The 288,358-nt window shown below is 42.6% G+C and overlaps 1 protein-coding gene across 2 annotated transcripts; it reads left to right on the top strand.

Moving 5' to 3' along the window:
* The first annotated feature begins 11,963 nt into the window (after nt 1–11,963).
* Nucleotides 11,964–227,711, top strand: GLI3 (GLI family zinc finger 3). Of its 2 annotated transcripts, none has more exons than XM_027815314.2 (15): nt 11,964–12,364; nt 26,891–27,053; nt 81,942–82,184; nt 130,323–130,428; nt 153,710–153,915; nt 158,981–159,127; nt 166,995–167,196; nt 183,055–183,271; nt 184,738–184,854; nt 186,128–186,268; nt 211,972–212,121; nt 212,715–212,879; nt 215,887–216,177; nt 219,356–219,683; nt 220,865–227,711. In XM_027815314.2, exons 2-15 carry the CDS (start codon nt 26,930–26,932, stop codon nt 223,147–223,149), a joined length of 4,722 nt encoding a protein of 1,573 aa, XP_027671115.2. In that variant the 5' UTR covers nt 11,964–12,364; nt 26,891–26,929; the 3' UTR covers nt 223,150–227,711. The 2 variants fall into 2 exon arrangements, with proteins under 2 accessions (XP_027671115.2, XP_005446272.2); XM_005446215.4 differs by having other exon boundaries at nt 184,741–184,854.
* Nucleotides 227,712–288,358: the final 60,647 nt, after the last annotated feature.

A 288,358-nucleotide genomic window follows, 5' to 3' on the forward strand; every position in this document is an offset into this window, starting at 1 on the left:
CTTCACATTTATCTCTGGTTACCTTTTCTCCAAAGCAGACTTCATTCCTGTGGTTCATGCCTTTATCACCTGTAGACTCACCACTGCCTCACTCATCCCCACCAAGGCCCCGTCTCAGGCATATTTGGAAGCTGGCTCGAAATGCTTGCAGCCGGGCTGCCTGAGTGCGTGGTGCTGCCATTGGTTTTGATTTGTAAAGCCCCACAAGGTCCTGAGGTTGGCCTACCTGCAAGGATGGCTCTTACCCTCTGCCAAGAGGCTGCTCAGCACCAGGAGCAGCATTCCTGCTGGTGCTCCCTCCCTGCAAGAGAGAGTGAGCCTCTGGCAGAGCCCTGGGGAGGAAGGCACTTCAGTGAATCCCCAAGCTTCTCCCAACCATGAGAGGCTCATGTTTGCTGTTCGCAGGCCACATCACAAAGTTCATGTCTTTACATGCTTGTGAAGAGGCAAGGAGTCCTTGTCCTACTCTGCAGAATAGGCTCCTGTTTTGGTTTTTTGCTATCTGGGACGTGGAAAGAGTTGCTACCGATTTGGCTCTGTGTTTCAGTCTGTACTGTTCAAAACTCAGAGCCTGGAGAAGCTACAGCTCATTTTATTATCATAGGTCTCAACAGATTTTTCAAAAGATAGCAGACCAAATACAGGACCAGTTTTTGGTTTTTATTCAGCTGTTCTTGCTGAAGGCACCTTTCTCACTGATGGCTCCCAGTACCAAAGCTGAGAGGCCACTAGATGAGGACTGCAGAATATGGCCCACTGACCTTAGCCCAGGCAGAAGGGGCAGAGCACTCCAATCAATTACAGTTTGATACCCAGGCTCATAAAAATCTTACTGGAATGGTATGTATAAATGTCTAATGCATCCACGAATCTGAAGCCAACATATTTTCTCCCCAGTCCATGGAAATCATCTGGGTTTAGACCATAAAGATATGCTTCTCTATGTGTGGTATATAAAGGATATCAATACCAAAAGAATTTATGTAAGATCCAAGAACTTTTTAATAAAGTGTGTGTTCTCTGCCCATTGCTTCTGTTCTTTATGAATAGATATAAGAAGTGATACAGTTTCATCTAAGATCATACACTAAAGGTAGATTGCTAGCTGTCTGTAATCTCCTTGGGTAGGCTGGGCTCTGAAGAACGAGTTTTTAATGGTTTGATATAGTGAGTGGTATTAGGCTGCTCATATATTAGGGCTCAGCACATCCTTTCATACAACCCGACATGGCAGGACAAATTAACCATACTTTGTCCTGCTAAATGGGATTTGGGGGGGCATAACTATAAATGAAGCTTTTCTTCTACTCCAGAATGATTTGTCCTCCATATGGCTCATGAGCTGTACCTTTTCCAAGCTGAGTCAACACTGTTAATTGTCTTACTGCACACAGCCTTTGGAGGTCTACCTCGACAGCTGGAGGTTTTCTGTTTGGTTTTAATTGTTTGTGCTTCTCTTCCCTTTATGGAGACGGCAGGTAGAAGCTCGCAGCTTTGCAGTTGGAACAGAAGACACTAAGGATTGTTTCTCAGTGTTGCCTTACCCCACTTTCCTATACAAACAAGACTGTCTCGGGTAGGCTCCAGTGTGTCTGAGGAATGATGTTATTATTGTGGTTATCACCTCGAAGCATTAGGCATGTTTTTTAGTTACAGTAAGATGAGGAATCTCATCTTCTTTGGGATTCTTTGGGAAGCTAGTCTAGAGGGCAAGGACAGACTTGATTTGCTTGCAGTAGTCTATGCTGTTGAGAAGGCTTCATGAGCAGGGTTCTTTTTATGTTACTACAGCAGAAGTACTGTATAGGGCACTTTTATCAGGCAAAGGTGAAGGTGGCAAACGCAGAAGTCAGAGGCAAGGTCACTGGCTGCCAGGAAGGAACCACAGGTGGAAGAAAGCTCTGCTCAGGGAGCTGGACGATCAGCGCAGAGGTGGGACTTGTCTCACCAGGCACTGGAGGGGCAGATGACTGCCTGAGCCTAGCTCCCTCCCGCGACTTCCATGCAGTTGGCACAATTAATTGGCCCTGGATTTCCATTGTCTGATTCATCTACCCTGTCTTAGTCATCTTTTTTAGAAGGGGTGAATTGCAATGCAAGGACCGTCAAGGATGTCCAGATGAGAAGGTCAAATGGGAGGATGAGCTTTTAGCCCATTACAGTGGAGTTGACACGATGTCTGCTCAAAAGTGTAAGTGAAGAATAAGCTCTTGTAAACAGTGGAGTGCACTGATCGAGTGCTTTTATATACATTTAGGTGAAGGAGAGAGTATCATGGCTGCAAGTCTCATAAACCTCTTGCCTGCTTACCAGCATAATTTCTATCTTGTTTCTTTACTTTTCTGTTTTCCATCCATTAGCTGACCTTAGATAAGTCTGGGCCATGGCATGAGTAGTCACGAAGTTGTATATGGTGAAGGATGAGTACAGCTCTCTGTCATCTTTTGATCATATTACTGTCTTCTGCTTATGAATTTCCTCTGTTTTATCTACTTAGGAAAATTAAAAGTACCTTCTCTCGATTCCTGTCAGCCTTGTTAAATTTCCCTGTGCAGTGTCCTCAGATTTCCAATTCTTATCTCAGTTATCCTGCTATAGCATGTGGGTGTTTGTGAGTACTTATTTCTCTCTCTTCAAGCTCTAGATCCCAGAATCATGCCAGCATCAACTACTGTTCTGCTCTAACTGTGTCTTCCCTGCCTTTGCAGCTGCAAAGCAAAACTTGCAAGTCTAGTTTCAATTTTTATAGCATGCTCTTCACTAATTGAATAACCAGAAGGAACTGAGATTTCAGTAGCATTTCAGTTGTATCTTCTTTTTAAAGCAGATCTCATGAAGTATGAAAGCCAAATTCACTGGTTTCAAACGCTTTGATGTCTCTGTTGTGATTATATACTGTGTGGTACCATGTGCATCATTCACACAATATATCCAGAAAGCTACATAAAAATGAAAGTGTTTTAGTTCTTTGTTTGATGCTCCTGCTAACTAATATTTTGAAAGGCAGGAAGAATAATCTAAATCTAGTTTAACAGTTCAACAAACTAAACAACAAAAAAATCAAGTGCAGAATAAAACTGGAGGGTAAAATAATACAGCAAGGAAAAGAGAAAAGAGTTACCCATCTGCACCATGGCTATGCTTATGGAAAGGGCAACACTGAAAGCTTAGAATGAACATAGGATAGATGCACATTTATGGTACTTGGCATTCTTCCTTTGGATTGTGCTTCACCCTAAAAATCTTGCAAAATGAATAACTAGAATGAATCTTTGTGGGTTGGGATTTTTTCTAGTTTGTTTATTTTTAATAGCTTATTTTTTCATTTTGAGATATTCGGCAGGCTTGCTTTTTCTCTATAGCTGTTTGTGGTGGTTATTTGAACTGATGATGACAATTATAAAACCATGGTTGGTCTCGATTTTAAAATGTTCTAGTGCCTTTGATGGAGCATTGGTCTTACTGTGTTGGGTAAATGTACAGATTGTGAAGTGCTATTTCCTGCCTAAAAGCTCCGGTGCTTTTTGTCAAAACTTGCGTTTGGTTTTGTCTAACTGGCTCGAAATGCGGGACTATGCATTATAGCACCTCTCACATTGTTTTCCTTGTCTGGTGTTTTCTTGGTTGGCCAATTGCTGGGCTGCGTCAGTACCAATAACAAGTTAGCACCAGCCTGCAATGTTTATTCAAGTAAAATTTCACAGACTTTTTGTTTGCTTGAGCACTGCAGGACTGAAACCTTTTAGGTTCAAGCAAAATAACATGCAGCTCTTCCAATTTGTTACATATTTTTTACATATTTCTGCCAACTGTTGACAAATTTGAGGCATGTTGACAAAGTATCATCATTTCGTAAGGAAAATGTTCTCCTATTTCTTATTTTTCAAATAGCTTCCTTAGGATTAAATCCTGAAAACCTACAAAACAATCACAATTTACTTTAAGCGTAGGGGTAACTCCAGGAGATTCAACAGAATTTACTGTTGAAATTACGTTCCTTGTGCCCACCAAAGCCCATGGCAAAAATTCCACTGACTTCAGTGAAACCTGGGAGGCGAGATTCATATTTGATGTGAATTATAAAAATGTGACATCTGCTTTTACTTAAGACTTGCAGGACCCTGGGTGCCCCAGCTTGCTGGAGGACACTGAAGAGACAGAAGGTTCAATTCCTCTTAGCTACCACTTGGCGTTGTGTTCGACTTCAGGCTGCTAGCAGTGGGGATTACAGCCAGACCAGTATTGGGGGTGGCTGGTTTTGATCCCCGGGGCTCCTGAACTTCCACTTTGTAAAACTAACTAGGTGTAATTTTGAGAACTGTCTGCTTAGATTTTCAGTTCAGGACCTCAAATCTGGATGCAGGGCTCAACGTTGTTGTATTTTATCTTTCTCAGTTTTGAGACAGAGAATTTTATAAAGTAGTATCAAAGAACTAAATATGAGGATATTTTCCAAAAAGGGGTGCATTTTGTGGGATCAGTTGTGATCCTGGGATCCCATGTTTGGTTGGCTTGTTTTGCTAAAGGTACTTGGGTGAGGGTGTAGCATTAAGCCCTGGTAAAAGGAACAAGGCACACCAGTGTATATATTTTTTGGTTTCTGAGGTATCAGGTCTTTGTCTCCCTTTGAACAACACAGCATAAATTAAGCTGTAGATTTCTTCTTGTCTTCCAATGTGGCATTACCCAAACTTCCAACCTGGGGAATAGAGAGGTGTAAAGGTGTAACTCAGATTACTCCCTTGTGAAACAGTGCAAGTCTCCTGCTAATTAGCTCCTCCCAGGCTCTTGTGAATGTTCTTCATTACAGAAGAGGAAAAGGGAGAACTCAAATAGTCTGATTTAAATGATGTGCAGGGAAAAAATGATTATAAGGAAAATGAAAGGCTATAACAGCATTTTTGTATACGCGTGTGAATGCATATGCATACATGGGACTGTTGTCCTCTGTCATTAACGAGAGCTGTGCATGCTGCTGGGTCACACACCAGCAATAACTCGATCTGCCACGAGTACCTGAGCACCTTTCTGCTAAATTAACCACAGTGAGCTTGTGCTGGTTTTATGTTGGCTGCAGGGAAAGAAAAAATATCTCATCCTGGTATAAATCCTGACTGTTCAAGCTTGTTAGTTGTTTTTTTTTTTGTCCTTTCACCAACAGAATGGCTTTACATTGAAGTGGTGTGGTATTTTTGATCCAGTACTCGAAGCTATAAAGCCAGATTTCATGTCTTTCTGAGCTGTAGCTCAATACAGGGCCTGATGCTGGGGTAAGGCCCGGAGCAAAGTCATCAACGGTGCACTCAAAGTATCATCTGGTGCAGTACATGCATTTTCTTTGTTCCATTTGGTGAGTGCACAGCTCAGTGTCCCGTTCACAAGATGAAGCTGGCAACTGGTATAGACAGACAGATATGAGACTGAGAGATCGAGAGAGGTAGATATAGATAGATACATTACATGAGGTGTTGGTGGATGAGAAATTCATGCTTTAGAATCACTAATCTCAGATGTCTCCTGTCTAGATATCATCAAACATGTTGCACTGTATCTTTCTGTAAGGACAAATGTCCAACAAGGACAGATTAAGGCTGGTAAACTGGCTGGATTCCTGACTAGATTGGAGTTTGCACCCAGGTGGCCGAGAGGACAAACCAGCAGTTCGCAGGGACTCCGTAGAGCCCCTGGAATGCCACCTGATTTACAAACTTTATTGCCATACTTTACCTGGGACAACTTTAACGAGGGATGCTCTGCTAGTAGTGTAGTAGTAGGGCATTAACACTTTATGAAAAAGATAACCGGCAAATTCTCACTGCTATAGATATGCAAGGCCAAGATGAAATTACTTAGATGCTGTTTACCTATATTTCCTGTTGCCATTAAAAAAAGCAGACAAAGCCCTCATATGTACATTGGAACTGTGACAATGGGCATCCATCAGCTACTGAAATAATTATTTAAGAGGCTGATGAAAAGGCTGAAGACTGCAAGATTTTCATGGTATTTGAGAATGTTTTAACTTTTAAGTGTTGGCTAGTAGATTTAAGGCTTAGAGAAAAACCTAGCCATTTCCCAGGGGAGTGTCTAAATGCCATGTTTCACCTCAGAATGTGTACGTCCAATTCACTGCATCAGCAACAGAGAAAAAAAAAGAAATTTTGACGGTTCCTTTAGATATGTGATATTTCCCACCCATGACTGACACAACTATACCAGGCAATGTTAAAGTAGGATTGGATGTGCTATGAAAAACTGGGGGGGTTTTGATAATGATTATTTCATTCAAGGAACTGGTTTAAATTCTTCTAGAGGAATCTATATAAACTCCATCTTCTGGAGTAGGGCTTGTGACTACACCCTGCAAAATACTGCTAGATCTTCTCACATGCAGTTTGATGGCTCAGTTGGGAGAAAAGCAGAGACAATTCCCCAGAGAGAGGCTGAAAGTATCCCAGATCATTTAAAGGGGATGTTAATGATGATCTGTCTAATTATAACAACCTAAATATCAGCACCGTTAGCAATTTAATTTCTTATTATAGCATGGAAAAAAGGAGATAAACAGATTATTTATGCTTCTTCTGTGTGGAATGTTATGATTTTGGTGTCTTTATTGGATGTAGCCTGTTAGAGGGACCGTGCTTTTCCCTGTATGTTCCCTGCCTGATAATTAACATGTACAGGATGCTTTTAAATAGCAAACAAAGGAAACTCACTCTGCTAGTTAGTTTGGTGGTTGTATACCAAAACACCTCATGTGAAACAGCAGCAGTTTAAATTTCCTGGAAGAAGAAAACGTTCTTCTTATGAAAATGATGTTAATAACAATGAAGTGCCTTAACACAACCATACATCTGAAGTCAAAGAAGGTACAAGTAACTTGAACAAAAGTTTGTATTTAAGAGCTGGAGAGCTCAGACTTCTTATGTAGCCAGCCTGAAAGTGCAGAAATTTCTGCAGAAACTAATGCTCATTTTGTCTATGTGTAAAACCCAGCTCGTTGCCTAAGTTTTCCTTCAGCAATCACAGCAGATTAAAAAAAAAAAAAATAATCCTTGCATATTTAAGATGAAAGGGGATTAGAAAAAAGAAAAATCACTAGGCCTTGACCCATCTGATTTTATAGTATGACATTCAAAAAAACTAGTGATGAATATGGTGTAAGTAGCTAGGAAGATTAGTTAGCTTAGACACTTGCAGAAAGAGTATGGTGGACAAGAGATGACCTGCTAGAGTAGAGATGATCCTGATAACTAAAGATCAGTCCTCCTTCCACTGAAATCTAGCAAGATCCCCAGTGTTAGCAGAAGTAGAAAGATGCAGGTTTCTTGCTAAGGACCACCAGCAGGAATGATGTATGTCAAAGTCTGTGAAGGGCTACAGCGAGCATCCTTAGAAAATGCAGACTCTTAAATGAGGGATGTTATTTTGAAAAATCTGGCTATTTTCTGACAATTTTCCATTTTTTCCAATGGCACTAATAACAACCAAAAATCCAAATAATGAAAGAATCTAAAGCAAAATAAAAATTCTGCGTGAGGCTGTAAACTGAATTGTGACAGCAAAAGAAATTCTGAAAGGGAAATTGATAGTGAAATTCATAAGACCAGTTTAACCTTATAAGATAAATGAAATGTGAAGAATTATAAGTAAATAACAAACTTAATTGACTAGTAATTCAGGTCTGCAATATTTTTGTAAGTTTAAGTATGTTCCTCAACATGACAATGTTACATTATATTGCCATTAATCCAGAAGGGTAAAAAATTGCAAGCAGGCTGCAAGAAAAATCATGATATTGGCTCCAATTTTTTTTTTTTTTATTACAGTTCAGTAGTCCATTTCCCAGCCCTCCTCCAGAAATATAGCAGGTAGTATACTGCCTTTAAAAGAAATTCGGCTTCCACTAAAGACCTACTTTAGACTAGTACAGTGGTACATCACTAAGAGATTCCAACTAATTAGTTCTTTCCCTCCTCAGGCCCTATTCCATTTGCCTTCCCTGCATCAGTTCCCTGTCAGTACTGCAGATAAGGTTTTTGCCTTGACCTTGACCTTTATATCCCTCCCAAATGTGGTCACATTCACACCCCAGTTCTGCATCCCTTTGCAGGCCATGCACCTGTCCCTGTACCTCCAGCTGCTCCTCCTGCAGACTGAGGATTTTGACATGGTATCACCTCATACCCCTCTTTTTCTTCCACCAGCTACCTCTTGAGACCTCTCTGCTGCAGTAGGCAGCCAAGCAACAAGGGGTTGCATGGACGGGAGCAAGATGCACTGGCCAAGTACTCAGTGGCCAGAAATTGGTGCTATTTCTCCATATTCTGGTGCTGCACCTGAGGCTGCCCCGGGAAAGCAAAGCAGATGTGCCCATTTCATAGAATTTATTCCAATAAGGTCTTTGCCTATTAGCAAAAAAGTGACTGTCTTGATAGCTCTGTCTGCTAGTGGGTGACACCTGGATAACCAGCAACCAGTTAAAGTCCTTGAATGTGTTCAGTGGAGTATTCACTGGGATTGGAGGGAAAGTGGAGGGTGGTGTAACTTTGAGTGGTAGGAAGACTGGCTCTTGGCATGACTTAATATCAGGTCTTTTGCGTTGCAGCTTATGTCAGCCAGGTACCTGGTTCTTCTGATTGTATGCTCCTGGAACAACGGATGCAGCAAAAAGGGAATATAAGCGCACAGCCTGGAGGCCTGTCATTTTCAAGGCATAGGCTGAGAAGAAGTGGGGACTTAAAGTAGGCTGAAGAAATGCAGAAGTATTGTGTGTGATGTAACTTAAAGCCGAAATGTCCTGTGGTTGTGCTATCTTCTGTCAGAGAAATGGGTTTTGGCACCAGCCAACAGGTCTTCTGCAAGAGCCAATTCCTGTTTGCAGGAAAATGTCATAGACAAGTCTCAGAGGTCAGTTTCTCTTGGAGGGCCAATCCAGATGTGTGGAAAAATCATTATCTTTTATTAATACATAGTTTTTGTCTTGCTATTGCATCTTGCAAGTCCAATTTCACTGAAGCAGACATGAAAGATGTTAAGGAAGGCACTTCCCTAAACAGAGCTGGCCATTTTCATTTTGTTTAGCTGAAGGGTCTTCGATGCTCTATGCTTCTTGTTATGTGCTTCATTGCCAAGGTGCTGAAACATTTACAGTACATTTCAAATGGCAAATGTCACCCACTCTCTATCATTTTTTGTTTTCTGCTTGGCCTGACCATTCAGACAGGCACAGGCAGAAACCTTGGTTGCTGTTTCTGTGTTTCCCTTCTCTCAAGACTTTCACTGCTCAGAAACGCATCAGGCATCTTTTTATTTATTTATTTATTTATTTCTCTTTCATAAGCATTCTGTCTGCTTTTTAGTTTTTAAAATTTCTTGTCTGTCTTAATTTTGATGCAAGTTGAGTGTAGTGAAATGTTTGGGTTTTCTAGATCTTAAATCAGAAAAGTGTGGCTTGAACAGGGCTGGTGTGAATCAGAATTAAAACCACCATCACCACCACCACCAAAGCAAACAAAAAAAAAAACAAACCAGGAAGATGAAATATAGTTTTGTGATGTGACAAGATGTCCAAACTCTCAGGAAATTGGAATTTCTTTTTTCAAAAGAAACTCCTCTTAGGAGGAATACTGATTTGAAGGGCCACCCTCAGCTTAAAATCATGTCCCTGTTTGAACATCTTTTCCACCTACTGTTAAAAGCAGTATCTTCAGATCACCGATACAGAATTCTAAATGGTTAGACAAACAGGATTTTCCACATTCATTTTTTTCTTTTATAAAGTAACCTTTTGTATGTTGGTTAATTTCCCCTGTTACTTTTAAAGGCTTTCATTATGCAGAGGGGAAAAAAAAGTTGAAGAAAAAAATTGATTGCAAAAATACAAAGGAATAGGCAATAGGCAGAAAAAGAGAGAAGGGAACTATGGGCCAGATGAGTCATATAGCTCTGAAACGTATCTCTAAAAGGGTCAGAGGTTTGCCTAAACATTCTGTATACCTCACCCCCCCACCCCTGGTATATATACATATGTCTAAACCAAAACATTCACAGTACCATATCTCTCTTACCATAATATCATGAAACAGCTAACATTTTCCTAGGAAAATGGGACTGGAAAAGGAAGCCATATAAGATGAAAAAAGGTGGAAGAATATCAGCTCTTGCTATCTGTATTTAGATCCTGCTGTTGCACACGCCTCCTCCCCACGCAGCGCTGTGCCTGCCAGCAGTATCGGTTGGGCAACCAAGGGCTGCTCGTTCTGAGTGAGGGCAGATTTAGCCCGTTGCTACACGATGAAATCGTTGGCTATGGAGTCACGGCACCAGGTCACAGGCTGTCATCCTTTCCACCGCGTCCCAGTGCTTGCCTTTAGATACCCGCGGTGTCCAGGAGTCAGGTGCTGGGGATCTGCTGGCCTGGGTGTGCGTGGCAGGTTGGATGCTGTGCACCTTTCACCGTGAAAGCATCTGACTGCTGCGTCTGCCCTGAAAGTCAGGGTGCACCGACCCCCTGCTGCCAAATGCACACAAACGAGCCTCCCTGGGATTGCCAGTGCCATTGGTCTGACCACACCTGGGACATCCATAAATTATAGGCACCTCTTCAAAGCTATCACTTTGCACCTAGAGAAAATTTCTGGGTGAAAGAAGAGCAACCAGTTAGTCTGAGGAAATCTAGGTTGAAATGGCCTTTGGGTTGCATGATTGCCTTCTCTTTGTTTCTAAAAAACTCAGGATGCCCCAAACCGCAAATAACCCACAGCTTTGTTTTGTAATAAAATGAGCATTTTCAACAGTGAGACTAAGGGAAGCTTCAAGAAACGTACAGTATCAGAGGTCAGTCTTTCATTTCCATCAGCAAATGTGCCTTTCTTCAAGAACCATTGATTTTTGTGGGACTTCTCAAATGCTTAGGGGAGAGCCTGAGCTTAGGTACCTTGCTAAATCATCTACATCAGTAACAAACCTTTACTTGGCTCTGCTGTGAGCCAGGTTATGAACAAAGGTGCATATGAAGAATTTGACATTGTGATGGCAACAACTTAAACACAGACACTTTTCCCAAGAGCCAGCCCCACCTTTTGACTTTGATGGAAAACGCTTGTGATAATGTTCATTTATGGTTTCTCAGATTTTTTTTTAATACCAGGGGAGCAAACTGTGGGACAAGAAAAAGGCAAGGTGTCTTGTCAGGATGTATGGTTTCCCGAAGGATGGACATATTGGAACAAACAAGTTTTGGCACCCTAGCTCCTGCTGTTTGTGCACCGCAGCGTGCATGGCTGTGATGTGCTCGGGGGGAGGATGGAGCCCTGTTCTGCAGGCTGCAGGCCGGCGGGGCCTGGCAGGGAGGGTGCTGTGGCAGGAGGAGTGGCGAAGGCACCGCCTTCACCCTTCCCCTCGCCCAAGCGCTTGCATTTTTCCCCGAAAGCGCTGGTTTTCGGTGTCACATGGCTTAGGTGAAACTTTCCTTGAAGTCTGTCAGTCAAGTCACCCCGCGGAGCTAGAGCAAGCGGGACCCTGGGGAGCCGCAGCACACGCACAAGAACCTACCGGAGGGCACGAGTGTCCGTGTCCGTGACCCTCCCCCCCCGCCCAATGCCCTGATTTTCTGGGGGGCTGGGGAAGGCGCCGGACTCCTCGCGGCGGGAGCAAAGGGGGGGTCCCAGCGCACCGGTGCGCGAGGAGCCGGGGCTGCAGATGCAGGCTGAGCTGGGGGATGGAGCGGGGGAGGAGGAGGAGGAGGAGAGGGAGGAAGCCGACCCGAGGCGGAGGGGGGCCGCTCCGGGGGGGGGGGGGGGGGGGGGCGCCGTCACCCCGCTTTGCCTCCCGGCTGTGGGCGGGGTGTCGCCGCCTTCGGGCCGCCGCCGGGGCGGGCCGGGCCGGGCCGGGGGGGATGGCGGGGGAGGAGGAGGAGGAGGAAGGGGGGAGCGGGGGTGTCATGCCGAGAGCGCGCGTCGCAGCCCGCCAGGCCGCGGCCCGACCCGTACCCCGGGGCGCAGCCCGCCGCTCTCCGCCGCGCCCCCAGGCAGGCGGCCCCGCTTCCCGCCGGGCCCGGGGCAGCCGCGGCCCCGGCAGCAGCCAGCCGCGGCCCGGGCGGGGGAGAGCAGGGGGGAAGGAGAGCGGAGCCCTCTCCGCCGCTTAGAGGAAGGGGGAAGGGAGGGGGGAAAGTTTAGCGGAGGGTGTTTGAATTAGGAGTTATCCCTAAAGAGCCTTTCCCCTGCTCTGATCCAGAGGGCAGCCCTGGGAAGAGGGGGCGGCGGCGGCCAGGAGCCCTGCAACATCTGTAAAACTTGCAGGAGGCGACGGAGAGGAGCGTGCGAGAGGGAGGAAAGCGAAGGGACAACTTTTCCGACACGTGAGTATCTCGGCGCGGTGTGTTTATTCTCCTCCTTCGGTGGCTGCGCTGAGCCAAAACAATGCCGGGCGGCAGGGCTGGGGGGGCAGACGGGCGGGACGGGACGGAGGGGTCCCCCCTTCCCTCCGAAAAGTGTCTAATACCAGGCGGTGGATTTAGCATTATTATTTTTTTTTCCGGTTCCCCTCCACTTCTTTTTCTCCTCCCCCCCCCCCCCCCCGGCTCTTTTTGTTGAGCCAAATCGGAGATGTCAGTCAGTGCGGGTGAGTCAGAAGGGATCAGATTACAAGATCACTGAAACTGATGTGGGATCCGCGCACACCCCCCCACGGCGGCAGCGGCGCGGGCTGCTCCCCGCGGGAGGCGGGTAGGGATAAAACAGCCACCAACAGCGCCCGCCGGCCCTCCTCTGCCGCCCTTGTCCCGTGTGTGCCCCGCGCGTCCCCCCTCCGCCCCGGGAATGCCCGCCGGCCGCGGCGGGGGCCGGCTCCGCTAGCCGCGGCGGGAGAGCGGCTGGGGGCGAGCCGCGGCGGCCCCGGCCCTCGCCCATGGGCAGCGCGGGGGCTCGGCGGCAGCGGCGGCAGGTACGTACCCACTTGGGCGAGAAGTTCTTTGTTCCCCGGGCTACTTTCTCGTCTCCCCAGCGCTCCTTCCCCGCTCCCGGGCCCCCTTCCCGCTTCCCGAACTTGGAGGCGGGGGGCGGCAGGGGGGCAGCGAGGTGCCTAACCCCCAAAATGGCAGTCACGGAGCGCGGGAGCGGAGGCTGCGGGGGGAGGCGGGGGCAGCCGCCGCTCCGGGCCGGGCCGGCGGGGCTCGGCCGGTCACGTCCCGCGGCGGAGCTGCCGATTTGCGAAGGGCAGCTGCTTCTTTTTATCCCCCCCTCCTCCTTTTTCCTCTTCACCCGCCCTCCCTCCCCGAACAACTCCCGGGCGTTTTCACGCCCGTGAGGCGGGCCGCAAACTTCGCCGGGGTAAAGGCGCTGTCACATCTGGCGGGGTGGCGGGGCGCCCGGGGCCGGGGGGTGCGGGGGCGGCCGCGGCTCCCCACGGGCGGCCTCCCTGAGGGGAAAGCTGTGGCCCGGCCGGGTGCGGGGGGTGCGAGCGCATTTTCCATGCGGGGGGCGTGTGCGGCGCGGCGTGGGGCGCCCGTCCTCGCTGCCGCCGCTGCTGTTGGCACTGGGTCAAGCGGGGCGGCCGGCGGCGGGCCGGGCTGAGGGCGGGAGCAGCGGGGCGGCGGGCCGCGCTGAGGCGGGAGGCGCGGGGCGTGGGGGGCCGGTGGCGGGCCGGGCCGGCAACCGCGGCCCGTCCTCGCAGTCGCGGAACTTTGACGGGTCCGAGGAGGAGCGCAGCCCACGGTGGCCGTAGTCAGCCCGTAAAGCCGGGGTGGTGACACAACTCCCGCCCGCCGCCGCTGCCCGCTCCCAAATAAATCTCGCACCACGTGAAAAGGTAAAAGGAAATCCCCGCCGGCCCTACCTCACCCCCCGAATTTTCCTTTTAACCGTCTGATGCGTAGTTTTGATCCGGTCCTGTGGGTACGTTGTCCGTGGCCTTCTGCCAGTTCGTATGTAGATATATTTATGTAAAACATTTTCTCCCAGCTCCTTGCCAGCTGTTCCGCATTTTCCAGCTGCCACTTCAGTTTGAAATGATGGACTGTACGGATCTCAAAGAGCCTTTTAGTCCAAGGTACGGATAGCTGTCCGTTTGATACACTGTGTCACGTTTTAGAGGCTACTTGGCTAGAGGAGCGTTAGGTAGCAACCCACAGCAAAAAACACTCCTCGCTGTCGCACCCCTGCTCCTTCCCGCTTGGTTTTCAAGGCTCAATAAACGTGATTTTTTTAAAGTTTTTTTTTTTTTTTTAAAGCTTCAGTGTGCAGACTTTATTTCTTTTGCGTGTGCTACAGAAAAACTTGGAAGCGAAAATTTTCAGGGGCCTGAGGGTATGTGGCTGATTAAATCAACAAACATTTTTCAGAGGGCACAGCTGCCCCTCTTTATAGGGCATGATGTAGGTACCTGTTTTGAAGCTGTTTAAATCGGTGGAATAGCAAGAAATCACCAAGTTTCTCCGTCTTACAAAATTGTTCTTGATGTGGTGTTCAGCGAGATTACCGATTGAAATCTGCAAGAACCGGCCTTAAGTAGTTTGAATATTTGTGCAATTGCATTGTAATTTGGAAAGGTGCCTCACTGATTGATTCCTATAATTATTTCATTTAGGTCCTTTATTAAAAATTAATAACGATCTGACAGTTTCTTAATTACATATGTCATGATTATTTTGAAGGAAGACGAATGCAGCGTTTTAAAAGTAAAGTAACCTTAAAACGTAAAAATTGCCGTGCCTGCACTACTATTTCGGTTGAGGAAATATATATTAAAAGTAATGGTGAATGAGTTTCACAATGTAAACTGTAGGCAGCCTCCTGAGAGTTTGTTTATATAATGAAGGTTTGGGTTTAACTACTGAGTATGTAAATACTTTCAGCTTAGTGTATAGGCCAATTCTAAAAACATAAATAATAGTAACTATGAGAGAAGGCTATTTTAAGGGGGAGGATTATGTGATTTTGAATGAGTAAGAAGAATGAGTAAGAAAAGGACTCCCTCAGAGTGTGTATATGTATTGTTTTAAGCAGCAGTGGAAGTAAAACTGGCTTGAGGTGCCTAGATGAATGCACTCTTGCATTCTGCTAATTGCACGTGGTTTTCAGTAGGACATGCTGTTTTCCAAAGCTTTTCTGTGGAAGTACTACAGAACAAAGACATCACCTGTGTTTTCCTGCTTAAGTAATGTTTTTGGCTTGAGAAGGCATGCAGTGGCCCAGGCAGCGTTTACTGCTACAAGTAGTCTGCAGTTGTGAAGGATACCTTGTGCATTTTCAAAACCAAAACCACTTTGTAATCAAGAAATTATAAGTATCGATGGTAATTTCAAAAGAAAGTAATTTCTGTTGATTTTGGAATTGGTGTTATAGGAGCCAAAACACTCAAGTCTTGAGATAACATTGTAATTTGTTCATTTTGCAGATTACTTGAATTTTTTAACAAGATAAATGTGTGCATTTGATACTGACCCATAAAAGTTCCAGTTACGCTTCCTGCCTTTTTTGGGAAAGCTGTTCCATTACCTGCACTCTGTAGCATGTTTGAATTTCAGCCTGCGAATTCCAGAAAGGAATGGTATATTTTTGTGTTGCCAGGTGTTAGTGAAAGGTTAGTCATCTTTGCCTGATAAATAAGGAATCTGATGGTTATTAAAGCAGGATTTATTTGGAGTTATGGAAGGAAGCAGTTTAATGATCGGTGTTGCGTGCACTCATCTATATGGAGACAGTAATGTACAAAGAAAAAGCAGACTTGAAGGAAAAGTGAATCAACGAGTCATGAAATCCTCAGGAAAACCTTAGTAATGGAATGTTAATGCTTTTAGACTATAGTAGATTACCTTAAAAGTCAGGCTTTTCTTCTTTATGCAATTGTTGTAAATCCCTAGCTAAAGAATACTTTGAAGAAGGGTTTAGTTTTTCTGGCACTCATATTCTGTAGTCATTCTGATTGTTTTGGAAGAGTCAAGAAATTTTCTGCCAACTTGCAGTTAGGCAATTAAAATGCTGAAATGGCTACAGAGGAAGCTTTTTATTCAACAAAAGGTTCAGCTGTAATAACGATTTCAAGTTGTATTTTAACCATAGGTTTTATAGACATCCTCCCTTTAGACTTTGTCATTTTTATATGGGAATTGATTTGTTATACTTAAAAATCAAATAAAATGAGACAGAATAAACAAAAATAGGGCCTGGGTACTGCTGCAAACTTTTCAAGTTCTTGCAGTGCATTTTTCATCTTTACTTTTATTTGATAGGTCTGTGAAATAGAGCTGTAGACTGGCAAAGACTTTAAATGAAATTTCACACTTTGATGATTTTTTTTAAACTTTGATATATTGACAGCAAAAGGAGCTGCAAAGCTTTTATATAACTTGAGCAGTAACGCCAAGCAGCAGTCAAACGTCTCTATGCATTTGTGTTTAACTGCAGAAGAAAAACATGTCCATGGGCAGTAGAGGGTTCTTATCAACTCCCTAATCCCAGATCCCAGCAAACCTTGAGGGCATGCCTCAGATCTTGCTGAAATCATTGTAGACTCTCACAGTTTGCAGATTAAGTATGCTATGTGTTCCTGGCTCCAACAACAGTTTTATGAGCTCACTAAGCTTCCTGTTTTAAGATCCTTTTCTGAAGTTTTTAGGAGCTGCTAAAGGCGATGCTGTCTATGGCAAGTGGTACTTGTTAATTTAGGGACACTTTGGATATTTCATTCTGTCTGTCAAAACAGCTAAAATTGCTATTTTTGCGTTGGAAGTCGAGTTGCACTGGAGGGAAAAAAAAAGAGCTCCATTAAAGAGGGATTCTGTTTTAACGTGTTTGTCAGTACACAAGGTTACAAAGTTTATACGAGGCTTGATTTGTTTTATAGGGGCTTGACTTTGACTGGGCTCTTAAAAAGGAGACTTTTTCAGTTGTAATTCTGAGTACAATGCAGCTTTTAGTACATAATTTCTGAGCCTCTTTTAACCAATTGTATTTGTAGCAGCTCATTAAACATACCTTTGAAGTTCTGGTTCTCCCTTAATTTTCAAAGAAGGGAAAATGTATTCTGCCAAGGGTGTGAATTCAGTGAATCAGGTAGTTAACCCTGGGATTTGTTGACCCTTCTGAAGGGATGGTTTTGCACCTCAAATTCAGTGTCCGATCTTCTTTTCTAGCTGCTAAATAGTTAACTCTTATGTTTTATTCACTGTAATCATGTTTATGTATTTGGTGTAATAGTTTTAATTAAAAAGGAAAATACTTATTGTCCAACAACATGTGTCATGTTATTCCCAAGAGAACTTGAGCCAATTTTGTGCTAAAGGTTATTCAATGAATGAAATTTTGAAAGCCCATTTGTCAAGGTACTGCACGGTTTCTGTTAGTTTTCAACCCCCAAATTCATTGTCTGCATGGCCCAGTCATTAGTCATCAGTGTATTAGTGCTGCCTTCAGGCAATGCTGCCCAGCACTTCTTCACACCATTATAACTCTAAAAGTGTACTCTGCCGACTGGTAGAATTACTGCTCTGATTTCCACTTGGCTGGGTTTGAGGTAAGTCCCCTCCCTACCTTCCAGCTCACTCTAATCCCTGCTTTCTTTTAAGGCAGCTTTCTGCAGAGATTTAGGGGAAAACTTTCTTAAAGGTTGTGCTGGCATCATACTGTGGTTTTGTTGTGGTATATGCTGTACATACAAATTGTACCTGCGATACCTTAAATGTATTAAATTGGCTGCTGATCTGAAGAGTTGGTTTCACTCTCTTTTTAAGAGCAAAACAAGAAATGAGGCAATACGTTGATTTGAAAAATGCCTGCAAAATTATTTCGATTACAACAAGGGATGTACTAATTGGGATAGAATGCGTTTGTCTCTAAATAGTTGCTGGGTGTCAGAACTGATAATATCAGAATCCACTACCAAGAGGTCTGATTGAATAATTTTCTTAGCTGAAGTTTCCACTCTAATGTCAAGTTATTTTTTGCAATCATTGCCAAGGCAATTAATCCTTTTTTTTTTTTTTTTTTTTCAATGATGCTCAAAATACCGCTCTGTTCTTTTGGTATCTGATATTTAGGTCAGGGCTAAAGGACCCCAGTAACCTTTTGGTGATGTAGAGCTGAACATCCCCCAGCTATGTTTGCTGCTTCATATGATGCTGTTTTCTTTACATACAAATCTGTTACTGTCAAGAAAATCAACTGTGTGTAAAGAATACTTCATCCCACTGCTGAGTGAAGCCTTCATTAGATAAGATGTATGAATACCTGAAACCAAATAGTCAGAAACACAGATCAAGTTAGTGTCACTTCAGTACCATGTCTGCTGTTCTGAACCATGTATATTAAAATGAAATCTTAGTGCTACCGATTCTTAACTAACAGGAGGTGGTTCGGTGTGGTTTTGCTTGACCCCTCAAAAAAAAAAAAAAAAAAAAAAAAAAAAGGATGCTTTTTCTTGGGAAGTGAGACAGCTGTATAATTCTGTGCTTACACTATTTGAACAGGGTCAGTGGATTGTGAAGTAATTTATACTGCAGCAGTTCAGAATTGTCCTGTCATTTTTTGTCACAAAAATGTGAAGGAGTCATGATGCAGTTTTACTACTGCTATGAGACAGGTGTAAAACCTAAAGTAAACTGTAAAAGCTGGAGATAAAGTTTTATAAAGTACCTTTCACACTTGAAGTTCTTCCTGGATATATGGAGCTCTTTTACGTGTTAAAACATCTGTGTTGGGTTAGAACGTGAAATTCTGGATAAAGGCATCCTTTAACCTGAGAGTATGCTGAGAAGATAAACAGGCTTCCAGGAATGGGACTGGTGATAAAAACATGGCACTTTCAAAAACAGTCTACTTGACTTCTTTAATCTTGTTTTTAAATGCTAATTGTTAAATATGGGATATAGTCTTGTCTTCTTTCATTTGCATATCATAGGTTGGGAACAGAAGGCACATCTCAATAAATGTATATTAAATATGTTCTTCCTTGAGCTCAGTTCCTGTGTAGATTGACGTTGATATATAGATCTAGTTTTGATTCTAAGGAAACTTTCATCTGTTTGGATTGATGAGATAAAGCAAGAAGTGTGAAGAAAGTGGTCATGCCATTGGAATTCACGTTTAGCTCTGGTGCTCTAAATTAGAATTTTTCTGCATTTTTCTGTGGCAGTTGCAGTGCCTTCTTATTGATGAACTAAATAAATTGTGATGCAAAGCACACCCATTACAGATGTTTGTAATTTGCTTTACCAAGCTGTTTGTCGACAAACTGGCAAGAAGGGAAAGAAGAAAACATCCTGCATCATCACCGTAAGTGGTCCTAGTGCTAATAACAATATCAGCAGAGGAAGTTGTAGGCTATGTTATCAACACAGCAACTCTTGCCAGTCATTCTCTTCTCTGCATATCCCTGTCCTTCCAATCTTGAGCATATGAATGCTCTGATTCAGGTTCTGTGTTTTACAGAAGGAAGTCACTGTGCTGTTATTTAAGTTTGTTTTGGATTTAATGCTGCTGATTTCCTGAAGAACGATAGGGGCAAAAACCGAGTGTAGGCTTGGTAGGGAAGTTGGAAGTGTCACTGCTCATTTTAAACTATTGCTACAAACATTAAAGTCCACAGTAGATTTCCCTCCCCCCCGCCCCCCCCGCCCCCCCCCCCCCGTGCTAATTCTTTTACAGCTAATCTTACTTTGACATAATTATTAGAGTTTTTCCTGTTGCAGAGTTTGAAGCACAAGGACACGTAGGACTGCAAACCAAGCAGTAATGCAGCTTACTGTGAATTTTCTAGCAATATGAGGCAGTTTAAATGGCCAGAGTTCTGGTTTCTTAAGGGTAAGTGCATTATGGGTTTTAAACCCATCGCCCACCATAAATATATTTACAGATTTGGAGACTTGAGAAATATGTGGCACTTCCTATATTTTAAGAAATAACCTTTGTTCTTTCCATTGTCTGTGTTTAGATAGTTTGTAAGAGAGTCAAAATGAGGAGTAAAGGAACCCAAGACCATGTAATTAAAATAACAAATGCTTAGATGTAGAGTTAATGACCTGGTTTGTTTGTTTGGTTTTGGTTGTGGGATCTGGGTTTTTTGGGGGGGGGTTGGGTGGTTTTTGTTTTTTTTTTTTAGTTTATGTTTGGGGTTGTGGTTTTGGTTGTTTTGGTTTTTTTTTTTTTTTTCATTTTAAAGTTCATTTACTCTAAAGGCTCTTGGATAATGAATGGTTTATGAATTTTTACCTCAGAGGATACATCATATCTGAAATGTAAAGCCACTAAGATGTGTTGTAAGTTCTGACTCCGAATCCCTCAGCTTTGTGTTGGGTGTCCCCAAACAACTTTTGTGAAGGATGGGCTGGTTGGATATGGACAGTTTGACCTGAATCCTTCAGTGTTTTTATCCATTAAATTCTGTTTACTGGGTAGAAACTATGAATCACTTCTTTCCTGGCAGAAAGCTGTTTTATTTAGATACAGAGGTTAATCTGTTGAAGTAATATTAAAAACATTTAATTGGGGTTATTCTTAACAGCTTTCTAAATCCCGTAACAAAAGTGGAGATAATCTACTTCTAAGAGTATGTGGGTGATGTGTATTAAAAGCAATTGAGGTGCTGCCTGAGTAGAAAGTGCCACTTAGTGATCTTACTCTGTGTTTTAAATATTTTCAGAACTTTTGATAATCCAGTTTATCTGTAACAGAAGGATGTAAGCAAATGTAATTCCTCTGGAGTCAAGCAATTACTACACTTGATCAGTAGTTCAGTGTATGCTGTAGAGTAGTTTCTCACTTAGGATCTTAATCACGAGGATACTAATAGCACTGCTTTGCCTAGCTGATTGCCTTTGTGTTTGTGATCCTGCATTATTGTTGCCACAAGCTATTTAACCTATCAGGAACAGATCAGATCATCATTAACCAAGCTTTAGGTCTAGTTGTTTTTCAGTCTTCATGGGGGGAAGAAATCAAAGGAATGTAACACAGGAAAAGACAGCAGATAGTAATGAATTTGGAAAGATTGTATTAATACATGTGGTGCCCTGTAACTTCGGGTATTTTTTAATTTCAAGCAACAAATCCACCTATCTGATTCTGTCTGGGAGGTTGTTGCTTTTTCTTTTTCTCTTCCTTTCTAATTTTACTTTGCATTTGAGAACAGATTTAGAAGTATGCAGTCAGCAACTAGTGCAAATATAGATTATGTGTGTAATTTGAAGGGAGATAAGTATTGCAAAGTATAAGATACCTTTTTTTCCCAACCTATTAATGGTTTGTTGTGGTTTTATGTATAGTGGATATAAGACTATTATTTGTGCTGTTTGTGTCGGTCTTAATCCTGTTGTGGCCAGTTGTCTCAACAGGGAGGAATCTGAAAAAAATTTGCCCAGGAGCAGTTAGTGGAGGCTGCAGAATTCTGGTTTAGCTTACAAAGAACTGAGAAAAGATAAAACTATTTTAAAAAAACGTGTAATATTTAGAGTAGTTCCTATGGCTATTATAAAAATGGTGAGATCTACCAAGAGGTTAATGTGGCAACTGGAAGATAATTCTTAAAACGTCTGAGCACTTGTGTATTTTTCAGCAAGTGCTGTCAGGGTAACTTAGTGCAGCTTTGCCAGCAGGTTTGATGGAAAGCAATGCTGAAATCTAGGTGGATTTTGGAAGTTAAATGTACCTGAATCAAGCCTTTATAAATCAGTGTGAAACAGCTCCTGTATAATAGCTTAAGATTGTCTCATGTAAATTTTGCATTTGAATGTATCTGAACAAGACACGTTTTTTTTTTATCCTTAAGTGATCCCAAGGAACAGTGTAACCAGTTTTGATAAAATTGATAAAGGGTCCTATATGGTTGAGAGAGACTGTAATTTCCTGATTGTTCTTCATGTCTCCCCTTGTGTTTTTCACTTTCATACAGTTGTGCTGTTCAAGATGTATTGTATCCCCAAAGACTGCTTCCAGTAGTGTGGATCAAAGTAGTACCTATGAACGCCCTAACTACCCAGAGTCTTTTCTGAAAAATTAAACCTGCTATGTTTGCTTGCACGCTGATTGGGGTACTCTGGTTGCTGATGGCAATCAGGATGAACTTCCCTACCGCTGATGTAATGATGATGAATGCTGTGACACTGCTATTTCAGACAGCTCTTCTCAGTGGATGCAAACCACTTGTTAATGAATTGAATACAACTACAAGCAGCATCGAATAAAACAGGAAAAGGATTTATTTATTTACTTATTTATTTTCTATGTCCCCAGCACATTAGAAGATATCTCCCTCAAAAAATATAACAAATAAAGGCAGGAGAAGGTTTAAGTTCACAAGAAACATAAACCAGTGTAACATGCAGATTGAGAATTTTAGATACTAATTGCTGCCCAAGCAGGACTGAAGCACGTAGTCTTGTTGAAGTCAGTGGGCCTATTCCTGTGAATAAAGATTTGTATGAGCTGATCTCTAAAACTAATGTATGCAATATAAATGCAATGATTTAAAAAATAATTCGGAGAGGAGGAGCACAGAGCTGAAGATTTCTTGGAAAATCAAAGTGTATGTTCAGAAGAGGTCATGTTTCCTGCTCTTCCAGGCAGAGGGCTGTTCCACTGGTTTCGGTTGGTTGGCACTGTGAGTAAATGAACAAAAAGATTTTTTTGCTCCCCAGTATATTAATATGATTATTTTTACTACTGTGAGGCACACTTTTATGACCAGCATACATAAGGGCCGGAAATTATATAATTGCAAATTGCTTGAAAGAATTTTTTTGTTTGAAGTACGCTTCCAACGTACTGTCATTTGTTGAAACTCTTTTTAAAAGAGAGAGTTTTCCTCGTTTAACTAGTTCATTCCAGTAGCTTGTTCCTAAAATTCCTCCAATTTAATATGCAATTGGTGAAAGTTTACATTTGTGGTATATAGAGACACACCTGCAGGCAGGTTACTGTTTTGAGAGGGATTACGTTTAAAATGGGGATCTGGAATTAATTGTGCAGTGGGTTCAGGCTTTAGGGAAATTACAAAAGGTTCAAGCATGGTTGAATGGGAAAAAGCCATGAATGTTTGCTTTCAGGAAGGAATGTTTATCCCTCTATTTACCTATGAAAGTTCAGGCTTTTGCCCATATACTATTATAGCATTTTCTTGCCATTCATATGCACATGGAGATGCTGTATAGCTGACAGAAGCTAGCTTTCTGTTTTTTTGAAAGCATTGCTCCTTGCTGCAGAATATTGTTTCAGGCCTGGGGGCAGGAACAGGGAAGTCACTGACCCACATGCTGGGGACAGCCGTGTACACCATAATATAAACCACTTTGTATTTTAATGTGAGGACGTCGTCAGGCTGGCTCGTTTTTGGAATGCTTTTTGATAGGGGTTAGCAGACAGTAGAAAGAAATTGTCATACTGTCCCAGATGTATGTTTGTTGGGTTTTTTTTGTAGGCTGCAATTCTTATGTTTCAGTACAATTTTTGAGAGAAAATAAAAATCACAGCCAAAAATAAGGGGAATTATTCTAGAAGATACGTGTGTCTGGTTTGTGGTTTCAACTTGGGCTTAAATTTGTCTTCAGGAAGAAAAAAATGAAAAGGTTTTTGGGGCACCATACTGATTTCCAGTTGACCGCTTCCCTATTGGGCATGCTTGGCAAACCATACCAAAACATGTACCTCTGATTATTAGTCCTGCTGTCTCTCCTGGCTTTCCTTACTTTCCCAGCTGTGCATCCCACCAGGTAGTTGGTATGGCACTGAGCGTAACTGGAGCTGCTGGAATTCTTGCAGATGCCCTTGCCACATGTGCGGGTTGGGAGCGGAGGATGGAAGGCACGGGAGGAACATCTGCACAGCTGGAGCCGATGGCTCCTTGTGGGGGGTGTAGAGCCAAGTAGGAAAGTCTACTCTTGTGGTGTTCCCTCTTACACACTGACATGAATAAAAGCAGCCTTCTGGATGTAGACTAAGCAGAAATGAACCAGAACAGGTACCAAGAGCAGATGTTTATATTAGCTCATGGCCGATTCTGCAATTTTCTGACCAGAAATTCACTTTAAGCTGCTCCTTTAGTCCTCTGTTCTGTACTGTTGTCCATGCTAGGTAGCGTAAAACAGGAAAGTGATAGAGAGTGGTGGGAAGTATGGAATTATGTCTACTAGTCTTCCATCCATTAGAGAAAACAACCCCAAAGCACCCAAAATCTCATTGGTAGGCTGTTGGGGAAAGAAAAAAAAATAACCGAGAGAATGGATGGCTGCTAGTCTGAGCAGCCCTGTGTTGCGCTTGAATTGCAGGTGATCCAAAGATGCTTCTTAGGAGATTAAAGCTGTGTTAACTCCTTACACTCCTTTCATCTCCTTTCTTTTCTGAGCAGTGGTAGGATCAGATTGTAACAGAGGTCCTATCTTGCCGTGGTGGAGATAAGTGAGGGCTTCTTGCTCCTCTCTGCACAGGCAGCTGTGTAACAGGCAGTGGTGGAACTGCTCTTAATACCTGTCATCATTTTTGTCACCTTTGTCTAAATGTTTCAACTCTGCTGGCCTTGTGAAACAGGTGGTAGAGTATGTGGCTTCTTCCTTTCTTGTCGAGTAGGGAGCATAATTGTTTTCTTTCATGATTTTTAGCCAAAAAAACCAGGCTTGAGAACCAAGGACGGAACAAGATGGGGGAAGTTCTGCAGCTTCCCCTTCCAAGCTCTCAAAGTCAAACTCTAATGTAAATGAAGATGCTGCTTGAATAGCAGAGTTGGCTCTTAGGAGGCAAAACAGAAGAAAGATAACCACAACTGAAAATGTATAGCTTTTAAAATTACTTCAGAGATAGCATTGAAAGTTATTATTTTTAGAGAATATTAAATAACTCAAAGGAGGGTAGTCAGAGCACAGAATGGTACATTGGACTTACTCATGTAGTGGCTGGAGGCTGGGTAGAGGCAGGTTTTGGTGTCCAGTGTGGCCAGGGCTCTACAGTGGAAACAAGCATGTTCTTGTCAGCGTGAACAGCTTCGCAGCTGTGCCAGCCTCCCATAATTGCTGCTAATGCAAGGGATTGAAAAGCCTTATGTATGTATATCATAACTGACCAAAGCTGTGGGTGCTCTTGGATGAGGTGTGCAAGGGGAAAGGGGGAGAAAGTGTGAGAAATTTGGAAAGGTGCTACTTACAAAGCTCATATGAGATCTTTCCTCAAGGAGCTCTGTGCAGTGCTGGCTACAAGTGAGGCTGTTGCAGGTTGAGTATGGTTAGATCTCTCCTGCGTCCTATTTGAACACACCTGACATTCCCCTTTGTGTTCTGGTAGGAAGTCATTTTGCAGATCACAAGAGTATTTATAGCACTTTCAAAGGCAGATCTTGAAAGTACTTTACGGTGGCAGGCAGAGCTTTGTTTTTCCTGGTTTTAGCAAGAAAGAAACTCAAGGGAAGAAAAATGCCTTGCCAAAGGTTAGACCAGTAGGCCAGTGGCAGAGAGTGTCTGATATCTAGTCCAGTTCCCTGGCTGTGCTGCCTAGCTAAATAATGATTTGTTTAGTGATTGAGCTGTTCTTTGATCCCTACTATATAACAATGAGGCTTTGGAGGGGTTTATTGTGCTATTAAAAAGAACTCCTACTAGGGAGGTGGGAAGAGGAAGGTTTACTAGACAGCTGTGTTTGTGATGAATTGGCTTTGTAGCCTTTTTTGGGGGTGGATTTTTTGTTTTTGTTTTTGGTTGGGTTTTTTTGACTGTCAGAATTGGGCAAACAATGTTGCTAATGTAATTACACTTCATTATAGTTTACTTTGTGGCTTGTTTTTTATTTAATTTAAATGTTGTTCTAGAACACTGCAACTTCCTTCTATTTCAGACCCCTTTAGCTAATGACTCGGTGCTCCTCAGAACTGAAAACACTCTCTCTTTATTTATTATTATTTTTTGTTGTTGTTGCCTAGGATTGTGTTGAAATTACTGAGGTACCCAGGTAGTTTAGTTCTAAGCCTGGTGTGTGCTGAATATTGGTGATTTGTGTAAAGCTTACTGGGACAGACTGGTGTGCATCAAGCTAAGCTGCAGACCAGTGCTTGGAAATGCTTGTGTTCTTTACAGCCCAAGATCCCTGCAGTCTTGGGGCCTGGCATGGGTACACTGCTGTACAAGCAGCGTTACCCTTTCGGAAGCTTGTGAGCTTCTTGGGATTATGTCAGGAATGTAAAAGCTCTGAGAATAAGGAGAAGTGATCTGCAGGGTATAAAATGAATGTATTACTGGAGATGACATACAACAGCCAGGAAAGGCAGAATAACCAGACACACACCTCTGCAGAGTTTTCCATTTTCAGCATTTTCCTGCAAAAGAAGGCGATCTTGTTATCTGCCACTAGCAATATTTGCCTTTCCCCGTGGTTTTCAGGTTGTTGCTCCAATGCACTTTTGTTTGAGTTAGATTTCTGAACAAACAAAGTGAGAGGTGTTTACACTGGTAGGACAAGGTGTAGAGATAGACAGGATAATTCTTGCTGCAGTGTTTTCGGATAGCATGAATGTTGAAAATTAAATATTTGGCTTCTATAGTCAACATGAAGGTCTGTCTGCGTTTCTTTTGCGTTTGGAACAATGCTGTAGACATAGTATAAAAGTACTGGCTTTTTTCCCTTGGGTCCATTAAAACCCTACAGTCTTGAAAAAAATGGACCTACCCATCAAGCAGCGTAGTGGTTTGTGATGCTTATTCTCTTCAAAGGCAAATATACTTATTTTTGGTGTTAGTGTTTCCTTAAATTCCTCAGGAATTCATGCATGGAAACATGGTTTGATGGGCATCCAGAAATGGCCTGTGGACCGCTAATTCAGTTGTGCTGCAGGCTCTTCTTCAGGTGAGAGGTGTGAGAGGTTTTGGGCTGTGCTTTCCAATAGTATTTAAAGTTTGTGATTCTCTTATTTCATTCAGGTATTAGTACAAGGAGAGCTGAAGTAATGAGAAGTCATCATGGAGGCGCAGTCCCATAGCTCTACCACGACAGAGAAGAAAAAAGTGGAGAATTCCATCGTGAAATGCTCCAGTCGAACAGATGTCAGTGAGAAAGCTGTTGCCTCCAGCACAACTTCCAATGGTGAGTAACAGCAGGGATTTACTAGCAGCCAAACCTACAGTAATTTTATGTTCACTGCATTCCTTGTGAATTGAGCATTTGCACCTGGATCAGTGTTTGTTCTAAGGAAAGGCTAAAAAATATGAACTAGGGGGGAGGGTGGTGAGGTGGTGGAAAGTGGTAGGATACAATAAGGCCTGTTTTGGCATCAGGCATAGTCTTTTTCTTCCAGATGTTCTAATTTGAGATGTAAATGTGCTAAGTTATTTATTATAGGAAGTTCCTGTTTTTGGCATTTTGGAAATTGTCTTGATTAGCCTGACAGGGCTTGCGAGTGCTTTGCATTTGGCCATTGAAATCTCTTACACTAATTAGATAATTAGTTATTACGAAAGAGACAGAAGTAGCTCTGTCAGAATTAATGGCAAAGGTTTTTTTTTTCTTCTCTTCTTTTACAAATAAACTTGTTCTTTGCAAAGAGCTGCCCCCACCTCCCCGAAGTTCTTTAATGGCTGGGGACAAAACATCAAGCTAAGAGTGTGTCCTCTTGTGAATTCATTTCAAAGTTGTGAATGTACAGGCTGTAGATTTGCAAAAGTGGAGTAATTTGTTTAATTCTCCCCAGAGATTACCTCACTTGATAATTTTACATACTCTCTGCCTCTTTGGACAGTGTGTAATCCCAGCCCTGGCCTTTTTATTGTAAGAGGTCTGAGCCTGTTGGTCTGTACTAATGCAGGAGTTTTGCATTGGGAAAGAAAATTGCTTGAAAAGGTGTGGGCAGAGTTTAGACCTGTGGATTTTGGGTAACTGCAGATTAACTGTTGTTTTTTGCAAATCAGTTGAATAGTGGCTCAAAACAGAAGACGTCTTTCTGCATATTTTGGAGTCCTGGTGTGTTCCCGGCAAAACATTTTCTGTTCACCCTTTTTGCTTCCATCATGCTCACTCATCTGAGCTTGTGGTCCAGGTCAGGTTCTCACTTTGATATCTTGAATAAATGTTTTTGCTTTCTCAAAGAAACATGTATCTCTCACTAGACTAAAGCAGAAAATACATGAATCCTACCGTCATACTAGAGGGGAATGAATCTCTTTGGGTCAGTAAAAATTAGATGGCACATGTCCCAGTATCCTTCTGTGTGACTGAACTTCAGATTCAAAGCAAACTCAGCACCTGCTGACCTACTAGTTGAAGTTGATCCCCACGAGAGTATAGAAACTCTTGAGCAGCTATGGAAAAAGTTGCATCAGTTTTCTAAGGCATATGAAATTAGATCCTCAGCTGGTGTAAGTCAGCATAGATCCGTTGCTGTCAATAGAATTACAGTGGTTCACATTCGCTGAAGAGCTCCTCATTGTATTTTATCCCACCCCCCCCACCCCCCACCCCCGATAATAGGATTTTCCACATTGGCCCAAATTTTCAAACAGATGCACGCTTAAACACACATGCATATTCTTTGATGTGTCGGGGGTTTGTACTCAAACTCGATATTGTCACATACTGTTTGGGCTAGCTTTAACGTAATTGTAAAGCTTTTAGATTTAGAAGGCTGAAAGCAAATACTTTTCTCCCTCTATTCTACCTATCAGCCTTAGCGGTAAATATTAGTTCTTAACTACCTGCTTCATCTAGGTGGTGTATGACTGCGTGTCAGGGGCATCAAACTCCTAAGAGATGGAATAATTCTAAGTCTAATGAATGACTAGAATTTTTTGTCACTGGAATTGTCTCTTATTGATGGAATGAGATGCTAATGTAGTACACATCCTGGGGACTGAGGCTGCATTTGGTTAAGGTAATGACAGTTACCTTTGTTTTCAGTGGATAAGGGTTGGTCTTGTTAGTCTTTGTATTTAGGGAAATTACCAGGATCTGCAAGGTTTGGGTTTCTGATCCACCTTCACGTACAACCAAGCAAACTTTTCAGAGATACAGGGTTGGGTTTCAAAGGGATGAAAAATTCCATTCCTTCCTGGATATGAAAATTCTCCTCTTAGTGTAGAGGATCCATGGAGCATGTACCAAAACAAATACTAATATGAAGACTTTAGGAACTTAAACATGAGTTTTACTATTGCAATGTTTTAAAAGTTTTGCGTCTTGCAGATGTTATTGTCATGATAATGAATTTTGGTTACAAGGACCAATTTGCATGAAAGCTGGAGCTTATGTGGAATTTGCATCTTTTGTTCTTTAATGCCGGAATGAGTATTACTACAGGAACATCATCAGTTGATATAAGACACCACTCCTACAAAGCATGCAGCTTTTGTTGATTCAGTGCCTCTTTTTTTGCAGAGGGCTGTGGTAATGTTAAATGGTTGTGATTTGCATTTGAATGCTCTGTTAAACAAGGTAAGATACCCTTAAAAATAACAAAAAGACAGAATGATCCTTGCTGTTTTTGTCAGAAGACTGTGCTGTCATTACAGAGCAACATCTGCCTATCATACCAGTGTCACCCCATAAGCATGTCTAATTTCAGTGCTTCTCTCCAGAATGACAGGTTAATTAGCAAAGTTTGCAGGGTAACATGTATTGAGTGGCAGCTGTCTGAGGTATGATGTAGAAACTAGTATTTTCTCAGTAGCTCTGCTGTCTTCTGAAGGAGTCAGAACTTGGATCATAAATAGATTGAAAGCTGTTAGTTGTAGGTTTTATGCAGAGCTTACAGTCTTGAAGAAACAAAGAAAATGCCATTTTTTCAGCAGCTCCCAAAAGTGAGGAACACGCCCAGGAGCAGAACCTGCATTAAAATGAATACTGAGTGTAGAAAACTTTTAAATCATGCGATGTGCAAACTTTATTGAAGATCCTAGTGTAAACCTAGGTGCAAGGAAAAGGAAATGGGAAAGGTGACCTGGAAGCTGGCGTGTTAACCCTAGCTATGCAATGCAAGTTATGAGGCACAGACTTGTGAGTGGCCCTTGGAAAGCATCAGCTGCACTGTAGACTCAGACATTAAGCAAGCATGGGCCATGGTTTATATGTTAGCCACTTCTGCTGAGTTCCTGTCATTGCTTAATATGAAAAAGATTTCTGTTGCACTCGCCTAACTACAAACTCTGACTATATTCCTTGCACTGTGTTAGATAAGGGCCTGCCAGTGTTTCCATTCTAAACCCCAAATTTCAGGGATTTATAACTAAGCCATTAAAATGTGCTCCAGGCCGAAACATGTGGGGAAGGTCTTAGTGCTGGAGCAAATTAAAACTTCTTTTAAAATACATGTGATCAAAAAAGTAAAACAAAAATTTTAAAAATTGTAATTTGTAATAACTAATAAAAATCTTGGGTGCACTTTGATCCTCAGTGGGACTTTGTAATTTGGAACCCCTCTCGCATTGTGTTGAATTCATTTTTGCAAGCTTTTGATTTTTTTCTCATTTGTGTTTCAGTTTGTGTATCTCAACCAAACTAGATGCAGTTTGCTAGGATATGTTTCTTTGCAAATTGTCCCTTTTACTCCTTCTTTGTTTGACTGCTATATTTACTGCTAGGCTAATATGCAAGGAGGGAAAAACTGCTAAAGAAAACGAGATGTTAATTCACAAAAGGCTGTATGAATAAAAAAGTTTATGCTAGGGTATAAAGTAAGCTTACTTTTGTGTATCGTGTTATTTGATAACCTCAGGCTGATCTGCTTTGAACAACAACAAATAAATACAGTGTTCATGTCAGGACCATGTGACTGGTACTATATTGGAGTAATGAGGCCAGTGTCCTGGCCTGCCTTGCTGCCATGGTGCCATCGTGTCAGGCCTTGACTCTCACATGTGCATCCCAGCCACTTTTCTGGAGACAAAGCAGAAAGGCCCTATTCTCTACCATGTTGGCGCGTGGATTTAGGTCATTGTCCTCAAAGCTGCTGCACATACACATAGATTTCTGTCAAGTTGTGCAAGGAATGGCTTTTTGAAGAGAGGTATCCATTGATAAACTCATTAAAATGAGTTCTGTGCTCCCCTTGGAGAGCCTTCACCCAGGTCATGAAACCTGCTTTGCTAGACCTCTGTTGGATAATGTGGTACCTCCTGTAATTTTAGGTAATCCCAGGATTAAACCCAAATCTTCAGGTGAACACTGTAGAGGTTACAGGAGTCCTCACAGTGACCTGCCTTGCTGAAGTGGGATGAACGCCGACATGGAGGCTTGTTCTTGACTGTTCCTCCATGCTGCTCTACTGGCGAGCACCAGGGCTGGCAGGGCGAGTAGTGTGCCTGCTCCTCTGCCACCATGCCTTGCAGCCTGGTGTATGAGCTGTTGCTGAGATCAGCAGCGTTCTAAGTCGGTGTGTCAGGCTGAGCACCGCAGTGCTGGAGCAGAAAACTCTGCTCGCTCCCCTGCCTGAGCGGCTGTGCCGCCTGCGCTGGTGCAATGCCCTCCTGTCCCCCAGCACGGGGAGTCACCAGCCCTCCCGAGTCCCAGCATTGCAGTAGAGTCTTGAACTCCGGTCCAGCAAGTACCCAAGTGAACGCTTCACTTTAGGCACAGGAATAGCTCTGTTGGCCCTAACGTGGGTATTTGCATGCTTAGAATTAGGCAGTTGCTTTAATGCTTTACCAGGCTGGCCACTTTGACTCTATGCTCTGCTTTGTAGGTGAATCAGATTTATTGTTAGAGTACCTCCTAAGAGGTGTTGACCAAAAAACCCCACGCTAAACTAACACAGCCTGCGGCTATGTGCAATTTATTTTTTTCACTTAATCAGTGGCATGGTTATAATTATTTTTTCACTTTATTTTCTAAAAAGTACAGGGAATTTCTGTGAGGGCTAAATTAATGCTTTTACAAGGCAAAGCTGCACTTTGCAGCATTGCTTGGAGAATGTTAGGAGGTTGTAATACTGTGTTCAACCCTGATTTATATACTGTTTGGATTGTGAATTTTGTCAATGACCAAAATGCATTCCTCTTTTGCACATTTTGGCTCTAAACTGATGTTTTTAATGTTGCATTAAAACAATGCAGTTATTGTATAGGGACTCCTTCAGTGTCTGACAGGCAAGCACTTATTTTCAGTTTGATGTGTTTTGTCTAGTTTTTGACCCCTGAGCTTGTTCCAGTGTAATCTGATATTTCTTATTAACCTATTACTCTGCCTTAAAAAAAAAGCTAATTATAAACGTATGCAGGTTGTGGACTTGACTACCTTTATCAGAATCAGATAGTTATTGAGAACATACTTTAAAGTGATAGAAAGCAGAAATTATTATCTTAATGATGATGTAACTTAAAACTGAGCTTGATAGATGAATAAATGAGAGGAAGTTCATGCATCCACTTTGATTCTTTCAGAAGAAGAGCCAGCTTCATCATAGATCTCCTTTTTTTTTTTTTTTTTTTTTTTCCTTCCCAATGGTTCTTTCAGGGTTGTATGAGGGAAGTATTTAGCAGTCTGCAACCCCAGAAGAGTCACATTTCCTGTTTAAACTTTCAGATGGTTACTTGTCCTGCTGCTTGCTTTCAAGCTCACTATAAAATAGGTGCTAATCATAATACCCATTCTTGGCCCCCTTGTTGGGTTGATGTGCTCAGGGTCCCGTTGAGAGGTCAGGGTTCAAAAGTGGTTGTTAGGTATTAAGAAACATTGCCTGTACTATTTTAGTGGTCTGCAAATTGAGTCCCGAATTGATTATGAGAGACCTGATTCTACAAAGTGATAGGAGATGCCCTTCTCCTGTCCTGAAATCAAAGGAGATGGAGGGGCCCTCTTCACTTCTCATTTTCAGGTCAACGAGGGAACATCCTTAGTACTAGATATTGGAAGTGATAACTTCAATGTATAGGATTTTTGCAGAGTTTGGTTTTTCAGCAAGACAAATACTGCAAGTACTTCTTTATGTGTAATGATGGCATATGGCAGCATGAAAAGTAAGGGTAGAGTGGTCATGTATGGTTGCTCAGAAAAGTAAGGGCAAAGACCTGAACTTGTAAGATTTTGTGTACCCTTCTGTTCTAGTTAATAATGGTGGCCAGGTCCTAAGAGGATAAACTAAAAGAAGGTACCTATCCTTGGGGAGGATAGGCTCTCCTGTTGCTTGGCAGTATTGGAAGCAAAAGTATTGGAGGTTGTAATTGTGTGAGGACTGTGTGCGTGTCTTGGTGTAGTGTAATCTGATGCGAGTAGCTGATTAAATATGTGTTCTTTTGCAGTAATGCACCCATGGTCCTTTATGCTTACTAATACAATTTCAGTCATAAAGTTAGGGTTTGTTGTAGACTGTAATAATTCATTCTGCCTGATACATTTTCCAGTGTTGTTCCTCAGTGAGCCAGCCCTGCCCTTACCCTTACTCTAAACCCAGTGATCTGCAAGTGCAATGCAGTATTGCTTCATTAATTCTGCCGAGATTTCCCTCCTTTTTTCCCCCCCTTCTCTCCCCTCCCTGCAGTAGTTAATAGCATAAGGGATATTAAATGTCAATCCTCCTGTATCCTTTTGAAAGTTCCAGAAAGAGATGATTGAGTGGCTTATCCCTGCAATCACTGTAATCAGTAAGTAATGACTTAACATCCTGCTGGATAACACGAGGTGGAATCGGGAGAAAACATTAGTTAGTAGCAGAAGCTTGCCACCTGGACGAGGTGGAGGTTAAATTTAGGGAATTATACACTGGGGAGTTTTTTCCTGAAAAAAACCCACCTCAAAACACCTAAGCAACCATAATACAATTGTACCTGGGTTTTGAAATACAGTCAGGAGCGATAATAATTTAAAAAGTTTAAAATAGGCCTCTGCAGTATGGCAACAGTACCATGCTCTGTAGCTTGTGCTTTGCAGGAGTCCGGTTTTGATCAGACCTCAAAAAATAGAGGCATTATAGCAGTAGTGGGGAAGGGGAAGCAACGAAGAGGTTTGATTTTTAGTAGGGAAAAGGCTTCTGGCAGCTGAAGCTTCAGTGAATGATAGTGTAGCCTTCCCGAAAAGGGCTTGTGCAGTGCTGTTAAGTGCTGGTCTCTGGGGAAGATACCCTAAAAGAGGAAGGGCGTTCTAATAACCTTGCACTGCTGTGCCAGCCCGTGCCACCGAAGTGGGGAGGCTGTTTGGCAGCAGCACTGCTGCTTCAAGTGACGGCACCTTCCTCCCAGCCGCTGGAAATGGGTGTCAGCAATTGTGTGTGTGCCAGGTGGCTGGGGAGGATTGGAGTGGCACTAAAAAAAATTAAGGTAGAAAACTCTCCCATCCTGGGTCCTGAAAGAGAGATCAGACTTGGGAAGCTGCGAATGAAGGAGCTATGTGGAGTAGGTCTTTTTCTTGAAGCAAATAAAAAGAATTGTAAAAAAATATTCTTCTAATTGACTTAAAACCAGGCAACGCCTCTGGCAGGTGCAGTATTTGGCTTTACAGTTTGAGCTGTGTAAATTAAGGCAGTTGAAGTAATTAAATTGCTTAACAGGTTTTCAAATGGCATTCGTCCTTTCTCTTCTAGATGTTTTCTATTTCATATTTGTCTCCAGCTAAAAGGAAATAATCAGACATCAATGTTGCATTTGATTATATCCCTGCTCTGTATGTTTCTATTTACTCCCCGCCCCTCACCCCCCCACCCCCCTTCTCCCCCTTTTTTATTTTTTCTTTTCTGTAAGATAGAAACCTCAGCTTCTACTTACATAGAAATTGTTACAAAACATATGCCAAAAAGTGGGAGAAGTTTGCTTAGAGTTTGGTGTATGTGATTAAGCAAAGAAGGTACTGCATTGAAACTACATTCTCTGTGTTCTTTCCAAGCCATATCTCACTATTTTGGGGTGAGGGTGGAAGGAGAGGGAGATGCATTCTTTTGCCATCCCAACTAAGAGAATGACATGGATTTTATTGCTGTGTTATTATCTTATTTCCCATTAAAAGTCTTTGCCTTGGATGTGTACTGCAAGTGGTCACAATTTAATTTGCAGATTCTGTTTTTGTTTGTAAGGCTGGCAATTCAGAAGAAAGTTGATTTACTTGTAAATGTGATCTGGACCTAGTGATGGATGTATATTTTGAGTGCACTGAGGCACTTTGGAAAAAGGAAGTGCACAGGAAATACTGGGTTTTGTTTAGATGATTTTTAAATTTGGCTTGTAAGGCTTTGTGGGTCAGATTATCAAAAAGCAATTCCTAATCTTGTGCCTGCAACCAGCTGGAGCCTTACTACACGGGAGCTGTGTGTGCACATTCTTTGCACATGCCAACTGCTTAAAATATGCGGGTTTCCATTCATTCGGTACAACTTTTCATGCGTGTTCCACATGCAGCCAAGTGGAAATGCGAAAACTTAAGTCCCATACATGTAGTAGCTTGAAAATGCACCCAGGTGTCCCAAACTAAGGGGGTTTCTTTTGTTCTGCTTAATAGGACAGATTTGTACTGGTAGAGTTTTTCCTAAGATGAGATAATAAATTGCTGAAACTTAAGTTAGTGTTACAAACTGTGTGCTCCCTCTCTTGCTCTCTCTCAGTCCCCATCATGTGCTTGCTTTTCTCTTCCAGCACAGGGGTTCATACATAACAACAGAGGATTTTGTGGAAAAGTTCCTTCTGGGCTGACCGATAGTGTTTTCCCCTCCTCCTGGTCTCTCTCTTTTCTTTCCTTCTTTCTCTCCTTTCTCTTCTCTCTCTTTTCTTTTTCCTTTTTTTTTTTTTTTGTTTTGTTCTTTCTTTTAGTTTTCAGAAAGTTGAGGTCTATCCCAATTATTAAATCTTCAGAGACCATTCCCACATGGTTCTGTAAATGGTAGTTTCATCCTGAGTTCTTTCATCTCTTTTCCTGCTCTCCTGGCTTGACAGTTGAAAAGGTCTGACTGTGCCACACAATGGTTTGATTGGTTTCTCTAGGGGAGGCTTTACCCTGCCTCATCATTCGCCAGGCAGGTGGACCAGAAAGTCTCTTGATTCTTTTGTTGCCTCCCAAAGTCTGAGGTCTTTGACTGAATAAATCCTCCGTCATGGGATAATTTGCTAAAAGGAGACTGAAAGATGCGAGAGAAAAGCCTCACTACTTGGGTGCTGAATTAATGAAATAACTGGGCCTTGGAGTTTGCAATTGAAAAATCACCAGGAATGCAATGGGTGGAGACAGGCTTCAGAATGCAAGCCCATTGCTTCCCTGTAATAAACTATGAGAGCTTTAAATGATATTACTAAATACGCTGGCTCGCCTGGCCGCCTCCAGTTATTTGCATTTGCAGCCCCGTTCGGTGGGGGAAACCCAACCAGAATAAAAGCCGTTTTGGTGCAGCGCCTAGTTAGTCATTAGATTATTACGAGGGGCTGGAAAGAATTCCATATGACAGAACTAGGGTTGACTTAACACAGGACGAAAAGTAATTTACAGATAGGCTGTCCTCAGCCATCTTCGTAGCCCCTGATAAGGTTTCATTTCAGAATGGATAGGCGACATTTCCACTTACGGGCCCATTCTGCGACACCTGTGATAACAGCTTCTGGATCCTAATTGAAATTGGTTTCAAAATGGATTTTCACTTTTCTCTGTCTGTGGAAAATATTGAATGGACTCAGAGCTGCCACAGAGAATCCCAGACCTTGGAAAATGGAGCAAGAAGCCAGGATCATCTTTCATAACTGTGTCGATGATATGACAGTTTTGTTATCTGTCTTATTAATGAAATCATTGATCACCTGATGAGTGAGATAATAAACTACATTTTTGCTGCTGTTCAGGAAGCTCAATTAGATTTTTTAAAAATACAGATGGGGGGGAAAACCAAGCCAAAACAATGAAGTGAATGTTTTCAGATCTATTTTCAACTTTGCTTATCTTGAAGATTTTTAGATGGAAGAAGTCTCTGAGATTGTAGAATGCTGACTGCATCCTGAGCTTATTGAAAGTAAAAAGGAAAAAAAAAAGTAAACCTGATGCTCATGTTAAGACTTATTGTTTTTTTGTTTTTAACAAACCTCACTAAGTAAATAACACTTAAGTCCTAGTGCGTGCCATGGAAACTCAGATGAACCGAGAAACAATGGAGCTCGATTTTAGCTGAAGTGGGATTAGTGATTTGAACTCTCTGAATGCCCTGATGTGGACAAAGGCCAGCGCTAAGTATAGCGAATACTTGCCGTGATGCTGGTTCTCCTGAAAATTATTTCTTCTTTAAAAATGGGCATCAGTCTTTAGTTGTTAAAGCTGCTCAGGCATTTTGAAAAAATAAGTTTCTTTCTTTTTTTTTCCTAATGGACTCGAGATTTTTAAATACGAGCACACGTAATAAAACCTGCTTGGGATAAAATATGCATGCAGGCTTTGAAAATAAAACCTGAGAGGATTTTGTGATATGTTCTTTTCCTGGCTGTTTTCTAATTATTGGGGAAAGAGATAAATCCGTTGTTTGTGCTTGGTTGATCTGGAATGCGGGCTGTATTCCTTGAGGAAGGTGGGAAGGGACAGTTTTTCTAAAGAGGGATGCCAGTGACCTCTCGTATTTCGCTGTGAATTGTATCCTAGGTGTTTCTTCAGTCCCTCCGCTGCTGTGGGTCAGTCTATCCCCCTTTTTAAGCTTGAAAGGGGAGCTCTGATCAAAGGCTCATATGATGTCACTGATCTCTGGTGATTGATTAGGAACAGAAGTTCTGGAGCATTTTGCATGTCCGCCTTTTCCTTATCACTTCAAATCCATTAGTGCCTACCCATTAGGATAGCTTTCAGTCAGAGGAAAAATACTCCCCCCGCCCACCCACCCCCTGCCCCCATCTCTTTCTCTGCCCCATGTATATGCATATACAGAGAAAAGGAATAGGAAAATGTACTGGCTTTGTGGTCTGAGTTATAAATGTATTTTTCTTCAGTGTGAAAAGTAACAATTTTTATTGGCTTGTGTTGATACAGGGGATACTTACTAATTGCTAAACTCTGAGGTATAATTCTCCACTGCTCTTCTGCAGGTGCTTTTACACTTCTAAATCCACGTAGGTCTCTGTTGTCAGTGGGGTTTTGGCTGCTTTACCTTCATTTGCTGTAGTTTACCCAGAGAGGAACCATGCTCCTGCATGCTATTTCTTTGCTGTGCCTGTGATGCACGTTGAGAACCACTGCGTGTGTTAGTGGCTTAGAGATAGTTTTTAATTAGAGATTGAAAAATAAATATTTGAAATGTAAGTCTCCTGGAAGTTCAGAGTTAGCCAGCATGTATGTTAAGCTGTTAAGAGAAAAGACCTTTAGTTTGTAAAGGAGGACCAGTCCTCTGGCTCTCGGTGGTGTGGGAGGTTGGGCCGTGGGGTTTACTCGTGTACATAAGGGTGGTGTGTGTGAGCAAGAGGTACGGGACTTGACTCTGACTTCACTGTGGTGTAGATGAAGAAGTTGGGTTGTGTGAAGCTGGAGTCTGTTCCTAAATAGCCCACTTCTAACAGTATATTGTGATTTGAATGAAGAACTTAAAAACTTTGCACAGGTTTTAAAAATCTTGAGTTAATTAATTCTGGTAAATGGACACTTTCAGTATGTAGGATAATTCAAAAATGTTAATGTTATTTTCATGTGTCTCTTTTTCTTTTTGGTAGGTTGGCTCATCTCTCTCTCTCTTCCCCACCCCCCACCCCCCCCACCCCCCCCGCCCCCCCTCCTTTGCTCTCTCTCCTACTGTTGTGCATTTCACACCAGGAGATGACAAGTCTTGTGATTGCAGCAGAAGCAATTGAAAGAAAATAAAAAGAGAGTTCTTTTTCTCTGGTGCTGGCCCATGAACATACCGTAAAAATTGGATTAGACACACCTAGAGTTGGGATTGATTGCATCTTGAATGGGAAATTAGAACATCTGAAAAATTCCTTTTTGGATGGAACAGAAGCTCAAGAAGGAAAAGTTGGATGGAAACCAGAGAAGAACTGTAAATCACTATTAAAGTTACTTCCTATGGTTTACCATTGGCTGTCAAAGAAAATTGCCTCGGGCTTGTTTATAGCTAATTCCCTCTATAGAAAACTTCAATTTGTGGACTGGCCTCTGAACGGGATTGATAACTCTGTTTATAGACCAGGATGGGTATCTAAAGATAACAGATAATGCAAATGAGCCTTTTTTTGATAAGCTAGGGAAGCAATTATGGGTGCAACTTGGTTGATGGATTTCAGAGTGCCTTTTCACAGATTATAGATTTATTTTTTTTCATTATAGTTTTCTTAGCGGTGTTAGAAAAACAAAATCAAAGTCATTCGAATAGAACTAAAAAGATGGAGTGGCTGATACAACCTGCTTTCCTACTACTTGTAAACACAGTGAATCAGATTAAAAAAATAAACAGGCAGTCCTCAGCCTTCTCTGGGAGAAATATGATTTGATAAAAATGTGTGTTTAATATTCAATTTATGGTTTCATCTGAAGTGTGTAAACCTAGATGTCCTGTGGGAGTTTACATCTTGCTCCAACTTCGGCTCAGATAATACGCTCCTCATAAACTGTCTTCCTGCTTTTATTTTTGAATTGGTATTTCTGCTGGAGAGGAGGAAGGTGGAGGCTGGACCCCGTGAGTGGTTCAAGGCTCCCCGGGATGCTCAGCACCTGTGATGATTAAGTCCTTAACCCTGGACTGGTGTCAGTGCTGACCGCAAGGCACTGTCATGAGGAGTGGCTGCACCTGGTGGTGTGTTTCCCTCTCAGCTCCATGGATTTTCCCATTGGACATGCCTGGAAAGCCGTGGCTTCTCACAGCCAGGAGACCTGTGGCTGAGGTTCATGGCTGCTGGAGGTCAGAGGGGAGGCTTGGTCTGCTCTCCCCACCTCAGCTCTTTGGCATAGCTTGCCAGTAGTCCAAGCCTGCTGCTTCTGTGTGTTACAGGTAGTGCCCCTGCATGAGGAGCTCCCCTTTCCTTCCCCCTTGGTGTGTGGGGGGCTGCCCTGAGCAGGCAGCGCTTCCCATTCCCTGCAGGTCCGGGGACATCCATCCCTGCCCAGGGTTAGGGCTCCAGACAAGGGAGTATGACTTGCGGGATCCACAGTGGGACAGGGATGAGACAAAACTAACCCTGTAAAAGGTGTGCAGTAAGGTACGTTCATAGTCATAATTTCATATTGTTCTTTAGTGGTAAGACTGAGCTTTATTTCATTTAAGGCCTCAGTACAGAACTTACTGAAACACTGAAAGCAACTTTAACTAGTTCAGACTCTAAATATTTAATCTCGCTTGTAGCTTTCCAGTCTCCTTACTCAAGTCATTGTCTTCTACTTGGTTCCCTTTGGTGGGACGTCTGGGCTCCCGACACTGTTGGTAACTGAATTACAGCCTTCATCTCTGAAACCTGAGATAGCTTCTCATGAAGCTGTTTCAGGACCTTATCCTGGAAATGTGTTTTCTTTTACAAATGTCCTATTTGAAGGCTCTTCTGTGTGATCAGAAAAAAAGAATTATTTCTCAGTTCCCATGCAATTGTAATAATTGCATATTACAAATATGCATAATACATAAATACAAAAATGCATAATACAAAGAGTGACTTTTTGTAGTTTGAACTACTCCAGGTTTCAGGGATTTGGTAAGATACAAACTTTGCTTTTATCATGAAGCTGGTGGCACAGCTGCTGTTGAATTCCATGGGAGCAGCATGGGAATCCTTTTACTTTACTTGATACTTAAATATTCAGTCACAGACTGCTATAAAGCTCTCCTGTTTTTCTCAGGCATTTTCAGTGCCTTTATAACAGTTCATACCTCTCAGCTGGAAAGCCAAACTGAACCAGCACAATTTTGCTTAGAGAAATACTGGATTTCGAAGCTGTTACTGGAACATTATTTTAAACCTCCTTTTCTGAATGCGTGTGTGATGGATTATTTCTTACCTTCAGAGACTTTTGGCTGAAGAGTTAGCATGAATGGACCTTGGCATCTTTCAAACACTAGGACGGGTACAGGATCATAGTGCCTCTGTCAAAAAAGTATGGACCTGGAATCCCTGAAGGGATTTCTTCCAACTTCATTCCCAGCATTCATCCCAACCTATGTTAGTGCTATGTTTTCTAAGTATTGGTCAAGGAAAAGTATTTATGGCAGGTTTTATTTAATATTTTCAATTTGATGTGCATGAGCATCTTCTTCTAACAGTCTCCCTGAGCTTAATATACCTGTTCCAAGACATCATTTTATTTGCTGACATGATAGACATTAATGATTGCATATAAAAGAGTGGAAACAATTTAGAAGTCCTGTTCTCAGCTTTGAACGCTTTTGATTGTTCAGAGGCTAGGGGGAGGTAGGTTGCTTTTGCTGTAAATTCCCAAAGACCTTTTTCTTCAGCCATCTAACTTAAATCAGAGTTAAAGCCTTGCGTACATTTCCTTTGGCACCATAGAATTATTTAGTTTTTCCTCTGAGAAATAACCTCAGTATGAAGGATACCAAAACTTCTTAAGTAATAGAAGTATTTTGAGGGATGTGATTTATTGCTACATTCATCTTCAAGGCTCAAAACAGATGCTAAAATAAGTCTACTCTTAAAGAAAAATAGTATAATTATTATCTGTAAGTGAATTAGAACCTTGAGCAAAGATATCAAAATTTCCACCAGGTATTTGCAAGAGAGAGAAAAAAAGTGAAAGAAAGGAGGAAAGGCAAGACCTAAAGGAAAAGGAAGAAGGCAAGGAAGGAAAGAAAGAAAGAAAGAGCTCTTTGCTCCTCTGTGGTGCTTTCCTTTAAACAGATTTCAGGTGGTTTTTTTTGTTGTTGTCATAGTTGGACGAGAACCTGTCAAAAATCAGTATTTTAGCATTGTTAGACCCAAGTCGTTCATGGGATCGGTACTTAAACTGCAGAAGTGTAAGGGCTTGTATGTAGGTGCAGAGTAGTTGATACAGAGTAACTTAAGGTGAATGGTCTCAGTAGGTGAATCTGAGAAACACATTGTACTTCAGACTCCTTAATTATGGGCAAAATGTTACCTTTAGACATAGATGTTAGACATGAAGGGAGAGCAACAGGAGTTTTTTCTTTTGAGTGGCTGAACATAGTTCAGGCTTCTGCTTTTGTGCTTGCATTTGGTCAGGCATACGGTGTTGGATTTATGTCGCTTACCCTCTGAGATGTGTAGGCCCTTTGGAAAGTGAAGACGGAACCTCAGCCCAACACAAGAACAGAGCAGGATGCGGGCACTGTGTTGACTGTTGGCTTTTTGCAGTTGCAGCTAAGTCCAACTTATTTGCCAGGTCTCTGTGTAAGTGGGGTTGCCTTGAGCATGTGCTCAGCAGGGATGTGTGTGATGGGTGTCCCTTGTATCTGCAGGTCTCACGTGTGGTCTGGCTACATGCAGTATTGCCTTGTACAGATGATTCTGGATTTCCAGGAATCTTGGCTGCTGTGGAAACCACATCCTTGGCAGTCTGGTTGTGAGAGCCCTCTGTCTTGCAGGATTACATGTATTTTAATGTGGAAGGTAACTAAACAATGAGAAATTTAGAGGAATCTAAGGAAAATCCTTTAGTTTGTTGGGCTTTTGTTTTAGCCAATAAAGCAAGCAGTGAAATTGTTTTTCCTTGGTTCTGCTGAGGGAGTTGGAGGGGGCAGCAGTGTGTATATCTCCAGCTACCAAGCTGTAATTGAAAGGGAGAGCATTCAGAACTTAGCAACAGTTAATTCTTCTTCAAAAGGTAGAGTCCTTCAACTTAGGTGGATGTTAACTGAAGTGAGCAAAAGCCATGAAGAGGTATGAAAATCACTGAAAATCTGTTCCCCGGCTTTCTGTCCTTTCACGTTCTAGAATTTTCTTTCACTCGTTCTGGAGGTTGGGTAGAATCAATTTCCAACTTGAAAAGTGAGAGATTAAAGTAAAAATGTGCAGATGTTGTGGACAACATGGTAACATTGCGCCTTCATCTGTTCCCTTCTCCTAGATAGGTCGTCCAGTCTAAACTTTCTCTTAAGAAGTCAGCAAAGAGTGTGATGTAGGCTCATGTGACTACTACCACATGATCCCAGTGATCCCATTTTTATTTCAAGGAATGGAATTGAAATGGAAGGAGCTGGAAAGGGAAATGGAGGTTCCACTTAGAGTTTACAGTGCTTTCGTTAAACTTTTCTTTTTGTTTTACCCTTTCTTTTTTTTTTTTTAAGTTGATATCTGGTACAACTTTTTTCTTTTTTAAAAGAACGCAGAAGGTTTCTATTCATAAACATGTATTTCTTTTTGTTTCAGTGCTGGAGATGCCTGCAAGTGACTTAAAACTAGAAGGGACTGTGAAAGCAGGGGAAAGGAGGAGGGGGATGTTCTACATTTCAGTGTATTAGGAAATAAATATTAGCAAACAGTAATAGGTGCCTCTTTTTTTCCCCCTTCTTTGCGGAAATGCATGGGATGTGGATCAGATGACTTTATTCAGTGCTCAGCATTTCAGCTACCTTGAAATGGGAGACTGCAGGCAGTTGGATAAATTTGCTGGAAAGTTGCCCAGTTTCACTGCTGCTTATATAAGCTTGCCTGTCCTCTGGGGAATGCTATTTTGTAACATGTTATATCAGGATGAGTATCCCTGTGTCCCCTTTAGCTCTGGGATGCCAGTAGTAGATGAGTGATGGTGGCGGTGGTGATGATGGCACACTTTCCCCATCCCTCCCACCCCCTTTCTGGGGTAAACGAAAGACAGCCATTAGAGACCTTTGTCAAATCAGGTGCTACCCGTCTCTGCTTTGCTGTTGTCTGCAAAAAATGTGCAATGTACATTACGATAAGCAGATATGGCTGAGTTATAAATTATTTTGCAATTGCCTAAATGATAGTTGTGGAGCCAGCATAATTAAGGATGTGTAAGTGACTCCCTTATTAGACTGCCGCCTTGATGGGTTTCAAGAAACAAGCCATCACAGCTTGTTTATGTCTTGGTATTTTATCTCTGCAGATGTGTGTTCACCACTCGGCTGTGCTACAGTTAAGATGGGGTTTGAGGTCTTGTCCTTACTTCCATCGGATAGCTGTTCACATCAAGCTGAGAGTTTCATGCTTTTGAGACCAGTACTGTAAATTCACTGTTGCGGTAGATGACATGGCTGTGAATCTGTAAGCACTGCAGAGTGGACCTTCTTGTCTTGTAATGGTGATAGCAGTGGGAAGCATCTATTCATGAAGGCAGACCCTTTCTCTTGTATACACATGCAAATTCCTTACTGGAACCTGCAGGTGAGCACGCTGGGTGCATCTACCCAAGCTCCAATTTACCATTACAGCCCTCTGTTTGGGTTACTTAATGTAGAACCATGAACTCATGCGCTCAGTAGTCTGTACCAGTAGGCAGCAATCTAGCTTCATTATCAGCTGGCCTAATTTTATGTCAAGAATTGCCCTCAGCTTGGTAGGAAACTCTTGCTGATTGGGTACTAAGTCTGATGATGCTAGTTATTTGCATTTTGCAATGCTTGTTGAGGACCGGAATGCCCTGAGGACTCCTGCGAGGCTTGGAGTGACAAGGACGATACATCCTATGGTACATTCCAGAGTAGAAATGATCCATAGAGACATTTAGCATGAAGGTCCACTCAGACAGAGTGGAGAGATTCCTGACAGAATAAGTGAGACCTATGATCTGTTTAGGGCAGTGTGAAAAGGAAGACTGGGAAGTGGGTTGGATAATGACAGTGGTCACTGATCTGAGGCAACACAGCTTACCTCGTGGGGTAGTATAGCAGTCACTTGTGTTATCTTAATTCCTTGCTTTCTCTCTGACTGGTGGGGTCCATTTGTTTCCTTGCCTGAAACCCACTAAGCTGGGTGGAGGAATTCTCATTGTGTAGTGCTTTCCAAACTGTCACTAACCCAGCCTTTTACTATAAAATTAGCTTGAAACAGTGATTGCTTGAAGATAAGGACCTGACCTAAAAATCCCAGATCCACATAATGTAAAATGGTCTTTGGATGCCGATGGTTGTTACTTACCCAGGCTGCTACCCTGGAATCATTTATATATGTGTGTTGGAGGGACTGGGATGTTGTGTCTAAAATGCCCATTTAAGAATAGAGTTACAGGCTGGGCAAAAGTAGAGGAGAATCTCTTGGCTTCTTTTCTTTTCAGATGTAAGAGGAGCTTTCTTTCTCATGATTTACATGGTTGAACAAGTTAGAATGAATTGGCAGGTGTCATTCTGAACGTGTGAGTCTGCACTGACGGAAGCAATCATTCATATGGCTTTTGCATATGCTCTGGGAGTTGCTGTTAAGTCAATATTTACTTCTCAGGGAGTAAATACCAGAGTTGTGTCTGAGAGCTGCTACTGCTGCATCAATGAAAGAGCTATTCACCATGTCATCAAGTATTCTACAGTGCAGATTCCTGGAGTTTTAAAAGTGTTATGATGAGCTTGTGGTCAGCAGCTGGAAACACAAAAGGTATTTTTCAGCAACTCTGTAGAACTTTACAGATCATCTATTTACGAAATGTCTCTCAGTGGGTCTCTAATGTTTCACAAACGGCTGGTCAGGTGTTGCAGGTGTTAGGAGCAGTCTCACATTCACAAGCCCTGGTCCTCATGAGGGGCTTCAACCACCGCGATATCTGTTGGAGAGACAACACAGCAGGGCATAAGCAATCCAGGAGGTTCCTGGAATGTGTTGATGATAACTTCCTTCTCCAAGTGATAGAGGAGCCAACAAGGAGAGGTGCTTGTTGGACCTTGTTCTCGCCAACAAGGAGGGGCTGGTGGGGAATGTGAAGCTCAAGGGCAGCCTTGGCTGCAGTGACCACAAAATGGTGGAGTTCAAGATCTTTAGGGTAGTGAGGAGGGTGCACAGCAAGCTCGCTACCCTGGGCTTCAGGAGAGTGCACTTTGGCCTCTTCAGGGGTCTGCCTGGTAGAGTACTATGGGATAGAGTCCTGGAGGTACAAAGGGCCCAAGAAAGTGGGTTAATATTCAAGTATCACCTGCTCCAAGCTCAGAAGCGATGCAGGCCAAGGAAGAGGAAGTCAGGCAAAAACGCCAGGGGGCTGCATGGATGAAGTGGGAGCTCCTGAACAAGATCAAACACAAAAAGGAAGCCTGCAGAGGGTGGAAGCAAGGACAGGTAGCCTGGGAGGAATACAGAGTAATTGTCCAGGCAGCGAGGGATCAAGCGAGGAAAGTTAAAGCCCTGATAGAATTAAATTTTTACAGGGACATCCAGGGCAACAAGAAAAGCTTCTATAGGTACGTCAGTGTTAAAAGGAGGACTAGGGAAAATGTGGGCCCTCTCCAGAAGGAAAGGGAAGCCTGGTTACCCAGGATGTGGAGAAGGTTGAGCTACTCAATGAGTTTTTGCTTGGGTCTTCACTGGCAAGTGCTTCAGCCACACTGCCCACATCACAGAAGGCAAAGGCAGGGACTGGGAGAATGAAGAACCAGCTGCTGTAGGAGATCAGGTTTGAGAGCACCTAAGGAACCTGAAGGTGCACAAGTCCATGGGACCTGATGAGATGCATCTGCGGGTCCTGGGGGAACCGGCAGATGAAGTGGCTAAGACACTACCCATATTTGAGAAGCTGTGGCAGTCCAGTACAAAGTTGCCACTGACTGGAAAAGGGGAAACATAATGTCCATTTTTAAAAAGGGAAATAAGCAAGATCTGGGAAACTACAGGCCAGTCAGTGTCACCTCTGTGCCTGGCAAGATCATGGAGCAGATTGTCCTGGAAACTATGCTAAGGCATATGGAAAATAAGGAGGTGATTTGTGACAGTCAGCACGGTTTCACTAAGGGCATATCGTGCCTGACAAATTTGGTGGTCTTCGATGACGAGGTTACAGTGTTGATGGATAAGGGAAGAGCAGCTGACGTCATCTACCTGGACTTGTGCAAACCTTTTGATGCTGTCCTGCATTACATCCTTGTCTCTCTAAACTGGGGAGATGTGGATTTGACAGATGGACGACTTGGCAGATAAGGAGTTGGCTGGATGGTCGCACTCAAGGGTTGCAGTCAACAGCTTGATGTCCAGGTAGATACCAGTGATGGGTGGTGTTCCTCAGGGGTCGGTATTGGGACTGGTGCTGTTTAACATCTTTTTTGGCAACACAGACGGTGGGATTCTGTGTGTCATCAACAAGTGTGCTGACAACACCAAGCTGTGTGGTGCATTTGAGGCTCTGAAGGGAAGGATGCCATCCAAAGGGACCTTAGCGGGTTTGAGAAGTGGGCCCATGTGAACCTCATGAAGTTCAGCATGGCCAAGTTCCAAGATTTTGCATGTGGGTCAGGGCAATCCTGAGAACAGATACAGGCTGGGCAGAGAATGGATTGAGAACAGCCCTGAGGAGCAAAACTTGGGGATGCTGGTGAATGAAAAGATCAGCATGACCTGGCAATGTGCGCTTGCAGCCCAGAAAGCCAACCATGTCCTGGGCTGCATCAAAAGAAGTCTGACCAGTAGGTTGAGGGAGGTGATTTTCCACCTCTGCTCTGCTCTGCTCTCGTGAGACCTCATATGGAGTGCTCCATTCAGCTCTGGGGGCCCCAGCATAAGGACATGGACCTGCTGGAGTGAGTCCAGAGGAGCGCCACGAAGATGACCAGACGGTTGGAGCACCTCTCCTATGCAGACAAGGTGGGAGAGTTGGGGTTGTTCAGCCTGGAGAAGAGAAGGCTCCAGGGAGACCTTATAGCAGCCTGCCAGTACCTAAAGGGGGCTACAAGAAAGCTGGGGAGGGACTTTTTACAAGGGCGTGTAGTGATAGGACAAGGGGGAATGGCTTTAAATTGAAGGAGGGTAGATTTAGGTTAGGTATTTGGAGGGAATTCTCCTGTGAGGGCGGCGAGGCGCTGGCACAGGCTGCCCAGAGCAGCTGTGGATGCCCCATCCCTGGCAGTGCCCAAGGCCAGGCTGGACGGGGCTGGGAGCTGCCTGGGCTGGTGGGAGGAGTCCCTGCCCGGGGCAGGGGGTTGGAACTAGCTGACCTTTAATGTACCTTCCAGCCCAAACCATCTATGATTCCATGAACTTTTGGTTAGAATTTTTATTTTGTTGGGTGAGGGTGATGGGGACGGTAATATAATTGACAACTTCTGGAGCTGTTTTAATTAGTAGCCTTTAAAGATAGATTACATTTGGTCTGGTACGACTCCCTCCCAGAAGAAAAGCTGATGATGACAAAGGTCTGATACAATGTAGGATGTGTAAGGGTGATTGCAATACATTTTTGTGTGAATGCTGAAGAATGCTTTAAAAATACTTTTTTTTTTTTTTAATCAGATCACCATTACCTTCCTGGGGGACCCACACCTGCAGCATTTATGCGGGCAGGTTCTCTGTCAAGGGTGGAGCAGGCAATCTGCAGGTGCAGATGGGTGCTGCAGTGGCACATCAGTGCTGGGCACGTCTGCCATACGTTTGAGATTATGCATATAAATGCATTGCTCCTCCCTCCCTTGCTTTGTGCAGAAGGTAGCCACCCTTTGTGAGCCTGTGGGAGGTAAGGTGGGGGGTTATGCAGTATTTAACCTCTGACTGATTTTCATGGGAAGCTTAAAAGCCTTCTGGGAGAGAGGCTGTAGTGTGAAGCTGCCCATGTCTTTTTCCCTCTGCCTATGAAGCCAGGTGGACCATAACCTTCTTGGAAGCTGGAGGCTTTTGTGGAGTTCAGGGCTGGATCCAGGGTGTATTGAGATCAGTACCTTCCTAATGGGCTTTGGCTGAGTCCCTATGAGAACAGGAGCAATTGGCCCACAGAAAGGATGCTAACCCATTTTTCACGCTTGCCTCCTCTCTACTGACGGAATCAGTGGGGAAAAGCATGACTCTTAATGACTGCTGATTATAAATAATTAGGAGTCATTCAACATTTAGGCTAACATATTTAGGTTGTGATGTGTTTCGCATTTATTAAGTGTTGGCTGCTCTCCTGTGGCTTGGTGTCTTTGCTTAGTATCTCTCACCAGCTCCTTGTGTAAACACTGGGGGTTAGATGAGAAGATGGGCCCCCAGTTTGAATTCCTTGGCATCCCATGGAGGCTGGCTGCCGTGTGAGACCCTTCTGTGGTGTTTCGCTATGGAACAACTGATTAGAAAGTGTTGTATTTTATCTCTAGTGCTTGCGTTTAGCTTAGCTGGATTTTGCACACAGTAAGAATTATTAGTCTATAGGGGATGCACAGCGGAGAGCTTAGATAATGCAAACAACATTGTTTGTGCAAACACTTAACACACTGAAATGTGGTAAAGACAGGGATTTTTCAATTGTAGCACAGGGTCCGGTAAAGACCAGCCAGGCCATATTGCAGTCATGGTGCACCAGCCATGCTCTTTTGTATAACTGTGAGTATATTTTTTTCTTCTTTGCGGATCACATGACAAAACTATAACAGATGAATCTAATAAATATTTCGGCAAGCACTTTCATGTGCTGTTTTGTGTAAAATAAAATTAAAACCTGTAGCGTATGTTAGTTTTTTCAGGGAAATAGGTAAAAAAAAAAAAAAAAAAAAAGAGAGAAGCACCTCAAAGGCTAGATGTTAGCATTTATATGTACCAAAGAAAATTTTTAACAGAGGAAAAAAAAATAATTCTGGATTTGCACTTCAGAAATGGTATTGTCTTCATCCAGTTCATAAATGTGAAGCTGAGGTGAAACTACACAGTTAAACTGTGATGTGAGAAAGGCAATGTATAACCTCTTTAAAGTCTATATAAATCAAACCTTTAACCTACTGCTTTTAAAAGGGAATGCCTAGAGGATGCTTTTGTATAACATTTTTTTTGTATCCCATTTAAATGTAGATTTTTAAGGCCCTTAGTATATTGGTGCATCTTCTGCAATGAAATGTTAATCAGGATTCTTTTGTAGCAACTTGGTTGGAAGATAAAATATTTAGTGCTGTTGTATATTAAGCCCAGATTCCTTACATACACACAAGCTCTCTCCTGTTTCCCTCTCCTCTTCCTGCTGCCCCCCCAACCCCCATCAGAGTTGTACAGAAATATTTTAGTTACTGTTTGAAGAGCAGATCTGTGCTTTCCATTAGCAGTGACCTGACTTGTTATGTTTCTAGCAGTCTGCTAGCAGGCAAGTGTAATACTTGGGTGACTGAAGGTAGTTAATGTCCAGGAACGGTCCCTTCCTCATTTGTCCTTTGTTTCTGAGTAGAAAACAATTCTAGCTATCTCTAGGTAAGTTTCTTTGCTGAGCAAATTTGTGATGGTATTGGAGATCTGAGCTTCTGTTTCTGTTGCTAACAGTAAGTCTCAGCCAGTAGATGCAGACACATCGTACAGTCACATAGATTCTGTGGGTTTTGGTTTGTAATGCTATAGCCAAAGGACAGTAACGTTCAAGGTAGTGTGTGTCTTCTGAAACACACACACACCTGCTGCTTGGAACTGGGTGGTTTACATATATTAATCTAAGCGTATGTATAGACTGTTCACGGGTTGAAGGCTTAATCAGTTTAGTTAGTTACTAAATCTCTTTTTTCAAAGTTTGTATCTTTTGAATAAAGAAGCATAGAAAGTAAGTTTTGTTCTTACAAACATCCCATCATAGTGAGCCTAAGCCAGTTTCCTCTGGTGTAATGGGTCAGAGTTTGTTCCAAGACTAATACTTGTTTCACAGAAGCTATATTTCATTCGAAATATGATTGTTAATTTTTGTCGGATTTTTCTTGTCAATTTCTTGATCTTTCTGGATTATTTTTTTTTTACTACTATGATTTTGTGTGGCTTGATAAAAGCCATAATGATGGGGACATTGTAACATTACACTGAGTTACTGAGATTTCCATGAAGCCTTAGACTTTGCAATACAGGAATGATCATCCTTGATGTAAGGCTTTGCTTAAGCTGTGTCTCGTGTATCATTTTAATTTTTTTGAGGAACATGGTAATAAAAGAGGTCAGGAGGCAGTCTGTCACCAAATGGCAATGTGGCATTAAGGGCATAGGGTCCACTTTCAGTCAAGTCCAGAGCACAGATTTGGACTGTAAGGATGGGAGAAGCAAGGGAGATTGTCCAGTATTCATCCGTTGGCAGGCGTTTAGTGTGGGATTATACTTTGTGTTGTCTAAACTCTGCTTCCACAGAAATCACTTGAGTTTTCTGCAGCACAAACAGAGCTGTGTCAGTGCACACAGCCTGATGATCATTCTCTTCAAAATTTGCAATGGCCACTGCACTAGGAATACTCATCATGGGTTTATTTTTTATTTCTTTTTTGACAGAGGGGGGAAAACCCATGGGGTCTTGAAAATGAACATTTTGATACCTTCTCAAACTTTATCTGTTAGGCTGTTATTCTGGACACAAGGCTGTCTTCTCAGCTGCCCCAAACTATTTACTGCAAAGTGTAAACCAAGCTGAATGTTTGAAATCAAAAGGTGAATTGCATCATTATCCTTTGTGTGTAAGACCCCCCAAAACACTCAAGGATGCTTCCTGTGGAGATGGTGGTAGGAAAGTATTCTGTTTCAGAAAACCATGCCAACCCTGTTCAGTTAATCTCATGGTACCACTCTATTATGGTAGCAAGTTAAAACTAAAATAATGCCAGGTGTTTCAGTTTTGTATTTAGCAGGCCACTAGTATGAATGTTTTCTGATTTTTTTTTTTAATTTTTTTTTTTTTGCCAGTCTCTTGCATCAGTGCAGGAATCACCAGAGCACCAGGAAAAACAAGTCCCTGGCTGTAGTCTACATGGACCATTTGTCCCCCAAAAGAATCACTTTTGTACAGAATGAACAGGCTGAACAGCCTGTAGTTGTGTAGGCTTCAGATTTTTTTTTGTCCTGATGAGTCCTGAGGTTTTGTAAGAATCTGTGCTCTGCAGCTCTGTGAGGTGGAGGTGGTGTTTCTTGCTCCGTTTCACTGAGACTTTTACTGGGAAGCATGGACTGAACTTCATCTGTCTGGTTTATTACAGTGCAGCTACAGCTTCATTTGTCAGTGACAGCCTTTTTAATGATATTTTCTTAGTTTTATAACAAGGAGTTTTGGTCTCCAGAGCTGAAAATAAAACAGTGAGCAGTAATCTATGAATTAAGCAGGCAGTGCTGTTATATCAAGGTATAGTAAGAGCCATTGTGCTGGACCGTAGGAAAGGCCAGCGTGGATGCCAATAGGGAGTTAGTGGCATTAGCAGACCAGCTAAGATTGACTTAGCATCTAAATAAGTGGTAGCATGCCCTAGGAAGGCTTTACTATACAAAGCGGAATTTTTGTTCATGAAACTTCATGAGATAAGCGTCTCTGAAGTCACAAGTCAGCAGCAAGAACAATGACAGTCATTGATCATAAGCCAGCCCAGGCGAGGGTGAAACTCCTCTCCCAGGACGGCGTCCCTTCAGACGCTTGGATCAGTTTTATCTCAGCGTTGCTTCACTGAACAGGTCCTCTTGGTTTACGCTGGTTTTGAGTGAGAGTGGAAACAAGTTTTCCATACTTGGCGTGGTGTGCCCTTTGGCAGTGCTTTCTGAGCACCTTCCCCAGGACTATTTGAGCATGAGGTGGGATCCTTACATTTTTTAAAAGCAATTGTGATTTGCTCTGGTTGTAATCACTCCACCGGGCCTTTTAGTCACTGAGCACAGCTTTACAGAGCCTGTAAATGCTGTTCCTTAATTGCTTCTGAGCAATAAAAGGAACTCTTACACTAGCCAGATCTTCTTAAAAATCAGTTAAATATTAAGCTGTCTCTTATGGTTAAAATGAGGCAGCCTTGTTTTGTAGGGAGCAAGAGCTGGGGACTAAAGCAGTTGCAATCTGAGTCTGATCAACTTGCTGTGTGACTCAGGTCTTTATTCTTTCAGGGCATGTTATTTTCCTCCATAAAGGAAGGACTGTAAATTTAACGCTTAATCTCCTTTTGTTTAGGAGGAGTTTGACGTACGTGTTTAAGATGGTACCTTGATGGGTGTGTGGCCCGTTGTTCTGCTTCACAGAGGATGTTGCTTTTACTCTGAAGCTGGGTATCACACTGCTTCGCTTCGCCAGAAAAATGAGATCTCTCTTCTTTCCTTACCCACCCTTGCAAAAGGAGGAGGTGGCGAGTTGGGACAATAAAACAATTTGCAGTGGTTTCCACTAGCTGCCTACAAGAGGGAGGATCTCTTCAGGCTCTCGCTCCCCCCTGCCTGGAAGTGGAGGAGTGGGAAGCACAGGGTGGTGTGCAGGCTGCATCCCCATGAAAGACTGTTCCGAGCTCCTGCTGCTCTCCCCTCCCAGGCCTTTTCCCTCCGTGGTGTGTTGTCTCTGCAGTAACAGGCAGCAGGTATTATAGCTGGAGGTGTTGGCAGAGGCAGCAGCGTAGATCAAACTGGCCTTGCTCAGAGCAGGGCTAATGCTGTAGATGTTCCTTCTGCTAGGGCAAAGGGGGAGAAACGAGGAGGGACCGATCGTGTGGGAAGAGTGGTGCAGGAGGCAGATCCTCTGCTCTCCTGAGACAGCAAAGGTAGCAAAGGCTCCCAGACTCAGGTACCTTTGCAACCAGGTAGCTGCCCCCCTGTTTCAGAGGAGGGAATGGTCTCCCACCGGTGGTGGTGGTGGCACCAGCCCAGTTCTGACCTGGGGGATACCTGGATGCATCCACTACCTGCTTTGTCTCATCTTCCCCTGCCTCTGCTTTGCAGTCCCTGCCAGAGGCACGGCTCCGTCCTGGACTGGGAGGACTGGGCTGCAGGCTGTTGGAAAGAGAAATGGGGAGTGGTGGAAAATGGCAGATGAAGAAACAAGGAGACTTCCCTGTAGGGTAAGGGAAATGACATCTGGGTCAAAAAAGAGGGAGAAATATTTTTTAAGTGGTGATGAGTAGAAGGTAAAACAGCTAAAAGAAAGCTAAAAATAAGTGGCAGATGACACCTAGGAGAAAGAGAACAAAGGGCTGGAGGAAGACAGACGTGAGCTTACAAGGAAAAGAAGGATGAGCATGTGAGCATTTTTTGGGGAAAGGACATCTGTGGTGAATCACAAGCAAAATAGAAAAGAGAACAGAGAAGCAAAACTGAAGTTAGAGAGAAACGAAAGAAAATCCCCAAGTACGTAAAAACATACAGGAGAGAGACCTGCGTCTGAAGAAAAAAAGGAGACGATTTAATGACAAACCAACATACTGTTGGTTCGACATACTGAACCCCAGCTTCTCGCCCTACTCTTCCTGCTTCTCAAACTCAGATTTTGTTTCTGGCTGATTAATGAAGTAATTCAATACTGTGTGTGGAAAAAAGACAGCATTTTTACACCTATAGAAAGAGTGATGTCACATGTTTTGGTTAGAATGGTGAGAGTTACAAAAATAGTCTGTGTGAGTGTTTTTAAGTTGGAGGAGGTGGTGAGATCACAGCTTGAGCTGAAACACAGACATTCTGCTGAAGCAACCTCATGCATAAGAAGTGGCCTGAAGATTTTTTTTTTCTTAAGGAAGCCAAACAAACCTGAAACAAAAATAACTTCTCCCATGGATATTTTTTTTTTTCTTATGGCAGTCTTCAGGCAGGCCCCAGCTGATGACTCTCACGACAGGAAACCTCAGTTTGCAAGTATTTGAGAGTCACTAGGGTTCTCATTATCCTAAGTCTACAAGTGATAAGTGGTGTAATGTGTAGTGGTAAACATGGAAGCACAGCAGGATTTACAAAAATGGTGTAAATCAACTGGTCTTGGCTTTTTGGTGGCATAGTTCCCAGTGCAGTGGCCCAGCAGAGGATAAAAGGAGCTGCTAGTAGTGCAGGATGATGTCCTGATGCAAGGAGGGGAGATAAGGCTGCATAAGTGGGAGAGAAGGGGGGAAAACCAACGCTAGGCATTGACGAATTTGCCAAAATTTGGAACTCTGACTTATTGAGGGGCATAATGTGGACCTGATGCTGAAGATCATGTGCTGCTTTTCCTGCCTTTTTTTTTAGTGTAGTTCTTTAGATTTCTTTCTTATGTTGCTCTTCAGGTCTGGTACTTCAGGTTTTAACCAGCCATTTCTGTTTGTGTGTGCTGTGGCAAGGCTGGCTTTTTCTGTTTCTTCTCCTGCCTTTACCTCCTCTTCAGTTTTCTCCCTGTCCTTGCTCAGTTTTCTCAAGTTACCCTTTTGTCCATCATCTTCTGATCTCCTAAGTATTTCTCTTTGCCAGGTTCCTGTTGTTTCCATCTATTAATTTTTTTCTCCTGTTCTCATATGTTCATTGTGACTTTTCCATTCCCTCTCATTTCCCTTTCCATTTCTTACAGTTACCGCACTGAAGGCTGCCCTGCACTTCTGAGGCCAGTGTCTGTTTTGCTTCCTTTCCTGCCCTCACTATAGCCCTCCCCACTGTTCTGTTTCTTGTGGAGTTGTCCTGCGTGATTGTCCTTACATATCAGCCTGGTTGCATATCTTGGGATGCTGCTTTGGCAGCATCCCCTTACTTGCTTTCAGCAGTACCTGTCTCTGGTGCTCTATCTGCTTCTTGATACAATTGCAGCAGAATTTACTACCTTCTCTGTTCCTAGAGCTTTCTAGAGCTGTTCTTTCAGCTCCATCATCTTTATGGAAATGGCGGTTCTCGTTTTCTTCACGTCAGTTAGAAATCTACCAAAGATTCCCTTTTTCTGCTACCTATATAACAATAGATTAGTTTCCAGTGAGAATCTTTAGCACTGAGTTAATGAAGTGACTCCAGTTACTGTGCAGGATGGAGGGGATGCAACTGGTGATGTTGGTAGTACATAAAAAAAGAAAAAAGGTGGAAGTATGTATATCAGATGTTCCTTCTGTTCATTCACCACTCCTAAATCCTTTATACAATTGGAAAAATGAGAAAAAACTCCTTTATTACATGTCTCTGTTCAAAAATTGGTTGGGACAAGATAAGGTGATGAATGGATGCCTCAGGGCTCTGATGAAAAGCTATATTTATTGTTTTAAAAAGTCTTCCCATTTAATGAAAAACAGGCACCACACTAGACTGAGCATGCCCTCAAGATATGCCAATGTACACAAAACACAGCAAAATATGTGAATCACATTGCATAAATGGTTGCAGATACTGGCACTGCAGTTCTTCATAGACACATGATGGTGATATTTACAAGCTGTAGGCATTGTGCGACTTCAGGCTTGGTTTAGAAATGAATGTGATACAGATTTGATTGTTGCAAGGTTTGCAGTAAGCAAACAGTATGTGGTGGTGTTTTGTATTCGTTTATTGATAGTGTGTGTGCCCAAGTAAAACTGTTTCTCTTTTTATAAACATTTACTTCAGTGCCAAATGTTGATAGTAAGGTACGTGGATTTCCTAAAAGAAGTTCTGCCAAGGCTTGCTAGTCTTTGATTAGTCCTGTAAGTACGGGTAACCAGTTCTGAGGTATTGCTCTCATGGCTGTGAAGGGGCTGCACTCTGACATGTGGTAAAGACGCTACAAAGTTTGGCTTGTGCAGAATGTGTTTAGAGGTGCAATGAAAGATTATTTCATAATTGTCACTTCCCCCACCTATACTCTGCAGATTGCTCTGTTCTTGTAATTTATTTCGATGTGCCAATTGGTTGTTGTTTTCCAGATGAAGCTGACAGGGAAATTGTTAATTCCTTTCCCAAAAGTATCCTGCCCGTAAAATCTGTGAAAAGCTAACAGAAGTATTCCCAAAATAAAATAAATGTTTCCTTTAAGACCACGTCCAGATGTGGAGCAGCTTTTGTCTCGCATTCTGCTGCCATCCTGGAGGCCAGTTTGGGCTAGGTTGGCAGGGAAGCTGTTAGCGCTGAGGAGCTCAGATAGGAGTATGCCCCGTTGAACAGGTCATCTTCTCGACCGATGTCTTAGTGTGGCAGGTGTTGTCTGCAGGTGCAGCAGAGAGGGGCACAGCAGAGGGCTACGTGAAAGCCAGAGTGACTGCACTGTACACTGCAGGACAGGGCTGGTGGGTCCGAGTGCCTTCTGTGTAGGACCCGTAGCAAGGAAGGGGTCCGTGTGGTTTATAAACAGAAATGATAGAGGACAAATGTGTCACGGTGCATAAACGGTTACCACCAGGTTCCTTGAACATGATGAACACACTGTAATTAACTAAAACTTACACGAGCCTAAATGTGTTTTGTTCTGTGGTATAAAGCTGCGAGGGAAAGTCCTCTATGAAATGTTCTCACATTTCTAGGAATGATACAACTCCACAGTAAAAGGTCAGCCCTGACTCTGACATACAAACCAAAACATGGACACAGTTCCTCCAAACTGAAATTGGAGTATTTTTGGGAGAGGTCACACTGTAGTGTTTGGAGTAGTTTCAGAGACAGAGCAGCTCTTCCTCTTTCAGTTTGCTGAGACTGATCATAAGTTCAAGAAATAAAGGAGAAACCGGTTCCCTTTATTTGTAAATTTCAGGTTCTTCCCACAGCTACCCTCTGCAGCCTGAAGGAGGTGAGTGTAGGGAAGAACAGCCTTTGGTTTTCGTTGCAAAAAGGGGAGTAATGACATGTGTGTAACACTATGAGTTACTAGTGAGGATTTGATACTTGGCTACTTGTGCTTGTTAGCATGCCTTTGGGAGGCAAGGAAGCTGGAGACATGACTTCTGTGGAATCCATTGAAATCCTTTAACTTAATATTTCATAACATTTCATTAACTTGTGTAGACAGAACCACATTTATAGTTTGCATTGCGTGTGCTGCCTATCTGTACTCATAACATTGTAATGCAGATGCTAGTGATTTCTCCATGCTGAAGTCTGTAAAAGATGTGGGATTATTCACTGTCCTCTGTGAACCTCTAATGGTGTGGAGAAAGTGGTACCTGTGTGTATGTGGCAACTTGAGTGTGGCTAGTCAACTGTATTCAGATGGACAGGTCCAGAAATATTTTGTTAGACCATACCAGATTATTTATGGAAAAAAAATGGTGCAACACTGCTGACCAGCTGTGTCCTTGCTGCTGCTCTGCTGGCTGGTCACATAATGATGGCTCCTCACTTGCTTGAAGCTGCTGAAATGCATTAGGCACAGCTAGAAGATCCATGAGTTATTCTTTCTGGGCCGGTAATTTTTGTAGTTGCTGTCATGATAGTCTATGTAAATATGAAGCATGTTAGTTTCTAAGCCAATCTAATGATTAAGTTCTGAGTAGCCTCATAAGAAGTTTGAGGCACCCTGCTGTATTTTCCTTTGACATGAATGATTACTCAGGATGTGAGTACTTTTGGGGTTTTTTTTAATACTCTGAGGCAACTCTTTGGCCTGTATAAATCAAATATACATTCTTTGGTTGTCACCTAGATGGTGCTTACTGTGTCAAGCACCAGACTTGCTGAAAACTTCCTCTTTTAAAGGTTCAAGCTGCATGTTTTGTCTTCACCCAAGAAGGTGGGGAAGTTCTGTAAGTGGAAGAAGTAACAGCACAGATGTTAAATGAAGAGGTGTAATACCGAACAGATAAAGATATGTGTTTTCTTTTTGTTTTTCAATGTGTAAGATGTTCTTTTAAATGGAGATCTCACTGGATGATGCTGTTTTACCTTGGCATATGTTAATAGCTGCCCTGAACCCACTTAGGCTCCTGTGCAAGAAGAGATTTAATGGTGCATAATCAACTTTTGCCAGATGCTTAACAGTGCAAAGACTTGTAACAATTTGTGCAGGAAAGGTATAAAACAAAACATTTGGATTTTGGATACAACTACTCCATCTGACTTGATAAAAATTGATGCAAGAGCTGTTAGCATAAAATGTAGACTGTTCTGAACGAGTATTGACCCAGTATATCAAGTTAGTATGTGTCAGAGAAACACACGAGGTCACACAGAGTAAACACTGATCTTACAAGATTTGGACCAAGTTTCTTTTGCTTTTTAGCTTGCCAACAGGTGTGGGACTTAGTTTAATAAGAATTTTTACTGCCACAAAAGAGAGGAAGATTTTCTTGACCACGTGAGCTCTAGTAGTTTGAAGATGTCCAGTGTTTTGAATGGGGTTCTGACAAACTGCAGCTGCCAGGATGTGATTCCAGCCCTGCCACTGGCAGCATAACCTCTCTGCCTTGGTGTGCACTACTCTGGGGTACCCTGAGCTCTGGGAACTGGCTGATGCTGCTAAGGTCCTTCGAAGGACCTCCCTGGAGCTGACTGTCACTGTCTTATGGGGAAAACCTAGAGGTCTTGCAGAATGTGGTTTCATTGGTTGAGGGAACCTCAGTGCTCAGACTTTGCCGTAGAAAGGATGGTTCTTTATCCCTCACCATTCAAGTAAACTGTAATAATACACGAACTTTCTGTATCCATAACCAGGTGATTTATTGTTCTGGAAAGCTGTTCCTGGCAGCTGACACGACAGTTAGACTAAAATAATCTCTAGTTTTCTGGTTTGCTTTCCTCCTTTTCATGCTGGGAAGTGAAAGGACATGAAGGAGAAAGAAGTAGTAAAAAGGGGGGGACTTTATGGGGCAGTACTAGTTAAAACTCTTCCTCTCTAAGTCTTGTTCCCATGTTGGTCCAGGTACTGCAGTATCATGAGTGGGAGTATACTTACTTTAGCCTAGTTCCTTGCTTATTGGCATGCTACAGGAATGCTAGGAGTATTTTGACTTTTTTTTCTTATTGCACTATTTCATTCATAAGAATCTCACATTTCTGCAGTTACTACTCATACTTCAAAGAAGCAACACTTCAAAGTGATGTCCTTATGGATACTATGGCACAAAACTTGCTCTTCTTTTAGCCTTAAATTTTGTCTTTTTGATTCTGAGAAATGTTCATCTCTGCTAATGAGGGATAGCTGTCAGGGGCTTTAAAGAAGTCCTCTGTTGAACCCTGCCTCCCTCCTCTCTTGCCATCTAAGTCAAAACTTCTGAGAAGAGTTTATAAGCAATGATGTGGTTTGGATCCTGAGAGCTAATGAAGGCCAGAAGCCTAGGAACTGCACACATCTGGTTTCTGTTACTGGATGGTTGTGCCTTTATTTCGATGGGCTGCTGTAGCTGTCCTTCTGTGTCAGGTTTGGGCACTTCTTCTTTCACCCAGTTTCTTGCAGGGAGACATTCCAGTGCATGTTGTCGCTGGTCTGCTTGCACTCTGCCTTCTGCTAAAGACCTCGGAGGTAGCTGGCCAGATATTTCCAGAAATAAGTACAAGAAAAGCACAAGTGGTTTAAGCAGGACCCTTCTAAATGGTGTGTGGGCGCAGCTCAGTTGCTCTTTCACCATCACAGAAATGCTGGTGGTCATCTGTTTTGAAAGAAATGTACTTACTATATGGACAAGATTTCTGACTCAAAGGCTGGAAGTAAAATATCAACGATCATAATGTCTGTAGTATACAGTTGTGTGCAAGCCTGGTAAGGCGGCGACCTTGTTTAGTTTTATCTATTCTGAGAGGGAAGAAACATCTTTTGGTTTGTAGTTCTGCCAAGAGATGTGTGGTACACATGAAAATAAGGTTGCTGTTGTGATGCTTTTGTATGCAGCAATGTCCGAGCAGCTTGGCCATGGGAAGAGGAGGTATAGGCAAAGGTTAGAACAATGTGCTGCATGCTCTTATTTTGAATGGATGGACAGATGAAAAGATTGTTAATGAGAGAGCTTCAGGCTTGTCATTATTTGCTATGTGCCTTCTGCTGGGAAAATTGGTTGCTTCAGAGAAAGTCATTGTGGTTGGTATAGTAGCAACTGTGGAAATACCGGAGTGGGAGGCTTTCAGAGGATGGTACAATGTTGATGCCAAGCTGCGAGAATGAAGGTCTACGTTAAGATTAGTTAAATGACTGCTGTCCATAGCTCCACAGTACAGCCTCTTCTTGCTGTGCTGTTAGCAGAGCCCAATTAGTATCAAATAACTAGTCTGTCAGAGTTGGGTGGATACATCAGACCTTTTTGTTCAAAATTACTGGCTTGTAGTTGTTGTTCTGGCCATTTCCAAGCTTGTTGCGCTGTATGCAGTTGTCACAGAGATAATGCTGGATGCCATCACTGTGGCATTTTTTTTTTCTCTTGTGCACGTAGTTTTTGGAGTCTATATGTAGAGCATTTCCACATCAACTCCTCTATAGACTTACCTTCCTCAGCACCCTTGTCTTCCACCACAGGCTTGTGCTGCTGGTGAAGGCCAGTGCCACGTACAGAGCTGGGTAGCCCCTGTGATTAGCCAGGGTTTCCTCTTTGCTGTGTGTCACCCCCACCCCCAGTGCACTGCTTTCAGAGAGAAGAAAGCATTTTTTGGCCTATATTTGCATAAGCTGCCCCCGGATCCTCTTATCTCTCTTACATCTCTGTTATGCTTTTCATTCACTTGGGTTTCTTCCAGCCGGGTTTATCCTTAATATTGGCAAGACGTAACTGCTGAATCAGTTTTCACACAGTTTGCTATGCAGGTTTCTTGTTTTTTTTGCCCCCACCCTCTGTGTGCAAAATGGGCAAATAGCATTCCTAGTTATCTGGACACTTGCATAGCCACTTGCATGTGCAGTCAAATTCACTGTTGTGTTTGAAAAGAAGCTAAGGAGGTTGGGAAGGAAATTAAATACTTCAGAGCCAGTTGTCAGAGTGGGTAGACAGTGCCATGTTATTTTGGAAGCATGAAAACCTGCAATATTTCATGTTAGCATTTTAGCATTGCTTAAAATCGCTACCAACTTCTCCAACCAACTGTATAGCCTTCAGGATGGCAGAGGAAGGGGTGATAGGGCACTGGGAAGGAATTATTTGCTTGCTTGCTGGCGTTTTATATTTTACTCAGCAGTGACTTTTTCATAAGGCAGAAGGGCAAGTAAGAAAGGGGTGGTGAATAAAAGAAAAAAGTGGAATAAGGAGAAAGCTAGGAAAGTAGGCTTGGAGAGGAAGAGGTAATGCAGGTATTCCTGTCAAGTTAAATTCAGTCTCTGGTCTTTGTCAAAGTACTTTTGTGTTAGACACAGAGTTTAAATGCTGGTTGTGTAAAAACGAACAAATTTTCACAAGATAATGTCAGGCTGTATTTTTTACCTGTTAGTTGGCTCCTACAAAGTCATTCTGTTAATGCATAGGGTCAGAGAAATTATTTCCTATATAAAATACCCATATTCAATCTGCATTAAAAGCAGGAAAAATTTTGTTGTTGTTCGTTCTCGTAGAAGTCTTGATATGTTTACTAACAGGAAGAAATGTAACTCTGTTTTAAAGAAAAAATAGATGCAAGCCATATGTACTGTGCACGGAAGGAAGCATCTAAAATCTGGTTTGAGTAAGGAACTGTTCTGTGATCTCTTTGTAGAGCTGAAGGAAGAAGTATTTTTTTTGTTAACAATTCCCTTGTCCCAATTTTGTTCTGTGGTTGATTTTCTCTCCAGATTTGTTAGCTGTTAAGAGATGGTAACAGTGTTTTAAAACTTATTATCCCTCAATGGTAAATACAGCCTCCCCAAGTTTGAAATGAAACCTTTTGGCAATGCAAGTTAAAATTCAAAAGATGAAATCTAAATGTATACCAGCTATGCACAAATGCCTGAGAATTTTTCATGAATTACTAGGGTTACCCTTTGCCTTATTTACAAACACCCACACTTACTCACAACAGTTCTGCCACAATTTTGTCTCCCAGTAGTGGGCTGTACCAAAGCCATTTTAAGTCAAGTTCTACAAGTAAAGAAATCTAGAGGGTTTTTTCCTGCTTCCTATTTTCTACCTGTGTTTCTTTAACATGGAGATTGTCCTGACTGTGTAAGAAAGACGAGATGTGATTTAATTACTCCACGGGTTTAATAACTCATCTGGGAACAGTGACAATTAATTGTACTGTACAGTTCATCGATCTTCACTGGATCCTGATGTAAAAAAAAAAAAAAAGAAAAAAGAAAAGGTGTTCTCAGGAAGATAGGATATGTGTGCTTTTTCTTCTTCGTGTCATCAGGAGACCAGTGGTACCAGACAGCTCTCAACTCCGGTGATGTTCGCCAATGGTTATTGGAGGTAGCAGTGGTGGAGGTAAATACCTAAAAGTTTACAACCTTTTGCTGTCGAGGCAAACTACCTCTGCAGCAGTGAAGGAAGGCACATTCAAATTAAAATCAGATGGGAAGGGTGAGTATTCTGAGTGTCATATTCAAGAGATGCTCTTAAAACATTGGTGATGCCAGTTAAGTATGACAAGGGAACATTTCTTGTGCTTCCCTTGTGAGACTGAACCATGACTGAGACCTCACTGTGTTCACATGTAATGGGCAGCACGCCATTTTTTGCAAAGGTAGCTGTATGCACAGTGCGTAATTGATGCCTAAATACAGGTTCTCCAGTAGACCTCCAAGAGACTCAAATTGTGCAGCCTGAAAAAAATTTCTGTGATGCCCTTGAAGGACCCATTCTGAGAGACCTCACTTTGTTCAGTTGTGGGTGTGTATCTGATGTGGGGAGTCTGTAGTCTGAACAGTCAGAATAGATACAGGCAGACAGATGGAGAGTTAAGAGAAGTGGCTGCACAACACTCATGGGGATCTTGATCTCTTGCATCTCCAGTCTTGCGTGCAGGCACAGAGTAATACCAGTTGTTGACTAGGTCACGCAGGGTTTTGAAATTCAGTTGCTAAAGACAGTGGAGATCAGTAGACCATGACTGCAGTTACTTAGTGATGCTACAGTCCATGTTATTTTAGGCCTTGACTTTCAGATGCCCAGTTTGAGGAGACTCTGAAAGTTTCTGAATGATTCATGGATGTAAATGGTCTTGTCAGCATTCAGTACCTTTGCATCTCAGGCACCCAGATGTCTGTAGTGAGGTGTTCCAGTTTTGGTACTGTTTGGCCTGGTCTGTCCCAAGCAACTGCATGGATCACTGGGATGTAAGTTTTCCCAGTAAAGATTAGATGAATCATTTGAAAATGATAATTATTCATGGCTTTTCAAATGCCCCTGCAATATTTGATTGCTGTAACGAAAATAGAGAATGAAATCTGTTAGCTTCAGTTCAGCTGCTTATGTTATTGAAAGATTAAATCAGTTGCAGAAGTGAATTGAAGATGGATGCATGTATTATTATTACTGGAGAGCAAAACAGTACCTTCTACAGAAAATGATGAAAAAACACTTTGCATTCCTCGTATTTCTAAATGTTGGGAAGTGGACTCACCTTAAGTACCTTTATCTTTCTGAAAGGTAGATATGCCAGATAACTGGCATTAATCATCTGGGTGATGTATAGTCAGTACATACACCAAAAAGATGAACCCTTCTATTTTGAGATAGGCTGAATCACTGTCTGGAGGTGTCTGTGCTCAGCTAATGGTAGAATGAACGTAGACAACTAGATTATGTTAAAGTTAGGTGAGATGGATCCTACTTCATTGCTCTGGTTGTATGAACTGGCATTTCTCAGCTTCCATAGACTTAACTGGATCTATAAAAATTGCAGGGATAATTACTCCTTCGGTATTACCTACCTTGCTCCTGCAAAGCATGCAAGTGGACTTTCGGTCTGTAGTTTTTATCTGTCGCTATTATGAACCAGCTGCAGCAAAGAAAAGGCAATGCTAACAAAGTAAAGGAAAAGTGAGAGGAAACTGAAGATCTTACAGGATCCCCACTGTTCTGAGCATCATGTAAAAGACACTCCCGCCTCTGTTTTCCTGTATTAGTTAAGGATTTGATGCTAAGAACGATGAAGGAAGGTTTCTGTTCAATTGAATGTGGGTTGGAGTGTGGGAATGAGAGTGAGAGTCAAAAGGGAGAAGGGCATGAGAGAGAAAAGATCCCATAAAAAGAAGCTGAAGAAAGGAGCCCAAGTTCATTGTGCTGAGATGGGATGGGGAACCTGGAGGGAGAGACGAGGCATCATCAGGAATGGGGCACACTGACTGTCATGCATGACTGAAGATTAAGAAAAAGACAGATTGAGGGAGAAGATCAGAACAGTGGAGCAAGGAGCAGCTTCCCACAAGGAACAGGATGAAGAACTTAGATTTCATGGCTAACATATTTTGGCTGAAGACAGTGGCTCTGAGACGAGATGTTTGTGGCGAGCGGGGTTGCTATAGCAAATAGGACTGGGAGGAGGAGACAGTAGTGGGAAAGATGCAGCATTTTAAAAATAAGAAGTTGAAAGATGGAACAGCAGAAGTACATTTCAGTGGAAGAAGCAGCAAGTTTGCTCTCACTAGAGCAACCTTCTTCTTCAAAGCCTGGGGCGGGGGGTTCAACATGAAAAATTTGCTGTTAGCAGCAGCTGTCTGTGAACCCTTGATGAGCTGTCCATCGTCTTCTGCCCTGGATGTCTTGGGGGATGATAACTTACTGAGGTTACAAGGTGGTTTTTTTCCTTGAGGTTTCAAAGGGATCAGTGGGTTGAATAAAAAGCATCCGTTCCTTATGTCTGCTTTGTTCAGCTTTCCAGTCTGCTTTTTTCTTTTTTGCTTTTTTTATACTATATGAAGCTACATGCAAGTCATTAAATTCAAGGATTATTATTTATATCACAAAATCAGGAATACCAACATGGGATTCTCTGTGTTACAATGGAGTCTTTAATTATATGATCACGTGCATTCATCCCTTCCTAGTATGGTGGCCTGAAGGAACAGGACACATGACTGTAATACTTCTCTCTCTCCCACACTCCTTCTGTTTCTCCACTTATAATAGCCTGGCACCCTCTTGGCCAACTTTTGCTGCATTGACAGTGAGGTGGAGGCCTTGGTGATATAAATTTTTGTTTATATAATATAATAAATATAAATTTATTAAAATATATAACCAAGTAGAAGACAGTATCTCTCTGCTACCATAGAAGGAGCAGTTACAGACTGAATTCACCTTTTAGATAATAAAATACCTGCTCAGGAGAACGACTTTTTGTAAATGCCCCAGAAGTGAGCCAATCTTCAGTCACAACTCCCACCTTTTTAATGACATTAACAGCAGAAGTGCAAATATGTAGGAACTTTTGCCATGTCATTAACTACAGCACACCTAGAACTTGGGGCAAGTCACCACCACCAATGTATGGAGTGTTTCTTGTTTTCTTGGTATGTTACTTGCAGCTTATTTTCAAAAAGACGAGCACTTGCGCATGCTAACAAATGCAGTCATGGATAACTCTGGAAAACACAAGCTGTATAAAGTAGATCTGATGCTAAAAATTCCAAAAACTTTGAGCTCTTAGGCTCTTTAGACTAGGCACCTACAACCAGGGGCAGTAAATGGGTAGTTTCTCTAGGCAGTGGATAATACCATCCCTTCACCTCACAGAAATGTTGCAAAATATATTTTGTTAATATGAAGCTCTTGGATATTGTGATGAGCATCAGAGGAAGTCCAGGAGGAAATTAATAATTCTTTCTGGAGAGCTGGGCTTCAGTGAAGGGCAGCACATGGAGCAGAAGGGCCACATATTGAGCTCCAAGAGGAGAACCAGGTAGTGACAAGCTGCTGATTAAACATGTGCTGGGCACTCTGTGCACTGGCTGAAGCTGGGGTCCTGCAGAACAAAGCTGGCATGCTGCTTTGTGTGCATCTTGAAGCAGACTGTGACACGTGAGGTCATAACTGAGGGTACACACACAACCTTATTTTTGCCATGTCTGTCTTTTGCAGGCTTAAGGTTACATTTGAATATCCTTTTTCTTGTTTGTGTGCATAAATGTATAGTGCTTCATAAACAGTATATGATAGTTTTGTTTTATTCTTCTGGTGGAAATGCATACCTGCTCTGAAGTCCTTACAAGTAAAATGTTGTTATTTGGGAAGAGGGAGGATAACTTAACAATCTACTGCTACAGAGTAGGTAGTTGCAGTCATGCAACAGATTGTCCTGACTGGTGCTCTTCAGATGTGTAGCTGCAGGACACATTCCTAGGTGATTAAGCCGTGCTGGCATTTTTTAATTTTATTTTTTCTTGCAACATCCACCAGATAGTGGTCTTGTCTTGTGGAGGAGTTGAGAAGTCCCCTTTTCCAGTAAACTCAGCTTCTGATACACAAATCTGACATTTCTACAACCATGCTCCTGTTCTAAGAAGATAGCTATGGTCACTTCTGGGCCAGACTTTTAATTGCTAGCCTTCATTAAGAATGTGCATGTATAGTTTTCATAATTTCCGGTTTGTGGCAGATTTTATGGTCAGCCTGGCAAAACAGGCTCTGTAGTCAGCTTACCTTTCCATGTCTGCATATAGTTTTGTGTTTGACAAGGCTGTTGAAAGCATTCCTGCCTATTCTCTTCCTCAGTGGTTGAGGGGGACTGTGGAAGGCAGTTGCCTGGTCCTCAGAATACTACTCAAAAGCTTGCTGTTACTACTCAAACACTATGGACACCTTAGTCATCAAGATACTGCTGTAGTGCACAGAACCATGTGTGAATCTGTTGCATTCCGGTGCTGTGAGTTGTAAGATTTATCCTGGAAACTTGCTCTGAGTCACACCCCTAATCAACAACTCTGTTCAAAATGCAAAGCTGCTTGGAGTAGGAATGGACCTTCCTGGGAATTTCTTCCAGGGCATGGCTTTTTGTCTTGATTCTCTGGTGTCTAATAAGATGCTGGCTCTGACCAAAGATTTTTCTTCTGGTGGGAAGCTTATTGCACCTTGTTCTTTAAATACTTTCTTGTATTGTAAAGAAAAGTCACTCTGCAAACTTCGTGTTGGAGTGGCTGGTAACAGAGCATCTCCTCCACCTGGCTGGCTTTTTTTTTAAGGTAGAGATCTAGTATAGAAACTTCTGCCTCAGGCAAAAATGGCTTAATCTACTCGGTGGATGTGAAAGTATGGAGAAAAGATACCAAACTCCTTTCTGCCTTCCCTTGATAGTTATTATTTAGCCTTGTTTCCTTTGGAAATGGGGAAAAAGAAGAATGTGGCATGGGAGTAGTAAATGTAGTATACGTGTAGATGTGGTGCTTAGGAACGTGGTTTAGTGATGGACTTGGAAGTCCTGGGTTAACAGTTGGACTTTCCCAACCTAAATGATTCTATGAGGAGAGCAGTCACTCTGGGTACAGTTATGTACAACAGTGTTTTGCTCAGTGTTTTACTACTGCATCACAACATGCATCCTGGGGTTTGTCCTATTAATATAAAACATTAATAGGGTACCAAAAACGCTAGGAATCTACACTTGAGCATCTTTTTTCTTTCTTTTTTTCTTTCTTTTTCTTTCTTTTTCTTTCTTTCTTTTTCTTTCTTTTTCTTTCTTTTTCTTTCTTTTTCTTTCTTTTTCTTTCTTTTTCTTTCTTTCTTTTTCTTTCTTTTTCTTTCTTTTTCTTTCTTTTTCTTTCTTTTTCTTTCTTTTCCTTCTTTTCCTTCTTTTCCTTCTTTTCCTTCTTTTCCTTCTTTTCCTTCTTTTCCTTCTTTTCCTTCTTCCCACTTACCCTGAAGCTTATACTTCAACTTGAGGTGCATAAGCTACACTAGTTGAAGCCCTAACGTGTTGTTCTGGCTAAAGTTGTGTGACGTTTTATGAGGAAACATGTACTGAGAGTCTTGGGTAGACTTCAGTATGGACTAAGCTGGTTAGTTAAAGCATAAGGGGAAGTTAAAAATCAGTGCCATGTACCTGGATGTTTTGCAGTGTCTTTTCCAAATGAGTCACATTAGCTGGTGTGTGTTAGCTAGTCTAGCCTTTTGTAAGGTCATGCCTTTAAATTCAGGCCCAGACAAATCTGAATCCAAGTTACGAAGATGGCATTGGAACTGTCTTGAAGAACAAGGGGGAATGTGTGTGAAAGCTAGCGAAAACCCAAGTTTTCATGGGAAATGGTGAAGGTTAGGAAAGAATTGATATTCATACTTTCTTCATTTTTTTGATGAGAGAGTTTGAAGCTCTGTTGGGATATGCAGACTCAGACGTAAGGGATGTATGTGATGATGCATGAGATATGGGAGAGATACACAAATATGTTATTGGCATCTGTTTACGTAACTTCTTTATGGACTTGTATATTCGTTTTTCCACTTGAGGTAGACAGTAATTTTTATGTAAACCAAAGGACAGTGATGTTGTACAGGCAGTGGTTTGCCCCAGTGAGAGGGAATTGCTCTGGATGGAGGCGTTAGACATTTTTAGAATTTTTAAATGAAAAGAAACAAGTAGAAGGCTTCATATGTTCAGAAATGTAGGTGGATGAATTGTGAAGATGCTAAGAAGTGAATTTGGATTCTTGCTGCTTGCTTGATTGGCAGCTAGTTGTTAAAACATACAGCCATACTGTGCTTTGAAAAGTCGGTGAGCAAATGCAGGCCACAGCAGAGAGCTCAGTTCAGCTGTTTCTGAAATTACATCGACACCCCTGATTTGTGCCAGTTAGATTGCTGGTTCAAGGCTTTGGTTAATATCAAAAGTAGTGCATGTACTTTGATGTTAACACTCTTTAATGTCCAAGTTTACATCTTTGTTTCTGTGATTTCTGAAGATAAGACCCAAAAGAGAGGGAAGTACGTAGTTCAGTGCAGCTGACAGTGGTAACCTTACTGCTCTGGAAAAGATTTTTTGTAGTCTTTAGAAAGGAGTTGCAACAAGCAAGCCCAATATGTATTCTGCTGTGAGAAGACTGTGGACTGTCAGTCTTTTTGCTGTGAAAAAACATTTTCTAATGGGAATTTCTTCTTTATAGCTAGCTGGTTTTGATGTTACAATTCTGGTGCATCTAAAAAAGCTAATTGAGTTTTATAGGACAAATATGTTAAATCTCATATCCTCTGCAAGGAGGATATGTTAATACAACAAATGATTATGGCACAGTTGGCAACATTGCCATGAACAGCTGTAGAAGTACCTTAAGGTGTTCAGGCTGCACGTTATCTTCTGCTATTTTTCACATTTACAGGACTTGGGGTTAAACTGGTCCAAACAGCATAAAAGTATTCTTTCTGATCTGAAAGAGTCGGCAGTATGATGTGGGAGATACCTGTATTATAGTTCCAAAAGACTATGGTTTCCCAATAAAGGAAAAAAATTGGATTCTCGTTGGTGCTGGCAAGATGGACCTTTTGTCCTGCACTGGGGAAGAACGAACATGGCCATTGTTTGGAAAAAAGCTTCTTCAAATACTTAGCAATCTGTAGCTAACACTCTAAATCTGTAACACTGTAAATCAAGTCCACTGCTTTCATTCAGGTTTTTTCAGAAAGCTTCTTAAAAGCCATTTTCAGAACTTAAGGTAGTTTAGATATGAAGAGGTGGAGGCAGAGGCATCGTGTTTTGGGCGAGATTGGTAATGATAGAATAGGCAGGAGGGTTGGATGGGGTAGGCATCATGAATTCAGGGCAATAACACTTTAAAGGTTGATGTGATTGTTTGGTTTTTTTTTTTTCCCGATTCTATGGTTTCTTTCTTTCTTTCTTTTTTTTTTTTCCTTCCCTGTGGAAGGATGTGGTAAATAATTATTAGTCAGTAGTTATGCATTTGTGGACAAGTTGTGCAAATTGTGGACAACTGTTTTACGTAATAGAAAGAGGAGTCACGCTGTGTTTTGCAGGATTGGAACATTTAATATACAGGGTGATTTGTGGGGCAGCTGTGGGCTGACTGTTCAACATATTCTGCCTTCAGATCTAACTGAATGCTTCTGTATATAAATCAAATGGACCTTGAAGCCTTCCATCATTACTGCGCTTCTTTGCTGTATAAAAATATTTTTCTGTTATGAAATCAGTTATCAGTATTTTACCCGTTTTGTGGGTGAAGAAGACGAAGTTGTGAGAAGTGAAGTGGCTTGTGGAAGACAAGGGTGAGATTTGAGGAGCAGAAAGCTTCAAGTCAAGAGTCCACTGTGGATTCTTCCATAACAATTCTACTTGTGCAAGAACTTGGAGGTTCAATCCCTCATGACAGTTGCATGTGAAATGCTTGCGGAGGTTGTGCTTTCCATTAAAAAAATGTTCTGGTTCTTGTTCTTTGCATTTCTAGAGTAAGCACCCTTTCTGCCATTAGTTTTGTTTCATTTTGCCTCAGGTTTGTTGAAAGCAACAGTGCTGCCCCTTTTTATCACACAAAACTTATTTACAGAAATAAAGGAAAATGGTTTTTAGTTTTGATTCTGCCACAATGAGAAAAAGTCTGTGGCATGCTTAGAAATAGTTAGAATTCTTAGTGGTACATTTAAGAGGCAGTCCTAATTTGTTTTTTTTTCAAAAATAGGCTCCTTTCAGTAAAATTTGGTAATTCTCTTTTGTCGTGGAATACTTTCTGGATTGGAATGGTTCTGTCTTTACTGGCTACAGTTTTGCATTCTTTCTCAGCACGAAGAAGCGATTGTACTCCTGGGCAGTGTGCAGTGATTTATTTATTTTGCTCATTTGTATGTAGTCAATTGAACTTCTCAGGTGGCTCCCCTTTCCTTCCCCAACCTCCCTCCATACAAATCATGATTATTTAACTTTTTTTTTGAGGAATCTTTTTTTATTTTTCTATGAAATGAATGTTGTCTCAAAATCTAGGTAGCCAAAAATTGTAACAAAAAATAATAAGGAAACATGGAAGTCTACTTTTGCCAGATTGTGCATGGATGAAGCCACCAAAATATGATTAACAAGTTAAGAATGCTCTTTTTAGCTGCTATGGCCAGTGTAGTAGGAGGAGAGGGTGCTGTATTAATAAAATTGTTCTGACACTTTCTTTCGGAACATGTAAGCGTTTTTTCTAACTTGGCTGTCTTTCTGTTCTCAGGTGTGCATTGCATAATGATAAATGGAAACATATAATATTGCTTAAGACAGTTATAAGCATTTAAGTACTTTCATGCGGTTGATTGTTAAAAGCTTCCGGCAGTATTCCAGTGTCTTTTAAAATCTGTTATGTAGCATTGAGGTTAGAAAGACAAATGCAGAAGTAGCCAAAGTGAAGTCTCAAAACCAGTTTTGCTCATTCCTAGAACTCAACAGAAAACATCAACTATTAACTTGTTTTGAATGATCTGGTTGACATGCAGTTTCTCCTGCTGGGGCGTTGTGTTGAGAAGCTGGAAAAAGGTGGTGGTGTGTCTCAGGTTTTTTCTTGCCTCTTTTCAAATGTAGCAGGCAAGGCTGCTGGACCCTGCCAGATGCTGGAAAGCCTGTCCACAAGTGTGCAGTGAAGTGAAGAAGGGAGAAGAAAGGCACTGGCAACGAGGAACCCACTGTCTTGGGAAGGGAACCCCAGAGGCTAGTGAGCTGTAGTCAGTTATCTTAATTATCCAACTCCGTGTGTCACCAGCCTTCTTTCCAAAGTTTTTAATAGTATTCCTTCCCCTGGGCAGGGGGACTGGAGATCATGGTATGAAAAATTTGCTCCTTCCTATCCTTTCCTTCCAGGCTCTCCACTTCCCAGCTCTCTTTGCCCACTCACATGCATCCATCCCTGGAGCCAGTTTGATGCTTGCTTGTAGCTGGCAGTAGTATTTTTGGTGACTGGAATGTGAAGATGGTAACTACGTGAGGTAGTATGGCAATGTGCATCTCTGCCCGAGCTCGTGCATTCTCCTTAGTGGAGAAAACTGAGAAGAAAGTGAGCACAGGGAGGAAAAACCAGGCTGGTCTTTGGGAAGGTCAAGCACTTTGGAAGGCCCTGAGGAGAGATTTTTCTTTTTGTAAGGAGGTGTCTCTAGGCAGGGAAGACAGCCTTTAACTTTAACACTTAACTGCATCTATTTGATAGGTAAACAGATGGTATCAGGTTTGGGGTTCTCAGAATACCAAATTCTTGGGGGAGAAGCAGTGTTGATAAAAGGAATATTTGACAACGTCTGTGAATTAATAGCTCTGCAGTATTTTAGTAATGCACTAATGTCCAGAAGATCATTCAAAGCATCAAATCGTTTGGTGTATAGGACTTGAGAGTCTTCTGGGGAGGCTTCTTCTTTGCTTGAGAGCATCTTCACTGTAAGTCTTGCATTTGTTTTGCAGCATAGGCTGCTGCTGAGGAATGTGAAAAGTCTTATTTCTGTGCTCAGGTATGCAGCATGCCTGTGTGGGCATTTATGTGTAGACATCCATGTATCATGCACAGCCTCATCTGCAATTGGTTTAATTTTACGGCATGTAAGGTGGAGCTGGATTTGTGAGTGCATGTGACCACGTGTGTATACATACATATTTGCACACAAAAAAATTTATATGGCGTTCAGATTTTGCCCTGAGACCTTGATGAAATCGTTGTTCGCAACTGAGATTACAGCCACTGTAAATCAGGGCAGAGTAACACATATTTTTTAAACAACTTCAGATATGTTTCAGAGGCTAGAAGTACAGGGATATAATGGAAACACTGACACTTACTGCAACTGTGCAAAAGGATGCAGCAATAAATATGTTTCGCAATGAAAATAGGTGGTATCTGCCATCTAAACTGAAGGGTTCCCATGGCTTCTGGGCTGTTGCAAACCACTTAGCGATTGGCTAATGATTGCATTTAGCAGTTTGAATGCAACAAAGGAAAAAAGGAAGAAGTATCAATTCTGTATGCAACACTAATTAAAGTAACTTTTTTTTTTTTATTCTGCCCAGGCCAAGGTGTCTTGGCTGTGGATGTTACAAAGGGAGATGGTGCACCAAAGGGTTTATAACTTTCACTCTTTCGTGGCTTCTAAGTATGGCTAATCAAATTTCTATCAGGCTACAAACAGCTTTGTGAAACAGCTTTAAGGCCCAGCGTTGCTGCTGGCTTGGTAGAAAGTGACAGCAGTACAGAATAAGTCCCCCAGTGTCTGAGTGAGATGAGGCAGTTACCCTCAGATAGGCATAAATGGGTATTAGATGGTTGAGAAATACATTTTTCCCCCCTAAAACCCTCCTGGGAATTTGTTGTGGTGCCTTTGATGTAACTAATTAGCTTGCTCAAAGTAAGCAGTGACTAACAGTCTAATAACTAGCTAATGGAAGGAACTTCATAATGTTTTCAAATCAGGATCCTTCTGAATGTTTTGCAAGAGGCTGAGGAGCTTTTCCCTTCTCAGGAATGGTTGCCAATAGTCAGATCCTGATGTCCATAGCTATCTTTCTCCAAGTTATGTTTGAGTCTCCTGGCTCTTTGAAGAGGCTAGGTGTTGGAGAAGAGCAATAATCCTGGAGCTATCCTGGAAGTGCCAAGCTTGAGTGTAGCAAATGTTCTAGTTTGCTGAGGCTGTTGCACAGTAACTCACAGGCTTTGCTGAATTTTGTAAGGCGAAACACTTTTTACAAGGGAAAATAAAAAAGTAAGATTGGTTCTGCAACTGATTTTTTTTCTCCTGTAAGTTTCCCAGTCCTCAAGTAGCAAAATCAAAACATAAAATTCACTATATGAAGAAAGGGAGGTGTTTTTGCCTGCCTTCTAGTTTTGCAAATGTAAAGGGAGAAATCACACGCTTCATGTTAATTTTGCCAATTAACGGTACCTTCAAGTGCCTTCTACTTCTGCATTAGGACTTTTGTTTTTTTCTTGTCCACTGGAACTACAAGGCACTTTTACTAGTAAGAGTCCCTTTTTCATCAGACTAATTACACGGCATTTCCACATGCTCACAGACATCTCCAGTACATTTTCCAGGCACAGATCATTTGCGCCCAATGGTTGGAGCCTTTCTGATGCTGGATGTGAATCCCTATTGCTTTACTTGCACGAGTGGTTTCGCAGAGTTCCTGGGATTACAGTGTGAGTAAAGCAAGCAGGATTTGAGCCTTGTAGGCCCCACAAAGGTAAACTTAAAAGCCCACCACCTGCTTGGTACCTGGGTACAGGGTGTAGTGTTTCTCCTGCAGCAGTCGATGTCGTCACTAACACCTAAACCAGAGGGCTGGGGGCTGCGCTTGTGAGTGGTGTTAAGTATCGCTGCAATAATCCACTGTCTGCCATGGGAGAAACACGTAGCCCTGAACTTGGGAAGGGAGAAAATGGTTTTCATCTGTTTTGATTTAAATTGTTTGTTTTTGTTATTTTAAAGCCTGTGTGGAAATGGGCTGGAGGAGGGCTCGTTCAGAAGTGAGGCTTCCGCTCCTTTGGAGTCTGACCTTGCGAGCTGCTTAGAATTAGTGCCTCTTATTAGGTTCGCTGAGGCTTGGGGCTGTGCATTGCAGGGGCTTGGGCTCCATGTGTCGGCTGGTTAGCCATTCAGCTGGGCAGCTCTAGCCAAACTGGGCCAACAGGATATCGTGGGAATCTAGTTCGCAGCAAGCAACTTCCGCAGTCTGATCCAAAGTCACTGAAGTCAGTGGTATGGCGTGAGTGTAAGGTCAGTAACTTCAGGCATATACCTAAATGTTACTTCCTTTTTTCTTACCTGTGTCCGGCACGATCAGTGAGATGTAGGTCAGGTGCAAGGCAGCCCAGTCCTGCCTCTTTCTTGCCCGCCTTCTGAGATTCTTGGAACTGACAAGTTTTCCACAGCACTTTGTGCCTTTGTGTGTAGGTAGCTGTGTCCACAGCTACCTCTTGTGTTCCCTAAGTAGGACTTTTTGGTGAGTTTTGGTGAGGTTTTTTTAGCTTAAATGAGATTTTTAGCATCTCCCTATAAGTCTGATGCTGGGGTTTGTAGATGCAGACTCCCAGTTAACTATGAAACTTTAAAGGTGGTTTTATTTGATGTAATTTCATACATATCTGTTTAACTTGATTTTATTTGCGTGCAAATGGGGAGGCACCAAGCAGTTTAAATTCTCTGGATATTCAAGAAATTGAGGTAAACATATCGCTACTAATGAGGCACTCTCTGATCTAGGTGTCGGAAAAAGTTTATCTGAATTTTAAGCTGCTTCACAACATGAGCAGGTTCCCCAGCAATCTCGGGGAAGAGTTGCGTGTGCACAGCTGGAAGAGGTTGTGAGCCATGTTCTGCTGCTAGCAGTGCATCACTGACCTAGTGTCGGAGCAGTGTGAGCCTGGTGCAGCCCCAGTCTTGTCTCCTCCGGTTGGTGGGAGCTCTGCCATTGACCCAGGGAGCGGAGAATTAGTCTCTGTTTCAAAAGTCGTAGAAATTGTATTGATGTGCTCTGTTCTGAATTCATCTGTACTTTCAAAAAAACGACTGAATTGAATTGTGCTGTAAATGCAGCAAAAATGAACGTATGTCTCATTTGTGGAAAATAATGGGGGGTGGAGTATTATGTAGATATTGTTGGGATTGGGCCTGCTTTCTGCCTTGTTGAGAAATCCTTTTTCTTCCATTGAAAGTTAAAGATGACAAACAAAAGAATATAATAGGTTTCTCAAAACAAACAAAAAACAGAGAAAAGTGTTGTGTATTCATATTCCAAAGGTCACAAATCAGTTCCTGGAAAATACTATACATATGGTAATGGGAAAATAATGAAGCTGAAAATCCATTACAAATGGGAATATAAATCTATACATTTTCAGTTTTGAGCTCAGATAATGTATGCTATTTATAAGTAAAAAAGTCTTGTAAAGGTATGCTTAAGCATTGAGAATAGTGAGTACCATACTTGTTATCTAATAAATTTTGTAGCCTCTTGTATGGTTGGAGTCTATTTTTAAAACCAATTATGAGCATTGTGCTTCGTATCTGTGTTAGTGTTTCCAGAGCACGTACTTCATGTGCAGTTGCTCCAAATGCAGGAAAATAACAAACTTGGGACCAAGAGTGCCCAATTTAAACTACTGTACCCACCCAAAACAAAACTTTGGTTACAACGCACACTGTTTTTAAAGGCAGGCACAGTCCTACAGATGTGTTTCCTCCTGCTTTGCTGTTAAGGTGGCCAGAGAGTAGTGATCAGCGTGTGTATAGAAGAGGGTGCAGATACACATCCTAATGAGCCTGGCAAGTGCTCTATTGCATCATTTTGAGGAAGAAAATATCAAGTCTCAAAAACTTAGACCTTCTTAAACATGAGGGAGATTGCTTTCTTACTTAGATAGCTATTCTATTAAGAATCTTAAGTAGTCAATCTTTTTTATGTTCCATCCCTACTCCCCCCCCCCCAGCTCACAGCAACCTAAAATGCTACTTTTCTGGGAAAGACTGATATTCTGACTTCAGTTTTGTAATTTAATGATGGAGAGTTTCCTTAGTAAACCAAATTTAGAGTACTAGAATGCTTATCTTATATCCAGACCTTGAACATAAAAGGCATTTTATACCAGCAATTGTTCATTTAATGAGCAATTGCAGAGTGCAGGACGGTTAAGGGATTGAGCTATATGCACCATTATTGCAAGAAGTATTCTGAAATACCAGAAATAGGACGTAAGCTCTGATCAGGGGGACTGTGAGCACAATTACCTTCTTTTCAAATCCTTCTGTGACACTGCGGGAGGAAAAAGGACTTTGAAACTTGAAAGGAAAGAGCTTGCTTTCAACCTCAAAAGCTAGGAGGAAAGGGCTCTGAAATTTGCTCAGTATTCCCAATTCACCATTAGCCTGTTTCTTCCTTTAGCCTCAAGGCATTCTCCGCTTTTTGAAAAGATGTTAAGAAATTCAGTCACAATAGAGAGCCTAGTTTTGAACATGTTTCACTCAGTCCATTGAGGTCTGGTCTTCAGCCTTTGTGTGGGGTGAATTGAGCTGAGCAGCAAGCTGGTTGGGGAGAGGTGAATGAGCAGTCTCTGTGCAGTCACAAATTCTGGCAAAGAAAAGATTACCCTTTCCTTTATTTTACAATATGCATTCCTGTACAATCCTGCTAGTGGTAATATGCGGAGCCGAGCTTGTGCTTAGGTCAATATGGAGCACTTGGTTTATAGCAACTCTTGTTAAGTTTGTCTTGTAATTGAAGCTGCTGTTGACCTTGCTTGGAGACCATTTGTAAAACCATTTATTTAGCATAAACTGAAATAATAAACCCTCCTTCTCTTAGGCTGATTGTGATAGGGTGACATTAGTTTGATTTAATGATTAGCCGCCTGACCCCTCAGCTAGAGAGAGCCACTTGAATAGGGAGAGTTCACTAGGAAGCACACAGGAAGAATACTAATGAGCTTGTTAAATTTAGCATGGCACCAACCACTTTTAATTCCTCTAATGGGAGAAGCACTGCCTCTGAGACAGAGGGAGGGAGATGTGTGGGGGGGAGAGGAAAAGAGAGGGAGGAATGCCCACGTCCCGGTAGCCATAGAATTTTGGTCAAGAGAAGAGCTTGGAGGGAGCATCAGCTAGGGTGTCTCGGACTGAGTTGTAAGTACCTTCTCTTTTCTTTTACCGTTGGCATATCGCTCACGAGACAGTAATGCCCTCTGCAAGTGATGAAACTTAATAATTTAACAGATTTGACTGGGCTGGTGTTGTCCTGTTTAAGCAGGAGTCTCTTAAGTGTGTTGAAACTGATTTTTAGTGTAGTGTATCGGTAGAGTTCAACCTTTTTTTGGTTGCTGGCTTTAAGAGGTTTAAAGTAAAAAAGCTTATACTTTGTTTTGGTCTACAATAAAAAAAGAGCAAAAAAAGTTCAATAGGGTGAGAAAGTTAAATGGATTTTTGCATTAGTTTTTGGGTTGACCTGACTTAATTTTCTGGGTAAATAGCTGAGCAATTAAAAGTGCATTTTTTCAGGCATGCTGTCTAGTGTGAATTTTTTGAAAAAGCTTGTTGATTAGATGCGGTGCTCCTTGGTACTCAGCACTTGTAATAAAAACTGCTTCTGATCCGAACAGCAGGACTAACTCGGCTGTTTCTGAGTGGATGGGAGAATCTTGGATCAATGTGATCATTCCAGGCTGGGCACTTGTAACACGTGTCTCTGGCTACTGACTTGTTAAGACAGGGTAGGATATACATAAGGAAAGAGAAGCTTATGCAGATTGCTCTCCGGGCCTGATAACTTTTTTCTTTTCTGATTAACCCCTCTCTCTTACACCCGCAAAAGGCGGGATGAACTGTGCTGGAGTCAGTGGGGCCCCACCGGCAGGGAGTAGGTGGAGGTAAGAGAGGATCAGTCCCTTTAACTTTGGCGTTTGTGTCTCTGCAAGATTTTAGTAAATCGGATGTTTCTTTTGACCCTAAAGCTGGCCACTTCTAAAACGTGCTCAGAGCCGTAACAGTTGTCATGTATTTGGCTGTAAACCCCTTGGCAGATGCTGCTGGAGAAGTGGGCTGTTTGCTTACATTTTTGCTATAGAGTCCCACTTGTTGCCATGGTGGGCAGTATGTTTCTGTCAATAATTTGGCCTGGCGCAGCTTGCCTGCACTTACTCTGAAAAGTTTATTGAACAATTCAGCTGAAACAGAACAAGATTAGACAGCTTTTGCCTTTTGGCGCACTGAAGTGGCTCGCCTGCCGTTGAGAGTCGGCAGCATTACTGCAAGAGGACTTTCCCACTTGGTGCCTGCGGAGCTCCTGCAAACCGCTTGCCTGTTCATGTCTGGAGCGTGGGTGCTGTCAAGTTTCTCATCTGCCCCCTATCAAAAGCGGCTCCGTGGTGTGGAGCATGAAGTAAATGCTTAGTGAGCTGTTTGGCAGTTGATTATGCCTTATTATTGCAAAAATGCCATCGTGTTTACTTAAAAAATACTTCTAGGTTTTTTTACATGGCAGGCAATTTACAGAAATGCTGGACTTCTAATAGCACACGGCAGTAATTTCATAATGGGGAGAGAGATGGTTGATGCAGAAGGAAAAATACTGCTTTTTGTTTTCCTTTTTTTTTCTTCAAGAAACTATAAGAAAGGAAAGCTTATTAAAACAAAACACATTTTGCCTTGAGTTTCAAAGTTACTGGAAGTAGGTTTTGAATTTCATTCAGCAATTTGGAAAATCAGCTTGTTCCATAGTAGTCACTAATACCTTGATTCATGACACATGCGTGTTTTGAGAAGGAAGGAATAAAAGTGGAGACTGCAGACAGATGTCAGCTTCTTGTTGTATCCCAGGATGGCAGTTTTAACAAATATTATCTTTATATGGAAGAGTAAAAGAACTGAAATCCTATCTGATCCTTGGATTGATTATACAGCCCCACAAATCACTCCAGCTTGCTTCTTCCCATACTGTGGTAGCACAGGCTAACTTGCTCTGCTTAAGGGTCTGTCAAGATTTCAAATGGAGTGTAATCCCCTATTTTTACAAGAGTTTACATCTCATCAGTGAAAGTTCACTCTAGGTTGAAATTTAGCATAAAAGACTCTGGCTAGAGAGAAACGTGATGGAAAACATGACTTTAGGGTGATTTATTTTTTATTTTTTAGTTATACAAGCAGCTTTCTAAAAACCTCATATAAGTTTTAAAGTTTTAGATTCCCTTTTGCAGTTCTCTAACTGAAACCAGCTTTGGTGTAAAAAGTTGAAACCTTAAACCCTGCTAATCCAGAGAAGGGACCGGTGCCTGTGCATATTAATAAGAAGTAGAAAAGGGCAAAAGGTTTCAGTTCTACGGTGGTGTTGTCCATTTCCATTAACTCTTTCTCCTCAGAGCCAACCCTGGAAATGCTCTGTATGGAGAATTACTGCTGGCTGTAAAAAGAATTCAGTCCCTGGAAGATGCTGATAAGTCAGCCGAGCCTGGTTGCTGTAATACTTGGAGATAGAAAAATAATTAAGCGCTCAATAGGCTACGCTGCTGGGTTTTCTTGTTGTTGCTACTTGGGAGGAGAGGGGGCAGGGAGAAGACCAGCGACCACCACATTCAAAGTAATAGCGTAGCGTGTTTATGCATATAATGGCCAAAATTCAGCTCCAGCTATCTACACGTACGGAGCCTGTTTCTAATCTAATTTGTATGTAGGCAAATAGGTTGAATTACGCTAGTGTCAGGCTTGGTGAAAGTAGTCTCCTGGTGAATTGATGGTTGGGACTTTTGCTGTGTGAAGGAGTACACCAGGACAAGTCGCAAGTACAAATTTAGCCCTGACACCAAATCTGTGACGACTGAAGTGCAATCTTGGCACTGCTGTCCATGATCTTTCATTGCACGTGGGCTGTAGACTAAACGTACTGTAGTTTTATTTCCTGGGGGCATTTTCATTTCCTTTCTAGTAACCTTTTTTTTTGTGACCAGTGTTTAATAAGCTGAGGTTCCTCATGTGCTTCCAGAACTGCTGAGCATCTTTTGGAGCTCAGCATTATTTATCAGTACTTCTTCAAGATATGTACCACTGTACACCCACATGTGCAGTGTGGTTGATTGCACAAGGCAGTACCTGGAGCATGGGTATCAGCCAAGGAATACAGCATTCACACTTGTTTAGAGAAATGTCTCTGGTTTTTAAAGCAATAACGCAACTTAAGGAGACCATTTACAGTAGAACCTTGTGTAGCTAATGAAACCCCTTTGCCACATGCCACATGTGAAATGTACCCAGGAACGTCTGGCTGGCTTTGGAGGAACAAAACCATTTGGTGTGGCTTTCAGAGGGTGCACGTAGTCCCTGAGGGCTAAAATCCCTGTGGGAGCAGAGCACTGGCTCAGCAGCTGGCCCTGGGGTGGCCTGAAAGGGAGGCCCCGTTTCCCTCACAGGTGGTACCACAGGCCTAGAGACTTACTCCAGACCTAGGCCTTGGGTTTGACCCTCCTAATTACCCCCCGCCCCTCACTTCCTTTTTCTTTTCCCCTTGCTCATTAAGAATTTGTGGGTTTGTCTGTGGACATGGGGGAAAAAAAGGAGAGCATGCTTCGCCACCCTGTGCACGCATGCCCATGCGGTCACCCTTTAGAGTCAGTGACTCGCCTGCGCCTGCCTGATGCTACTGGTGCTGTAGCTTGAGCAATTTTACCCCTTTTTATTGTTGCCCACCTTACTTTTGATTGCTAACAACCTTCCTGCAAGGCTCCAGCCTCTTACAGAAGCAAACCTACCATGACTGGAGCTGGGCTGCAGAGCAGCGGTGGGTGGCTAGGTTTGATTTAGGCCCCTCCGGCGGGGTTCATCTTCTCCTCTTTGTAACAAATCACTTTTTTATTTTTTTTTTCTGCCTCCCCATCAGGCAGCCCAAACTCCCAGTCTCCTTGTCCCGGAGGCAAGAAAACAGTGAGCCTGTGTCTGTTCTTGCACAATTGATAGCCCCGCCGGTGGGAGCATCGGTGCATGGGTGACGATGATCTACCGCTCAGCAGCTTCCCCAAACCATCCCTCATCGCTGCACATGCACCTGCTGTCATGAACTTGCACCGTGAGGAGGATGGCGGGGGGAGAACTTTTCTTTATTGTATTTGCTATAAATGGGCTAAAAAGTGTGCGTGTCTCTTTCTCCTTCCCTTCTCTCTTTCTTCTCCCTCGTTTTTTTGCAGAGGATGAAAGTCCTGGGCAGACCTATCACAGAGAGAGAAGGAACGCGATCACAATGCAGCCGCAGGGTGGGCAAGGCCTCGGCAAGATCAGTGAAGAGCCTTCCACGTCGAGCGAGGAAAGGGCTTCATTAATCAAGAAGGAGATCCATGGATCTATATCGCACCTTCCCGAACCTTCTGTACCTTACCGCGGGACGCTCTTTACCATGGACCCCCGAAACGGTTACATGGACCCTCATTACCGTGAGTATCAATTGCTGGTTCATTTGGGGATGCAAAGTTGGAAGGCTGTCAAATTTGGCGTGATTTAATTTGTTGCCTTGCTTTGTCCTCAGGGAGAACAACTGCTTTGTCTTGGTGGGTGGGGAGGAGCGGGGTTGTTGAGGTAAATACAATCTCTTTTCCAAAGTTAAAAACCAGGGTGCAGTTGCATTGCAGCTTGAAATTACCACAGGCCTCTGTAAAGCAACTTCCACAGGACATCTCATCTGTTGCTAATCCTTCTCAGCCATCCAGGGTTGCATTTGCTCCACCTCCTTAATACATGAAGGAAAAAAAAAGCCACATTAAAGAAAGCACAGAAGAAAATAAAACAGGCCTTAAAATCCCTCTTTTAAAACAAAATCGAAGTACGGTATTAAGGGGAGGAAGGACTGTGCCTTGTACAATGAGAATTTGTGGGGGGGCGGGGGGGGAGGGATTGGAAGGTTTATTGCTGTGTTTCGGGAATTTTATGTTTTGTTTTGGAGGTGGTTTAGGGATTCACGTGTGTGTGTGTGCATGCGGGCTGATGGACTACTTTTGCAATTTTCTTCCCCAGCTACAGCTCCCTGAAGTTGAGGGGGGGCAGAGGGGAGGCAAACAGTTTCAACTTCTGAATTCCTGCTCAGGCATTAATAAAAAAGTAAGAAATTAACTGACACTTGAACACAGATGTGGAATGGATTTCTCCACAGGCAAAATATGAGGGAGTTAAGCAATTTTTTTCATCTGCTTCTAGTTTACAAAAAAAGAAAGAGGAAAAAAAATCATTTAGTTGTGTAGTAATGAAGTACATCTTGAGGTGTCAAGGCTTGTGCCTTTTGATTATAGATTTATCACCCAGTCAGGATACAGATTTGCCATTTAACCTTCCAGTCTCCTATTCCAGATGATAGGCTTAAGACCCACAAAGAGGGGCCAGGCTGCTTTGGGGTTTTTTTTCCACATCATTCAGAAATTTTAGTGTTTTAAGGCAAAAGGTCATTAGCCAGACGACTGATTAGTGAGGACAGCTGATTAGTGCATGTTTTTTTGCTAAAGAAAGTGCCAGGGATAAAAGCTAATTTTATCCCTTCATTAGTTGGGCTAGCAGCAAAGGGGAATGTTCACTCATCAGGGTGCAGATCAAAGTATGTCTTGCACAACCTTAAGTCTCACCAACCTCCTTTTAAAAAAAAAAAAAAAGAAAAAAAAGAGCCTGATTGTTAATAAGGATGGAGGTATTATGAGAAAATGAACACTTGTTGTCCTTATAGTTTAGAGCAATATTTAGGGGAAAAGTTTGCAGTTAAGCTTTTGAGCTGTCTTCCAGCGTAGGCAGACGGTTTCTGTACACCCTACTCCTTCTCCTGCTCTCTCACACAGCCCTGCTTAAACCCTCTGGGGGAGTTACTCATCTTTCTATCAAGTACTACGATGTGCTGCAGCACACCAGTGGCAGACTCCTTTGCCAGAGAGGCATGAATGTGCAGAGCAAATGACCGCTCATGAGCAGCAGCGCCTAGAAGTACTAGCTTGCAGGGTGGGTTGGAGGCACCATGCATAGTTTACAGTTTGTTAATGCAACCCCCAAATCTCATTTTTTTAAAAAAAAAGAATCTTATCGGGGAAGCAAAATAGCTTCTCTGTTTGTAGGCTGTACAGCTGGGGAGAGGTGAAATGGGTGACAGCAGCAAACTCCCAAACAAACAACGAACCTGGTGCTGAATTTAGTGGCGACGATTGCCATTTTGACCATCGGAGCAGCTGCTAGCTCACCCCTTAAATCTAGTCCAAAGTGTTATTGCTGCTACTGAAGATTCAGACTGAAGGAAAAGGGCCAGACAGTTAGAATGTGTCTGAGTAGTTTGCATTTAGTTTATTTTGGTTTATTTTATTACATTTGCCTTTTGATGAGAGTTCTCAAGATTTAATGAAGCTACTATGTCTGTATTGTGATCAATAATATTAGCTAGTTACGATGTGTGGGCTACTAGAAAAACATAGCTGTCAGAAGTTGAGAGAACAGCTGAAGTTATCCCGCATACAACAGCAGAGAAACAGGAGATGAGTAGATTTTTAAACGAGCAACGTGCAGAAGTCAGAAAACATCAGATGGGCAGACCTGCTTCATCACTGCTGTAGCAAGTTGTACATTTGTACTCACTGATTTATCAAATCCCTCAAACTATTAATGTCATATAAAGAGCCATCATGCTTTTATTTACCTTTAATAGATGTGATACAGAAGGACAACTGAAGAGACAAATGTCTAGTTAGATTTATAGGAAAGCAGACAGGCTTACTGAAATTTTCATAGTAGTTGCATCATTTATATATGTAAGACATGCTTTCATCAAAGTGGTGACTGTATTCAGGCTGACACTTACGGTGGTCCACATGAGGAAGTCTGAATAATGTAAACATACCCCAGTCCCACTGTAGCAACAGGTGAAGAACCAGCAAGTCTATTGTCTGTCTATTCCTTAGTTTCTTGCCAGTTTTGCTGGGCATATGGTTAGAAAATACTGTTTTAATTCAACATAGTTGGATATGTAAACACTCAAAGTAATTTCTTAGTTGCCCTGTGGTTGGAAAATACAGACTTTTCAAGATGCCTAATTTGTGCTTCTATTTATACCCACTTAGTATTTAAAAGTGTGGGCGGGCTTCCTGTAACACAGGAAAAGGGAAAATAATTTTTTTTGAAGAAGAACATCTGTATATTTTTATGGCAAGAAAAGAAAAAGAGCATTTAAGTCAATTGTGTGTGGAACGCATGTCCCCTCCAGGAGCTGCAGTTATTAGAAACAACTTGAATGCTTTGCATTTCTACATGTAAATATGCGTGTCTCTTTGCATTGCAGGATTTTTTGTTGTTATAATTTTTTTCCTAATTAAAGTGACTGATGTTGTAAATGTTGCAAATAATAGTTACCATATATGTGGAATAAATACCTCATTGAGGGGGAGTTTGCTCTCCTGCCGAGTGTGGGTGGGGATAATGGTTGTGTTTCAAGTGGACCAGCTTTTCAAACAGCTGGGATGAAACATGCTATGGAGCTGGCGGCACTTCTGCACTGCCAGAGAGCCCCTCAACCATTTAGCAACTGAGAATGAGAGTGCAGCCTTATGCTCAGCTCACAGCCCTCTGTCTTCCAAGAGATAAAAGGGAAAACATACAGGCCTAAACCAGAAATTTTTGTTTTCCGTCTTTTTTTGTTGCTGATTTCTTAAGCACTGTTTAAACACTGCTCACCAAGTATGGGGAGGGTTGTTTAGTTTTTTTTTTTAACTTAAAAAAAACTTCTTTCTTTTAAAAAGCTGGAGGCAGATTACAAAAATATGGGGTTTCCCTTCATGTGTTGCACCTTTTCTTTATTGAGGACAGCCAGGGTTACTGAGCTTAATCACAGTGTTTCTTAAATGGATTTAAGACCTTGTGTTTCTCAAACACCGATTGCAGTGGTAGCTGGAGCCCCTTGTTAATGTAAATTCTGTCTCTAGAGGTAGGGCTGAGGCAGGGCCGGTGGGGATAGCAACTTTCCTTTGTTATTCTCTTCCCCAGTTTTAATTCTCATGCAGATTTATGGGAGTGCTAAGACTGCCTGTCTCACAAGTCATTCCTCATGGAAAAAATGAATCATTCCTGATGTAAACACTCTGATTTAGAACGTACTGCTGGTATTCTTCCCTGGGTTTCACAGCTCATCTGAAAGAATTGTTAGTACCTAATTAGTGAAGCCTGAAGAAGTATCTTAAGTAAAAAGCAGTGACAGTTCAGTTGGCTCTATCTAAAAATTTGTATATACAGGAATAGCCCTGGCAGGATTCTCTTTCTGGTACATTGCCTCATCTCAAAGAGGTTGCACTGAATGTAGCTGAAAGCAGGAACTCACTCCTGTTTATTATTATTGTTATTGTTGTTATTATTATTATTGTGTTGTGGTGCGTTTTTTTCCCCTCCTTACTGGGGATTTATTCTGCTAGTTTTGAAGCTTCTATCTGGGGAAGTGGGAACTGCTTATTGCACATTTCATAGGATTAACCTTCCAAAGGTATTGATTGCCCACAGTTCCCACTGACTGTGCCTCGACTTGTGGTTTGTAAGGATCAGGCTCCACATAAATGCCTGGGTTAGATTACCCAGTGTTGGTGTCATCTCAAAATCAATTTGCAACATGAACAAAAGACCACAGCAAGGAAAATACAGTGCTGGTTCACTAGGTGCACTTGTTCATTTACTGTGTTTTAATTTCTATTGACAAGAATTCCCTTTCTTTCATCTCCCCCTAGAAAAGGAAGAAAAAAAAAAAAAAAGAGGAAATCGGCTTGTTTCTGCAAATGCAGACTGGTAACTAGAAACACTATCTTAAAATACAATAATTAGAAAGCAATGAATTTTCATGGCAACGTGGACCATGATGGCCAGCTGTGCGCAACACATTGGGTACTGAGAGCAGTCCAGGTTGCCACCAGCAGATAAGCTCATGGAAGGGGGTCCCCATTTGCTTTGTATAGGGGGGAGCCAGCGGCATCCTTTGTTGTCTCCCTGACACATTTTGGATCTCTGAGGGACAACTAAGATACTTTTGGATAGTCCCAAAGTGGGCACTCGTCTTGGCTCACCTCTAGTTTCCCAGCATCACAGGGTGGCAGGAGCCTGGGACAGCTTTTTATAGAGGGCTACATTATGGTAGGAGAGTGTCATTGAGGAATCCTTGTTGAGATTTAGGGCTGGGGTCTTTAAAAACATTTAGGTGCTCTTCAATTTCAAAGTGAGTTTGGCCTCTTAAATACATCTGAAAATCTGGGTCCTACTTCTTCATCTCTTTTTGCAGCATTTGGCAGGAGAGGGGCTTAAGTGCTCTAGTAACAAAACTCCACTGACAGTGATTTATGGGGTGGTTTCCAAATGTTGTCAAGGAGGGCTAGTTGAAAGAAGTAAAATCTAAAGCTTTCAATAAAACTCACAGGGAAAAAAACCTTCTAGTATAAAAAGTGAATGTCAGATTACTGGTGTCAGCAGAGCGACAGAAATGTTGATCTTCAAGAAAATGAGCATGTTTGCAAAAATATTTTTGGGATAAAAATGTAAAATGTAGTAATATCTTTCAGTAGTCTCCAACAAAAAATGTTACAGCTCTCAAAATCAAACTTAAGGTCAGAGGCAACTCAGTTTGAAATTTAGGAAGGTGCTGTAGACCTTATAAGCTTAGCAGTTTATAAATGGAAATATCTTCTCCAAGATGCCTCCCAAACCTCTTGGGTTGTGTTTGGGAAGTTCTGATCATTACAAGTACTCCGGCCCGTGTCTCTGGAGCCCTTCTGTGGAATAAGCCGGGTCTCTTGAGAGCTCTGGAGTTGCTGCCCATGTGTGATGCTCTCATTTGGAAGTAACAATTGCACCCATAGATTCAGAACTACAAGTGGCACATAGAGACATCCTTCCTTCTACCAGATTTTCTCTCTTGTCAGCATGAGACACATCACAGAACTGCCAATATTCAAAAGGGCTTGAAATGTAGTGTGGTTGAGAAGCTGAAAAGTGATCTTTTACAGATTATTTTGCTTTGTTTCATTTTTTAAGTTTAAGTGAATACACGCCTTTGAATATTGACTTTTTTTCTTGTAATTACCAGCAGTATGAATTTCAGCTGGAAACTATAGGCAATGACATGGAAAGAGGCAATCCTGTTTCTGTGGAGGGTAGAATAGGGTATTTGAGGTCTCTTAGGCCCTGTAATTCTGTTGGACTTCAAACTTTTAAAAATATCCTGAGAACTGCATTTAAAAAACAAAAACAAACCAAAAAACCAAACCCTCTGTGGCACCTAATAGTGTTTATCAGCCAGGCACTACCAAGTATGAAGCCTTCTGAGAAGCAGATGGGTTCTGTTAATTTCTCCTTTTTTCAGTTGTTCAAGTGCGTGTAAGCTGTGGTGTGAGGTTTTTTGTTGGTGTGGGTTTTTGTTTTGTTGGGGTTTTTTTTGGTGGGTTTTTTTTTTTTTGTTAAGGAATAGGGAAGATAACGCTGGGACAAATGCAAAAACACCTCTTTCACAAATTTGATTTGGTTTGTCAGCTAAAGCTTTTTTAGATGCTTTACAGTATGTATTTGTTGTATGTTGCCTTCATGGAAGGAGACAGAATACGTTGCTCAAAGCCATAGAATCATAGTTAAGAACTCTGGGAAAAGAAAAAAAAAAAAGCCAAGAAATAATGTAATCCATCTCTTTAGCCTCAAGGCAGATCAGCTGTCCCTAAATCAGGAAAGAATGAAAAGCTTCTTCAGAGTTGCTATGTCCCTTGATAAGTGGGCATTTTTCTCTTTAAGAGCCTGGTGACAAGTTCTGTAGTGGTTTTGGGCTGATCTTGTGTCTCTACATGGTAACTTCTATAGCATCAGCAGCTAGAAGGTGCTTCTGAAAAAAATTTAGAAGCTGTGAAAGTCTGAGTTGAAAAGGTTTGATAAAGTTTTGTTTTCCCTCCTAGAGGTTTGTTAGCATGTGGGAGATCTGGTAGTTTCCATTGCTGTGTTCTTTGAAAAAAATCCAAAAACAAACAAACAAAAAACCAAACCACCAAAATCCCCTGAAACCCCCACAGCCTGACACATAGCTGTTGTGCTCATTACTGCCACTTCAATAGGCAAGATCATTTGTTTTCTCTTTTTATTAGTTATCAGAGCAATCTTTGTGCTGTTGTTGAGGCTATGTAGTGCAAGGGGTTAGCCAAGTATGATAGGTATGCAGAGAAGTAGTGGCCAAAGGAAGATAAGCATCGTTTGTTACAATTCTTGAGGCATCCCACAGTGTTGAGGTTGCTGTCTGTCAGTCAGCTTTTGGAGTGTTTTTTCCCTCCGAGCATTTCTTGGCCAAGGGCACTCAGTATGAAAAGCAGCCTCTTTGACTTGGTTGCTCAGACCTTTAGAAAAGGTTAACTGGGTCTCACAAAGCTTTTGGTGTCAGGTGTTATCTGTATCTGTAAGGTGCTTTGTGGCTGCAACAGCTTGAGTCTTCGTGGCAAAGCACTGGGAACATGTGAACCAGGTGCCGGTTCAGTGCTCATGACCTTCATCAAGAACTGGAACAGGTTGTCCTGAGCTGGTGAGGACAAGCCACGTACTCAACGACTGTGCAGTGCTTTACACTGCCAGGGAGATGTTTCTCTTGCATTGGTGGCCTTCCGTCTGGTCAGTGTGATAGAGGGAAGTCATTTGCCTAAGCAGAGGCTTCAAGTGCCATTGTCATGCCTGGGAGGATCCTAGCTGGTCTGGCTGCCACCCTGGAAAGACTGCTCCTCCACATCCTGTGTGATATCTGTTACCTCTGTATGAACATCTCAGATACCTTAGGGGTCTAAGATGGCACTATGTGTCTGCATTTAGGCAGCTGAATCCTTGTCAGTGTTGTAACCAGGCGTTCAGATCAGTGTGTCCAAATGTGGAAGACAAACCTTTAAGTTCAGTTCTTTTTTTATCCCCTTCTCTGCTGCCATTGCCCAGCTCTTGTCAAGAAATCTGTGGCAGTAATTGGGTTGCTGAGTAGCTAATATCTACAGGGTGCTCCTCTTTCATGGCTCCCTTGTGTTAATTTTCTTGTGTCCTGGGTGCTTGTCACTGAGATCTGGATGTGCACTCCCTTGCTGCTGCCTCTGGGGCTGGGGGGAATCCCAGATGTGTGGGCACTGAAGGGAGGGCATTGTGTCCCAGAGGGTGCCTCAGGCTGGGCAGTGGGGGTAATGGCAGTGTGAGGGCACCATGGGCCTGCTCTTTCCATGGCATGGACTTGTCAAGGGAGGTGATGAAAGGCAGCGTCATTCCTGCTGACAAGGTCCTACAGAAGTCTCTTAGCATCAGCTTTGGCCTCCTGTTGGAGTCCAGGGTTGAACAGACCTTTACTTTTAAGGCAGTTCAAATGGTTTGGTTGATGAGCCATTTTCAGGATCACTAGCAGATACAGCTTTATTCCTCTTGATTGAACTCAGTACTTGGGAGAAGAGCCCTTAGCCAGAGCCTCTGCTTCCTTTTATTCACACCTAGCAACCCAATTAGCTTCCTCTTAGCCTGGCTCTTGGGTAGTTTACACAGTGCACTCTAAACTCTTATTAAAACACTGCTCAAATTACTCACAACTGGGGCTCTTCAGCTTGCTCAGTGGGTGACATCTGAGTTTGGAGATCGTGTCAGGTACGCTTCCCCCTTCAGTCAGAGTCAGCTGCCTCTTTTCATTGGTGATCATATAACTTACAGCCGAGGCAGCAACCACCAGCGCAGGGAACCAGTACTGTACTATATGTCAGTGTACTGGTAGCTGTGTTTTTTAAAGAGTGCAGCTGCTGTATTGGCATGTGGTCATTGGCATGTGTGGTGGTGGTTGGTACACAGCAGCAGGAAAGGCAGTACATGTCTGGGAGCGTTTGTATGTACAGGTTTGTACATAATTTTTATACCTTCTTTTAAAAATAGAGAAAAGGAATGTTTTGTGTTGTCTCAGAATTTGTCTTGCTGAGTTTTTGGAGTTCAGTACAGATAGCTGCCCAGATAATGGAATCACTTTCTAATCTAAATTATGCTCGTTTCCTGCTTCACACTGAATAAGGCAGCAGAGAGGCTCCCCCATTGTTCACTCTGGTTTCCCTTTCATATTTCAGTGCTGCCCCAAGCCATCATTTTTCCCAAAGAGCAGAATGGTGCTGATCCAGAACCCAATGAATTCAATGAATCAACAGCTGCTTCAATGAACTTTTTCATAATCCCCAGTTGCCTTATATTCTACCCTTTCATCTTACCTGCTCCTCATGCTAGCTGTAATTTAAAATCATAATTCTCAAGGATCCATGTTACCATTAAGCAAATGAAGGGCTGAACATTGCTATTCCTCTATCTACAGTCCCCTGTTGAAGTAGCTTATGGTAACAAGCCAAAAGTAATGGCATATGACATACTTGCTAATAAATGGCTGATTATGGTAACAACTGAGTGTAACACCATACCAAGTGTTGAAGCAAATAACTGATGAGGTAGAATGTGTTAAAATAAATTTCATTCCAGCATGTCATACTCCTTAGTGTAAAAAGGTACTGCATTTGAATTGTATGTTTTTTTCACCAAGCTGCCTACAGATACAACTGTTGAAAGCCTTCAGCTTCGGCCTTGACTTCTGTTGGACATGGTTGTTGAAATGAAATTGGGTCACTTGGGTGAATAAGGTTTCTTTGGATCAAGGACTGTGTTACATATAAACAGGGGTTGCTCACTTAATCGGGATAGCCCAGCATGGTACGGTAATAGGAAGCTGTTGGCACCAAGTTAAGTGTCATGCTGGATGATATTTGAGTTGGCATCAACACCAGTGATCTACAGTGCTTTTAACAATAAAATTGGTGCCAGACATTGAAAACATTACTTGCTGCTATGATAGCAGTGGAATTTTTTCTTCTTTTAACTACAAAGGAGAAGAGGAGCACTAGTCATGTATCACTGGCTAATCATTATGTTGCCCAGTATGTGGGATGTTTGATTTGGAAGGTCTGATGTATGGACTACTCATATATGCCTCTACTCTGCCTGAGACTGACAGTGCCCATGGTCTATGTTTATTTTCACTTTTACAGGTTTTCAGTTTTTCTTGATTTGTCAACTTGACTACAGAAAATTTAAACAAGCTTACAGGCACATCAAGCCCACTGGAAGAAACCCCTTTATAAATGAAGACTAAAGGCCTGATCTGGCTTTTTCTGCTCCCATGGAAAAAATTAAAAGACCTGAATGAAATCCAAAATGCCGTCCTGTGAAAGTGTTTCTGGGTTCCTGTGGGGAAATATGGCACATCTCTTCAAAGACGGTCGTTATTTATCATGTACATCACAGATTAACACACATCCTACACTTAGTAGTGCCTTCCGTCCTCTGCATTATGAAGGAGAAAGGCAGACTGAAGACATGGGCTACTTTAGTGGTTCTTCCATGAATGTTAGTTTTGTGTGTGTACCGCTCTGGAAAGGTGGGTCTATACAGGGAGGTTAAAGCATGCTATGCCTCTGCATCCTGACCAGCCTCCCTCTCTGGGATTTTTTCGGTACACAGCCCGTGGGAATGTTGCCTATGTTGTCTTAACACATGGGGCTTGCCTGGGTATGCAGGGTCCTGCTGGACCAGAGGGGTGGAGGCTGGTGGCTGCTGAGGCCACACTTGAAGGCTGGTAAAGCGCAGGGTTGACATGCCTTATCTTGAGGGTGTGGCCTCTGGGCTGCCTTTAAGAAATGATGTAGACATGGATACTGCATGTTAAGGCTATGCAAAGTATTGACACAGTGCTCTGAGGAAGACAGTCATCTGAAATAGTGTGTTCTGGCTGTTGGGAAGTGACTGCTGTATTTTCTTATGGGAGGGTGGTGCTAGCCTGACATTGCTCTGTGGTCCTGAAGCACATTCCCTGTTGTGGGAATTCCCATATGGATGGGAAGAAGTCATCTTCAACTTTAAATTCCTTCTGAGCACGTCTCTAGGCCAGGTTAATTAGGCAACATGTGCCAATGGGTCTTGGCTCCAGAAAATGCTGTCGTCTAGTGTTTTCTGTGTAATGCCTTTTTCAGTTAACATTCAGACCCTATATATCTGCTCCTTGTTTGCTGCAGTCTTTTCTTATCTGTGTATAATGGTGAGTGTCCAGCTTGGCAGTTTGATGCAGAATCTCACCATTCACGTGGTTCGTTGAATTCTCCCAGCTGGGATTTCCCAGGAAGCTTTGAAAGCAGAAGGTGCTTTCTCTTTCCCACTTCCATCCTGCTGTGTAATGCTTCCATGAACCTCACCTGCAACCCCAACTGCAACTAATGACATCCTTTTATTTTGTCAGAGCAGAGAACTGAGAGATGCTGCTGGCAGGCAACATCCTCTTCAGCTAGCTGTACTTTGCTTGTACTTCTGACAGTGCCATGCACTTAGAAAAAAAAAGGACTTAAAAACTGGTCCAGAATTGATTGAGTGCAGGAGTGGGAAACCAGGGTGGCAGCTGTAGCAGCATTCTTCCTCAGCCCAGCCTGCTTAGGGCCATGGTGACTTTTATAGGATGGCTTGTAGCTATCAGAATAAAATCTGATGACAACCCCCTGGACCCATCTTCAGCTCTCTAACTGGCTGGTATCTACTGCAAGTATATGTCACCATGACGTTGGGAGCATAGTTGCCAGTGTATCGCTGTTTACAAACAAACCCAGACCCATGACGTTCATGCTAAAGCCATACCCCTCGTGTGAGCTGGGTGCATACTTTATGTCAGTGTATGTATGCATCTCAGGTAGCGGAGCTGCTATTTTTTTGAACTGGCCAACACTTTTTTGTTTTAATCTAGGATAAATTCAGCACCGGTAAAATATGCTGGACACTGGTGTTATAGGATATTTGTGTGCAATATGGGATGCATGCATAGACTATGGTAATTTAGTGTTTTCTCTGTGGCTTGTTGCTTCCTGGTTATTTTCCTGCTTATTTTTGTAATGTGTTTTTTCATATACTTCTGTATTACAAACCTTTTTGTTTTTTAAGCTATCTCTGATATGCAGCTTTCATATCTTGGCTCCCAGCAACGTTGAACCTCATTGTAAAGTCCCTTCGTGTAAAAGCCATCTAGTTATAACTCTCAAAAATAAGAGGCTTGTCTCCTGAGGACAGCCCCATATTGCGGGTGGAGTATAATCCTTAACATTGGTTGTTTTTCTTTTTTTTTTTTTTTTTTGCTTTCAAATAGCTGGGGACAGTAAGTCAAGGAGTGAGAACTCCCTTTGTTTCATGTAGTGTGCGTTGCAGGGAAAGAATGTAACAGAGCAGAAAATGAAGAAAGACATAAAAGAATCTCAGCTCAAGGAGGTCAGATCCATCACAGGCTTAGCGTTGCCTTCAAAGATGCCTGGGACAGGTGGCAGTTCAAGACAATCAGAGGAGAAGCATCCGCTAGCGGAGAGATAAGGGATTCTTGCAGAATCCTGCTATCTGGTCCCAGTTTGCTTTGATGTAACTCTGCTAGAGAAGACTTCTGGGAGCAGGCTACTGCTTCCCTCCGTGATAGGCTGCTGTTGTTCAGCCTTTTAAGGTCTCATTACAGTGGTCCTTGAGGATTAATCCTCTTTAAGGTTTACATGGGAATGGTTTTGTCTGAAGGCCCAGCTAGGGACCTTGGTACCACCTGTATGAAGCATTATTGCATTCTTTCATTCTATTTTTTTAAGTGTCTCATATTTAACAGTATTTGACAGAAAGTAAAACCAAACATCGTGCCTTTTTTTGCTTCCCTCTTTGGCTGTTACTGAGTTTTTGTTGAGCACAGCTTGAGCAGTCCTTCGCAGACACTGAACCATCAGCAGTAAATAGTACGCTTCCGGTTACTCTACTTAGCCTGCTGGTTTTGGCAGTCTTTCTTTTTCTTTTTTTCTCTTGCACCCACCCCCCTTTCTCCGTTTTAAAGGAGGGGAGTGGTGATGTTTGGCTTCAGAAGCAGAAATCATCCTATTACGGGTTTATTCCCATGCCTGCACTAGTGAATTTTGCATTCATACCTTTCTGCTCAGGGAAGAGGGTTCAGCATACAGGAATGTCATAAATTACTGGTATTAATATATTAAAAAAGGTGCATCAGTGCTTATTGAAGGTTTGTTTATGAAAAACTTCTACCACTTTCTTCAAAAGGGAAAGCGGGCTCTCAGTGAAATGGCAGCAAGCAGAGTGCAGTGTAGCAGTGATGCATGTATGGAAATCATACCCTGGGTTCGTGGTGCGGTAGGAAGCAAGTGCCTTCCAGCTCCTGGATATATTCTATTATTGGCATTGTTTCTGTGTAACTCTATTATAGATCTGTGTCTTGGAGCTGGAAAAAAGGCATGCAGCCTTGATTCCAAAGAAGCGAACATTACTCTGCACTGGATTTTTTTTTTTCAGTATTATTCATTGTTTCACTAATTGAACAAGATGTTACAAAGTCGTTTTGATACTATAACTTTAAAAATAATGCTTGAGGTAAAAGTAAGACAAAGGTTCACCTTCGGTAAGTGAAAACAGTATCAGTGACCCTGACAGGTAAAAAAGTAAACTTACTGGTCTGATGGTAATAAAGAGTTTAAGGGACTCATCTCTGTCTTGCAGCAGAAGTCTGTAAGTATAGTTCTTCTGAGCCCATATTAAGCAGCTTGATGGCCCTGATTTGAATTGTTATGAAAGGTGATAGCGTGTTTTATTTAAAAATAAACCAAAGAAAAAGCTACCACATATTTCTAGCTAGAAAACTCAGGAATAGCTGTAAGTTGAATCCTTTTGGGATAAAATAATGAGTTGTGTGTTGTTGCTTACAGAGCACCTGGTCATTAGTTATGTAGTGATTTTTACTTTATAAAGAAAAAGCAAACAAAAGAGTGCCTTCAGAAGCCTTCTGGGTTGTTTTTTGAGTGTTGTGTTTGGAAGTTATGTATGAAGGATGTTGAAAAGCACTCATAATGCATGTATAGAGAATTAGTTTTCTTTATATATAAAACTGTTATAGGAAACCCTATAGCTAATGCTGGCTATATAAAACTGTATGGTGCCATTACTACCATAAATATGCCTGTGACCTTCACATACTCGTACATTTCCAAATTGCACGTAATTTAAGAGTAAAGCATATATTTAATTTTTACCGTATTTGTGAAGATTGTTAAATTCTGCCCATATAATTTTTCCCTAATAGCTAATTCTGAGAGGGTGGGAGGACAGAGGAAGCAGAAACTAAGGAAAAAAAAAAAGATTAACTAAAATAAAGGTAATAAAATATGCCATGATGTGAGGTGCTGTAGATCCCTTCAAGAAGACCTGTCTTCTGAAGAAATACAGGCAAATTCTTGGCAGGCTAACTTTATACAAACAGACAAACCTGTCTGATTTATAGATACACATGCAATCAAATGCTTTAGCTGTAGTCTTGATGCATATATTGAATATGTGTATAAATAGAATAATCTATACTTACTGTCTCTAAGATACAAGTACTTTGAATAACATGATGTTAAATTTGTCCCCTTTAATTTCACATTAGAGCTAGTTGTCAGCAATTTAGACTTCTGTAGAACTATTCTGAAGGTTGCTGTAGCATTTCTGACTTCATAAAATACAGGGAATGTAAGATATATTTTTTTCCACCTGATGACATAGGCATGAAAATTCCCAGGGCTAAGTATTTGATTGAATTTAATGGCTCTTTGTATCATTTCAATGTAAGTTGCCACTATGAAGCATCTTTTTAAACTGAAAGTCGACACCACAGTTTAACAGTGGTTCAGCACAGAGTTAAGTGTGTTTCAGGTGGAAAAATGAGCTTGGCTACACCAAGCCAAACAGTGACCTATTCTGTAAAGAGCTCGGCCTCCTTTCCTTTTTCATCCCAAATGCGAGCAGGCTGGATGGGACAAAGGGAGGCGCTGATTTCAGACAGCTTGATGGGAATGTGATGCTGCAGTCCAAGGGTTCAGCTGCACAGTCTGCAGTGAGGCAAGAAATGGATAGACTTGCCTTCTGGGCCCCATGGCCGAGTCCTGGGCTTGTTTTTACCCAGGCTGTAAGAAATAATGTCTCTTGGAGACAGGGAAGTAAAATGGCCAGCTCTTGTACTGTTTGTACATATACCATGGTAACATTTACTAATAGTAGTATTAATGTTTTCTAAATAACAAAAGTACCTAGTGATCAGTGGGGGTCAGCCATCCTGGGAGTTCAAACTGAAAAGTTCAGCCATTCTTTCATTGTGAGAGGAAAACAATATATGAAAATGAAAACCTGTTTGGGTTTGGTTTTTTTTTTTTTTTCTCCTGCTGTGACATAAACCAAGAGTATGGTACTTTATTTTGTAGGAGAACAGGCATGGAAAACATAACTCCTGAAAAAGGGTTTTCCAGAAAGTTATTATCAGCTAAAAATAGGGTCTTCTGAGTACTTACATAAATCTACTACAGCAGGTGCTACCCAAACCTCCTTCTCTATATGTAAAAATATATAGAGGAGTGTGTATATATATATTTGTATTACATGAATTTAAAATTTCTTTGCAGCTTTGGGGCTTTATACCTCTCATTAGTCTAAAATCTTTCAATGGTAGTAAATTCTGTATTTTGTATTAGTAGCAGTAGAATCTTACCTTTTTTATTAGGGGGGAATGAAATTGTAATAAAAACTGATCTCAGGCTGACAAATGTGGAACGGGCTACTTGTTGTTCAGAGTAAGTCTGATGGTACACCAGACTGGTATTTTGTAAATGCAAGTAAAGACGATCTGAAAACACAAAAAAAGTGCAATACAACAGAGGTCTCTGTGTGTGTGTATTAAGTATTTACATACATACATACATGCCATACAGATGCTTAATGCTGTTGTCAGCATGTAGAAATTCCTTTCTGAAGTGGCGGCAGCAATTGTAGGTGCTAGTCCTGCAAGAAGATATGTATGCTCAGAGAGTCTGTTAAAGGCAGTCTGTCAAAACTGTAGGAATTCACCTCAGTTAAATTGTTTCAGTGAATTATAGTTGCCAACTGTTGTGTTGAACACTTAGTATAGATTCAAATCATATTAACAAAGATTTTGATTAGGGGGAAAAAGAAGCTGGATGGATTTCCAAATTGTCTTCCTTCAGAGCCTTTTAGGGTCTCCTTGTGAACAACTCTTTCCTTGGCCTTCTGTTTCCATCAAGGTCATCCAAATATTTCTCCTTATTTTCTGTTAAATCTTTTGCACACTCCCTTACCTTCCAGACTTAGCATGTTTGAATATCCACAGGGCCATCATTTTCCTCTCTGTGTGCTCTCTTCCTGGCTCCTGTCTCCCACAGCTAGAACCACATGGGAATTACTTGTCTGTCTTCCATTTATGCAGTAATAAGATAAAATCTTCAAAACTTGGGTTATTTCTGTGCACTCTGTCCTGTTAGATCCTGTGATGAGCTCGCATGGGCTGCAAAGCTTTCTGTCCTGGGAAGGGCAGTATAAGCATAGCCTGAAGATTGCAAGGACCTGAATACTGGGTGACAGAGCAGAATCAAAATGTCATTCAAGCAGCTCTGAGATGGTTTGGGTGCTCAGTAGGGGTCAGCTAAATCCCCCAGTATCTGAGCACTGGCTGCAGCTTTGCAAGAACACACAGGCCTTGGCTATAAGGTGGCAAATAGGGTTTTCCTTGGTTTGGGTGGTACAGTATGAAACAGCAGGATCTGGCCTTGGCTCTGCAGGTGAGCGAAGCTGAAGGTCTCATCCTGTAAAGCAAACAAACTGATTTTGGGCTTGTTAGAGATGAAATCCCTCCCCAGCCTGCCCCAAAACAGCTGAAGGTTTGCAGGTATGTTCAGCATTAGATCTTATAATTGCCTAAAAACAAGAACACAGATGAAGTACTTTGGAAAGATTGGAAGTGATTCTTTTTTGATGTTTTAGTCAGTTGTCTGTTTTGGTGTTTCTTGGTACGTACCGTTTTTTACAGGGTGTAATTTTGCAGGGGGAAAAGGAAAGTAAATCTTTCCATCTGCTTAAAAAAGCAGTTTTCTAAGATAGTAAAGGAGTTGTTAAACACGATTCCTTATATTTAAAGTCAATATAGAACAGCTAGTAGTAGAGAATGTTTTCATTGTTGACCCACATTATTTTTTCAAAAAATGAAACAAAACTCCAGGGGCTGATTAAGAGAGGCTCCATATCGTGTGTTCTGTATGAAGTGCTATTTTTCTTTCAAAGCACTATGCACAGACTCATTCCCCATTTGTAGCAACTGACAGGCAGAGAGGTTGAGATTTGTTGGAGATCTCCAAGGAAGTTTGTGGCAAAGCCACAAATAAAAATCTTTGTCTCCTAGCCCGTGCCTTACTAATTAACTAGAAACACTTTCCAAGTGGATTTAAGTCTCTGTTCCTAGCCTGGTTTTCAATTTTGGTATTTTTTTTTAACCCTTCATTTTTTAGATGCTTTTTCGAAGTGTTTTTGTTGGTCATAATTTTTTCATATGAAGCTGCTTAAGAACTGAGATTGGGTCAGCAATTTGATAGTTAATTACCGTTCAAGCTGAAAATATTGCTTGAAGAACCACGCAGAGTGAAACTACAGGTTGATGCAGCTATATAAATAAATGGCTCAATTTTCAGAAGTGCTGAGCATTTTTTTGAGAAAACTTCTGAGAAGTCTTTTTGGAAGCTCTTGGATGCTTGGTAATTTGAAAATGAAGAGTGTTTTCTCTAAACTTAATCAGGTCTTAGATTAATGGGTTTTACACTCTGAGTTCCTAGTAAGGTGAATATTTTTGAAGATCGGACTCTTAAAGCCTGACTTAGTTCCGCTTTCCGAAAATCTTGGCCCTAACTTCTAGTCTTGAACTTGGATATCTTCTTTGTGTGTATTTTGCCAGTAACCAAGGTGAAAATAGGCTGTGGTGTAATGCATGTAGTTAATTTTGCTTCATACTGAAAGTGCAGATGTTGCCAGGTGTTCAGTGAATGCGGCAGGTCTCAGAGGAGCAATGATCAGCCTGGCCAGCTCTACTCACACCTAAATTTTTACATGATGGGCCCATTTTTTTCCCCAGTTATTGAAAGAGGTTTGTTTTGGTTTTATTTTTTCTTATTGTCATATTGCAGTGTTTACTCATGTCCTTGTATTTCACAAACTGTGCATTGTTACAAAAAGTCTCTTGAAGTTGAACATCTGCTTAATTGTTGTCCCTAGTAAAATGCTTTCATTCAACAAGGCTGAAACTTTGGGTACCCTCACAGAAGAAAAAAAAGGAACTTGGATGGAGAAGGTAGTGCAGGGACCTCATGGGGAAATTCCCAAAAGAAAACACTCATTTTAATAGCTGGTTACCATTGCTAAATGACAACAATGGAGTTAACCTGTCTCATAGTTTATACAGTCCCAGCACTTATGAATGTGAAAATTAATAGTTAAGGCTATCGTAAATCTTACACTACCCACATAGTAAATAAGTACATTATTCTTATCAACTTTAAACTACATTAACTCAACCCTAAGTAATTATTATTTGAAGTTTTAATTTTGCAGTAGGAGACAGGCTAAATTCTGGCTATTGGTTTGAAAACCCCAAGCACTGCTTTCGTAGATGTAATGACAAGATACTAAGAACTATACAAAAATTTTGCACGAAAGAGTCATGGAACTGGTGTATTATGCTGAGTACTTACTGGTGATATATTCCTTAAAAGCCCAAGTACAAGTCACTAGCTATACATTAAATTTTTACCAGAAGTCTGTTATAAACATTTCCTTTTGAACTCTCTGTACAGGATTGTACAGGAAAATCTCTTTTGGACGTTGTAAGTGCTAAACAGGAGTATTTGCTTTCAAATAAACATGAAATAGAGAATGTTCTCACTTAAAAAAACCCAGTTTGATAATGTCAGAATGCTAGAAAGAAAATTAACTCTATCCCAGCCAGAACCAGAACATAATGTGATATAATACGATTGTAAAGCCTCATCAGTCGAGGCCACAATGTTGCAGGTTCAGGTACATGGGGAACATATGTTTCCTTACCTGGTGGTACAAGGTAAGGAAGTTAAACATGATTCCTTATGGATACAAGGACAGAGTCAAATTTATGTTCACTGCCACTCCCTTCTTTACTTTTAAATTGCTAGGGTTTTGGAAGTGATGTGTTAGATAGCTACGCTTCTGTCACCTAGCAACATTAAACAGACTTTTGAAACAAATTGTATTTGGAGTAGGAAGCTTTGGACCATCACTGGATGGAATAAATCTGGGTATTCCTGCCATTCTCCAAAATCAGATACTGCTATGGCTTCTTCAGGTGTCCCCTTTGTTAGGAAAACTTTGGAAAGCAAATGACTTCCCAGGTGACTGAAGTTCAACTCAAACTTGAGCTTTGACAAAACTTTTGGAGAAGTAATTATTGGAAAAGAAGATCCTGCTCTTCCAAAAAAACTCTGTCTGTGTTGCAGTTAAATGGGGGTCCCACTGTGACAAGGAAATGTGTTGGCCTTTAGTGCTGTTTTCCTGTGCACCAAATGAAGTGATCTCCAAAGTAACTAGTGCTCCAGCCCACTAAGGCTTTACCAGTGCTGACTAAAGCAACACTTCAAACCACAGCACTAGTTAAACTGAAGGTTGTTGCAAAATGTGTACCTGCAGTGTGTGCAAGCACTAATGAAATACACGGGTATTTCTGAATGTGGCAAGAAGCACAAAAGGCAGATAATGGAAGATTATGTATCTCACAGTTACTTTCCAAAGGTGATGGTTAGTGAAGATGCATACTCTCCAGGAGATTTTTGTTCTTCATAAATAGAGCAGGTGGGAGTACTGTATTTCCTTTCTGCTCATTGGCAGCAGTTACAATATTTTTTTTAATTGCAGAGATGGTTTGTGTACATTATAACCTCCATAAACAGCAGGCGTCAATCAATGATCCTGATTTTCTTGCCCTCCTCTGTTAGCACTCTTGCTCTGAAAGAATAAAGAAAAAAACCCAAACCAAACCTTCATTACAACCTTGCAAGAAGAGACTGGGAAGGGTATAATGAGCAGTACTGTGCTGATATGTTTTAATAAATATTAGTTTACTGCATGCCACAACAGAGAGCAAATACATGCAATTACTTGCAAATTTCTTCAGTGTTTGTACTTATAAATCTCTGCCTAAATCTTCCCAGCTGGGAGTTAGGCTGGTCTTTCTGCTGTGGAAGCAGGGCTTTGTTCTCATGTTCAGCTTCGGCTCAGTCTGGAATAATTCAGAAACGTATTAGATAGATTGCTGCTCCCAAAAGGCATAATGAAATAACCTTCACTCCCAGCCTTAGGGAAATAAGCACACAATCAGGGTTTGGGCAGATTTCTCGATTAAACAAAGAACTAACTGTGCACAAATTGCTCCATAACAATTTGTAAAGAGTCCACTTTATAAATTTCTTGCAGATGTAAAGCTGATATTTTTTAATCAGAATGGCAGGGCTGTTAAAGTTGAAATGTCTTCAACATTTTCCCTTTGCTCCATAATTAGTATCAGAAATATTTAGATTTAAAATGGAATTGGTAACACATCCTAGGTTATTTTTGATTTGTTTTTGGGAGTCAGTGAAATGCAATGTCAAACTAAAATCTCCATTTAATACATACAGTGAACTTAATCCATCTGGAATAGATTCAGGATAACTTGGTGCTGTCAATTTTTATTTTGTTTAATTTCGTATGGTGTTCAGCAAAGGAATGAGAAGTTATTGCACTTAATGTTGTTGTGACTTAAGGTGTTCTCCGGTCAAATTATTCAATAAATCAAAATCAGGCTGTAGTTGTAGCTGCTAAGCGTTGTTTAGAATAGGATATTTAGGAGATTTTTAGCAGCTTTCCATTGATTGAACAAGACACATGTGTCATGCAAAAAGCATACAGGATTTTGATGAATAGCTGTATTAGATGGCAAGTCCAGGGACCCAGTAAACACAACTTCTTATTTTACTGGTCTTTGTTTGTGACTTGAGGGCTTCAGTGTAAAAGAAAATACCACTCGAGTATCGTTCTGATGCCTTACTGCTTATCTACGACCCATGCTCATGTCCTCAGAAAGCTCCCCCAACGTTTAAAAATATGTACCTATTTACTATACATTAGCTTGCCACTGATTACCTCATTCTTCAGCTAATTAGATGGTTTGAAGTCCTGCTCTCACCAAAATGCTCAAGGATATTACTACAGCTTGTAGAGAATGGGAGAGATCTTCAGACTGTCTTTTCTGTGCAGCAGTGTTCCTACTCTTTAGGCTGGTGTCTGCCTCCATCCTTGGCTCTGGTTCTCAGTCTTCTGCATCCAGACACCAGAGCTGAAGTCAGTAGACCTGCAGTCACAGAACAGAAATCAGAATCCATTCCCCAGTTTCCTATGTCACGCACTGAAAAGGAGCTGTGCTTGTATCAGCACAGCTGTCAGCAGATGCTGGTAGGTCCTGTTACTACAAGCACAATGTTCAATTTCAGTTTAAACAGACCTGATTTTTAAAAAAGTGAACTTTTCTCAGAATGCATGCAGCTACTTGCCATGAGGTTGCACCACTTTCTAAACCAGCACAGCCTGAGTAGTACTGAGCCAGCTGCTGTCTGGACCAGTTCTCAGAGACCAAAGTGCAGCCTGGGGAGCGGCTCCTGCAAAGCTCGGGCCGAGCCTGCGGCATGCTTGATGTTCTGCCCCAGAACATCATCTGTGCTGTGCTCTGCACTGATAGTAAGTGATCCGCTAGGGAGGTTTTGACTCTGAGTCAAACTCTGCAGTGTTTTACCCTTTGTGCGTAACATGTAGCAGCTCCTCATGCAGGCCTAGCTGGCCTGACACCACCTATCCCTTTCAAAGGAAATACGCGAGACGTAAGCAGGAAGCCTGGTCCTGTACTCCATTGAATTAATTGAAATAATTGAAACTCCAAAGAATTGGAGTTTCTGGTTGTGTCAGTTTAGCTGTGGTTTGGGCATGTGCTATAAATGGGGAGGGAGATACAGAGAAATACCTAAATACATCCTCCCTGAAGAATGGACTTGCTGCACTTCTGTGTAAGTGCATAGCATCTGTGCTCATCTTGTTTACTTCATGCACCTTGGTCAGTGTATGACTTTGTGTGTTAAAAGAATGGAAGAATATTAAAATGGCTTCAGGAGGGACAAGTGCTAGGACTGCTCACTGAGAAGGGAAACAGCAAAATGGTAACCAGCATCTTGAACTAAAGAGAAGAAAGACACAACTGAATTTACTGGGAAATAAATCTTCTACTCTGTTTCATGTCTGACAGGACCTTCTGACAGCTTTTACCCATCAAGCAGATAGAAACACTGTTCAAAGTACTTATATTCTGATAGCTGAACCCAGGGTTAGGAAATTAACTTTACAGTTATAGTGGACATTTAATTAAATACAGTGTCGTTCTGCCAATAGAGACTGTAGCAACTGCTTGAGGTGCTCTGCTTTTACACTGGAGAATCTGCAGTGGCATGTTGAACAGGAAGGCCTCAGCTTGGTTTTCTTTTAAAATTGCATTTAAGTGTACACTAGATACACATTCATCACTTTAATCTAAACTCTACTGTAAATTAACATGTATAGCCTCTGAGATCATACACTTTCACAGAAGTACTCTAATGAAACTTGGCAGCTTTTGCCCTGTAACATCATTTGTTCCATTCACTAGCAAAAGCAGACCTCAAACAAGTCAAAACTGTGCTCAGTAATGAGTTCCATTATTTTTCTTCATGTTTTTGGAGTCTCAAAAGCCTCCTGTCCTGTGTCTTTATTTTACAATAAGTCAAAAAAGCATGACAAGCCTGCAGATATATCAAAGGAAAGCTTTCTCATATAAGATCCTGAGATGTTTGTCATTTACTGTAACCAAGCGCGGGACTTCAATTAGCATGAGTGACTTGTTGTCAGTAAGGAAGCTTTCTTCTCAAAACCGGCACATTAGCTGCTTGATGTTCATGGATGCTGCTGCATGTACAGTTGGCTGTTGCCTAGATGATTCTGTCGTAGTCTTTTGCATCCCTATTGATGCACATACAATGCTGACATGAAAACCAGGTGTCAAAGGAAGCTCATAAATATAAAGATTTTGTTTCAATTAAACATTTCTGTTGATCTCATGGAAAAGTACACACTATTTATCACAGAGGCACCACTGAGGCTGGGCCAGTGAATGACTTGGTTACAACCGTCCGTTGTCAACAGGGAAAGAGGTGACTTGCTCAGTTTTGGGGTGGAATGGGGAGGGTGAAACTTGACATGCTGTGTTTCTTCTCTGTAAGGGGAAACCAGAGTAACCCTGTTTGACCATCTTAAACTATAACAGTGACGGGGGGAAAAAAAGCTATAGGAGAAACCTATCCATGCAGCCTGTGTATCTGGAGGAAAGGAAAGCAACATTTCCATGTGGTTTGGCTATGGTGTGAGCTATGATGTCTGATGTGTCTCAGCTCAGAGCTCTGACTTGAGCTCACAATGTAGTGGGACAAGCTGGAGGGAGAATGGGCTGCTTCACTGCACCCTGTGTTGATTAATTTATACAGGCTTAAGATTTCTGCTAAAGAGGGCAGATAAACTTCAAGTTTATCCTGTGTGTAACTGCTCTGCTTAATTGTATAGTTGTCACTAATAAGTAAGAGACAGTAATGAGCTCTGGACTTGAATATTTTCAAGCAAGTTTTTTTGGTTTTCTTCTTATGTTCTTATAGTTAAAGCTAATAAATCTAAGGTCATTTAGCATCAAGATAAAAAAATAATCGTGGTAGCAATCATATCTGCATAGAAAAAAATACTGGAATGTATTCATTTACAGATCTTTTACCTTCAATAAGCAAGTGATTTTTGTAGTCATTCACTAGCTGATAGGTTTTATTGTACTGAATTAGCCTATTACGTCAGCTAAAAATATCCATGAAGTCTTTGCTATCCTTACCCATTTTTTTTCCTAGATAGATATGTGTATATTTATTTTAAAATCTATTAATAATATGTAAATGTAGATCCTTTGTGAGTTCAATTGTTTTTCTGACACTGAGAATAGAAATTCTATTGCAAGGGAGAGAAAATCTGTTCTAGTATAAATGTCTTCCCCTTAAAAACTATGGCCTGACTCAGCATATGGGCTGATGACCCACTGAAGTCATTCACAGAAGTCAGTGTTGGTCTGCAAGTCATTGATAGGTCAGTTGATGACTTTCAATGTATCTGTATGGGTTAACTTCACTCTGTCTTCTGGGGCTATTCTGATGAGCTTTCTAGATCTGTGTTTTTGGAAGCAGGTTCAGATGCCCAAGAAGTCAGAGCACAGAATTTTTCTTAATAATAGTAATTCATTAAATACCTCTCTGTGAATAAAGCAAAAAAATCCATAAAATACAGTAGAACCCTGCTGATGTGATCTGGAATTTGTAGCAAGCTTGGCATTCCCACCAGTTACGCTGTGTTGCCCAACTGAGTTGTGTTACCTCTCTCCCTGCTTCTGTGTTACAGACCAGCTAGAAGCAGGGAAAGAGGATACAAAGCCTCTCAGCAGAACTGAAAACGTCTTTCTGATAGCAGAAGTAAGGAATGTCCATTCCAGTTTCCAACTATTCCTGATTTGGATTGCTTCTGTTCCTATTTGGTTGGTTTTTTTCTTGGCTTCTGCTCACTTTGTATTTTATTTCTGTCAGACCTTTTTCCTTCTCTTTTCATGCAGTGTCTCTGCAGCATGCTTAGATAGTGATTAATGGGAACCCTGACTCAGAACACCTGGCTACAGTGAGTCTTTCATTTAACGGTGGATAAGCCAGTGAACTTCAGAGCAAAGAGCTCACGTACCTCATTCTTGTGATCAAGTTTAAACAGCAATCTCCTATATTCAGACCTCACCACGTAGGGAAAAGCTGCTTGTGCAGCTGATAATATATGTGCATGTGTTGTCAGTGGCTTTCAGGTTTCAGTCTCTGTAGTGCCCCACAGGTTTTATTTGATATGTCATTTTGTTTTGTCTTTACTCTCCATGCTCTAGAATCCATAGGTATTTCCCTCCTCTTTTTGTGAAAGAAACTAAAGATGCTCCATGTGTTTTCTGTGGCTCTGCCTGTGGTTAGTCATTTCCACATGGAAGTCAGAACTGTCTTCCTGGTATGGAAATACCTGTGCTGCCTGCTTCTGTTGCTCTGCATGGTATGTGAGTGTCATGTATTGCAGAGCTTTCATTACATAGCATGTGTTCTGGCTGTTCCTGTTTTCCTTTGGTTTGTTCTTACTGAGACAGGAATGGTTGAATGATGAAGGCTAAGAATTAAGATGAACATAATTATGAGAGATAAAGGTTGGTGACTAGTGTAAGGTTTGAGTTTTCTATTAGACAGTGGTGAGTGTCAAGAAATGTTCAAAGCAGCCCGTGGCACATAGATTATTACTGCACACCTTCATTAAGCAGGAGTGAATTGGTCCTGCGGGTACTTGGGTCTTTGACTTTTCTGGCAGGGTAATAAAACCACCTTAAACCAAGTAATAAACTTTTAGGCAGTTCAACTTAGTTGTCAGTCTTCTCACTCATTCAAATGCCTAGTCTAAGGCACCTGAAAAGGGAATGTAAACAGCATTCAAGAAGTAGAATACCCATCCTAGGGATGAAAATGTGCCAGCATGCCAGATGGCAATCTTGTCACCAAACTCTCAGATGCCCACTATATATATACACACAAGCTGTTCTCTCACTCTGTGGCTCACATTTTGCACAACTAAGTTTTCTTGTGGAACTCTGTTTCCAAAATACCTGTAAGTAAAAAGGGACCCATCTGTGTTCAGGGCTTTATTTCACTAAGTATTCTTTAAACTCCCCTTACAAACCAATTCTTCTGCACATACACTCTTCTTAGTACTTTTTCTGTTGCTTTTACCAACATTTTTTAAAAAAACACATTGTTTCTGTCCACAGGCTGGACACTTCCTATGGCTGTGTTTGGTTCCACTGTACATGCAGCCGTGATTTCTGCTGCCTCTTGCATGGTCCCACTGTTGGCATTTTACATGCTCCTTCTTGGAGGATTGCTTCTGCTCACCTGAACAGATCTGAGGCTTGTTACCTTTGGTACTTGTGATTGTTTTGTTTTTCCTCTAGAACTTGAATTTATATCTGGCCTGGTCTAATCTGCAGACAGAATGGCAAATTCTCACTGTTTTTTTTAAGTATTAATCATAGGGTGGTTTTGGAGTATCTGATCCCTGCTGTAATCTGATCTCAGATATTCCACAGGTCCTCTAAACCTGCATGTTTAACTCATCTCTCTGAAAAGGGTAAGAAATTAAAGCTTTCCCCCTTAGGAAGCTTTTATAACAAGTGGCATCTCAGAAGTTTCAGTGGGCTTTATGCTTCTGTAGTACAGTTGTGTACTTACCATTCTTCATGCAACTGTTAAGTATGAAACAAATGCAATTCTTCTGACCAGCAATAGTGAACTTGAGTCATGAAGATACGTCTTGGTGCCTGTAGTATGCCTGCTAGTCAGTGCTTAGGAAGTGAGGCATTGTCATGATGCCCAATTGAGTTAAAATTGGTTTGCAGTTGGGAATTTGAACACAGCACATATTCTCCAGGATGCCTTTGAAGCTGCCCAGAAAGCCAACCAAATCCTGGGCTGCATCAAAAGAAGTGTAACCATGAAGTCTTCTGGGACTGACTGATGTCACCTTTTAGAATACACCATGCTACATCTGTTCAGCATGAAAGATCACATCCTGCTGCTTGAATGAACTTGTGCTGCTCTGAAAATAAGCATCTTTTTATTGATGAACGATGGACAACATGTATGCTATACCATAATTAAGTATACTCAGCTTACCATATCCATCTATAGTAATGATAATGAATACATATAAATAAAAACCCAAACCCAAACCAGGCTGTGCCAGAAACATCAGTAGCGATCAGGGACTAAATGTATATTTCTTTTCAAATAATCTTGACAAAAGGAGTTTCTTCTGTTTTGCTTTTTATGTTTGCAGTCAAAGAAAAATTGGATTCCTGCAAGATGGCAGGGCAGCACCAAAATACATAACCTGTTTTGAAGGTAAAAGAATGGAAGAAAAATAAATTGTAAGAAATTCAAACCCTGAGAGAAAGATTGAAGAGATGCAAGGAGAACTTTGTTTGCTCTGTGTGGCTGTTCTACAGTTCGGTCAGCCAAGTCCAAGGTGACAAGTCGTTGACTCAAAAGGCTCCGCAGGAATGTTAAATGGTTATCGTTATTTAATACTTACGCTCTATTAAGTGACAGCCTCTTTACATCTTCAAAACACTTTTCAAGCACACACTAGTCTGCAAGGCTGGAGGCTGCTCTTTTTTACAGGCAGGCCTCGAGGTCTTACTTAAATCCTGCGGTGGAGCGGAGCTGGGGAGCAGTTACAAATGGAGTTTCTGCTTTCACTGGTCCTTGCTTGCTCTTTGTGACACAGAAAAAGTCTCAAATAGGTTGGCTTACTCTGGGGGTTGTGGCTGGTAGGCAGAAGTCCCCTTTTACTTGGAATACCGAAGACCGTTCATTTAGAAGCTCTTTTGTGAAGCTGTTGGCATACAAACTAAACAAACAGTTCCTGGGGTCCCTACAGGGCAATCGTGCAACTTTCCTGCTGGTAAGGGGAAACATAAAGCTCCTTCATTTCAGGCGGGCAGGGCGAAGTTATATTTAATTTTTTGTGTTCACCCTAAATAAATGCTATTCTCTTACTGGGAACTTTACATTTCTTACTGAGCACTGAAGAGCATGCTTTCCAAAAACCTGTATTAGAAAGTCTGGAAAATTGACTGTCAATAATGGTGAAGCTTGGGTTTGATTAGTGTCTGAGTAATAAGTTGGAGGTGAAAGTTTACCCCTCTTGAAGTCAGACAGACCTCTCCCCCCACCTTTTAAGCATGTTGACTTTAGGGAACTATAACTTTAGGAAATCTGTGACTTGTGTACTTCAATCTCTGCTGAGGAGCCTAATTTTAGGCCCTTCTCTTTCAGTCTTGGCTCTAATTACTGTATACTCCTTTCTTTTAGATTTGGTCCCTCCTTTGAGTTCCGTGACATGTTCTGAACAGTTTTGCTTGCTTTGTTTTGCAGCTTTCAAATTGCTGTAATCTGTTCAGTGTTACGTGATTATTTCAGCTTAGAATATCTCTACCACACAATTCACATGCTTTATAATTAAGATAGGTTCGTAATGAAAAAGTAGATCCAAACAATGAAAGACAAGGACAAGATTTGATCATACAGCTAGGGAAAAAACAGCAACACCCCAAACCTCACCATATTACAGCTCTCATTTTTTTTCATGTGTTTAGTTATTTGTTTTCATTATCAGATGTTTTTCTTTCTTTCTTTGTCTTGCCAGCAACACAGAACAATATTTATCTTTCAAACATTCTTTGGAGAAACTAATTTTTGCAACACCTGTGAAATCGCCTCTTAGACCTCTTGCAACAGCCCTTGCTGTCCCTTTATGCTGGAAGAAGAATATGTTATCTTGGCAGAAATCAGCATGAGAATTTAAGACAGTTAAGGTACATTAAAGTCTTTTATACTCATAAATTCAGAATTTTTCACTTAAAGGGCTTGCATTTTTTATGAATAGACACTTAGTGGTTAAAAGTTGAATACATTCAGAACATGATGAAAAATACCTTTGTTAAGAAAGAAGAAGTCTGGCTGCTAGAAAATACCCATAAGACTAGGAAAATATCAAATTATGTGACAGTAGTTGCACATTTTTGAAGCATGACCAAGTAATGTATCACTCGAAGCATTTCCCTACTCTCTTGTTGTTTTTTCCCCCCTGGAACTGGGAGGAAATGGATACTACACACCCACCCATTCACAAAAATCCTGGCGGGAGGCCAGCTTCCCTCTCTCTCTTCGTCCCTGAGCCAAGTTGTGGTCTCTTTTCCCCTTCTTTCTTACTCCTCTTTGCGGTTGCTGCCTGCCAGATTTGAACCTATTTCAGCAACAAATGAGTTTGGAGGCCTTCTCACAGAGGTCTTCTAGTATTGCTCATGGTCTGCACAGATCCTCTTCTACATGCTGCCTGAAACCTGAGTTTGTGCGTGACTCTGGCTTGTTGGGGAATTTTTGTTTTCTTTTTAGCTGTTCCTTTATTTCCTGATTTTTCATCAGCTTTCTCTGTGTTCTTGTCTGTCATTTCAAAAATGACATTGTACTGGCATAGGCTGCTGCCAGCAAGTGAGGGGAAAAAAAATAAGTTCAAAAGCTCTTGCACACATCCGTACGCCAGATCTTTGCCAATACTTCTTCCCCAGCTGGTTTGGCAGCAAAAGTAATACCTGTTATGGCGGCAGCGGCTGCTGCAACCACTCCAGATGCCATGGCTGGAGCAGTGTGTCAGGATTTAAACGCGCCGTTCAACATGCCAGTGCCAGGGGGTTTGAGTCTGAAGCCGTCAAATGAAAAACTGTGTGTACTGAATTGTCCCCATAGTGATTTTCAACTGCTTTGGGAATGTGGGTTTTGGATCATGTCCAAAGTCTGATTCCGCTTCCCCCCCCCCCCCCCCTTTTTTTTTTCTTTACTCCCCCACACTTCCCCCCCCACCCCCCCTCTTTTCATTGGTGGGGTTAACAGCATATGAAAAGGCACTGGGATATTAAATAGAGAACATTGGCTGGAAAAGCTCTTCCCAGCAGACACCTCTATAATTTTATTTGATGGGCTGGAAACTCCCTGGCCGGCTTTAGCCTTCAGTCTGCTAAGGGCTGGTAAGGTATGAGCCTCTATGGGAGGGTGAATGTGTCCGTATATGTCGAAGAGCACTCAGTACAGCCATGCCCTGCTTGAGGTGCTGGTTCTGCTCACTGCTGCCCTAGGAGCATAATTAGGACATTCATTTAGCATCCTGCTGGCTGCAACTGGGCTTGTTCTCGCTTACCCTTCGGGCAGGGGGTTAGCATGAAGCCCGCAAGTCCGTCACCAGCCACACCAGTCAGAAGTGTGGCTGGTGCTGGTGTTTGTGCCCACTGGCATCCCACCAGCTCAGATGCTGACGCTGGGTGCAGTGGACACTGTGCAGGCTACCCCAGCTGAATAAACAGGCCAGAACCATAGCTGCCATGCCAGGGTTTGTATTACCACAGCTCTGCTCTTGCTGGGACCTTGTGAACCACACTGGGCAGATACAGTGCAAGCATGGCTTTGCTCATGGGGGTCAGCAGCTCCAGGCTTCTCATCCTGCTCCTGTCCCTGCTGTACTAGCAGTGGCAGGGGGCTATGGTGAGGGAATGGGAGGGGAGGGATGACAGGGCAGACAACAGAGGCCGGGGCCTCTTTTTCTGTTCTTGCAGAGGGCAGTCCCCAAGACAGCTTACCTGTCCTTGCCGTTTCTGGGCTGTGGGAGCATACTGGATTGTGGTGTGGCTTGCATGTGGGAGACACAGCTCCCAGTCCTCAGGACAGCTTCACTGTTCTCTGATGTCTGCATATGTTGGTCACATCTCTTGCATGCAGGCAAAGCCTCAGTGGGATGCTCTGTACGTGTGCCAGATGTCTCTGGTCCTGGTAGAAATGCTTTCCTTAAAGAACTGAATACACAATGCAGCACATGACAAGGCTGCTTTGGGTTGGTTAAGTTGGTTAAGTTCCTTCTGCCAGGCCTACATCAGGCTCCCAGAAAGTTGTTACATTCAGTCTGCTGCATTCTCTGCTGGGTTTGTGCTGGGTTCTCAGTCAGACTTGTTTTTAATTTTAGTCTTACTGTGCATATAGTCAGCCATCGGTGTGAATCAGGAGCTATGCACGTCCCCTTAATGCAGCTCTTGTTTCAGCATTGTCTTCACATTCCTCCTCACCCACCAGCTCAGTGCCAGGGAACAAGGAGTTTCCCTCTGCTCAAGGCACACAGCTTCCAGCCAGGGATTTCTGTCTGCTGAGCTCACGTGCACAGGAGAAACACCATCCGCCCATGAGCCAAGTGCTTCAGTTAAGGACGAACTTAACTGGGGATTACTTACAGATGGTTTGCTGCTCCCCGACCCCCACCCCGTTATGTGCAGATTGGGAGGGGAGAGAGGAGGGAGCGTGAGGCTCTTGTATTTTTTCTAAGCCTGTGTCTGAAAAGGAGACTCTCCCTTGATTTTTACTTTTTTTCCCCCCCAAAAAGCAAATTCTATGCCAAATCTGTAATCAGATACAAATAGGAATGAATGCCAGAAGCAAAGGCAGCCAAAGGGAGCTTTTCATCTTGAAAACTGCTTTCCCACCTGGCCAAAAAGTCCCCACATGTGCCTGGCACAATGGCTCAGCCCTCCCCAAGTCTCCCACGAGGGCCTGCCTGGTGCTCAACTATTGACTCTCAACTCCCTTGAGTCCTGGTGGTTTTGACCTTCCCAAAGTCGCTCAGGTAGGAGGGGAGGAAAGGCATGTACCTCTTGTCCCGAGGATTTACATGCCATGTCTGCCTGGAATGGTGCTTACAGCCTGTGTGCTTTAGAAAGTAACTCCTTAAATTTCTGCCAGAACAGACAAGCCTTGTGTGTGAAGAAGATGGTAGTTGACCAGTAAAACATCTGTTTGTCTCAGGTTCTGCTGTACCTCATCATAGGATTGTTCACTGCATCCTGGTTTAACTTTTGTTGCTGGCGATCGTCTCTGTCATTGGTTCCCCCCAAGTTCTGCCTGTCATATACTAATGAATTTGGAAGCCTATGAAAAATAGCTTTCCAGCTTCTACCTGCTTTAACCATTTTGGACTCTTCAGCAAATTCTGGAGATCCATTTTGATGAACTAAAGAAAATGCTAAATATACTTGTTGCTGCTTTGTAGTCTTGTTTGTGTTTGCACATGGGAAAGGGACAAGCCCCTCTTATTTGCTCTTCATCTGCAGTGAAAGGCAGCTTGTGCCACCATTATTGTAAACATCGGTGAAGTGTTGCCATCTCATTTTGACTAATGAGAATATGTCACCAAGAGGAATCTAGGAGCACAGGCTATTGTTGATGCTGCTTGTTCACATTCCTCTATCGAGAAGGCTGCTGAACTCAAGCGTGATTGAGAGTCTCTCGAGGACGACCTTGGGCTTGAGCATCAAGTGAGAGGTCATTTTTTCCAAAGAGATGTCACCCCAAGTTAAACACTTGGAAGAGACAAGCCACGGTGATCTCTCGTGGAGCTAAAACAGAGACCTGGGTTTCTTCAGTGAATGCTTGTTATATATTTCCCTCTTTATGGTACATTCATAAGATGCTTACATGAGTTGTTCTCTTTAGCTCATATGAGGTTTTCTATTGCTACAGTATGGGTGGATGAAATTAAACTAATTGCAGACTGCTCAATTAAAGAAAAGAACAGAAATAACACTTGTAGAAAAAGATGGGATGATGTTTTCCTAGGATTCTCCTCTGTGTTTGTGGATCAGAGAATGCATGATTTCCTTATCTCTGACCTGACTCTTCCAGGGAGCTTGTCCGTTTGTGGCAAGAGGGTGTACTGGATTTGGAGGGAAAGCTGTAGTCTGTTGGCTGGTGCCTGACATGGAGCTTAGATTAACTCTGGTGCCTTGAACCACCAACCCAACAAAACCATGTGCTGTTTGGGTAAGCATAACTTCTTGCGGAAGTTGAGCGAGCTCACTCCAACAAACAAAATCTAGGAGGTATCTTTTAAATACCAGGGCAGGCTGGTGCATCTCCTCGATTCGGGTGATCAAACAGAAAGTAGATCTGAGACTTGTACATGCAAACTATTCTTATTTTTCTATTAATATACGAAATAAACATGTGCAATAAAAGAGTAGACAATGTTGTTGGCTGTTAAATCTTGTACTACTTACAGTTATTCCTACCAAAGATGCTTTAAGGAGAATGGCCAGGCAAATTTCAGCTAGTAGCTGAATGTGCTAGGGAACAAAAAACTGCAACAGTCCAGGACTCACTGGAATGTTGTAAAAAAACTTCTACAGAAGTGGTCTCTTTCAAGTTGAAGATTGGGGAATGGCATAATAAAAAATAAATTGTTTTTCCCCTTTTTGTATTAGAAAAGCCTCAGGCCATAAACATCTTGAAAGAAATGATTTTTTTTTATTTTTTTTTTACCATTCTGAATGGATCAGAGTTGCTTGGAAAAAATCATATTGTTTGTACATAACCCACAAGAGCAGCAGGGTTTAGAGTCCTATTTTTAGTGTCAGTAAGTCAACCAGCTTGGTACGCTGGGAAATCCCCAACTTCTGGCACCTAAAGGTTAATATTATCAGCTCTCCAAGAACTGGTTTAAAAGATATTTTAATTCCATTAGCTCAGCCTGTGTTATCAGTTGTAATAATAATAGTAAATTTATTGCTTGTATTATCATAGCCCCTCAAAGAGCTGGCTAAGACTGTTATTTTCTGTAGCTCATGCTGAAACTTAGGGGTTTTTATTTTCCCTTTAAACTTAAATTCAGCCTTTTCACTAATGATCAGAAGGGATCTTTCTACCTCATGTGTTTTAGTAAACAATCCTCATAAGCCAGGTTATACTCTTGAAGCACATTGTAGAAGAATCCTCAACTCTTAATAGAAAGGACAAAAAATACTCTTTCTACAGGAAGCATCTATGTAGTTAAATAAAAAATCATTGATATTTGATGTGCAGTTTTGGTATGGACCAAAACCTTTGCAAATTACTTTAAAGATGATCACAGTTAAAACCCATGGATTGTAATGCCAACAGGCGCCATTTGTAACACAGATTTACCATCCTGCCATCCCCAAGTATCTGTTCAAAATAAGAACTTGGTGTATGCGAGCATGCAAAAGCCTTCCATATCTACTTAAAGATCCTGTATCTACATACCTGCTCATGTGCTTTTGTTGGATCTTTTTATTTGCTCACAGTTTATGAGACCTGGGGGTTTCTCATTTTCCAGCTTTTCTTTGCAGCCGTAACAGCTGGAAACATACATGTTTGTGGTTTGTTGTTTTTTTGGATTTTTTTTTCCTTTTAAATGAAAGCTGAGATTCTTACTTAGTGACATGACTGAAAAGACTGGCGCTTAAAAAAAACCAAACATCAAAAAGAAAAGGAAGACTCATGATAAAATTGCAAGAGCTGGCTACACTGACTCCACTCCACTGAAATTAATGATAAAAGTGTCATTGACTTAGTGGGACTTAATTTCACCCTCAGAATGAAAATAATGCAATTATATTTTGAGTCACTGCAAGGTTAAAGTTATGGTTGCTGAGATGTCCTAACCTTCATGTCCATACTTGATAGTACTTGAATTCCCCCTAATAAAAATGTTATCCGTTCCTCTCCTCTTCATACAACAGTTGGAATAACTTCAGTGCTCTCACAGCTTGTGAGCCCTCACCCTACAGCCAGGTGCAGTCAGTCCCTGCTCATGAACTTTCTGAAGGATTTTTAGATTTTTGGTTGTTTCTTTTTGCCTGAGAATAGATTTAAGAGCATATAGACAGTTGATGATTTTATTTTTTAAGGCTGTGCTAAAGTTGTGGGCATGACATGGGTCTGCGTTTTATGGCTGATGCCAGGAGATGCTGTCCTGGTAGCTTGCTGTGATTGCTCTGATGACAGTAGTGATGGACGTGGTTAGAGTGCCCTTGTCATGAGCTGCCTTGCGTCCTTACCTTCAAACGTGCAAATGCCAGTATTTTGATTAAAAATTTTCAGTTGGCACAAAGTAGTAAAAAGAGCAGGGAGTGACAGCAAACTCTCTTTCTGAGCCGCTTTGCTCTCCTGAGGGTGTATTCCCAGGAGCCGCAAGGGTCTGCAGAGGGGAGGGCAGGGCATGGGAGCCTTCCAGCTCTGGCTGCCTTCCATTACCTCCTCTCTGTGTCCAGTTGTGTTTTTTCTTCCTCCTCCTTTTCTGCTTGTTTCTGGGATTTGAGACTATGTTGTGCGCTCCTGGGGCATTCCAATCACCATGTGTATTTTGTCCAGAAAGAAATGCCTTGGTGCTTTATCTGGTGATTTGTTGGCTGCACAGCTTTCTTGCTCTTTTGTACAACTCTCTGTTGTGTGCCAGTTTAACGACTCAGTTAAATAACGATGGAGGTGCAGTAGCCTTTCTATTGCTAAGGGTAAAATTCGCTTCCCTTTGTAGAGTCAAATACACCAAAGCAGGCCACCAAAGCAGCGCTGCTTTTCCAGTTTAACAGGTTTAGCTGATGCTACTGGATTGCCACCGAGTTTATTACAGTTTCATAACTCACCCAGGCCTGGCAGCGAATGGTTTGGCTTTCTTTTCTTCGCCTGCGCAGCGGTAGTGATAGTCATCGGGGCTCTCAGCCCTGCAGATAATCTCTTCTGGGTTATCATTTACTTACAAACAGACGTGTGAAGTATTTGTGAAAAGGCTTTTGAAGTGGCCTTGCAGGCGGATGCCGCCCAGAGCTGCAGAGCAGGCGGTGTTTACACAGGGGCAGAGGATTTCTCTGCCCGGCGTGGTTCTCCTCAAGTGCTCGTATTCTGTGGCTACGCTGTTTGCCTTTCTAATGAAGTGAACTGTTTGTTTGAAATATGTGGTAGAAGGTATTTAAACACAGACTAAAGTAAACTTTCGGGCTGTTCACATAAGCCATGCATATCTGGTTTGTGAAGTGAAGGGAAACAATCTGGCTGCAGCTTACCTCTGGGAAGGGCAGTCAGGAGCTGTTTAAACAACGAACTGGGCTGCAGCGGATGTTGCTGCAGCCTCTTACGGGCTTTTGGTGTTGACTGCAGCTCGCGTAGGCATTCCTCGGGATGCTGCCTTGGTGGAGAGCTCAAAATTACTATCGTTGTTTAAAAAGGGGATTTATTCATTAGCTGCAAAAACTTGGGTACATTCATATTTGATTAAAACCATCCCAATTAGACAATGGACCGTTGAGAGCCAACATATGCTATTGCCTTCATAACGTCATTAGTAACCCAGAGTCCCCACTTTGAAATAAGATCATGCCCGAGTGCGCAGACATCTGTTTCTGCCTAGCCAGATGGAGGTCAGCAATATAACTTAAACTGCTAATCCTCATTGTGGAGAGGGGAGTGGGAATCTGAGGAAGGTAGTAACAAATGAACTCGGATCCTGCTCCTGGCAAGGCACGAGGTATCGATGGCTGATACAATGCTTGGAACATGCACTGCAGAGCTCTGGTAATAAGTTTCTGCCTAACCGCAAGCAGAAGTTCAGAGAGCGAAGGAGGACTGGGTGAAGTGATACTCTTTGTGGTTATGGCATTACAGTTTGCCTCAGAGAGCCTCACTGCTATTCCTGGCGCCGCCACGGTTGTGCCTAATGGGAGCGTTAGTCAGCTGTGGCATGACGTTTCTCAACAATGACTGGCAAAACTGGGATCTTGATGGTGGGGAGCGCTTTTCACCCCCTGCCATAGCACAGAACAATTAAAACTGGTCATGTGGGGAGTTCAGGAGCAGAGATTTCCAGCCCTGTCCAATAGAGACCATATGTTTCCATCCATCATTTGTATTTTTTGGTGGGGAAGAAAGCGCCAAGTTGGTTGGGACTACAATGCTGCATCCTCTGGCATTGTTTCCCTGTGCATTCTCCTCGGGAGCAAGGGGAGTCACAACACTTCAGACTCCTTGGGCTCAGCATAGAGATTAAAACAAACAAAAAGTCCTTATGCTCCCGGAGTGCAATAAATATGCTAGAATTTCAATAGGATCCAAACAAGTGACAATAGTAGCATTAAGAGCTGGCACATCCTTTCTTGTTATTGACTAGAAAAGGACTGCTGTCGTCTCTGTCACAAACATTTAAACTTTTGACCTTCAACCTTTGTGTCAAACAGCTTTTCCATATGGAGGGTTACTATACCTCTTCGAGTGCCACTGCATTTAGTAGAACATCAAACACTTCACTGGTGGGAAACTGATGCTTAATACATTGGAAAAGCTCCAAGATTGCCGGAGGGTAGGACTGAGGAGAGCTGTCTCCTCTTCTTCTGCCAAAGGGTAAATGAAGTCCCCCACAAAGTCCCCCATTTTCCTATAGCCAGATTGCATCTGAACTCCGCACAGAAACGCGGAAGGGAGGATTGTGTCTCAGTGGGCAGGGAACAGACATCGCAAGTTATTTTTATTACCACCATGTGCTTGATGTTAACCATAGACCAAAGTCCTCTTTTGTGCACTGTGATGTGTAAACGTACAGCTGAAAGTTGTGCTTTTACAGGCTTGGGAAGTCTTCATGCTTGTGCTGCAGAGCTGCATGGGCTGAAGGCCTGCAGCTTGGGCAGTGCTCTTGTTGATGCGCTGGCTGAGTGTCAGGGGAAGGGGTCTGCAGCCATCCTGGCCTTTGGGAACATGCCAGGGGTGAGCGGGGCATGAAGGGCTGTACTGGCCCACACCACAGGTTCCTCTAGCCTGGTGTCTTTTCCAAACAATGACCAAAAGCAGATGTTAATGTTAAGATCACGGCACATGATTCTCCTCTCCTCTTCCCCTCAAGCACTCTCCCAACTTCCCAAAATTTGCAGTCCAGGGATTTCCTGGTCTGTAAGTGGTTTCTACACATTTGGACCCTTCCTGCCTTGCTCTTCAGTGACTTTCCCCTTGAGGCCATTTAGACTTTAGGTGTCTGTAGCCTCCTGTGGCAATTGGCTGTGTGGCAGGGAATGGTGGTCTGTGTGCCCCATCCTCATATGGCTATCTTTGCCCTCTTGTGGCTCCTCTTGTCTCCTCGGAGCACCCTTGGCTTCCCCTTTGGGATGTAAAGAGAGGAATGAAAAGCAGTGGCCTCCTCTTCAGTGTCCCCTTACCCACCCAGCGAAGCAGAAGTACAGTCCTTACCCACTTCTCTCATGTTCGTGGAGATGTGCTCCACCTAATTCTGCATTTTCTCCTGTCTTGTCCCTTAACCACCAAGCTGAAGAACATGGCTATGCATAGGCAGGTAATAAAACTTTTTCTCTGGTCTGCCTGGACTGGAGGCTGGACAAAATAATGCTGTTGTAATCTGTGGCAGTGCCAAAAAGCTCAGTCAGGGACTAGGGCCCTATTGTAAGCACTGTAGACAGGTGATACAAAGACGGAAACTGCCCTGAAGAGTTTGCTTTTGTGCTTTTGCTATGTGAAAAAATCTTTGCTGATGCCATGGGCTGCTATGCCTGCTACTGCATTTCTATGCTTCTGCCTGCATGCCTCTGTTCTCCCATTTTTCCTTTTCCCTTAAGGGGAGTGTTTTTCGTCCCTGGTGAGGCTGGACCTGCCCCTGCAGCTTGTGACACTCAAGTCCTAGCAGTGAGGCTTGTGCGAGTAGGACACAGTGCTCAGGAAATGCTGGAGCGGGTTCTGCAGCCAGGTGCCCTCTGCAGCTGCCTGCCCCTACTCCGCAGCTCTAATGCCACCAGGTGCAGCATCTGGTTTTGACACATCACGCTGCTCAGTGCCGTCCTCTCAGGGCATAAGGACCACGAGCATTAACTGAGCTGAGGTTGTCAATTCTGATTTTTTTGATTTGTGTTTTTCAACAAGTAAGCTCAGACAGACATCCCATTTCTCAGTGGTGGTGCGAGCTGTAAGTGGGTGATGTAAAGGCTTGGCCGCTTTTGGTAAGGAGCACTTAGCTCCCAAAGCAAGAGAATCGTAGGCCTGACCCTGCTGCTCTGTCTGCAGAGAAAAAGAGAGGGGATGAAGGTGAAGGTGTTGATATGACTTTGTGAGGAACTTTCCATACACTGTAGAGAGAAAAGCCCTTTTGTGGGGAAGAGGAAATGGGGGGAATCCTAACAATAATCCTAAAAACCCAGCAAAAAGCGTGGTTATATCTAAAGCTGATACTCTTACCCTGTGTCTGAGTAACAGGAAACAAAGAAGTTGTCTGTAAAGAAAAAAAAAACCTAGAAAAAGATCATGAGCAAAACCCAAGATAGATTTGCAGAGAATGAGCAGATTTAGGCAATTGAAGCACTTTTATAAGGAATTAAAGTATAGTGAGTAGTGGATAAAATACTGTTAAATCAGGCTCTTCATTAGGACTTTTCACTGAAGAGGGTCGTAGTGCCTCAGAAGAGATATCTCTGTGTTAACAGTGGCCAGACTGAGTCACAGGGAAGTGATGTAATTTGACTTTGGCCGTTTTCATTAAAAATGTTTGCCTCAGTGCTTGGCTTGAAAAAACCAACTCAGATTGACTGGAATATCGACAATATGACATTCTCAAAAATAGGCTGAATGAGCATTTAGGATAAATGTCAATAGGGCAAATTTAGTGAACTTGCCATACTTTCCATCTTCAGTAATGATCTGAAACAAAAAGTACCCAGCATAAAAATGAAACATAGGGGAGAAACTCTTTGAGAAGCTGAAGGAGGACGAGGGAACAAGGAGGAGGAAAACAGCTTAACGTCAAGTATTTAGAAATGTCAAGAAGTAATAACCAAAAGCCAGTTTGTGTTGCCTTTACTAGACTTGAGTAGTGCCCATTTCACCAGCAGTCCTCTAGAAATGGTAGGGTAGGTTGCTGCCATGGGATGAAGGCACTGTCTTATAGTGGGAAAATGAAAGGTAATGGTATTTGAGTCTGTATGTAAGAAACACATACACCTGATGGAAAGAGAAATTTGCAGAAATACGTTATTCATATTATAAATCTCTAAGGCTACCTCCTAAACAGTGTCATGACAGCCTGCATGAAAACCTGATGCCTGAGAGTTGCAGGGGTGACAACTGTATATCTCTCCCAAACTGGAAGAAACTCAGGGAGCAAAACCAAGTGACTGTGATTAATTTAGAATATGGACATAGAGATTAAAGGATGCAATAAAAGTATATTATTGAGTGGCCTGACAGCACATGTGATAGCTATCTGCTCATCTGCAAGAGCTGGAAGAGTGTAAACACCACAGAGGGAGAGTAATTACTAAGGATGATACAGAGAGAAACTAAATAATTATGAATATTTGGATGAAATTTAAAAAAATCAGATTGATCACAGGGAAAAAGAAATTTCTCCAAGTGTTCACTTGATTGTGCATCCCATAGAATCTGAACTGTTTTAATATCTAAAAATAGCTGTAATTGATTTAATTATGCTTTTCCCTCTCTAATTCCTATCATGCCATAAATTACTCATCAAAGCTGCTAAGTATAACCTATTTCTAAGTCTTTAACCCTGTGGTCCAGATCAGACCTTCAGCTGCTGGAAATCTGTTTAGCTACGGTGATTTTCATTGTGCTATGGTGATACCCAACTGTTTGAGATTTGTCCTTTCAAATAGCTTTTAATCTTGATTCTGGTATGCAGAAGAGCACACAGGTCTCTGAAGTTTGTAAAGTGGCAGCATGGGTCAGTCTGCAAATGTTATTTGTTTAAATGATGCTTTGGAGAATGTCACCAAAGCTTGTTGAATTATCCTACTTACATTTATTTGTTCCCACATCAAATCAGCAGCAATACAAGGATATATTTAGATTTTTTTTTCTAGTTTCTAGCTTTCTGTTACCTCTCCTTAGCCACATTTACCTTTGCTTCTTAGAGATATTTGTCATTGCTGAGTTAATGTGTGCAGCTGGTAGCAGGGCATTTGAATGCTTTCCTTGAGCTGTATTGAGCTGTAGGAAATAACCAAGCTGTTGTGTGGCAGCTCCTTGTTCCCACTGGTCAGGAAGCTCACATTAAACCTCTGCTTAGGAGTAGTTCAGAGTTGAGAGCCTTACTGTGAGAGTTCTCCTTTAGTTCTCTCTAGTGTGGATCAGGATTTATTTCTTTTACAATCTTTTCATTTCCTTGGTTTCCACTTTGCAGCTCACCTTCAACCACTGGAATTTGTTGCTTTGTGTTACAGAAATGGGTATGCACACATAGATAGTTAAAAATTATTTGTGTATATGTTGTGGTTATGCATCCAGTTGCTTGCTACTCATAGAGAAGGAAACACTGATGATGTGATCCTTCATACATATGTGTAGTCAAAGGTAGGAAGCATTCCAGAGCAGCTGGGTGAAGCCATTTGTCTGGCACTGTTGAAAGTTAAATATGGATGCTTGGGTTTTTTTCCATAATTTGGGGTGTGTGTGTGTGTTTTAAAGTAGTGGAGGATGCACTGACATGTGGTGGCATGATAAGTTAGGGCGAGCAACAGCAAAACAGCAAGCATGTTACAAGGCAGAAGCTGAATTATTATTTTGCTGCAGAGTCCATCAGAGGTAGCAGAGGGAGGGATTTCTTTTGTCAGCTCCTGGCAGAGGACAATTTATCATTTTCTTGTGGAGACCACATTATTAAGTTTGTTAAGAAATGCTGCGTGGGATTGAGAGGTTATGAAAAAGATGAGCTGAGCCAGCTGCATTAGATGAAACAATGTTCCCGCCAAGTAATGTGGTGATGAGGCTAAGATGTCTTATCATCCTCATCTTTTCCTGAAAGCATGGGCAGTGTACAGGCGCTGGCTATGTGCAACTGTTGCTCATGTTCATGAGGGTTTTCTGAAGTTGTGTATAGGATGAAACAGCAAGTATTGTTTGGGTGGAAGAAGCTACTGAGGTGGGATCTTCCTGGTGCATTTCCAACAATTTCCTCTTTATTCTTGGACAAACTGTGCTGGTGGAGTGTCTTAGCTTTCCTCTGAAAATGTGTGTCCTGGGGCGCTGTGGGGCGGCAGTGCTGTGCCCCCTCTGCTCACCGGGCAAGTTCGTGACTGCATGGTCAGGGCAGCACAAGGAGTCCTTCCTTCATCTGCCAGAGTCCATCCCTCTGGAAACAGCAATTTGAAGTCACTGGGCTGTGATGAATCACAAATTACATTTTTAAAGAATATGAGACTCTTCAGTCCAAGGTGTTGTGTACATGCAATATATTTATTATTCTGCAAGTCTGTCTCTTACTACTTTTTTTCATTTTTTTTTTCTTTCTTCTTTTTTTCGGATGGGCAAACGGCAGGGAGCACTGGAGTCAGTTGAATGGACTTGAGGAAGTTTAGTTAATATTCCAGAAGGCAGTCCTGCTCCTCAGACAGCAGAGTTGCAGCGACTGAGAGGAATAATAAAACATTCAAACTGAAATCAATCCAGCAGTTATTTAGCCAATACCTGCAGCAAATTTGGCATATTAGAGACCTCTCAGTGCCAGCTGATGAAATAATTTCCAGCCACTTTTCTTCCAGCACACCGGTAACTGCTCCTCCTTCGTGTGTTTGGCATGATGGTTGTTGTGGAACTACTAAAACCAATAAAACATGTTCCCACAAGGTGTTTAAGTTTACAAACTAAAAAGTGGTAAAATGGATGGCAGGGATCTAAGATGCCCCGAAGTCTTAATTTTCAGTTTTGCACAGGTAGAAATTATTATTCAGCCATAACAAGAGGCACGGAGCTGGAGCTGTGCTCTAGTTTGTGAGGTTTGGCTGGGAACTCCTGTGGTTTATTTTTAAGATGAGCGTACAGGCTGTGCAAGCACAAGCAGAGGGTAGGGAGGGGAAGTCTGATCATCATTAAGACACGCGGACATGGAAGGGATGTGATCTGATTGAAGATTGTGGTTTTCTCTGGAAGTGGTATATCTGCTCTATGTTATCACAATTAACATTTAGCGATACTGAAATGGAGAGGACTTACAAATTAAAAAATCTTTTTCTCACTCTGTCTGTTTCTTGGCTTTATCTATTTATTTGCTTTTCTTTTTTTGGTTTTGCCATGGCTTTTTCTTTTTCCTACTTAAAATCTCCTTCTCTGTGAAGTCAGATAGTGAGTAGGCGCATCCGTGTCAACACGACAGTTGCCACACTGGAGGTGTGCATGTGCATACGTGCACACACAGAGGGACACACACACAGGAGGAGGGGGAAAAGCCTCCTGAGATAACTGACTGTAGCACACCAGTGGATCAGCCTGCAAATAAGCAGTGCTGCGGGTGGCAACTAGCCACGCTGAAGCAGCAATGCCAGTCACCTTAGAGAGACCCTTCAAAGTGCACAAATTTAGGTGCATGTATTAACGTGTGGCTGTGGCTCAGTCATTTTTCTTCCTGATTCAAACCTTTGTATAAGCAGACATAGAGAACTCACCCCTTTTTGAAAAAGAGCTAACCACAGCCCCCCAGCCCCCCAAAGACAACATGTGCTCTTATTGAGCCCGAACGCAAGCTGTAATTAAACAGAAATCCAAAATAAGATCTTTGTTTGGCAAAAAAGAACCTAATTCTTCCCACAAAACCTGGCAATACCATTACATTCAGATCAGTTGAAACGAATGTACATGAAGAAACAGTGGTGCCCTTAGGGACTCTGCAACCTGAATATTAGAAAATTCCCATCTGGTGATCAGCTTATGAACCAAAGGAAGTGTAGAAATTTGCTGGCAAACTCTTCAAAACTGTTCTGCATATTGAAAAGACATTAGCGGGGAGGCTATATTTTGCCTGATATTGTTTCTGTTACATCTGGTGTGGAAGCTTGGTACCACTGAGTTCAGCATCAAGACTGTAATGAATTTAAGCGGGAAGGAGATTTCACCTCAAATGAGGTTATATCTGAGACAGAGTTTTGCACCTGGCTCAGTTCTGACATTTAATTTGGTGAGCTGATTGTCCTGAGAACAAATCTGCTAAAACATAACAAGGGCTTCCTGTGTTGGGCTTGAGTCCTGTGTTTGCTTGGCCCTGATTTCATGACACAGGTGCAGGCATCAGGGCCATGCTGGGCACATTCAAGCCGATGCAGGCATTTTCTACAGTAGCAAATGTTTTCTTGACATGCTGAAAAACGTAGCCTGTTGTTTCAGCGGCCATCTTCCTCAAGGGTTTGGCAGGAATCACAAGGTGCTAGAGCAAGTTGGTTAGCTCAGGGCAGGGTGTGGACCACCACAGCTGAAGTTTCCAAATGTAGTGATCCCCCAAGTAAGGCTTATCTGAGAGACTACAGAGTCTACAGAAAAGTAACCCTTAACTTCAGTGAGCTTTGGAGCAGCCTAACCTCTTTGCCTTTGCCTCAAGACGCTGCACGGCACCTGGCATCGTCTACCTTTCCACTGAGTCTTTCAGTGAATTGCTGCTACCTGCTCCATCTCATCAGACTTCAGTTCAGGTTTGCTGTTCAGCAGCGAGGAACATCCCTGTCATTTCTCCCAGTCTCCTTCCCTTGATGTTGCAGCAGAGCCCTAGGTTGCCGACTTTCAGAGAACAAGTGTAGGTCTCTTCTTTTTTCCTGTATAGGAGTGATTGTAATTTGAGAGAGATGACCCTATTCACTTTAAGAAGGCGAGAAAGATTCTTGAAGAAGAAATAAAAAGGCACATTTTACACAAGAAGAAGTCAGCATAAATTGACATATTTTCCAGAAAATCTCACGGTGCTAAAATTGATGAGTTTGTAGCATTTCAGGCAGTTGTATCTCCCCATTTTGTTTTGAGGAGACCCAGTTAGCTATGCAGGAGACAGGAGAGCATCTGAAGGAAGCTTACAGTAGTAGGCAGCAGAGAATTCAGAAGGCAACAGCTAACAAATTCAGCAATGTGCGAGGAATGTGTTTAAGTGTATTTCCATTGCCTTGGCACGTCCTTGTAAGTTCTTGAAAATGGTGAAATTTAAGCACAGTGTCAGATACTTCTGCTGAATTGGAGCTGAGGGCTCCAAATACACAGGCAGCATCTGTCCGTCTCTACTGCTGCACTGTACACTTATGTTAGGGAGTCTCTGTAAGGATGTAATTGAAGGATCGGTCCAGGAATTCACAGTTGCCTTTGGATATCTACAAGAAAACTGCCTGGCATACGCTGCAGTAGTTTGCCTCTCAGCCAGAATTTTTAAGAAGTTGCAAATGATAATAAATAATTTCCCTCGCGGAATAGGCAGTTAGATTTTAGTCAGTTTATTTTGGTGAGAGGAGTGCCTTTTTGCTAAGGGTAAGAGTTTTGTTCCTTGCAGTTTATATAAGAAATGTGAAAATTATTATAGTCAGAGCAGGTATCCTGTCTTTTACATTAAGTTGCCCTCTGGTTTTCTAGATAGGTAGAGCATCTCTCACAACAGCCAGGAGTCAGGTAGGTAGGTCTAGATTAAATTCTAGCCCAGGGGTCCTCAAACTACAGCCTGCGGGCCAGATACGCCCCCCCAGGGTCCTCAATCTGGCCCCTGGTATTTACAGACACCCCACCCCCCCACCCCCCCACCCCCCGCCCCGCCGGGGGTTGAGGGGGGGAAACCAAGCAGCCGCAGATGACTGCCTGCCACTTCATCCGCGCGCCGGCCCCCTGGTTAAAAAGTTTGAGGACCTCTGTATCTAGCCTGTGAATAGTCTCACTCATTCTTTACTCAGCTACAGCATAAATAATAGCAGCAGAATGTGCCTGTAATATTCTGATGGTGCCTTTAATGAAATAGTTACTGGGTGGGTTATGAAGTAGCAATGTGAAACTGGCTACAGCCCAAGTTACTGCTTTGTAAACTTCTTGCTATGTATTTCCATATAAATACGTGTCAACCGATTACATTTTTATGGAGTTTCAAGTGAATTCCAAGTGAAGCCCTGGACGATGAGTGCTTTGGCAGGTCTCTGTTTGATCTAAGAGTCTTTCCATATAAATATTCAATGCTCTTCAAAGTGGAGTGGTTTTGGGCCCCCAAGCACGTAGAATTTACTGCCTACTTCTGTGCTGAGGGCTGACCCAAACACAGCAGAATTTGAATTCCCTCTGTAAAATTGACTCCACTAGTTCTGCACATTATTCTCCCTGTCTCCCATTTAGCATGTTAGTCGGCTGACAGTAGAGTACACAGCACTTAGCAGCTGGTTTGTGGAACCATCAGTCAGGAAATTATATGATAAATAGGAGGTAGCCAGGTTTAGTGGCACTTTATTCTGCTTCAGCAGTTTTAGCCTGACTTTGGAAAAGTCATCATGTGGTTTTTCTTAAGAGTTGCAACAGGAGATGGCTACAGTGTAGTAACTTATTACACATACACTTGAGTTATGATGTTCACCAGCTGTATTGCTCATGTGTAAATAATAAACTGTGAGATGGATAATTATGTTGGGTTTTGATATGCAGCTCTGCTCTGGTCGGCACAGGGCTGACAGAGACATCTCCCGGTACTGTGATGGAGTACGGCTGTTTCCCAGATGGAAACTGCAAACAAGATGCAACCAAGCTATACAAAGGAGCTTAATGTGAGAGGACTCAAAAAGGTACTTTTGGGGATTTGTATCCCATGTGTACAACTTGTTGGTGCCCTGCACTGCACAGGCCCCACAAAGGGGAATACTCTTTTTGGGTCCTTTAATGCTCATTTTCCATTTCCCAGATAGGGGAAGATAGATGATCACATTCAGAAGTGTTAAACGGTGTTTCACTGCTTAAATATTGGAACTGTTTTTAATGGGTGGCTGCTCAGGCTGGATGAGGGTGGGACAGTGAGGAGGCATGGCATCCTGAGCGGGATTGCTTGCCTTGGCCAGGTGGAGCCCATCCTGTCTGACCAGAGTAAGGGTGACAAAATCTCTGTGGTCTCACCTGTGCTCCAGAGACAGGTCAGGCAAAGAAAGACTTGCCTGTGCACAGTGACTTCCTTCTTTGCTGAAAAAAATGGTGGCAGAGGTTTTATGGTAAAATGCCAGATGTCTGCTTTAAAACCTCCTCCCTTTGACTTACGCTGCTGTAGTCAAATACCAGCAAAGTAGGGCACAGAGCAAGCAGGGAGATGTGCTAAACCACACTTCCCGTGCCCCTTTTCCCCTGCTCCACCTTGGCGGGTGGTTAGGAATGTGTTTCAGAAGGTGGCAGCGAGCATCCTCCACTTGGGTGATGAATGACACTGTGTTCACAGGGGTACCTGGTCATCTGTGACTCACCTTTGCTTCTGCTGAAGCCCAGGAGTGCTCAGCATGGGGAGCGAAGCTTGTAACAGAGTGCATGCCAAGGTCCAGTTAGTGCAGCAGAACCAGAATTAAAGCTACTGCAAGTTTGAGGTCCCAGCTCCCTGGAGTAAGCCATAATTATTTTTCATTTATGGTGCCTAAGCCCCAAGCCAGTAAATGGCAGAAATGTGCTGTGGCTGATCATGTTAGTGATGTTTCACAAAATCAAGCCATGAAACTGGACAGACTGTGTTGATGTTTCCAGATTTTCCTGAAATACTGGGGATATCTCCTCAGAACTGTCACACTTTCCCCTTTGTGCCCTCCATTTACTCTCTCAGGGCCATGAGGTTTGTTCCTTTAGTTCTTTCTCCTGCTTCAAAACATAATGATAAATTAACTCAACTTTTGACAAACATCAAAGACAGAACTCCTTTTTTTTTTTTTTTTTTAATAATCATCTCTAGTTGGTGAGGGAACTGCTTTCACAGGTTACATAATCAAACAGGAGGATGACGTTTTGCTGAATAGGAAAGGCAGGAAATACGAAGATACTTTGAAGAGTCAGCAGGCAAAACTGAAATAGGTGTAGTTTTATTGCCGGTGCGTAATTAAAGTTTTCTTTCTTTGTAGAAGAATTTTAGTAAATACGTGACATGACCTAATGTCTGTACTGCTCCACTCTTGGTGTCGAATAAACACATGACTTCATCCAGAGTGGCAATCGGGTAATAACTGGGCAGGATCAGTTTGTTTCACGCCACAGAAGATACTCAGCATCATGTTTGAATTTTTGAACATTTGGGAGGTAGCAGCGAGCAGCGCGGTCAGCAGTAGCCTCCTCTAGGCACACAGCTCGCCCGGGTGTGCTGGTGTGTGGAGCCACGGTCCATGTGCATTGTTTCCTCCAAGGCTGGGAGGCAATCCTGCTGGAAAAGTGGTGGGGAGCTGCGGGGCGGGCTTTTGCTGGGTCCCACAGGGCAAGAGCCCGGTGGGGGCGGCGAGGGCACATTCCCCCTTTTGTCAGCCAGGTTGCTGAGGCTCTCTGGAAACAGTGGGGAACAGGAGTTCTGGCAGCTGCAAAACCCCATCCTGCGAAAATCTTGGAGGAGACGAGCAGGGGAGCTTACTGCAGCTGCGGGTCCCCGGGTCTCCAGCCATGGGGACAAAGAAAGCCCCCTTCCTTTTTAAGAGCAGCGTATGAAATTAAGTCTCCCTGTCCTCAAGCACATTCCTCCAGATGTGACCATCAGCCATCGGTGTGATGCATTTAAGCATCTCCGGTATAGCCTTTCCCAACTCATTTCCCTTTTAACTCCATTGTCTGATTTACTCCAGATAGTCATTTCTCAGCATACCACTTCAGTTCTGTTTTCTGTTGTAGGATTGTGTGTACATCTCTGAGGGTATACTTTTTTTTTATTGTATTGTGTTCTCTGCTTAGGCTTTTGGTCCTGGAATGATTATTTTTTTTCTTTTTAAAATAAAAAATAAATAAATCAGGAGTGCTTATGAAAGGCTTGATGGTCCTTTTGATCTGACGCTTCACATATGGGCACATAATTATTTATTAACAACTTCTTTACGTCCCTTCCCATTTAAGCTATAAAAAGAGAATATTAAAATTACTGAATACATATTCATGCAAACACTGTGGGCCAAAATCTCCTCTCGGACAGACCTGACTAAGCGCAGTGGGGAAGGAGAATGCGACCCGTAAGTCGTAGCACTGTTGACACAATGCTTTTCCATATCTGTTCCGTTTTTATGAATGTTGTTTTTAAAGAGTTGTTGGAGATACTCGATCTGGGAACCTCGTTTGTTTTTTCAGATCCGCCTCACCTCTTTCCAGCATTCCACCCTCCTGTACCAATTGATGCGAGACATCATGAGGGACGCTACCATTATGAACCATCTCCCATTCCTCCTCTGCATGTGTGAGTATTCAGTATTTCCCCTTGTTCCAGCTGCCTGGAAGATTGGGCAAGTATATGAACCTTTGCAGTGCTTAAAGCCATGCACCTGGCGCCCTTTGCCAGTCTTGTTGGAGAGCGAGATGTACCTTTAGAAAGTGTCAAGGTTATCTCTTAGTGAGGTAAAAGCCAGGCTGGTGCCTGAAAAATTCCTGTTACAATAGGTGGCTGGCAAATGTTACCCAAGTGTTTTGCTGACATTTATTCTGTGTGCTGTCATTCTATAAATATAAAATTAAAAAGTGCTGAACGCTGTGAAATACAGACAGGCAAAGCATGTATTTTGTCTATATTGAGCTTAGGATTCTTCATAGCTAAAATTTCCTCTCATGCCAAAGGTGTTTGTTTTCTTTTCTGGCGACTGCTATGAAGCATAATGAAATTTTTGGTAAATTTTCATAGTCCTTGTTGTGTGCATGCACAGGCAATTGGTTGATTGATGGGAATGTCACCCAAACAAAATGGCAAATGTGATAGAGCACATGGTTTACACAAAGATAAAAGAAATGAATACGAGTGATAACATGCATTAGAAAAGGGCACTAGTGGTGAAATCCTGTAGAAATAAATATTATCTTCTTCTGTATGGGGAGACAGATATCAGCATTGCAGAATAAAAGAGTTATGTTCAGAAAACTGCTATGTACCATTAAAAATGGAGGCGAAAAGCAGGGCTTAGTACTTCGCTAAAAGTCTTGATACATACGTTTAATCATACCTACTAATCACCTCTCGTACTGAGAAAATACAAGAAGAAAAGCACAAGTAATACTTAGAAGAATAATGCTAGTTGTTTAGATGGCAAATTGCTTTGCTATGGCTATTAGTTACAGCTGTGTAATTACATATATGCAGAAGAAAAATGAAGTTTTTTAAACAAGTCCTCCTCTGTGAGAGCAGAATTAATTGATATTAACAATCCTAACTACATGCCCAAGTACACACACAATATTTTACTAACAGGTTTTTTTGGGTCAGTCTTCTATAACTAAATTGTAATTTCAGAGAAAATTTGCCTGAAGGTAAGTAATAAATCTGTGATGCAGTCTTCTTGGGCATTAGAGGAAAAGTGGATATTTATAGAAAGAGAGAGTACAGAAACTTGTGATTTATTCCTCAGAGTTCCTCTTGGTGCATCACTGTTAACACCACAGTCAACCACGTCATAAAATGTACTCAAATATATGCTTATATTTTCTGGTAAAAAACATGTAAGCTGAAGGTGGCAGGCTCAGACAGAGTCATTACGTGGTCATCCTAGATTTTGCAGTGCAGTGAATGTTCTGCTTGGATGTTTTTGGGAGCTGGGGGGATGATCCTACTCCTTCTGAAGCTAGTGGAGAATTTGTCTTTGTCTTCGGTGCGAGGCAGACAGAGTAGGGAGCCCCCAGGAAGTGTTTTAAGCTGCATCAGCAGAAGACCATCATCCAAAACCTGGATACTGCAAGGTTAGCCGTCGTGGAGGTTTCTGGATCTCATGCCATGTGAGACCCTGCCTGGCAGCGCTTGCTGTGCTGAGCCCTCTCCAAAGCCTCAGCCCCATGAACTCAGTCCATGCCATGACGCCAGTGCACCCACAGGCAGGGCTTTTGGGTGGGTAGACCACTGTTCCTGGCTTTGGGCGACAGTGGGAAATTGGGACTAGCAGCCTGCACTGCTAAAATTGCCACGATTTCTGTGAGAGCCCCAAAAGATCAACGTTGAAAATGCCTGCTTTGTCCCTCATTTGGCCTTCAGTGGTCATCCCCTCTGACACCAAAGTCAATGCCCCTTCTGCAGAAGGGTGCTGGTGCTGCATGGACCCGCTCCTTGCCACACTCCGTGGTGTGGCGGTGATTCAGCCGGGCCCTGCAGAGGCTTTTTAGAGAGGGGGAGATCTTCGTGTGATGCGATACAGCTTTAGAGGTGCACCCTGATGTCAACCCAAGCTTTACACTCAAAATTTCCTTGATACCGGCCGTTTATTTTTCCATTAACTTCTGTCAATCCTTCCACTCGTTTGGTTTTTGTCCTCATTGGAATGATGAGCTGTAGTGGACCCTTGGAGCCCTTGTAGTCAATATAATTAATGTAAATACACAATCAAGTTAGAAAAATGGGTTGGACTCCAACAGTTTCTTTGTGGATGTTAAGGTTTGTCATGGTTTTGCAGCTTCAGGGAATACATTTTAGTGGATGTGTAAGGTAGACGCCCATCAGTTTTCTTGCAAGTTTTACAGAGCCTGGTGTGAGTATGACTTAGGAGTGTTAGATTTGGGATTGTTTGGAGCCATCATTTGAACTTCTGTCCTAACACCCATTTTAAAAAAAGAAAAAAGAAGAAGAACGAACTGGGTCTGAGAAGTTATTTCAGAATTCTGAGAGAAAATGGCAAGAACATGAGTCAGGATACAAATGTTTACCTACAGCTTGATCAATGACTTCATTGTATGCGTGGTTTTCTCCTCAGCTTATAATACTCTCAAGTGTGTGTGTGTGTGTAATATAAATATGGGCAAAAAATTGGCATCATTCCTGTTACCCATGCTCCCAGGAATGTGTTCCAGAACCTGTCAAGCCTTAGTGGAATTAGTTTAGGTTTAATACAAGTGCAGAAAAAATGTGGAGGGGGCCTTGTCCACATGATGCCTATGTGTGCACATGATTTTGAACAATGGCCAAGTGAAAAAGAAAAAGTGAGGATCTTTTAAGGTGTTGCAGGGCTCTTACAGACTTGCAGCTCTAAGGAGGTATGTGTGTTTATATGTATAATTCTTACAGTTTAGTTGCTGATGGGCAGAACTGTGGTATCCCAAATTTCAGCCTGGAGCCAAATTTTACATTTTGAGTTATAAACCCCTAAAATAAGGGTTTATGTTTATGACGGAATTGCTGACAGATGCTTATGTATAGTAGGACTAGCAGGCATTGCTGTAATTATGCTATCGTATCCTATCATTAAAGATTTCAATTGAAAGAGGTTTATAAATTGCTCTTCCTCTAGATAAACCACCCTACATTAAGGCATCAACGATATGGTGCAGAATTAAATTAAAATCTCATAAAATGAAATATGTTCTGTATTAGCTGTTTGACACTTAATTTGCCTCTGAATGAGTAGAGGAAATCACAAATTAACCTGCCTTTGTTTTTCCAGCCATGGCTTATTAGGTGTTAGAACAACTGCAATTACAGCCCAATAATAACCCCCAACCCTTATGAATATGTACTGAAATGTGTCACTTTGTGTTACCAAAACCTGTTTGTTAGAACTATGTAGTTATCCTGGAATTTCTACAGTACATCTTTGCTTTATACTTCAGGGAAGGTGTATGAAACTGAAGTTGTTGTTCAGCAGCAATATATGGAAAGTGTAATTGGAGCTGGAGCTTGTGTTCCCCCCCGCCCCCCATCAAGGGATGAACCTTAATTAAAAAAAATATTCCAGTAAACTGTAACTCAGTTTTTCTACTCTTCATTGAACTAGCAAGTTGAATTACTTGTTAAACATCCTATGATTAAAACGTACCAAAAGAAGCATGGCTTTAGTAATGCCACTTCTGCTTTCTGGGGTAGTGGTGGTGGTGGTTTTGTCTAGCTTTTTCTTAATTTTCAAAATTGATTTCTAAAGTAAAGTACTAAAGGAGAAACTGAAGCTAAACTATGTTTTGGTTCTTGATGTTTGCTACGCCATCCAGTAGAGTGTGATGCCTTCTCTGGTTGGTGTGCAGTGATTCAAAATCCTGCTGCTAATGAGGGTATTTATTTAAACATAAACTAATACTTTGAGCATGCTATTTTTTTTTACTCCTTAAGAACCAAATCATAAATTTACTGTTAGCTAACTCTTCAAGTTCCCTGATGTCTTTGTTGATGTTGGCTTTGTTGGAATGAGAGTTGTTAGCAGTGAGCAGAGGAATAATAACGTTGTCTTGACTATTTTTATGATAGTGCAAGTGTGAATAACTTTGTAGTCCCACAACTTTTAAAATCTGAGTTAGCCAGGATGAGAGTTTTGATTTATTAATTATAAAACCCCAAAGCTCCTAAGACAGAGGCAAACTGCTATTAATGGATTTAACTTCAGCGATTTAGGAAGCTACCATTCTTGGTCATTCATTCCCATACCTTTATTGAGTTGTTTTAGTAGGTTGCTCCTGATCTGCTTCCTTTCAAAGTTGGGTTGGACAGCCTTTGAAGATGACTTAACCTGGTATTTCCAGGTGCTGTTGAGGTGGCTGTGAAGGATGCACACTCCTGCAGAGGTGGGACAGGTGGCAGCATCAGGAACAGCTCCAGGGTGGTGGCCTGTGTGCATCTCAGAGCAGTTAGTGCATGTGTTGTAGGAGGCTAGTAGAAAGTTAAAGTTTCAGGGCTGAATGTGCTGCAAGATACACCATGTATGTTCCAAAACATTAATCCATTTAGCCTCCGTCTCTCTTTCTTGTGCCACCCCTTTTTACATTAGCCCTGGGCTGTCAGTAAGGGAGCATGAGCAGGTAGATCTAAGGGAAAGTGCACTGATGTTTACCCATATGCTTATGGCCAGAGGAGGCTGCCCTTGGAAGAAGGAAGCTGCAAGGTAAAGCTGCTGTCTTGTAGCTTCCTAGGATCAATAATGCTCCAAGCTCCTTTTTTTCCGAACTGCTGATTGAGGCTTGCGGCGTCTGAGTTTGGCAGTCTTACGCCCTGAAACGATGGTGTGTGGACCGTTGTGCTTGTGCCTAACATGAATGCCTTGAACAGGTATTTTTAACTGTGTGAATGCACCAGTACTGAAGCAAAGCATGTGTTTTGCTTGCAGACAGCGTCAAGTTGATAAAAAGAGAGTCTGATTCTTAGATATGTTATTTCATATCTAATTTATACAGACATCAGTTACACAAGGGTGAAAAGGAAAGGAAAGTCAGGCCCAGACATTCAGCTTTCATCAGCCTCTGATTCTGGACCATGCAGTACAATGGGGGATGTACAAATGCGAGAAGATTAAAGCATTGGCTCCGCAAAATATCCTTGATTATGAGAGAAACTGCTTGCCATATGTTTGATAGGACTTTCCCAGCCTCATCACTGACATTTTGATTTTTTCCTTTGCGCTTTCATTCCTAAGCTCTCATTTCTTTTAAAAATCTTGGTGTTTAAACTTCTTAAATCTTTTACCTGCTGCTTTACCTCAGTGTACCTCCAAGCTGGAGACTTGGCAAGGAGTCATTCATTGATCCTTTCACAGTGGGAAGGACAGCCCCACCCAGTGTGAAAAACATCACTCCTTGAATTGGCTTTAATTACTTTACGACTTGTACCGGGAGCCAGGAGCCTTCGAAGAAGAAAGACTGGGAAGCTCTTGGGACATGAAAAGATGACTGTAGTTAGGGCTTTCCAATATCAGCCATGAAAGTATTTTCTGTAAGCAGGGAGAAATCTTGTATTAAATGGGAAGCACCCCAAGAAACTTGTCCCTGGAAGTGAAGTGCAGCGTTGAGAATAGGCAGCTGCTAATAGTCTGGAGGATTTTTATAGCAGGTCTCTGAGAAGGAAGCAGCGTGGTCTGGTGACTTGTTAAGGTCATTCTGAGTTTGTTATATGCCATGTGTGTGTGTTATAGGCTCTGCGAGCAACGTGTATGCCTGTTAGTGACAGAGTAGTGTGGTGATGGTAATTCACAGAAGTAAAATAGCTGGGCCAGATGCCCACACATAAACTCAGCAGATAATTTTCGTTCAGTGCCAGGCCTTTTGCAAAGCAGGTAAGAGGAAACCTGAGTCAGGACCAGGACTGCAATCTCTCAATCAGTATATGGTGTTGCGTCATTTAAAACAGTGAATCAGTGTTTTGTTTAGCTGTTGGTACTTGTTTAGTAATATTTACCTTAAGACTGGCAGACCATAAATTCTCCTTTGCAAGCAGGCTTACAGAGTAGCTTCAGAAACAGACTTTTTAAGAACTTATCTGAAACTGGGAGAAGTTTGGAAAGCAAATTATTGGTGGCATATATTGAATTGCAGGGAAAAAAAGGATATGTGATTCAAATTTTTGATTTTGAGACACTTCAAAAGGAAAAAAAGTAGGTAAAAATGTGGATAAAAATACATAAATATTTTTAAATGTAGCCATTTTACATAAATTCAGTTACATTGATTTGTTTAGGTAAGCTGTAGTCTGAAGTTTCTGTACACTCAATTCAACTCTTCTTTGTTTCTCTGTTCCTACTAGGAAAAAGCAGTATTAAGAAAAGAATATCTGCTGGCAAATAAATTCTAGATCAAATAAGGATTCACTGCTAAAAATCATCCTTGTTTTAGCAAGCACATTTACATGAAAGTCAACAGAATTGCCTCTAAGCACACCAGATTACATTTGGTTCACATCATTCATCTGTTTCTGTGGCGGATAATACTTTGTGACATAATCATTTTCTCTGGGGTAGCTAATTGTAATGCCAAGGAACTACGATTTATAAAGGAGAACAATAGCAGCAGATAAATATTGCGTTAACAGAGGCTCTTTGTTCTTTTCTACAGCCAGCTTGATTTTGGGATGGCTGGGGAAGTTACAGCAATTGAAATAAGAGGAAAATTTTGTTGAGATTTTTAATGTAGAAGGGAAAACTTGTAAAATGCAATGGTTTGTTTTGTTAAAAATCCTTTGGTAGAAACTTCCCCCAAATCTTCCATCCTTCCCCCCCCCCCCCCCCCCCCCCACTGTGTCAAGAAAAGCCCTTGCGAGGCAGCAGCCCCCAGCCTTAATGAGAAAGGCGTGCTTCTACCATCCGTTTGGCTGCTGGCTGGCCACCTCTCATGATACGGGCACTCAGTAGTAGCAAGAACTCACAGGGCAACTTCCCGGGGTGATACAGAGGGAAGAAAAAGAGGAGAAAGCCCTTGGTGGTCCTTGGGAACACTCCTCTGCTGGTCTAAAGGGAATCAGTTGCCTGAGCCCCACCTGAGAGGCAGTGGCACAGATTCGTCTGGTGGGGCCCAATCCAGTGGAAGGGGTTCTTGGAAGAGATTTGTATGAATTATGTTGTTGCAGAGAAACAGTTCCTAGGTTTATCAGTGGTAAGGTATCTGTTTTTGGCACTTCAACACCGCTGCCACTTAGCTGATTTACCCTATCTGGGCAGTTAACAGCACTTAGATGAATTCTTGGCTGCCAGTGAGAAGTGATTCCCTAAGGCAGGTGTTCAAACCAGCATGAGTTAAGAGGTGATGGAAGCAAAATGAATGGCCAGCAAAGTCGTGCCTCGAGACACCTTGTTGTATGTAACGTTTTTCTGTAGACCAAGGAATAACTAGACATGATTTCAAGCTTTTGGGGCACTCCCTGTGTATGGATGTGTCTATGAGTGTGCATGTTTGTGTGCGTGTGTGCATGCATCCTCTTTAGATAACAGGGTGAATATCTTTGTATGCATTTATCGTGAACTGAGTAATTGTAGATCTTTACAGTTACAACTAATGTAAGGAGCTACACAGACTCTGAGAAAGATGGAAAATGAGAGGGAAAACGTGAACAAAACAAGTAGGAAAAATATTCATGGGCAAAATCATTGCAAATGTGGATCATTACCTTAATTTTTAACCAAAAATACATAGAACAATTGCAATGCTAGAGTTTTGCTGCTTGAAATTTCTAATATCTCATTCTGTTATCAGCTGCAAAGAATGCAAGCTCTAAATATAGTGCACATTCAAAGGCTCTGAGCCTGTGGTTTCTTGGACAAAATTCCTGTGTTCTTTGTGCTGTAGTCAGCAGTATTAGTCGAGTGAGCAGATATTGACTGTGGTATTCACGTGCAGTGAACCAGAAGCAAGCCAACTCTATAGAGGCTGCTGTCAAACTTGTTGCAGTGGCCTGTGAGGTACTGGACTGTGACAGACTCCTTTTTTTTTTCAGTACAATTCTTCCACTCATGTTAAATCTTGCTTCAAAGACAACTGAAATGTTACAGGCTTAGCGTTCTTTCTTTTCTTTCTTTTCTTTCTTTTCTTTCTTTCTTTCTTTCTTTCTTTCTTTCTTTCTTTCTTTCTTTCTTTCTTTCTTTCTTTCTTTCTTTCTTTCTTTCTTTCTTTCTTTTTCTTTCTTTTTCTTTCTTTCTTTCTCTTTCTCTCTTTCTCTCTCTTTCTCTCTCTCTTTCTCTCTTTCTTTCTCTCTTTCTCTCTTTCTCTCTTTCTCTCTTTCTCTCTCTCTCTTTCTCTCTTTCTTTCTCTCTTTTTCTTTCTTTCTCTTTCTCTCTTTTTCTTTCTCTCTTTCTTTCTCTCTTGCTCTCTTTCTCTTTCTCACTTTCTCTCTTTTTCTTTCTTTCTTTCTTTCTCTCTCTCTTTTTCTCTTTTTCTCTTTCTCTCTTTTTCTCTTTTTCTTTCTTTCTTTCTCTCTTTCTTTCTTTCTCTCTTGCTCTCTCTCTTTTTTCTCTCTCTTTCTTTCTCTCTTTTTTTCTCTCTCTTTAAAGAGTACTGGTGAGATCTCTGTGTTGTGAATTGGAAGTTCCTAAAGTGAGAGTAAGTATAAACTAGAAAAAATATGAGCAATGAGTACAGCTGCAGTGTAGGTGCACAAAGCACCTTCATCATACTCTGCTCAGTCTTTCCCTCACTTAGACTCTTTCCTCCGCCAACAAAGACATCATGTCCTATGGTCTTGGAGTGTGGATTGAATTTGGTTCAGACTTTTTTCCCCTGAGGAGGATGAAACAGAAGTTAAATAATACCTTGTTTCCTTTTTTGTCACCCCTCCCTCAACACACTGTATTTTATATGCATACATTGATATTTGTTTGCATATTTGTAAGAAAAAGCAGGCTTTTGAGCTGGCGTCAGCTGTGCTTCTGAGATGTAGGAGGCTAACTAGCTGTCCCTTGCATATTCTCTATTATATGAGGCTAGAAAAAAAAAGACAGGACCCTAATTCCACCTAAAGGAATGTGCTCAATGGGTGTTTTATCTGTGTGCCTTGGGGTAGCCTGGGCCAACGGTTGTGACTGATGTTATCAATTAATAGAGGAAACAATTTAAAGAAAAATGTTACACTGTTTGATTTTTGCTCTCAGGATGCTTTACATGACCAAGGAACAACTTGGGGCCTTATTTCAGAAGAAGCTTTTCATTGAAGCGGCGCCCTATGAAGTTGTCATTAAAGACCAGGCAAGAATATATTGCTTAGTACCTTCCGGCACAGAATGTGTATGTCTGATCCTACAACAGATTATGACTGCATTTACAGTCAACTTTATAGGGGTGTTGGTAATTTTCTGGAGACCCCCACAGAGGTTAGACACAGAGGCAAAACATCCTGAAGCCCATGAGCCAGGAATACAAAGCTTCTGAAAGCATGAACTGACCTATCATCTTCTTAAAAGCATTATTTACGAGGCACTGTGACCATTGGTGTTAAGGATCAACAGAAAATTAGGGAGTATTTCGCATGAGGAAGAATTTCTAAACATATCAGATTTAAGTGGCTATCTCTTTAACGATACACATCTTTCAGTCCTGTATCTCCAGCTGAAATTCAGCCTAGATTTATCGTGCCTTTTCCACTGGCCTGTGGAAGAAAAGATTGATAGTCTAGTCCAGTTTATAGAGGCCACCAACGCAAATAGCCCCATTTAACAACATTGTAGACAGATTTGGCAGGGAGAGCAGGGGCTGAATGACCAGGGGCAATCAAGTGTTCTTTGCTTCACCCTGGAAGATCACTATCAGCGTACATCATCAAGACAGTACCAAGAAAGCTTGCGTAGCTGCCTCTGTCTTGGTTTGCCATACTTGTTCCTTGGACATCAGGCTTCCATCCTGACACTTTTTCTAGGAACTGTGTTTCTATTCCCGTGATTAAATTGAATTGCAGAGGTGCTTAGAGAGCAAATGCGTAGGTCGTCCTGCTGGTGCAGGTGTGTCCCAGGTTTGTTCCCCTTGGGGTTTTCATCTTTATGCTTAGCTACTTACTCTGTTTAGAGCTAATAATGCTTCCAGCATATAGATAGTCCATTTACCTCAAATACTTCAAAACTGAATTTACTGCTTTACTAAAAAATGTGCAGCCAGAACATGCATTTGCTTTACACTTGGTGCTTGTTTTTCACATATTTCCCCCCACTACAGTCACATTAGAAGTGGTGTCCCCACCCATTTCAAGTTCTTGAAGTTGTGCGAAGTTACAGCTTTGCCCAAGGACTGCTTTTTTATCTCCAGTTTTGCACACAACTAGAGCAAGAACAGCAAAGTCAATCCTTTATCTCGTTTCTTCTGATGGCTTTGGTGTTCCAGCCATTCACCATTTGTGAGAACCAACCGGTTGTGTGGGTTGCGTAGCACCAAAATGGCCTTCAGTGCCTGCAGGATCAAGTAAAGACACTGGCCTGGCTGAGATAAAACTTCTTAGCGCTCTGCATGAGAACTGAGTGTTTTCCCACTCTGATTTGGTTGCACTCCAGCCAGTTCCCACACTTGGACTTTTGATACTGGCAGAGAAAACACAAGTGACCATTAGCAGAATACTTTCTTGCCCCCTCTTAGCGGCATTCACCTTTGGTAGAAGTTGTGCTTCATATACCTGTGAATCTTACTGCCCTCATGGATGTTGGTGCTGATCCGTGGCTCGCCTGCTATTAGTGGTGGTGCTTGGAGGATGGGAGAAGCTTGGAAGCCATTGTTTTCATAAGTTCACTCCTGGACTCGCAGTCCTGGTTATAGCATAGATGTGTAGCATATGCCTGCTGCTGTCACTGAGGTGCACTCTCAAAATGGCTTTTCTTCCCCGAATCATGGGTTTGTCTTGGGTAGGGGGGAGGCATTTCAGAAAATAATCTGTGTATTTTATATAGAAATGCATATATACATTTATATATATGTATATACATATATATGTGTGTATATATATGTGTATACCCATACGCAGAAATTTCTGTACACCTTCTGTACACCTGTATGATTTTTTATTTTTTATTTTCCTGCTGCTAGTAGTAGTATTAGGTGAGAAATTTTAGCTGGTACTCTCTCTGTTCAGTAATAGTTGCCAATCTTTGTGAATACAATTTTGGACTGTCTGCTAATGTTTGAACAGAGATGTGAAGCAAATCCACCATACCTCAACAGAAATGATTAATGCTGAACCTTCACATCACTGTTTGTGTCAGGATTGTAGTCCTTTAAAGTTAGAGTTTTATCAAATGTTCCCTTCACAACCAAATTTAGGTAGCAAGCACAACAGAAAAGACATTCAGTCACTGAATTTGTCTTTGTTATTGACAGCTTGGTTTTGTTTTAAACAGTTAAGATCTTAATTTAGCATATAAATTCAGAATTGAAGAAAAGCTTTATCTCTTCCCCAAAATGTCAGGTTTTGTAATATTGTGGATGTAACTTGCAGTAGGCACTGGAAATGAAAACTGAGGGGTTTGCTTTGCTTTGGTTTTGAATTTGAGAAAGAGTGTTTCTGGCATTACAGAATGCTGAGGAGTGTTCATTTGAGGTGATGTGAGAGGGTTTTGGGGTGCTTTACCAGGAGAAGGAATGCCTGGCTTAGCGGGAGGAAGACATTAAGGGAAGAAGAGAATCTGAAATTTGCTGAAACAATAGTGAGGATGATATTCTTGAGTGTGAGGTAGGGAGGGCTTAGAAAAATCATCAGTGAATGAATGAAATGAGGAGAAAGGTATTTAAGTACTGAAAGTACTAAAAGCTTAATTCTCTGAAAATTTAAAACCATTAAATTATGGAAGTAAACCCCCATTAATTGAAAATACTGGGTTTTGAAATAACAGAGTATTTATGAAATTCATGTATCAGTTGATGTCAAAGTTTGATTTTACCATCACAGGTCATACCCATCACAAGAAAAACTTCCTGTGAATACCTCAGGAGTTCTGTCGAGATTTAGGACCAGCAAGCTCTTCTTTCTGGTCAGGTAATCTCCCTGGTGGATGCAGGAATCTGGTCTTCACTCTGGGGGAGTGGATCCCAATTAGCAATGCTGTTTTTCCACAGAGAATATTGTTGCACATAGCCAGGAGCACTCTTTGCATGCAGGCTGCGTCCTCTTCTGATATGTAAATGGTAGAGAAATTGGGAGTAATTGTAGAAACCATTGCAACTCTCTTAGTTTTTTGCCATTTGGATGTTTTTCTTCTTCTCCCAGTCATGCCTACATGTATGTATGCACACTTTCTCTGTTGTGCATAATGACTTAAAGGTTATTTTTTAAAGGCCTTCAGGCTTTTCTGAGTGTTTTTGAAACAGTGCACCATTCACGGGTGTATTGCCTGTATAGAGGTAGTCTTTGATGAGGTTTTTGTCATATGCACCCACTGAAGTTACAGTGTACTCAAGCATTAGAAAAGCCACTATTTGAGCGTCTTTGTTTTCTTTGTTGAGCTGTTTATTTTGCTTTCTTCCCACACAGTTCCCCGGCCTCGCTCTGACAACTGCTTTTCTGCATGAATTACATTCCTCGGGGCCGCAAGTCTCCTAATTCTTCCAGTCGATTTGATTCCTGCCTGTGTGATTAGTCCTCCGCTCCAACACACAGTTGGTCTTTGCCAAGCAAACTGCTTGCTAAGTGCCTTTAACATGAAGACCTAACTACATTTTTTAACCTCATTAGTCTGTAGGGCACTGCTTCATTCCGGCTTAATAACACGGCCACTAGTGAATCATCACTTGCTCTAAAACAGGTTACAAAAAGGTTACCTAAATTGTCTGGTTTTCTTTTTGTGTGACTGTGCTTTTGCTGGGTATTAACAGTTTCTTTCAGCCCACGTCCAGTTTTAGCATGTAAGTTGCTTTTTGAAAGGAGATCCATTGATTCTGCTCAGGTAGATCTGTGATGCGGAGAAATTTCATATTTGTATGTGCAAAAACCCCAGCTCACCTCGGCACCTATTTGGAAGTAGCAAATCTAAGTAAATAAAACTGGTAAGAAAATGTGTTGGGAGAAAAGGGGAAGAGGGCTTGGGGGAGCTGATAAAATTTTCCTACTTGTTTCAGCTTTAGAATTACAAAACCCTCATCTTCACCAGCTGGAATACAGACTTCTCACTGTAACACCGGCTTTACCGCAATGTGGCCACACTCTGCACTGGTTCACTTTGTCGCATGGGATCAATTTTTAACTGAATGTATCATCACTGAAATTTAGATTTCAGTTGCAATCGCACATAAACTCGAATGGAAAAGATATTAAAGGACTTCCAAATGTTGTAAAGGCAGTAAAAAAAAAAGAAAAAAGTTTCCTAAGAATACAGCGTCACCAGGGAGCTGGGGGAAGAAAGGAGGCACTGGGTCACATGCCACTTGTGATGGTGCATTTGTGCAGTTGCATAGCACAGCCACTCAGAGGGTGAGACTTCATGATTAATGGTGTTTATTCTTGACAGAAGCCTCCTTTATTTATCTGCAATACAGTTTAGTGATTTTATCAGTCACCTGAATGAAAAATATTCAGTCATACCAATATTGCGGTGTAAATTGAGTAGAGTCACTTTTTATTATATCTTTCAGCCTTATCATCTGCACAGTAATTTTCTAGCAGGGGTTTGATATAGAAAGGCTGGATTTAGCTGTACTTGACACAAAGCCTCTTCAATTTCCCCTAAAAAGTTCAGGCTACTCTTAGAAATGTATATAAATATATATATAAAAAACCCTCTTATCCAAGCAATTTCAGGATTTGAAAGAATAAAGATAAAATGCGCAAACCTGGATGTGAGAAATGTTGTTCGAATGAAAACATCTAATAGCTCTGAAGCCACTGGTGAAATGCTCTTTAGTGTTTAAGCTTGTGGCTTAGTGCAGTTCTTTTTGCATGGCTACATAGTCTGACTTTCTTCTAATCAATCATCATCCAACCCCAATCAGCATACAGGCAGAGCCTATCGTTCATCCTAGGTGTAATTTCAGAGTTGAAGACTATAATGGCCACATACAGCACATTAGTCACTGCGATAACAGCTAGTGGCACTCCTGAGGAAGGGGGAGGACAGGGGAGAAGGGGAATAAAATTCTTCTCATTCTCACAGTGCATTAGTGAAATAGGAGCAAATGTTAAACAAATGTTTATTCAATTAGCTGACTTAACAGCATTAAGTGTGAGAAAGCTTCTGACACTCCTTTGACCCACTCTTTTGCAGGAGGAGAGGAAGGGAAAAGGGAAGTAAGTAAAGGGGTGCATGAATGCTATCAGGATTTATATATGCCCACATATTCATATGATGATGCCGCTGTGGTTAAACACTTCAAGAGATGGCAGGCCCTGCCTGTAACTGAGAGGAGGCTAAAATTTGAATAGCAAATGAGACCACCTCTAGAGCATCAAAAGAAATTGCAGAGCAGGGAAGTTTGCTGTAGGAACGCAGCTGGTAATTTCACTGTCCAGTCTGTTATTAATAACAGATAATGAGTATGCTGTAGACCTTTCAGATTTCCCTGCTGCACTTTGTGCTACAGCGTAGTTTGAAGAGGGAATGGTATGTGGCTCGCCACGGCAGTCTCTCCTCTAACGTGTAGTGACACTTTTCCAAGGCTTATTCAAATAACATTTGATTGTCCCATGCCTCTGTTTTATATTTCTGATGATGAGTTCTACATCAAATGCAGCATGGATACATTATCATCAATATATTAATGACAACAAGCCAGTAGACTTGCAACTGGCTGAAGACAGGGGAGGAAGACTTTACCAGCACTGAGATAAGCTGTGCTATGCAGGTATAGGGTCTTACCCCGCTTACAGTTCATAGAAGTCAGTGTGAACTGTGTAAAATAAGGCAATACCTTGGTAAGGCTCTAGCAGAATCAAGTGATGGAATCACAGCATAGCTTGCTAGCATTACTGTTATTTACTGTTTACGTTGCTGCAATGTCCAACGGCTCTGTGCGGAACTGGAACTCTGCTGAGTGTTGTGCAAATACAAGGATCTCTGCCAGGAACAGCTCAAGGTCCAACTGCTTTGGCAAATGAACTCTGGTGAGTCAGTTCTGATGGCCTCGGGGGTTACCAGCCCCAGCTGTTTTTCTCGCCCTGTGGATTATCCCTTGTCCCTCAGCAGGGTCGACCAGTGTCCCTTTGCCCCATTTACAGTCCAGCCGCTTTGCTCTGGCTCACTGAAGTTGGGCACTGGTGTGTTCAGAGGCAGAGATGTGCTGCCTGTGCTGGGAGGGGCACCAGCTGGGTGGTGTGGGGCAGGAAAAGCTTACACAGCTGCTGCAAAATTTGCAAAAGGATGTCCTCTAGCAGCCTAAAAGGCAAGTGGCATTTGGAGGGAGTAATTCTACTCAGTCACGTTTCTGTATGTTTGCACCCTTTGTTTGTACAAGCAAAGAAATTGCCAAGTAAATCATGTAATCCTCCCCTAGTCACTGATTTCTTTGCAGCAGTCCTGGGAAGGATTCAGAGGAAGGAGAGGCAAGCTGTATGCAAAGGGCAAGTGGAGAGTGTTTCAGAGGAGGGTCAGGAGGCAGTGACTGCAGTTGGTGGCAGGATGGAAGGAAAAGGGGGAGGCAGGTTGTGGGGAGATCGCCATTGTGTGAGGAGGAGAACGAGAAGCCTGGGCTTGACTTGGAGAACTACTGGGAGGCCGTACATGGTTTTAGTTGCATTTTGTGTAAAGAAGAAAAAAAATAAATCAATCAAAACTGTATCTGCATACATATTTAAGGAATGCATGTCAGGGCTCCAAGTCAAGACTCGTAATGAAATGAATATACCTCGGACTCAGTGGCATCTAAAGTAGCACTTGCTGACTGCAGTCAGTACAGGTGTTACTGTGAGCTGAAGGTCACCAGTGTTACAGCTGACCTTATGTAAATGAAATGGTAAATAATGGAATGAAAATTCATTGCTTTTTACAGCATAAACTCTTCTTGAGGGAATCCACAAGCTGATGGTTGGGTTATTTATGCAGTATTACAGGTAGTAGAGGGTGTATGTACAAAAGCTGTGTCTGCGTTCAGGCAGTCCATCAGGTGAAAAATAGGAATACAGTCACTAAGGATTTAGTGCCTTGATTGATGTAGCCAATTTTTAACTGTAACTACCTAATGTTAACACTTCCCAAAGAAGTAAAGGGGAACCAGAGTAATATTCTTTTGCTGTGGGTCATCAGCTAATTGTCGTGCATGATTTCCAGCACCATGAACATCTCTTGTGCAGTCATTTGTATCTTTTTTTTTTCCCCCTGCAGCGATACCTTTTAACTTTATGAGGGTGAAATATTTTATTCAAATCCAAGGTGAGGTTATTTGTGTATTTTAGGAATTTACATTCCAGAACTGCACACATTGTGTAAGGCATTGTCCTTGCCTGAGTGAGAAGATACTAGTAGCATATTATCTCTTGGTCTGACCTTTTCACTGTAGACACCAAACACATTCTGAGTGCTTTACTGCAGTTTTGCAGACTGGGAAACAGCAAATGAGGAAGTCAACAAACTTGTCCGAGGTGGCACAGCAGATGAGTGATAGGAGCCAAACCATAGCCTGTATATTTTAAACCCTGAAATCCCTGATGGCTGTCCCCAAAACATTAACACTTTTATTTCTATTAGATGCTGGAAGATGAATAAACAGTGAGGACTGTCTTGTTAGGTAGTGACTCCTCTTTTAAAGCACACGGCTCAATTCCTTTGGTAGTATCTCCCACGTTAAATGAGTATTGTTTGTGTAATGCCATAGTTGATTGTGCAGACCAGCCCTTCAGCATCAGCAGTCAACAACTGGCTATAAAAAGGTTTTTATATTAAGAAAGTTGAGCTCTAAAAAAGTAAGGCTTGTCCCTGAAAATACAAGTGAGAACAATTCTAATAGTTGTGATTAGCCCAAATGATCAAGTTACTCCTCACTGTTACGAGCATGTATGCGGTTGTAGGTGCTCGACAAATCAGGCTCAGGCAACTAACTATATGCCTAAGTGATATGGAAAAACTAAGCATCAAATAGTCATCCTGCTTCTCAGAATCTTTAGTTGCTATTGTAGGGTTCAAATCTCTATAAACTGCAATAAATGGGAAACTGTCTGCTGATCTAATTGATGAAACTTTTAAGTGATCATAGACGTGATCTTCATAAGCACAAAGTGCTGACCTAGTTCTGCTCTCCCAGACACCCACCAGTAAAGCTTCCGCTGACTTCAACACAAGGAGAGTGAGGCTAGCACCGAGTATTTTTAAAATGCAATTCCATGGCTGCTTTTTTCTTTACACTTCTAATTGAATTTGTAAACAATCAAACCCATAAATATGTAGTACAGGAAATCAATAATATCATCTTTTAATACTTCAGAAGATTATTGCGGGGGGGGGGGGGGGGGAAGAAAAAGAAAAAAAGAAAAGGATCATATGCAGTTTAATGAGTTTAACATTTTTCACTTCTCCAGGCAGGGCTGAATTGAACAGGTATCAGAGAAACAGTGTGGATATCACTGGTATGAGATTTATGCCATCAATGCTTGCTCCAGCATTGAATAACGTACTGTTAAATGATTAAATATCGAGGTTTGAACTTTGACACTTTCATAATATAACAAGATGGATGAAAAGGCAATAATAAATTAGGTTATGTTACAATATTTCATCCCACTTCGTTGACAAGCTTTGTTCTGTGAGATAGATTATTGTTCCATCTGTAACCTCAGCTCAGTGTCATATTTACAATGTTATAGTTAAGGATCACTTGCTGTTTTCAATATAAATGTATTTTTCAACAGATTCATAAAAGAGCCATTTAAAAATTTATCAGGACAGAACTTGGCATTAAAATTTCCAGTCCTAGAGTTACAGTTTCCTTTAAAATCAGGAAATGCTTAAATCACCATGGTTTTGCAGGTTTTGTTGTTTTGGTTTAGGTTTTTGTTGGTTGGGTTTTTGAAGATAGGTTGTGCTTAGAAGAGGTTTTTGCCAAAGCACAGCTTAAAGCTATTTGGAAACTATTTGTGACAGATCACTTCTCTAGCACCAAACCAACCTCAAAATTTTCATCATTTCTAGTTACACAGACCTTTGTGGCTGTCCCGAGTGGCTTTACATCTGCTTCCAGAAGACACTGCTATTGCAGAGTGCTCTGTGACAAGCATGGGAGGTTGCAGTACATCCCAAGGCCTGCTGTACCTTTCATAGTCCCCAGAGATGCAAGAACAGCGACAACAGGCTATATTGATAGCCTAGGATGTCTCAAAGCAGTTCAAGAACCCCAAAGCAAAGCAGTGTGAGCACCCTGAGGCCACTAATAAGCCATAATTGCCTTGAATAGCCTCACCTGGGACCTCCACCCATACCCCAGGCACTCGGGAGCCCCTTTTAAACTCAGCCTGGAGCCTTTAGTTCCTGCCTGAGCTATGTTGTAGGTAGTGCCTGTTTCTGCTCCTGCCTGAGCTTGGGACCTGGACTGTAAGTAGCTATTTTCTTGGATGGACCCCTCAGAGCCATGGTGTAACTTGTCTCCTGTCCTGTCTTTGGCCCCATCTCCTTCTGCACTTGACTGGCCTCCCCCAGACCTGGTTTGTCACTTTGCCTTGTCTCAGACTGCTGATGGCCTTGTTATCAGCGCCTGGCTCTGCTCCTTCAGCTCAGATCTGATGGTGTGGAGTGCATTGCCTGTGCTGGGGTTAACCTTGCCTCTTGGCTTGCCTTCCCATAGAGAGCAGCCGGCTCTTGCTTCTCCCCAGCACCCTGAAATTGGTCTCTTTCCTTCACTTCCCCACCCCCCTTCACTTCCTGGACTAGCCACCCTTACTCAGTTATAAGCGTAAATCCACATAAGATGGTTTCATGGTACTTTGGGCTTGTCTTCTGCCTGGCCATTCACTAGATCTACAGGAATGATGGAGAGAGGGTGGCTGAAGAGCCACGTAATCAACAAACTCTGTGCTTGCTTACCTGCCAGGGGATTTTTATCTCTCATCATAGCCAGACAGCAGTATTTCACCTGCGTGAGTTAGCCACTCCGTTAGTACCAAAGAAAGGGACAGGATTTCCACTTGAATTTGGAGCATCTGATCTTCTCCATCATAAAAGAGGCTAATGCTTAGGTACAAAAAAACAGCCTAAAGTATGTGGTATGAGACCCCGCTACCTCCATACTTTCTGCTGATGGAAAAAATTTGTGTCCTTTCAGGATAATACTAGGTATGAAATCTGTGTATGAAGATAATTTTGAAATGCATGTAACTTGCTCGTGCTTGCCCCATCAGCTCTCAGTATCCCATGATCTTCATTCCCCAGTTAAAGAAAGGGCTGCATGGGCTTTGTTCAGATTTTGTGGTGGCTAAAAGCCACGAAGGAGTGTAGAGTTTGTCTGTTACAGCTGTAAACAACAAAACAAAATGACACACCATTTTCATGAGTAATAACTGAAGTCTTAGATACAGCTCATCTGTGGTTCAGCTCAGAGAAAGCATTAGGGAAAAAAAACCCCACAGCTTTGTGTGTTTTGTGATTTGCCATACATCTGATGCCGCTCGCGGCTGCTGAACGGGTGTGACCACTGAAGTTTTTAAGGCTGTGCAGACACCTCTGTGACATTCATTAAAGAAAGTGTCATGGCTAATAGGAAAAAATACACCTGTTTGCCCTGGCATTGATCTCACTACTTGGGCATGCATGCACCACGCTCCTTTTGGGCAGCTGAGATTCTCCAGAGCATTAGAGCTGGGACAAGGAGAAGCTGGTAGGGTAGAGGTGGTTGGGAAGTGGGAAGACCTGTATTAGATAGGGAAGTTGTGTGGCAGTCAAGGTATTTCGGCACCTTAGTGGTGAGCAGGGAAGCAGTCTGGACAGAAAGGAGGAGGAGACTTCACAGCTGGCTCCATTCTCTGCTGCTTCTCTTCGATGTCAGGGATGTAGATGTAATCAAGGTTACTGAGAAAATAATAAAATCAGCCTAATGTGCCAGGATAAAAAAATGCGGTGATGAAACACAGCCATAGGATGTCTTTTATTCCCAAACCTGGAGACCTCCCAACTTCAAGTAACTATTGGAAGTATGATAGGCTTTGTGTTAAATTTGAGTTGAGCTGAGTTTGCAGAATCTCTGGGAGCAGACTTAAAGGTTCTGATTCAGAAAAGAGTGTGCATCTGCTTCACTCCCTCTCTCTGAAGGAAGCCTTAGTGCTCCAAGTATGTTGTTGAACTGGAAAATCCCTGTGTAGGAGAGGATGCAGAACAAGTTCTGTCTTCCCATGGTTTGCAGGTGAGGCATAAAGTTTCAAGCAGCATCACTGAAAATGTCCCTGCCTTTTCTCATGCTGAAGCCTTGTTGCATCCGATGAAGTAGCCTCAGACCTAAGGCAGAACACCATTTGCCCAGGCTGGGAACCAAAGTACATGTGAAATAAAAATGATGGGGGCGGACTGCCACCCACATCTGGAGATTTGGGAGATTTTATTTGCTTGTCACTGAATGAGTGTTTGCAGAACCACTCCTGGGCTGTACTGTTTGTTGTTTACAGGAGAAAAGTCATTCTTTATTGCTACACAGGTTACAAAGCAGCAGCAGCTAGTAGTGTGTTGGGCTGCACCCTTTCTAAAAGTCACATTTTAGTTTGAAGGAGGGAGTTAATACTTTTGAAAGATGTTCATAGTGAAGTTTAATCAAGGAGGGAAAGGAAGAGGAAAAATAGTGACATTTATTGGAATAGATCAGGAGGGTTCAAACAGTGGGAGCTGAGAGCAGATGGAGGCAGGAGGGAAAATGAGATTGTAGGAAAAGGAGGGTCTGGGAACAGAGAGGAGTGAGAAAAGTATGGGCTGGAAGTGAGCAGAGAAGTTAGCAGCATGTTAAAATCAGATGTTGGAGAGAGATTAGTAAACATCAGAGTCGAGAGCTGGGAATTTTCTGTGGAATCTGATGACTCCTTATTTCTGCCTCTGATAATACAGCTTATATGCCTGTTGTTGGTTGATGGTACCCAGGTCGGCATCCTCTCCCCAGCATCCTCGGAAAACTGAGGAGCTCAGAGGGAGGAAGAGGCAGGGCTGAGGAGGAGGAGAAGCGGTTGAGTCCCAGTGTCCTTGAATGGCTCCCATTGGATCTGGAGGGAAAAGCTGACAGCCTGGCTCTTAATCTTGCTCCTGCAGCAGCGTTTGGCTGTTGGCCAGCTGGAGAGTGAATCACTGAGGCTGATACAGACTTTCAGCCTTCTTGCAAAAGCTTTTAAATAGTTTTCTCCTCGATGTGCATCAGATAAGGCCAGGGCTCCTGCCTGCCTGCATGCTCTTTGGGTTTCTCTCTCTTTCTGAGCTGAGATCACATTAGAAAAAATGACTTGTAAAATGACATCCAAACTTAGTTTCTTTGTTACTCTTGTATTAAATTTTCTCTACTACTGTATATTCCTCACTGCCAGGATGGGAAATTCACTCAGTAATGTGATATTAAGCTGTGGTATTTTTGCTTCCTACATCACCATGAGTTTCAGGGCTCCTGCCTTCTACACTTGGCCTGACAGGGAACCACGAGACAGCAAATGCTTCATGGCTGGTGGGGGTTCACAGTACCCACACAAGTAAAGCTTCATTTCCATTGTAAAACAAAGGTGCTTCGAAACCACACAGAGAAGTGCTCTGAGGAAAGGAGGTGCACAGTGGGGGAAAATACCTCCTGGTTTCAGGTTCTCGGTGTGTTTTAAATATGGTGAAGGTATACCAGTGCATGGCTGGGCTTCGTGTAGGTCACTTGCTCAGGTGCCAAAAAAGCATGATTGTGCTGCCAGTACCTGCTGCTGGCACACAACAAATGCGTCTCTTTAATGAATTTTGGAGCTAGGAGGTAATTTCATATGAGAAGGCTGAACAGGCTTACCTTGCAGAAATCTGTAGGAGGGCAAGAAACACACAAAAGCCAAATAGGGAAGGGAAGGAAAGGGAAAAGAGGAAGAAAAAAAGAGGAGGAAAAACCTTTATTCCCCAGATTTTATGAGCCCTCATGGATTTTGTGGCAGGGAAGCCTGCGTCATGTTGGGAATGTAGCAACTTTGATCTTTGTCCCACTCATACACTAGCATTTCCAAGCTGATGGCAGGGCAGAATTGGCTCCTACGTAAGATTATGTTCTGTTGGCCTTTTAGGTGACAACAACTATCTCAATTGATCATGGTATGTGTATGTTAAAAGAAAAAAAAATACATTTCTTGTTTTATTATTCTTCGTAAGCCAGCAGCATCAAAGGAACAGGCTGCCCTCACTGCTCTCACAGCTGCTGCCTGTGTCTGTGCTGTATATATGCTAAATTAATTGGAAAAACAGGGACAAAAAGGCATTTAGTTCGGGTCAACCAGTTGGACTACAGCAAATGCATGACAGGCTTAATCATTGTCTTTTGCCAAAGAGCAGGTTGGCAGGGGCAGGCACTCCAACCCCTCCTGATGAAATCTGGACTTTTTCCAGTGCCTTTGGAGGCGGGATGCTGTAAGAGAAAGGTCTCCACACAGAGCCCGGACGCTGTCATATCAACGGGGGGGGGCGGGGATGATGGGGAGGGTAACGGCAGGTTATTTATCTTTTGTCAGCTGTGAACTCAGCTTTCAGCCTTGGTTCATCACAGCTTCACACACGTAGCCTGAGAAGGCACCAAAGCTCTCCCTTTGCAAGAATGAGGTAGTTAATTAATGTGGTCATGTTAAAGGCATCAGCCTCTGGTGCCATGCTAAAAACAAACATAAGCAAGCAATCTTTCTTCCTTTGTCTCCAAGTTTTATCCACCTTAGGGAAGGGACATCAACAAAAAGCTGCTCCAAAGGACCCAGCTGTCTTAACGGCTTACAAAGTTTGGGTCTTCTGACATGACTTCTGTGTACATGTGCAATCTTACACTTGCAGGGATAGTGAGCTGGCCAATGAAGGGAGCAGGTGCAGTGTTGCTCTCCAGACTTGTTTTTCCAATAGCCACATGGTTTTGGAGACGTAAAAGATTCAGCATCTGAGTATGTCTTCCATATTGCAGCAAGAATGAATATGTGGTATACAGGGTGTATATTTCACACTAATTAAAGTTATTTTCTGCTGAACTCCATGGGGAAAGGGTATTGAGGGATTTAAAGATTAAGCTAAATATAAACTCATGTTAAAATTGGTCAGAGAAATGTTGCTAATAATGGGTACAGAGAAGAATTAATTTCCTATCCTTTTTCTTTCCAGGCAGTTGACTTTAGTGGAGGTTATTAAATGTGCAAGCCAGTTGCTATTCTTCAAGAAATGAATGTGTTACCTTTACAGTATTTTTCTTTATTCTATAGATAACCTGGCTGTTTTTTGTTTGTTTTTCTTTCTTTTTTCTTCCAGGCCTTCTGCCTTATCTAGTAGCCCGACATACTCAGAGCTTCCGTTCCTTAGAATTTCCCCGCACCGAAATCCTGCTGCAACATCAGAGTCTCCCTTCAGCACCCCTCACCCATACATTAACCCTTACATGGACTACATCAGGTCCCTGCACAGCAGCCCGTCCCTTTCCATGATCTCGGCAGCCCGTGGGCTCAGCCCAACAGACGGTGGGTTAAGACAGGCTTCTTGTTTTCTGTCATTGTAGCAACTTAAGTTATATTAATCTTGTCAAAATTTTTTCCCCCTTGTTCAAAGCAGCTTCAGCAGGTTTGTCAGACATATTCATTATGTCATAAATGTTTCAATACTTCATCAGCCGATCATGGCTCATTTGTACATCTCACAAATGTTGAAACTTCAGGGAGAAGGGGGGAAAAAAAAAAAAAAAAGCCCTGCCTCATTCAAAATTTAAGCTGGAAGGGTGGTGTATGTCTTGTGATATCTTTTGTTTGTGGAGGTGACCCAGGGTGTGATTCTGATCTCCCAAGAAATCCGCTTTATCTGCACTGAATCGAGCCAGATTCTTCATGAGTGTACATCAGTGTATAACCATGGAGTTCTTCAGGTGTGAAAGGCTTATTGATTGAAATAGTATTTTTCAATCATAGAAAGCATGCATTGAGTTGTTGTATTTAGTCAATAGTTCTGTTAAAGTTATGTAGAATTATTTCAGTTTATCCTAGTCAATGATATGGCCAAATGAAATGATGCTGATGTAGAAGAAGTGGCTGATGATCAGGACTGGCCCCTTCTGTTTAAATGGTGGGCAGTACACTTGAAATATCAGTGCTTTAGGTCTTGGTGTGACCATGGCTATTACTTTCCAGGTTATTTTGGTTGAAGTGATCTCCTGTGATCACTCTTGTCATTACTCTGGCATATTTCCTATTCATTTAAATGGGAGTTTTGCCGAAGTGAGAAACGAATAAGAGTTGCAGAAAGGTTCAGTCTTGTTAGCAGTGGGTTTTTCAATAATGGGTAAGCAGTTTGACATTTCAAAATTGTAGCATTTGCTGAAGAGAGCTAAAATATAACATACTTGGAAACAAATATGTAGTGAAGTTAATTAAACTATTATTTTAACTATGGGAAAGATCTTCCTAGTGTGTGCAGAAACTTACCAGAGTTCAGCTGTCTTTAGCTGAATTTGAAAAATGAGTGGTACACCCTATCCAAATGGATAACTAATTAATCCTCGCTTATAAGAACATATACCTTTACAGTTAATCCATTAGTTATGGGCACATATTTTTATGAGAATGAATTTTAATGACCTATTGTCAGTCAAGGCATATGGCATGCACATAGAGCTTTCCTAGCAGCACTTTGGTTGTTGTATGAATCCTTGCTAATTCTACTCTTTTTGTTATGAAAAAAATTACTGTTTTGAAGGAACAATTTCAATGCTCAGAAATATGTTTTTAACTCTGGGAGCACTGGAGCTTTTGATATAGGATAAACATGATAGAGCTGTAACATAATGGCATAAATTGGGAAAATTCTTGCTGTGTATGTTTGGGCTTTTCACAGAAGCTAATATGCAGAGTGCTTTGCTGTCTTTCCTTTGATAATCTTCAGATCACATTCCTGCAGAATTTCATTTATGCTTAAGGTGTGCTCCAGTCGCACACACAAATAGAGGAGGGAAGGAAACCACCTGTCACGCAACCATATGACATTAACCTGTGTGTGTTCTTGGTCTCAGGTACACAACACTGAATTCGCTTGCATAGATGTAGGCACCTAGTACTATCAGAGATACGTTGGGGTGTCTGAGCTGAAACTCCAGAAGGGCAGAGATCTCCTAGAGGTGCTTTGCCATATTCACCAGGCCAGTGGTTATCTCTTTTGAAGTCTAAGATGTCTCAGGGTACAGTTTGGTTCCAGATTCTGGCCTTTTAGGTCTCTACAGAATAGAGATTTGTAATCTGGGTGTGCTGTTTTGCCATTGTAGTCCAGTGAGTTATCTAGGTACTGAAGTCAGTGGAGCCTTGGAGAACTATTCAGTTCACCCAAATACAGATACCTGCACGTTACCAGCTGAGTTAGGAGCTCCATCATAACTGCAGTGGTGCTAAGATTCATCTGTCTACAATGCTGGTGTTCTATGTCAGTTCAGCTCTATGAAATACCTTGCCTTAGCCTTAACTCCAGATGCCACTTCAGAAAGGCAGTGTTCTCCTCTAAGGCCTGTTTCGTACCTGCCAGCCTCACGTAGATGCCGTGGATACCCATAGGTTTTCAGATGGCCTGAGACACCTGGGCATGGACAACACATCTGAGGATGCTCTGTAATAACACTCGTCCTCTGAGCTTTGATTACTGACTGTATACACAACCTTAGCCTTTTATAAATACGAGCTAAACTTGCTATCTTAAGCTGCTTTGGGTTTTAAACAAATATGTGTTACTTCACGTTTCCTCTAGGCTCATGGCTCATCTTTGGTCCGTTGCCATAGCCCAGGTGTTGTGCAGCACCTTGTGAAAATACAATAACTTGATTGAGGCATTGGAGATTCTTCAGTAAAACAACATGCTCACTGAAAAGCTGTTACATTTGTTCTCTAGGGTCCGTAGTTTGTTGCGTGATCAGTCATGTATATAGTGAAATGCTTTTTTCAGGTGTACGTTCCTGGGATCAGGTAGTCCAAGTCATGGCTTGGGCGCTACTAAGAATGCAAATAACCCCCCCCGATATTTAAAGGGGTACATGCACATAAATGTGCTAATAACATAAAGGGCACCGTGGCTTAAGTCATATAGCATTAAAACTTTGAAGACTTGAAAGTTGTTATTGTTCTTCTGAAAGTCATAGTGAGATTTCTCTTGCTACCCTAATTGCTTTAGGCCAGTTAGATAATTAGGTCAGTGTACTATTGGGCTCAGTCTGTCAAGTCACAGACCTGGGGATGGCCAGGAGCCAAAACAATCTGGAACATAACAAAGAGCAGTTTCATATACACTGCAAGTCTCGCCAGCTGTAATGGATGACCGCCACAGCAGCAGTAATAGTGGTGTCTTCTGTCTCATCGCTCCACCTTACCTAGCAGAGCTGGTGGGCCAGGGGTGGCCGAGGACTCCTGTGAGTAACACAGAGGGTGTGGGGCAGGTTGTTGGTGTGTGTAGAACAGAGTGCTCAAACGGAGCTCAGCAGTGCTCGCAGTGCAGAAACAAATGCCGCCTCTTGTAAATAAAGCAGGGGCAAAACTGAAGCTACCCAGGAGGGAATTCAGGGCTGTGGGCCTTCCCATTTGCCCTTCATTTACCCTTCATGCAATACATCATTAGTAGGCTAATTTTTTATGTTTGAAGAAGGTAGTAAGGAATGATCTTTAAAGAGCACCAGAGCATTTCTTAGCATATGGAACATTTAGTAATGCCATTATGTGCTCACTGTGTTTTCTGAAGCAGTTAATTTTAAAGTTTTCAGCCAGTGTTATTGTTAGTTAACCCAGACACTTATGTCAGAAAGCTCAGGAAGTATTTTCAGTGTGTCTGGAAAGATATGATCGTTGCCTACTACTGTAAAACTTTGAAAATCAGTGATTCAGTCTGAGTTACTCCTCTTTTAACATTTTGTCTGAATATTTTTCTTGCTGTCTTACAGAAAGTGGTGGTGACTGAAATAGATTATATATAATTGAGAATTCAACTGGTAATTTGGAAAAAGTACCAACAACCTTTAATTTCTCTCTGCTCATTTTTTATGCCATTCCTGTTCCTGTTTGATGTACTTTTTATTTTTCTGAACCTTTCCTGAAATTGTTTATATTTAACATTATAACATCAAAAGCACATTCTTCCATTTTCTTTGGTAAAAATAAAGACACTTTAGAAATCTGCTGCTGAATAAACTTTTCTCCAAGCTCCAGTGCCATGTTTGGTGTAAATATTCCTTTTAGTGTAAATATTGATTCTTTGCTTCTAAGGTTTGCATTTAGGATCTGATTCTCTGTAACATTACATTCTGATAAATGTAAGTTATCCTTTTTAGTAATACTGTGTAAGTAACAGTATTCAAGTTAACGTGGGAAATCAAAGAATTTCAGCTTAAAATTTTATTTCCATTCAAGATTCAGTTGCTGGGGTCAAAGAAAAATCTCATTAAATATTATGAAAGAATATAAAAGTAATCTGTTGGGGTGTAGCCCATTAACCTGGGGAACTTGGAAGTGTTTTAGGCAGACTTATGTACCATCTTCTGGTGAGCAGAGTGTAAGGAAATGTTAACTGTTTTGCGAGTGAGACAAGTAGAGAGCAGGGAGGAAGGCTGCTCACCTCTGGTCACATAGCAAGTCAGAGTCAGGGTCAAGGAGATGGAGCCCAGCTTATCTTATCAGTATTCACACAAGCCCATGATATGACCTTCTACTTACTGGAGCATCTGAAGCCTGCTGACATGAGATGATATTAAAATTATGTGGATTTTTGTGTTTGTCCAGAGTTGCCCGTTACTTGATGGCATGCTTGAAAATTGCAGGAGAACAGAAAGCTTGCATGTTATTTTTACGGGAGTCATCAGAGGAGGAGTGCATCACTCATCTCCCTGGTGGGATGCAGAGCCTATGTAGTCTGTGGTTTTGACTCTGCAAAAATGCTTGCATGTCAAGGACACTTGTATATGAACTTTGAGTCATGGGATGGCCACATTCATTGACTTCAGTCTGTCCTCCCAAAAAACTGCCCCTATCTTGTCAATTGACAAACAGCATTTGTCCTGAAAACGTGCTTTGTCCTTGTTTAAACCTAAACTTATACACAGACTACCACCATGAATGAAAATCTTCTGGTCCTCTAAGCAGAGACTCCAGAAACTTGAATGCTTATGGAAGTTCAGCTGTGGTGTTACCTTAGAGATGGAGTCCTTTGGGCCAGGGATGAGGTAAATGGGGAGTAAAGCTCTAGGAAGGTTTTCCTGCTTTTTTATGTCACTTAATAAATCATACTAATTTCCATTGCTGTCAGCCTGTCACTTTTTGAGTCACTTAATAATAAATATAAAACTATGAGATCACTGAGCTCATTAATATTTTATGCCTTGCTGTTTTTTGAATGGTGTTTTTGCAGCATCATTGGTTGAAATATATTGACCGGTAGTGGCATACTGTAGACATTGCACTACATTAAAAATAAACAAGCTGTTTTAATAACCAGAGAAACCAGCAATGTGATAAAACTTTCCTTCTCATTTATCTTGCGTCATTAACTGTTCTTTTTATGTTGTGTGTTTAGCTCCACATGCTGGCGTCAGTCCAGCTGAATATTACCATCAGATGGCTCTGTTGGCAGGCCAGCGCAGCCCGTATGCAGACATCATTCCTTCAGCTGCCACTGCAGGAGCTGGTGCTCTTCATATGGAATATCTTCACGCTATGGATAGTAAGTGACATTTTCTAGGAATATAAACCATTCTATAAAGCAAACGACGTGAGTTGTTCCTGGTTTGATCCAGAAGGCCTCCATGTGGATAGAGAAGTGGGAGTCAGTGTAAGCCTCCTGGTGAGGCTGGAAGGCCAAAGCATTGATTGCCAAATGTGCAAGGGTTACGTCAAGTCTGAAAGTAGGCTTTTGAAAGTAAGTAGGGAGAGGAACAGGAGTGCTCCTGGAAACAGATTATAAATTTCATTTCCAGCAGCTTGAGTGCTTTTGAAAATATCCTTTTCTATTCACAATCAGTAACTCACTTTCATCATTAGGGTATTTCCCTCATGAGCTCTCTGTTAATACAAGGTTTACATCTGATTTTCCCACAGGAGAGCATGTTTTCCTCCTTTTTAGAGAGTGGTAGCCCTGCTTACAACTTGGGTATCACAGACCAGCAGGCCTTGAGACTACTTCTAAGGTGGCTTGCTGAATTCTCAAGGATCTTGACTTAGTTTTCCCTAATGGTAAAAACCTTCTTTTCCCCACTTCAGCATCTTTCAGATCCCTGATCTATCTCCCTTTCTCTGAAGGAGGAAAAGAGAGTACCCCATTCCAAACTGCTCAGTACTGCTGCTTTTGATCAGCCAGCAGTGATTAAGCAGAACACTCCGTTTTAGTCATAAGATGCCTACATGCTTTTTGGGATGTACTCTGTTCCTTCCAACAGGGGAAATAAAACGTGATGACAAGAAAAGGTAGTGACTGTTGACTCTTGCTTGGTAGTACAGAGCAATACAATAGCATGAGACCACCTTGTTGTCCCACAACTTTATAAAATATTTATTAGCATGCAGTTTCTTCTTCCCTGCTGTTGGCTGTATGCCATAGCTGCTGATCTCAATGAGTGTGGGAGCTGGGAGTTTCACCTGTGGAACGCATGGGAATATAGATAGCTACCTCTGAAGAACACTTGCCTGGGGTGTGAAGTAGTTGAATAAGCAGCAGTTACAAGAATCAGGCAAGGCAGATAGTTGTGGAACTGGGCAGGGAAACTATTTTCATCCTGTTACCTTGATAGTTAAGGATTTTTTAATTCAGTTTCGGTTATCAGTCTCACTGCACTGGTGGTGTGCGTAGTGATTTTACAGTAATGTAACATCCCTTAGGTCCAATTCAGAAACATAATAAATCCACACAAGTAGTCTGGACTTAAACCAGAAATTAATGTGCAGGCTTCAGTGCCTGAAAGCTTAAGAATATGATACTTCCTGATTTGGATTTTGAGAGGAATAGGGAGAGACGAGGTACTCTGCTAATGCATTTGATGCATATTAATAATAATCTGCAGAATGGAAACTCTGTTACGCATGGTTCAGGTAATTTAAATCTGCTGCTGTGTTCCAGTTGCAAGGACAAAGCCCCAGTTTGCATGAATGAACATGACTTCGTTGAAGTAAAGGGATCATAGAACCATAGGATAGTTTGGGTTGGAAGGGACCTTTAAAGGTCATCTAGTCCACCCCCACCTGAAATGAGCTGAGATTTTATACTTTCAATGTTTTTGGTTCCTAGTAGGAGAGAGTTTCTGAATGCATGTAGGTAGCAGTATCAAATCACGTATTTGGATGCAGACTTGGTTGAATGGGCCCATTCAGTCTACAGGAGGATGGATACCCAGATGTATGCCAGAAAACTAGAGAAAAATAGAAGACATTGCAGTACTTGTCCAAATAATGGCATTTGCACAGAGGAGCTTCATGTGGTAGTAGAGATTGTGGATGCTGTAATCTACATAGAATTACAGCTTTTGCATCCCAAGGATGTTATCACTTCTTACTTAAGAGAAGACGTTTTGACCTTTGCCCATAACTTCAGCCCATTCATAAAAGGTACCTAAGCGCTATCTGTAATAAGGGTATTTGCTGTTACCAGCTTTAGCTAAGATATATTCAAAATGCGGTCTTTGTTTTGTGTTTGTTTTTAAAAATTAAGATCACACATTTGAGATTCATTATAGCAGCTACTTTTCAATTAGGGATTATTTCAGAGTTAAAGACAAAAAATGTGTAGCACTGTTATGCAAATGGGTTATTTTTAAACAGTAAATAGAGAATTACAATAACAGTGAATCGTAGTAAGGTCACTCAGCTCACCTTCTGTATTTGATGAGAATGTGTTTAGTCAGGCAATAGCTGCTTTTATCTAAATAGAGTATGAAGTTACCCTTTTACTTTGTAAAAACTAATTAAAACTATCTTAACTTGCATGGGTATACAGTAAATTAATTGTCATTAAGTAGGAATCTGAATGTCCTATCATTCATCATGCTAAAGAAAACCCCTTTCTTCTTTGTCAGAATTTTAGATTAGAAACTAGAACAAAACAATTAGCGGGAATCTGATATTAAGACTTTTTTTTCCAAAAACTATAAGAATGGCCATGTTTGCATTTAATAACAAAGTACAGTGATCAATGTGAAGCAATGCCATTTGTTTGGTTCCTTCTTCTTAAGGGTTTGTATGGTGATCTTAAAAGTACTCTTTTGCCTTTGCCTAGTCTTGTCAAAGGAAACAGAAGAGAGACTGGTAGTTTCCCTCATTATCTGCTATCAAATTCTGAGCAAGTTAACTCACTCAGAGGCTGCTGCTCATTTATTCCACACAACAACCAAATAGATACAAGCAAGACATTGTTCTTTTGTGAAGCAAGTCTGTCTTCTAATTGTGTGTTTATTCAGCGTCTAGCACAGTAATTTGGCATCTCTACCCTCTCGTGTAGTACAAATAATAATTCCAACACCAGCATGCTCTGGGCTCGAAAGCGTGTTGCATACAGTTTGTGCAGTTTGGGGTCTTTTGTTTTGCTGTGTAGTGCCAGGAAAACTGATTTCAAAATGGGGATGATATGAGGGGTAGAAGCATTGATCAGAAAGTTAAATCTTGCCTAAAGAGCAGAAGACTTCTTGAAGCTCTGAACTTCACTGTCTGTGAACTGTCTAATACATCGTGGAAGAATAAGGCCAAGACAGTGTATCCTTGATTGTCATTTTCATCGTCATGTTCTGTGTGGCTTGAAAAGTGGACCAGAATTTTCTTTGCTGCTATAAAACTTTTCTACAGTTTTGATTGCCAGACCCTGACCAAGTCTTCCCATCTTCTTGCTTGATTTAAAAGGGTCAGATGTCCTACCTATAAGTATAACATCAAAGTACCTAGGAGGAGAGTAGATGGGGAAGGTATTAACAGGACCACAGTAGCAACAACAGAAATTCTTTGCAGCCTTTTGGGTTTGATACCTGCATTTTTCACTTGGGGAACATGTTTTACTGTGCTTTTAAATGATATTCAGTGGAAGGCAAGCATGTTTACTGAGGTTTCTAGATTCGCCTTGAGAGTATTAATATTCACTGATTAACTTTTGCTTATGCTCACTCAGAATGAGAGGTTTTTCTTTTTCAAAGGCATTGACCTACCCCTTTTGGTATTAGACACACTGATAGCAACCCAACTGATGTAAAGAATTCGTCCAGCCTGAAAATGTTGATTTGGACTGGGTTTGATTTCTGATCTTCAAGCACAGTTGGAGAATGAGGGTGGAGTAGCAAAGCCATTCCTTTTCCTCTCACACTGATGACAGATTTACAATTTTGAAAACTATGACAAAATTTATGACAAACTTTCATGGCGTGAAAACAAAGTTTACACATCTGTGAGCAGAAACCAGAAGGAAAAGAAAGAAAAGAAAGAAGTTTAATGTAAAAAACCCCACAACAACCTCCCCCCAACTTCCCACATTCCAAGCCTTTAAACTAAAACTAGTGCTTGAGACAGGTTCAAAGAAGTTTGATTTAAAGGGATGGAATAAATGATACATGTCTGAAGATTGCCTTATAAATGATTAAGCAATGCTAAAAACTTCAGCTCAGAAATCAAATTCATGGGCAAATTTGCTGGATGGCATATTCCATTTTTGAAATTTATGATGGAGATAGATATCTGTTATTTTAGAATTGATCTCTACCCCAGGAATAAGATCTTTTCTTCTGACACCTGCTGGATTTTTTGCTGGCACACTCAAGTCTTTACTGTTAACTACTGACTTTGTATTACTGTAATGTCTACGCCAAAAACGTGACATTCCTAAACAAATCTTCACTGTCAGCTTCCATTTGCATGTTTTGCCAAAGCTGATGTTTTTTTTTCAGCACTTGCACAGAGGTAAATGGATTTTTAGTGAGTGAGTGCTCCTGCATTTTTTGGGGTTTAAGTGTTATTGAGTAGGGAATGTAATGGTTCAGTGGGAGATTACTGTGAGCAGACTAACATCTCAAATTGCTAAATAAGTATTGAAGTGTTTGTTTTTGAAACAAATGCCTGGGCAAGGCTGAAACGTTTGGTTTAGTATTCAGAGGCACTGTGAAATTGTGACCTATTCCTTTTAATAGTAATATACTAACTAAGACTGTTATGCTAAATCAATGGTTTATCAAGCAACCTGCAGCGTAATGTGTGGTCAGCTCATGCTTAAGACATTTTAGGCATGTGAAATCTAATTAAACCATGAAGATACAAAAAAATAGTAATTCAGTTTCATTTTATTTTGAAATTTTGAAAGTTGTGGCCTCCCTTGAAGCAAACCCCTCAATCCTCTGGTCAGACTCCATAGAGCTGTTGCCCAGCCTCAGCCATTGGCTCCCGCTGTGGAGCAGGATTATTCCCTTTTTGCAGGAGATCGTTGGCCCTTAGGAGGTTGTTCCCATCCCAGGTAGATGGAGGGGACTGCTGATTTCCCAGGTCTAGGCAGGGCCTGAAACAGGTGCTGCCTGGAGAAGAGGAAGCCTGAGACCACTGCGTGGTGTGGCTGAAGCCCAGGCTCTGCCCCTCAGAGCTGGAAGGATTGTCTTTCTCCATCACTGGCTGCAGATCTGGTGCATCCCCTGCATCCCAGGGATGCCCTGGTAGCAGCTGGCAGCCATGGGGGAGGTTTAATGAGTGGTAGGCAGAGAGGGGCCTCTTATGAGAGCCTTAGCATGACTTAGGCAAGGGACAAAGGAGATGGGCTCAGTCCAGAAAGGGCAAGCAGGAGGAGGAGGGTAGTTGTTGGAATATTTGAGAGTCTGCAGGGCACCACAGGGAGTATAAATTGCCCTCCTATGTGGTCAGTTAAGGGTGACCATCCTTCTCTCCAAGATCGTAAGAGCTTTGAACAGTTGTCGGTAATGCTTGTTCAGTCCTTTCTGAGGTGTGGGCTGGATCACCAACAAGTCCACTTGGGAGGTTTTGGCATGGAAAATAAATGGTGTCTGATCGTAGAAGCAGCACAACACAACCATTGCCTCCTAGTCTAGCTTCAAAAGAGAGATGTTCAGGCACTAGTATTCTTAACAACTGCTCCATATTTCTGATCAAACTTGTGCACCCTCTCTAGTAGCATCAGTAGCCATCAGTTCACGTTTATCAGGCTTGTGATGAATTTCTCAAGTAAGTGGCAATCCCTTTGTAGTTGTACAGATTCAAAACTGGGCTTCAGATCCATTAGAAGTAATTTTTTGAAAGTGTTTGTACGTGGCCATGGTGACTCTCCATCCCAAATGCAGAAATTTGACTAGGTCCTGCTTATCAAAAGAGAAGGAGCTATGCTTTTCTGCTCTCAGCATCTCTGCTGCCTTCTTGCTGGCATGATGAGGTCTGTGCCGATCAGTTTGAGGAAAATGGAGAGTTCATAATTACGTTCGCATTACTGGGAACTTGCTGTCATATATAGCACACCATTAAGATGGCTGTACCACATGGTACTGTGGTAGCAGTGCTTGAGTAACATCTCATTTTGCTGGTCAGCCAATGTCTAGCAGGCCTTCCTTGTCCCCTTCACTTGCTGTTTAACCAGGAACACCTGTACATGGCTATCACCTTGTAAAACCAGGATAACAGGGGCTATTCACCTGTAAAGCACTTGAAATGTGTCCTCTGCTGAGGCAAATTACATTGCCAGTACTGACTTCAGAGGTGTTCATGCTGGCTGAACAGTCAGCAGAGGAGAGTTGTGAATGAAAGATGTAAGTGCAAAGTATTACTGTTTTTGTTTTACCATGACATGTATCTTTATTTCCTTATTAAATATGTTGCAGCTCCTTATAGCTGCTGATCATTGTTGGTTTTTTATTTTAGCACAAATAAAAGATCTCTGCCTTTGAAAGACATGAAGCACAGCACTAATAAAATATCAAGCAGACACAGTACAATAGCAAGCTTCTAAAAAAGAGATAAAACAAATTATGTAAAACAACTTGTAGTAGTTTTTAGGAAGAAATAAATGGCAATGCCTAAGTTTTAAATGATGAGTCAAAAGTATGAATATTCATTGAAAGACAGAAGCAGTATGGGCTAAGGCCTACTGTGGAGACAGAGCGTGAAGGAAAAAGAGAACCAATGCCCATGTTGGCTAATTGAGTCACATCTAAGCACAGATTAGGAGAAGAGCTACAGATGGAGATCTGATCCCACAGTCACAGCAGCAATGAAATGGCAGCTTTTAATACCAGTTGAAAATCTTGGATAGCATGCACAGAAAGAAAGGTAGCCCACTCAGGTGTGTAAGGAAAATGTAATGGCAGCTTCTAATCCAGCTCTGTCCTTGAGTTAAGTCTAATCGGAGTCAGTTGGGCTTTTCTCCTGGTTAATGTTAGGCACATAAGCTGAAATACCCTACTCAAAACCAGTCCTGGGCACCAAAACGTGAGCAAGAATTAGGAAAGGCAGACCTATAATGGAGGTTTCTGGCCAACTGAATTATTAGCAAGTTACAGAGAATGCCAGGGACTCTGACTCTGGGAGAAGTAGCTGTAGAGTAGGCATCAGACCCAAGACCTGCATGACCCTGGCTGTCAGGATTGTTAGGACTCAGTCCTTTACTACAGGTTAAAGGGATTAAAAAGGTAAAAGCAGCAGTACTGTTAAAGGAAATAGTTGAGTACGCAGTGGGGAAACTAATTCTCTCCTTGGTCTGAACTGAGATTGAAAATAATTAAATAAAGGGAAGAAATTTAAGGTGATACATCTCCCATCAGGACTGCAGAGAATTGGGATGACATGGTAAAATAGACCAGGAGAGGTAGAGATTTTCAGAGCAGCACTGAAAATTTAGAAATGTAATATGATTTATTTAAATGGTATCTGTATGGTTGCCTTCTCTTTGCTGCTTTGAAAGCTTAATCTCTAGTTTTAAAGAAATTTGGCAAGTGTAGGCCCCTGAACACCCCAGCACAAGAATATCATGGGATCCTGGACAAATGCAAATAAAGCCTACCGTTTCTCAGTCTAATGTTGTGAATGTCCGTTTTGACTTGCGCTGATAGAGTTGGTCTTGACAGTGTTTTTTCAGTGCTGATTTTTAGTTTTGCATCAGTATCAACCAGGCAGAATTACAGTCAACAAAGGAAAAGCTGCTTCTTCATTTCTACGCTGTATTTTACAAGTTTAGCTTTGTCTGTATGTATTAAAGTGATGTGGGTTTGGGTTTGCTGGAAGCCCAGATATGAACCACTGTCTCATTGCTCATGGTTGAATTAATGATGTGAATGTCTAAGAAGCCATCAGATTCATAAATCACCAGAAATGAGAGGGATAACTCATAAAAGTCTTTTCCTTTTGTTTAGCAATTTATCATTTTGCTTGCACATTAATAAACAGAGCTCCCCTGAGGTAAGCCATAGGAAGATAAATTTTTCTTCCTAATTTTCCTCAATCGTAGCCAGTAGATCACAAGAGGAGAGAGTGGGCTTGTCACAGCGTGTTGGTGTCTTGCAACTCCCTCTACCCATCACTGATAACAAATAAATGCGATTAAGTACCTTGGTGGATAATTATTTGTGTTTACATAACAGGCGCGAGGTTTCCGAGTCCGAGATTGTCAGCTAGACCAAGCCGAAAGCGTACGTTGTCCATATCCCCCCTATCTGATCACAGCTTTGACCTTCAGACCATGATACGGACATCTCCAAATTCCTTGGTCACAATTCTCAATAATTCTCGTAGCAGTTCCTCAGCCAGTGGTTCTTATGGCCACTTATCTGCAAGTGCAATAAGGTAAGAAGAGCATTTTTTACCTATATTGTATATTCTCATTTATGTTTCATAGACACATGCAAATGTGGATGTATACTTACATCTTTAAATAACTGCTTTGTGAATATGTGTATTTTGCAGTTTCTATAATGTATGTTTGCTGGAGCTTAACATTCAAAATACTCTTTTTTTCTTGCTTAGAAAGGTATCCACAAGGACTTTCAGGCATATTTGTCCAGTGCAGGTAATACTTCATCTGACTAGTAGCAACACTGTGTGTATGTGTGCTCAGGAATCTTGTTTTCAGAGAAGAAGCTCCAGGCTAGGTTTGTGACTTAAGTCATTTGGGTTCTTCTGGCCATAGATATAATGGACAGTGAAATGTTCCTACATAACAATCATCAGAGAGTAAAGCACACAGCCATGATACTGATCAATTGAAATGTTTGGCTAGACCTTCATGGTGTTAATCTCCAAGTTGTGGTTTGTTTTTTTTTAATATTTTGGTTCATATATTGAAAGATTAGACTTTCTGTGGCTAAATTATCTTACTTTTTTTGGTACTAAGGAAGCTCTGTTACCATCCAGTATCCTTAGAAATGTTGTCATTTCCACTTGGCTGCTTCACATATGTGTGCAAGAAGACAGCCAAAAATGGTATTCTGGAGACAGAAGAGCAGAGTAGCGAGGGAAGAGGTGGGCAGAATCTGTGTAGGAAAGGGAAGTAAACAGGGCACAGGGAGAGGGAACATGAGCAAGAACTCATGTTCATGTAAAAAAAAAAGGGAGTGGAAGAAAATTAAGAGAAGCAGCAGAAAAAGTGGAGATGCAACCGCAGAACATTCTTGTGTTTGTGACATTGCTATACATTAACTTAGAGAAGCTCCTTTGGCATTCCAAAAAAAATCCCCTACTTCTCCAAAGTCTCAGAAAATTTTGGTTTTGCATTTCTGACACTCAAAGAAAGACTGCTGCTAGTCCCTGGCTTAAAAACAGCTTCCACCTTCAATTTGCAATGAGGTAAAGAGCGAGTCCCCACAGCAATTTATTGTGATCTAAAAGACCCATTTTTGGCAAGGCTCAAACAGGCCTCTCCAGCAAAAATGACACACAACTTCAAAAACTGACTATGGGGATTTGCACTCTTGGAGAAAATGGGGCATGCAACTGGTCTGCTAGAAACCATAAGCTTGCCAGACTTTGAAGGTGACAGCACTGTAAATATTTGGTATTACTGTAAGTCCTGCTGGGTTTTTTTAAGCACTTTTTAAAATAGTCCTGCTTCATAGCTCTGATGTACTTACATAGCTGTAGAGTATTTCACAGGTATGATATCATAGCTCTGCTATACAACTCTGCAGTCTGTGTAACCATGGTCCCAATTACGAAGCTCCATAATGTAGAATATGATTTATGTCAATAGCTGGCAGCAGTTTTGGACCACATCTGTTAAATACATGTACTGTGTGGAGGTGTACTATCCCCCCTGTCATTAAGATGGGATGGCACTTAAAACACTAACCTTCTTTTCCATTGCTTGTAACTTTGGTAAAGCAAATAGTGCATGAAAGTTGGCATAGTCTCTACTTTGTAGTAAGTCTTCCCTCCTTTTACTCCTCGTCCACAGGTTGGTATATGTTTTTGACACATAGAATCACAAACCTAAGGGCCACCCCTGAAAGCCAGAGTCAGATGAATAGTTTTGTTCAAGACAGTTGTGGAACTGGAGTGAGTTATGGGCAGAGACTGAGTAAGGGTGCTAACGAGTAGAACAGTGAGTCTTGTGAACTGGTGTCACTGAAGAAAGCAAGGCTTGTGTGACTGAGGCTGTGGTTGAGCGAAGCTTTCAGCACTTCCTGGTCATACTTCCCAGGAACGCATAATCCAAAATTTCACATGATTTTGAGTGATTTTTTTCTTCTTTTTGATAAGAGTATGCCTGCTCAACATGAAAAGTTGGAAATTCATATATGTCTCCATTCTTCCCGGTGGGAATGAGGGAAAGGGAGAGAGCTAGCTCTCTTTCCAGCTTTGCAACTCACCTCTGTTGATGCCCTTTAATGTCTCCCATGTGAACCTGTCTATAAAAGTTACACCAAAATAGTGACGTAAAGTATTAAACCCAACCCACATTTCATTGCTTTAATAAATTCCAAGACTAAATAGCAACAAGAATATCAGTAAAACTTAATTTATTGCAACTCACTGTCTTGTAAATAATGCAATCAGCACAAGAACTGCTATACTGAACCAAACCATAGGTTCATCCCATTTAATATCCTGTCTGCAACACTAATCAACGTGTAGAAAAGACTTTTTTTTTTCTTCTAGTGTAAAATCCCAGCTCCTAGAAACTTGCAGGTACATCTCATAGGAGTTGCTGCAAGAAAATGGTACAGTTCAGCAGGCCACTAGATGGAATTGTGAGACAGGAAGGATTTGTACTTTAGGCAACATCAGCAGTGTTAACTATACTTAACATTACACAATCCTTCTACTTTTAGATCTTGTTTCCAATCACTTAACTTAGTCCAAATAGTTTACACTTGGTAGCATTTTTCATGGCAGATACTTATCTAATGCTAAGTATTCCAAAAAGTGTCAGTGAAGTTACTCATTTATCAGAATGAAGGTAGCAAAAAAGAGACTTTCCTGTAGAAACTAAAAAACCTGTTGTTACCTTTTCACTGAGCAGCTAAAATTTGCCAGGAATGTTGCCTAGATGCTCTAGATATCATCTTTGCTGTTCTTGAGAAATTGCCCCATTCAGGGAAGCGATAAGCCCTTAAGAGGTTTCTATTAGTATGTGTTAAATAGGCTAAGCCTTCAGCATGTTCCAGTCCAGGGCCCACAAAGAGGAAGGAGGACCTTTCCCTGAAGCTGCAGCTCTGGTTAACCTGGAACTCCCTTGGGAAGCCTGTGGAGGCTGTGCTGTCTGCCCAGCCATAGCAGCCTTGTGAAACAGAAAGCGGTCTTCAGGGGGGAGAGGAGTCAGGCCAGCAACTGTCCAGGTTAAGCAAACTGGGACAAAATGTTTTTGTATAGCACAACGTAGGATTGCGTTGGGAGAAAGGAAAAGCTGCAAAATAAAGAATGCAGAAGCCGGCCATTAAGGAGAATGAAGGTACTGCCCCCTTGTGATTGTGCTTCCATACCATCTTTAATTTCAGGGTTGCACTGTATTTTTTCGCAGGGCCCCTGCCTGCTCCAGGGCAGAGGCTGAACATCCTCTCTGGATCAATCAGAGCTGCAGGACCCTGCCTCACCTGTCCAGGCAGCTGTAAAAGAGGAGGGAGCCTTTTACCGGGTGGTTTGCTACCTGGAGGGTGGACGCTGCTCTTGCAACACAGTCCCAGCCTGATGCTGGGCAAACTGAATTAGTCGGAGGTGACCACCAGGCTCATACAGTTTCTCTTCTGGAGGCGCAGCCTACCACTCTTAATTCTGCGGAAAAGCTGAATTGCTCCGCCATGGCTTGAAGCTACTGACAGCTCTTTTGAGCATTTCATGTGGAGTGTCATGTTAACTAACCCGGGAGATCTGGTCTCCATGTCTGGAATTGGGCAACCACAATGAGTAGCACTTTTTACCTTCGTCTTTCTTTGATTCATGTTCCTGTGCAAAATGAGTCCTTTGCCTTCCCCTCAGAGGGAGGCTGAAAGCATTAATGCTTGGTGATTATTGTGATCATTTATTGTGATGATTGTGATCATACAGTGATGAGCACAGTAGAGAAGCTCAGGAGTGTACCAGTAATTATGTACTCACTGATGGTTTGAATACAATGGAAGGAAGGCCTATAGGCAATACTTTGGGCAAGGAAAAGTAAAATACCAGAGGGTCTCTCACTGAAGACTATTGTGCACCTTGTGTGCTGAATAAGTAATGAATCAAGCAGGGGGGGAAAGGGGTGCATGGTCACTAACTAACTAAAAGCTGATGGACAGGTTTACTTCTGGTATGTTTGACTTTGTAGAGTCAATGCTTTTTTAACTTGTTTTTGCAAAGGTGCTACTTGTGCTAAGAAAGTGTCTCCAGGACCTCACCAGTGTTTGCCTTGGCTAAAAAAAGTACATCCTCTGGCTAAAAGATTACATCCCGTGCTTCACACATTTTTTCATCATAGGACCCTCTGTATGAGCACTGTGGGATGTTGAAGATGAAATCAAATTAAAGGAGCCACATTTTGGGTTCTGGTTTTACAGAGCCAAGCACAGAAGGGCTCTGGTCCTTGACATAGGTACTACTCTGCAGTTCAGATAATAAATAGTAATAGTTTAGCACAATCCAGATAGGGCTCGACTTGGCGGGCACTTTGTCATTGTCAGCTGGCAGTGTAATGCTGTATCCTGACTACTGGCAGAGTACTTGAAAAGAAGATGTCGCTCCTGCTGACAGCTAATAGTGAATCTCCTTTAGCACACCAGGTAGAGCTTCTGCTTTGTGCATTTGAAAACACCTGGTTTAGGTCTCAGCTGGGAGAGATTATGCAGAATGGAGGCGTATGAAAGAGCATCAAATGAGGATAATCCTTCATTTGACATTTACTCATTTGGTTACCTGCCTCCATCCTGCAGTGCAGCACCCCTGCTATTAATCTTTTGTCAGGATGTACTTAATGTTATATTTGCTACCTGTGACAATTATTAGACTTTGCACTTCAGTAGCACTTCTTTTTTTGAGAGGCAGCATGGCCTAGAGTGAGTACAGAGGGAGTAATCACTTCCCATGATGTTGAGAATACCAATTCAAAACCTTTAGAAAAGATTAGCTAGTCTTTAATAAACACAGGAGATTGGGACTTCATGTTCTATATGATCTGAAATTCTGAACCTCTGTGTTTTCCTAGTCTCTTAGCAGTGCTGAGATACCAAATCTACAGAGTAACTTTCCAGAAAATGAGCCAAGTTCCCTGTCAGCTATAAGGTGTTTAAGTCGGTGTTTAAGTCGGGACTAGTTCCACCTGCTACAAGAGATTTTCTTTGTTTCTAAGCAGATGTAACTGTGAGATGTAACACCTTAGCCATCTCATAATGTGTTAAAATTCAGTTTCATGTGAGCATGGGAGACCTTTGGGATCTTCTCCGCAGTTTGAAAGAAACTGATAGCACAGCAGCACTTTCTTTTTTTTTTTTTTCCCCAGGCTCTGCCCCTGCTTCTCTGACATCATCAGAACAGGAAGGAGCAATTAACACAGTGTGGTTAATTACAGCCAGATCCTGGCTGTGCTAGCTCCTGCCACTTTGCTCGAGGCTGATCTGAAGCTGAGCATCAGGGAATGGTGGTGAGGGTGCTTTCAGAAAGGGCACTATAAAGGGATAGCTGGGTTTGTAGGGTGAGCTCAGGCAGCAGTGGATTAATTATCAGGGATGAAGGCTGGAGTCCATGTTTCTGCAAGCAGGTATTGGATTCTCAATGATCTCCTCACCTTGTATAAGCTCCTTGTATAGAGCATTTGTTGTGTAATTAGTCAGTGCCCTCTTTTCTGAACTGCTTTATAACTAGAGACAAGTGACCATGTATTAATTTCTCCAGTTTCCCTTGGCAAAGGGAGAGAAAAGCAGAGAGAAAAATAAAAACAGAGTTAAGATATACAAATGAAGTATAAGGTTATCTCAGAGCAAAGTGAAAGCGTCTCCAGCAGAGACCCCAACAGTCTAATTATGCACTGTATAAAAAAAGCAAAGAGTATCCTTTTATCAGGTTTAAATTATCCAGGTTTTGAATTTAACAGAATGTCTCATAGTTATAAGACAGGGAGGCCTCATGTTCTCAGTCTTCCTTCTTTATTCAATATTTTATATATTCTTATTATGTCTCCTTTTATTCATCTCCTTTCTGAGGCAAATGGTTGTTTTCAGTCTGCTCTTTAGAGAGTTCTTGCATTGTCATTTCAGGCAATACTGTTGGAAACAGTCTCTCTCTACTACATACAATAATATTCCAGAAGAGGAGTAGCAATTCAAGTGGCACCATAATTTTGTGTTCTGTTTCCCGTTCCATTTGTCTTAATGTGTTTTTGCCATAGCTTCAAATTGATCAAGTTTTCATTCCTCTGTTGAATTCTGCATTGAGACAAGCGAGTGCTTCTTGTGAGTTGGCTGAGCTGATTTAGAACCAGTGTATGAGTAGTTCAGACTCCCCTTCATTATCAATATACTTCTTGTTATCAGTATTGCTCATTCATCTAGCATACATGGCTCTAAAGATAACCTCTTAGCTCTTCACCATGCTGCTCAAAATAATTTTGTCATATATGTAGATTTCATTTTTTCATTGCTTGATTCCATACACAGATTGCTGATAATTGCACTAAAAGCCAGAAGAGCCCATCTGAGAACTTGCATCTAACTTTTACTGAAAACCAACTGCTCAATTCTTACCTTTGATTTTTGTTTTAGACTGTTAAAAGTTTTTATGTTTATATATTTAAGTTTGTGTAAAAGGACACAAATGCTGCTTAACGAAATGAATCTTAAAAGGTACGTGTTTAGGGTAGAACAGGTAGAACACAATATATTCAACAATATTTCGCAAGAAGCTCCTTATGACAGGTTGTATATGATAAAAAGTATGTTAATTAAGTGAGCTGTATTAATTAAGTAGGTAACATGTAAGTTTATTACGGGTGTTTTGCTGTTTTGTTATCACCCTTATTGGGATCTGCCTAAAGAAGGTGCAAAGCTGAGTGAAAACTTTTCTAGTCTCTAGATAACTGCATGAAATTTGTTGTAAATTAAGGCTTAGTTGCAGTTCAGACTGAGTCAAAGTCAGCCCAGGTGTAACCCCACTGAAAAAGGTCCTATTATAAGTAGACACGTCACATATGTGCAGCTCAGGACTTTATTCTCCATGGTCTTGTACTGTGCATGGTTAATCTAAAGAAGGGAATATAATGCTCTATCATGCCATAATAGCTTCATTTTATGCTCTCTTTCAAGAAGTGTGAATGGCAGAGAAGTGCTACAAAGTGAATAAAAATGAAATTCGTCAGTATTACAGAAAGTTACATCTATTTCAGGCTCTGTGGAAATATAATTCTGCAGCCAGCCTCTTATAGAAAGCTCATATAGATTATAGGATGGGGTCATTCAGGGAGGTTGTTTTGGGGATCACCTGCATCTTGCATTAGAAGGCGATGAATGTTTTTCAGCACAACAAGACGGCAAGATTTCTGCCTTCAGAAAGTGTATAAGGTAAGAAGTCAAGCTACATAAAGAATACAGACTATGCAGGCATGTGCTGCATGCACATTTACATGTACATATACACCTATATACAAGTGTGATTTGTGTATGCCTGTAAATGTATGTGTCACAGATCTTGTAATTAAATGTCAGTTTGAAGCAACTTGCTACAGATTGGTTTAGTGTTACTTGAAGAGTTTAAAGTAATTGGACCCAGTGCAATATTAATTCCAGGAAAGTTCTGAAGCTAAGAGAGGTACGCTAAAGTTTAACACTTAATTATTTCATTTTGAGACCCTAAAAGCAAGTATTAATTAGCACTTTCCATGTAATCAATGATACCAGTTTTAGAAACCAAAAAATACTTACCCATTAATTTAATTCAAAATTATGTTTGCCAGAAGAATTGTGAGCTTGCATGGGTGGGGGGGTGGAGCACAGATGAATTATGCGAGGTACTGTTAATACAAAGTCCAGTTAGGGTCCTGAGGATTACTGAACAGCAGTATTCCAGCAAAAAGGACAAAGCTGTCAATGCTGTCTGAGCACATAAGGTTAATCAGTGTGGCTGTGTTGCTCTCAGTGAAACTATTCCATTTTACTCCGGTATATGGCAATATATTCATGAAGAAAATTTTCTCCTAGCCTAGCAGATAAAACAGAATAGATAATGTGGTAAGCTGAAGAGAAAGTGCAAACCACAGTCTGTTAATTTTAAACTGGTAATAGGAAAGTGAAAAAAAGAGGCAACGATGTATGTATGTAAGTTAAATACAGTTGTAAAATGATGACTGTTATCTGATGAAAACTGGGAAAAAAAAGTGTAATATATGCTATACTGTATTAGATGCAGGATACATCTTTTTACAAATTCAGTTAGATGACTTGTCTCTATGTTAGTGATTTTTAATGAAACGTGTCAACATTACAGATGCAGAGGGATATTTGTGAACCTAGTCAGTTTTGAAGAATCATTTCAAAGGATTTCAAGTCTCATACCTGCCGTTAAGATCACGCCACGTGTCTGGTTTCATAGTCACAGTTTGATACTGTTTTCCTCTCTACTTAAGTGACAAGCTGTAAAATCAACTAATGGCTTGTCTGCATTGCCTACTGAAAGCTCACTGTTGTCAGTTAGAAAGTAGAGGGACAAGAACAGGATTTAAAACAAAACTCTTTGTTTGTTTTACTGAAAAAAGGTAAAATACTCCAAACAGAAGTGTGTTTTTAAAGTCTCCCTTCCTGTAGCACCATTTGGTTTTATTTTTGCAGCTAAGATACTTGAGGCGGCAAGAATTTTGCAGATCTCTTCAGGGCCACAAGTCTGCTGAATGCATTGTCACCACTGTGACCTGAGCAATTTGTCAACAGTCACTCTTGCAGGTTGTTTCCATCAAGAGGGGAAGTATGTGACAGAGTTGGAAACTTCTTACTCGCTCTTGTTTGTTTACAAAGAACATATACAAATTCCTGTTTCTGCCAACTCAAACAACAGGAGACAATTTTCTTATGCAGTGTTCCTGGCTGCTTCTTCTCTTCTAGGTCTTGTCCAAAAGAACTCCTTGGCTTTCTCTCTTCTGCATCTCCATTAAGGTCAGACTGTGAGTCTGTCCTGCTGACTGTCCGCAGCTTTCTGCGTCTGACTGTGAAGTATTCCTGGCTGCATATTACACACATGCATAGTTCCATCAAAATATGTACATGAGCTTCTGCGTATGAAGTCAGCTTATGCAGACCCCCTCAGCACCAGCAGCTCAACTCCCAGCCACCCTTACGTACGTCCCGTGGTTTGGACAGTTGCTCTTGCATGACAGTGGAGTGAATGAAGCTGTTTCCTACATTACTCCTCATACAAAAAGAGAATCTGAGCATGTGAAAAGCAATATTTGATCACTATTGACTTAATTATGACTTGGGTTATGACTCAATTCAGTTAAGACTGCAATGTCTGTAGGGCCCAGGTTTTAGGACAGCACTTAAGGACTTGCTGAAGTCAGTCCCTCTTCAGAAGTATTGAAGAGTTATTAGGGGTGCTTTCCTGAAGAGTAGCTGGGTGTGTTTTTAAAATGGGAAAGGTGCTTGTTTTGCCCCTTAACAACATTCCTAAACAATAAATAAGGACTTTGGAAATACAGACCAAAACCTGAAGGTGAAATCCTGGCCTAGTGTAAGGAAGGGATAAAAACTCCATTGAATTCAGTGAGTCCAGGTATTCACCCAACATTTATTAGTGGATTTCTGCACCTTGGTTTTTCAGTTCTCTTGCCCACAGGCTTCATGCAGCTCTTGAGGGACAGTAAGACAAAGTAGTGACATCTGTACCTACTTGAGCATGAGCTAGGAGAAGCCATGGTGTTATCCTAATACCTGGTGATCAGCTTTATTGAACATTAAGCCGGTCCACCTAAAAATTACCTCTAGCTTCATGAACATTTTGGAGGGACTTGGATCATTTGGTCTGCCTAGTATCAGTCGCTGATGGCAAAACAGATGATGGAGGCTACGGAGGGATCTGGGAGTCCCAAGGCTTTTCCACAAGTTGGGAAGGGCCCGTGTGCCCCCTTGCAGTGCAGGATACACCCTCCTTCATGGAGCGAGCGCTGGGACTGAAGCCTTCTCCTGCATTATAGTGTTGATGGAGCCAGTGTGCCTCACTATGACACATGCCTCTGTACTGCCACCACTTCTGTACATTTTATTTCAAGAACAATGTTAGACAGTTGGGGGGGACTACCAGGAAGAGCAGGGAAAATGATCAGAGGTCTAAAAAATTATGTTTGATGAGTTAAAATAGATTTGACCTATTTTGTCCAGATTAAAGATGAGAAAACTAGACAGGAAGAGGGTATAGTAATAATTTCAAGTATGCAAAAGAGAAAAGAAAGAAGAGACTGCAAAGGGGAAGATGCATGATGAGTATTGGCTAGAATAACAAAGTGCTGATCTTGAATTGCTGCAGGAAAGGTTTGGGATAGGGGATAGGAAAGGAAACTTTAATGTGGTAAACATAATGTGGTTCTATATGAATAGATAAAGATATCCCAAAGCAACAAATCCATCCTTTTGAAATTTAAAAAAAGAAAGAAGATTTTAAAACATAGGAAATGTCCCACTGGATCAAACTAGAGGTGCTAGATACTATCTAGTTACACAGTCTGTCTCTGATGGTGCAAACAGCTGACTATTCAAGACACTTACGAACCTGCCTGCTTTCTGACTTTCATTCTCTCTGTTCTCTCCTAACATCAATAATAATTATGTTAGCGATCCCAAAGCATATGCTCTCACTTGTTCCTTTTAGTATTTCTTTATGTTGTCTTTGGACTTTGCTAGTCCCATTTGAACCTGCTGGCTATGTCTGCCCCCTGGGGCAGCTGTTCCAGAAGTTCACCAATGCTTTTTATTCACCTGTGGCTTTCATTGCATGCCCCCTAGTTTACACGCTTGAAAAGCTCTTTTCAAAAAATGTTGCAAAGCAGAACCAGAAAAGGGAAAGCACTGGACTACTTTTGCAAGACGTACATGTGTGAGATCTTGCAGAACTGCATATGTTTTGTGATACAAGGAAGGTATCTTCACACGTTTTGTGAAGACAAGAAAACTATTGTGATATAATGAAACTGTCCTCACAGTACTCACAAAATTGGCATATCCTCTGCCATTTTGTGTCAGCCTGCCTCCTTATGCACACCTATTCAATGTATAGGAGAGAAGGAATTTTTCCTGATGAATTCACAGCTGTTTTGCAGTAAATTCCACAGCTGTGACCAGAAACTGGATGACCTTGTTAGTAGGACAGCCACAAAGTAGCCACAAAGTTTGGTTTTGATTATAATGTCTGTTTTTCTTCTTCTTGAAGTCTGTTCCTTAAAATTTGATGTGCTCATGTAATTGCAATGTAGTTCACTGCCCTGCTTTACCTCCAGTGAAGGGAGTTTGAGACTTTGCAGAGAGAAGAGAGAGACAGACTGACAGACACAGAAACCCACAGTATGGAAAAAATGAATTATATCACTGATGGGCTTTTCTGTCAGTGTATATGAGTTATTGATTGCTTAAGCAGAAGTATTATACGTTTTTTCTAACCCTTATTCCCTATAAAACTCAACAACTAAAAAGATAACTTGCATGTAGTTTATTAGTGGTCTTATATGCATTCATCTTTTTGTTTTTTCCCTTTTCTACTTTGTTTAAAGAAAAACCTCTGTAAAGGAAATACAAATCAGATTCCCTACAGTGGTGTAGGTTTTCATTTCTCAGTAGGTGTATGGAAGAAAAAGATTAATAATTCACACTTCTGTGAATCCAGATTTTTTTGCAAGTGACTGGTGTTTTGGAAAATGTGAACGGTTGAGGCAGCATCTTGCATTCTTCTGGCATCTGGATTTTGGAAGTGTTGAGCACCCCTTCTCTGAAATGAAGCCTCTTTAAAGTATCTTGAAAGAAATGTGCTGCAAGTTAAGGCCTCTGAAACCACTCATTGCTTTTAAAAAAAGCTGGTTGTTGGTTTTAGTAGTTCTGGACACTCAAAGTGATTACTTTCAGGTCTTGTTTCCGCCTCTTTACTGCATGGCTCTTTACAGCATGATTTTTAGGCAGTTACTGAGGGACACCAGTGCCATCTTGATCAACATTTCTGAGCAGGCATGGCTGCATGGGCTGGGCAAGGCCAGGTGGTGCTGCTGCCCACCCTTCCTGCTGATGCTGGCCTCCTGGCTAGAAAGCAACGTTAGCTTGGTGGGGCCAGCAAGAGGGCATAGAGCTGCCCATCAAGGCAGGGAGATCCCATGGGGTCCAAGAGCTGTCTGGGCTACCGGGATTCTTCACACATCCCGTATTAAAGAATTATTGAACAAAGTGTGTTAAAAACTTTGAGAAGGAGGGCAGGAATACAGGTGTCCCCTTCCCAACAGAGCGCTCGGTGCCAGCAGTGTTGTAAGCTTTGATATTTTTTTCTTCATTTTGTCCCACATCATCAACTTTATTGTCGAGCAGCCTGAATGGTTTCTGAAAAGCAGAGGAAGACCTGCCACCTTCTCTTCTCTTCACATCCTTCTGATCTTTTCAGATCAGAAAAATTGTCCAGGCTACCCTGTGACAACATCTTGCATGTGAGTGACGTCAAACCTGGGCAGGTCATCTTGCCTTATGGAGAGCTCTCCAGAAACAGCTGGAGATAATTATTTGAAGGCAGTGCTCTGAGCGATTTAAAAAATCACCCTGGTGGCTGAACCATTTTTGAGTACTCCCCTGAGCTGTGCTAGCTATTCCTCTGCTCCCTCACGATCTCATCTTCACTTCAGTCTGAGATGTTTGAATCTGGAGGTAGAGGGTGTGATTTGCAGGTTGCCAGGCTCCATCAGAAAATCCTAGTGCCTCAGACTCAACCATTTCTGCTGAGCACAGGGCAAAAGATACTAAAGAAATAAGGATTCCTCCTTCCCTTAGCCCATCTGTCCAGCTGTGTCTTAATGCATCTGCTGGTGGTGGTGGTGTTGTTTTCCAGTAAGAGCCACTAGCTAAGATGATGTCTGCCTCCTCTGCTGTACCCCAGAAGGGTACTTGCTTGCAAGTTGGACAGAAGTTGTCGATGCCTGACTTAGCATCCTTCTTCTGGAGGCTCATGTGGTGTTAAAGCAGATGCAGATGAAGAGGACAACCCTGTGAGGTAAAACCTGTCCTCTTGATGGAAGCAATTTTTATTTATATAGAGGTGGGAATAGTGAATCTCTTAACGTTTGAGCACTTGCACTGTACTGGTGTGAGGCATGTCACTGCAGGCCAGTGAAACTAGCTTCTGTATTTGTTGAAGCAGAGCTGCTTTTGTCCTGTTATGAGAAAGGTACTTTGCCGTTGGGGAGGCATCATCACTTTTTGTGTTCCTCTGCATGGGGCAGAGAACTTGAAGGAGGGGTGCTTGACCAAAAATACCCTATTGACATAGCAGTCTTTTCCCATCTTTGGAGAGACTGAGCGGAGAATATTGCCAAACCGTAGAAAATATGAGTGGGCTACATGAAGGGCAAGTTGTATGTATCCGTCTTGGTGCTCCTGCAGTCTTGCCTGTTTGGGGCCAGATGTTCCTCTTCAGCATCCAAGTTGCTGGGTCTCTTGTCAGCGTCACTGTAACAGCCTCCTATTGAGATAAAAATATATTCAGATCACATCTGTTCCTTCCTGCCCCTTCTGAAGTGTTTGGGAGGGATCTCCTGTGCTCTTCCTTTAGATAGATTAAAAAAGTTAATGTTAGATTCAGGTGCTCATGTAACTGTAGTCACAGAGCAGTGAGGGGCAGGTTCTGCATCTCTGAGCTGAGATCTTAAGTCAGTCACGTCTTGTGGCTGAATCGTAAGTTTGTCTTTTTAGCATGTAGGATTTGAAGAATATTACCATTTTTGAGCCTGGACTCGCAAAGCTAGGTATTTTTGTGCAGGCTTAAACATCTAGAAAGGAAAAACCCCAACATGTATTTCCAAGGGTGCTATGTGCTTGGAGCTCCCAATGAAATCAGTCAATTATTTTTTTTCCTTTTAAACTGATTCAGCTGAAGGGTGAGGATGTCCTAGGCATTAACCACTCACAGTGGACTAAAATACTTCATCCAAATTGTTTCTGTGCTGCATTTGTTGATCTTGATGAATTTGATAGCATCTTCAGGATGGTGCCAACTAGTGTTTGAAGTGTACGAGAAGAACTCACAGTGTATATATGGAAGCAATAAATGCTGGCGTATAGTAAGGAGGCATTGTTTCAGCCTTATGTATGACATTGTAATTGTATGTTTTTTAATGAACAGACCGGAGTAGTTACACTTAGGAATGTTTGTTCGCTAAAAAGGAAAAGGGGTGTTAAATCATTGTGTTCTTTGATGAATGGCTTGTGCGCTGAAGAATAAATTGAACAAACTGGCATAGAGCTCGGTGAACATGAAATCAGCTATTAGAAGAAAGCTTGTGAACAAATTCTGAGCCTGATATGCATCTTTTGATTAATGCCCTATCAATCATCCGTAGTGGCTACCTTAGCTAAGTCATGCAGTAATCATCCATGGTTGCTTACAGGAACACTAGCAGGGACTCTAGAGCTGCAATAACTGAATATTATTACAGATTTCTCCCTAACTCTTGCTGTGAACAATTACTGTTTTCACTACATTTCTGCCTCCCTTTATTAAAAAGAATACAATACAAAATGAAAAGAGAGTTCCTCAAAGACCAGTAAAATTCTCCCAGGGTATTCTTAATGATATTCTGTCCTAAATGGGCAAACTATTGTAATGCAAAGTTCTCACCAGGAATAATAGTAATGTAATCACATTGAAGCTGTCTCTTTATGGATTGTAGTCAAACAGACAAAATGTATAGTCAGATTAATGAACACAGACTTTCTGTAGAATTATTATTTAAAATGGTTGAAATTATTTTAGCTCTTTTTGTATGGCAGTATTTTCAGTTAATGCACTTAACAGCAACAGCAATTAAGACTCCAGACTGTAAACTCGGATTAAACCCACCCATATGACATTAGAAGCCTTGATTTTTAAAAGGTATTGTGCTTGAACCCCTCTCTTTGAAGACCTAATGTTTTAAATTTGTATGTCTCTTTTGAACTGTGGTTGTTTAGCTGTTTGGGGTTTTTTTTTAAGAAAAAGAAGATCAATTAATACACTACTTCTTCTTTTTGGTTTTGGTTGGGTTTTTTTTGGTTTTTTTTATGATTTTAAATTATTGGCAAATGTTTACAGGAGAGTCTCATATTCCTGTGTGTGAAGATTTAGTTCCACACCATTTATTTCTCGAGTGTGACACAAAGAATGGTTTGGCACTACCCACAGAATAGGTCCTTAGATGGCAGTGTAATTTCCTCCCAAGTCACTGTAGTCTGGGAAATATGGTGAAGTAATGAAGTGATGACAGGTATTAACATGCATAATGGGCTTTAATAGACATTTAATGTTGTTTAACTGGAAGAAGGAGAAGTGCTTTCCCATTGGAATATTTCTACATTGAAACTCATTGATCACCAATTTCAGAGGGGAAAGGTTAATCCATCAGTTTCTGTAACCAAACGGCACTGATGGAAATTCTTTAGGTGACATTCTGGATGAACTGAGCTTTCCATCTTTGCAAACAAATGAGTGATATGACAAGCATGGTGTTCAGAACACATTTAACCAATTGATTTTCTCTCCTCTTGTAATAAGATCTAGAGACATATGAAAGAGCGTAGCATGAGCCAAGATTAAAGGAACTGCTTCATACACGCGAACATAGGGGAACTGCATTATCAATAAAAGTACTATAAAGCATGTAGGCACCCATTCTTTCTCTTTATATAAAGTTTGTTATTGCAATAAATAGCTGTTATTGAACTGCTTGCCTTTTATTTCAGTTTTCCTGAATTTTATTTCAGTCGGCTTTCTGTAGTTGCCTGGTAAATGTGAGGAAAAAATGTTATGTTTTGTTATGGTATCATTTTTGCACTCACTAGGAAATCCAGGCCAATTCTGGATTTAAACATAGGATTTATCATCCTTTGGGGCACAAAGAAAAATATGAGGGGGAGGGAGGAAGGGACATGACTTAATGTAAATATATCCAATCTATTTTAATGGTTTAATCTGTACAGTTCCATACTGTAATGACCCTCATCTTTTTCCTCCCTCTTCCCTCCTTTTTTCTCCCAAATTCAGCCCTGCTCTGAGTTTCACATACCCTCCTACACCAGTATCCCTCCAGCAAATGCATCAGCAAATTATAAGTCGTCAGCAAACCCTAGGTTCAGCCTTTGGACACAGCCCTCCACTCATCCATCCTGCTCCAACTTTTCCTACCCAGAGACCTATTCCCGGCATCCCCAGTGTTCTGAACCCTGTCCAGGTCAGCTCTGGACCTTCTGAGTCCACACAGGTGAGAGACAACAAAAGAAATCTGTGCACCCCATTAATTTAAAAATGAAATAAATGGCATTGTCTCGATGGCAATTAATCAGCACTGTCACTGAGACCCTTCGATAACAGTTTTCTTGCAGCTATAGCATTTGCAGTCCCTTTATTATAAATCACAGGAGTGTATGCGTGGTTCCTGATTGGTAGTGTGCTTTTTAGTCCTCATAAATACTTCAGTGCGCTGTAGCAGCTTCTCATTCCAAACTGTCTGTCCTGGATCTTACAGGAACTTAATAGTGGGCAGTAAGAAAGAGGAGGAAAATGCATCAAAAACACCAAAATTTTGAAGATGAGCAGCTTCAACTCCAAATCAGATCGGCTGTAATATACACAGGGTCATACTCTGCCCTCCTGACACAGGTGTAACTTGAAGTAACTCACTCCTGTCTGTGAGAAACAGAGGATCTCAAGGATAGTGCAGAGACTTGAAGGTTTTTTTTCTCTGATTTGTGCAAATTTGGACTTCAAATGACTTTGAATTAATCATTTCAGTAAACCAAGGTGTGTTCTCAAAAGCTGGCGATGTGCAGCCGTGAATCAGGCCTGTAACATGGAGTTTATCACAGTTTGTGGTTTGCCTGTTATTAGCTAGTGCTGTTTGTTTCCAGATGACCTGGGATAGGTTATTTATCAATCTGGGAGCTGTTTATCTCCTGGCTAGCTTTTACAAATGTAGAAGCAGAACATGCTCCTGTAGGAAGCATATTGATTTTTTGTGGGGTCCATGCAAGTTCAGATATCTCTAAAAGATCTCTGGATTCCTACAAGATCCATTTGCAGGTGTAGATAATGGTGTTCAGTCTAGCACAGCAAGCAAAAACCAAGATTCTGGCCTGTTCATGTCAGCAGCAGTTTTGCTATTTACTTGGGAGGACCCAGGACTTCACCTAGGATTTTTTGGCTAAGCCTTGCACTAGTGTTCAGTTTTTCTTTCTATCTACCATTATAATGGGAAACACAGTAAAAGAGCTTTTGTGTGCCAATGTTCAGTGCAAAACCTTTCCTCCAAGTGTGAAAAAATAAATCTTGCCCTTGTGTTTATTTGAATGAGCACACAGTGATTTTGCTTTTCAAAATTGCCTTTCTGAAGTCATCATTATGTGGAAAATCAAGTTCTTCCTACCCGTCCCTGGCCTGACAAAACTGCTATTGGTTTGTAGCAAGGAACGACATCAAACGCCGTCCTCCCTGTTCCCTCCCTGCTCCATTACAAGGTTGAGCAAGGCAGCTCTTCTGCGAGTTAATGCTATGTAATTGAAGCACAATGTAATTGCACATCCAATATAATTAACAGTGTAGCTTCTCCAAATAATGTTGCTGAGCAGATGCTGCATATTTTTGTTTGGAGCTACATATTTATCACCGTCTAATTTTGTCTTCTTTCGGGGGGAAAAAAAAACCCCACCAAAACAACCAACGTGCCTGCAGCAGAATAAACCCACAAGTGAATCTGCCGTGAGCAGCACTGGAGATCCCATGCACAACAAGCGCTCCAAGATAAAGCCTGACGAGGACCTGCCCAGCCCGGGAGCAGGAAGCGTGCAGGTATGGCCGTCAGGGTACACCCATAAACCTTTTATCTTCCTGCTGGAGGGAAAACGCACCTTGCCTGTAGCACATGTTTTCAGCCTTCCTGCACTCGTATGGCCCTTCATTCAGCGCACACAGACAGGCAGGCTGGGCTCAGGGTGGCCTGGCTTAAATGTGAGCTGTGAGGGGCTGCTGCAGAAGAGGGCAGAGAGGGAGGAGGCAGGTGGAGAGGTGCCTCTGATCAGTTAGAGAGTGCTCAACCCTCTGTTTGCCATGGAAAAGCGAACGACGCATTCAGGTCTTTACTGAGGACTTCTTTTCTGTTCAGCAAAAATACTTATGCCACCTTGACTTTGACCGGGTCTTAGCACTGTACTGCACTGAGGCCTCAGCGCTGGGCTCCTGTCTCACTCGCTAGACTTTCTATACCAGTCAATGCCACTGGTTTTAATAAAGCAAATCCCAATTTGCGGTGACTCGGAGAGATGAGAATCAGAGCCTCCATCTAGTGAGTGAATCCATGAAAAGAAAGTAGAGGTCTGTCTGAATTCTTTAGCAGGTTTGAAATGGAAAAATAGCACGAGTGCATAATCTGAACCAAACGTTTATGCTTACATCTGACTCTCTTAACCTCAGCAAATAACAAACTGGAGTGAATGAAGCACTTGAGGAACTGAAGGTGGAAAGTCAAAAATCAAAATTAAATACTCTCTGCCCCGGCTCACCCGTTTCATGCACATATTATGGATGAGAACAGACTAACAAGTAGCCTGAAAGTTAGCAGTTTGCTCTTGGAAAGGTTTTAGTGTGAAAAAATGTTAATGGATTAACAATGAAAACACGCTGTGGAATACTGGTGATCCGGGTTGTGTCTAATCCTAGTACTAAAGTCAAATTCATTTATTTCAACTATATTGAATATTGTCTTTTTCGCAAGCAGCAAGTGTACAAATAACAAGCTGCTTAAGTGTAGGGAGAGGGAAGCCAAGCCTTTATGATTTGCTTTTAATTGAAAAGCAAAGGGACTTTTTTAGATGCTCTCTGGAGTGAGTACTTCTGGGGAGGAAAAATGTATTTTACACGTATAGTCTGCAAATGGCTTCTGGCTTACCAGGCCTGTTTTGGGCTTCGGTACTTTTTAGAATGGAGTAACATAGTGAACTTAGAGGAAAATAATCCCCCTGTCCCATCATCTTTCTTTTAATGCTGAAGTAATTCACTTTTCTTCCTTCTCAGTTTTAGAATTTCCTCTCTTCTCTCCTCACCCCTGTTTTTTTCCTCTCTCCAGGAACAGCCAGAAGGAGTGACCCTGGTAAAAGAGGAAGGGGACAAAGATGAAAGCAAACAGGAGCCTGAAGTGGTGTATGAGACAAACTGCCACTGGGAAGGCTGTTCCCGGGAGTTTGACACGCAGGAACAGCTAGTGCATGTAAGTTAATGGTATTCAGGAGCTGGGTTTTAAAACTACGTGACCTTTTTCATGGGGGTCGGGTTCTCTGACCCTGTGCTGAGTCAAGTTTCTTAGCTAACAGCGCTGCAAACTGGAGAGGGGTTTATGAGTTTCTGAGAATAAAGAAAACTCGGAGCCACAGTGCTTGACCTGTTCAGTCAGCTAAAGCTTAGTGTAAAATTCAATAAAGTCTTCAATAGAGATTGTAATGGCTCTGATCCTGTAAGCCAGCAAACGCTATTTTGAGTTAGAGACTTTGATAGTTATTGAGTAATAGTAAGCTGGACATGAATTATTATTAACCTTTAGCCAAGTTTGATTTTTTTTCTCCCCAAAGGGACTGTAACAGTAGAAATGGGTGAGGGGAATTCTTCCCCTTCCCTAAGCGGGGGTTTAGTATCAGTTTACTGTTGTGTGTAAACTGAAGGTGGTTATTTGGCTAAATACATGGAGACTGAGTTATTTCAGTCTTTTTAGCAAAAGCAAACTGTATGGTCTTTTTTATGCTATGCCAAATATTAGTCTGTCTTCCTTGTTTTTTATTCCTCCCTGCCACCTCTCCAAAAGAAATGATATTTTTTTTCTGTTTTGTAGTATTGTAAGTTAGAAAATGAAAAACGGAAATATAGAATATAACTTGGCAAGTGCAGTCCCCACAACATTTCCAGCCTTCTTAGCTAGCAGCACCTCTCTTAATTACCAGCATCACAGATCATATCAAATACTCGGGGCGGGGGGGGCAGGGGGGGAAAAAGAGTTGCTAGTACAGATTAGAGAAGAACATCTTGAGCTAATCATCAGTGTGTCAGAATTGTATATATTGTAGAAAACTGTTTAATTCTTTCTTGGAGATCATGCAAAATCTATTGCAAAATGTGGCCAGTGCTACTGAAATACCTTGTTGAAAAAAGTACTTTTCTACCCCAAATAAATAAAAAATACCCATCATATATTTCCAGACACTATGCAAAATGATAAATCGATGCTGCAAAGCTGACTTTAGTAAAGCAATGCCAGCTTTCACTTGCTGGAGTGTGAGAGCCTCTTGGTGTTGTACTTGGTCATCATGATGTATATTCAGTTTCTTGCTATTATTAGGCAGTAGTAGTAACAACTGTAGCAACAATAATAATTAATGTAAGACTATCAAAACCTAAATCTTAAATAAAAATGTAATATTTTTTAAGAATCATTTGGACACATTTTGCACAGATAATTCCCTAACATTTTAATAGGCCAAAATTAAATGTGAGGAGAGACTCTTTTGGTGTCACAATATCTTTCTTTTTGGGAAAAAAATGCCATACAAATGGCTGCTGCAAAGGATTGGACACATTTAAAAGATCAAGTGTTGGTATTGCGATTGATTCCATGCAAACAGACCAATTGACATCATCTGGGGCTCTGCACAGGCACAGTCTTTCTATCTGCTAATAATTGTAAGGCTGAAGCTTTATGATGCCTGGAAAACCTTTCTCAATATTCAGAAACGATCCAGTGATGATAAATGATTTACACCAAAATACATGAAATAAAAGAGAAATTCAGAATAAAGGTGCCCTTGGTAATGAAAAACAGGAAGAGGATTTTGTGACGTTTCAGATGTAAAATTTAATTGAATTTCACTATGCCTGTTAGTTAATAGCTAATGTTTTGTGGTTTAAGGCAAATTAAACTGACAGTGTGATAGTTTGATTGTTTGGGGTATTTTTAAATGCATGTGTTGTTTCTGGTGTGATTTTTATAGCGAAAGTGACTATATTATAAGGGTCACAATCAAGACTCTTCTAAAGAAAAGTGTATTATATTTCTGCACAATAGCAACATCTGAAATGGGTTTCTCTAGACGTAAAAAAGCGATACAAAAAATGTTTCTGTGATACAAGGAGTACTTTTTGGCAGGGCTCAGGATTCAGATATGTTACGATGGCATTTAAGATTACGAGGTGCAAGTCTTGACTTGATACCCTGAAGACAATAAATTCATCATCGCAACCATCACATTCAAGTAGCACAAATCACGCTGTAAGAGTCAGCGTGACTCAGTGATGGGGCCCTGGTCTGTGATTTCTTTTGCTGCTCTGACAGAGCCCTGCTGTGGGGACTTGAGCGAGTTATTTCTGTCCAGAATAGCAAAGGGCTTCAGACATCTAACTCTGTTTGAAAGTCTCGCCCTTCACCCCAGTCTGTCCCACATTTTGTCTGCCCTTGATTGCCTCAGCCCTCCGATGTATACCTGCAGCAGCTAGGGAAACGGGGTCCACCTCTCGGGAGGGCTTCACGGGCGGGCAGTCCTGGTTTTCCTTAGGTGCGTGACTCTGGCAGAAAGCGTTTAGTACCTGGGCAACACTTTGGTCCTTGAAAATCTTCCCACTGATGTGGTTCATGCATGCCTCCTACCCAATGCTGGTGGGTAAACCCCAGTAAATACAAACTGCCGTAGCTGCGCTTACCTCAGTGTCTTTGCAGTGGGTGAGTTCCTGACTTCGCTTGTGCATGTGTGCACCTGAACTGGCACAGACAGGGTGTGTGTCTCAGTGGCATGCATACATCCTTGACTCGGGAATATTTACACTGCAGTAGCAGCTAGAGGCCTCATCAGGAGTCCTGTGGTGCTAGACCAGAGTCCCATGCTGTTAGGCACTGCTCAAATGCAGAAGAGGGAATGGCCCTGATATGGGCATGAGGTCTTCACCCTGCAGCTCCAGGGCCACGTACATCAGGTTATTCCATGCTGTCTGGAGTTGCCTGAGCTAGCTTGTGTACAGGTGGGACTGTAGCTAGTATCGTGCTATTAGCCTTTAAGTCTTGCAGCAGAACTCTGCCATGTTGCAGGTGATTCCCAACCTGCTGGCAGACTCAGCAGAACCTCAGTTGCTCCAGCTGATTTGGAAGGGAGTTTTTGGAGTAAGATGCTGGACTGCTATCTGGGACATAAAAAGTATAGGCAGCCATCCTGTTTTGTTGACTCTACTGTGGGGTAGTGATCATCAAGACAGGGGCAACTGGCATAAATAAAGGCTTAAATTGCCTTAGCAAGATGTATTTGGATAACATCTGCCAGCTTACCTGTATTCCCAGACACTCAGAAAGGGTGATTAGCGTGAGCAGAGAGCTACAGTCACGTGTTCAGAAGTTGGGTGGGGGTGATACAGCACTACACATGTGATACTACATTTTACCATGTACACACACCTACTTGCCCATACTATGGGTAGTCAAGTGAACTGTATAGTGAAACTAAGAGTGGTCTATGTAGACCTTCACAAAGGATTGCATGAAACACCTTCCCTGTCACCCACTTCATTGAGTACATGGTATGTAGCATATACTCAGTAGAAAGGAAAATACATTTGTATATTTCACTTGGAAGTATTTCAAGTATTCTTTCACCTGTTCAACACTCTAAACCAGTTCCCTGGGCTTTGAAAGTTCACCTGGGAAGAAGAAATTTGTAAAATGCAGAGTTTCAGAAAAAAGGCTTAAAAAAAGCATTCATCTACATCCTGATAAGGCTAAATTTTCAGGATCTACACAGGCTAGCAGTAAGTCTTTTAATGTGCATTTTTTTTTTTTTTTTTTAAGGGGAATAAAGCTGCTGCTTGTAGCTATACAGAATAGTAAGATATCAGACCCAAGATGTCTGATGGCGTGGAACAGACTGTTATCCAGACATTGCATCCCAAAGCACTGGAATTCTAGAGGAACTGCAGTGTTTAGGGAAGAGATGGAAGTATATTTCTAGCTGTTTATTTTGTTTCCTAAAGGGTTCGGTACCTCAGCATGAATTGTAGGTGCACCAGGTTGAGCAGAGCTTGGGAGAGCTTTTCCACAATACACAAATGCACACAGTTCACGTTATAGATGTCATTACTCCCATCACATGTAGGGTGTACACGCAAGCATGTATGCATGTGTTTTGAAAGAAGTAAATAAGAATTTGTGTATATTCTGGTCTTTTTGTCACATGAGGATAACTCTATTATGTTTTTGGGAATGATGGGACCTGATTTACTTTGAAATCAACCGTAGGTGAATCAGATAGCAATATCTGCATTGCAAAGTGATGTGCATGTACATATAGCATGTATGAAATAGTAAATACAAACATAATCTGTGTCTGAGTATGTGGTGTAGCTTTAGAGCAGAAATTGCAACCTTGGGAACAATAGTCAGCATTTGATGGCATTTTTCTGCCTTACTTTCTGTAGCAAAGTCCTGCTGTTATTACTGTAAAATGTGGGCGCTAGTGGAAGTGTGCTTAGGCCCCAAGAGGCAGTGTTTTCTGACTGAATTTATGAACAGAACCTGGTCTGCTATGAATAAGTAACTGAAAAGCTACATAAAAGAATCGTTATTGACCCACCCAGAAGGGTTTGACACTGAAATGATTTTGGTGCAAGAGCTCTTATTTTCAAGCGATATGTGCCGCTTAGAATTCAGTGTGGTTAAATTTTCATGATACATACACCAAAAGGCAAGGTGTTAAACCATTCAGACACTCTGCCTTATTTATAGCACCTATCCATCCTTCTCCCCCCCCCCCCCCCCCCCTTTCTCTCTTACAGTTAATAGAAAGATTCATGATTCTTCATGGTTGTCTATCTAGCGTCTGACAGTACCGACTGCCCTGCTAAAGCAAGTCACTATCTATAATTGATATCCTTCTATGGAATAGGGTACTGGCTGCAATTGAAGAGTTTGCTGAAAGCTCTTAAATCCTGACAAGTTCTGCCCTTGTCCTGGTTGTTGCTGAGCTATACTTCTGGGATCCCAGGGTTATTTGAAGTTGGTGCAAGAGGGATACGTGTGTTGCACATTAGCAAATCGTAAAGTTGGAGAGGTGTGTTAGAGCCACCACTGCATTCTCCTGCCAGCTAGTCTTATTTACAGTGCATTGCACTGCTGAAAAGATTGCTTACATTACTGTTTGAACATGTGTATTATAGGTTTCTTTCTTTCCTTTCTTCTTCTTATTAAAAAAAAAAAAAAAGATCTTATTTATTTTAAAGCCTCAGTTTGCTGCTGGGGTCTTTATCATTCAGCTGTTTAATTAATTTCTCTGCCCAGCGAGATATTATAATTGGGCTTAGCTGAGCTCAAGTTTGTTTTAAATATGTGATAAATGCACTTGAACGCCCAGAAGCTAATAAGATACTGTATATTTTTATAAATCTGCTTTTTGTTGCAGTTTATCTCCCCCCCCCCCCCCCCGAAATCAGTTTTAGAATAAAATATTGCAAAAGGGTTAGACACTAAAGATAAAAGTTTGTTTAAGAAAATCATCCTTCAAGGAAATGACTGAAGTTATTGTTAAATATTAATACAATGGCAATCAGAAAAATGCAGTGCTGCCTATTTCTCATCCCCCTTGCTGTGTAGCCTTCATGGTAGTTATTTTTTTTCATTTTTTAAAAAAACGTGCTTGAAGAACTGTAGAGCTGTTCTTCGTTAGGGTTTTCTCCTTAATTGTACAGCAATAAAAATCTCTCATTGTTGTTACATTTGATTAGATGAGATCAGAAAGCCCTAAACTGATGGCAGTGGCTTACATTCAGGATTTCGTTTGCTGAGGTCTTCCGCCTGTTTGCAAAGAGCCGGTGGCTGGAGCACTCCCCCAGCAAGCCCTGGGGCAGCTGCTGTAAGGCTCCATCAGTCTCCCCTCTCACACCAGAGGAATGTTTCTTGTGTTTCTTAGGGGCCCACATGTTCTCAAGCTAGTCGCAGTGCCCTGAGGATACCCAGAAGAACCATTGTGTGAAGTTCTTGATGTTTTTTCTCCTCCGCTCCTACAGAAAAGGATGGGTTCCACTCTGACCAACAGAAGCTGGCAGCGATCCATGGAGGACCTACATGGAACCTGGGCTGTGCCCACAGCCTGCCTCTCCTCAGGTTTCATGGCTTCTGTTGTGATAGGAGGTGTCATCAATGATGTGCACCTCAAATCACTTAAGAATGTATCTGATCAGGAGGTGAGGAGCACACCACTCTCAGAAAGACTAGACCTCTTTGGAGTGGCTCATTTGGGACGCCCAGAAAATAAGGATACTCAAAGTCAATAGATGTGAAAGTCTCACTCCCTCTACTACCAGGCTGCCTTTGGCCTCCGGCTTCTTTCTCAGCTTCTCTCCTGTAGGAGAGCGGTAGATAAGGACTAGATCAGGAGTCCTCAAACTTTTTAACCAGGGGGCCAGCACGCGGATGAAGTGGCAGGCAGCCATCTGCGGCTGCTTGGTTTCCCCCCAACCCCTGGCGGGGGGGTCTGTAAATACCGGGGGCCGGATTGAGGACCCTGGGGGGCCGTGTCCGGCCTGTGGGCTGTAGTTTGAGGACCCCTGGATTAGAAAGAGTTTAACCTCTCTTCTCTAAAAAAAGATCCACTGGCAACTGGAGAATAAACCAGATTAGAGTATTTCCCCTGAGTGACAGCTGCAGTGGCGGAGCTGGAAGTGACCCCGAGCGCTGCGTGTTGCCTACAGCTTGCCAGAGGAGAAACTTTCCCTGGAGCAAACAGCCCCAAGCTGCCAAAGCCCACAGGGTGCTTCTCCCAGCTGTGCAGGTAGGCATCTGTGCCTGAATGCGGCAATTACACCCAGCTGCCCCAAAAGGCAGGTGATCCTTTGTGCGTTAGTGATTTCTTTCCTCTGGGCAGTAGAGGTGTGCTTGCAAGCTGGTCGTGGCACAGGTGAAGTCCCAGCTACATGAAGCAAGTCCCTTCACAATCCCAAAGGGGTGTCATTATGTATCCCAGTTTGCCTGCAACTCCAAATACATGCAGGGATTTATTTAATTTTTAATTCTTCCTCGCAGAGGCAGTTTTCAGTGCATTTTCATTATAGTTTTATTTGGCTGTAGCACAGTAACACAGAGAGGCTTTAGCCCATCTGCAGGCTCATTGTGCGTGGCAGTGACAGCTACTGCCCTGAAAGGTTCAGAAATGTTTCCTTTAAATTGAAAAGAGTAAGGAATAGATAAGAACATGAAATCCATTATAGTAATCATTTCTTTCCTGACAAAAGGAGAATGTTTTACGTACAACAGCAAAAGTTTTTTTTGTTGGTGGCTTTATTCTATTTTATCTTATTTTTTAATCTCTGGGGTCTGGACCCTATTCCATATTTGGAGAGGCAACACTGTGGGCAAAGGAAATCATGCGAGAAGCGAGACAAGCCCAGGGCTTGGGCTGAAGGTTGGGACAACATGGGAGTTGTCTTGGAGGTGAGCAAGTGCCAGGGAAAGTTTTTTCCGGTTTGTGCATCCCCTCAGTATATTTGATCTTTGTGGATGAGAGGGAACAAGGGAGAGGAAAGAGAGAGAGAGGGAGGATACGATATAGCAAATAATCATGAGAAAGATCTGTCCACAACTTTATAGATTTTGAAATCTCTTCTTCACTGCCTGCTTAAAGGCTGAGTTAGAATTAAGACACCACCTTACGGTGCTGGATCATAGGCTGCTGAACCCATAGTTCTGAACTGCACCAGAATGGCAGCTTCGTCTGTAGCCCAGCGATTGATGACATGACATAGGAAGGCTAGTAAGCAGGTCTGTGCCCCTAAGCACATGTTGGCTCTCTCCTGGTTTCCATATGGGCACCTAACACAGACTTGTTTAAATAAAGCAACTCTTTGACCCCCCCATCAAAGGTAACCATCTAAGTGCTGCCGGGTTTGAAGGTTAAGTAACTGCAGACAGACCCCACTGCTGAGCTGTAGCCTCAGTAGCCCTGGGGGTCTGGCACGGCCCCAGTTTGCCTGCCCAGCACATCCTTGCTCCATCCTTGCTCCCCACCAACCACTGTGATGCCCGCTGCCTTCCAGCAGTGTTCAAAGTCAGCACTGCTGCCTGATGAAGAGGTCTGGTTCACTCGGGGCTTGACCCAAAGGCCAGCTGTGCTTTGCTCGGGTCCCTCAAGCACTCCCCTCCACAAGCGCATCGGCAGTTCCCCTACCTAGAGTCTGGCTTTTGATGAATCACAGGGAAGGGGAAAAAATAAAAAAAATAAAGTGGGGATTTCTCTTCTTGATAGAGAGAGGTTTACAAAAAAAATAAATCCACTCTAATCTGTGAAGTATTAAAGAGGGGATTTAGAGAGAGAAATGTAATCATTTTTTTATTTTAATTCCTCTGTAATTAGCATTTCTTTCACAGCATTAGGAAAAGTTGTTCGTCCGCTGCTGCTACAGCTGCTGCTCACATGAGTTGCCAGAATCACTGTCTTTAAGTTGGTGTCCCTGAAAGAGGTTGCTGAACTATGACAGTCGTTTAAATCATGCTTCTTTTTCACTGTTGTAGGTAGGGATGAACAGCACTCCTCCTTCCTGTGCCCCCCGAAGTTACTCTAGCCATTGAGATTGAAATTGTAACAAGTGGGCACTTGAGCAGAAAGGGATGTGTGTGGCTGGAGCAGCATTTGGCCCCTGTCTGGGGTTTTAATCACAAAGCACTATTTAGGTGGTTTGTGGATATACATACTTAATTGAAGTGTTTATTTTGCCTGAGAGTTCAGCTAGTGAGCTCTTCCAGGTTAGTGGTGTTTCACAGGTGACTTCGAGTTTTGGGGAGAAGTGTAGGGTAAGCAGCTGCCAGGCAAGTCCCAGGGGAGCCGGCGCTGACTGAGGGACAAGCACTAGGCAAGGGTAAAGCTGCAAACTGAGATGGCCCTTTGGCTTCTGACTCTTGTTGGCATATCCTGGAGAAAACAGAAGAGGGAAGCCCCTGCCTGTTTTTTTCGCTGTCTCCGAGCTGCAGGGAAGGTTGGGCTTGTGCATTGACTCCAGGTACTTTTTGGTCCTGACCAAGTGGCCAGGACAAAGCAGATGTGCCTGGACAGAGCTGCGGTTTCTGTGCAGCTTTTTCCTGCCTTGCCTTTGCTAAGTGATTTGCTGCTATGTAGCCCTTGTTATTATGCTGAACCTGTGGAAGATCTCCCTCAAATCTTCAGGAGTCCCCTGCTTGGTGTGGTGTGTCTCTGCACTGCTTTTATTGTCTCCCAGTGAACAGGATTTTTTCCCCACAGTGCAGCCCATTCATATCTTTGTCACAAATGCCATTTTATCCCTTGTAGCTGCCCATATTCTACCCAGAAGGTTTGCCTATAGAAACCTGATGCCTGGAAGAATAGAAATCCATGAGCGCTGGCCCAGCTACTGCATGTGGAGGTGTTTTTTCTCAGACAGAAGCGGCAGATCCGCATGCATCAACAGTGGCAGGGACAGGCAAGGTGAACACAGGCGCGGGTGCCGCTTCTGCCTTTGATTTTGAGAGGGCTGGGCTGCACAGATCCACTTTTGCAGTCTCTTTTGTTTGTACAGCCTCTTAATAGAAAGAAAAAAACAACAGATGAGCCTTTTATCGTGCTGAAAGAAATGTAATGTTTTCTAGTGCTTTAAACTTTTGTGTGAGCTTGACTTTTTCTTCCGGGTCTCTGGTACCTAATCAATAAAAGGAATGGGTGGTGGGTTTGTCAGGAGTGGGTCCTCTGGTGGCTTGCACTGTAGGTATGAGGTCTGCATATACCATTCTTACATGTATCGCAGGGCTGAGATGCTGCAGTTCTCGGTGAGATAAAGTAGTCAAGCTGAAAATGAAACAAAGCTCTAACTGTATCCCTCCTTGTGTTTAGCAGAGATAAACTACAGTGGAGTCTCAGTGCTGCTCCGTTTGGCTTCTGGCAGCAGCTTTAATTGGTAAAATGCAGATTTTTTTTTTGATCAGGAGAGGATTATTCTTGTTATCAGTCTGGAGCATCTTATTTCAAGATGAAAAGGCTTCGCTGAATTACAGATGCCAACATTTTTACAAAGCACTTTGGCGATTGACATCTCAAAGAGAAAGTATGATTTATTAGCCTATAATGGCTAACACTGAGCACTGGGCTAGGTCCCACTGATTTGTGAAATTGCTTAATATGAATTGCCTTTTTGTGTAATTCAAGCCCCAGGTTTTTAAAATAAACTTAGAATATGAAGTGTATGAAACATTACATACCTGGAAAGGGAGAAGGGTAATGGGGCTGTGTAGCTAAAAAGAAAAGAAGGCAAAGGAATAAAGGGAGAAAGAGAGAGACAGAAAGGAAGAGAAGGAGAAAGAAAAAAGAAAGACGGAAAGAAAAGAAAGAAAGAAAAAGAAAGACCTACTTCTAAATCCATCTTTGTGGTGCTTTTTTACAGAGTTTGGTTGATATGTTGGCAGGGTAAAGATTAATAACAAGCCTTGTCGCTATCAGTACCTGCTTGTCGATTCTCTGTAACAGGGCTGTCTGTTCAGCATGGAAATTATTGATTAAATAAAAATTGCTATTAGATTGTGATGTGATCCATAATCACAAACAATGGTGGACATTCTTCTTTCAGATCCCAAGCCATGCATCAAGGTTTTCCTTGTAGTAATTTATATTGTGCTGACACTCGCACCCATTAGGCTTTTATCCTCTCCTACATGTGTCAAGAAAGCAGTAAAAGAAAGAACAGCAGCAGCACAGCACCAGGTAGACACTCACTACATTTTCAGAAAGAAACACAGCACAGCTAAGCCCATCTTTTGCTTGTAGTTAGCACCTTACCTCAGCAGTGATTTCTGCCAGATAAGGGCAAGCCCCCTTGAATTCAGGGATCTTTTTCAGAGTGTTTTCAGTGAGGGCGAGAGCTTGCCCCACAAGTATTTGTACCTGAAATGTTCACTGTCACTTTTTTTCCTTCTCTCATTCCCTTGGCACTGGTTTTATTTATGATCCTTGTTTAAGGTACACCTGTGAGTAGATCCCCCATGTCAGGACAGTGTGGGAAGGGGATAAGGCATCCAGGGAAACCCAGTATGGTTTTGTGGGTTATTTTTAGCATTCTGGAGTGTGAAGGACGAGTAGCTTTCCTGTATTTACAGAGCTCTGGTGCTTCCTAATTTGAGGAATCCAGGATTAGAGTGCTTCAGTTAAGACTGCGTCACTTTAGGCTGAGTTAATGAAAAAGATAGCATCTCACTCTTCACAGCACATGTGAGCATGGTACCAACTTTCTTCCTCCTGTGCGAGCCTTTGTCTAAAACTGAGGGAAACTTGGTCAAAATATTGTTGGGAGTTTGGCCGCTTATAGGAATAATGCCCACACAGCTTCTCTGTCCCTTTGTCTCAGAAGCCCTTAAACAAGATGTATGTATGTCCAGACTGATGAAGCCCACCTGGCCTGGCTGCTGGGGAGCAGCATCCCTGTAGCTCTGGACTGTCCATTGTAGATTGTTTTGCCATTACCAGCACTAGGTAGGATTACTGGAAGAGTTTTATACCACTGTACAAGAGCTGAGAACGTAGAAACTTAATACACTATGGGTATGCAGTGATTTTTATTTTTTTTTTTTCTGTTAGTGTAGTTTTTCTTGAAGGTAGTAAAATAAAGGCTTTGTCCTTTAAACCATCAGCACTAATTATCATACGATGTATATTTCTGTGTCATGCTACCATTAGGATATTTTTTTCATATCTTTCCTGTGCCTAAACTATTTCAAATATTACCACAGACAACCCAGAAAACCCTACCTGCAGTATTTGACTGTTTGCCACATTACACTCATCTTAAAGAATGTTTAACAGTGAGCTTAGCTTACTTCATTACGCAGAGCAAATAATAAGTTTTCAGGTTTGGCCACTGTCATTTAAATCAAGAGACGGCTTCATTTTGCAAAGCCGGAGCATGTGCCTTGCACACCTCCCTCTGGTGCAGCCACTTTCTCTTCATGGACCAGAGCCAAGGGATTACCAGCCAGGAAATTAATTGCCAAGGGGATTCCAACACTTAACGGTTAGTAAAAAAAGCCTGAACAAAGAAGTGTGTTTTGTGTCACATTCTGGAGGCACTAGGCTCCAGCTCTGATAGTTTTTGGATGAGGGGGAGTTACAGAGATACAGGACTGCCCTTTGGTTTACTACTGCAGACTTCTGGGGCTGATGACCAGCACAAGTCTGTCCTGTTCAGATGGTGCCACAATGGTATACATAGGAGAGGAGATGAATCTTTGAGATAAACCAGACTGTTTGGGATTGATTTTTAGTTACCAGAGGCACCTTAAGTTCACTGCAAGTCAATTAAAGTTAGCTCGTGGAATTCAGGGCAGAAAAAAAATTTCTCCTTGGTTCTTTTCCAAGTGTGTTAGGTGATACCCCCATGTTCCTGTAAGAGATACTGCACAGTTTTCATTCCAACAGCTCAAATGTCTGTCTGTGGTCTTGCTACAATGCAAGACTGTCTGTGGTATATAGAAGAGAACAGCAAATGTTACCCGTGGCAAGAGAGGGATGAAAGAAGGTATCTCTGCTGCCACTCCCTGGAGCATCAGGGGCAACTGAGCTCTACCACATGGCAGAGACCTTTGCTAACTCTGGTTTTGCTAGGACATGACGGGGACAACAGCCAAGCCTAGCACAGATGTGAAAGGTAAATTCTAAAAGGATGTCCAGTGGAAAAAGCTGAGGGAGGTCTCAGAGGAGCAATAGACTGTTGCATGTGCTGAAGCTTGTTAGAAATGTTTCTTGGAGATGTTAGGAAGGAAACAGCCCAGATACTTTCTCCAGTTCAGTTGTGATGTGGTGGCTTTAAGACACTGCTGCTTCTGTCACCCACCGATGTTGGATTAATTCTACCAGGATCTCCTCTGTGATGAAACAAACGTTAAAACATACATCACCTAGTAAAGATTTTGGTAACGCTTATCACTGCCATAATTTTTCTTTGTAGTTTCGGTGAAAAGTGTTGTGTGTTTTTAAGTCACTAGATTCCCAGATTTCTTAGGGGTTTTGTGTGTGCATTTCATTGCAAAAGGTGGATCAGGCCTTATCTCCATCTGAAAAGCAGCTTTCTTAGGTTATATATAAGGAGACACTAAGCGCATTTATTGAAAAAAATCCTGCTATTCAACAGTCTTTTTCTGTGGACAAAGCATTGGTATTTTTATCATACAGGCAATTTGAATGTGTCCATGTGGTAAGCGTAGGACTCTTTAAAAAAAATTAAAGGCTAAAGGCTCTCCGATTGATTTACACAGGAAGATCCTGCTGAGGGGTATCTTCTCTTTCATTTTAGGTGGTTCAGTCTTAGGTGTGCTGTAATCATTAACAAAGTACTAAAAGCAGAAGAAAGCACACGGTTTTACAAAATCATCTGGTCCAAGGCTGAACTAGATGAAGTGCATGTTGTTCTGCAAGTCCTGTCTATGTGCTTAGTGTTAATGGCTATATGCTTCATACACCCCGAAGAGCAGATCCTGTTTAATTGTCTGACATTTATCTTGCTATTTTGCCCCTTTAGGAGCATAGGATTTTCAGTAAAAGGAGGCAATGGTTGGGGGTTTTTTTGTAAGGGATAACTATTTTGCTAATCCTTCTGCATAGATAGGTGACCAGTTGTATCAACCTGGGACTTCGGAAGACTTCAAAAAGTTGTTGAAATGGTACTTTTTAGCATTTCCATATTCTAGCTTGCTATAGCCTTTCATAGATTTGTAAGTAAGTTGGCTCATGGGATTAAGCGGTTTGTCTCTCCTAATATAAAATGATATAAAGCTGCTGTAATATATGGTTACATTTTAACTCAAAGAGCCTGTTCGTACTAACCTGCTTGCAGTGCGTTTCCAAGCCCATGCACTGAAAGGCAGTATAAATTTTAACAGATTTTTGTCATTAAAGCCATACAATGTTTATAAAACAGCTCTGACTTTATATATTCATTTGGTGCAGCACAGTTGTTGGGATATTTTGCTGGGTACCTTCCTACTTCCACTTTTTTCTGCTTTAGGCATCTTTACTGTTGAGCATTTATTTCTTGGCTCCACCAGTCTGGTCTGTGCTGTGGAATGTAAAGATTAGAAATCTCTTTGCATTTTATTTTCTTGTGAACATGCCCTATTTTAAAGGAAAATATTACTACTTTGAGTGTGGTTTGAGCCCACAGCTCAATAACTAACTGCAAGAGATGCTAAATCCCCGCTCTTGCAGAGAGCTTGGTGCATTCGGACCCGATCAAATTTAACGGGCTCCAGGCTGCCGTAAGAGCCTGTGCCAGCAGAGCAGTGAACAGAATCAAGATCTACTCATCTTGGCTAGGAGCAATGGCTGGAATTTATCAAACCCAAACAATATGGAGGGAGAATAGTTAATTTCAGCTTTAATATATACAGCAGGTCTGATTTCCATTGAAGTCAGATGAGTTATGGTGGCAGGAAGGAGGCCTATAGATTTTTGTCTTCTGCAGCCATGTGGGAAAACATCCGAAGTATTTAGTTCTTCCGTCTCGTGTGTGCTAGTGTGCTTCTTGCACACGATGGTATTTTCACAAATAAGATGAAATTCCTTATTTTAATGCCTTTTTATGATGACTTCCTTATCGAATGTGCTGGCATTCTGTGGTCTTTTTTTGCCGGTGAGAAAAATACAGATAGAATATGTACTTTTAAGTGTGTTACACTAACATCTGTAGCAGTGCTAAGTACTGGACTGTTCAGGTTCTGGGGTTTTTTTGTTTGTTTGTTTTTTTTCAAGGTAAGGTCTGGTTTTCATGTATGTGTTTGTTAAAGGTTGTACACAGCTGTATGTGGGTTCAGATTTGTAAAGAAGTCAGCAGCCATTGCTCACTGCCTGTGAGGGAGTTTTAATGGGGTCTAACTTGGTTTTCCTGGAAATTCTGTAGCAGTTGCATATAAAATCAATTTTGATCCCTAAATGCAAAGATCATGAAGCAGAAAATTTTGAAGCTGAGCGTCAGATGGTTTTGCTTCTTCCATATATCGGTCACTCCTAGAAGGTACCACACAGTGCATTTTCTAGGCAACAGTCACTGGTAATCTTGGACCTGGTCAAGGGCAGATGTTTAGTTTCAGGCTGAACTGTACCCTCTTCCCCATCCAACTTAAGAAAATCCCTGCCCTTGTTTGTGCACTACTGCTTTGACTAGGTTGAGAGAGGAGCGTGTAATAGATTTGTGAGGAATGTGGAACTCTTAGCAATGAGTATCTCCTCTCTTGTGAACTTATGGCACAAACAGGCATTGCACTTCCTTGCACTCATGCTGTAGAGCTGTTTCCTGAAAGCAGGAATCCTTCCTGCATCCCAAGCTGTAGCACTGCTGCCTGTAGCCAGCTCTCAGCCTGTGGGGAGAGCTTGTGCACACGTGATATGCAGAAAGAAGGCAGGAAAAGAGGCAGAACAGGCTGAAGATCATCAGTGCAGAGCTAAGGTATAGGATTTGGGAGAAGACCACCTTTGGTGACTACTGCATCCTTAAGGCCGACATCACAGTTTCATCACTTTGTCAGCAGCGGGTCTTAAACACTTCAGCAAGCAGCCTTTGTTCAGCCTCATCTTCCAGCCCTGGCCTTTTGAGCCAATTTTGAGTTCTCTATCACTGGTGCATACTTCAGCTGACTTCTTTCTCCCTCTGTTTTTCTCCTTGCTACTTTGTCTTGGGTCTTTTGGTTTAGGCACCAAATGACCTAGATTTTTCTCATGTGACGTTTACACAGAAGAGAGGTAAAATGTGGGAGTAATTTGGGGACCTGAATATGAAAAGCATAAAAAAAAAAAAAAGCAAGCCAAACACAGATATGTAAGATTATTTTTCTTAAATTAATTTCCGTGCATTGCTGAAGTCTTGGTGAAGGTGCGAGTTGTAATGGGGTACTGGTACTACCTGTCAGGTTGCCTTTCCCAAGAGGGATTACCCGCCAGCAAAAGGCTTTCTTGCTCTTAGCACAGCAGTTACATGCTCAGCACAGCTCTCAAACTGTGGTACCAAACACACATGGTTTGCACCAAAAAAGATTCCGGAGTGAGTGGAAGGTGGGGGAGTTTACCAGCATCCACGCAGTGATGCAGAGAACGCTAATCCAAGCAGCAGGAGTTGTGTCCTGGAGCACATCGTGGCAGGGGCAGCCGGGAGGGCAGGTGATGGTAGGAGAAGGTGGCTGGCAGAAATGCCAGTTGGCCCCTCGTACTCTTCCGGGGGCAGTGTGGGAGCACTTCCCTACAAGCTCCTTCATCCCAGCACTCAGAGAACTTAGTCATCCTCATGGTAACCCTGTTGCATCTTTCCCTGCTTGAGCAGGAGAGCAGGGCACACCCTTGGAGGGCAGAGACATAACCAAAACGCCCCCATTTGAGAACAGTACATTTGAGCACCAGGTTCATGGTTTTCCCTTTCATTTCCTTCACTTCTCTTGTATGACACAAATGCAATTAGCCCTGTCCTTGGGCAGGTCACAGATTCAGGTGGTTGAAGGGAGAGGCGGAGCTTTTTTTTTTTTTTTTTTTTCCTCGTAACATTATGAAGTATAGAAGCCATGATACCTTGCTTGAGCTAAGGGGCAAATGCGAGGCAGAGCATCAGTGCTGGAGCAACTGGCAAAGCCCAGTTATCACAGCAGCACACATTGAAAAATGATTTCCATATATTTGGAAAATAAAAAAGAGTAGAGACAGCTGGAATTCCTGTAGTGTACCACCTTCACCTATTAACCTGCCAGCTAGTGATACAAGAATGCAACCTTCAAGAAAGAGATGGCACTTGATTTTAGACAGAGTTATGGAAAAGAACATCAGAAAAGAAACAAAGCTGAGAGTCATCAAAACATCTTTCCTACCACTGTAAAAGTGGAATGATTAATGTCCACAACATTTATGTTGATGTTCTGGCAGAATCTCATTTATTAAATTTCCAGGTTTAGGAAACAAAGATGCAATTTCTGCCTGCTGCTTTATAGCTGCCTGCTCTTACACAGGAAATCAAGGGAGAGCTGTAAAACATTGCCCTTGATGGAGCTGCTTTTTGCCGCTAACAGACTTAACTGTACTGTATACATGAATATATGTATATTAAATGAAACAAGAACAAGATGTGATCTTATTGGGAAAGAATCCCTGCAATGTCCCATAAGTTCCATTCCCTCCACAGACTATCCCAAAGCCTACCAAAAAGCTGTCCAAAACCTGGAAACATAGATAGAGGCTGAGGGAGTCGGTTCCCAGCCTGACAAGCAAGCTGTGTTTGCCCTGTTGGTATTATATCACATCCATACTGTATAACTACTATATCAGAGATTAAAAGAATGTCATGCTGTATTATGAACCGCTTCTTTATTTTTAGGATTAGATAACTTTTCTCTTCCCCACCCCCCCCACTGATTCCCTTTATGTCCTAAGGGCAGATCCTTTCTCTTGGGTCAGGAATGTAATAAGGCAGGTTTTCCTCTCTCCAGGATATTGTGTCTGTCTCACTGTGTTTAAATTGCCACAGAAAGCTCTTCTGAGCAAAATACAGTATTTTCTTTGTACAAGAGCCAATGGTTGACGTATCCTTGGGGACTTCTCTGTCTTTAGCATTTAAACATGCAAGTTGGATATGTTTAACCTATTGATAGGCAATGAAGACAACTGCAGAATTTATTGCAGGAGAGCAAAAGGAGAAGCAGAAGGAAAACGTTTTTTTTAACTTGAGGATCGAGAACTTTTATTGCTGCTGTTAGTGCAGAGAGATGAAAAGAAACCAGACCTATATTTTCAGCTGAAACAGGGAGAGGAGAAGAAAGCAGTCATGCTGGGTTATGTCCTTTGAATTAGCGTATTCCTGTTTATTACTAATACAGTTTCATGTTTAGAGAACAAGACTCCTCCAAGCCCATAGGTGAAAAAATAGTTTGATTCACCATGGCTTGGTTAAACAGCATTTGAGACAAAAAGATGTCTCCTGCTCAGGCTTTTAGTAAACTCCACAAAATGCAAATGTTCATGAGTTATTATTAGTTTGACCACTCTCAGTCTTGTGCATTCCTTGCTTCCAAACTCGTATGCCCCATGAGACAAGAACAAACTCATTCCTTGTGTTGCACTGACCCCAGGTCTTTAATACATTTTTAAATCTGACTATAAACCCGATCTTCTTGAGGTGGCAGCTGTGCTGGCCCAAGACAACTGTTTGACCCCAAATGTTTGTTGCAACATCTCCAAGGTTCCCCTCAGACTGCCCTTCGTGTGGGAATTCTCCCTCGGATGTTGGAGTCAAAACAGGCAGATTAACCCAAGCTCTTTGGACCCAGGCAAGTGAATAAGCAGTTTGTAAGCTATCGAGGCGGTGAAAGGGGAAGTACAGCAACATCTTGCTAAGAAAAGGTGATGAGCTGCTACAGAGCAGAGCCACACAATGTCTCAGCACCTCCAGGACGTGATGTGATGCCCCCTACCCACCACTTACCTCCTTTCTTAATGTTTCCATCCTCTCTTCCAGCTGTTGGTTTCCATGCTGCCCTTCTCCTGTGCCTGTCAGCCCTCTTCCATGGGCTGTCTCAAGTTATAAATCATCATTATTTTCCAGTTGACTTGGGCTTCTAATTTTGATCCCTACCTTTTTTCATTGACTGCTATTGCCAGTTCTCAAGGGACAGAGATGGGAATCCAGAAGGGCACAGTAATAAATAAGCTTCAAGATTTAATTCAGCTGGAGTGCTGAGGTCTAATTTTTTTTTCTTATAATTAAGTATTAACACTCACAGATACAGAGTTCATATATTAAGTTTTTAAAGTAATGCAAGTTATATTTCCTAATTTCCACGTACTTCACTCCTTTTTGAAATACCCATCTTTTTGACTGTAACTTACTTTATACAGTGATTTGATTTTTCTTTTCTGAATGAGTAAAAACTTTTCAGTCACACTGGAGTTACAAAGATTTGCAGTACGTATTTTTTTACACTGTTAAAAGCCACACTCCTCTCTCTCTCTCTCTCTCTCTCTCTCTCTCTCACATGTAACCCCAAAAGATCTGATTACTGACATGTGGTACACCACTAGTCCTCATTTAGGTTTACAGTCATGACCAAATCTAGGGGGAGTGGGGAACTTCTTTTGTTAATAGTGGAAAACTTTGAAAATTAAGTATTGAGATTGAATGACAAGATCAAACACAGTGAGGTGAGGAGTGCAACATGCAGACAGAGTATTTAGTGCCTTCATTATACACAGAGGAAATTGCCATGCAGTGCTTTTAAGATCCAGCTGATTTTAACTGTGGGTATTCCATTTCAGCAAAAGTGTCAAGACTATCAAGGCACTGACCTGCTTTGGGCCAGATCAGCAGATTGTATAAATTGTCATGTTGCTAATCAGCATTAGCAGAGATCTGTCACAACAGCATTTCTTAAGTCTTCCGTAAAGTATGCAAGACAGCCGCAAGAACTCTAATGGAATAATAATAAATGCATCCAAAGGAAAGGAAGCAGGGGTGGAGATAGTTATCTGAGCTTCTCCACAGTCATGTGTCTATGGAGAGGTGCCAAGTTCTTCATGTATAGCTATAGCTTTGACTTAGCTTTCGGAACTGCAACCAGCTTAAGCATTTATGCCACGGTAAAGGTTTAAAGCAGCTTAAGTGCTTCTTCCGTCTCGGGAACTAAAAATGGCTTAAGTACTTATGCCACCCTAAGGACGTGAGGTCAAAATCAGACTCTTGACTTGTGCAACAGTGAGGAGACATTAGTCTCTCGTGGTTGTTTGGCCAGGATGTGCCTGCAAATGACCTTTAGGAGGGAAAGGACAGACAGGATCCATACCTATTTGCCGGCAGATAAGAGGAAATTAAAATGCATGCATTGTTCTAACGGAGAGTCACAGAGGTTAGAGAGAGACTCAATTGCAGTGATTGGAATGTGTCCTAAAAGTCTGCTGGGGATTTCACTCCACAGAGACGCAGGGTTTTTTTCCTCCTCACAATGGGATTTCTATTGTCACAGGATATTTCCTGCCTCACCAGGACCTCCTTTATATCCTGGCTTCTTTACAAAGCTTTTGTCTGTCCATCTTGCTGTGGATCATGGAGTTAATCTTTATCGAGATGTTAATGAGATGGTAGGGAGGTCTGCCTGATGTCATCTTTTAGTTGCCTGACTACCTAAAATGGTAGCGAGGAGCAGTGATGAGCTCTGGATTGCATCCCTTGGGGAGCAGGCGAGCATGGATACTGCCGTAAGTGCCACCCTGTCACTCTTCTGAATGCTGATACTCTTTTTACAGTCACTCTGATATCTCAGGAAGCTGTGTGGGTCAAGAACCTCAAAAGTATGCACACCACTCATGAACAAGTGACTAATTCTAGTGGGGAATCAAAGACCTAAATGCTTCTATGCGTGTGGGATTTAGCTTTTCTGGGTCTTAAGTCTCTACCTCAGCTGTGGCCGTAGCAGTAGATACTATTTCCCAAGATTTGTTGGTAGCAGGGGTACATTCACAAGCCATGAGGTACACGGGTGCTTTGGTAACGGTCTCAAGTCCAAAGCAAAGGACTGACCTGTACTTACACCTAAGCGAGGACAAGGAGGTTTGAGTTTTGTTACCCCAAGTTTGGCAAGCTCTGGTGTACTTCATGCTATTCTGGTTGAGAAGGTTGAAGTTGTACTAGAGCAGGTGAAGAGGAGGGCTGAGAGGACAGTTGAGGAGGGGTGGACTAACACAGCCCTGGAAGTGGAAATGAGGAACCTGAGAACAAAATGACAGGTAGGACACAGAGACTTCCATACCCCAAGCCAAAGCCAGGTAAGAGGGGGAATGAGGACTTGGCAGCCTAGAGGAGATGAGGAGTCAACTTCTTTAATCCATGAAATGAAGGCAGAGAGGAAAGTGTTCTCTGTCAGTTAGTTGGGGTGGGGGAGGGAACGAAATAAACACCATGCAGGGAAGCGGAGCTGTTTAAGCTAAAGGATAGTGTTGGCATGAGAACAAATGAATATAAATTGGCTGTGAATAAATCAAAGCCAGAAATCAGTTCCTAACCAGCAGAGGCGTGAGTTCCTAGAAGAGCCTTCCACTGGGAGCAGAGGGAACAGATCACCAACGTACTTAGAAGATGAAGCTTGCCCCGTTCATGACCGGGATTACGTATAGCAGGACTTGCCACAGCAAGGGATGGGCCTGATGACCAGGAACCCTCCTCCTATTTCTAACTGTATGTGGGCTTAAGGACAAACCTGCATCTCCTATGCAAAACACATAAATAAGAATGTTCCCTTATTTATTTAAGAGGACTTATGGGTCAGGGACAGCTAATCCCTTCCAAACCAGCCTCAGAGCTATCCAGTCTGTTACTGCCGGACACAATCTGTGCACATTTCCTATCTGCAGCCTGTGGGCTCTGTGACTCCCTTGTGCAGCTGCGGGATGAGCTGTGTTTAGCAGCTGTCCCGCGGTGATGCCTCTGCGCAGATGCACACGTCCTCTGCTACGCAGGAAATGCAGCAGCTCTGCTGGGTTGAGGGACTTTCTGTGGGAGTGCAGTCCAGGAGGAGGTTGTGCTCGAAGATGGCTTAAATGCTGCTTCTGCTTGATGTCGGTAGTGAGATTTACTGGGAAGTTATTTAGCACCTCCTTTTTAAATTTTTAAAATGCAGGGAAATACCTGTGAGAAGGTAAAAGTCTGAAACTGTCATTGTATAATTGAAATGAAACCAGTTTTTGGCAATGGTGATACGCCTTCTGCTGTGCCACTAACTTACCACATTATACCAATACAAGATGGTCTTTTCCCAGTTTTCTCCTAGCATATGCTAGGGTAGTGTGTCTAGGTTAGCAAGCAGAATCGGGAGATTTTCCCAATGTTTCTGCTTTATCCACCAAATAACTCTTTCCTTTCACATGCAATCTCAGTTGCAGGTGACAGTCATTCTTTTTCTGTTGTTCCTAACTCATTCTTCTGGTATGGAGAGGCTTTCTTCCAGCTGTGTAACTACTGTGAGAGCACATTTGGCCTTTGTTTATGTACTGAATAGCTAATGGGTACCAAGCAGCCAGTTAGGGTATGCTTAGGATTTCTTCCAAAAGACCTGTGGAGGAGGAAAACGGAACACTAAGATTATTGCAAATCCTACCTCCAGCATCATCTCACATCATCTTGGAGCAGCACATACGGTGTGCATTGATTATATAAGAACATGTATGATTTAAGGTGTTCCCTTTTTAAAATAATATTTCTTGCCATGTAAGCATCTATGCTTCCAGGACTCTGCAGGTTGTGCTCTCCATTACCTCTGGGTTTTGAGCTTCCCCAGTAGAGATGGCAGGCTAACTTCAGCCTTGATTTCACTGAATTTGGTGGCTTATTTTGCTCTGGAACTGAAATCCACCTCAGAACTTCCTTCTTCAAAGCCAGGGCGTTCTGAGACCAAAATCAGTATTTAGGTCAGCTCCCTCTGTTAATGTTAAGGTATTTTGGACCTGAAGGATAATAGTAATATTTTTTAAAGAAAAGAAAATGAGCCAGGACAGACTGAGGTTTGGTAATGAGTATTGAAGTGGCATGAAAGTGACTGCTATTCTGCAAATGACCCCTGTTTAGCAGCTTTTTGGAGCCGTGTGCAATGGGAGATAGCTAGTAGAATTCAGCTTTTAATGGGGGCTTTTTTTTTTCAGGTCAGAAATTCTTAATACAGAGCTGGTGCTTCAGAGCCTTATGTTAGCAAACCTGGCACTAGGGAGTAATATCGTTGGCTTTCATGCGCCTATTTACTGTAATAAGGATTACGAACATAAGTAAAACTTGCAGGTTTGGGCCTACCAAATTAAACGAAAAGCCTTTTCACACCCTGAAACTGCATCAAAATTCAATTTCACCAGGAAAAAAAAAATCCTTCTGATCTAGTCCCTGGAATTTGACATTTCATGGGTGTAATAAGGTTACAAACAGATTATAAATTGAAACCCTATAAATCCTTATTGTACTGTACCAAAGCTTCTGCTTTGCATAATACTCTTATTCCTGACTGTTCTTTGTTTTACAAGCTCAAAACTATTCATTCCCTCTCATAATAGAGACCAGGGAGCCAAAAACACCGTGCAAAATCCAAAGGTAATTATCTGTCTGAGTCAAAGAACCTGAATGCCAGAGTTCACAAACTTCTGAACTTTTCTAATTGCTGCTGGTTGCAGTGAGACCTCATTCGTCTTTTAAACATGTTGTAAATATTGCGCATTGTTTCTGCCAAATGATAATGATAAAAAATCCCGGTGTAGTTAGCTCCTGTTTTGTGTTTTTATAGTTCTGCCTATGTGTCCATAGCAGATGACTGATCATTTTCATATCACAACTTGATTTGAATTATAACTTGGTTGGGGTTGCAAATGCTGTGAATCTCCTTATCCGGGAGCACTGCTGGCTTCTGCTGTTGGCCTCTGACGTGTGCTGATGTAATGCCTAGCAAGCGCCTTCTTGAAAACCAGCCTTCTGATATTTGAGCACGTTTATAGGTCTGCTAAAATATTGCCCCTCTGCAAAAAGCAGTTGAGTGGCTTACCTGAGAGCTAAAGAAATTACCTAGATTAGCAGACAATGTCATGGGCTCGTTTCTTCTAGGCTTTACCTGAAGGCGAAGATCCTCAGAGGGGCTGAAAGAGAACAAGATGGCTTTGCAGGTGAGCTCTAGGAGGCCACCGCCTGAAGCATCAGAGCAATGAGAGAAAACAGCACAAAGAGGGGTTTGATTGTAGGAAAAGCAGAGGGAGTCAAAAAGGAGTGACAGGAGAAGAGAGCAGGGCAGATGGGTGTGGAGGGACCCGTTGTGCGGTGACCTGAGGGTGATCAAAAGACACCGGACAGGTGAGCCAGTGGAGTGACCGAGAGAGGCAAATGATTAAGCCACCATCCTGGGCAAAGCTTTGTCACTGCTGCAGGGAGCCTGGGCTGGGGAGGGAGTGAGGAAGGGAGCTTTACACCCATGAGAAAGGCCAGTTTTAGAGGATGCTCACGCTGATAAAGGCTAGAGGTCTGGAGAGCAAGGAGCAAGCTCATTTGCAGGGACAAAGAGAAAAAGTGTCCTGTGGAGAATTCCTCTGAAAGAGCATCCTTGGTGCCTGAGTGGCCACACAGTGGGAGGTAAAGGGAGGTGCTATTGTGAACTGATTGAACCAGCCTTGAAGTTTTTGTATCAATTATAAAGCCTGTGTCACACACTCAGTTTTCATTTCCCTCGTGCCTGTGTAGGTTTAACCAAATAACTCACTGTCTGTAATGTTTACAGAAGGATTTGGCCACGAATTACTTGAATGCATTGATTTTTGTCCTATTACTTCTTTCTCTTTTGGCAAAGAAGAGTGCACGTTAACCTTGTTGTACCCTTGCGATGCCATTTCGCAGCACAGGACATCTGTACACATTTGGTACAAGCATGTGTGTCATGGACGGACTTGAGACCTGCACTTGAAACATAAACTCCTGCAGATTACATGTTGTACGTTGTCCAGCACATCTGCTTTGTTCATGCGCTCTGCACCCCATCACAACTTTTAAGAAATGGCAATAAAGTTTCAGAAAAAGCGCAGTCATCTTTTACAGGCGGTGCACATCTGTTTGCCATGATGATGCCACATAATTATGAACATAACTGATTTTTTTTGGTTTTCTGATTGTTTTCAGGACTTCAGAAAAGATCAGGATTATCTTCTTTGTGTTCCAGTATGAACTACTGAGTTTCCGTATGGCTGGCTTTTTCTGTGAGCTACTTACAGAGTAGATACAGATTTCATCTCTGTGCTGTGATCAAATACAAACTCTGGAAGGATTTTGTCTCGTACCTTAATGGAAATAATCGCATTTGCTGAGAAATGCGGCCATCTAGTGGCACAGCCAGCGAGGTGTGGTAGAAAGTGCAGCAGTGGGGAAGTCTCTGAGGCAGGGTTTCTCCCAGAGTCAGCAAGGATGAGTCTGGTACCTCCTGCTGAAATTCCAGCCTTCATAAACTTGAAAGCCAAGGTGTAGGGTGCTTTTGTTGTTTTCTGAAGCTGTGCAAAAAAATTCAAACAGTTAAACCTTGAAAAAAATCAAGTTTTTTGATGGGTCTGGCCGTTTGTGCTCAGGAGGACAATCAGCGCAAATTAAATCCATATTCCAGTGCTCTGCTGGACTGGATCTTAGTGAAGGGAACAGAGCAAGCTGCTTTTCTGGAAGAGTAAAGGGTACACAGCCCTGGCCTGCCTCTGGATACACTCAGGCAGGTGACACTGATCACAGCAAGGCACATGCATGTGTGTCAACAGGCCAGGCAAGAAGGTGTCGCCCCCAGAGAGCCGACCATGGCAATGGCAAAAGCCGGCTTGGGGGATGCCTCGCCGCTCGGCGGGTTTTGTTACTGCAGTGTGTAGGGTTTTGTTTCCCCCACCACAATGTGCACGCTAACCCAGTACATTGACTGAAAGCAAATACCAGTAGCGGGGAGCGAGTTTAAAAGCTTTGGTGGAAACTTGGTTTAGCAGACCTGGTGATTTTTCAGGCTGGGGGATGTGTTTCTCAAGGCCTGGTTTTGCAAACCTTGTTTGTGCTGAGTGGCACTTAGGTACGGCTTCCCTGATCTGCAAAGGCATTGCTCAATGTGAATCACGCAAGTGGTGCCGTGCATGAGATTATCCAGGGTCTGTTTAACAGCCTGTATCCCTGAGGCCTGATCCAAAGCCTGTTGATGTCAGTAGAAACAAATTCACGGGCCTTAATGGACTTCCAATGAATTTGAACCCCACGATCGCTTTGGAGCGCGGACGGTCTCCTCACTCTTTCAGTACTGTGGGATCCTGGTTCACACCTGAGCCGCTGGTGCTGTTCCAGTGCAAAGCCGCAGCAAGGCTGATGGCGATGTTACGTTTCCATTAAGCTGTAATCCCTCTTCTATCCAAACAGCACATAAACAATGACCATATACACGGTGAGAAGAAAGAGTTCGTGTGCCGATGGCTGGACTGTTCCCGGGAGCAGAAACCATTCAAAGCCCAGTATATGCTGGTGGTCCACATGAGGAGACATACAGGGGAAAAGCCACACAAATGCACTGTGAGTAACGGGGGCTGAGCTCCAGGCTCAGATGGGGGAGCTGGGGCTGTGCAGCGAGCAGAGCAGTGTACACGCTGCATTCTCTGTTCTCTTGTCTGTCAGATGTTTGCTGGAGAAGAGACGACCGTGTCTGCTTTTTTATCCGGCTCACCCAGATGACAAGAGCTTTAGGAGTGGTGATTCACTGGAAAATTTGGCCCACTTCCTCAAGTTTAATGTGCAAAGAAGCCCCAAAAGGCATTATTAAACAGAGCTCAGTTTGCTTGATTATTTAAAAGCATTTTCTTTTACAGACCTGGGTATTATTGCTGGCCACCAGCCTTCTAATTACTTTGCAGTAGATTTCTGTCTTAGACGAAGTACACAAGTACTGTGCTGTCCTATGAGAGATTTACATTATCCTTCATAAGCATTTTGACTTGAGCTGTGATGGGGTTTGCCTGGGTAAAATTTAAACCCAACAAGCCAAAACAGAATTACACTGGGCAAGGTTGTGAAGGCTTGGGAAGTTTCTAAACTTCTGTAGGTCAGCTTTTACCGCTTCCTGCAAGTCCAAAGATTAAAATTAATCCAGACTTACTTCTTGTCTGCAGTTTGAAGGTTGTACAAAGGCCTACTCCAGACTAGAAAACTTGAAAACACACTTGAGATCTCACACTGGAGAAAAACCATATGTGTGTGAACACGAAGGCTGCAACAAAGCTTTCTCCAATGCGTCCGACAGAGCCAAGCACCAAAACAGGACTCATTCCAATGAGGTAAGCAAGCACAGCTCGAAACAAATACTAAAATTTGGCATCAAACAGACTTACAATGTGGTCATAGGAATTTCCTCCAGAGGACGGGCAACCCTCAGCATCCTGAAAGAAATATAAGTTCTAGATGGCTTTTACCAGCACAAGCTTTCCCATGTCGTATGGACCTAGAGAGGCTGTGGGTCATTTTATTGAGTGTAGGATAGGTTTGAAGGAGAGGTCTAATGGAAACATGGCTGTTAACCAGGGACAACGCCTGGTTTCCTTGGAAAGCTGGGATGGTCTCGCCCTCCAGAGTGGGAGGGCTGGCCCCAGCAGCAGGAGTGTGTCACTTGCCAGCACTGGCAGTGGCACCTGGCAGTTGCTGAGCCTCTTGTAGCATCCTTTTGGCTGTGGCAAGGAGCTGTGGAGAAGTCTTCAGGGTCTGGAAAACGTGGGTTGCCCTGAGTAAGTTCTGAGTTACACCTTCTCCTTCTCCTCTGGGCTATTTCACTCTTTCCATCCTGAACAGACTTTGTGGAACAGGGATGCAGTGGAGGGAATTTGAGCTTTCTCAGGCAAACCAGCTGTGGCAGTCACAGCTGTCTCCCAGGCTCTCAGCGCAACATCTCTTTGTTACTGTGTGTTTCCTGTTACTGTTGCCCCTCGTTCAGGAATCACACCATCTTCATGCCTGGTCCCTGTTTCATTGCACCATGTCAGGTTACACAGGGAATCACATCATCTCAGTCTCACACCTTGGAGCCCAGTCTCTCCTCCTTGACCTGTCCCTGTACTCATTCATCTCTAGCCTAAACCTGGAAGGACTGGACATACCAACATGGTGACTGTGTGGCGTGGAAGCTAGGAGCTATATCCATTTCTGCAAGGCTTGTATCCTTCTCTAGCTGCATCAGGTCTCTCACAGGCATTTGCTGGGGCTGGCAGAATCTCAGGAGTATTCCTCTTCTTCCAATCCCCTGGACACCGCAGCATCTCTTGAGTCACAAGGGAATACCTGCTGTAGCAGGGGTTTGGACTAGATGATCTCCAGAGGTCCCTTCCAATCCTGACCATTCTGTGATTCTGTAAAGCAGAGAGCACTGCAGATGTCTGAGTTCAATGCGTCCCTGCAGTGCATGCTCTCAGCAGCCCACCTAATAATGGGGCTGAAGCCCAGCAGCAGTTTTGTGAATTGTTACCAAAGTAGAAGGAAGTTCACCAAGTCTCTCCAATAGCTCACTGAGAATTTTTTTCGTTCACTGTCTGAACCAATCTGTTTGTTGCCTAGTTGATGAGTAAAATCCTCTCAAAGATGTTTTCAGGTCAGGATTTCGTGTCTAACAGTAAGTCACCAAGACAAATTTGCTGCCACGCATCATTTCTGGTAGGTGCAACAGCAAGGGCAAATGAAAAATTTCCTTCACCATTACTTCATAACAAACCAGGCTAATACTCTTAGGCAATGCCTGCTGATGGAGTGCTGTGAATACTGTGAGAAGTGCAGACCCGATTCAGCAGTTCCTTGCAGTGCTATTTGAGTTGTAAGTAGGTAACCTATACTTAGATTTAAAAGCAACTGACACGTCTTGATGCAGATAATGCCTTACACGTGTAGAAGAGAGTGAACCGACTTGTACTTCCATAGCATCTTGAGAAAACCTGTTTCAGTGGCTCAGCATCAACTTTAAATTGCTCATGATCAACATTTTTGCTCCTAGTCAATGGGAGGTTGTTTTCCACTGATGTCAGTGGAAGCAGGCTCAGGCTTATCAATATCCATGAAGAAGCTACATTTGTCAAAGGCTCCAGAGTGCCATGTGTAAGCAGACAGAGAACCCCTTTGACGAACTTGGCACGAGGGTCTCTTTTTCTTTTTTCTTTTTTTTCTCTTTGCTTTTTCTTGAGGGCTAGTATAAATAAGAATTTAAATCAGTAGTTTCTTGGAAACAATACAGTAATAAAACGGAGTAAAAGACACTTTGTTTCCTGAGGCAATTAAAGTGTTTAGGAAGAGCTCCACTCTTCTTTCTGATCCTCTGTAAATAAATTTACCAAAGTCTTTGTTAAATTATAAGGCTATAAATTTACTTTATTCTACATTGCTTAGTGAACTGGAGAAATTTACAGACAAAGGAAGCAGGTTTATGCGGGTAGCAGTAATACTACTAGTGCATTTTCGCGGTGCAGTTGCTGTGACGTGAAAATGCTCATGGTACGTGTGCTGTGCTTTGACATCATGCTGGTGTTCTGAAGGAGCCAGGAAAAAAATGCTTCCTCTGACAATACTGTCTGAATAAATGTCCCAGTATGTTTTGGAGGGGGTTGTTTGCCTGTGAATGTCAAGAAGTAGGTACTGGCCATACTAGAAATAGGGTATGAGACTGCTGAGGGCAGTGAACAAGATAGGAAATTAGGCTAGTCTTCATAAATTGCCATAGCTCTGTTGACTCTGCTGCTGTGATAAGTGGAAGCTGTGACAGTTCATATTATGAGAAGTTCTGCCCTCTGTAAACTATGTGACATTAATGGGTTATAAAACAGGTTAATAGAATATAACAACGAGTTAATAAAACCCAAGGGAAATTAATAGGTTTGACTAGGTGTGCAGTCACAACTCGACAGGACAAGGGGTAATGGCTTTAAACTGAAAGAGGGCAGATTTAGATTAGATATAAGGAAGAAATTCTTCCCTGTGAGGGTGGCGAGGCGCTGGCACAGGCTGCCCAGAGCAGCTGTGGATGCCCCATCCCTGGCAGTGCCCAAGGCCAGGCTGGACGGGGCTGGGAGCAACCTGGTCTAGTGGAAGGTGTCCCTGCCTGTGTCAGGGGCTTGGAACTAGGTGATCTTTAAGGTCCCTTCCAACCCAAACCATCTATAATTCTATGATTCAGTCACTGTAGAGACCATAAATTAGATAACAAATTCACTGTGAAAGCATATAACTGTAACATCAGCTGTGCTCCAAGGAGCTATTCAGGAGTCCCATGCGAAATTAGATCTAATTTAAGTGATTTTCCTGTCTTGGCAGAAACCGTATGTTTGCAAGATACCGGGCTGCACAAAGCGCTACACAGATCCCAGTTCTCTCCGGAAACATGTGAAGACCGTGCATGGCCCGGAGGCGCATGTCACCAAGAAGCAACGGGGAGATATCCACCCAAGGCCTCCGCCACCGAGAGACCCAGGCAGCCACTCTCAGACCCGGTCACCAGGCCATCAGACTCAGGGTGCGATTGGTGAGCAGAAGGACCTCAGCAACACTACCTCAAAGCGTGAAGAATGCCTCCAAGTGAAAGCAGTCAAGTCGGAAAAACCAATGGTATGCAATACACCATGCTGCTCCCTTTGTCCTTTTTCGTCTTGCCACCAGTTAATAATCCCTTTATAAAATAAATGCTCAAGCCCATAAACTCTAGCTCACAAGGTTAGGTTTTGTGAGTTATTCTTTTTCATTTCCATCATAAAATATTTTTAAAGCCTAAGAAATAGCAAATAAGAAGGTTACATCTAATCTGTGCAATATGCAGCAAGTGCAGTGTTGGCAACTCTCATAATAATTGCTTCTCTTAAAGCTCCATCTTTCAGAATCACCTTATTATGAGAAAATCACAGTTTTCATTTTCAAAAAAGCATGTTTTTCCACTCTACTATTTACAGAAGAAAGATAATGTGAATCCTGCAGAATCAAAACCAGAATGCAAAAAAAAGACAAGTCCAAAAGACTGAAATGATGATATTGATGGTGATAACTTTTGGAGAACCTGGGAAAATGATCAGATTTTAGGAGCTTGAGGTTGTCACGTCATGGATCAAACTGAAGCAGGATAAATTGTTATTCTTAAATAACAGGACGAGACCTTTTGATAATATGAGATCTCTATTGTGATGTGATCTCTTACGTTAATCTGATACTTAATTTAACTTCACCAAGTTAACCTAATTTAAATTTAACTAAGTTGAGCTGAATTAAGAGTCGCTGCAGGTCTTTTCCCTCTTTACCTTAATGTATTACATTAAACCAGTATAGGCTTGAATGTCAAAAGGACTTTGTTCCATTTTTTCACACTCTATCTTAAAGAAGTTATTTCATTTGCCTGCATTTTGTGTGCCATTCATCTTCTCCAAAAGCGGTCACTCTGTCCTCTTCCACATCTGGGTCTACGAGTCATCTGGACCCAACCCTTGGGGACTAGAAATATGAGTCCTCTGAATTCTGCTCATACTGTTAATCATGCTGCGATTCAAAATGATTACTCACTGAAATACGAGTTACTGCTATATTGTGCCTAAGGCTTACGCCTAAACTGTGAAGTATTAATCCTGAATTTGGAAACTTCCAGGGGCCCAGAGTTAACTCCCGCTGAAGTCTAAAGGAGATCCTCTGCCATCTTTGGCGCTAACCACCTTACATTACAAAGGAGCAAAACCCCTTCCCCTTTTGCTTAGCTAGGGAAATCTGTAGCATTATTGGGGCCTGTTGAATGTAGATGTTTTTAGCATGAATAAGATTTGCAGGAAAGGGGTATTAATGCTGATTGCTTGCATAGTATTAAAATATTTCTCACTGAAAAATATCTTCTAAAAATAGTTCTGCATTTCCTGCTTTTCATTGCTTGTGTGAATTAAGATATGTTTTCTGTTTTCCAACTAATCCAATGTCTTTTCTGTCTAATGCTCTTAAATGTCTTGTTCTAACTTCCTAAGGACAGTGGGTAATAAGGTGAGGGCATTTTAACTTTTCCGCTGTTTTTCTCATTGCAACATTATTTAAGTCTTTATTTTAACCGTCTGCCTGTTGTCCAATCATTCCTTTATTTAGTAATGTGCAATCCATCAAACTCATTCCCAAACGTAATGTTCTGTGAGCATTTTGTGACACTTGACATAGGAAAAATCTGGCTTATATTGGTGAAATCTCTTCAGAAATGTCTCCTCTAGACAGAATACCCATTTTTTCCTGTACTGCACATCTAGAAATGTATGTTCCCCGTAGTACAGTTCTTATTTCTGTAACCTGCCTCACTGTGATCTTGACACATGGCTACAAGAACAGACTTCTGACTATTACTGCTCTTCCATATGGCATGGAGCTATTGTCCAGAGGCACAAACACTCCTCTGTGTAATAACTGTTATTTCTATTCTTGTCACCAAATCTGCCATGACCAGGGTTTGGAAATGAACTTGCTCAGTGTGGCCTCATAAATTCTAAATATCATCATTCAAGTTAGAAATAATAAAATAGTTATTGCATCTTAATGGACTCCTCAGGGGCATATGAAGCTACAGTAGTGCCATGAATCTGTGTCTTCAATCACTGATGTTAAAAGTGAGAGCTGTCACTGCTGCCTCAGAAATTCTAGCTAGTATTTGTCAGTAAAATGTGCATAAAAGTCACAGGCTGGCAGAAAAAAATATAAAAAAGCACAGCAGAAACCCCGAAAGTGAAATACTTACATGAAACTGTTCTTGGGAGCAAAATGTTACTGCATGCCCCACTGATACAACCTGCAGTGGGATATTATGTCCAGAGACTTCTGTCTGTCTCGCTGTCTGTTTTGTCTGTCAGTCTGTCAGAGTGTTTCAGTTTGTCAGAGAAATTTTACCATTCTTTTATGAGAACTTTACAAGCATAAAAAAAAAAAAAAATCAAGCCCATATTTCCCTACAGCAAGAATTCTGCTAGAGCAGCAGAGAACACTGTCTGTTTTAAGAAAGAAGCCACTATTGTGGTGGGTTCATACCCCCATAGATAAGCAGCTTGTACTGTGTACTTGAATTCTTAAATCTAAAATCTTAAATTCTAGTGAAATAAAGGGTTTGATTCAGTAGATCATCACCTTCTTGATTCAGGGCAGAGGTGGTATAAGTTAGGTATAAGAGGAGGTATAGGTTAGCCCTTAGTGCTGCTAGGGTCATAGGATGATGATAATATGATACTGGGGGTTTTGCCCTGTTGCTTTTTCCCCGTTTTATTACATGCCAACATTTCAGGACAGCTGCTGCTCGTAACAATGAGCCTTAGGCTTGGAAAATGCTTACATTCTTTAGCCACAAGTCTAATTAAAAAAAACCAAGTTCCAGTGTTGTTGGAGTCTTGGTTATTTCTTGCTGCAAGCCTAGCGGTGTCAATTAGACCTCATAACATGGCTGAATTCTGATTTGGTTTGCTGAGCCGCAGCTTCCACTGGGAGCAGCGCATACCCGAAGTAGCATATCCATACATACATGCTCACGAATGACATGAAGTGCTAGAAGCAGTTATGGGAGTAACTGAAATAAATGTCTCATGCAGTTAATCTCAGGTTTTGCAATGGCATTCACTGCAGTTAGAGTCTAGAAAGCCTCTTAATGAATGATCACTGTTATCATTTAACACTAAACTTTGCTTTACGTTGAGTTTTATGTGGCTCCCTTTAGACCCACATTTGCTGCAAGTGCTTCTGTCGACGTTGTTTGCTTAATCCTCACGTTTTATTCCTTGCTTCATTCCAACAGACATCTCAGCCAAGCCCTGGTGGTCAGTCTACATGCAGCAGCGAACAGTCCCCCATCAGCAACTATTCCAACAATGGGATCGAGCTTACTCTGACCAGTGGTGGTAGTGTAGGAGACCTCAGTGTCATCGATGAAACCCCAATCATGGACTCTACCATTTCCACAGCCACCACAGCACTTGGCTTACAGGCCAGGAGGAATATGACAGGGACCAAATGGATGGAGCAAGTGAAATTAGAAAGGTTGAAACAAGTTAACGGAATGCTTCCAAGACTGAACCCCGTTCCACCTTCCAAAGCCCCAACCTTGCCGCCTCTCATAGGAAATGGTGAGCTACATGTCACAGGAGTGGTTAACACTTTTTGTCCTTAAATTCTTTGCCTGCTAGCTCAGTCTTGCAACCCTTGCAAAAGAGTAGTACAGCTTTTGAGACTCAGCAGCTGTGGCCATGGTTTGTAAATGAATCACTGCCCATTTAGCCCCTCACGACAAGTCCTACTACCCACCCTGAAAGAAGTCTGATAGTCCTGTGTTTTACAGAACAGGGGCCAACAAAGGAGCCATGCATCACATTTTAAATATTCCCTGCAGTTAAAGGTTTGGACCCAAGATCATCATCATAATCCTGTCTTGTTTTGAGGCAAGGCAAATGAAATAAATACTTGCCAATTTCTTGTACGGAAGTCTTTCAGATGAGGCCTTAGCAAGGCACGCTTTGCATAGATGTGTTGGGCTGCCCTTTAAATAAACTGTTTCCAACACACAGAAGTAATCGTATGTACAGATCCTACTGCTAGGAAGTCAGATATCCATGAATGGGGGCAAGGCGAGATTGCACTCTGAAAATCCATAGTTGTTTTCATATACAGAGCTGCTTGTTGCCAAAATGTATGTCCCCGCTGCCTCTACATGGCATATACGATATGCCCATAGGTTTCTGTGCTCCACCCAGCAGTAACAGCCCAGGTTTTCTGAAACCCGTTCTAATTGAAAGAAACTATGTAAAATTAAGAAATGTATTCTGTTTACTTAAAAACAAAACAAAGCAAGGAAACCATCAAAGATGTTTTGCAGTTGTTAGGAGTTACTTCAAGAAGTCTTAGAAATGACCTTGAATAGCCTCCAAATTTGTATATTTTGCCATTCCATGCAAATGCCTGTTCAATTATATTTTGCCTGTAAAAAGCTCCCTTACAAATGTGTCCTTCTGGCACATCAGTCAGAATAGCTGCACTGCAGGCTGGAGCGCTATGCGAGCTGATGACAGTTTGTGGCTATGGCCTATAAATTTTGTGCTAGAATTCACACTGAAATGTTACCCTCGAGTCTCGGAATTAGCTCTTAACCTAAGGACAGCGTTTTTATCCCGACTTCTTTCAGGAAAGAGCACTGCTATGATTTGCTGTGGTGATACAGGCTCTTCCTCTGTACTCTCCTTACTCTACTGGGTATTTTCTGTGCCAGTTTCTGGGTGATGCCCATTTATTTATCTGTGAATTTTACCTCCAGGTGCCCAGTCAAACAGCAGCTGCAGTGTAGGAGGATCCATGACTATTCTGCCAAACAGGAGTGAACTTTCAAGTACAGACATCACTGTGTTGAACATGCTGAACAGGAGGGACAGCAATACTAGCACCATCAGTTCAGCCTACTTGAGCAGCCGCAGATCCTCTGGAATTTCACCTTGCTTCTCTAGCCGGAGGTCCAGCGATGCCTCCCAGGCAGAGGGAAGACCACAGAACGTGAGCGTTGCAGACTCCTACGACCCCATCTCAACGGATGCCTCCCGGCGCTCCAGTGAAGCGAGCCAGTGTGATGACCTGCCAAGTCTTCTCAGCCTCACCCCGGCCCAGCAATATAGGCTGAAAGCTAAATATGCAGCAGCTACTGGTGGACCCCCACCAACTCCACTGCCTAACATGGAGAGGATGAGCCTCAAAACAAGGATGGCACTCTTGGGTGACTGCAGGGAGTCCGGAGTATCTCCACTGCCTCCAGTGAATGCCCCTCGAAGATGTAGTGATGGTGGGGCAAATGGTTACAGCAGGAGGCATTTTCTGTCTCACGATGCTCTAGGAAACGGGATGAGGAGAGCCAGTGATCCAGTAAGAATGGCCTGTGACAACCTCTCTGTCCCTAGAGTCCAGCGTTTCAACAGTCTTAATAGCTTTAACCCTCCTGCTTTGCCTCCATCCATGGAAAAGCGCAACCTTGTTCTTCAGAACTATACCCGTTCTGAGGGTGGCGTCTTCCGTGGCTTTAGCTCCCCCTGTCCTCCAAGCATCAGCGAGAACGTTGCCCTGGAGGCTGCTACGATGGAAGCGGGTGGCAGTCTGAATGATGAGGATCTCCTGCCAGATGACGTGGTTCAGTATCTGAATTCCCAGAACCAGGGCATATACGACCACTTGTTGAACAATGTCCTAGACAGCAACAAAATGCATCATGGCTCAGTGTTAGGAAACGACAACCCCAGCAACTTTGACCAAGCCCCTCCACCAAGCAGTCAGCAGGCAGGTTCTGAGACAAACAAAAGCGACTTGCCCATTCAGTGGAATGAAGTAAGCTCAGGAAGCTCTGACTTATCTCCTTCGAAACTGAAATGTGGCCAGCGCTCCACAGTGCAGCAGACTCGGGCCTTCAGACTGTACAACAATATGATGGTTCAGCAGCAGAACCTGGAGAGAAGCAACGTGGACCAGCAGAATGGCTATCTGGTGGAGAACAACAATTCCTACGGTTTACAGCAAAACGCAGTTCTTGGCAGCGGAGCCGCTAATTCTTTCAGCGTGCAGCCCAATAAGCCTTACAGTGAAAGCATCAGCAGGCAAGCAATGATGTCTGGAGCAATGGACAATTCCTGTGGCATGGCAGTTCAGGGGCAGAAGCTGAGAAGCAGCAACGTGCCAGTGAGTGGGAACCAGCAAAATTTTGGCCATCCCATGGCATCCAGCGATCAAGCTGCCAGTATGGCAAATGGGATGCAGAACAGCAGTATGATGGAACAGGAGTATCTGCAAAACCAACCGGTCGGAGATGACGTTCATTACCAGGGAGTCAATCAATCCGGTCAAATGATGCTGGGGCAGGTTAGTCCTACCTCACAAGGCAGCCTGTATCAGGGGCCGCAGAGTTGTCCGCCAGTGTCTCACACCGTTGGTAGCCAGCCTTCAGGTTTGTTGGTGGCCAAAAGTTACCAGCCATGCACCAATTACAGCAGCAACAGACGGCAAAACATGTTGAGAAACAACCTGGCACAACAGCAAGGACACGTAAGTGATGGCAACCAGACGTACAGGGTAAACACCATTAAGATGGAGATCCAAGGTCAATCACAGCAGTTCTGCTCTAATGCACAGAATTACTCTGGTCAGTTATATGACCAAACCATGGGCTTTAGCTACCAAGCTATGAAAACAGGTTCGTTCTTTGGTTCGGAAGCTAACTGCCTGCTGCAGGGGACTGCGACTGCAAACTCATCGGAACTTCTTTCCCCGGGGGCTAACCAAGTGTCGAGCACAGTTGACAGCATTGACAGCAACAGCCTAGAGGGTGTGCAGATTGATTTCGATGCTATCATAGATGATGGGGACCATGTCAGCTTAATTTCGGGAGCCCTGAGCCCGAGTATCATTCAGAATCTCTCCCGCAATTCCTCACGCCTCACCACTCCCCGAGCGTCTCTTACATTCCCAGCTATGCCCGTAAGCACAACCAACATGGCTATTGGTGACATGAGCTCTTTGTTGACCTCACTTGCAGAAGAAAGCAAGTTTCTTGCTGTTATGCAATAGACATTAGAAAAAACAAACAAACAAAAAAACAAACTCTTAGGAGATAACAGAATGGAAAAAAGGACTCATATTTTTTAGTTGTGTATGTATTTTAGCAATCTCATCTCACCTAAATGGGATGTGTTTCAAGTATATTCCTTTTATGGAATAAGGACTCTGAAAACCCTAAAGTGTTCTAGGGAGAAACTGTCTTCCATTTCAGTTTTGAATCAGTATTGCTACACCCATTCCCCCCTGCCCCTCTTCTCTCTCTCTCCCTCCCCTTTTGAATGTCTGTATGCTTCCTTTTTCTTTTTTTTTTCTTTAATTGTAAACCAATGTAAACGTGTGAAGTGCATGTTTTTGTTTTGTTTTGGGTTTTTTTTAAAAAAGAAAGGTCTGATGAAATGACTTCGCTATTTTCTGTTACTCAAAAGAAACTAGACCTTGTAAAACTGTTGCAACTTCCCCCCCTAAACATATAGGCACAAAATAACCAGGCACAATATGAAGTCAGCATGCAGGGATGAAATCTTCTCTGGATGCGTTGGATACATCGCACCAAGGTGGACAACCAGTTTAGAAATCCACTGCCATGGTACCCCTAGGCTGTAGTTTCAGAATCATGGAGCAGGATAAATTAGGAGGCTCAAGCAAACAAGAAATGTAGAGCCATCAGCCCGTTGATCCCTAGGAAACGTTTAAGGATTTTGTAACACCACACACAGACAGCTGTCACTGCCTTGCATAATGATACTGAGATTGTTTCATGTTCCCATTTCAGAGGAAGGAGAGGACCAGAAAGCTGTTCTTAGTCCAGCTCTCACCTTTTGCAGTATTTGCTATTCTGTTTTTCAGTATTCTTTTTTAAATGACTGGATAGTAGAGTTATGGGCGTGTTTGGTGATTTGGGTAGTCTAGAATCCCTTCGTTGCATACCATATTTGTGAAGAGATGATCAGGGTCTTACAGAGTATTTCATACAATGAAATAACAAAATTGCAGTATTCCATACTGGGGACTTTTTTTTTTTTTTTTTCAATGCAATGCAAACTCTTGAGATGTGATTTGCTGAGCCACTGGTTCTTATTTGCAATAATAATTCCTTTGCCGAGAGAACTGTCTTGTACCTCTCTTTTAGCACGTACAGCTTCGTGGATGGATGGTATGTTTTAAAATAAGTAAATGGCTGTTGAAATAATGCACAGTTAGGGCTTCAAAAGCGTCATGGTCATGGCATATAAACCAGGTAGAAAACGAACACCCCATTTCTTGGACTAGCCAAATAAATGAAAGCGATTGCAAGCAATCTGATAATCTTACATGTCTTTTCACCGTATCCAGGTTTTACAAAACAAGAAATTTCAACTGCCATTCAAAATAGCAATGAAATGAGCAGAACAGCAAGTATGTCTGGTAACTAATCAAAACTCAGAAAGAACAACCCAACCTCTCGGTGACACCAACGTGCATTTCATTTCAAAGCAAGCCAGTGAGCCAATGCCCAGGGTCAGTTACACCAGTACAAATTGGAACTAATGCACTGTGCTCATGAATCTGCTCACTGGTAGAGGTGAATGGCGTTTCCTCCATAAGCTGTAGCTCTTGTAGCATGTTTTTTGTTGTGCTGGGCTTCACATGTGCGCCCCTGAACACACAGTGCTCCTAGGCAAACAGGTTGGGATGGAGAACAGTTAGAAAGCCAAGGTTTAAGTTCACCCACTCCTAGAATCTGCATGCAAGTCCAGCCCTTGCAGACTTCTTAGTTAAATCTCAATAGTAAAACGATGCTACAGGATGTAAATGGTGTAGACGCTTAGTCACGGATTTGATGTCTGCAAGGAGCTGATGTTAGAGTAGACACAATGAGAAGGGGGAATGGGGTCAATTTTGAAATATAGATAAACTTTAGTCCAGTCAAAATTAGGAATAACACCAGAAGGTGGTTTCTATAGGCTGGAAGGCCATAGCAGTAATATTTTTGACTGTGAAAAAATGGTGAAGTAGCAGCTGAATCAGGGCATGGCATTTGAGGAATGTGCAGGAATACAACCTCAGTGAAGCTATTGGTTAACATTCATCTATTAACAGCTGTTAGAATCAGAGGAAGAAGCTGTACATCAGCAGGAAAACATCACAGGAATCCAGTGCTGGGGCTGTATTTGGGCTTATCACAGCACGTACCAAGTGATTTGCGTTATGAGCTGGAATGTCAGAAATCAAGACAAATGTAATTATCCTACGGCTTTTATCATCATCCAGCTCCTGTCTTTCTCCGGATCTTTAGCAAGTATTTCTTCCTTCCTCTGCCTCAAGCATGCATATTTCTGCTCTTTGCCCTTTGCCGTTTCCCCTCCTGACCTTCCTGCACAGGGAATCAGGCACAGCTCACCATGGCAAACGGTCGATTTGCTGTTACAACGTGGGAAGCTGCTCCCCGTTGCGCTGTCATCGCCCAGAGGCGCCTGGCAGGGACCCGCTGCCCATGCACAGCCCTCACCCCTGCCCTGCTGCTGGGGCGCAGAGGGATGCTTCAGTGGCTGCGCTGTACATGCAGTGCTACGGTACAGCTCACACCCCTGAGGAGAAACAGCAGCATATGCATGAGGAAAGGCTGTGCTGGATGCATTTCAGATGGGTCTCGGTAACCGGTCGCTGGCTGTTTATTAAGCCATCAATGACATGTTTATAAACAATTTCAACAGGGCAGCTTATGACCAGCTTGGGAGTAGGTGGCTTGGGAGAGAAGCCTTTTATTGTTATAGAGCAAATACATTTAAGAAGCAACAAAAAACAACAAAAAACCCCATTTTTTTTTAACTCGGTTTTCCAGTTCATAATTGTATTTGCTGGTGAGTTGAAGCTGGGAAGCTATTAACAGATGTGATCCATCAGAGCTTAGAAGGAGCCGTTCAGATTGCTCAAGGCTAAAAGGGACTGTTTGAGGAGCTAATTTGCCTTCCTGGATTTGACAAACCTTTGTCACTCACTTACCCTGTCTTGGGCCAACAGTGTGTCTTGGCCGAAACCACATGCTCCAGAAAGGCAGCCCATTTTGATTTGGTGAGGTTGAAGAACCAGACACTCTACCATGTCCCCGGGGAGTTTGTGCAAATGGTTTAGCATTTTCACCATGAAGCATATGTGCCACTTTTGTTCATGTTTCACTTTTCAGCTTTAAGTATCTTCTCATGCTTTTCTGGTTTATGCTGAAGAGCCTGTTTTGGTACCTGTGAGGGCAGCAATATGTCATAGACCAGCTGTCTCGGGTTTGGGGCTAGTTGTGATAACGTAGGCTGGGCTCTCTGAGCGTGGTGGTGTTAGCCTGGGCACCATCTGTCACCTCAGTCCCAATGCATGGCAGTCTTGGGGGGGGGGGGTCCCATCAGCATTGCTCACATGTTTATGGCACCCCTCTACTGCTGCTCTTCCAGGTGCAGAGCCAAAGCTTGCTTTTGTCTATCTGGTACATCAGGTGACGTAGCCGTAGCAGCTGAAAACCCACCACTCATGCCAGAGTACTAGAAAATGCAGATTGCGGATTTCCTATTTTTAGAGCATTGCAGCCTGAGTCTAAATCCCCTTTTCTTGTAATGGCTCTGTGGGGATCTTCTAGATTCATTACTGCTGGCCTTGGGCGCGTCTGCCTCCCTTAGCCTGCGTGAAGCATGCATCTCTCCCAGCAGTTCCTCTTCCCACAAAGTGGGAGTTGCCGGTGAGAGCTCGTCCACCAGGTCTGCCTGGGTGGAGGAAAGGTGGGTTTGCGGAGAAGTCAGCGAGCTTCCAGGGGGGCTTTGCTGGTGGGTACGATGGCCCCATATAGCCACATGGCAGATGATGTTATTCTCTCCTTGGGGAATGGCACCGAATGGTCTATGCATATGCATTGAGGTGCAGGCTGGCTGCCTGGCTTCCAGGCATCGCTTCCCCCTGCCCCTTGATGAAATGGCTGGCTGGCTCTCCCACACCTGTTGCTCAATGGCTTCTCCTGCTGAACAGCAGTGTTCATATTCTCACAATGTATGTGCCTTATTTTGTGTTGACCCTGTAAAAGAGAGGGACCAAGATGTGTTGCCAAATTTTCCCGATGAGGCTATACTTGCCACCCAGCTAATAGCACATACCACTGTTAATAGTGTCCAAAATGTCTTGTAAACCTCTGGTATTCACGTGTTTTTGTCCTTGGATTGGTGGAATGTCTCCTATGGAACAGTTACTGTTGTCAGTCCTGCAGATATGTAAGATAAAAAAAGTGTTCTTTTTTTTTCCCCAGTTTTTTTTAGGTTTTTTTTTTTTATAAAGCTTGTAATCCTTTTTTTTTAAAAAAAAAAAAGAAAATGTGTAAATACATTTACATACGGTAGGAATAGTGTTCGGCTGTAATGGGCCTTAGTGGTCTTCATCTGATAAAACTGCAGTTATGATCTGATGTTTCTCGAGCCTTAGGTTGATCTGAAGGGTCTGTAGCACTGTGTACATATAAATTGTACTTCTGCTTTCAGAACCACTTAGCTCTTTTGTAACAAAGAAAAAAAAAATGTTTCTTACAATGTCAATAAAAACACAAAAGCCTTTGTACTTAACTTCTTAGCTTTCCGCTTTTAAAATATCTCCTTGGGGGAGGGAGTTCTTTTTTTGTTCGGCTGAAGAGCCTGGTTGCCATCAGCGTGTGTTATCGCTTCCACTCAACGGTCGCTCGCTATTCTGTTCCTGCTTCCCAGCCTGTTACTTCACTTCATTCACATTTTGAAAACCAACAGGGAAGCAAAACAGGGCATTTGCCTTCCCTCTAAAGAAAAATGGCTGAGGGGTGTGGGGTGAAGAAATAAATGGCAGTGCAGTGTCACACAGATGAAATGCTTGAACGGAGGAGAGAGACTGGCCCGGTTAACTGCTGTAAGAGCCATGGTTTCAGAAATTGAGGTGAAGGCCAAGCTGTGCTGGACGCCAGGCTGTTACTGTATGGGGGCTGTGTCTGGACCCTCACTTGCAGAGGCTCGGCATATGAAGAAGCATGGGACATGAGAAGCTCCTCTGGCTGGGTTAGGCTGTTGGTGTCCGCTCTGGTGGGTTACTGCACGATCTGCAGAACTAGATGATGTCTTCAAAGCTGGACAGACTTAATGAGCGTTCCGTTGAGTATAGCAGTCAGTTGGGTGATGTGAGGTTAATTGTTGCAAACAGTACAGAAGATGTGGTAGTGCTGCTTCATTTTAAGGTGACTGAGCTGTTCTCATTTTACGACCTTTTTTACTTTTTTTGCTTTGCTTGTACCTCGACAAGACCTGGACCACTCTGCTGAGCTGTCAGTGCTCAGCTTCTGCCTTAGTCCTTCCAAGGCCAAAATAGGTGAACCATTTCTGAGGCCAAGGGAGGTAACCTTGCATTGTTACTTGCTCATCTTGGGTTTTTGTTTGTTTGTTTTATTTGCAGGTTTTTGGTTCACTCTTTAGCCAGAATTAAACTTTTGCCATCTAGCACAGACCTTAAGGTTTGGAAGGGATGAGAGGCGGAAGGGAGAGGTGTTGCAAGCCAAGCTGAGAAGCCAGGGAGGCAGGAGGAGAGACTTGGGGGTGGTCTGGTAGGGGTGAAGGAGGCCCTCCAGTGGGTCAGGGGGCTTGCTGGTGGCCACAGTGCCTTATTTCATGTGCTGCAACCCAAAATCCTCCCAGAGTTTGGCAGCGCTTCAGCATCAGCCCACTTTGTGGAGTGGGGACGGACAGTGGCTTCCCCCCAGCTTCTTCCAGGCAGGGATGGGACAAAACCAGGATGGAGCAGTGGGGAAACAAGCAGGCCTGTGGGGTTGGGGGCATCAGTAGCAGGGTCTGTGCTAACCACAGAAGCACATATATCAGGGCCTTAAGGGTGAACGTGGTGCTCCTGATCTTTACCAGCTGCCTACGGGTAGCAGGAGACAAGGGACTCCCACCTCTTAAATGCTAATGCAGCAAAGACACACACACACACACATGCATGTGTGCAGAGCATCGTGCTAAACAAGCATCAGTAGCATTGCATGCCTGCTTCGATAAGGGAGCCCACACACTTGGACTACCAGTCCCGTTCCATGCTCCTTGCACCATGCTATCACAGCACTACCTTTAACCATCCCTGTGCACATGTGTTTTTCATTGCGTCTCCTCCGACCAGGTGGATCTAACTCAGGATGAATGTCAAGAGGGCAGATCATGGGACACCTGCCCTGTTTGTCACCATGGTTGGTTACTGCATTGAGGGGCAGGTGAAGATGCTGCCAGGCGCCAGGACAGCGTTTGCAGATGTGAGCACTGCTGGGGCTGCAGGGCAGATTTCTGGTCCTCCAGCCTGACTTGAGATCAGGCCGATGAAGAGCTGCATGTGCAAAGCTGCAGCTGGGAGCAGGAGGACCTGTGTTTCCTTGTGGTAAAACTCCAAATAATGCCAAATACTCAGGAAAGCAAAACATAGCAGGGCAGTCATGATTTGTACCATCCCAAATTAGCAGATGCTGTTGACCTTTTGTCTGTGCTACAGTACCAAGGCTGTAAATGAATTAATTGAATTCATTAAATTGGTTTCTTACTTCAGAGAGGCATGTATCCAAGAGAACTGCAGTTTGCAAAGCCCGAAAAAAATACAGGGATATGTAGCACCAGTCAGCAAGGCAGGAAAAACCCACCCCGCAGACCTGCCACTATCTTAAACAGGTGATGCCACATTACTGCACCTGAACATCAAATATAAGGGCAACACAAAAATCACCAATAACACTGAGGCCAGACCACTGGGATTGGGGATGAAGGCAGGGTGAGGAAGAGCAGGTGATGTGAGCCCAAGGTGCTGATGGAGTTACCAGGCTGGCTGGGTATAAGCAATGGCACTGTAGGACACCCCAATGCCATTTTATTTTTTTTCCCCTTTCCCAGTTTATGTGGGCTCGGCTGTGCAATCTTCATACTGTTTTTTTCAAAGAGGGGAAGGAGACGACTTGTTCTCTGCAAGCTAAAACACAAGCTATTTGTGTTAGGAACACAGCTTTGTTACGTGATTAGTGCAATGGGAGCCCCTAGGCACCACTTCCCAGTACAAACAACTGATATTAATAACTCATGTGAAAATTGCGTGCTATTTAATAACCTGGGCCTCTTTCCACCCTGAGAAGCACATAACCACTTTGGTTTCCAACCCTTGCATTCCCACCATCTCTGCCCAGCTTCCCTCGCTGGTTTCAGACTGGCCCCGTGCATTTCCCAGGAAAAAAAAAAAAAAAAGCAGCAGTTTGGGCAAGGAAGTAGGAAGAACTGATGGCATTTCACAGGCACCTCGCGGCTGCCTGCATGCATACCTCCTTACCCACCCCTCGCGTGGTACAGCCCCTGCACATGATGCTCACTGCTGCCATATCATGCAGCCTTGGCCCCCTCTTTCACCCCCACCCTGGGGACAAAGTGACCTATTTCATGCCTCGCCAAGGAAGCAGCCACCCTCCTGTGCTGCCCTGGCTGACTGAGACGTGATAGACCAAGGCTGTTACTCATGGGTGGGAGGCCTGTGAGTCACGCTTCCCTTCGTAGCCACACATGGGGCGGCTGCGGCAGGAGAGCAGGGAGTGAGCGGGCTGAGCTGCATCCCCCCGTGCGGGGATGTGGCAGCAGCACAGTTGGGCCCAGGCAAGAGAGAGAGAAGCAGCAGGCAGATAGATGGTGATGAACCATAAACAAGATCATTTCCCAGGGCTGGCTGAGCTGTTCCAGCCTTTGCCAGCAGCACTAGGATGGCTGTCCGGTCTGCAAGGCAGTCTCTAAGCCACCCTGCTCTGCAGAAAAACTTTACTAATATTCCCACGACTGGAGCAAGACAGAAGAGACAAATAACTTGGACAGCAACATGAAACAGTGGCAAAAATCTGGAAAACAGAGAGAGAGGAGGAAAAAAAAAAAAGGAAAAAAAAAAAAAAAGAGGGTGGAAAGCTGTGTAATGACTGAAAAGAACCCCAGATGGATATGAACTGAGAAAAGGCCAAAGAGAAATAGCAGCACTAATTAGCTGAGCTGAATGACCCCTCTCCTGCTGTACCTGCACACCCTCCTCTGTCCTCAGAGCCCTGGCGCTGCCAGCCCCCTGCTAGCAATGGGGAGAAGGAGCAGGGAGCTGCTCAGACCTGGATGCAAAGAAGTATTTAAGTTCCTATAGCAACCCTTAATAAAATCCCCAAAGCAGAGGCACCTATAGGGCCGGGCAGAGAAAGGCTTGTGGTTCCAGGCAACATCTCCTGAGGGAGGGCTGTGGGAAATGTGTGTGCTTCCCCCTCCTAAGCGTGGTTCCCGCTGCACCTTTGCTATTGGAAGAGTGCCCGTTTCCATGACGTGAGCAGCCAGCCATCCCAAGCCACAGGAAAAGCTCCATTTGCCTATCTTGCCTTGAGGCAATTTTGCTTTGAAGACCTACAGCACATCCCACAGTGCCAAAGGGTCGAGGCAATGTTTTCACTGGCCAAATGCTTTATCTGCCTAGAAGGGTTTTGCTGGGAAAGTGTGGGTATGTCTCATTCCTGGCACTGCTGACCACTTCAGCCCCCAGTCCATTGCTTTCAGTAAACTCCTTCAGCTTTGGCTGTGGGACCTCACACCATGGCATTGCCAGAATATAGCTTTTAGGATGGAGTTTCAAATAAATAAATAAATAAATAAATAAATAATGGTCAGAGGCATCCCTGTGCTTGTCTCCATCCCCATCCATCATCCTGGTGCAGACACTGAACCTCAGCTCTCACCAGAGGGTTACAGAAGAGGGCCAAAAAAATGCCAGCTCATACCCTGTGTGAAAGCAGTGTTCATCAGGCACTGAAGCCTCAGACTCGTGGAGCTCAGCGGCACATGGGTACCTCTCAGAAGCTCCCCAAAAGGTGTGGCTGCACATCAGACTCTTGCTTGCCTGAGTTGACAGCCTCCTTGCGTGCACTGTGTCCCTTGTGTTCATTGCTGCCCAGTGGCACAGCACCAGCCAGTGTTGACAGTGAGGCCGGGTACCGGGGCAGCAGAAGATGGAGGTTTGCAGAGCTGCAGTACTTGGCAGCATGCCACAGCACGCGTGGGGATCAGGCTTGGGTCCCTTTCAGCAACAGTAAAAGTCAAGCTCTCCTTTGCAGCCACACAAGGAGCAGCAGCATGGCTGGTCCTTTGGGACTGCTCTCTCCTCTTCACATCGCCCTTGGAGCAGGCAAACTCCTGCTGCTGACCCGGCTAGCAAGTGCCCTTCTTCAGGCACAATTACTGGGGACACACTTGTTTCTTTTATTGCTAAAGTCAAGGAACTCATGTCACTTTGAAGTCTGCAGTGCAGTGTCCTAGCCCCTGCCCACCACGTGGCCTCACTGCAGGCTGGCACCGCATGAGTGAGCCCAGTGACACAGCCTTCTACACCTGCCCATGTCCAATCCTTTCCTTGCCTCAGATCCCTCTCCCTGCCCTGTCCTCCTCTTCTCAAGCTGAGCCGTGGCATGGGGGAAACCAAAAATATTGCACGCTATACTTTCCTCTCCTTGGCTGGTCCCGTGGAGATTGCTGCTGCATTCTCCCAATTACAGAACATGCTCGAGGCTATGCAGGGGCTAGCCTCACAGTTAGGGAGGCAGCAGTGCCTTTCTTAGCTCTGTGGGGTGCAGTCTTGAACCGCCATAGCACTTCTCACTTACCTTTGTGCCTTGAAACAGCTTGGGTTTCAGCTGGCTCTTCACCTGAGCTTTGCTTGGCATGGGCAGCCAAGTGCCAGCGAGGGCTGGAGAACTGGCCAGCAAACTGCGGTAGGGAATCCTCTGATGCCCAGCAGCCTCTCTACTGATGCTGAAGCCGGGGCCCCTTCTGAGACGTGAGATGTCCACTTCAACTGCAATCTCTGATCGCAGTCTTTGCATCTTCTGTTTGGAACAGGGCTGGGATGCTGCAGGCTCAGCTCTGCCTCTGGCAGCTCCCATAGTGTCAGCAGCTTGTGTGCAAACCCACTCTGCCAAGCTTCACTCAGAAGCATAGGTGCGAAGGGCCCCAGGTTTTGCAGAAAGCCTGGCAGATTACAAAAGCCCCTTGGGCTTTCAGTGTGGGGGAGCTGCTTGTCACAAACAAAATCTACAGTTCTGAAGCAAGTAGTAAAGGCTTTGATTTGTCCAGTTAAATATGAGCACTGTGGAACACGATCCTCCTCTTTTTGTGCATGTTCTGAAAGTATTTTCCTTTGGGAGAGCAGGCTGCAGGGTGACAGGCTCTCTTTTCTCCTGTCCTACACCAGGTGATGAGTTTTATGTCAACATTCCCCTGAAAACTTCAGGGTTCCCACCAGTTTTGGATGCAAATGTCCTTGCCTTAAGAGGCACAAATGGGTACATGAAAGTCAGCACATGTCTGGCTGGCCTTGCTCTAAACTTAAAACCGGAGCGCCTCAAAACCCCAAATGCTGTTCCCGTTGTGCCCTTGATAGTGGCGTTGCTTAGATTTGCTGGTGCCACTGTGATGGGTTTGCTGAGCATGACTATTTGGTCAAAGTCTTTTTGCTGGTAAATGCTGGTCCACTGCAATGAAAACATCAGATTTAGAGGAAGAAAAACAAAGCAAAAAACACCATTTAGTCATTTTAGAGCCACCACATGCACTCAGCAAAAATGGAGTCGGCCCAGTTTCAAATCTGGGGTGTTTCTTGAAGGCTGCAGCCACGTGTGACCTCCTCAGAGCCTTCAGGGCCAGCTCTTCCTCCTCTGCCTCGGGACCATTTCATGATTTTTGCTGCACAGGAGGACCCCCAAAAGTATGCCTGAGGCCCTCGGGAGGTGAGCACCACAGCTGCCTCACCGCTGCTGGTGCCAGCATAGCTGGACCTCAGCTCCCAGTTTTGGGCCCTTCCCTGAGTACTGCAGCCAGGGCAGGGAGCTGACTCATGCCACCCTGCTCCAGGGGTGGGAAAACCCTGGCTCAGCTTAGGTCAAGGGAGGAACAAAAGGATAAACCTTCCTGAAAGGCAAATAGATGGCAGAAGTGAAATGATGAGCTGATTGCTTCCCAGGAAAATCCCCCCGCTGCTGTGTGGGTGGTGCGGCAGCACAGCCCTGTCCCCACGACTGCCGGGAAGCCAGGGCCCTGCCAGGCAGCTGGGGCAGCCCGGCCAGCCGCCATCCCCTGGAGCTAAGGTCAGGGAAGGCCTGGGCTGCCCGTGCAGGTGTTGTGGGGGCAGCTCCACTCACGGCCACAGGGCTGGATGGCAGCAGGGAGAGGGTTTGCCTTGTCTCCATCCTTCCATCGGGGAGCGGGGCCGGGTGCCTGATTCGTGCTGTGGTGCCTCTTACTGGACTGCCGTGTCTGGCTGTTTCACACACGGCATCGCCTTGGCCCGTCACACGTTGGCTTTCTGGCTTCTAACGAACGCTCTGCCAGCATTTGATGCCCACCTCCGAAGGGCTCAGCAGCGACCCTCTGCCCTCCACGTGTGCCATCCCCCGGGCCACAGCAAAGCTCCCAGGGCTGGGAGCCGGGAAAGAGCCATCTCTGAGCGCCAGGCCCGAGCTGTATCAGCAGTTCAGTGCTGCCCCGTTGTGGGAGTCCCGGCTCACTGTGCGGTGCTGCCCGGCGGCCGAGCCGCCTGCCGACCCCCTGCCCCCGGCCCTGCCGGACCGCTGTCCCCGTGACTCAGGTAGCTGCCTGAGGCCGTGCTGCAGGGTGGCGATATGCTTGTCACCCCCTCCCCGGCCACAGCGCTGGGCTGCACCCAAGACATAGACCCACCACCCGGCAAGGCTTCAGCTGCCTGTGCCTGGTGGTGAGACCTCTGCAGCCTCCACCTTCTTACCTTCCTTTTTAGAGGGTCAGGCACCTGACAGGGAGCATGGAGAAGGGGGTGCAGAAGTCTGGCCAGGAGACACAAATGTCATTTTGCCTTGCCATCACCCTTTCTCCCTGGGAGCATCCAAACCGAAGTGAATGAGGCATCCCCAGCAAACCTCCTGCTGCCTTGCTCAAACCCTGTGGCTGTGAGTGGAGCTGCCCACACAAAACCTGCACAGGCACTCCAGACCTTCCCCAACTCCAGCAGGGAGTTAGTTAACTCTGCTGCCAAGATGAGTTTGGCAGCTATGCAGCAGCTTCTTGCAGATGCTCTGAACAGCATTTGGGCATGGTGAGTAAGGAGAAACACCTGGAAGAGCCAGGGGTGGCTGAGTGCAACTACCTGGGCTGGTTGCTGGCCAACAGAGCAGGTAATTAAGAGCAACTGCTTTATGTAAAGTGGCATGGGGAGCAGGCCGCTTCCCATCAGCTACCAAACCAACCTGGCAGTGGCATTGCCACTGGGACGGAGGGCTCACAGCAGGAGGACCAGCACTGCTCAAGCAACACCCGCAAGACAGTTTGCAGCCTCTTGCTGAGCTCTGCAGTGCTGCAAACCACCAGCCGTGGCCAGGTCAGCTTGGGAAAGCTGATGGGCTGGCAGCCCAAAGCAGTGTGGAGTTTTCCATGGTCATTTATTGTGCTGGCATGGCTGGGAGCTGCTATTATTAGATGGCATATGAATCACCCACACAATGGGAGTTAGCAGCTTCAGCCTGAACTGGGCAGGCCACTTACCGGAAAGGCTCTGCTTGCAGCCCAGCCAAGAGCCAAAAGTGTGCAGGGCTCAGAGAAACCATCTGAGCTTTCCCACTTCAGCACTGGCTGCTGTGTCTTCCAGCTGAGTGGGAAGCCATAGTGCTGGGGGTCTTGCATTGCCCTGATGATGTGATGGGGGGAAGGAAGGAGAAGGAAAACTATAGCCCTGTTTGTGCAATGCCAACCCCATGCAAAGCATCACAAGAGCAAAAAGACTCCAGGGGATGTGAGCTGACATGCTGTTCTGATGGCTTTGGTTAAAAGGTCACAGCCTGGCAAAATACGTTTGAATGAAATGCAAAGGAAAACATGGACTGTGGCAGAGTTGAAGCCTGAGGGCCCATGTGCCAGCAGGATGGCGGGGATCCCATGCCTCAGAGCTGCAGCCAAGGGAAGCATTTTGGGCTGTGTGGATGAGGAACATGTGACAAGAACTCTGCCTCTCTGCCAGCCCCTCTCACACAGGCAAAGGGGTTATGGCTGCCACACCTGTGCCACAGCTGGGTCTGCCGCAAAGTGGCACCAACACGCGATACAAGCAGACGCTGAATGGGGTAACAGGTCTCTGCGGCTGCAGGGCCAAATCTGGCAGAAATACCGGGAGATCTCTGGGTGCAGAGCAAAAAAGAAGGGAGGGAGCTGGAAACACATTTGCTTTCCTGGATGGGAAAACACTGACGCCCTTTGATTCCTGTATTGACTCATTTAAGCCTGGAACTGCAAAAAGACAGCCCAGTAAGTAACACACACCGTAGAAGCTGCAGATGCTCAAGTTTTACTCACTTTCCTCACGAGCAATTTCAACTTTGTTGTTCCTCATTTACCCTTTTGCAAATGGGAGAAAGTCCAGTCTCTGGGTCATGATCTCTCATACGATCATGAATCAAATGCATCAATAATAAAGTTCAATCATCAGAACTGTGCTGTGATCTTTGCTTCACCCTGCACTTTTCCTACCGCAATTAAAATAACCCACTATGTCATCTTTTCATGGGACATGAAATACAATTTCATATGCATTGCAAAGTCACACCAAGGCACATTGTGAAGAGCGGCAGAGTACACACCATTTCTTATAGCCTAACAAAGGAGCCTTTATTTAATAATGAACTATTACAGCACAGTACAAAGATTTGCTTTGTTCAGTGACTAGAAATTGTTTGCAGATTTTTCTAGCCACCGGGAATTGACAGTTCACTTAGGAAGTCAATTCTTAAAGTGAGAATGCCTACATGCCTGTTTTGCTCTCAGAGTGCTGCAAGCCAGAGTTGCATGGGGTCCAGTCCAGCTCTCTTTTCCAGTGAACTGAAATAGTGAAACATTTCTGGATATATTTCTCAGTGGAGGAAGCAGATCCATGGTTTCGGCTGTTGCCCCTCATCACCTTCAGAAAAGCTCAAGCTTCTTAACCAAACTGCTGAAAGCATGGGACAAGAGAAAGCACCTCAGTACAAACTTGCAGGGGCTGGTCACCCTGGCATGAGGCAAACACACCGCTCTGGTGCCACAGAAGGCTGAACTGCATGGGGTTGGCTCTCAGCTCTCCACAGTTAAAAAAACCCATATCCTAGTTTAGATGATCTATAGAAAGAAAGGTGTACAACAACTAGGGTGGTGCACTGCAGTGAGCCAGCAGCACAGGACAGGCTTTCTGCCCAAGCAGAGCAAGGCACTGCCAGGAAAAAACTATGATTTTCTCCCCTCCTAATCTCTTCCTCTGTTTTTATTTATAGTCATTGGTACCAATCCAGCCATGGGGTGCAGGCATGCAGGGTCCCTGGGGATCCCACCCCATGTGCCTGCACCTCCAGCAAGGGAGGTGATTATCTGGGACAGCTTGTTTCAATTGCACAAGGCAGGTCAAATTGTGCCACTTGGCTCAAACACACAAATCCCACAGCCAGGGTGTTAATGAATAAGGACCAAAGACATTATTTTCCAAAGAGAGACCATGACCAGAGGGAGGGAACAAAAAGCAGCATTTACCCAGGGCTGTACCTGGATACCTGTGACCAGCAGCCACCCTAATCTGGGGGTAATGCAATTACCAGACTGGTTTCTCATCATGTACCTTTAACCATTTTGTTCCTCCCAGGGAGCTTTTTGTAGCAGGGTGAAGGAGCGGGAGGGTGCTTGGCCCTTTAACTCCAAGTGAGGGCACTTAATGAACATACCTTTCCTTACCTCTCACCTGGCTTTCCCAGAAATATCCAAGCACAGAGTAAGGAGCTGCCTTGATACCAAATCCTTTGGCAGGTTTAACGGCACCAGAACCTCAGTTCTGCTAGCAGCCAGAGAAAGGGGATCTCTGAAAAGTCTCAGCACAAAATTGTCCATCAGCACACTGCTGAGGCTGAGAAACCCAAAGTCCTGAGTCCAGGAGACGTCCTAAATTCCCACATCAGCTGCTGAGGACTTCTACTTCTTAGGTCTTTCCAAAGGACATCATGTGTATGTGCAAGCACGTACATATGCAGACACAAGTTGGGGTGTATGTGGTGGTGGCTTGTTTGTTTGCCTGTTTTTAAGCAAACTCACTCTTCTGACTTTTCTGGGAGGGAAACTAAAGGCCCCTACAGCACCAGCCCCTCTCTGTCAGTCAACAACCTACAGCAGGGAGTTGGGAATCTGGCACTTGGCCCACACATGAGCTTCAGGTTAACACTGAGCAGAACCTGTTGCAGTAGATCTGAAAAGCCTGTCTCTCCTCTGCACCCTGCTTCGTACTGCCAGGCTCTGCCATAATTTCTGCATGTGCCACTGCTGGTGAGTGCAAAGACAGTGTCAGTATATCGGCTTGTTGCGTACTGGGACGCAGAGGCAAGAACCTTGCCAAACGCGTTGCCCAATGACATCACTTGAGCTTTCTTTTTTCTCTCAATGGTGAGAAAGGAAAAGAAAAAAGCGGGGGGAGGAATTTGACTTGGAGCAGCTCCCTCTAACCATTTATTTACCTTGTGTACATATTTCATGGTCTTACTCATGGGTTACAGTCACAGGCGGACAGAAAGTCTTGAGGGTCCTCAGCAGCAGTCCCTCGACAGAGGAGCTGGCTCGTGGCATGCTCCAAGCATTTTTGCTTCATTACTTTTCTCATCAGATAGATAACAACATAAAGTAACTTCATTGCTGCTTCTGGCAACTGCTGCACTACTTTCCTCATGCATCCCTGACACACACAGAGCATGGGAAATGCTCCTCTGTTTCAAGAGAGAGCTCAGCACTAGGCCAGGCGGCTGGGCAGAGGGCACGGCCGGAGCTGAGCCATCGGGAGCTACAGCATGGAATGCTGACAGCTGGAAGATGCACAAGTGTCTGTGGCATTTGGAATTGTCCTAGCCTCACAGCTCTGCCATCAATAGGGAACGTCCTTTGCTCCAGGCCTGCCTGGGGGTGTGAGGACTCAGCAGCACCCTGGTGCTCCACAGGGGTGTGAAGATGGGGCATGTATTGATGTCTGGACGATGGGAGCGGGGAAGTAACCAGTCACGCAGCAAGTTGCAGCTATGTTAGGAAGGCAGTAACTCTAGTCTGCAAACAGAAAATCAGAGTTACCTGCTGTGGTTCAAAACAAACACAGTCTTGGCACAAGGGTGACATCCCACAGTGACTTTTACAGGCATTTTTCTTAGGCCATTTCCTCTCCAACATTGCACTCCTTGCCTCCTGTCCCACGGTGAAATAAGCTCTGGCTCTTTCTGCTCTGTTGCGGTTACTCGGCATTTGCTGGCAATGCCTTCATCACAGCTTTGCTTTTCAGTCCCGGATCAAACCGTTTGGTTTGGACACCAGATAAGGGATGGACTTCATCTAACTTTGCAGACCTACACTTGGCCTCTTCGTTGTGGCTTCTTTTATAAGCAAAGAGGAGAAACGGGCATATTTGCCTGACCTGTTTTAGACACTGACCTGGGGAGGGGATGACTCATAGCTGTGCCTGTATTTCCCCATGTTCTCCTCCATAAAGGAGCCTAATGTGACTAGCTCAGATGGAGACATCTATGTTTAGTCAGATAAATCCCACCCAAAGTGACTGCAGCTGCTGGAGGAACATGAGCTTTCTCATAATTGCTCCCCTTCCCCATAGTTTTGGGGCAGAGAGAATTACTTGAGCTGATGAGTCCTTGAAGGATTCCTTGAAAATTGCACAAAATCTGCTCAGAAGGATGTCTGTCTGCTTGCATCAGGCCTAAACATAGTTCAGCAGGCTGTGGAGGTCCCAGGCAATAGGACATTCAGAGGGCAGCACAATATTGGTGTTATCATGCTCTCTGCTAGCAGGCAACCTGAAAATGGAAAAAGCAAAGACAGTAACAGAAGGAGCATCCAAGACATCTCCTGGGTTTGGACAGCTACTAAGTTGGCCACATCCCAAGAGAAACAACTTCCGCTCTGTCCCCTGGCTCCTACCCTTACCTCCGCCTCCCTCCTTTCCCTCTGCTTTCTTCAGTCATTTCCCTCCTGAATAGAAACTTTTGGGAGGCTTATTTCCTTGCACCTGTTTCAGCTGTGATGTAACTGTGGTAATAACTCAACCACTGTTGGATGGAACGTTACAGTTATTTCTTGGTTTCTTTCTTTTTTATTATTTTTTTTTTGTTTTGTTTTTTACATTATGGATATATTTAGAGATGGGCCCAGTTCAGAGCTGCACAAGAGGAGCACTCCCATGGTTTGGGAAAGTCTAGAGTGGGAGTCAGACCCCTTCATCTCAGCTGGCCTTGCTTTTGCTAAAGCACGGATCCAAAGTCCAAGGTCCAAAGCTGGAAAAGTTCAAATATAAGCTGTAGTGCAAATTCTGTAGGTGAGACCAGTCTGTGGTTGTGGTGGGACAAAGCAATGTGCAAAGATTTAAATTCTGCCATAGCATGAAGTAACTTTCTGCATCCTTGATTGGAAAGAAAGTCATTAAGTAGGCCTGGGAAAGCCAGCTGCTGCCTTGACTTCCAGAAATCGTAAATGAGACAACACACAGATCAAAGTTAATGGCAATAATGTAGGACTCTATCCCAGGAGTATTTCCTAGGTGGCCTTAGTCCCTCTCTGGGTATTTTAACATCTCATGTCTTTAGTCACAGGGAAAAGCACATTTTTTGACCTGTTGTTTGATATGACTAGATACTTCCTTCGACGTCATGATTTGACCTCCCAGCTGTCAGGGTTGAAGAGCTCCAACTGGTAGGAGGTCCTGTGCTCATGGGCGTATAGAGCCTGAAGCCTTCAGCTGGGCTAAGGCAGCACAGTCCTCTGGAAGCAAAGCTTGTTCCGTGCCACAGGTAAAGACCAGGACAGACCAAAGCAGGGACCTGGCTCATGCAACATGCCCATGTGGTTTTGGCAGGTGATTGGGAGCCCATGCTGCAGGGCAGTGCAGGCCTCCGTGGAACTCAGCCAGTCCTCGGTGAGGTGGCAATGGCAGGCAGGACCACAGGCAGGTCCCAGTAGGAGAAAGATGGGCTGCACCAGTTCACACATTCCAAAGCATTTACCCTATCTATTTCCAGTGCTTCAGAGGAAGGTGAAGAAAAGCCAGCAAAACCCTACAACACGCTGCCTGGTTTGTACTGAAGAAGAAAAGTCTCTGGCCTGTTGTGGCCCAATGCTTTAAAGTTGAAGGCTGGGCACTGGTTACTGTCTGAGTGCGGAGCTGCAGCACGAGCAAACCAAGGGAAATGCAGATTATTCATTTTCTTTCTACCACCATGACAGAAAGGAACAGGAATGAGAATTCAGAGGTGATAATCCCAATCAAACTTTACATATTAATGCTGGAGAATTTCTCTCCTATGGTGTGCTCAGGCATATCTGCTGAAGTAGTCCCCTGAGGTGATTTTACCATCTCCTGCCTGGTCAGCATTACCTGCCATTAGGAATTAAAGTCTCGCATCACAGCTGAATTAGATTAACTTCAGTGTCCCTTCACTGCGATGCTGTGATCCAGTGCCACATCTAAGGCACCAAACCCTGCCTTAGAAAAGGTGGCTGGGTTGCACGCTTTAACCCGTACATAACAAAAAGGTTTTTCTTTCCCCAGCCACCCTGTCAGTGGTCCTCCCTGGTGTTTCCATGTTCTCACTAGGATGTGAACGCCCGGTGAGACCACTACCTGGTACTGCAGCCCAGGGACGATCCCGCCAATGCTTCTTGCCATCCCCAAGTCCCATCATTTGTTTCTAGGTTCCCAGAGTCCGCTGAGCCCTTTTAGCCCCATTGAACCAGCAGCTATTGTGGAGGTGCTTACCACAATGACCCCATAATCCTGTTTTCCAAGGCAGAATCTCCTGTCCTGTAGGTACTGCCTGAACTCTTTGTTCCCAGATGTATTACTTTTCATTTAGCTAAATTAAAACACATTTCCTTGGATTGTGACTGTTCAGCCAGGCAATTCCGATCCCTCTGTAACAGTAAACTATCCTTGCCATTATTTACTGGGCTGCAGGTGGACAGACTGAAACACTAGCTCTGCACGGGCTGCTCCCAGTCTGTTGAATGGGCTGTTAATGCTGTACAATAATGACAACTATTTTGGTGTCCAGGGAAAAGATTATTTCATAGCTGACTCTTTCAGCTGAAATATTCAGCTCTTTGAGATTTGGGAGCACGTTTGGGATTGCTGAAGGAGTAGCATCTTTTTCTCCACAGCCTGTCTCATCACTGCACGATAACAACCTCTCACTGCCTCCCCCTCTCCATTTCCTCTGTATGTGGAAAATCACAGATAAGAAAGAGAAAAGGAAAACAGATTTACTTCATTAGTTTATGCTCCGAGTCATGCAATGACAGAGCTGCTGAACTGACAACAACCCCTTCCCTGTCTACCCCACCACAGCTGCGTACCACCCTGAGCCATGTAGTGTGGCCAGATGGGGAAACTGAGGCACAGGAAAGATGAACAACCAAACTGTCACCTTCCATGCTAATGCACACAAACTGCTGCCATGAGGCTGACTTTACAGTGTAACAGCTCCTGGTACAAAGCAGACAGGCAGAGGCCTGGAAGACCTGTCCACGGCAATTTTAATGCCCTAAAGCAGTTACAGACAAATTATGTACATTTATTGGATAAATACCTTTTCCTGGTTTTGGCCCACTCTCTATATCCACAGCATATACAATATGACAACCGGATAAACACTCTTCCCATGCAGCTCCAGTGAGGTCAGTAAACTTATCCTAGGATTGAGTTTGACTTCATTTGGGGCAGAGCTAGCCTGCAAAACTGTTCCTGCTAACAGCTCTGGCTCAAGCACGCAGGCACGCCAGCTCTGGCCCTCCCTGTGCTGCATGGCCTGAATGCATTGCAGCCTGCTGAAGAGATGACATGGTTTTTCAGATCATCTCCTGGGGTTTGGCATAGAGAAGCTGTACAAATCAAGACAAGAAAACAAACCTAAGTGACCTGCCAAAGGTCAGAACCCATTCCTGGGATAGGATGAGCCCAGGGTAGGATGAGCCACTGGGTCAAGAAACTTGCCCTCCATGACAGCACATTAAAGAAGTTTTCCAGGAAAATCGCTCTGCTATGACGACATCTAAACCATAGCGTTAGTAAGAAACATGCATCCTCATAGAATGGGCTTTAAAAACAGACCACACCGCATTCGCCCGGCTACAGAGATGCATCATAAATGTGGTGTGAGTGGCTTACCACCTAGTCTCTTATCCCTCCGTTTATTGAATCAGAGGGTGGTGTCGTCATAGCACATGCTGCAAAGGCCACCGGGCCACACACACACGTACCTTTCTTGTGCACGTTGTCTAAATCCCATTGATCAATGACTTCCTGCACGGTTACTGGAATGCTGTGGGAAGAGGCACATAAAATTCCCCACTCTCATTTAGCCCTCCTGTCAAAGCTAGAGAAGTCCTGGCCCAGCTTCAGCTACAAAAACATATGAAATATATCAGCTGAGGCTGAGCAGAATAGAAACTGATGGCCAGTCCGGATATTGCTGCTATTTCACGGAGAAGTTTTACTTCCGAAGCCAGTGCAGATGATTCATTCGAGAGCCCAGGTGCTCAGGCAGTCGCCAGGTACTATGGTAAAGGGGGCCAAAGCCCGGCTAAAGGTAAATCACTATAAATCCACTATCTATAGGAATCACTTGCCAATGGTTAAAACACCACAAGAATGATGAAAAGCACAATGAATGTTCTACAGATTTTACTTTTATCTTCTTTTCACAGCTTCATCTCGGGCACTCACGACAATGTAACCAGAGAACTGCATGAAGAGTGGAAGCCCCGTCTTGCAAAGGACTTTCAGATTTTGATATCTGGCTTCATTTCAAACAAGAATGGAAAACAAAAACATTCACATGCTTCTAATGGGGGCCCAAATAAAAACAAAAAAAGCAATGGAATGACTAATAGTTATTGATTGCTTCAGCTCTATGGGACTCAAAACACTTTAAAGAGACCCAAGAACAAGAAGCTAGATGGTTCATGCCTTCAGAAAATCAGGTTCTGTATAACACACAAACCTGAGTGCACAGAATGGAGACATGAAAAAACACTATCCGCAAAAATAATGCAGCCCTTGCTAGAAACCTACAGTTTTGAGAGGTGGCTGGTGAAACTTTCACAGACTCAGACTCCACAAGAAACATACAGTTTCTTGTTTCCCTTTCTAGACAGTTTTAAAATTGGGTTTTCTTATTCATATTCAGCATCGTTTACATGGAAACAACTGCAGGGAACTGCTAACTAGTAAAAGAAAAAATCAACAACAATGTCTGTTGTGATTGTAAAATACAAATAACAATAGAAATGCCTACACAGATGTAAAAAACAGTCAAATACTGGGTTATGCTGTTTTTAAACAAAACATGTATGTATATTTTCTTTCACTTATAAGCTCGTGCAATTAAGTTATAGTCTTATTTGTCTAGAAATATTTGTTAAAAGATAAATGTAGGGCAAATCTTATTCTATGGCTGGAATAGTTTAATTGCATGTATTGCACCAGCACGTGCATCACCATGCTGGGAAGAAGCCTAGTCTGGGCTGGAATTTTATTTTATTTTATTTTTGGTGTGTGTGTGTCTTTTGCTAAAATGTTGAAAGGTGGTGTTCACTGGGACTTTCACAGCAGCTTAGAATCTCAATGTACAAAGCTATTAATTCAGAAATACACTGTAATAAACTACTTAGCTGTTGCCAGCCAGCACTGGCTGTTTAGGTTCTTTAGGCAGGTCAAAGAAGCAGGAGAAAAGCTTCAAAAAGTTTCATCTGTGGTGTTTACTTTTTTGTACAATCAAAGCATTGTAACTCTCTGTGTCAAAGTGTCCTATGCATAAAGAAGTGTGCAGGAATGCCAGAGTGGGGAGGAAGAGAAGTACTCAAGCAACAGTGACAGAGATTTCTGGTTCTTTGAGTGTAAAACAAAGTGTGGCAGAAGATTGTGGGGCTGTGTTGGCTGGTAACGAAGCTGATGGTGTTTGTGCTGTCAAGTGCAGGGTGCAGCAGGAAGACCAGGTAGGGTGCCTGGCCTCTCAGACCAAGGGGCTTGGAGCTTCCTGGTTGTATTTGCTAGAAGTTTTAAAATTAGCAACTCAAGGCAAGTAGAGAGGAATCTCAGATTTGGCTTAACACAAATGAATCAAGCTGATCTGATAATGAACTCAAAGAATGGACAATTTCTTTTAAAGGCTTACATATTAATTCTGGGAGTTGGGGGTTTGGGGTAACTGGTTAGGGGAAACGAGAAAAAAAAATGGCATTAGCCTGGCTGAAAAACCTCCAGCATCAAGATGTTGTAATCTCATCAGGAATGGAAGAAGCAATAAAACAAACATGTTCTGGGTGCCATTGCCTTTCAGGAACTCCCTGACAGCAGAGAATCTTGAATTTGGGTGACTACTCTCATATGGAAAACCCTAATGGAAATCTGAGGAGCTCTCAGGAACACTTGGCCAAGGAAAAGAAAAATACGATTTATTCCTTCAGTAGTAGTCTTTTGTACAGGAAAGAAAAAAATTGTGTTGGTTGTTACAGGTGATTTGAGTTTGAGAAAAGTATTTTTGAGGTCCCATTGATACAGTGGTAAAACAGTCTAGAGTTTCTAAAACTAGCAGATAATGCTTACACAGCAATTGAATGTAGAAAGACATGACTTTACTATGGACCTCATTAAAGCAGTTATGAGCTCATTGATTCCTGAGCTGGAAGTGGTGAGTTGTGTTGGGATTGTTAATTCTGGTACGATTACACTCTGTATGGGCAGAGAGGAGATTTCCAAATAGTGATTAATATACCCAACTGTTGTATTAAAGAGGTTTCCCAAAGTTTCTGAAAACTACAAGCCAAATTAGTTGGGTTGCAAAACCTCCACAGAAGAAACATGAATGAAAATTGTGCAGGCATAAGAAACATAAAAGAGAAATAGTCAGTCCCCCTCCCTCCATAATCAAGATCTTGGAGCTTAAGTTAAAAGCTTATCCAAATTCAGCAGCAACTGAACATTGCTAACTAAACAGGTAACAAAGAAGGAGGAAAAAGTAAAGAATATTGATGACACTATGAAATGCAGAAATACAGTGAGGGAAGCTGTAAGCCTTGATGGAAACAGTCCTTCAACAGGGAACACATTTAGGTTCACCATATTTCGGAAGAACAAGGAGTTTAAAAAATACATTAGGAACAAAAAGTAATCCTAGCAATGACAGACAGAAATTGCAAAACTGGTAATGTTGATGCAGAAAAGATGCTGAAATAGTTACTTATTTCTTCTGTATTGGAAAGGAGTAGCAAGGAATTTATTTTATATGAGAAGGCAAATTATCTTCCAGTCCCTTAGGAAATGGATAACTTTTTAAATTCAGCAGCATCTTCTGCTGTCTGAGAGTTGTGCCAAAGGGGTCTCAAGAGGCATCCTGCAAATAGCTCTGCTTTAGAAATACCAGTCTGTAACACATGGCTGGGCTGTAGGCAAGCAGAAAATCCTGGGGGTGATATCCCTCTGCCCTGGGCTGGGAGCAGGAGATGGGACAGAGGAGAAGGGCAAGAGAAGAAGTGGGACACTGCAGCCTTGCTCTCTGGCCCTAGAGCACTGGCCGTGGCTGCAAACTATGACTGCCAAAGTAGTGTTAAAAACCTGCCAAAAAGCCACACAATAAATGGCAAAACTGCATCTGAGTGGAAGACTTCCGGAAGGGAGTTCATTCCTGTCATTACAAAGAAGAGTCAGAGGTGCCTTGATTTCTGCGTGAAGGATGGAAACAGTCCTTACTAAATCTTTCTCCATCTAGCAGAGAAAGCTATCACAATAGTTTAAGGATGAGAATCAAACCAGATCAAATGGAGAGCTGGCACCAAGTGTTAAGAATGAGGGTGAATAAATTACTTCGAAAGGTCGTGGGTGGCTCTGTTTCTTGATGTTTTCATTGGCTTTGGTGAGGAAAGATTTCATACCACCAACTGCAGTCAGCAAAGTCATTCAGCCAGTCTCTCTAGCTTCTGGTCTATGGAAAAAGATAAAAACTCCTGCCGGGGAAGATTCAGAGTATGTAAATTAAGTGTCTGCTTTGAATTGCCTTCTGAAGACACCCATCTCTTTCTCTCTCTCTGTCTCACCTTCCTGCCGTGATTACTGAGGGATCTTAGGGAGACCAGGTGTGTGCCAGGTAAGTGGTTGGGTAGCACAAAAGTCCTGCCTACCCTCTATGGGAAAATCAGTGCAACAGTCTCTCTCTTATGGTCAGGATTCAGGCACCGGTGCAAATGATGCACGTGGCCATTTGTGCAGATCCAGCAATGACCTCTAAAATTCAGACCCTGAATAGAGCACTTGCCCCAAACAAGTCACAAAAAAAGCACAGGCTTGAATCCATTTACAGAGCATTTGTTCAGTATTACAGACGGGCAACTAACTGACTTCTGCTTCCAGTTCAGAAACAGCTCATATCACAGAGAAAGTGAGAAGTCATAAAGCACTCGGTACCCACAGTAAATAGGTAAACCCAGTCTTGTAAGCAGTGTAGCAGGAAGATTTTTTGTAACAAAAATCTTCAGGTGGACAGAGCAAAGTCTAATTGCATGTAATGAGGTGAGAAAATCATCTGAACTGTGGATTTGTCTGTGTTTTGTTTTGCTTTCAGGAGTGATGTGACAAGACATTCCCCCCCCCCACCCCCCCCCCACCCCCCATTAGCTCTCTACCAGGAGTGGTCATTTTTCTCCATCCCTGCAAACACAGAGGGTTTGCCAGAGGCCTTTTAATTTATTCCATCTGGCTCCTGTTAAAGTGTCATTTATCAGCTGACTTCTTCAAAACTGTTTGCTAGGGATGGGTTGCAATCCATCATTGAAGCTGGTGAAGAAGTCACAAGCATGCAGCTTTCCAGCTACCGGCTGCCCAGGTAAAACCCGAAAGCCTGAGGGGGCCCAGTGTGGGGTATGAGCCATGCTGGAGAGCTGGCAGAGCAGGGTGGGCTTGGGTCTCTGTGGCTCACAGGGAGTGGAAGTGAGCCCAGATACTCATACTGTAATGAACATCTGCGCGTCGCAGGCAGGAGGCGCACATTTTACACGTTTTGCTTGGAAATGCAGCCCCACTTTTTCTTTTCCTCCAGTCTACACTCACTACTTGTAAAACTTTTTCTGGAGTTGCAGTGTAGTAGTATGAAGCATACAGCTAGTCAAGGCTAAGGGCTTTGTCTCCGTGCTAAAAATCTCAGTGATTTTACTCCGGTCCATTTCTAAACTGGTTCAGTTAAATGGCTGAAAACTCCAGTGGGAACACTTCTTTAGCTCATTTTTGTTTCACCCATCCACATTCCCAGCTGATTAAAGCTACACTGAAATAAACATGTTGTAAATCCATGCTAAGAGAATGCAACTGATGATTGCTGTCCTTCAACTGAAGTGTTGTACTAGATTAGAGTTGTTCATTCATGGCAAAACCCCCCCAAACCAAACCCCAAACCCCAAACCCAACATATTCCTACGTACACACAAAGCGGAGCGCTGCAAAAAACATTTTGTCTCTCATTCGCATTCTCTCATTAAGGGCCACATACTGATTATTTATTTATTTCTAATTTAGCAGCAGCAGCAGTAACACGAATTGCCTCCCTGACCTGAGGTGGTTGCCAAGCATTTAGTTCAGAACCGATTTCAGTGCTACTGTAATCCCCTGAACTGGAGAGCTGGAGCAGAAGTAAAGCTGAGCCAACCTGAAACTGTAGCTGCGTGAATGGCGCCAATCTAATTAAGTTATGAAAAACTGTCCCCCTGGAGATGAGTCTCCTGCAGCTCACAAGCAAAAAGGTGGAGAACATGTGAATCTGGCCACAAGCCTCAGCTGTTGACAACCCAACTTACAAAGCATCTGTACACATGCCCTTTGGGAAGAAAGATAAGTGGTACTCAGGGGAACCACACATTTGTTTAACTCTTTGTTCTGTACTCGTCCAGGCAAGGAGAAAATGTTTCATATTATGTTGAATACCGTCGCAGATTCTGGCAGGATTATTTGTCAATATTATTACAGCCTCTTCAGTTACAGTGCTTCAGCAATAAAGTAGTTAGACTGGCTTTGAAATACAGAAATTCAGGCAATACAATCGCACTATGAAAGAGCTCTCATTAGCCTTTGGCTGACCTTGAAAAATTGCATTTCTCTCCAATTCTTCCACAAATTGCCTTTAAGAAGACCTCCTTAGTTCTACCAAGTCACAAGGTCCGACTGCGTGACTCATGGTTTTTAGCCACTCTCTCACGATCACAAGGCATGCTTGCCTTTTACACGCAGCCACAATTGCTACAAGGAGGATACGTAAAAATGCACCAACGGCCTTATTAATAGTGGCACGTTCTTATTTGTTTGGGATTTTTTTTTTTCCAGCCTCAGAAGTTTCATAATGAAACAGTTGGTCTTATAAAAAGTGTCACTCATCAAGTCACATTTTATGGCTAGGTCACTGTAAGGAGTTTGTCAGATTGTGACCGGGCATGATAAAATTTTGTAGCTGTGGAAGCTGAATTAAGTGTAATCAGATACTTCTGGGGGCATGAGCTGGCTCTCAAAGGGATATTTTCTCTTGCTTAAGACAAGCAGCACTACTACTTGTTTCCTCCAAGATCTGACTGTTGCTAGACACACACCACCACATACGTTGAACCAAGTAGATAGACTTGTATCCTGAATCCATGCCTCTACTGACAACAGCCCTTGCAGCTGTGGAGGAGCCCTCCAGCAAAGTCCTTGGACAAAGGAGGACAGCTCGGCTCAAGGTGTGCCTTGCCCTGATGTAACGAGCTTTGACGCCTCCATGGTGGAGGTCTCAGATGTACTCTTTTCAGCAGAACTTGGAACTGGCATGCGACCCCTGAAATAATTGCCTGCCTGCAGTGAGGCTAGAGCCAAAAGCTGCTCAGCCGTTCTTCTGTTCCCCTTGCACTGTGGCTGACGGGACAGGGCAGTGTCGGAGATAGTGAAAAGCACTGCCTGAAGAAACTGCAGCTTCCATGGCACAGCTTGGCCAAGGAGCTGGAGCCTGTCTGAGGGGCCTGCCACAGCTGGCTCAGAGCAAGCTGGCAGACTGATGTACCACATCTCACGGCCAGGGTGCTGTCAGCCAGCACCCTTGATGAGCAAAGCCTCCTCACGTTGGCAGTCTGCTGCTTAGCTGTCCCCACAGGAGGATCACTGTCAGCATCACTGCAGGAGCGGGTCCTCTTCCTTGCACCCAGGCAATGCAGGAGCTTGTGCTGGTGGACAAAGCAGACACCCAGATCTAATTCCACCCAAAAGAGGGCAGTGGTGCTTGTGGACGCACAGACACGCAGGCAAGATAGTAGTTCACTCTCCAGCTGCTCGACTTTCCCGATCAGCTGACAGAAACTCTCCCCGGCTCTTGGCACAGGCAGAGCAGTCCACAGAGCTCTCTCTTTCACACACTCTAAGTTAGCCTCTGCTCTCACTTCCTCCCTTTGACTCATTAGCTGTTTTACCATCGTTTCTCTTGAAATTCAGTGTAAGAAATCACATGAATCCATCCACACCAGTGCTGAGCACCACATACCAGGTGCCTCTGTGTCACCCCCATCTATCAGTTATTCAGCTGCCAGCCAGTATACATCTTCTGCAAAAGCAGCTTTTCACATGAGCTGTGGCTTTGGCATAGCCAGGAATGGAAAATTGGATGGACCACAGTTTATGGCAATCAGGCAATGTTCAGAAGTTTGATGTTAGAGGAAACCACTGATATTGCAAGTAATTCAGAGCAAATAAAAAAATCCCCAATACACCAACAGTTTTTCCCCTGTTCTGGCAGCTATGTATTTTCAAGTAGCCTGTTTGTCTATGCCCTCACCCTCGGCAGGCGTGATTAACAAAACAATACCATCAAACCCAAGCATCCGCTGTTAGCACTGGTGCTTAACCAGGGTTGTCACTCAGCCACAGGGCTATGTGGTTTTCCATGGTTGAAAGCCAACATAGGTCACAGACTTGAAGTGGGGAGAGACGCTTCGTTTCCCAGCATCAGAGGGTTTCTCAACCTGGCAACCTCTGCTGTCTTGAGGTTGTTCAGTTAATGCTGTTTTCTTGGCTCCCACGCTAAAAACACCAGACATAATAGCAGCAGCCAAGGTATTAACAACAAAAACAGCAGCAAAGACAATAGCAACACAAGTGTAGCTCATGAGCTTAGCTTTGTTTTACGGTACAGGATCTGCACAGCCTCTGGGAGCTGGACCCAGAGCAAAAACCACAGCCAACTTTCCCTCCTCTGCTGCTCTTGACAGTTGGGAATGACCCTGCTCCAGATCAACACAGCCTTTTACTCCTGAGTGAAATGAGGCACAGCCCCAGCACACTGTGGCAAACACAGGCCTAGAGGCATGATTTCTTACACAAATGTGTTTGTACAGAATGTTGTGCCATAGGTGCAATGCAGCCTTTACACAGGCTGGGTTGATAGCATTGCACAGCAGTCCTTGTGGTGATGCACCTCTGTCTCCCTGTGGCACCGTGCCCCTTTGCCAGGTTTCCCAACAGGAGGAGATGAGTCTGCCACTCCCTGCACTGACAGACTTGGCACTCTGTGCTGAGAAGAAAATTTAAGTTCTTCTTCAGGTTAAATGCTCAGACGAGCCCTCCCAGTTGTGAGAAGCCTGGTTAGAGGATGAGGCAAGCTTGAGAGCAGGTGGGTGGTTGACACTTGTGCAGCTCCTGGTCACCTTCTAGTGAGACAGATCTTTCAGAAAGTCTCTCCTGGGTAGCAGTGTCACCCCTTCATTGAGAAATATGAAATGCTGTCCTTTAAGACTGTTTCTTGCACTGAGAGAAACCAACAGAGCAGGGCCGGGTCCTTAAATCACAGACAAATCTGCCCTGAAATGATCTGATTGTACCTTATGTAACCCACTTGTTTCTTCAACACCTAGGCAATGCCTTTGCCGTGTGAAATCCATGTAAATCCAGCTGCCTTAGTGTGGCCCTGTGGCACTTCTGGGATGCCTGGCAGGACCTCAGGCATCAGCTTGGGGCTAGGACATGCCCCCTACTGGCACTTAGAAGGGCACCCTAGGGCATTTAAAATGTGACTATTCTTGCATTTGAGCTAGACTGTCATCAAAGGAAAAACCAAAGTCTATCACACTTCCTGCACATCCCCTTTATTTCTGAGGCTGCCTGGATGCACAGTCTTCTAAATAAAATCTAAAAATTTATTATGTCTCCCCAAGGGGAAAACCTTACTTGCACCCTCAGAGCAAGACCTACCACCCTTAGTGGCAGATGGTTCAGACAACTGAGCCGATACATCTGCTCAGTGTGGATCTACATGGAGGGAGTAGTGTGACTCTTGAAAGAAAAGCCAACTTATTAGTATTGCACCTGAGACAAGAAGTCCTGGTGCACTGGTAGCTCTGTAGTACTCCCAGTTTTAGAGCTGCTGGTGGAGTCAGTAACAGAGGCATCCATTGCATGATGTTGATTTTCCAATGCCTGTTTTACTCGGTGGCACTTACTGACAGACATCTTCAGGCAGAACCTCAGCTTGGTATGCAGCTTTATCAGTGCCACAGGCAAAAATCTGTGTGTACTTTTGTTTCTAATTTTTAAGTGCATGTGGTTAGATGCGCTGACTCTCCGCTCACTGTCCACTTCACTGCAGAGGTGACTGAGCCAGGATGAGGACCCTCATAGACAGTACAACTCAATATGGAAAATCTGGGCCTTTTTCTCTAGAGACAGAGAGCAAAGTTATTGCTATTGAGTGTTAGGAGAAGATGAGCAATGTCAGTATTACTGCATTTGGGAAAATGCAAATATGAAATTCTTTCCCAGTGAATAGTGACAGTACCGTGCTATGTAGAAATGCGGGGAATTAGACAGTGTCATCCCATGTGATTTGTACATACTTAAGAGGGAATTAAATCCTTGTGAACCTATCTGGCTTTACAGATGTTGAGGTCTGATTTGGCTTGCTGATGTGCCAGTTTTATATGGAAGCAACTCCACTGAGACCTGTGGAGTCATTAAACACTGACAGAAGAAAGCAGAGACTCAGATGCTGCCACCCTACTTACCATGCCAAGAAACAACAAGCATTTCCCAAACACTTCATCCATTGAGCAATAGCAGCAGCACTGGCAAGGTCTTCCGTGATCTGTTTTGCCCAGTGGCTTACCCACGAGTCCAGGGAGGACCACCTGCAGGAGTAAGAGGTCAGCAGTTTATCTGGACCCACTCTGGTTTGTTCCTCCCTGCAGTGTATTACAAGGATGTCAGCATCTGCATTCTGCCATTTGCACATCATCACAGCTCAGAGGCTTAAGAGTCCTTTGCTGTACCATTTGGTGCCCAGATTTCCCTTCCCTCTTAAATTACTGTCATATATTGCAACCACTTTTATGCTAGAGCTAATGCAGCACCCTCTCTGCTGAAAGGCTCCTTTTCCGGCATCCTAATTGCAATATACCCCATCGTAATCATTATCACCCCCATTGAGGGATTGCCTTTCCACCACATACTGGGTCGTATGTTCTGGTTTACAGTGGTGCGACATCCCCTGACCTTCCTCCTCATTTATGGCAGCAAAAGAAAAGTCTAGGCCAATGCAACATTCTAAGTAAGCCTTCCTGGCTATGCAGGGACCAGTGTTGTTAGGGCTGTGAGCCTTCCCATCTGTGTGCTGAAAGGACTGTTGCATCATGTAAAAGAAGGTAGATGCATAAACTATGCTGGGTGCAACCCATGTGGAACACCAAGAACAGCCTTTGAGCAAGTGTCAGTCTGAGCATCTACCTTCCGCCCCCATAGATGGAGGAAGGGTGGAGCAGGCTAGACTGGGATGGGAATGCGATCAGTATCATGCTACTGCAGGGTTTACATGCCTACTGATTTTACTCATGCAACCACGTCGGGTCTCCTCACCTCCTTGCCCTTGATTAACTTTCAGCGGAAGAGTAGGAGTAGGAACATGAACGACACCATCCAAGTGCATAAAGCTAAGCATGTGCATGCTGTGTGGAGGATCCAGGCTTCACTTACGATTCACGCTATTCCCTGGGAGCAATCTGGCAGCCCTGCAGCCATGCAGCCAGGTGTCCACACTAGCCCTTGTGAATGCAGCCTTGAAGTCTTTTCTTCTCTTGGCCCTGGAATCAAGCCATGGATGCTGGGAGAAAGGATTGGGTTTCCTTTTTTTGGGTTTTTTTTTTTATATTTTCCTATGAACCCACCCAATTTTGCAACACTGCAAAATGAAGGCTTTGCCTGTTTTTTTTTTTTTTTTTTTTGTGTGTCCTGCTGAGGGAAGGGACAGAAAGAGCTGGGTGAGATAAAACAATGGAAATTAGAGTGGAATGGAAGAGTGTGAAAAACAAGAAGGTTGAGGTTGTGAAAAGCAAGACCAGGCTTGGGAGAGAAAAGCCCTTTCATGTATTTAGATGTTGTCTCACAGCTGTACTACGTACGCATCAAATACCAACCCAGTAGGTACAGAAAGCACAGACAGGTATAAAACTGCTAACAGAGCTTTTGTAAGCTACTATTCAGTCTAAGGCACAAACCGGGTGACCTTGCCTTTAGCTAAAATCTATTAAATACATACAGGCATATGTGTAAATTAAATTGCCTTAGAAAAAAAAAAAAAAAGGAAAAAACAACCCTTGGATTAAAAATGACAGCAAAATCACATCAGGTAATCCTACGCAGTCTGGCAAACTCTACAACTGCTTTGAGTTACTCCTGACCCTGGCAAGTCCCCATTCAGTGTGTGGTCCTTGGCCGGGGTGGCTGTGCCACTGATCTCAGTGCTGCCAGGCCTCCGGCTCACTTCCCTGTCCTCCCCCGTTGCGCTCTCTTTCATTATGATGGGGTAATATGGAGTCGTGGTTAGAGTTCAGCAGAAAACAGAATCAGAATCAGAGGCTTTAATGTTTGACAGTTCTGCTTGGGATGGACCTGATTCTTGGGGGGACCTTGTCTTTATGAATTTTGTGCATGAGGGGCTCCTGAGAATTCCATGAAATGCCTATCTCATTCTTTACCACCAAAATCCATTTTAAAACACAGCACTCATTTTCATGTTTTCATAACACCTCATTTGCAGGCATGTGATTAGACCTACTTAATGCTTGTAATCAATGAATGCTTAATTGCTGCTGGTGAAAAATGCTGGATAAATGCAGAGCACTGCTTGATTGAATGCTCTTTGATTGGCTAATGGATCACTATTACTCTTTTAGATTCTGCTTAAGCAAGCAAAATATCTGGGCTGGTGTAAAACAATCCTGCATTGATCTCTCCAGCCAAGTGGGGTCTTTCCAGTAATTAGAAGGGTGGTGACAGGAACAGACTTGGCTGGCTGGAGGACCAGGGGGACTGGAAAGAGGGTGGTGTTTTGGGATTTTTTGTGTGTGTGTTATTTGGGGATATTTTTTTTTCTTTTCTCTTTTTTTTTGATTTGAAAGCTATGCAGCAAATAGCAAGGAGAAGATTGGTCAGATCTTTTGACTTTTAGCTGTAAAAAAATCATTTAACATTCCCTGATAAGCCTCTTGATTTAAACAGAGAAGCAATTTCTTCTCCCTGGGAGTTCCATTTGAGTAAGTCTGGCCCCAAAACTTCACAGGCTCAAATCTTTGGAACCAAATTCCAGGAAACATTCATATGTGGATGATGCATCTGTAACAGATACAAAGGGGAGAGGGGAAGCATTTGGCAATTAGGAGCTGGAATCATTTATAACTCCAGCTGGTACTTCTCTTTTTTCAGGTGAAATGTCTCAAGGGGAGGAGGAGAACCTGTCAGTGGCATGTTTTGCACTATGTCTTGCCTTTTCTCCATATTAAGGTTTTCCCCCATGAACTCTCCCAAAGGAGGCCAATTTCATGAGCATGGAGTACCAGCACTAGGTTGTTCTCTGCTTTCCAACGCCCTGCACAAAGGTTGCTGAAGAGCATCCTCACTGCATGCCTCTGGATTCACACTAGTGAAGGTGAGACCAAACCGTGAGCCACTCTCTTAGTGGACATTCAGGACAAGAGGGACCATGTACCAGCCATAGGTCCTAATTCCTTGTCTGACCGTACCTTTCTGGATCCTGCAAGAGCAGGACCATCCAGTGCTAAGCACCCCCAGGACACAGATGCCAGCAGGTTTGGGAAGAGAGCAGAGGATCACAAGGATCTGCTGGCACCATGCAGGCTCACTTCCACTGTGAGGTGTTGCTGATGCTCTGTGTAGATCAGGAGTGAACTTTTCCTATAGAAAGAAAAGGGCATTAGGAAAAGCAACAGAGATGTTAGCTGTGAGAAACTGATTTTCACTTTCTTTATAAGTCCAGATGAGCTCTGTGGCAGACAGATCACAGGCCATCCAGCACTTGCAAGACAGACTACCTAGAGAAGCACCAGCACCAGCACATATAAGTCTTGGAGTACAAGTGAGGTTTCACAACCCAGCTCATTGTCTCTTTAACTTTATGTTCAAACGCTCAGGCCTGTGCTCCAACATAAATACATTGCCTGAATTTCCCTCCCTGCTACATTATTCCTCTTGAGCTGTAGAAGATTATACACAATAGATAAAAAAGTGCTTGTTTCTTTGACAAATGCAAGGCTTAAAGACCACCCTCTGTTCTTGAGCAAAATTAGCTTATCTTTGCCCCAAAAAATGTTGTTACTAAATATGAGCCATCATTTGTGTGTGGCCTGAATGAGACGCTCAATTCATCTTATTAGAGGTTATCCTTTGAGGAGGTTTAAAAGGAAATGCATTGTTCTTAATTACTCTTATCTCAACAGCTGTATAATTCCTGGTTTTGATTTAAAAAAAAAAAAAAAAAAGAAAAAAGAATGTCCGAAGAAAGATTACACTGAAAGCTGCAGATGGGTCTGAACCCAGATTGCAAAGTTGAACTGCAGCTCCTATGTCTGTGCTAAACTGTCTTCCTCTTTCCTTTGAGAAGGTGTGTGTCCTTTCTCTTCTTCCAGAGTTAAACCACGAATCTGTTCAGAAAATTACAGAAAATCTCAGAAGAATAGGCTTCATCTCTCTTTCTGGTTTTAAAATTGTCCTAATAATGTTCTTTTTGTTGTATCAGAAAACAGTAAACAAGACTTGGTGCGGAAACACTACTTTTCTCTGTCATTCCTGCACCCCAAGCTACCCTGAAGAATTTTGTAAATATTTGCATCAGAAAGGCCCAAACCCAGTATTTCTTTTCCATTCAGTGAAAATTCTAAAAAAAAAATCAAAGCAAATTGAAATTTGTGTGAAATTTACTACCATGCTAAAAAGCTGCTTTCTGTTGGTTAAATGTTTGCACAAAAAGTGACATTTGCTGTGATGCTGTACGGTTGTCACAAGCTGCTACCCACTTTGAAGTGGAGCAGTACATAATGGATCAAATTCTCCACAGAGCTCAATGCCAGAGTTTCAAGTGCTTGGCATCTCGCATTTGGTCCAGCTTCTCTGAAGTGGTCAGCATCCAGCAGCTTCTATTGTGACAATAAGTGGCAAGATGTTTTGCAAAAGGGCTTAGCTACCAAGTTGCTGAATTCTTTTGAAAAATCTGGTCCAGGATGGTATTGAAAGCGGTTTCAGCCGGTTTGACTGAACCAGCTGTTGAATCACAGTGGATTCCTTGAACTTATTATAACATGCCTCCCCCATGAAATGCTGCCCCCTTTCCCAGCAACCAGGTAGTTGGTATGTCCTGCTTTCCACTGGTACCATTTTATCATTCCAGAAATACAGATGCATCCTTCTTTTTCTTCCATCCCGCCCACTCAGGCCCAGCCCCAGTCCCTACGTTTGCATATAGAAGGGTTTCTTCCATGGTTCAAGGCTGAACTTAGTAATATTGAGAGGATGGTATGTCTCTCTTTTGGTTTCTCACTAAATGGCAAGTTGAAAAACAAGCGGTTTCAAGCTGTGGGTGTTGGACTCCTCTAGAAACATTAGTCCACGCACACAAGTCATACTGAGATGCACATGTGATACATGTGTGCCATGAAAAGGCTACGGGAAGGACTGGAACAATGGACAAGCAGGAATATTACACATACCAAAGCTGCTTTTTGTTGATATCTTATATAAACAGACTGATGAAGAGACTTCAGTTTCGACTGGGCTATTTAGTGCTCATCACATTGGAAAACCAGACTGCTTTGGTGCCACAATATGGAAGTAGGCTCTGATTTTCACAAGCATTTGAAATCAGAAAGAATTAGACAACAGTAACAGCATGGCTGTGGAAGCCTGATTTTATCAAATTTAGCAAACTTTGCCTTCAAATACCAATTTAAAGATGCAAAATAAATTAAGCGGCTGCCACAACTGCTAACCATGCTGCTTTCCTCTTGGCTATCATGTAGGAAGAGGGAGGATAAACTACTGTGTCTGGGTCACCGAGCAGGTGCCCATCCTGCAGGGGCTCCTTTCAACCAGGAAGAAGCTCAGCTCATGTGTGCCTTTCCAGTGTGTCCTCAGTATCTTATCCAGGAGGACTTGGTTGGTTGGACATGGGCAGTCAGACATCTTCTTCCCACAATAAGGTGTTCAAATGTTTCCAGGGACAGGGCATTTACAACCTCTCTGGGCAACCTGTTACAGTGTTTCACCACCCTCGTCATAAAAATTTTCTTATATCTAGTCTGAATCTACCTTCTTTCAGTTTAAAACCATTACCCCTTGTCTTATCACTACAAGCCCTGCTAAAAAGTTTGTCCCTGTCACCATCTTTCTTGTAAGCCCCCTTTGAGTATCAACAGGCTCCTATAAGGTCCCCCTGGAGCCTTCTCTTCTCCAGGCTAAAGAACTACAACTCTCTCAGCCTTTCCTCATGGGGGAGGTGTTCCACCCCTCTGATCATCTTCATGGTCCAGTGGCTAGGAATCAGAACCTACCTTAACCAGTTTCTCCTGAGGACCTCAGGGTGAAGCAGCTACCAAGTTTGCATGGTGTATCATTGCTGTACATACAATAGGCTTGCTAGGCATCCAAGGCACTGGCTTTCCTCTGACAGAGCATGTGGTAAATCACTAGAATATCTTGCCTGCCTGCTGTCTTTCTTATGTGGCATTTCCTAAAGACCTGATCTTGAACTGAACATGCTATGAAGAACTTCTGTAGGTGCTCCTGTAGATAAATTGCAGCTTAATCTCTGGCAGATAGCAGCAAGTTACTGCTATCCAAACATTGGTACTACAAAGCAGCACAGAACACATTGTTGATGTTTCTCATATAATTTTGGATTTGGAAGGTATGTTCTTCTTTCAATAGATCTTGAAATTTCAAGCAAGTATAAAACATCATGTTTTTAAACATCTAAATCAGAATAATTTTTTTCATTGCAATCATTCTTTGCTGTATTAGCTGCATAGTGATACTGGACAGGATAATAAATCAGCCTGTGATGGGAGCTCTCTACTGGTAATCAAACACTGGTGATCAGGCTCTGGCTGCTGGTAGGTTCAGCAACGGATGGTTATTTTGTACAAAACCCCATCAGTTACTATGAATGTGCATGTGAAGGTCACCTCCTATTCAAAACACAGCAAAACTAGCGAAAGCACCTAGACACTATTTCTCTGTAGGAAATACTACTGGTTAAGCAGTGTTAGCTCAGAAGACCAAATTTCATCTGCGAAGATGTTCAGCTACTATCAGTAGTGGATTTGGGTCTTCCCTCCTGAATTGCACAGTCTTATTTCTAATCCCCCAACAGCAACATTCTTGCTTTTATTTCTCATTAGTGAAAGGCTACAGGGGGAGTGCAAGATTAATGACTGCAGCACAGCCTCACTCAGTACCTACAGCAACGACAGCTGTTACCTCATACAAAACAGTATTTTTCTCCCCAGTACTCATTCCACCTACACCAGCAACAGAGATAAGGACATTTACAGTTTCCCAAATTCCTTATCTTTATTTCTAGACATTCTTAGCGAGTGTATAAAGCACCACTGCTAGGCATGAAACAGGGTGGGGGGTCAGGGAGTACAGGGGGGAACTCTCTACAAAGCTTAAAGAGGCACTACAGCCAGATTTAAAAGAAACAGCAAAGGGGTATGGCAATAGGCCATCTCTTCCAAAACAAGCTCTGACTCCTATCCAGACATATGCTTCACAAAGAGTGAAACAGCCAAACAGGTATTGATAACAGAGGAATTATTTTAAAATACTTATTTTCCTTTAAAAAGATTAATATCTGCAGCTAAAGAGAACCTGTTAATTGGAACTTTAGTGCGCCGTCCATGCAGAAATAACCATTCGCCAGCACAGCAGAGATCAGACATGACAAAAAATAGCTTGACTCATCCAGACAGTAATTCAAAGCAGCAAAATATATCCAATCCTACCCAAAACCCCATCGTGCATTTTCCACGTGGAAAGTAGACGGCTCCCACAGAGAGTATCTTGTTGTCTTAAGCATTTTTGAAGTTGCGCTAGAAAAGTGCACCAAGTCACGCAATATAAATGGACACATTGCTACTTATCACACACGTACATCATTTTGTACAGCTTTGTACATTTTTGTTGTTGCTAGGGATACAATTTAGTGAGGACTTGACCTGAAGAATGATTGAGCAATCTCTGTACGTGCAATGATCCCAGCAAAGGGCTGGGGGTGCCCAGTACCTCTCATGAGCAAGCCTGTGCTGTATACAGTTGTCTTACATCCTGCAAAGCAGGCAGCTGATTTATAGCAATGGCTTGAGCACAAACTGGTTTGGGTAAGGCTCATTCCCATGGTGGAGTTCCAGCAATGTCTGGTTCAGACTTCACTGAAAATGTAAACCTGTTCCAGTATCGTTGGTCTCATTTTATGACCTTGGGTGAAACACCGGACTTACTCTAAATAAGTGCATGCAATTCTGACTATTATCAATCACTCAGCATCCAGAAGAGATGAGAACAACTCACCCACTCTTCATTGGCCTGATGTTTCTAGCGGCTAAGCCTGCTAACTGGAAAGGAAAGACTGCGCATTTCTGAAGCAAAAGGATCTCTCACATCATAAACATGAAGTTCTGAATGTCATTTTACCAGAGGATACAGTTCCCTTTTCTTTTAAATTAGAGATGAGTGAAATGGGTTGAACAAAATAAAACCTGGTCCAGATTTCCTCTGAAACCTTGAGATGGCCTTAGCAGAGAATTAGATACAATGAACATGTTAAAATAACTAAATCTCATTTGAAAACATCAAAGAAACAGAAACACCACAGGCCACATTTTAAAAACTGGCTGCCTGAACAGTGAAAGGAAAACTGTGTAAGCACCACCTCATATACCAAATATGCACTGATGTGTGCGAAAAAGGATACTCGCATACTCCACCACCATTTCTCCTCAGGCAGTTGTCCATTCCTTTACAAAAACCTGGTCTTGTACAGACAGAAAGTAATCAAGTCCATTTGTAAGAACAGTTGGGTTATCTAATTTTGAAAGCATATGCCCAAATTATACACTCTGCCCGAAGAGGATTGGTATGCTCTACCAACATGCAAAGCTGTGGCCAATATTCAGGCTGCTTCAAATTTCTGCACAAAGCTCACTTTTAAGTACCTTCATTTCTGAGTGTCCAAATGGAAACACTGACTTTTGTAGGGCAGGATTTCAGTACTCTCTTTTTCAAAGGAGTCCTTCAGGATGCCTCCTGCTAGACCTCTCCCAGGGTCGCTGTAGGTGGTCATGAAAAGGTAAAGCATGGTCCTCAATCAAGTATTTTCTCTCTACCCTTTGTGAAGGAATCATGGTCCTTCTTACAATGGTTCCTGGCAGAAGAAGTATCACAGCAAAGTTTCCAGGTATTGCACAGAGTGACTAAATAAAATCTCTTGGAAAAATTTCAGTCTGACAGCATCAGGCTGTAGGCTACAGCTGTGTCCACTGCAAGAACAGAGAAGAGATGCAAAAATAATTTTAGTGTACCTTTCCACTCCGTTATCTTTCCACTGTCCTCAGCTGCCTCAGCATGAGGATAAACATGCTCCAGGGAGCCTGAGGTGGGCTGGCTGATGCCCACTGGCCTAGCCACCCCAACCCACAGCCTTGCAGAGCCCCTGGGGATACGCTGCCTGCCCTGGGCACGCAGCAAGGGAAAATGGGTTGGGAAGGATGGGTGTGAAGCCAGCTGAGCAGCCCAGAGGCTCCGGCCCAAGATTTTGCCAGTCAGCTTTATTACAAACATTTGTGGTGTCCCAATGAGAACACTTCAAAATGCTAGAGCTCACACCACAGGCAACAACTGCAGAGCACACTGCTTATTTATTTATTATTATTTATTAACTGAAAATGAATCTGCTTCTACAGTTTTTAAATGTGTGGGTGTGTGTGTGTAGGGGTGTGTGATAAAAAACTACTCCTTGCCCCATGCAGTGGAAGGTGCTATTTTTCCATCAGGGGAAGAAAGGGGCATGCTGAACAGGGGCACCACACAGCTATGGCACCAGCTCCAGCAGGCTGTGTCCATCACAAGCTGACGTTTTTTAAAACTCAGGAGTCAGGTTTAGTGCTAAAGAAAGTGAGGAGCAAGTTGCACAGATGTGTTGTCCAAACTTCCCTGCACAGCTCTGCCAGCACAGTGCATCTTAGCCATGTCCTGCAATAACCTTGTTATCCCAGTCCCTGGGAAGAGACTTCTGTAATTTTCCCATGATTAGATTTTTTGTATAGACTTTTCTATAGTCTGTTTCACCAAAATACCGTCAGGGTTTCTAAACATTGAGCCTTTATGTCTCTCCATGGTGTCTGTCAGATTGAGCAGACGTACTATTTCCATTTTTCGGATGCAGAGAGAGGCTCCAGCACAAGCTCCAGGGTCACCCCAGGAGCCTGGATGAAGCTGGGAAGAAGTGCGCTCTGGGTGCAGGCAGGGGTGCAGGTGAGAGGATCCTGGCACCATGTCAGTATGTTGAGCTGGAGTTGCCAGTGCCATGACTTCATGAAAGTCATGGGAGTGAAAGCTAGCACATCTGAAACTGTGACAAGTAGAAGGAGAGGCAGCTCCCTTGGCTGGTCCATTTTTAAACCCTATGGACTTAAAATGTCTGAAACATCAGTGCTCTGTAGAAGGAATATCTGGCAACATCAGCTTTCAGCAACGCTGACACCTGGCCGAACAATGATGTCTCAAAAGTACTTAACATCTGCAAAATTCTGAGGTTCTGCTCTTGTGTTTGCTAGGCACAGGCAAATTATTCCACATTTGTCAAATTTATGTTCTCTTTGAATTATTGCAATTTTAAAATGCAGCTGTATCATCCATGAACATTCAGAAGAAAAGCTAAAAATAAATTTAAGAAAATAACCCAAGAATTGGGGGGTGGTGTGGTGGTGGTGTGTCTCTAAAAACCAAGACTCCAACCCTGATCTAAACCAGACTGTTTCTTTCTTTCCTCCCACCCCCTTCTTATTTAAAGTGGACTGGAAGGGAAAAGACTCCATCAGTCTCTGAGTCTGTAAACCTTTCCCCTCCCTAATATCCAAGACAAGACTTAAAGAAGAACCAGCCTGGAACAGAACATGAAAAACCTTCTGAAAAATGACTAGAGGCCTAATGCTGTCACTGTCCCATGTTTATTTTTCTTTCTTTGATGTCTGATGTCAAAGAGAAAATAATGTCATCTGCTGGAAACCCAAACATGTTTGCATTTTGAGGTAATTAGAATTAATGTTGGAGGGCAAAACTAACACCGAGCCACTCCAGTCTTTCCCATGTGAGGAAAACATTCCATAATGACTTACATTTAATCTGGGAGCTGGCAGGCAGTCAGGAGCAGCCCGGATTCAGGCAACAGGGTAATATTTCAAGAACATTTTCTTAAAACAAAATTAAAATAAGATAAAATAAAATAAGCTATCTATATGTTCTCTGATTTATAAATGATGGCAGCCTGACTGTGCTGCCTCAGTTCCAGAAGGGTGCAACTCTGCTGAAGATCAATGGCTGACAAGGGTGTAAATCAGGGAGTAATGGCAGCCCTGGTTCAAGACCACCACGGCTTCCTAAGTACTCAGCACCCACAATTGCAGCCAGATTGTCTAAAGAGCTCAAGCCCCCATTCACATTCAAACAAGGGCCAGATTTTTTAAGTGCTTAGCACGCAGTCTCTCCTCATTGTGCTGAGGTCTTTCGGAAAATTGGTCATACATGTTTGTTTTGGACCACATCTTGTCACCTTTATACATGTTGGGTAGATCTTACTCAGTGAAGAATCCTGCTGAGGATGCAGAAGGACTCTCTCTCAAAAAGCATATGCAAGCCATGTTGCTCAATGCCCTGCTGGACGAGTCTCAGATACTATAGTTATTACTGAGCTATGAAGACCTGACCAGAATAAAATCAAACTGAATCAAACCAAACTGAGTAGCTATGGGTTAAAATGAGGAACTCCTTTGAAGCTCATGAGAAACTGGGTTTGGTCCTCACAGGGCAAAAATTAAAAAAAAAAGTTATTTCTGGACTGGGGACTTTCGTTTGAATTACTCAGCCGTCTTCAGGGGTTAAAAATAGAAAAGCAACCTTTTCCAGTTCAAAGAAAATAAATGGCTACACTTATCTGTATGGGTAATTAAAAACAGCTGAACTCCAAGAGCTGGAACCTTCCACACAGCTAGTCCTTGCTGAGGAGTAGCTTCCCAGCAATATTTGACATATTAGAAAAAGAGGAGTAGCTTCCCAGCAATATTTGACATATTAGGAAAAGTTACATTATTACAGACTGCTCTGAGGTAAGTAAAATGCAGATTGTTGCTACATTCAAAGGTAGGTTATGGGTGCTAAAACTATGGAACAGATTAAAACATTCCAAACCAAAACAAAGAAGCTTTTCCTCTCACGTGGCTCGATTGCAACTCCATTGACATCAACTGTAGTTAAGAGCAGAACAAATGTTGTATTTTCCCTTCTGCAACTCTGCAGAGGTGTGTGCGCTGGCCCTCAGTATTGCACAGCTGCTGTGGCAACCCAAATGACTGCACGTATGGCTAATGCACTCACATGAAGTACCTTGCGCTACAGTTCCATCTCATCAGTTCCCCAAGACCCATGGGGATTTCACTGGTTCAGTCATCATTTTCCCCTTTTCATGCATCATCCATAAGTTTCCCTTTTTCTGCCTTTTCTGACAGGTCACGCGGTCCCAAAGATACACATGAAAGACAAATGATGTGGGGCTTTTTCTGTTGACTGGCTTGAGTCTGGCTCAGCAAACTTGGGCAGGAAGACTGCATGTGCAGAGGAGAAGAGACAGAGTGGCAGAGGAGTGGTTCTCATGGTGCATCTTGTTCTGCTGTCTCTGGTCACTTCACGTCTCTCCTCAGATTTGTCACCTGTGCAGCTGAAGCCCTGGTCTTACACTTGTGTAGGTCAGTCGAGTTACTCTTGCTGTGGATCACTACTGTGGTGGCATGGAAAGATTTGTGGTGGTAGGTTAGTATCACATACTGTCATCCTGTGGGCTGCCTTTCCAGCCCCTCCACCACGCTGTTGCAGCACATCCTTCTATTGACTTCTATTTGACAGCCAGCTAGCAATTGCAAAGGCAGTAGAGATCAACAGAAAGAATCAGGAATGTCTTTCGGCACAAAGGACAACGTTTAAAAGGCAATTTTTCTTTTTGTTTCATCAAAGCAGCCTATAGGAAAATGAAATCCCTAACTTTGATTATTATCCAGATCATCAGTCTTTTTAAGTCTGCAAAGCTGAAAGTAGATACCTCTTATATTTGCAACATATTTTTTTTATTTAGCTGTGGCCAAAAAAAGTAAAACAATAGCACGCTGTCCTTTTCAAATTTACATTGGCCCATACAGATGACTCCAAAGACAATTTCTCTAATCTGCAACTGCCTCCCAGGCCTGGACTTAACCAGGCCATTTCCCATGTTGACAAGACAAAAGCATCTTTAATAACTGTAGAAGGCATATTCCTGCGAATGTCAAGGCCATACAAATTCCTGGGCCCTGAGTGCTGCCTACACATCAGATGTGCTCCAGCCACAGCCAAGCAGGAGGCTAGAAGAGGAGGAGGAGGGCTATGCAATGAATTTCTTGCTGTTTTCTTCAGCCCTGGCCTTTTCTGCTGCTTCCCATCTTCCCTACCCTGATCACCTTTCCCCGTTTTCCTCCCTGTCCTTTCAAATACAGGGTTGTGTGCCAGAGGCACGCAACCTGCTGCTCAGTATCAATTTATGCAGCTATGGCAAGAGCTGAGTGCTATTCAGGAGCTGAGGGGGGACTGCATATACATGTTACATCAGGCTGGGGGCTCTGGTTTTGGAAGAGCATTTTCCCCATTGACTTTCCATTCTCAGGAAAAACTGATGACTAGTGGTGGAAAATGGATTGTCAAGAAGCAAGTTCTCAAGAGAGGAAAGGCAGCACAGCTCCAAATCTCTAGGTCTTTTTTATCTGCAAAGAAAGTTTTCCCTCTGCTTTCCTCTTTTCCAAGAACAGCACTGCCATCACAGCTTGCCTGCTGCTCGGTGCTCCTCTCTCCCTAGCTTGCTACCTCCCCATCTATTCCATTGCTTCACTCCTTTGTTTTCTTTCTCCTATCCTTTGTGTTTCTGCTTCTGCCAGCTCCATTTCATTTACAGCAGTCAGGGTTTGCACAGCAAGGGTACGGTGAGATTAACCAGGTTTGGGAAGTTTGCCTTTGCTGTGCACACATGCTCTGTTTTTTTCCCTCCACTCCAAATGAAGAAAAGTGTGTCCAAAACTGCTGTGAAGTTCCTCAGTGAAGAGCTGGCACAAAGTTCCCCAGCCAGAGCAGTGCCATGCCTTTGTCTTGCACAGGAACCCACACACAGCTTACAACAAACAGAATGCCAACTGTTAACAAGAATAAAAAATGTCTCCCCACACAACATGGTAGTACTTTACGTAAAGAAAAAAAAAAAGAGAAATTAAAAAATATATCACACAAATCACAAGTCTTTCATTGTTTAATGTAGATATATCGTACCCAAAACTCATTTCACTTCATTTGGTGTGAAGCTGTGGTAAGTCCATTAAAGCTGAAGGAGCTGCATCTGCCTAGAACTGGTGCAAGCCAGATCACAATCAGATCCGTTACATCTATTGCTATAATATCATCACCTTCCATATGGTGCCGCAACTAGTCCGTATGCTGAACAGAGCACTGCCTAAAATCTGTTCATCCCAAAAGCTGCATTGATCTTAGCCTCTCTTACAGTGAGAGGAGATCCTCCCCCCAGCTTGCAAAGACACAGACATTGTCACAGGGCTGTTTAAAAGTTCCAGTGCATTATGGAGGATTCACTACGCATCCTCACGTACTTCTGAACAGAGATACTCAGATCAGGCTCTCTGATGAAGAGCAGAGCTGAATCTCCTTCGCAGAGTCTGTGTGGCCTTGGTAAACTGGACACTGCAAATACGGTCCTTCACGCTACTGCCAACGCACCCTGAGCTTTCCTGAGGTTTCATGTGAAGCTTACCCCTTAGAAGTAAAAGGTTTCCAGCTTCTTCCTCTGACCTAATACAAATAGTCACTGTGTGGATTTTCTAGTGCTCTTTACTAACAGCTATATCTAATTACTTAGAAAATATATCTGTGCCAGTATCCCACCTATTATTTCACACTTTGTTTGGATGAGTACTCTGGTATCTCATTACTTTAATGAACATGAGTTTCTTCCAAGTTCCTCCAGCTCGAGAGTCTTCAACCCTGATCATACCTTACAACCCTGCAAGTGGAGTGTTTGAAACAGGAATCTTAGAATAACAAAGGACCAACACACAAATGTGTTTATCTGCTCCAAAGTCGTCTTTCACTGGCGTTCAACTGTCATACATGGTATCCAACAAACAGCATTTATCATTGTGTACTTATCCTCGTGTCCTCTTGTACCTTTATCTAATGTCATAGCCCAGTTCATTTCTCATCCTAACCTCACCTTCCTTGGGTGAAGTGGTTTGTTTGTGTGTTTGTTAGTCTTGTAGAGTGAGCTGCAGCAAATTCCTCTTTAACCACACATCATAACTGACCTTTTATTTCTCCTTCACTTTACTTTTCAAATGAGATTGTCCCACCTGATCTTCAGGTTCAACCTCTGATCTAAGGGGAAGAGGGATTTGCTGCTGTTTTCCTTGCACTTTTTACCCCACTGGAATTTCCTTGTATTTATTCTAATCAAGTTCCCCACTTTTAAAATATCAAGTCTAAATTACCAATGATTAAAACTGTCCAGTGGAGCACATACGCTTGCTGTTTGTGTTAACTCCTGCTCTTTCCTTAGGGGTAAACTGAACCTCCCCTAAACTACGCATCAAAATGAGTGGCTTTAAATAGCAGTCATCTGTGGTATTAATCAAGTTTCTTCTTAAAACCATCCCAGATGTGCCACTCAACCAGCTTATACTGGTTTCTGTAAGAACACCCACTGTTATTATTGTACCAACAGATTTTGCAACTTCCTTAATTTCTTTTAACACATGAAGGTCTTGAGCTGACTTTTGCAGCAGTGAGGGTGTGTTAACAGCAGAGGGTTGCATAAATCTGTGCAGCAGGCCAGCTGACCATGAGGGCTGCAGGTACAGGGTGGACGAGAGAAGAGTTACTTTAAACAGATTGCCAGTTCTGTAACATAGCTGACCATTTTCTTTGGCCTGGAAGCTACTGGAAACCAGATGGAGGAGCAGGATGTAAGCTACAGCTACAAAGGCACGTGAACACAGATCGTGTGAACCCAAAGGCACTTGCCCAATTCCTTTTTTTTTTCATTATTTGAGGGGCAGGGAATGTGTCAGGAAACCTGTTAGAAAAGGCAAGCGGATGGGCAGGGATCCACAGCCACTCTGTACCAAAGCAGTGAGGAAAAATGGTGTTTGGCAGAGAATGAGGATCCTATAAAAAAGCTCTCCGTCTGGGTCTGGGACACTTGGGACATTCTGAGCATTTTTCTTTCCACCACCCTCAGGCAGTGGGAAATTACTACCTCTTGTGTGAGTGGAGAGAAAACAACTAAACAGTCTCCATTTTAGCATGCAGGATGTAGGTGGGTTGCCTTGTCAAAGGAGTGCCTTTTATTTATATCAATGGGCAGGTATCTTCATCCTGGCAACGCTCTGGGGATGTCCTGCAGACTCGGTTTCTACCCTGCATGGTCCAAGCAGCACTGGGGCAGTGCTTCCCTCTGTTGCATTTATCCTGTGGATTCCTTGATGAAAGCAGCCCCCAAACTGCTCTCTGTAAGATGACCTGATACTCCCTGGATGTAAAAGTCTGGCTCTGTACCATCATGTGTTCCGGGCCTGCATTTTATTGGATTTGCCACACCAAAAATTTGAGATTAGCACACTTAAATCTAAATAGTAAAAGCAAATTCTGAGGAAGGCCCAGTGAAATGACAGCACACACAGCTGAAAAGTCGTTCTACTGCAGGCCTTTTTCAGTCATGTCCTTAATACAAACACCAAACTCAGCCCTATGACATTAGAGAAATCCAGTAACAGTTTCTCATGCAATGGAAACATTTTTGTAGAGACTTACATTTTATTTGGGAATGGGCTATCTATTACAACCAGCAATTCAAGTTGAAGCAATGGAGTAATATTTCAAAAATGATTAGAGCAAAACAAATAATCACATGAATGGTATTATTTTGCAAAACAAGCGATCCTCAGTAATTTGTGGTTTTTGGTCCCTGGTGCTAAAATTGTGCTGTGTCTTTAATCAAGCTAATTATGCAAAATTCTCTGAAGGTCACAAAAGGTTCAGGCAGAGGCTTTTGATGCTGAAATGCAAACCAAACACCCATAGTACATTGTTCTGATTAGAAACGAAGCACTGCTTTCTTCAGACTAATACCGTGTTTGAAATTCCACTGTGAAATACCAGCATTTAAACCTCAGATACCCTCAGCCTGCTTTGCACACTGCTGCAAAAATCAAATTATGCCTTCCCACTCTCTAACATGGATATGGAAATGAGCCTTCTCTTTCCATCACCATGCCCTCTAAAAACATTACATTATACTTACAGCATTTATTTATTTTTGGCAGCCAGCCAGAAAAAAAAAATAATCCCCTTTCAAAAATACCCCTCCCTGTGAATTGGATTATGTTGTAATCCGTTCTGGATCTACCCCAGGCCTGCTTGCCTTCTGGGGTAAAATGACAACGTTTTGGACAGTTTGCAGGGGTGGGTGGAGGGGGTGGACCACCGGGACACTATGATACAGCCCAGGTTTCTCTCCCACTCCTTAATTTTACAGCCACAAGGAAAAAACCTGTACACAGAGTGGGCTTTGTCCATCTGTGAAACACACGCTCGCCCAGGTTGCTGCTTCTCATGAGGTCATGGTGCAGGACACTGCAAAATGGTTAGCAGTGCCAGCAAAGTGGTGATGCTGGCCCTGGCTGGCATGACTGGCTTGGTACAGGCACAGAGTGATTTGAGGGTATTTCTACCCCACTGCTTGGCACTGCTCAGGGGTGCCAGCCAGGGGATAAGCCATTGGTGCCATACCCCACTGCCATGGGGCTGCTCAGCTCCCAGCACTGCTGCAAGGGTTTGCTGTGGCTCTTCTCCCCCCAGGGCCACTGCTTATACTGTTTTGCTGGCATTTTACATTGCCTTTTCCCTGTAAACCTCCACTCTCCTTTAATTTCCCCTTCTTCCTGAGTGGTCTCCATGGCCACTCTTCTCCATCTGACTTTGTGGTGAGTTGGGGATTGCTGGTGTTCTGGAAACCTGATCACCGTGTCTCTGGCTGCAGTGTAGGGACCAGAACTCCCTTCAACTTAAATTGAGGGCAACTCGATGACAAACTGAAGGGACTTCAGAGAGGGGAAAAAATGATCCAAGGCTTAGATGTGGGCTGAAGGAAAATGAAGGGAATGGGCTTTGCACATATCTTGGATGAATGGTATCTAATTGGGGTATGATAATTCCCCGTAAGTCTTAGGAGAATATAAACACTTAAGAGGCAAAGGAATTGATTAGGACCAGAGATGGGAGTATAAGTGGAATTAATGAGATGAAACTGAGAGCAGAAAAATTTATGCTTTAGAGTAACATTTCCTATTAATGAGATCTACTACAGTGTGGGGTAGGATTCCAAGGAGAAGCAATGGAAACCCTGTTGCTTAAGTTATTTCAGAAAAGACTGGACCAAACACTCAAGAACACACTGTAGGGAACAATTCCACAGTGACAGAAGGATGGAAAAGATGATCTAATAATAGCTCTTTCCATCGCTAATTTATATGGTGACTTTATATTAGAGGGGGTTTTTTTTTGAGCTGCCCACCTGTCATTAGTAAAAGAAACATGCTAAAAAGTTCCTTCTGGCATTCTATAACAGTCCCATATTTCCCTACTTCCCAGCTCCTGTCTATTACACATATACACAATAGACTTGATGATTTATAGCAGAAACGTCATCCTCCATTCACCCTATTTTGCTGAGTTACTGCAGGGTCTCTGAACAGTGGTTATCTTCTGTGCTGTATGAGCTAAAACATTGCAGCACAGCACAGCAAATTCAGTCAGATGATTCAATATTAATTTCCTGGCTTTGAAAAGTCAAATCTTCAGCCTCATTTGAAAACCATTTCTTTTTCCTATTACCTTTTCTTCACATACACAGGCAGTTGTGTAGAATAACATTTGGAAAATCTTTGTAAATAGAGTCTTATTAATAGAAAAGCAGAACCAGACATTATTCAGTAAAAAGAAGGGGAAGAAAGGCTCTTTGTACTGCAAAAGGTACCATAAGAGAAAGGAAATTCTTGCTGAAGACACATTTACTTCTGTACCATTGACTTTGTAATACATACAGTTCCATATTGCATGAGCTCTATTATTTTATTACTTTACATCATATACATGAGCAACGCTCTCATTTCAATGAGGGAGGGCAATAAAGGTTGCTTTAATGTCTAATCTAATAATTTGAGTTGTGAAGTGATAGCACAGACTGCCTTGAGTGATAAAGCATAGAAGATGAGTTGCTAGAAATGATGTAGATAAAGACCATCCTGCTTTAGATGAGGATAGATAGATGTCTGGTCAAGCTCCTTTTCAGCCATATTTTTTAGTTTTTTACAGTACCTTCCACTGGCCTGCCTACAAAATGTCCAGAGATCTATTTGCCAAAATATGTGCAGATGCATGTAGGTCAGCTAAATCACAGTAGATAAGAGTTTATCTTGTCCAGTGTTTCTGAACATTTTCCAAACCATGATCTCATATTACTACAGAACAGAAGAAGGGGTCCTTTTCCCTCTTCTTGACTGTAAAGGGCGGGCAGCTGAAATTCTGTTGGAGTTCCCGGGGCCCAAAGACTGAGAATGAAGGCTGTAGTTCAGCCTCTGAATAGAACTGTACACACCAGCTCCCAGTGCAGATGGCAGCACAGCTGCATGACTTAAGTGTGCAAATAGTGATATGCACAGACAGGACACAGGGCACGCAAAGAGAGGGACCTGAGGTCTGCTGTCTGCCACATACCAAATGAGTTGCTGGTAGAAGGTGACTGATTTTCACAGACTCTTACTAAAGTATACTGACAGTCATGCTAGCATATACCACAGCTAATGCTGACTTCATTAAAGCTCACTGGTCAATGAAAGCAATTGTGTGTTGTCTGGCGGCTGGATTGGAAGACAGGAAAGGATTTGATTCAGTGCTAGCTATGCTACTGACTCATGGCTTACCCTCCAAGTAAGTCATTTGACCTTTCTGTAGTTCAGTCAATCTGGCTGGAAAATTGTGCGGGAAGAAGGGAAAAGCACTATTCTTACTGAAAACCAGAGATGGAATCTGAGCTAAGTTTTCCTAGGGTAAAAAAGAAAGGGACAATATCAGAATGTGAGTCAGGATCAGAACCTCCCTTGCCTTTTCCACTCAGGACGTCTGGTAGTATCATCATTATCATAGCAGAAAATAATTTACTTCAAGTCTTACTTCTAGTTCAGAAACCAAAAGGAAATACTTGGTGCCTGTGCCAGGTACACTCAGCTCCTGAATAGATTGAAGGACTATCTGAACGGATTTAATAACTTTGGACTTCTCTACATGGATCATATTTAAAGGGTATAAATAACCAGAGCGAACACTGGAACAGAGATGGATTTATATTACTAATATTTTTTTAAAAAAATTCTGATGGGAAAATGGGAAAAAGTAGGGACTTAAAAATACCTTTTTTTCCTTGTGTTATGCTTTCTGTCAGATTTTGTACTATAGAGACCTAAAGAACATTTTTTGGCAAAATACCAAGCTAAATACAACGTGGTGTAAGTTCCTAATAATGGAAAGAAAGTCGTGGTGGGAAAGTGTCTAGAGCAGATTTTGTAGACAGAAGGTCCCCGAATTGGCTGCAAAAACAATTTCTTTTTCAGAATGTCTTCCTCATTTTGAAAATATAAATAGCTCTAATTAAATGCCCCAACCTTTTTCTTTTAGTATGAGTAGGAAGTAGAGTTGTAAAAGATTGATTTTGGCCAGTATTGCCATAAAGTGGTGAAAACAATAATGACCTGTAAGGGAAACTGAAATTCATTGGAGGCTGGATTTGTGGTTCTGGATATCTTGAAAATACCTTTATTTTTGTGAGAAACCGCTACTAGACCCATGAAACCAGACCCCCTGTGGATTTCAGGAACATTTGAACTAGAGCAAAAGGCCCTCACTCTGACAGATTACTCAGGCTGAGAACTACCGTATGAATGGTACTACTGAAGACACATCCCCCCCATACAGCACCACTCAATGTACTTCTGCACAGTGGGTCTCCAGGGAATAGTTGAATCAAAACTCAGGGGCACTTTGCAGTGAGGGAACCACATGCCAAGTGCTGAAGGTGAGTGGGGCTGTTGGATTCAGGCACTGTGAATTTTCAGTTTTGACATAGCCCTTAATGGAAACAGAGTCTGCTTCCAGTTTGATATCAGTTGAAATATTGAGATGCTTTGACCTGGTAGTAGAAGTACCACTAGAAGTGTGGCTTTAGTACTGTAGCTATTGCATTGCTACCCTGCCAGTCATTTATTAAGGGGCCTCCGAAAGACCTGCCTTATGAAAAAATGGTGATATATTTTTGTGGATTCAAATGTTTCACTTAGGTCTTCCAAACTTCTTTTCAGAAATTTCAAGAAGTATTTAGCTCTTTCTCAGTCTAGATACAGGGATTATCAGAGCTTCTAGGTTAATAAGACCCATTAACTATAATGACAGCATTGCACAATAGGCATCATTAGCGGGGAGGAGCTGGACTGTGGAGATGGGTTTTCTTCATCAGAAGTTTTATTGTTATAAAGCGCAGGACAGATAGGAACATTTTTATGAGTCCCAGGGATACCACTTCTCCATCAGCGTCATGAGAAGAAAAGAAGTCTCTCAACTCTATTTTCAATTAGGTGGTAAAACATGATCAACAGGCTCTTTGTGGGCTCTTGTGAATTAGTCACCATCACTGAACTGTTGTGTTAAAAGACATAAGAGGACATAACGGACAATAGAGGTCTGGCAAGATTTCACAGTAAACAAATCTGAACTGAAACTTTAGACTTCTTTGAACTCAGACCTGACCTTGACCTAAGCTGGTTTTACATCCAGAAATTATTCTCTTGGCTTATACACAGAAAGTCGGAACTGTACTGCTAGATGCGAAACACCGTGAACTCTGATGCTCTGAAATAAAGCCAGGCATCTGTATCACCTGGGAAGTTAAAAATATTTGGAAGCAGAGTTTGATAGGCGTCAACATTGTAGGCATGGCTCATCTGTTAGACTTCTGAATAGTTTCAAAAGTTTTGCTTTCAATCTGTGCAAACACTTCATTTTTAAAATTCCCCTCTGTTACTTCTTAAGTGTAGGAGACAATTTTTTCTGAAATGACTATTTTTTTCTCTTAGCATGCAATCAGGAGGGGAATATTGTCTCTTTCTCACATGCTTTTACCTTGTTAATAAATTAACTTTGTACATTTAGATCACAGTAATATCATAACTTCAAGGAATTAACAATTTGGTCATAAAGTACAAGTGCCTCATGACCACACTACAGGAACAACATTCCTGAAGTAACCTCAACTTTTCTTCTGTTTTTCAACCTCGCTTTTACAGTAATACTGCATAAATTATCTTACATTGCAACAAGGAAAAGCAACTGAGCCAAGTCCAAAGGGACAGATGCAACAAACAACTTTTCTTTTTCCCATGTGCTGAGCTGGTCAAATGCAAGCCAGCTGCACACTGGAAGCAATGGATGCATGGCAAATATGTGTGAGCTCAATATGCCCTGAATTCTTCATGTCCAGCCAACTTTAGAATAAAGAGAACAAATAAACATACCTGCACATATGAAGATTTAGCTTTGGTCTCATCTTGAAGTTCGAGCATTTAAATGAACAATTTGCCTTTGGAAGATGAAACAGCCAGATTAACTTCCAATTTAGCATAGATGCCAGATGCCATAGACGCTATAGCATCATATTAGTGCCATCTAAAACATGGTGCAGTCAGAAGGCCCTAAAATGGCCTGAGGTATGCCAAATCTGGTGTCAAGTTGTGTTCTGTCATCATGACTCTACGCTTAGTAGAAGTGATTGTTTCCTCTGCACAATAGCGTGGTGGTTGTTATTCTTTTCATCTAAGACTGGAAGAGTTGAGACTGCTGCTGGTTTTTGCACTTTCCAGTTTTTCCTGTAAAAAAATTTCTACCTCTCCCCAAGGTAGGATAAGGCAAGTATTTCTAAGAAAGTTTCTTTCCCAATTCTCCATTGTTCTGGAGCTCATCAAGATCCTCTGTAGCCATAAGTTTCTCTACTATTTGAATGTGTATTAGTGCATCAAGCTGTCAGGTAATTTTTTAATGTCATCTTTCCAGAAGTCTGCTGTTACCATGCAAGTCATGCTTCAGAACCATAGTGCTCAAAATTGTATGCTTATATAATTCTATAGATGTTATACTAGAAAGCTTTTATTTAAAGATCCTGCTCTTACAGTGTGCAAAAAGGGGCCAAGATGAGAAAGAAATGAGAAAACATGACAGATAAAGCAGATAGAAGTAGGCTTGTATGAAATTGTGTACTGAAAGCAGATGTACCATTCAGTAGTTTCTGAGATTCTGGTCCCTAATATTTGAAACTGTTCACACAAATACCTTGCAGCATCTAGAAAACAGCACTAATGTCTTTTGGCAAATTGAGGAGCAAAGCTTGTAATTTTCTAAACTACTTCATAATAAAATACAATAAAGGCAGGCCAGCCTTTTAGATTTAGATAGGCTGGTTTGCTCAGGCAGTGTCAAACAGCATTGGTATGGTGACAGTCTGGTATCTCACAGTCTGCCAGAATTAGAGTGTAACATTGCTTGTGATTGTAAACTGCAGTGGGGAAGTTTCTAGTTTCTCTTCTTTGGTATAGAACACCCATTTCTTTCTAGATGACTCATAAGATCATAGATCTTCATTCTGTAACTCATCCAACATTTAACATACCTTTTGTTGCATTGCACACCCCTTTAATTTGAGAATTTTACATTTAGAAAGTAAGAAGGAAACAATTTTGTGGCAGGTGTTCATTTTCTTTTCTTTTTCTTTTCTTCTTTTCTTTTCTCTTTCTCTTTTTCTTTTCTCTTTCTCTTTTTCAATAATTTGAAAACTGCTGCCAGCTCTTTGTGGAAGTGTTCCCACTTATGGGGGTATGATATGGTGGAGGACAAAGGATTATGCTTTGGCACCTAATATATCTTTGTGCTTTTGAGACACTGACCTGAGCCTTGCTCTCTCTGTCACCACCACTGTCACAGCTAACCTTCTGAGCACTTTCCAGGCAGCTAAAGGTTTATTAAAAAAATGAGAACTTTGCTACAAAATGAGTTTCTACCTTTGTCCCTATCCTGGTTAAAGAAGAACTCTCCCCCATCTCAGAGGGCACTGTTCTGGGCTACAAGTTGTTACTCTGGTATCTATATAATCAGTGATGGACATTTTGTCATAAATTACATCAATTATGCATTTCCAGAAGGTTTACTAAAAAAAACCCCAACCTTTAAGAACTGTGCCTCACCTCTGTTCCTAGCAAGGAAGCTATCATCTACCAATCCACCATCCTCAGTCTTTCCTCAAATTACAGAAACAGTCCTCAAAATATTGCCTTAGCAAAAAGGAGGAATCAGATTAAATCCTGATATCGGAGGGAAGTAAATTTCTGCATGACCTTGAGGGCTAGGCGCAGGCAAAATAGAAAGAAAGGGGACATTCTTGTTTTTCTACACAATGCTGAAACTATACTTGGAAGGTCCCAAGAAATCAGACTGGAAAGTTGGGTTGCTTCTAGTCACAATTTCACCACAGTGGTATTTTTGTGACTTATTTCTCCAAAATCCCCCTAAAGAATAAATACCAGAGAACCCTACTAGAGCTTTACAGGTAAACAGAGAAGAGACAATTTCCAATAAGGTTTCAAAAAATGTGTCTGAAACAGCTGTCCAAGTGGCACATACAAAGTATCTGGTAGAGTGGTACAGCATAAGCTATTGGTACTGATGTGGGTTTGTCTCACTCCTGAATAATCTCAAACCCATGCCAATAAAAGATTTATCATGCAATGCTACGTCTTCTCCCCCTTCCACTCTGACCAAATGAAGTGAAATCAAAATTAATCAGTAAATTACTTTAACCTCGGTATGGTTCTCATTTCCCACATCTCCATTGCTGCATAAAACTTCCCTTTTTTCAGACAGTTCACTGTTTACATGATAAACATACTCCCTGCATTACCCTTCTGGACTTGAGTTGCTCAAGCATGAGAGCTTCAGTACATCCCACTTCCTTACCAGCCCCTTGAAACCTCCTTGATGACAGTGCTTGGTGACCACAACAGGCAGTGAGCACTAATATTGCAGTACAGAGAATTTCCCCCCACCAATGAAGCATAACATTCAGTTTCCCCAGCTGTTCTTCTCATTCCTGGAAACCTGCTGGAAGCCACTGTGGAGGTAAATGGACTATCTTGGCACAGAGGCATCACTCACATCTCAAAAAGAATTGACTGAAGAGGATGAGGCTCTTTCCCTGAGACTGGCAGCAAATTTTGTTGCACTGTTGGGATAAAAAAATGCTTTAAAGTGTGTGTATTATGTGTGTGTTATCTGGAAGCTCACCAAAGAGAAGGACATTTCTCTGGAGGTTTAGCTGGGACAATTGACTCCCCGCGAGCTGCTGGCATGGAGGGTGTGCTTGCAAGAAAAGGTTTCATGGCCAATGCTCATCCTTGCCCTGCTGTCCCTGATTCCCTGTGCTGTTGCAGATCCATAAAATGGTGGTTTGCATCCGACAGGCACAGCCCTTCCCCAAGCGGCAGCTTGCACCCAAAGCACAGCAATGGAGTCAATCTGCCCATTTCTTCTACTGGCACAGAAATGTCCACCAGTGTCAGTGGAGGGTGTATAGTTGAGAAAGAAAGAAAAAGAGGCACAAATATGTAAGGCATCTCAGGCAGCAGCCTCAGAAATTAGACCTCCAGCTTACCCAACATAAGATATGTCACTTCAGTGATTATGTTTGCTGTGGAAAAATACACTCCACCAAGTCAGTTTTACTATGAGGACTTGCTAGTGATAAACCCTACTGAGGCACATATTCACATCAGGAATGTCTCTATCCCACCAATCTTGCCTATCTAACAAACCTCATCAGCTCATAGGTCTTTTAGCAGTGTCCTTCCAGAATCACTTCTGCGAAGCAACCGACAAAGGCCAGGAGAAAAAAAAATAATTACCAGGAACTTAAATTATACTTGTCATTTTACTCCAGCATAGGATTCAAACTATCCACAAAACCAGAGGGTTTTATACCATATTAATAATTTACCAAGTTAATTTTTATGTTCCTCCCAATTAATTAACTAAACAGTAAGAGCCAGGATGCAGTCTCAGATCCAGGGATACCATCTGTCACAACCTGGCTCAGTCCCATCATGTAAGGTCACCAGTCTGCTGTGAGTGGGCTCAATCCATGAGGTCCCACCTGCTTCCAAACCAGCCATTTCTGAGGCAAACTGCCTCTCCTTGCGCTTCCTGGTGCCCTGTCCCCTTTCCAGGGAGGTGAAACCTTGCAGGGCAGCCAGCCCCCTGTGCTGCCTGGGGCTCATGCTCACTTCTGGGAAACTCATGTGGGGTTTCAGGGAAGCATTTCTGCACTTCCAGTTTAACCCTCACACCAGGACAGCGCAATGGGAAAGCAAGAAGCAAAGTCTAAGCAGAAGATTGTCTGAGCCACAGACACGGTACTCTTAAAAGGAGTTGAAAATCATAGACTTCTGAAAAAGGGCAAAGTCCTGGCTTCATCACCCGTCCTGTGAATGCTATGGTTGGGATGAGCCCATCCTTGTTTTCCACACACTCTAACACAGAGCTCAACCATGTTTAGCTGCTGTCCTTTGCAGTGTCCCCACCAGGAACACCTGGCCCTTTTCTCTCCACTTTTCTGCATTAAAAAAAAAGTCTGTGGGAAAGGCCAGTACCTAGAAGATGATCAGCATACTTAGTCCTAATTTAGCATCATGGTGGTTTCTTTCAGTTAATGCCTGGAAAGGCCACCAAGCATATTTCTGAGGCAGAGCCAACCCAGCAAGCTGCCTAGATCATGTCTAGATATGTGTCCAGGAAGATACAAAATAAAGTCATACTATCCGACCCAAACACACAGATAGTGCTCTAGGAGAAGGTTCCCTGCTGGGGCACTGCCACAGGTTGTCATGTCACAGCAGAGGAAGTCCCTGTAGATAAGGATCCCTCTTTCAAGCTGTATGGCGATGTGCCCACAACACATTGATGAAAGATTGGGAGGGTGAAGTCCCATCATTATAGAGCTCAAAGGAAGATCTGACTTTGATTTAGTTGGATTCAAAGTTTCAGTCATGGGCTACAGATGATACAAGGGCGTGCCTACAGATAAATGTGTTTTCTGGATTGCACTCAGGGCACTTAGTGCCTTGTAAGATCAGCATGCGGATCTTCATGCTGGTTTTGACATCGTCTGAATTATTGTATTTATTTCTGAAACCACTTAACTGCCTGGAAGTGTTCTAGACAAAAAACAATGAAACTATCAAGAGACTAAAAAAAATTATTTGTGATGAGAAATTAAAAGCAAGTGTCTCACCTACCCACAGAAGAATACGTTCTTTAGAGAAAAGTAATTGTCTGCCTTTTAAGCTGTGTTGAGCTTAAAAATAGTTCTGAAATGCATATATTACATAATGAGAATGATACTGAAATGGACATTACAAATACTACATAATAAAATTGTATTTTAATGTGTGTGGTACCATACCAAACAAAACGTGTAACCCCTTATGTGTAATCACCTAAACAATACTTATGGGTGTGCATGTGTGTGTATGGGCACATATGCATGTATGTATTTTTAGTAATAAATTTGAAAAGCAAAAATTGCAAATATGAAAAGGGACATTTAGGATGGATCAAGGAATAGTGAAGGAAATAAAACTTTCCTAAAGTTAAGAAAATTAATATTTATCAATGTACCCTAAATCTGAAATTAAAGATGGAAGATACAAATATAACTAGAAAAGCTGTATATAGTTTTGCCTGCATTTGCAGAAAAGCAATGAATATGCAATACAGATTAAAAACAATAAAGGGTTTTAGGTACCTCTACTTTCAAGTGCCAAATTTTATTCACTGTAACAACACCTAGATTTCTAAAGGTGACTTGCTTAGCATTAAAAAGACACCCTCTTTAGTGTCTGAATTTCAGCACCCCAAGGACACACTTAGAAATGTTAGACAAAGGACCAGATGTGTGAATTATCTGATTTCCATTGATGTAAATGGCAGCTAAATGCCTAAAGAAGGAATGATGTGCCTCTTTGCTACAGCCTTGTGTTATAATGGATTCAGCAGAGACGTGAAACTTGCGCCAAAGATTTAGAGCTTACAAAGCTATTCAACCAAAATCTCCAACAACCAGTGAACAAAAGCCTCTACTGTCATTCAGCATCATACTTCTTTTTTCATCAGTATAATGCTTTTAGATTTTCCAAAGGTGGCTTCAGCTATAGGATATTTCTCTCATCTGCTAACTAGGGGAGAGCTGTGTGGGCAGCGTCATGTTTTAGTTTAGGCGAGGCTTGGGACTGTGCTGACAGGCACAGTACAGTGGAGGGAAAGGGCTGAAGAGAAAATGTCCATGTGGATCCTTACTTGGTTTAGACAGGATTTGCTTTCAAGGACAGAATGAAACTCAGATCAAAATTTAGACTATTCTTCAGCAGCCCACTGTGGATTTGAAAATACATCTTGAGACTTCTCCTCTCTCTTGTCAGTCCAGGGAGTCACTTGGACCACTTCCTTGTATGCTTAGGAATAGTAATCTTTTTGCATTGCTTTTGAGGATGTAAGAAAAAAAAAAAAAAAGTCCCATGTGTTTTAAAGGCTGAAATGGAGCAGAAATCTTTTGCTGCTGGCTGCAATGCAAATACATAGAGATGGCCAAAGCCCAAGGCACGCGTTATGTTTTTCCTTTGGGACATCACAATCTGAGAAACCTAGACAGTCTTGCAGCTCATTAGTTTGGTAATCCCTTTGCTTCAACAACAAAAGTAGAGGGAGGTGTGACTCATTTCCCAATCATCACTACCTCTGGCAGCTGAAGAAAAAGTGCCCAGTCTCTGGGCAGCAAGTTAGCTGTCCAGAAGCTCAGCTACACAAGGCTTGTGGAGAAAAGGTGATGCCACCTCAGTGCATGCAGCAGCCATGTCCTTTTCCCTCAAGATTTTACACCATAAAGTAGGGTGGAACAAATATCCAATCTAGATTTATCAGCAATCTACAGTTTTCTATTAGCTAAAGGGGAAAAAGAAGGGTCAGGAAAACCTTTACATACGTAAACAGCCATAGCATTTGGTTTTTGTTTTTTTTTCAGGCAGAAGCATGTTTCTTATTTATCTGAAAACATCCTGTTCAAATTTAAGATTTTCTGTGGTTAGTTGCTGTTCATTATTATCTGTTCTTAAACCAGTCAGGATGGGAATAATTTCTGATGGGTAACCAACAGGGAAAATAAAACAAATGAGGAGAGAAGACGTATGTGGAATCCTTGCATGGTGTGGTTGATGTTATGATCTGTATTTGAAATGAGATAGGATATGGAGGTTCTACCAGCAATTCTGTGTAAATCAGCTAGATAGCCTGCGATCTGCAGGACATCTGCAGGGCAAATACATCCATGTGTCCTTTTTTGACTATTAGTCATTACTGCACAGTTTAAAATGCATGTATCATGAAATAATATGGGTAGCCTTATGTTCTAGCACTTATACATGATGTGCCTTGTGCCTTTCCTTGAATCTATCATACAGATTTTTAACCAGACCTAGACCACACCAGCAATTATTTTACTCCTTCTCTGGAAGATATTTCTACATGTGCATTTCAAGTGATCTTCAACATTAAGTTTAGCAAAATGTTCTGAATGTGACATCTGAAGTTCAGGTTTCCTGAAGTTTGCAAAAAAATCTGTGGAAATGCTGACTACCTACAACACCACCAGGGCTCGTGGAAGCAGCAGGGTTTGCAGAATATTTTTGCTTTTTTTTTTTGCTTTAGTAATGGCCACTTTTTGTTCTTCAGCTTACGTAGAGCCTCTTCAGCTCAGAGAGGCTCGCTGAGCATTGTGGAGCATTACCACAAGAAGAATGGTGAAAGAGTTACACTGCTTTGCCTTTTGGTTTTTGTATGTATAAATCAACCTTAGATCATAAAACACAACCTGTAATAACAATCACCAATATTTAATGAATTTCTGACTAGTTTGAAAACCTGTTCAAATACTTTGTACCACCCACAAAACCATTTGTAATAAATTGCAAAGCAATAAAAATCACATAACACATAATTACTGGCATTATTGTATACTTCACTTTTTGGAGGGGGGAGGAGCTGGGTAGAGAGAGGAAGAGGCTGGGTTTAAGGAAAAAAGGGAACTTTTCAGTTTTATTTCCTGAGCTCCTAATTCATTATATGATTTTTAAAATAATACATTTTAAGCCATGCTTAATATGGAAATAGTCTTTTTCAAATAGGTCACAAGTTCTGTTTCCGACTGAGTCATTACTCATCAGTAGGATTCTCTTAACAGGGGATTTACAGCAGAAGAACCAAAACCTATTTCCATTGAAATCAGTGGCAAACTCCCACTGACTCTGACAGAGGATTGACCCAGAAGACCTATTAGAGTCAAGGATGGAAAAACTTAAAGGTAGTGGTTTTTTTTTAATAAATCTGCAAGGACTCTTCCAATTCAATTTCCACAGTTTTTGGCACATTTTATCATTCTCCTGGTTTGCACACAGGAATGAAGCGTAAATGGCTTAAATAAATACAAACACCAAATCCATGTTTACATTTGCAATAATGTAAGCTTCTCCTCTCTTATCTGTGGCTTGTGATAAATTAACATTACTTGTGTGTTAGCTCATTTTGCCAAGAAGTGGCTTACTGGCCACTGTAAGGTTATTCTGTTTGTGATCCAAAAAAAGAACAGGAAGACAGTTCTATCAAGCAAGAAAGAGACCAGCAGATCTATTAACCCCACCCCAAAAGAACAGAACACCAGTTTTCAGGTGAAAATATAAGCTTTTGTGCTAAAAATAAGGACTGAGCTGACCAGAATGTAACATTTGTGAAGTGTGACTTAGAAGTATCAATTTCTGGTTGTTATTTTTTGTTCTTAAAATACCTAGCAAGTCTAATTCCCATGGAAAGTCCCGGGAACTTAGGAACTTGCATGACTCTTGGAAAAGCACTGAGAGTCTTCTGAATATGTTACATGTGAGCATTTAGCCTTTTGAACTAAATTACCTGTTCAGTTTAAAAAAGGTATCAGCTATGAACTTTACTTACAACGCAGATTCACTTCTTTCTAAAACCTGATTTATTCCTTACAAATAACCTAGTAATTATTACTTGGCCAAGATATTACAAAATTAAAGCCATTCATTTTTGCAAGGAACTCAGTTAATCTGATCAAAGACACACTATAGGAGAAATTCAAATTTCTGTAAAGATTTACAGACATAAACGCTTAGGAATGGTGCCTCAGGGGCTGGATCCAAGTGCATCTTTCAGATGGGCAAGACAGGCCTCAGTGCCTCTGGAAATGTTCTCACTATTTCTAACCTGATTTTAGTTTTGCCTAGGGGTTTCTGTGATTTAAGGAAACCAGAGTAGGTCATGTTAATTTTATAAGTATATATAATGTGTTTTATACACACACATATATATAAAATTTTTACTATCACAAAAAATCTGTTCTTCAGCAATTGAACTGATGTAAACTGCTTGAAAAGCACTTACAGACAGCTGGGTCCCTTCTTCAGTGGCAGAACAGGAGAAGCAAAACACCAAAACTGTCTCCCTGCTTTGCCCAGGACATACACACAGAAACATAGCTTTGAGATGGTTCTAAAGCATTATCTTGCAGGGCAATGTCACTGGGCAGGTTCTGTTACTAATGGGATATGAGAAGGAACTGTTTGTACTTGAAGGAGTGGGTAAAAATGGTTGCAGGCTGAATCCCAAACATTAATCATGGCTCTGACTTCACAAGGTGCATACACCCCTTGAGGTGTGGTGATGCTACCATGTGGAAGAAAAAAAGGCAAGAAGTAAAGACCAGGTACTGAACTTTGTCATGAATGTCTTTGTCCCTGGCAGATATCCCAGGATCTCTATAGCTCTCAGAAAGACTTCCACTCACTTTGGAGAATAAACTGACAGCTTATTTGAAGGGAAGCAAACTGTCTTTACCTCCCTAAAAATAGGACTAAAAAGAACTCAGCATGTGGAGTTCTGCAGTTTCCTACCTCCTTCTTTTTCCCAGCTAGTGTGTTTTCATCCTTAAACAAATGCTCTGAAAAATTCAGTTAAAAAAAGTAAAGCATGCAATTAGAAAAACATTTATTTCAATACTGCTGAAATGCTTTTCCTGTCTCTAATTTAAAGTCCTGCAGGTGAAAATGCAAGAAAAACAATTTGGGGCATTTCCACAGACAGTCACAAGATCAAGTAAGACAAATTGTGGACTAAGGGAGGAACAGCCTCTGCCAACTGCAGCAGCTGAATTAGAAAGTTACATTCTTCCACCAAGTACTTTTCCCATTGTTAACATGTGTACCAAGCCATCTCGGGATGATATGCATGCGCTGCACACAGACAGTCACGGGATTAAACAGAGCCACTTACAGAATAAATTAGCTCAGTATTAATTGCACAGACCTTCCATTTCTGCTGTCAAACCAGAGCCTCTTCCAGTTTACAAGGATTACAAGGAGTAGAGGTTGGCATGCAAAGAAACTCTAAGTATTGGCCTCAGGGTTACATTCATCTTCTAACAATAAATGTATGTATACACAGAACATTACTTGTAGATCATTCTGGGTTCACCAATGAGCAAGATGTAGGCTGACAGTGTGGTTAAAGCAAAGAAAAAAACCTCTGCTGAATGGTATTAATAAAAACATGGAACCACATTTTTAGCAGACTGAGATGGAGGAACCAAACTGGAATTTAGTGTACACTTGAGATGCAAGATTAATGCTCCCAGAGCAAAAACATTGAGTCCAAATGTCTAAGCTAGTAAAGGCATATTTAGACACCTAAACAAAAATGGCCTGATGCACTGTGTCGCTGAGCACCTGCGCTTCCCAGTGAAATCAGTGAGTTTAGCAGGCTCGCTTTAGGAACACAGGTTTGAAATTTGTGTATATGAAATGGAATAACAAATGGGGAGACCAAAAGCTGTGTCAGCAGATGCACTAGTCTTTGCCATAGCAGTGTCCTGCAGATGTTGCAGAGACGAAAGCAATTTTCCACGACAGATGATACATTCAATATATATACAATTAAAGTAATGGGAAAAAAAAAATGAGAAATAGGGTCATGCTCATCTGCTCTTTTGAAGATGTTTTTTCCATAGAAAGAAGCAGCTGAATGCAACTGTCGTTTAGTTACATCAAAACAACATAACATGTGCGAGTGAGGGAATCCTGGCACGTTAATTGGCAGGGTAGCTGGCAATGTGCTGTGTGCTGGACACCGATGCCTCCACCCCCCACATCTTTTTCCCTTCTTAATAAGAAAAGTAAACTCCAGAGAAGGTTTCCAGAACACAAATAGGCATTGTTCCCTGGTTGGTAGATACATGGGATGTACGCAACAGATTTTGTTCCACTGGGTGTGGGAAGATGAACAAGTCACTGCAGGGTAAGGCAGTACGTTGGACTGTCAGCACACAAGCTGCTCTATAGTAATAATCCTTATGCACCCTGCAGGACACTGCAGTAAATGCAAAATACTTCACCTCTCAAAGGACTTGGATGCCTAAAGACACTCTGTCTCCACACATCCAACCCATACTGAAATCCATGGGAATCTGGCACATAAGTGCTTTTGTAAACATTACTAGCTGTCCACCTGCAACTTTATGTACCTAAATTTCTTTGAAAAACCTGACCTTGGATCTCAGGCAGGTAATGAACCGTTTTCATACTCATTTCATTTGATGCATGTAGCGCATGTAGGCCATTAGGAGAACTATTAACTCGCTTGCCACCGCATGAGTTTCTGGAGCTTATGGCCTCTGCTGCTGGGGGAAACCTGGGGTGGGTGGAAAGGATCAGCATCCTATTGCATTTGGCAATATGGCTCTTCCACATCCACCTGCATCCAGTCTTTCTGCCAAACTACGAGCCCTAGCTTTTCCTGGTCCAGTTACATCTCCCAGAGTGCAGGTGGACGGGTAATATAGTAGACTGGAATTTCCTTAAGTTCAGCTCTGAAATCAATATGCTCCAATCGTACCTAAAGGGGCCTGATTTTCAAAGTTGAACAACTCTGGCTGAGGTCAGGGGACTGAAAGTCAGTCCAACAGAAAGTCTGAGATGTGAACCTCTGAATGCGTTGTGCGGATTCAGCCCTCCTCCTCTCACAGTAAGACCACTGCTGTGGGAATTAGGGATCCTTGATTCTCTGTGGAGTCAGCACTTTGCGAATGTTTCCTCTTGCTCTTTTGCCCATACAACACCACTGGTCCTTCCCTTCTGAAAAGCAGGGAATATCTGAATTACAGACACATCAGCCCAAATGAGATGACTGGCACACATTGTTTTCAGGCAGCGGTTAAGGCAACCCTCACAAACAGTATTACAAGCTTCAGGGTCTCTGTCCAGAAATGACAAAGTAGGCAAGCAGTGTGATAGCACAGGAGGATTCACAAGTCTGAAATGAGTGTATTTCCTACTGCAATATACTTTGCCGTAATATTGTGCCTCACCCAGCTCTGACAGTGCTCTTAGACTAACATGCTGTGATACATAATATAATAAAAACTGTGTATGTTGCATAAATTAAAGGCTCCATAGGTATTAAAGAACCTAGCACTTACCATTTCCACTCTGAACTAGAGCCTTAAAACTTTGAAAGGTGTGAGCTTTAAATTTATTTGTTAGTTTGTATTTTTGCAACATTATTGAATAAGTTATTATCAGTCTCTTATGTATTTAAACTCCACTATCTACACTTCTAGATGAAACCTTTAGATTAAGTATAGATAAACAAACAAACAGATTAATATGGTGGTTGAGAAGGTACTAACTAAACCCACTGAAATCAAGAACTTTGCAATAAGATTCGAATTTCTCCTTTAAAAATATGAACTAAGCCTATACTGTTCTACGCACACTAAAAAACAATGATGCAAAGAAGTATTGCACAGGTTATTTAAGCTTGAGCCTTACTGCTAAATGCACATGTGGTTGTGAATGCTTCATTTAATTTGATGGGTTGAGATGCCTGAATATGAGGAGATAGTAGCTAGTTAAGGGCCTTATAGCCTTTCTTGTTACCAGAAGAATTTTCTCTCTAAGCAGTCTGGCACAGATAAGGAAAAAAACCTCCTGTCTCCCATCTCATAAGCCTGCACTTTAGCCACACATCCCTTTCCCTCTCTATCTATGTGAAAGCTGGAAGACCACAGCGTCTGGCAAAATATTTAATGATAATAATACTAAAACATTTCCCACTGACTGAGGGAACTACAGAAGTAACACATAGTGTGTGTAGGCCTCTATCCAGGAATAATAAACTAGAAGTTTCA

The sequence above is a fragment of the Falco cherrug genome, chromosome 4 (genome assembly GCF_023634085.1).
Source record: "Falco cherrug isolate bFalChe1 chromosome 4, bFalChe1.pri, whole genome shotgun sequence".
In the NCBI taxonomy this organism is placed as follows: domain Eukaryota; kingdom Metazoa; phylum Chordata; class Aves; order Falconiformes; family Falconidae; genus Falco; species Falco cherrug.

What these genes read in the sequence shown, in the direction of transcription:
- GLI3 (XM_027815314.2), top strand. Translation starts at nt 26,930, where the DNA reads ATGGAGGCGCAGTCCCATAGCTCTACCACGACAGAGAAGAAAAAAGTG. An exon ending in CCCATTCCTCCTCTGCATGT is followed by an intron (nt 130,429 to 153,709) that starts GTGAGTATTCAG and finishes TTTTTCTTCCAG; the next exon opens with GCCTTCTGCCTTATCTAGTA. An exon ending in AAAAGCCACACAAATGCACT is followed by an intron (nt 212,122 to 212,714) that starts GTGAGTAACGGG and finishes TCTTGTCTGCAG; the next exon opens with TTTGAAGGTTGTACAAAGGC.